At 40.6% G+C, this 255,390-nt stretch overlaps 5 protein-coding genes and 3 non-coding genes across 10 annotated transcripts; 7 read left to right on the forward strand and 1 right to left on the reverse strand.

Moving 5' to 3' along the window:
* Positions 1-837: 837 nt before the first annotated feature.
* Positions 838-14,388, reverse strand: LOC134881729 (glutamate-rich protein 1). The gene is made up of 6 exons (XM_063909260.1): positions 14,074-14,388; positions 12,937-13,077; positions 12,652-12,798; positions 10,244-10,633; positions 3,514-3,708; positions 838-1,044 (listed from the first exon to the last, which is right to left on the reverse strand). Exons 1-6 carry the CDS (start codon positions 14,090-14,092, stop codon positions 935-937), a joined length of 1,002 nt encoding a protein of 333 aa, XP_063765330.1. The 5' UTR covers positions 14,093-14,388; the 3' UTR covers positions 838-934.
* Positions 14,389-15,005: 617 nt separating this feature from the next.
* Positions 15,006-161,378, forward strand: dlgap2a (discs, large (Drosophila) homolog-associated protein 2a). The gene is made up of 14 exons (XM_063909258.1): positions 15,006-15,058; positions 25,055-25,109; positions 27,670-27,717; positions 117,034-118,181; positions 128,033-128,247; positions 135,703-135,862; positions 136,645-136,861; positions 144,545-144,604; positions 149,276-149,664; positions 156,208-156,296; positions 156,422-156,861; positions 156,958-157,049; positions 160,688-160,876; positions 161,172-161,378. Exons 1-14 carry the CDS (start codon positions 15,041-15,043, stop codon positions 161,376-161,378), a joined length of 3,327 nt encoding a protein of 1,108 aa, XP_063765328.1. The 5' UTR covers positions 15,006-15,040.
* A 7,442-nt stretch (positions 161,379-168,820) lies between these two features.
* cln8 (CLN8 transmembrane ER and ERGIC protein) lies at positions 168,821-173,059 on the forward strand. The gene is made up of 3 exons (XM_063908167.1): positions 168,821-168,952; positions 169,356-169,966; positions 170,562-173,059. Exons 2-3 carry the CDS (start codon positions 169,427-169,429, stop codon positions 170,886-170,888), a joined length of 867 nt encoding a protein of 288 aa, XP_063764237.1. The 5' UTR covers positions 168,821-168,952; positions 169,356-169,426; the 3' UTR covers positions 170,889-173,059.
* A 735-nt stretch (positions 173,060-173,794) lies between these two features.
* Positions 173,795-227,386, forward strand: arhgef10 (Rho guanine nucleotide exchange factor (GEF) 10). 3 transcript variants are annotated; one of them, XM_063908165.1, is made up of 30 exons: positions 173,795-173,971; positions 180,724-180,833; positions 188,730-189,134; positions 190,117-190,449; positions 191,690-191,726; positions 192,076-192,164; positions 192,613-192,669; positions 193,105-193,292; positions 194,184-194,300; positions 194,937-195,048; positions 195,174-195,286; positions 195,379-195,456; positions 195,540-195,719; positions 196,036-196,152; positions 196,903-196,995; positions 197,862-198,032; positions 198,781-198,926; positions 199,812-199,996; positions 204,630-204,745; positions 206,357-206,484; positions 207,807-207,907; positions 208,270-208,391; positions 211,028-211,114; positions 211,911-212,137; positions 212,561-212,718; positions 216,218-216,360; positions 218,082-218,256; positions 224,562-224,684; positions 225,325-225,837; positions 226,507-227,386. In XM_063908165.1, exons 2-29 carry the CDS (start codon positions 180,797-180,799, stop codon positions 225,819-225,821), a joined length of 4,335 nt encoding a protein of 1,444 aa, XP_063764235.1. In that variant the 5' UTR covers positions 173,795-173,971; positions 180,724-180,796; the 3' UTR covers positions 225,822-225,837; positions 226,507-227,386. The 3 variants fall into 3 exon arrangements, with proteins under 3 accessions (XP_063764235.1, XP_063764234.1, XP_063764236.1); XM_063908164.1 differs by lacking the exons at positions 173,795-173,971; positions 180,724-180,833 and having other exon boundaries at positions 188,681-189,134; XM_063908166.1 differs by lacking the exons at positions 173,795-173,971; positions 180,724-180,833; positions 194,184-194,300 and having other exon boundaries at positions 188,681-189,134.
* Positions 180,923-180,996, forward strand: trnai-aau (transfer RNA isoleucine (anticodon AAU)). Its single transcript has one exon. It is a non-coding gene; the product is annotated as a tRNA-Ile (tRNA).
* Positions 209,586-209,659, forward strand: trnai-aau (transfer RNA isoleucine (anticodon AAU)). The gene has a single exon. It is a non-coding gene; the product is annotated as a tRNA-Ile (tRNA).
* On the forward strand, positions 210,684-210,757 carry trnai-aau (transfer RNA isoleucine (anticodon AAU)). Its single transcript has one exon. It is a non-coding gene; the product is annotated as a tRNA-Ile (tRNA).
* A 1,754-nt stretch (positions 227,387-229,140) lies between the features above and the next one.
* LOC134881974 (kelch repeat and BTB domain-containing protein 11) lies at positions 229,141-234,092 on the forward strand. The gene is made up of 2 exons (XM_063909593.1): positions 229,141-229,550; positions 230,132-234,092. Exon 2 carries the CDS (start codon positions 230,224-230,226, stop codon positions 232,075-232,077), a length of 1,854 nt encoding a protein of 617 aa, XP_063765663.1. The 5' UTR covers positions 229,141-229,550; positions 230,132-230,223; the 3' UTR covers positions 232,078-234,092.
* Positions 234,093-255,390: the final 21,298 nt, after the last annotated feature.

Below are 255,390 nucleotides of genomic sequence, written 5' to 3' on the forward strand. Positions count from 1 at the left end.
GGCTCCCATGGTTCATCAATAGCAGACCAGACTACCAACCTACCTCTGTGCTCAGGTTAAATGTAACTAAAGTAACAAGCAGGACATTTTAACACAAGCTGTACCTCTTGTTTACACTAGAACTGAGTGTACTTAACAAACTCCAGTAATAATATGACTTCTCTTGTTTAACTTAAACATTTGAAAAGGTTGTACTTATGTACAAACAAACATGGCTTACTTTATTCAGAAAAAATCCAATTGAAAGTCTGTTAACTGTGCAACCGTCAATGCTTGAACTGTCTATTTTATATTCACTCAAATGTCTCTTGAAATAGAGATCTCACTGACTCTGTTTAAATAAAGGATTACATAAAGATTGTGTTGCTATATTGAGCTTAAGGTCAGCAAGTAGGTGTTGGGATCAAGTGATGGGACTAATGATCCTTAAGTATCATCAGTATTGCCTCTCTAGAGATTATTAATTAACACTGGACATGTAAGTGAAACAGCAGGTTTCATGAGAAATAGCATCTTAGTGAGACATCAATTTGCAGGGAGTGTAGTGCAGATAACTGACAAGCTATTAGGATAACCGGCTGGCTTTGAATGTCATAAAATCTGCAAAAAATACGGGAACATCGTCTGACATTTGCTTCCTCTCTGGCGATTAGAAAGTCAGGAGAGAAAGGATGTTGTGTTAATGCAAGTTAAATGTTTGATATTTTTGAATTACATACCAAGTAAACAAACAAGAAGTCAGTAACTTACTCAAGGTTGGCCTTAATTTGACCCATCTCAGGAATAACTGGCTTTGTTTTGTTTGAACAAGGCACAAAACTGGATTAGACAAAGGCATAGAATAAATGGAAAAATATTTTTATAACAACATACATTATTCAGCACCACCACAGTAGAAATAATCCTTCAGTATAGTCTCTCTTTTCAGTGTGATTTACATCCCCCTGGGTGCATCAGGAGAAAGCTCTGTCTTCTTGTCTCCTTGCATGGGAAGAATGTCTGTGATCCAGTATTGGAACAGTGCAGCGACTGCAGCGGTTTCCTCTAAGAAAAAGAGACAAAGAGTAACATTTCAGTTACCGCTGACAACACATTACCAGAGGAACACTTAGTGTTTTCAACAAAGAGACCTGCTGTTGTATCCGCAGCATAATAAATCCAAATCCCCAGCCAGTGTTCAAATGTACTTCCTAAATCTCTACATGCAGACATTCAACTCAACACTTCTGTCTCCCACCCAAGACAGAATTATTTGACTTATTATTGAAAAGCTAGAATTCAATGTATTGAATATATTCAGAAAGTTATATTATACATTTTGAACTACTTTTAGAATATGATTACAGTGGTAACGTTGAATTGCTTCTGGCTTGTGTATTGGTAATAATTTTAGAGCTGTCTCATTCCAAGTAGCAAAATTCCAAATATATTGAGCAAGTGTTATCATTTTTAAAATTCACAAAAACATGTTTTCATCTGATAAAATAATCTGCTTTAGTTCATATTTGTAGGCATTCAGCTTACATAAAATATGTTTTCACTCCTCACAGTACTTTAAATTGTATTTTTATAACAACTTTTTTTAGGGTGATGACATCATAAAGTATGACGCAAGCTTCATTTGAATTGGTTCAGCCATACAAACATCAAACAGTCGTCCCAATGCAGTGATCCAGGAATGGTAAGTCAACAACAGCAAGAATACCAATGACTTTGATTTAAATGCTTACAATGTAAAGTCGAGTTAAGTGAATCAATTAAAACAAACTACATAGAGTCATTCACAAAGAATCATTCTCTGTTCCATTTGAATATGTCAGCATTTAAAAAGAAAGCAATACTCAAAACAAAATTACAAAATAGGATGGGTTGAGTTAGAGGAGCTCTCAGGCAGCTGCATGGAGATGACAGGCACAACCAATACAGGCTATGCAGAACGGCCAACAGTTTTTTACACATTGTTGTCTTGGCAACACTGACAGGAGTTAAGCAGCATTTTGTGGCCACCAATACACCCATGCCCTGAATCTCCTGGCTGGCCTCTCTCTTGCCCTTCTCTTCCACACATACACCTGTGTGCGTGTGTGAGCAGCAAAGCCCCTGCTGATCCTATTAAGCAGCAAGCTAGCCAACCATGCAAACACACAAAGGTACATGCAGAGGTGAAAACGTGTCAGGGGACTCACAAGTTGTTTTGGCTATTGACAAAATAAAAGGCAAGATGGACAAGTTTAGACATGTTGGTTAACTCATGGTGAAGGTCACATGTTTATGTGGACAAGACCTAAACTACAGTATTATGGCAAATAAGGACAGGTGCATACACGTAAAGGCAGGTAAAGGCTGATGAAGGCAAGTAAGGGCAGGTATACTAGGGCAAACAATAATCATCAATGGGAGGGCACATACAATAGGAGGCAAGTGCAGACAGTCAGAGGCATGTAGCAGCCTGCAGGGGCAGAGCAAGGACGTGCCTGGGGCAGATCCCAGCAAGAACAGGCCAGGGGTGAATGCATGTAGCAGGCATGGAGCAGCAGTTAAATTATGCTTTTTGCTTTGTTACACATTGTTTAATGATTTTCATTAGAATACCTTGATAAGTTATAGAACTCAATTGAAACATTTCAATTAAGGCTAGTGCAAAAAACTATTTTGGGCCGTTAAGACAGTTAATATGCCACAAATTAAAATTGAAAAAGAGAGAAAGATGTATTTCTTTGATCCACTTTATCAAAAAGGATCTAAAATGTGAAATGGAAAATGTAACCAATTAAGACATATGTGACCAAAAGGTGACCATTGCTGGCAAAAAAGGGACTCCATAAATGTTGAAGTTTTTACATTTGTTTTTACATCTCTTTACAACCTCTCTTGTCCTCTCCTTTCTGCTCTGTGTAATTTGTATTAGACATGGATTTAAGTTTCATATCACTTTTAAAGCTTAAATTTAGTTCGTTTTTTGTAAGTGTTCAGGGACTGTGGGAAAGGTGAAAATCCAATGATGTATGCTTTTATACTTTCTCTCTGAGACAAATGGTGTAACTTTGTCTTTTTTAAAGGTCCCCTATTATGCAAAACGCACTTTTTGATGTCTTTTATACATAAATATGTCTCCCTGGTGTGTAAGGAGACTCACAAAGTTTCAGAAAATACAACCCTCTCTCTTTTCCTCCTTACCCACATCTCTAATAACGGGGTTCAAACGAGCTGATCCAGATTCGCTGCAGACTTGACGTCATATCAGAAATGTGGGCTGGCTTTACATTGAACTCCTGGCAACGTCCCGCCCACGTGACACGTCCCAATCTATCGTCCGCAATATACAGTCACGAGCTGAATTCCCTGAATGTCACTGTTCTAGTGGTAAACACTGAGAAGTGTTTCAGAAATAATGCTTGATGTGCCCTACAATACATTGTTCAAATATAAGTACAAAGTCCTTAATGACTTTCCAGAGCTTACCCCTGATTCAATTACACAGTTAAAGTATTGACTGATCATTGCATCACTGACCTGCAGACAGAGGAGATGTGTTGTGGAGCTCCTGCAGGGCTATTTCCAGTTTGTCTGCCTCTTGCTGCTGGACTAAGGCCTTGAGAGTGTACAGCTGCTTCAGGACAGACGTGGGCCGCCATCCGCTTGCGATGCTGCCCAGAAGATCATCCACTGTCCCAGACAGGAGGGGCAGCTTGTCTAAACGCGAGGAGGCTGCAGGAGTACGGAAGAGAGGTGGTCAATTATTTAAAATGCACCAACATCGGGGGGCGCTAGTGAGCAGCGCATGGAGTAGACGTACTTTCAGGAGCTCCTCCGTGCCAATACTTAAATTAACTATTTTGACAGTCTCACATTTAATTTCATTAGCCTCGGGAATAATCTCACACACGAGAAGCGTACCCAGTTAAGTTTATGCAACAAAATGCCGAGGAAGAAGTATCAAAACGTCGAGCGATCTCAACTATCCTCTGCTAACGCTAACAGTGCTAGCGGTGATCAGCCAGGTCATGACTCCGACGGCAGCGACACGGAGCAGATGCCGTTAACCTGGGAAAAAATTGCAGACAGGATTCTTGAAAAACTGAATGACAGGTTTGACAAGCTAGAGCAGACACTTCATATAGTGCAGAGTTCTCAAAAGAAACTAATGGAGAAGGTAGAGTCGGTGGAAGAGGGAATCCTGGACCATGAGAGCCGCATCACCTGCTTAGAGAAGACGGTCTCGGGACTGAAAGATGATAACAACGCGCTCAAGTTAAAAGTGGATGACCTCGAGGGCCGGTCGCGTCGCAATAATATCAAAATTATCGGCATTCCTGAGCATGAAGAAGGAGGTAAACCAACAGAATTCGTTGAGGCATTAATCCCGAAGCTTTTCGGCGAGGGCAGCTTTCGGTCACCGGTGGTTATCGACCGGGTCCTCCGGCCGCCTCCAACAGCTGGAGCTAATCCTCGCGCCATCATCGCCAGGATCCACTTCTATCGGGAGAAGGAACTCATTCTTCGCCTCCGGAGGGATCGACAACTGGATTATAAAGGAAACAAGGTGCTGATTTTCCCGGACTACACGCCTGAAGTGAAGCGGCAGCGGCGGGAATACACCGAGCCCCTGCGGATGCTACGGGAGCTGGAGGTGGAGCACGGCTTACTTTTCCCAGCGAGGCTCCGGATAAAGCACAAGGATCGGTTCAAGGTTTTTAATGCACCGAGTGAGGCAACGACTTTTATTAACACTGACTTAAGAAACACATCTTAAAGGGGTCTGTGGCCCATGGTGTGTAGGGCTAAAAGCATTATTGCAATGCTATAGTCTTCACATATTGATAACAGTGTGCAACAATTTCTGAGACTGTCAATTTGATTTTTCTGATTTCAAATAATGTTTGGCAGCGGAGTTGAGCTGAGTTAGCCATTACAGCTTCAACAGTTAGGTAAGTTTGAAAGCGGGTTTCAGGCCGTGCGCGTAGCGGCCCCGAGCATGAAGGGATGTCCGTGCTTCGTTTGGGGAAGTGCTTGGGGGCGGATGGGGGTCATGTTTAGGTTCATGTATTTGTGTGAGTGTGTTACCTCATGCTACAATGTATGTTCTTTATGTGTCTCTCGTTTTACTTTGTTTTGTGCACTCTTGAGAGGTTACCAGATTTCTTCCATTTTAGAGATAATGTCAGTACCTGATAATATAACACATGGCAGTATACATGATACATTTACGTTGGTCTCCTGGAATGTCAAGGGGTTGGGTCATGTGATTAAAAGGGGTCGCGTCTTCCCGCATCTTAAGTCATTAAAGCCGGACGTAATCTTTCTTCAGGAAACGCACATTAGTGTAAATGAGCAACGCAGGTTGAGAGCGAATTGGATCTCCCAAGTTTATCAAGCACCTTTTACCCGCAATTCTAGGGGGGTTGCCATTCTTTTCCGAAAACATATACCATTTCGCCTCGAATATATGACTGCAGACCCTTATGGCAGGTACTTGATGATATCTGGGCACATAAACTCCTTTCCAATAACGATGCTTATCATCTACGGCCCAAATATTGACAATCCAGATTTTTTCCGTAAAGTATTTGATTTGATACCAGCCTCTACCCCAAATGTTATTATTGGGGGTGACTTTAACTATTATCTTGACGCAGTCTTAGACAGACTTTCTACGAAACCGCCTCCCTCAATAACCTCAGTGGGAATTCTGAATGATTTAATTAAAATGAGGAACATGGTTGAAATATGGCGACTGCAACATCCTACAGATAAGAGTTTTCTTTTTATTCTCATGTCCATAAATCCTACACCAGGATTGATTACTTTCTGATAGCTTCTGAATTACTGCCCAGTGTTACTAACTCTACATATCATAATATTTTAATATCGGATCACAGTCCAGTTTCTCTTAACTTCAAGAACATTCTGTCTAGCCCAAAATATAGCTGGCGCTTCAACCCTCTTCTTCTTGAAGGCCAGTCTTTTACTGAGCATATGACGGCACGTATAGACAAATTTCTTGTTACAAATGATAATGGGGAAGTCTCTGATTCTATTTTGTGGGAGACCTTCAAAGTAGTTATGAGGGGCCACATTATTACATTTGAATCAGCTAAGAAAAAAGAACTTAATAGCCGCATGAAGGACATTGAAAAGATGCTCCCGGCGCTGGAGGAGACCTACAGATCCTCTCTCTCATCCACTGATTATAATAAGATTTTGAAGCTAAAATACGAATATAATTCCATTCTCAATAAACGCGTTGGAAGCCTGCTACTCAAACTTAAGCGGAAAAATGTTGAACTTGGTGATAAACCAGAGAAACTGCTAGCCAGCCAACTGAGGGGCGAAAGGGCTAAGCAGGCTATTCACAGGATAAAATCCAAATCAGGCAGTCTCCTAACCAATCCGACAGAGATAAACACTTGCTTCAGGGACTTCTATAAAGAACTGTATTCGAGTAAGGTACAGGCTACTGAAGCAGGTTTCTGTAACTTTTTTGACAATTTAAATGTTCCCAAATTAGATAGTGTAGCGAGGGGGGATCTAGATGCCCCATTTTCTGAAACTGACCTATTGATTGCTATTTGATCCTTCCCCTCTGGAAAAGCATCTGGCCCAGATGGCTTCGGTTGTGAATTTTATAAATCATTTCATAACAAAATAGTTCCGCTCATGCTGCGGATGATGAATGACTCTAGGAGAAATGAAACGCTCCCCAGTTCATTATATGAAGCAAATATCTGCTTGCTTTTGAAGGGAGGAAGGGAAGAGTTAGACCCTGCAAGTTACAGACCTGTTGCTCTTTTAAATTCTGATTTGAAAATAATAACTGAAGTCCTGGCTACAAAATTAGGGAGGCATATTTCCACAATCATACACCCCAATCAGACTGGATTTATTCCAGGTCGGTTTTCTTTTAGTAATGTCCGTCTGCTCTTAAACACAATATACTCGGTGCATGGGAAAAATACACAAGCTGCGGTTCTATCTCTCGACGCCCAGAGGGCATTCGATCAGGTCGAAGGGCCTTACATGCTGAAGACTCTAAAACAATTTGGATTTGGGGAAAATTTCATTGAATGGGTGAAAATAATTTATCTTAAACCAGTTTCCTCTATTCTCACTAACTCAGATAGATCCCGACCCTTTGATCTGCAGCAGGGTGTGAGGCAGGGCGACCCACTCTCTCCTCTTCTCTTTGATATTTCTTTGGAGCCACTTGCAGTGGGTATAAGGGGCCACCCAGGCATTCTCGGGGTGAAGTTTGGTGATGTTGAAAGCCTTGTCAATCTGTATGCTGATGATTTATTGGTCTGCTTATCAGACCCAAGGGTCTCAGTACCCAACCTCGTGAATTACATAGAATCATTTGGTAAACTGTCTGGGTGTACAATTAACTGGGACAAATGTGAATTCATGCCATTGACAAATATCTGTCCTATTTTTTTGAAATCTTTGCCATTTAAACTTGTTACTACCCATATTAATTATCTCGGCCTCAAGATCTCCAAAAATCCCAAACTTTTACTGAAATTGAACTATTTAGATATGATGGATAAACTAAAAGCTAATATTAGGAAATGGAAGTTGCTCCCTCTCTCTATGATTGGCCGCATTAATGCCGTTAAAATGGTGGCACTTCCAAGGTTCTTATACCTTTTTCAAAACCTCCCTATCTTTTTACCATTGTTTTTTGCAATTGGATTCAACTATCTTGTCATTTGTCTGGGCAGATAACCCCCCCCGCACTTCTAAGGCACATCTGCAGAGGAAGGCAAAAAGGGGTGGCTTCGACCTTCCTGTTTTTAGGCATTAGGCTATTACTGGGCTGCGAATGCGAGGGCTCTTATGTTCTGGCAGCGGGGCCCTCCTTATGATGACTGTTCCTCTACACTTTGGCTTAAGATTGAATCCATGTCTTTGTCACAAACCTCGCTTCCAGCACTGCTTTTTTCAAATGTACAACTGTCCCACAATTTATCTGGCCACAATTTTGTTGTTAGTAATTCTTCAAAGATACTGAATCAAATAAGAAAAATTCTTGGATTGTCAAAGATTTCGGTGAATGCCCCAATAACTGGTAATCATTTGTTTAAACCAGGTTTGACGGATGGGGTGTTTTTGGACTGGAGAGAGAGGGGCCTACGCTGTATTTCAGATTTGTACATAGATAACACCTTTATGTCTTCCCCCTGCTCCAGGCTAGATATCACCTCCCTCAGTCACATTTTTATCGATACTTACAGGTCAGACATTTTGTAAGGCAGCAAGTCTCTGACTTCCCGACAAGACCACACAATTGTAATTTTTATGATACACTCCTATTACAACCACACTCCAAACATTTGATCTCCCGCTTCATTACTGCTTTTGAGGCACCAGCAAGTACTAGTCATCTCAGGGATACATGGGCAAAAGAACTAGGAGTCCCACTGTTGGAGGAATTATGGGAGGAGGGCCTGTCAAATATACATAAATGCTCTATAAACTCTAGATATCGGTTAATTCAATTTAAAGTCACGCATAGACTGCATTATTCGAAAACTAAACTTAATAGAATATTTGAATCAGTGTCTCCCATGTGTGATAGATGTGGCACTCTCACATTTATTCTGGCACTGCTCAGTACTGGACAACTTTTGGCGTGATATATTTAATTGGTTCTCTAAGCAATATAAAATAAACATTCAACCAGACTGTACCCTGGCAATTTTCGGCTCTTCTGAGAAGACTTCGACCCTTCCTTCCCACTGTAGGCAGATCCTTAAAACAGGCATGGTAGCAGCTAAAAAAATATTTTACTTGACTGGAAGTCTTCATCACTCCCTTGCTTTAAGAGATGGCTTAACGAAATGGTCTTTGTTTCCAGATTGGAACAAATGCGTCTTAGCAGAGGGAATGCACCAAACTACTATGAACAAATGTGGAAACCGTTCTTGACCTTGCTTGATGAGAGCTAAATAGTCAATGTATGAAGCTGGCTGCTATGTAATATCTGTATTTTATTTGTGTATTTTTTCTGTACTGATCAAAGGTTTGGATTCTCCTCTCAGGGCTTTTTATTTTTATTATTTTTGTTTCTTTTTAATTATTATTTTCTTTTATTTCATGTGTGTTTGTTTGTTTTTGTTGCGGTTTGTGTTGTCTTATTGTTGTTGTTTTTTTTTAATTCACTCCTGACGGTATCGTGAGACAGAACACTGGACTATTTTGGTTATTGTATACATTTCTGTCATGTGTAGTCTCTGTCTTTTCTTTTATTACTTAAATTATGTTATGTAATACTGTCAGATGTTGTATACTTTGTAACAAAAAGCTTAAAAAAGTTAAAATAAAATATATATTTTTTTAAAAGCGCTAACATCAATATATAATGTTTTAAAATTGGAGCAGTTTTATCCAGCTGGAGCAGACAAGAACATCATAATGTCATGCATTGCACTGAACATAAAGCAATTACATCTTTACTTGCAAACCGTTGCCTCAGCTACACTGAACTGTCTAGACTGTGTTATCAAATTAGAAAAACAAATCACTAGGATGTGTTTTCTTTTACAGAGCCAGACTGGGTAAATCTTATGTCAGTGCAGTCTAACCATAATTGTTTTCTATCTTTTACGTGGCTGTAGCAGCTATTAATGGCGGAGGCTTTCATTGCCTAATGTCCAGGTTTTGTATCCTCAGGGTGCCCCAGATAACGCATCTATTAATTTAATTTGTAACCTTTATGATATCTAGAGCATTGTAACATTCGCTTAAGTCTGCTATTTCGGATTGTTTTGATTTCAAATAAATGTTGATTAAATGAAAGCTGTTGACAACGATAACACATTGACATTGAGACATAGATACATTTAGCAACACACACATCTAGTTAATTCTAATGGTACTGCAATTCAAGCTATTACATTTCCATCCATTTACTGATGCTTTGTTTTAGACTACTTTTCTGTGGAATTCATCCTGGCATTGTAAAAAAAAGCACAGATGTGCGGTGGCATAAGTGCAGTGATTACTGTTTTAATTGAATTTAATTATGTTTTTGTAAACTACATCTTAGAAAACCATCAATCTTGGGCATAATAGCACCGAAAATGAATTAAAAGATCTAACATGTTTTGGCAGGGTATTCATTTTCCAAATAATACCATAAAATGAGTACAAGCCGACGCCGTAGCAGTGGCTGTGAGACTTATTACAGAGAATGTGTGAGACTATCTGAACCAAAAGAGAAAGCACCCCTCGACTCAATACTTACAATCAGACATATAGATTTCCATTGTTGTCCTGAGGAAGTCTGACACCTCGGCTGCTCTCCTTTCATTATCCTCCTCCTCCTTCTCCTCCTCCCCATCTCTTTGGTATGTGAACTCCAGAGCAGCGGCTCGGGGCATCAGCCCGATGGAGAGGAGCTTCTCTTTGTGCCGTTTCTTCTTCAGCTTCCTTTTCTTGTTCTTGCTAATTTGCTCTCCTGCCTCATCCAAATGTGTCTGACTCTGACCTGTGCCGGGCTCCCTCGCTGAAGCTGCTCCCCCTTTCCCAGAGTCTTGATGAAGGGTTGGTTTCCTTTTCCTTCTTCTCCTTCTTCTTTTCTGTTCTTCGTCTTTATCTTGGTCTAGTTCTTCGCTGCTATCATGGATGCTCTCCTCTGCGGGAAACAAGATCATAAACTTTAGAAAAGTTTAAAAATATTAATAAACTTATAAAATAGTTGTTTTTCTCCTTATGGACCTCTCAGAACTATACAAGTAAGATTGTTGAGTTCATGTTGGCACAGTGTGAGAGATAGCACTAAAAATACTCCTTGTTTTTGGCTGAAAGCATCGAACAAGCACAATCGTTTTTTTTGCTAGTGACTGATAATAAATATGGCTTCTAATCGAACAGACTTGACACTAAAGGTGATTGATAAAAGTACAGTAGAGTCAATATACCGTATGTGTGATGTTATTTGGTACCTTGACAGAATAGTACACAAGTATTTTTTATCATTAATGCACTGATTATATACAATAGTATCTGCATCTCCAATGCCTTGGGTAACAATTTCCCTTATTTTGAATCCAGCACTCCGATGAAAGTGAAATAAAAACTGGGCCAATGTGCGTGTTAACTTTGCATTGTGCATACACAAAAATACCACGTAATTAGAGCTCCTGCAGTTTTATTTTAGCTTCTTTTGCTTTTGCTTTTTAGGTTGGTTGCAGCTCCAAATACATGCTACCGGAGTAAAAAGTCTCTTCTGTGATGGCTTATTATTTGAACCATTAAATGTAATGTTTAGAGATTAACTGTGAGCCCATGCAGTAACAGCTCTCTTGCTGGCTGAACAGCTCCCGCTCTCCACCTTGCCACACCTCCACTCTCTTTAACAACTCAAAGAGGCATTGAGGGGTCAAAGAAGTCAGCTCCCATCCAATAGTTAGTGACCCGTTAACGGAAGTGAGCAGTGAATAGGCTTACAGCCAGAATATAATGCAGCAGAGACATCGGCTGTGCAACAACGACCAAAACTGAAGAGGAAGAAAAGAGAAGGACACTGTTCTATTAAGTGTATCATGGACTGTTGTACTGATCTGAAAGGACATCCTGGCAGTGCTTCACTATTGGCAGCAGTCATGACAGTATATTGAGTTGCATCTTACCCAGAGCATGTGTACGAGATTAAAATATGTATGGTGAATTGTATTTATTCTGTCCTTCTGCAGTGGCTTAAAAAGAACTTAAGAGTCTCACATAGTAACACATAATTGCTTCAAGCCTTAATGTATTCTGTAATAGAATTTATTAACCCTAACCCTAACCTGCCACACATTATATATCAAAGAATTTAGAGATAAACGTATGATAGACAAAAATAGGCAGTATATCCTGTATTGTCATGATCAATTTAAGACGGAAGTGGACGCTTTTAACGCCAAAATTATAATTTGTATTGGTAGCGCTGTTAAAGTGTAAACACAGTTAGAAGATATATCTAACTTCTTGTGTTGCATCACATTACAATATAATTTCAACTTGCTATCAGTTTACTGTGTCTATAATATTATATTGATATGTGATTTCTTTTTGATGCACAACCCGAGCTGATCTTAAAGATAACTTTGATTTGCAATTTCATTTCATGCTCACAGCCAACAAAAAACAAGCGCTAAGTTCAAATAATCAAAATAAACCTAATATTTTATTCTAGTAATCTAATAATCTCTTCTGCTCCTGTTTTGTTGAGGTAAAACAGAAGCCCGTCAGGTGAATGGAGGTCGGCATTCAGTAAGATGATGAGTACAAAGGCACGTATAATGAGTCTGGATTGTTATTGAAGTCTGATGATTCCAGCAAGTTCATGGCAATTGACAAGAGTTTAGACAAAGCGCAGAAAAAATAAACCATCTTTAAATGATACATTTCAACTGCAGAGTGGATAAAAGTTTACTCTGACAAACAATCCACTCAATCGACAGATCAAAGTGAAAATCACCGAAGCACAACCACCATCTGCGCTGTGTTCAAGCTCGCCTTTGTTCAGAAACACAATTGATGTCTGTTTCCCTAAATTGAGTGACTTTTAAACATGAAAGTCAACCTAGAGCATCCCAAGCAGTAAATCTCTCCAAGCTTTATGGCGCACAGCACAACTCCATTCAAGTATGATTATAGTTGTCTTACCAGCTGGGTCCTCTGCACTGTTTATGCTTTCTAACTGGGAGAGTGTGATGGGTATCTCTATATCAGGTTTATAGTCTACAGGAGGAGGTAGGGCAGTGTACACCCGCCTGCCCGGATTGACTGCACTCTGTGTCGTCCCGGCGTCTGCTGAGAAAGACATGGACAATTAATTAAAGTTATAAACATAAATGGTAAGAGCAGCCAAGTGGCAGCAGTTCTGGCCATATAGTGTGTATAATAAATACTATAAGTGTTAAGCAGTAAGTGTCTGTAATCTCATTTTACCAATGGCAGTGTCCTGTTGAGAGACTTTGCTTGTCACATGGTTTTTTTTGGATAGAGCATCTACAATGCTTGGTGGACTGGGTTCCTTCTCCCGCTTGGGAACTGCAGGGTAAAGCCTCTGGAGCACTTTTGATTGAAATACTAGGTGAAAAAAGTAAAAAAACAAAATACAGATAGTAATGTTAATGTGATACATTGTTATTGGCAAATACTTCTCCTTGTATGTGAAATAAAACTACAATCCAAACAAAGACACCAGAGGCAAGATGCTGGCTAAAAGAACACTAGAGCTGTGTCCAGTTTTACCACATTTAATGTTAACTGCTAATGTGTATTGCTGTATATGTATAGTGTGATTTTTGTATTTATACATTTATAGAGTATCATGGTTTTATTAGATGGAAACTGTTCACTTTAACTAGGCCAAGTTAAAGTCAAACTAGGACAAGAGTAACACATCAGTTAACGCAATGTAAATCAGTAATGTGGGCTGTATATCAACAAGTATGTTTAATGTAAAGCAGGATGAATTTAAAGGAAATCAAAGCTTGATGAGCATCTTTGAAATGTGTCTTAGTTAAAGGACATGTGCATGTTGAATAGATAGTACTACTGCAAATGTGTCGCTGCAACAGCAGTATAATATTATCAATACTCTTCCAACCTCAAACTATTGCAACTACTTCTAATAACACAAATGTTTATATATTTTGTAGGGCACCGATTTTAAAGGACTACATGTTTAATATATATTGTTTAAAAATTGTGAAATAACCCTAAGAACCAAAATAAATAGCAACAAAAACTGTCAGCTATCACTAAACACTTTGTTTTTAATGGAATTTGAATATGCAAGTCAAAAGCTTCAATAAAAGCTCATCATATGCTGCTGTTAACACATAACAATGACTTTAGTATTTGACACCCGTATTGACACTCTCTCTGACATTTACGTGCACTCCGAAACTGTAGTTAAAACCTGACCGTGTAGCACGTGCATTTGTTTACAACACAGCTAGAACGCACTCAACGCGAGATTTAGCCCGCTAGTTAGCTAGCCAGTTGCATGAAATTCAACAGGTTTGAGTGTTTTTTTGTGTGACTAATAACGTAATTGGCGACACCTGTGCTGCTCACCTTCTTTCCTACGTGCCATGTCCGAGTGGAGGCGAAGAGTGCCGACACACTACAATGTAACGTGTGGCTAGCGAATATGCTACACGCTAGCTGAGTTAGCAACCCAGCCTGCTAGCTTTTGATATCTTGATTCATAACACAGGTTTACGTCACGCAACTGTGGAAATGTGCGCTGTAACGTTCCGTGGCAAAAAGATAATGGAATGGCTAAGGTTAACTCACTGTATAGTATACTACGCTAGTGAAAGTGCAATAATGCTCGAACTACTCCTGCTGCACTGCCTCTCTCCCTCTCAAGTCCCCAGCTTTCAGACGGATACGTTAGAGCTCACTTGGTCTAGTGGCGCCGATTCACATTGAAAAAAAGGTAAATTTAATGTAACAATGGTTGTCAGAAAGGACAAGTACACTGTTTGTCATACATCAACATATTGTTTTAATTGGACAAATTCACTCTACAAATCGGCATAGAATGCAGCCCTGTTCAGTTCATTGATATACCATTATAGCATGAGAAATACCTAATACAATAAGTTTAGTTTTTACTGAGGCAAATTGCTTCAGTATATTATATGGAAGACGAAGTAAAATATGCCACTTAATACTTCAAAAACTATCCCAAATGACTTTCGCAAGTGTTTCTAACTACCTTAAAAAAAAAAAAAAAGCCACATTTGGTTTTTGAGAACAGTTCACTGTACACAGCCAACTTTTCTCTCGTTAGGTTTGATGAGTGCCATGCTTCAGACTAGAGCTCCCCATGTGTTTGAATCCTGCAATAACAGCTGTTTGGGGTGTGCGCACACCACGCCAGCTGTAGGATGGGGTGGAAGCGAGATGAGAATACTAAACAGGCACCTCATGGCTCAGCCTCAGCACCGGGCTGAGTTAGGATTTGCGCACCCTCCAAACTTGGCTTGGGACCTCAGCATGTGAACGGGCTTTGCAGGAAGAGGATCCACCTAGGATGTCAGCTCTGAAGAAGGTAAACCCTCTTCTGTATCTCTTATTGATCTTCTAACAAAAATTGAACTCCTAAAATATGACATGTGTAGGGTTCTGACATCATCTTACATTAATGAGAAGATGCATGCAGTGGTGAAAAATGGGTGTGTTTAAGCATTTTTGTTGCAGGATTTTCTTAATTTGGTATGGCGAGCACACTTTTGACAACTGACTTTTTCCATAGTGATAAAACTGCCATCCCTTCCATAATGATTTAAACTGAATTTACACAAACATGCACATTTATTGAAACATGTTCAATCATCACAATCAAAAGCATATGGTGTTTGCATTACCTGAGCATGTACATGCATTTTGTTCACCACTCCTCTGATTTGCCACATGGATGCAATTCCTGCACTTGAATTTAGCCCTGAGGAAGAGGCTTGGATGAGCAACATTTCAGGCATGAAAAAGCTCACTTAGTACAAGGCTAACTTCTCAAATGGATGGTATGTCTCCCCCACACTCCTCCTGTTGTGCACTGTCATGTCATACTGTATGTAACATGCCGACTGTAGTCTCTGTGGGTGTATGATCTTCCCTGACTAAATGTGAATGCCCAATTCATGCGCTGGCAATTCTGAATGAGAAGCTTGAAACAGCTATTTAAAAAAAGCATTGCATGAGCTGTAGGTTTTGTAAGAATCAAGGGACTACCCAGACCTGTGTAATCATGTTATATAATACCTTGCGGTGGATTAGGCATTGAATAGCATATGCACAATTCCCAAAAGGCTTGTGATTGATCAAGTAATGACATCCGTATTCCTTTAAATGAGTGATAATTGGTGTATAAATCAAGCCTTTCCTGCTGTTGGAGATGTTACAAGATAAGATAAAAAGTTTTCAGCCTGATTGTGTAAAAACTTGTCATCACTTTCAGTTGTGCTCTGACACAGCGTGTTGTTTAAGATTCAGTGCAGACGCAAGTATTGATGTCTCAGCTCCAATAGATTCCCATGATTGAGTTACGCAAAAAGAAAGGAAGGTGTATAGTGCCGGTTTCAGCACTGCTGCCGAATCCACAGCAAATCCACAGTATTCAGCACACACATTGAGTGACAAAGTGCTGGCTGCCAGCACTCACAAGTCAGACCTCATAATCAGAGGTGCTAAAAATAGGAGACCATATTCATTGCAAGTCTTTAGAAGCTGAGCGAAGTTATTGCTGTTCGCCCGCGCAGATGGAAGTTTTACCAAGATGCTCCTGAATTTTGTACTCCTTCCTTCTTAATAATGCAAAAATCCTTTATTTTTAGACCGTGTTGGTCAGGCAGCCTTTTTTCAATAACACACAGATGATTGGTTGTGCAATTGATGGACTTTTCCCCTCACATATGTGCACTGAGGAGCATACTCAGAAATGACATTTTCTGCCATAGGAACGAGCATGTTTTATTTCGGGTCCCATGTTCATTTATTATGCAGGTGGAACAAAGTGCTAAAGAGCAGTGGTAATGTCATTCAGCAGCAAACATTATTACTTGCAATCAATACAAGTGAGATTAACAGTATCTTTGTGTGTGCAGGATTCTGTGTGTGTACATGCTTAGGTGTGCATGTGCTATATGCATATGAAACTGAAAGAGAGGGAACCTGTGGGCGGACAGATGCAAGGCGGCGGCAAGTGAGAAATACATTTTAAGTCCTTATGTGACTAAAGAATAAATTACTTGTCACTTACTAGCTTCAGGGGGGGGCCCCACCTTTCACCTCATCCACATCACTAGCTTTAAAACGGCTTTCAATCAAAGCCTGATGAATTAAACGAGATGAAACAATCTTTACTCAATGCTACCAGGCAATTTCCTTGCTTAAAAAGAATCCTATCATAAGCTACCACTTGCGTAAAAAGAATAAAGGACAAAAAAAACTAATTGAAAACTGACACCACATCCCCCTCAGAAGAACATTTAAATAAGTAGCTCCTTTCAGGGTATTTTCAACGCTGCTGTAGAAATTGCTTACATGCCCATACAGACTCTCACAATGTTGTGAATGGGAAGCTTGTGTAGACCTTGCCTTGTAGACAGCAACATGATAAGGCTTTCATAATCTCTTTGAAGATGCATAGAAAACTTGAAGCACTACATTCGTGCGTGTGGTGATGTCCTTTGGTGTTGGGGGAGAGAGGCAGCGGTGAATGTAGACAAGTTTGACTAAAAGAAAATGTTTAAACATTTATCAGGCTCTTTTTCTATGCATCCACTCATCGTGACCAACGGGTTTTGCTTCTATCTTTCCATGTACCATTCTTCTTCTGCACGATAAGAGGAACATTTGTGGTCGACAAAACAATATTACTTCCGATAAAATAAATACACACATTTTACTCAGTTCTCCTGTTCTGCTGCCTCTGGGAAACTTACAACACATCTGTTCAATTTAAAAAAGAAGAGAAAGTTATTTCCAAATTAATTTTTTTGAACACATTGAACTTTGAGGAAAAATCACCAATAAATACAATACATTTATAGTAATACAATGTTTAACTAATATTGTTTTAACCTAAGTACCACAGTCTTTCAGAATGTGTTGTACTTTAATCGACATGACGATTAAAAACAATATATATGCAGCCCCACTTTTTGTTCCTCTTCCCTCTCATTTGAATGCATTATCTTCCCTTTACATGCACCTTATCCACCTTCTTTCTTTCCCTCTGTCTTTCTTTTGATGTCTCCATTCCTTCCCTCATGAATGCCCCCCTCTGCACTTCTGTAATAGTTTGGCTTTAGCAGAGATGCAGAGGGAATGCAGGGGATGGATGGGACCTAGTGTTGTGAATCTAATAATGCATGCGAGCCGTGTGTGTGTGTGTGTGTGTGTGTGTGTGTGTGTGTGTGTGTGTGTGTGTGTGTGTGTGTGTGTGTGTGTGTGTGTGTGTGTGTGTGTGTGTGTGTGTGTGTGTGTGTGTGTGTGTGTGTGTGTGTGTGTGTGTGTGTGTGTGTGTGTGTGTGTGTGTGTGTGTGTGTGTGTGTGTGTGTGTGTGTGTGTGTGTGTGTGTGTGTGTGTGTGTGTGTGTGTGTGTGTGTGTGTGTACCTATGCACCACCACTACTCGGTTAATCGCCTTTGTGCTGCGTTGGGCACATATCTTCCAGGTAGGGGGGTGTCATTGCACATTCTCCCGGTGTTACTGTCACTGCAATAACTGCCACATAGCCCCAAGTCAGATGTGACTCATTACAAGGGCCATTAGCAAGCTGGTATACAATCTGTAACCTTTCCTCTTTATTGTAATTGCACAGTCATTAATACAGACGGTTTGATCCCAGTTGGAAATATCGTCATTTATGATGATTTTACTGGGCTTCCTTTGTCAGCCAGACAAGTACATTCCATCATAACAGCAGCTGTCTTTGGAAGTTGTCACAGCAGAGAGTGGGCTGCCCTTGCCTCTTGACAGCTGTATGCCTTTGAAAGTCTTTGTCCAGAAACAAAAGTACATTATCTCCTGTTCTTAAAGGAATTATAAATGTGTCCCTTACGGGCCGCTGTGGTGACACTGTCAAAATGTTAAATACGACTCCTATCCAAGTGAAAGATTGTACAACTCCAAGTACGTGAGGTGCACCTTGAGTTAAAGTTCTAATACTATTACCATTGGCAGAAGGCCCAGCTCTTTTAAAACAAAGTCTTTACAAAATTAAAAAAGCAAAGAACTTGAATAAAGTAGGCCCATCTAGAGGAGGGCATTGAAGTAGCTCGTCTTTTGAGCAGTACAGTCTAAGAGATTTGATTAAACTCTTCGGAAATGACTCAAGTTTCCCCATCGTGGTCAAGTGGTTTAACAAAGTAAATATTTCTACTAGTAATACCTCTTTGCTGTAAACCAATGACCATAGACTATGCATCATATGTATTTTTTGGTAAAAGTCATAAATCAGTGGTCATAGATGTATGCAATTTCACATTTTAGAGACCAACCATGGATCATTTGCATTATCCCACTCAATCTTCTGGCATATTTGCATATTACTTAATGATATGTCATTCATTTACATTGTTTTAAACGGACCACCCTAGGATTTTATTCAAAAGCTTTGAATTTTGTCCAAATTTGCAAACACACCTTCCAGATGCACCACATGCCTCCATGCATGAGCATATGGAGGCATCTACATGCCTATACCCAAGTCCCTGGTGGCGCATGTTCTAAAGGAGTGAGGTGAAGTTAAGGTCAACAAAAACTATGAGTTAGTCATGTGGATTGTGTTTTAATGCTGTAGTTTACTAAACGATACCAAATGCAATGCTCTCCCTTCCATCCTGTCAAATATGGCATATTGTCAGCTGGCCCCACGCTTAATCCTGACGACATACCTTGTCAGTTTCATCTTATCCATGCTAGTTTCCACTTAGCTGTCTTTTTTAAATGAACTTCACAGGAAAAAAAAAAGTTTCGGTTGACTAAAAGATCTTGGTTTTGATTAAAATAAGTAATACATCACTTGGAATATCTCAATGTTGACTTTTCAATTTGACACATGACACTAACATAGGTGTTCTAAGTGAAAGTCCAGTGTTTTTTGACCCTCCGTCCACCATGAACCTCTCCCTGTGCAACTTCCGCACTCTTTATACACCTTACTTTGTCCTTCATTCATGCCATGGCAACAGTCACGTAGATCTTCCTATTTGGAAGATTAGGGTCACTGATCAACATGCAGTATTTGACAACTTTGGAGTCGTACAGTAAAATGCTGGCGATGCATAGTTTGTTTTCTATTCCACTGAAAGCTACTGGATGTAACCAAGGATACACACTTCATTGAATATTTTGCCCAGTTTTATTTGTCCTTTCTCTTTAGCCATTACTGATGTGAGTGGTTACAGTGCAAATCTTATCTTGTGCTTTATCGGTACACCACTACATTTGCCTTTGCAAGCAGGGAGCAGACAGCGCTTAAGGCAAACAGGAAAAGCTTTGAGATGCATTGGAGTGACTCCACTTCCCATCCGTCCTCTCAGATCATTAGATCACCAAGAGTTGCTCTCTAGCTCTCAGCAGCCGGCGCCCAGATATCCTATCACACACTGCCACTTCTGGTAATTGCCTGTACCCAGCACTTATAGTGTGGGTAGTGAGTCTGAGAGTCTGATTGTGGCCGGTACCTAGACAGGTATTTGCTTCATGAGCATCCTGAAACTCCACTTGGACAAAAGTGGTTCCTGTTGACTGGTCACACTAGGCTGTGTGGCCCCCGAGTCTCAGATCATGGGCAGAGCCATTACAAAATATAGTGCAGTGGAGCCTGACTTGTTCGGAGGCATTAACAAAAAAGTCTAGTACAACTCAGTTGACAGGGTTCACACCCAGGGAGAATAGGAACAATCAACAACAAAAGAGACTAATTCAGCTTCTTAATGTTGTAACTTTACTTTTGAGCTTCAGTTTGGGCACAAGTTAAATCAGAGATTCTATTTCCGATCCTCCCTGATGAGTAGATAAAAACAATCTCCACGACAAAGGGACTTTCTGGGGAGGAGAAATCAGTACTTTTGTGTCTAGAGTCATTTTCAGAGAGCTGATATCAGACAGAAAAGTTGTGCGATTCATTGGAGTCAGCCCATTTGATTGTTCTTCTCAGTTAACGCGCATGCATTCGGTACTTTCTCTAATCGTTCTTTGCAGCAGTCTTTGCCTATAAGTGTCTCTCTTGATTGCTTTAGTACCTCTCTGTAAAAGTAGCCCAAAAACTCTGTTGTCCAAAGCATGAAACAACATTTAAAAACGACAATCAAAGAGTTAAAATAAAAAACGTTTTAGTCTGTTCTCAGAAAAAACAAATAACCTCAATGGATGCAGTTGGGAATTTCCATCTGCTACTCGCAATTCCAGCCGAGAAGCTCTTCTATCTCATTTTTATTTGATGAGTCATTTTAAAAGTGGCTGAATCAGGTGCTGTAATGGATGTGATGCCACACTATACTGCAGAATGATAACGTTCTGTATATATATTTAGAAATTATGTTAAAATATATCTTTGGAAACTAAGAAATATTATGTTTTGAAGTACACCGAAAATCACTGTATATATTCTTTTTACTCTAATGCTGCTTTATTCTATTTCTATTTTGAGATATTTTTTATTTGTAATAATGTGCAATGCCTTGTTTTGTTTTGTGCTGCTGCAATGCAAAAAAAAATCCCAGTTTGGGATTAATAAAGTACCTCTTATCATATCTTATCAAAAAGTTTATAATTCTATTATCAGGATTTCCTTCCATAAGAGTCTTAAGAATCAGAAAACTTTATTCATCCTGGGGGGAATTGGGTTTCTTAATGACCAACATATGATAATAAAGTGTATTATTATTTTGTGAATATCCCACCCTATATGCCATGAGAAATGTAACAAATTGACAAAAGGAGTTTGTGTAAAACATCTACTTCAGGAGCAGTTATGATGTCCCCACTCAATCCCTGGTTCTCACAGCCTCAGGCTTCAACAGAATGGCGACTATGATTGTAAACTGCGACAGCATTGCCAAATGGAGCCTTTTATTAACTTGCTGACTCAATGGTGTTTGAAAACTCCCTCTTAATTTGGCTTCTAGTTTTAAGAGCACTGAATTTCCAGTCTACAAAAACTGAAAAAAATGTCAGATCAAAAGCTGATTTAATGGGTATTGAAAAGAATTGGGTTTAGATATTATAAAGGTTATTTATTTCATGGCTGTTCTTTGTATACAATCTGTCGAGCTTTTAACTGATTCGAATGAAACCAGCTAGTCAAATCTGTGGATAATGTGACACATCTGTGCAAATAGCAGCCACAAAATAAGCCTGTTTTTGTATTTCCAGTTGTCCCAGTTATGTGTCCATGGGATTGTCCTGATGTGTCTTGTAAATCTGTCTTGTTCTAAAGAGATGACACAAATCCTCTTCTTTTGCTCATCCAATGATAAGCTTTAAAGGCAAACAGATGCCCAATGCATTTCTCTCATGTGAAATTAGAAGCCTTGTCTCCAGACTTCCTTGTTAAAGTGTAAATGAGAGGCAGGTGACAGCTCTGTGTGTCTGAGACCCTGATGAGTGTCTCTGAGAGTTTGATTCCACACTCCTCCACTACAAGCCTCTGCCTGCCATCCAGCTAGCCAGCATCAATTATAACTGTACATCATGCAGCTGTTTGAGTCATTGCAAAGCAATCATCTCTCATCTCTGCAGAGATATCTATTTGTGGCCACACAACTGTCCACAACACGTGTTTTCTGAATAGCATTTTGATGCATACCCTGGAATAGAAGCATTAAAATACTTTCAAGTTGTTCTCATTTGAAGTCGCCACAAAAAAAGTCTGTATTTATCTAAAGGTCCACATCTACAGCATCGTTGTTTTGTATGTATTCATTTTATATGAAACACAAATGAGTTGATAAAATAATTTTAGTCAAATCATTTTCACAATTGCTTTGATACTTGTGTTCCCTATTAGCTTCAGTTAAAGCTTGTATCTTTGCTAAGCTCCGTAGGTTAAGCTACTTTTAAGACCAGATCATAGTACAAATCTGTCCTGTGAAAACTATATATATCCACAAATACCATACATTTTTGATGAGCTAAGAAACACAATGTGACAATCCAATATTTTAACAGTCTAGTAGGATTTTGAATGGTTAATTTTGCATAAAGACATAAGATACAACTCAGCCATTCTGTGCCATACGTCTGAATACAGGCTCCATTGTGTGCCCTGTAATCACTGCTGAATCGATGGGTTGGTTGACTTCATAACCAAAGTATCGGGTGTCTGCCAATATGTTCAGTATGTCACAAGCAGATGATGTTCTAATAAATTGTTGTGAAAGTTGAGAAATCCTTTGTATCTAGAAAAGAAAAAGTAACATCTAGGATATGAAAAAACATTATTGCTAGAGGTCAAATGCATTTGCAATGGTAGGACGTATGTTTAAAAACAATTGTTATGGTTTAGTTTATGCTTGTCCCTCTCATGAACTATAGACACAAGGCAGTAGGACTCAAATGCACAACCCCAGGAGACAGAGTTAAAGTATAACAAATACGTTATTTCAAAAAACTTCAAGAAGGGAACTCGGGGCGCTCACAAGGAGAATAACTAATCAAACACTCTCTCAGTAAGAGGATCACATTTTCCTACCAAAAAAAAGGTACAACAAAAAGAGTTCTCCAAAAGTATCAACAGAAAATCCTTCGGAATGAGGAACAAAAACTAACTAGCACAAAAACTCAAGGACAACAAACAGACCTGATACATGAAACAAAACGCTGGTACGCTGGTAACTGACTCACAGACAGGACAAGGAACACAAGGGAAAGCAAGACTAAATACAAAGGGACTAATGACAAGACAAGACACAGCTGGGGAGGGGAGGCAGAAACACAGGGCAAAAGGTGACAACAATGAGACAATCAGACAGGAGGGAAACCAAAGACAGGAATTAAACTAGACCAGACACACAGAGGAAAAACATTTCAAAATAAAACGGGGAACTACAAACACAAAACAAGGATCATGACACTCCCTTCAAACTGAGGTCAGAACTCATTGAAGTGTTGAAAAGGACAATATTTAAGATTTGAAGGACAAAAGCAAACTAGCACAAACGGGCATGGAAGCATTTGTATGAATGCAGGATTACCTCTCTTCTTGGTATGCTGCTGATAAAGTAGAAAGTGAGATAGCACGACAAAAGTGTGCGCTTAAGGCCGTTCTCCTGTATGAATTATATAATAAGTCTTTTGAAAATCCCCCAGAGACAAGCCATTATAGTTCATTTCTATTTCTTTTCTGGTTTTCTCTATCTTTTCAAGAGGTACCTTTTATATTATGCCCCTCTCCTTAATTAAAACTGTCACTTATCTGATTGCTCTTATTCAGTCCTGTAGAGAAGCGAAATCACTGAGAGACAGGGAAGCCGGATATAACCACTGAGTTTAAATGTAAAAGAACGTTAACAATATCACCATGAAAAATAGAGCAGTGAAAAAGGAAGAGGGGAGCTGTCTATATTACTAAAGTGATTTTGTACAATAATGAGCCTGTCAGTCAGAGGCAAGGACAAAGAGGCACTGATAGCACCTGCTGTGCCACTTCCACACCTCCTTCTCCCTTTTTACTTCCCTTGAAATATTTTTTAGTGTAAATTCTGCTTATCTGTGCCTGGTGAACACCGATAATGGTATTCAGTGTCACCGCAAAGCTTAACAAAACTCTCACCATAAAAAAGAAATTTGAAAACGTGATGTTTCGTTCAGAATTTTAACTCGATAGAGATATGATTTTGCAGCTCCCCGGAAAAGCTGACGCGTAGGTGCAATATATCAGCAGCTAATATACACCCAAGATTGATAAGGTTACTATTGTAATGCTCACAGAATAGATTGTAAGCATGTATTATTGATTAGTGACCACCTCAGGCTTGTGAGTTGTGCAATAATTGTCTTTTATATTTGCTGCTACAACTTCCTGGCATGGAAAAAATTGCTGATGGAGCAGAAAAAGCTTCTAAAATTGGCCCTGTTGATGCGACCACACCAGATCGACTGATAACACCGCCAACCTTTCTCTCATCTCAATCCAGCAATTTTTAAAATCTCTATCCTGTTCCATCCCAATGGAGTGTTTTTCTTCACACGCCATTAAACCCACCTTTGACTGTTTGTAGTCTGAATCACAGTAGAAAATAAGCCCATATATCCACACTGGGAACATCATTTAGTGCTCCACTGCTCACATCAGAAGAAAGGTGTTGGATGAATAAATGTGGGAGCAGCACTTTCTGACGCAAATGGTGTGACAAATGTGTGTCTCTTGCCACTCTGTAATTGTTGGTCGCAGCATGGCTCGGTGCTTTTTGTCTGAGCTTCATGTTGTTTATCTGCTTTGAGCTGTTGTGATATTAACATCTTTCCCCCTCGCTGTCTCTCCCTCTCTCTGTCTCTATTTCTCTCCACCTCCCGCTTCCTTGTGTTTTCTTGAAAGGTGTTGCCAGGCATACTGAAGAAGCATTGCTGTATCATACCCGATAGGAACACAGGTAAGGACCACACAGATGTGCCCTCTCAAGGAAACACACCTGTCACACACAGAAACAGAGAGCCAGTCAGTGGGAGTCTCGGAGTGGGTGGGTGGTGCTCAGTAGGTGACTTTTGTCTGGCTATGTGTTATTTTGTTTGCTCTCTGTACATCTGTGGGCTCATACCTCATCTGCTGGCTGTATGTTCTCTTAATGACTGATTGTAAAAACTGTTTTATGTAGTTAAACCCCACTTCCTTTCTTAGAGAAATAAAAACTTTGGATAGGAGAGCATCATGGATACAAATACTTTGTTTGAGGTTCTCTGAAGATAGATGCAGACAAAAAAACTACAAGGCAACCTGTTTTTTAAACCTTTAAATCCCCTTTATCATCATGTCATAGTCTTGTTAGACCTTAAAAAAACCTCCTCGATGAAGGCTCGATGCCAATACACATCAATGTTTATTCTAAGGTCTAATGTGACACATTCTCGACACAAATTGGATTTTTTCTTGGATAATAATGTACAGTGGTATGCAAAAGTTTGGGCACCCCTTAGGAAAACCACTGCATCAGTTTGTCACTTGCTGAGCTTTTGAAGCAGCAACTTCATTTTAACATATGTTATACCTTATGGTAACAGAAACATCTCAGTAGTGAAATAACTTTTATTGGTCAAACAGAAACATGTTTATGTGCATTCAAACAAAAATAGGCATGTGCATAAATTTGGGCACCCCTAAGAAATAATTCCATTAATATTTAGTATTGCCTCCTTTTGCTGCAATAACGGCCTGTAGACGCCTCCTGTAGCCACAGACAAGTCCCTTAAGCCTGGCAGGTGGTATTTTGGCCCATTCTTCCACACAAAACGTCTCCAGTTCAGTCAGGTTTCTTGGCCTCCGTGCATGGACAGCCTTCTTCAAATAAATCCATACATTTTCAATGATGTTAAGGTCTGGGGACTGGGATGGCCATTCCAGAACATTGTACCTGTGCTTCTGCATGAATTCCTTGGTGGATTTTGATCGGTGCTTAGGATCATTGTCCTGCTGAAAAATCCAACCCCGGCGTAGCTTCAACTTTGTGACTGACTCTAGAACATTCTTGTCAAGAATCTCCTGGTACTGTAAGGAATTCATGTGGCCCTCAACTTTAACAAGTTTTCCAGTACCTGTGCTAGCCACACAGCCCCATAACATGATAGATCCTCCACCAAATTTTACAGTGGGCAACAAGTTCTTTTCATTGAATGCAGTGTGTTTTTTTCGCCATGCATACCTGTTCATGTTATGACCAAATAACTCAATCTTGGTCTCATCTGACCACAGTATTTTGTTCCAAAATGCTTCTGGCTTGTCCAGATGTGCTTTTGCATACCTCATGCGACTCTTCTTGTGATTAACACTCAGGAAAGGCTTTTTGCACATCACCCTTCCAATGAGCTCTTCCTGGTGCAAAGTACGCTGGATTGTGGAACGGTGAACAACTACACCATCAGCAGCCAGATGTTGTTGTAGTTCTCTGGAGGTGGTCTGTGGCTTCTCTGTGACCATTTTCACCATCCTTCGCCTGTGCCTTTCCCCTATTTTTGTCGGCCTACCACATCTTTCCTTCACACGGTCTGTTCCTGTGGCCTTCCATTTCACAACTACGTTTCTGACTGTGGAGACAGACAGTTTAAACCTGTCAGATAATTTTTTGTACCCTTCTCCTAATTTATAATGTTGGATTATCTTAGCTTTCAGGTCAGTGGAGAGTTGTTTTGAGGTCCCCATCTTGCCACTCCCTAAGAAAGAACCTAGGCCAGGCACAGCCAGCTATTACCTATGTTAAATAGCCTTTTTCATGATTGGTTCCACCTGTCTTTGTAATTGAAGGTCTAATGAGCTAATCAAAGCAATTTTGTGCAGCAACCTGTCAGCTATAAATCCGTACAGGTGTTGAAATGAATGCTATTTATAAGGGTGCCCAAACTTTTGCACATCCCATTTTTTGCATTTTATTTTATTATAATAAAAGTATGTAATGCTACCCTAAGAATTTTGGTCTGGAAAACACTAAAACGTCTACATCTTTGTAGGAAAACAAATGTTGTTGCTGTGATCTTCTATTATAAAGGAAAAGCAAATTGTCATGAAATCTCAGAGGGGTGCCCAAACTTTTGCATACCACTGTATGTACAAAATGTATTTACATATCTCCTAATCTAAACGCCTTTTGGCTTTCCAACCTTCATTCTTTTTTCCTTTTTCTTTTAGACCTAACCTGACTATGACGTGATGATGAAAGCATTTTAATTTGTTGAAGTAAGAGTGTGTCTTCAACTTGTCTTGGTATTCTTTTACTCCTTATTATTATCCACAAACTGATCCCTTTATCATTGTGATTATTACTATACTGTTGTTTTATTGCTGCTACAGTGTTACCAGTTACAGAATTCATTAGAGAATCTTAGATCACATTGGGTTCTCTGTTTGGCCTCAATTTCTCCCCTTTCATGTCAGAGGGAGGGGTACATTGAGGGGACAGTTGTTGGGAGGTTGTGATGATGACGGGCTTCTTCACATTATTGCAGGTGTCAAGCGGTTGCTGATGAAATTGAAGAGCAGGGAGATATACTCAGGTACATGGCCGCAGTCCTAACAAAAACTACTTGTTCTTCTACTTCTCTATTTGAGTTTACTTTTGGGCGACTCTCTAACTTCTCACCTTCAATGAGACTGCATGTGCTCTTACGCCATCCATCCCACTAACAAAACCTCACTGAAGCTGCTCTGACGTGAATCGGCTCTGCTAGGTTAGCTCATTTATCAGACTCATGGCCCTTTAGTTCTCTCCTGCAGTGAGCCTGGCCCTCTGTTCTGCAAAGACTGATGTCTACCTTTGCATGTTGTGTTTCTCAGACTCATGATTAGAAAGCTCACTGCACACCCTCCTCAGGTGTGAAACACATGCTGAAGAGTAGAGCAAGGGCACAGCAACCTTGGTGATAAAGAGAGACCAGGAAACTTGTTAGGAATTTTAGGTGTTGCAGCGATGAAGTTATAACTGGGAGGCATCTCGCAGCGTGAAATTAATGTTTGATGGGGCATACAGGTGAGATCCTCTGCACTTAAGCCGATAAGAAACTTCACAAATCTGTAAATCAGCAGTTTTACTCTGGTTTTAGCATAAAAGTTCTGGAAACCACACCTGTGCCAAATTCTAATTTACCCCTCTCTCTTTCAAAGATGTCAGATATGTAGGGCTTCTATTACTAAACAATCCAAGAATAAACTAATCCTCAAGTTGAATTAATTACAGAAAAAGTGTGTGAAGAGATTTACAAATGTTAGCTCAAGTTTTCAGGAAATACACTTTCTTAGCAAGACGAGCTTTTGTATGTTTAGTAAACGGGGCTGGCCTTCACTGCATGAATATGGAGGACCCAGGGGGGCACCTCTTGGCTTGTCTGAGAACAAGGTGTTCTGACAGAGTGGACAGTTAACGAACCTCATGAATATTTATATGTGAAGCTCTTTTATAAGGGAAATGTTAGCAGACGCTGGTATTGGATGAAGTTGTAATTGTATTCTTCACGTTGTGTGTCAAAATATGTAACATTCACTGGTTCTTTTTTTCCCAAAGTGATATTATCGTGATATCTATAGATCAAACAAATCCTTAAATTAATAAATAGTGGGGTTTTCTCTCTTTAAGCAAATGAATAACACTTGTCAGTGTTGCTTGGTAGTCTGTTACAATATCTGTCAAGTGTAGTAAAAGATTTGGAAGTGAAAAGGCAACCAGATGAACTGATAAACAAAAAATCCACATGGTCTAAAATCTGTCTATACCTTGAATCGAGACACCCTCAACCGTGTTATGTTGACTTGACAGCAACATCCGCTTGACTGCACAAATTCCTTTTCTCTATAAACAGTTGCTCGTCCCTGAAAATACCTTTACTCTGATAGAACGCACTGTCAAGAAGCCACAGCACATGGCCTTTTTTCTTGAATAGTCAGCAGTAGTGCATCGTCATCTTTAAACTACTTCCACCAAAGATCATAGATCATCGTTCAGCCACAAGTTCCATCTCAAAAACCATTACAGCCTTTGCGTTTTAGCAAGGCACCCTAGCAAACAATGGCAAACAACCTCAGTGCCTCTAGTAGTTTCTGTATTTACAACATGGCATCCTGTTTCCGTGGCAACACAGTCAGTGCGCAAAGACTGTCCATTTCCAGTAAGCATGTATTTCTCTTCTGTTAGGATGATGCAGCACTGTTGTATTTGCATATGCTAAACAGATGGCATACACTGGCATTGGATGAGGATGATCATTAGAGAGGACAGGAGTGTTGAGTCAGGCCTGGGTCTGCCTAAGGAGAGGCACGAGTTGAAAAATTCAGTGAAGGGCTCGAGGAAGGTGAGGGTAAAGAGAAAGGGTGGAATATCTGGAAAAGGACGAAAAGCAATGAAGATTAAAGGAGACTTTAAAAATACTGGCTATGAAAAGATTGCCATCTCCTGCTGGTGAATGCGATTAAGACGCTGCATTGTGTGTGTCGCTGTGCTCCACTCTACTCCATTAAGTGAGGGGCGCCCTCTACTGGGCAGTTCCTCCATATCTCAAAAATCCTCTTCAGAAATACTTCCTTTAGCTGCTCCCCACTTCTGTTTCTCAGATTCAAAATCCTGAGTGTACAAACTGGAGGGCTGAGGCTTATCGTAATCTTACACTCTCTCTGTTATCAGTGCGCCCCTCCGCTCCTACTCCGTAAGCGGAACCCTTTGTGGTGATCAGCGTTTTTGAGCCACAAATTCACAGACTTCTATTTATAGACTTTAATTAACGTGTGAATATCTCACCATGACGCTGATATTTCTCATGTCCATGCTGCACTTCTGGCACGATATCCTCCATCAAATGTTCAACTCGCCTGCTTTTGCATTTCGAAAATATTTATGGTATTTACTTAAATCTTAAATTTGATTTTTGGCTTTCTTTCCTAAGATCAACTGAAGAGCTGCAGGGTTTACATTTTTTGTATTATCTTGAATGCAAAGGTGCTGTGAAGAGATATGCTGACTGTTGTATTCTGGGAAGCTCTTCTATCACCCTTTGCAGTATTTGGACACTTCTGTTTTGCATTCATGGCCCTATGTACTCATCGATTTTGTCTCCCTTGAGTCTTACAACCCACCAACACAGCCGCACTACCAAGTACACACAGTGCACACCCATTGCCTCATGCAATCCCCATGTGTTGTACTCTGCATGTAAGTGCACCTTTTATTGTTTGTATTGCATTTATTAACTGTTAGTTTTAACATTATTAGGAAATGTTTTAATCATGCATGATTTTTAAATGGTGGAGCTTGCGTACGGACATTGTTGTGCATGAAGTTGTCCACTGTTATATGTTTGAAAAAGCGCACAACACATGGTACGTTGGTAAGTGTTAGCATCTGTTATTGATATATGGATATTAAACAGCTTGAATGAATATGTTTGCTTAATGTTTTAAAATATAAAATGATGTCATACATTTCAACAATCCTACTGTGCAATTAAAATACACTTTGTTGTCTTGAATACCTCTTCAGTAGCACTTTCTTTAATAAGAATGCTAACTACCTTGAACATTTTGTGATAACTTAAACTTAAAGGGTTTTTCTGAGGACATGTTGCCATGGAAACAAGTTGGCCAGGATAACTCAGGGGAATGGAGGAGACACAAGTTAAAAGCAAGAAAAGTTTCTATGAGATTTAAAATCCTAACAAAATATTAAGGAACTTTAAAGTCCTCCTAAGAACTTTTCGTGTTGGGGAACTTACTAAAAAGTAGCACAAAAGAGCACCTTTAATAGTGTCAGTGTCTGCTGTCTGAAAACTTTCCGTCGTGTCCTCATCCAAAGACAGCTGAAGTCCCTGAACTACATCAATCTAATGGATTTTCTCAGAATGTTTCCGATCAGCCTCTGTCCGGAGTCACAGCATGTGCATCTTAATGCTTCACATGTCCTGCCCGAGCCTCCCCGTCCTGCTGTGAATCTGACGGAGTGGGAGTGAATCAGCAGCTGCTCTATTAGCTTGAGTAATTAACGGGCGAGCTATCGCTTTCTGTCTGTCTCCAGCCTGCTTTTGTGAATGCATACACACATTCACATTTTACATAGACGCATGTTTTTTATGAACGCACACGAACTCCGGCAGTCAGCGCACACATGCATAATTTGTCCTCCAGCAGACTTGATCAATCTGTTGCAAAGCGAGACAACCAGGGAGAGCCTGTCTCCTCCTGATAGCTCTTAGTGGCCTTGATGCCAACTCTGTATTCTCTTCACACCCGCTCACCAAAAAACAAACACCCAGAGAGAAAGGAAGAGGCTGTATTAGAAAGTATAAACAAGATTTACTTTCTAAACCAGCAGAAAGCTAAAAAAACATGAGTGAATCTGCATTAAAAACAAGAGAGAAAGATGAGAGAGTGAGGGCTGTAGGGGTGAAAGGATATAGTAGCTGTGTGTGTGTGTGTGTGTGTGTGTGTGTGTGTGTGTGTGTGTGTGTGTGTGTGTGTGTGTGTGTGTGTGTGTGTGTGTGTGTGTGTGTGTGTGTGTGTGTGTGTGTGTGTGTGTGTGTGTGTGTGTGTGTGTGTGTGTGTGTGTGTGTGTGTGTGTGTGTGTGTGTGTGTGTGTGTGTGTGTGTGTGTGTGTGTGTGTGTGTGTTTGCTGAAGGCCCTCAGGAGCTCTCCTCGTGTCTGCTAAACTCCCGACAAATCCTGCATTATCTCTCCTCCTCAGCCGTCCCCACTTTCTTCTGTACCCTTGACACCCGCTCTCCTCCTCTGCACTCCCTGCAGCATCGCCGAGGCGCACCCACTGAACTGTTACAAGATTTTGCAGCTCTGAAACATGGCCTTTTCCTCCAGGCCCTTGTGCACTGCCGCACCATCAAATTGATTGTAAACAAATATGACACAGAGGAATAATGGATTAGATGTAAACTAAGCCATGCTTTTTGAACAGCTCCCATGTGGTGTCAGAGATCTCTAAAACAGGACACGCAAGTTAATGTGCAGCTTAGCTCAATATTCATAGTTCAGTGCCTGTAGACATTTAGAGAACAGTGGATTTAAGTTGTGATGAGGAGTGGAACATGTCTCTGTCGGGGTGCAAGGCATTGTTTTGAGGCTGTTTATACTGTATGTGTGTACATTTGCACATATTGGAGCAATATCAACATGTAAATATAATATCCGCTATATACTAAGTGTTGATTCTTTTAACATATTCTTCCATTGCAGATAGATAGATTTCCAAAATCTGTTGGCAAGCAACATTTCTGTATAGTCCAAATACAAAAGACAAATCACATCACGCAGGCTTTGGTTGGTTGCAGCACAAAAAAAGTCTGTGTGGGGAGTAAAATAGGCAGTATAAATCGGTCGCAATGCAAACTAAGAACTCGTTGTCTATCATTTGAGGAAGATTAGGCTTTTTACAAACTTTTTATAAGCTTGTTAAATGGCTACTTAGGAAACCGTCCAATTGTAGATGACATCTTGCAACTCAATGCTTGCATTTCAAGTTGCTAATGGGACTGTAAGCAATGGCAGGTGCAAGGAAAACAAAGTCTTTGGTGGAATATCCTTCACTGAGGCCCCCAGAAATATTGGCCGTTGCCCCCTGAGACTTATTGTCATCGGTTTCTAGATTAGCAGATTTTATAGCTTTTTGTTGGTAGCTAAATGCTTGGTTGCTAGGTATTATTAGAAAGCATTTAGCTAGCTAGCTGATACCCTGACTCACACACAACTTCATATTGAAACTTTTCTTTAAGACAAATGAAGGTACACTGTTCATGAATGGAAAGAGAAGGGTTGCTGATTAGTGGTTATTAGTAAGATGAGTAGGAATTGATAAATAGTGGTGGTGGTTCCTGAGCAGGGCATTGCTTGAGATTAAAGATGCCATTAAGCCTGCTGTGGCAGACACCGGCCTGATCGAGCAGCAAAGTACCTGCTCTTTGCTTGGGTGAGGGAAAGATTAAAGGGCAGTTTGAAGGTACGTTAGGTAAAGGTTACCACTTGTCAGAGTAGATCTATGACGACATGGCATGCTACTCCTGCAGGGCCAAATATAATTCCACATTCCACATCAATGCTCACCCAACGTTTGGCACATTTCCCTTTCTGTATTAATGACCATGAACCTAAAAGAATATTGCTTTTCTATAGAATCATCCAAAAAGGGTTGTACCATATGTGTTTGTGAACCTGCGGCACACTTACCTGCCCACAAACGTATTCGAGAGTATGTGCTTCATCTCTCGGTGGGGACTCCTGTCATTGAACTACACAGTGTCTGACTGGAGGACAGCTGGTCCCTGTGGACCATCTGTCTCAGTTTGTCCCTGACATAATGAGCGAGCTGGGAATGAGCTTTGATTTTAACGCTGAGTCACCGTTTCATGCCGCTCATTAATGGAGGAAAGACTGTGTAGGAAGTGAAAGAAATGGGATGAGGACTGGTTTTTGTTGCTATGTTGGCAAACCTTATTTCCATTTAATATTTTATCTTTCTACCTTCTCTTTATCCTCCTCTCTTTTTTCATCAGCACACACATACACAAACTGTATGGTGGTGCGTCAATCAGCAGAAAATCAGTTCACAGCCCACAAGTTTCTACTAATGGCAGACGTGCAGTACATGGTCCATTTCACTCTGTTGCTTAACATTTGATTATGAATTAGTCTTTTAATAAAAATGAAGATGAGTTGTAGGTTAAGAGGAGAAGCTAAAACATTGAATAATGGAGTGATTTTCTATAACAATTATGGGACCGTGAATACTAATCCTACTCACTCTAGCAGCACGGAAGAAAGCCACCTGAAAGTAATGTTAAAATGAACATTCACTACACTTGATAATGTTACTATAGCCTACTTTTGCCCCCTTTTCTGTTACTCTGTCAATATAGGTCATAACAATGTTAGCTAATGAAAAGAATAACCGTTTCCCTGGATACCTTGATGCTTATATCAGTGGTTTTCAAACTTTTTTTGGCCGAGGCACACCAAAGACCAAAACCAAAATCTCAAGGCATACCTATAATCATATCCAGGAAAAATACCCTCTATAGCACATAGTATCACTGTTATCACTCTGTGAAAACATGCTTTTATTTAGTAATGCCAAAGCATATAAGGCCTATTGTTTCTCTATTGTGAAATAAGTGTGTAGGACAAAGTACCGATAAAGTAAATTAAAAATCATTCATAACCTTTTGTACAGTTAAATGCACTAGGCGTAATTGTTTAATAATCCCACGGCACAACGCGATTTGTCTCACAGCACACCAGTGTGGCGCGGCACACCGTTTGGGAACCGTTGGCTTATATTGTCGCAAATAGGACACGCTTCATATTTCTTTAGATTTCTTTGCTTTTTTTTCGGAAACTTTGCTCTTCCATATGACAGTATTTTTTGCAAAGCATGAGAAACCACTGGATGTTTAGCCTCAATTTTATAGTTGCAGAAACAAAAGTGTGTTTATCTTGTTTTGTACTAGTCCAGCAGACATCATATAAAAAACTGATGGTCTGGCACACAGCGTCATGCGCTTAACAGATCCTTCAAACATTCACTGGGGGCTTCTTCGTACATTCTTTCCATTTCAAATGATATATTTCTGGAACTTTTTGCTGATTCCCAGACTTTAAACCATGAAATCTTAGAATCAGCTTTTCCATCTTCTGTACTTTCAGAGAGATAATCCCCAATCTGCTGGATTGTGCTAAGACAGCTATCACAAACCACAGCAACATTTAGTTTAGATTGGCAGCTGTCACTTTTTTTCACTTTATTGACCAGGAATTGGCAGCCAATTTCTCAAAAGGGGTTCCCATTGGCAACCTATCAACCATTGTTGTCCAGCCCTGATTGTACAGTACATGCTAGCTGAGGGGAAAAAAATGAGAGAGGCTTATGTGTGTGCATTTTTTGCTTGAGGAAATTGAGGTGAAAGCTGCAGCGTACTACCTGCATGTTAACACCAGTTGCCTCTATGGAATAGCTAGATAAAATTGGGGTTGCAAGGTGACAAAGAAGGGTGATTGTAAAAGCTCATCTGAAATCTGTAGAGTGGTTGACCAGCTAGATTGTCCAAACAAAGTTGGGCAGTTTGTGCATCTGTGTGTGTGTGTGAAGGTGAGAAAAGCAAGCAGTTATGCTCTGATGCCCTCAAGTGCCAGGCTTTGTAAAGAAACAAACCACTCTTTTACTGTTTTTCCGTGTAGTGTCATCCCAAACTATTGTCAGAAATGGTTTCCACCCAAACTCTTTGCCCTTCAACAAACCATTAACTTTTGAATCTTGTTTTGAATTCCCACACACTGACAAGTATGTGTGTGTAAGGAATAGCTTATCGTAGCTCGTTATTAAGGTCTATTTAGCCACAGATTATGACAACTGAGAATGTATCACCTCTATCTTTTTGCAAAAACATCCCTCGATCCTGTCATCATGCAGCTACATTGTCTCTTTGTCTCGTAATATTACAGTTTTTGCACAGTCGACCGTTACAATTGTGATTTCTATAGATTTCTTTTTTATATTGACGTTATTTTGAAGCACTGTGTTAATATCGAGACTGAAGTGTTCCCTCTCCCTATCTCTCTGGTTATAGGGAGAATGTTTTCCTGCCATACAAGGGCTCACAGTAAAGGTGTATTTGTCCTATCTGTGGTATATTGACTCTCCCCTGTAGTTCCCTTGTTGCCCATCTAGTTGTTGTACCCAATGTTCTGGCCATGTTTCTCCCTCTGCAGCAATTACACTAAAGTGACACCATTCATTTCAGCCCTCATTATTAGCGCAGCTATGCTGAATAATGGTAACCATTTGGCAGCCTGCAGCTCTACCACACCTGACAAGGAGAGTCTAACTGAGCTCCACCTGTTTGTCTGAACATGCTGCAGGCCAACAGTTATATGTCTTTGTCTCTTTTATACACAGTGCGTTTTATTTTGTGTAGTCGTGTCAAATTTAAAAATGTGTTTCTTCTTTGGTGACGCATAATAACATTAGGATCCGTCCACCGTCATCACTGGGAAATAATAAGTAAATGAAAAACGGCGGAGTCCAATCTCCATACAAACATTTGTTTTCCATTTGTCAGATGTTCTCAGGGGGAGGTGATAACTCACAAAATCACTCAATACTGAAATAAATATTTTCCCCTTCTGGCAGCAGGCATGTTGTCTTTTTAGTATTTACCGGTTCAATTTTCTTTCTTTTTTTTGGTACTGCTTTGAAAGACAACAGTGACCATTTCTGGTAACAAGATCAGTTTGTTTTCACAGGAAGTGACATTATCTGTGGAGGAGCTGTAGCCCGCGGGCCAGCGACTGCCTGTCTGGAGAATCTAGCTGTGATTTGATTAGCAAGGGTCACAGCCACAACAAATACAAAGCAGGAATACAAATACCAACAAAAGCTGTTATGACTGAATCTGTTTTGTCTAAAAAATATTTCAATATTAATGTTGCCATCATTTCTCAACTAATTCATAGGTTATTACGTCTGTAAAATGTTAAAAAGTGTAGAAAAAAGGCCATCCCAATTTCCCAACGCCCAATGACAGTTTCAAATATCTTTATATATCCAGCTAACAGTTCAAATCCAGAGGCTGAGGAGTAAATCACCAAATCCATGTGGGAGGAGCTGAAACAAGAAAATATTAATTTGAAATATAACTTTATCTCATTTCAGCCGATCAAATTAATCAACTTATAGGTTAAGCCCTTAAAAGCAAAATCTAAAGCTTTTATGATTCCTTGTGATTTTATTTTTGCAGTCACAATGTTTTTTAATCATAGGATACATACATATACACTGCCCGGCCAAAAAAAAGGTCATAAGCCTGTGGGCAGTGCTATGACCTGGGGTTGCTGCAGTTGGTCTGGTCTAGGTTCAGCAATGTTATGTGCCCAAAGAATGAGGTCAGCTGACTACCTGAATACTGAATGACCAGGTTATTCCATCAATCTTCTTCCCTGATGGCACGGGCATGTTCCAAGATGACAATGCCAGGATCCATCGGGATCAAATTGTGAAAGAGTGGCTCAGGGAGCATGAGACATCCTTTTCGCATATGGATTGTCCAGACCTGAACCCGATAGAGAATCTTTGGGATGTGCTGGAGAAGACTTTACGCAGTGGTCCCAAACTCCCTTCATCAATACAAGATTTTTAAAAAATGAATGCAAACTCTGGACAGAAATAAATGTTGTGACATTGCAGAAGCTTGTGGAAACCATGCCACAGTGAACACGTGACGTAATCAAAGCTAAAGGCGGTCCAACGAATATTAGAGTGTGAGACCATTTTTTAGGCCGGGCAGTGTACATTGCAAAGTAAAATGTAAAAAATGTATTAATTAGTTTATTTTTTGATCATCAAGTCTTCAGTCCTAATGTAAAAAACGGGTTTATGTTGGTACAAATAAGTACCAAAAGGCAATCCGTTATCTAAACCAGTTTTGATCATTGGCTTCTATAAATCTTTAGCAAATATAACTAATCAATGAGCTGATGTCTATACTGAAAACCTTTTTAAATGTATTAAAGGTTGAGTCCTTAGAAAGATGTAACCAACACGCCATCAATACAAATAGATAAAAATATTTCTTTGGAATCATTTCTGGTTTTGTTTGCAATGGCCCAAAAAAATAACCCCTACCCATCACACAAATCAAACACTTGAAAGGTTTTTTGCGCTCGATGGTGTTTGCTTTGTTTATCTTTCCGTTCACTGCACCCATGTCAGCAAGGAAAAAATCCAGTGCCTCTCCTTTCAGAATATATTCTCTAGAAGACAGCGTTTATTTTCACTTGATGGAGCAATGCGTCGAGCTTCTGTTACCGGTTGTGTGTTGGGATCTTAAGGGAGCAGAGGGCACTGTTTGCGGATGTCCATATTGGATGTGTGTTTGGTGTCACTGCTTTAATTTAGTATAGTAAACAGACTCAACCCTGTGGGGAAAACTTGTTTATTTTCAGATCGGCTGAAAAAAGTACCGTATTCCTGTATTCATAGGGTAAACACAGTGTTTGTTCATCAAAAATGATTGTTATCACACTGGATTTTATTTTTAAACGTTCTATTGTTTGACTTCTATCCGTCATTTGACCTTTCAAACTGATATGCACCATCATTGCTCTTAAAGCTGCCATCTTTCTGCTTCTCTTGCCTTCCATACACTCTGACCATAAGGTTTTTACTGGGTTTGTGCATCAAGGCACTCTCCTGTCCAGGCAAAACACCATTTCCCGAATATAATTTAATGTGTTTATGCCTTGAGGGTCTGAGAGATCAAGGCAATTCCTCCACTGCTCATCCTTCAAAAAAGTAACCCCAAAAAGAGCCTGGCGATCATCATTTAAACAGTTTATTAGCATCCTTTGGCTCACAGTTCTTTGAAAATAAACATGCAGATACCTTGCCACTGTCCTCTTTTCAAGGACGCAGAAATAAAACATCAGCTGTAGCTCTCTTTGAAACTGTCGCTGACTCATGATTTTATTGTACTGTATTTCAAAGACTTTTTCTTGACGTGTCATCAGTTACTTCTCTTTGTCAGGGCATCATGATTTCTGGAGTCACTGTCACTTTCTCCTTTTTTCTCACCTTACCACACATGCATAGGCATTTTAACTTATTTTGTGAAATCCTTTGTGATAGTGTAGAATCTTCAAGGTTGCAGGTTGAGTGGGCGGTCAATGTCTTTGTTTTTTTTAGGAGATTAGAAACAAAACGATGAATTAACATCTTGAGACAAGACAAAAGGTTGGATCCTTGTGATGAATAGAACAGTAGAGGAAAGAGATTTGTCAGTAATTTGTGTCAAATTGGGTCTGATAATCAATGAAATCAATTTTTATTTCAGGTCTATAAAAGAGGTAGAAGAGGGAGGGGGTAAATGGCCATTGTCAGTCTGTGTCGTTTTTTTGGTGACGTCCTGTTAGCCTGATTTCACCTCTAACATTCAGAGTCAGACCTCCAACTGGGCAGAAGACGGGGGATCAGCTGCTCAGAATTAAAGTTGAGTGTGTTACAGAAATGTAAGATTTGACTTAAAAGAAATCGTCAAAGAGAGTGTCATCTTGTCCAACATTTAATTATAAAGCCCTCTCATCAATTCTTTCATATTCTAAGATGGCAGAGAACTTTTCTGTCTTGTTTTGATCTTTTTTTGAGGCACTGTCTTAATAGCTTGGAAAGCCTGTTAAGCCGTAGAAAAGTGTTTCAGACATATCTGGTGTTATGTCAAGCGGCAGCATTATCCTGTGGAGTTTAAAAAGCAGTGCTGACACTCTCCGTTGATGATCTGTAATCCCATCCCAACGCAGGAGATTGAGAAGTGAATACGGCTTGCAATCAAAAAGTTATTGAGACAAATAATCATGGTGAGAGACAAATAATGGTTTAAAGGGTCAAATTGGATTTCAAAGGATTCGTTCAGCCTTTTGGTAAGTACTATTGTTTAGTTAGTTCATTTTTTGTTTACACATGTATTGACTGGACTGCTTGTTAAAAATGTTCTGCTTGTGTACTGATCAAACAAACAAGGTATAGCATCTAAATGTTTGAATTTTAACTAATTGTTTCCTGCTGTTTCCAGTCTTTATGCTTAGCAAAGATAATATTCTCCTTTCTCTTACTTCATTCCCTTTGGACAGATAGACTTATACTGTATAGATTTAGATATCAAACACATTTTTAGTGACAATTAGATTAAATTGGGCAGATTTTTGGATGAGTCCCATCACAGCACAGCTGGAGAGAATGGGTGTCAATATTTATGGAGTGAAATTAAATAAATGTCACTGTTCTGTAATGTTACAGCCGCAAGACAAAGTAGATATTACAAGTAGACAATCTAAATGTCAGGTTGGTGATATATTCATTTTTTTATTGTGCCATTGAGAATAAAGAGATGATGGACACCAGTTGCCCCCGGTAGTTCACAGGCCGTGTTGAACTCAATACAATTGCATCTGATAGTAAATCTATCAGGGTTCTCGCTTCATGGTTTATTGATGCATTGGGTGAGATTATGTGGAGGATATTAAGAAGAAGCAGATTGCATTTCTCTCTGCTTTGATATGACAGATGTTTGACAACGGGTCTTCATTCCCTCAGTTTTGAAACTCACTTTGAGGGAAACCTGCTGGGATAAGTGGATGAACAAACAAGACAACCACTAAGAGTGATAACCTGAGACAGCTATGCAGTGTAAGAAGAATCAGAATCCTTTTTTCTGCATAATAACAAATTATATTTTGGGAGAATGCAGGAAAAAGAAAGAGGTTTCCTATCACTTTTAAAGTTGTATGGGAAGAAGGATTGTTGTAAGTAACTCAGTCAAGTCTGGCATTATCAAGAACCTCTGCAGTTAGCTTAATAAACTATATTAATCTATAGTTCTCTGGCGAGGATGATTACCAAACCTTGAAGATCCTTAGTTATTAGGTTGACATCTGAGTGAAATCTCTTGACGGCGTTTTGATTGATTAGCACAAAGTTTATTACAATAAACAGCTATTAAAGGATCAATTCACACTACTTTTCATGATCTCCTGACTTTTACACTAGCACAATTTTTCCATATTGAACAGTCTCCTCAACATCAATTGGTATTACATTTAATACACTCATATGGTGTGTAGGAAATGTAATCTAAAGCTGTTGGTGATCCCCTGACTTTCCCTTCAGAGCCTCCATAAAGTTTACATATTCATGGTAGCTTGTGAACTCGGCTGGTTTGTGCAGTATGTTCCTTGCAGCTGAAGTGAACACTCTACTGATGATTTATTTTCTGACTCATCATTTATCTGCAATGTCTTAACTTCCCCTTTTTAGAATTGGCTTCAGCCTGCAGATACTGTTTACAATCTTGGCTAATAAAAAACGAGTTTAGTGGTCCTGTGTCCCATCACACAGTGGAAACGTGGCATTATTTTACAAGTTGCCCTATAGTGCTCTCATAAAAGTTTTATAAGGTCATATTCCTTCAAGATGTTATATTCACTGGCCAAAATCTGGTGTTCCATGATGAGCTGAGAGGAACTCATTGTCAGATGTGTTCTTGAATCCTTAAAAGAGATGAGCACATTATGTTTACCTAGCTTAGGACCAGAGACGTAAAAGCCTTCCTGTAGCAAATCATGCAGGCCTGAACACAAACAGATATTATCCTTTCCAAGCAGAAGAAGAGCTTGTGAAAGCAGCACTTCTCCTAAAGTAATAAAAGCCAGACAGTCATGAAGACAGATGGAGGTTATCTCACTCATCTAGCATGTCCAACGGCGCAGGCCCTGCTGGGGACCCCCACAGGGGGAAATGCACTCAGGGCTCTCATTAGGAACCGCAGTAATAATGTTTCACCATTGCACACCTGCCTCAGCAAAATGTGGATTTAAGAGGGAGAGAGTCCATTAGCAGTGATACACAGCTTCTGTTAGCCTGCTGCGCTGCATCATAGCTAATCAGTGTTTTACATTCATACGGTAAACAGCCATATGTTTAGGATTATTGCCAGTTAGAGCTTATACATCAGCGGGCTACTTTGTAACCAAGCGCCACGTTGAAGAAGCATATTCATTGCTGGATGGTAATAACACTTCCCTCAGAAATGGTGGCATGCCTTATACGTCATATTGTATGAACAGTTGGTTGTGTTTAGCGTCGGCAGGTATTCCATCCAAACCTGGGGCGGATTGATTGCTCTGTGTTTGGAAAGCGTAGACAACAAAGAGCCTGGCATATGGTTGTCATCATAATCGGAAGTAAAGGTGCGTGAGATGGAGATGATTGAGAATTGAGGGATGAATGTAGATACAGATTACACGCTGAGCATTACCATTCAAATGCACACACACTGCAAAAAACATCTCCTATAGCTATTGTAGAGCAGCTTTCATGATCCTTTTTAATCCAAATTAATGAAATTAAACAGAAATTATACTGTTACAGGCATGCACAGCAATATTAAATACACTTAAAACTATAGTAGATAACCAAGAATCAACAAATATTTTTTCCATTCCGTATTTTAATTTTACAAGACCCTCCCATATAGAGTTTGTAAAGTCATCCTAGACCTACTTTCATAATTGTTTTTCACCTCGTTTTTTTTTTTTGTGTGACAAATATTCCTTTTTTTGCAGTGCATGCATCACCATCCACTCTTGACGCTGCCTTTACTCAGTTTTTCCTGCAGCGCCAACACATACATCCTTACATTACAATTTTTACTCAAGCTCACTCTCATCAGAGGCCGACATCTTATCACCGCCTTTATTTCAGTCTACTTGATGCACATTACGTAACTCCACAGCCTGCCACATCCTCAGCTCGGAGACGGTTTCAACCTGCTGTTGTTAAAAAACTCTGCAGCCGAGCCTCACCTCAGGCGGCAAAGGGAACGTTTAATAATTCATCTAGTTGTGTAGCTTGTGTATATATCCGGGACTGGAGCTGTCTCACGCCAGCGCCTGGCACAGTCAGCTTTGATAGTGCTTCAAAGTATTTAGGATGGTAGTGGAATATATAACGGTAAGTTAAATATTGATAGGCTCATCTGAAGATGTTCTTCTGTTGGAATCGATACGTGAAATTCTGTTCATCTGTTCTACAGTTCAGATGAAAAAGGAGTGCATGTAGTGCAACTGATGGCACCCCCAGTGACGTCAAATCAAGAAATAACCTGGAGTGTCTCCGGAGTTGCACATATCTTTAGAGGGAGGGTGTGTGTGTGTGTGTGTGTGTGTGTGTGTGTGTGTGTGTGTGTGTGTGTGTGTGTGTGTGTGTGTGTGTGTGTGTGTGTGTGTGTGTGTGTGTGTGTGTGTGTGTGTGTGTGTGTGTGTGTGTGTGTGTGTGTGTGTGTGTGTGTGTGTGTGTGTGTGTGTGTGTGTGTGTGTGTGTGTGTGTGTGTGTGTGTGTGTGTGTGTGTGTGTGTGTGTGTGTGTGCCTGGTGACTTTGAATTGCACAGATACAAACACCAAGAATACACTTAAAAAGTTTGAAACAGTTACAGTTACCTCTTAGTTTTGGTTGAGTATCAGTAGATCAAAGTGGAGTAATGACACTAAAGTAAAGGCCAGTTCTGATTTGAGTATGGTGTGTGTTTTCCACTATGTGTTTCAGAAGGAAGGCTTCTTTGTGAATGCTGTTTGCCCCACTCTGTTTTCTCACTGATTAGACATGCATTTCTGATTGAGACCATGAGATGGTGCTATGTGCCTAAATTGGAGCCTTTGCTGCAGAAAAAAACCAAACAAATCCTGATAATACACATGGTGCAAATAACATAACTGCTCTCCAACTCATGCTGAGTAATACCGACTCTCTGAACTTTTGTTCATCTGATAAAGCCAAAATGTTCCTGCTGCAGGTGAAGGACGCTGCAAGGGCGTGAGGGAACTGCAGCTTTGAAAAAAACCTCTTTCACCCAACACTTTCCTCTTCAGCCCCATGATAAGATACTGCTTAGCATTCACCTATCACGCAGAGTGACTCAGCTTATCTTTAGCCCGCATGACTGAGAGGGGGAATCTCCAACTGCAGCGAACAGGCCTTTGCAATAGATTTACATCACTTTCTCACGGCTGAAGAGCAGTGGGGAGGAAACAGCGGCGGGGTATGGGATGGCAGCACGGACCGCAGACCCGTGAAGCGTTCAATCTGTGTCCCATCACAACGCATCAGCTCTGTTCCTCAGCCCCGCTACCGGTCTGCACACACAAAGACGACTATTTGGAAAGGTTTAAGCAGCCTGCCTAAACACTGCAAGGTCAACACTAGTGGAGTGTGAGGCAGAATTTTAACAGGCTGCAGTCAGTGTGAAGGCTTGAGAGGAATGACTGAAACAAAGCAGGGTGAGGTGACAGGTAGGGAGGATATTTTTTTTAAACTATTTATTACATAACAAGTCAAATTCTCTCGTGATGGAGATCCACAGTACACTCTGCCATCTTTTTCAGTGTTCCTACAAAGTATTAACGGTCACCCCTTTTTAGTATTCATCGTGTTTTTACCACATGTTAGAATTCAAATTAAATGTACCTGGACCACTGACAAAATTGTGGCCATTAATCATCGTGAGGATCCTTTATAACCATCAACTTTGCCAAGAAGTGACCTGAGTCAGCATTTAAAGATGAAAGTCCATTTTAAATACTTAATTACTAAAAAGGGGTCTCACACCTAAGCCCTGTAGCTCAGGAAAAAGATTAGAGGCCAGAGTGTAGCAGCTCCAGGTAATTAGAGGACGCACGCTGATTGACACCTTGTACAATTCTCTGTGTCTGCAGCCTTCACAGATTGTTCCTGCTTCACCTGAGACCGACAAGGGAAAAACACACTTGTTTTCCGATTTAATTCCATAGGCTTACAACACCAATAGGTTGTTGTGTTGTGCTTGCCCATGGTGTAGAAATTTGGGAAATTGCTGAGGTGTGAAGAGTTATTCCAGGAAAAATAGTTTGCACACACATCATCTGCAGCCACTTTTTGTAATGGAACAAGCCTCCATGCAGGGATAACCTGCGGATGCTAGAGACGGCTGTAAAAGGAAAAGGGGGACGGGATGAAATGGACTGGCTTGGCTGCATTGCCTTTTAGGAGGCAAACAGAAGAATAACTGCCTGGCTAGGTACTGTAGATCCATTTCTTCCGGGAGAAACGATGAAAAAACAACACCTTTCACACTGTGATTCACCTCGGTAATGTGCCAGGACCAAAACCCATTTCCAAATCATTGCTTTTTCCCAAGCACCACTTCTGCCCTTCATCTTATCTAGCATTTCCTTTTCCTCTGCCCCTTCTTTTATTTTTCCTCTACCGAATGATTTACACATACTGGCGCTCAACTGTCTCTTGTCCCATAGATAGTTCTGCTGTGTTTTGGTGTACACACTGAGGGGAACTGGGTGCAAACACATCTAAAAGCCTAGATTTTGTCAAACTTTGACAAAAGTTTGTAAAAGTCATCCATAATGAATGGTGATGATTCCAGATGTATGAGCCTCCTTCTTTCTCCCTTTTCTTTCTTATCATTTTATGTCAACCTATTTCCTCTTGGGGGAGCTGTGATCTCTTATTGCAGAGTAAAATACTACAGTAGTGAAGCCTGACACACAGCACACACACTCACATTTGACCCCTGAAGGAAAATCTTAATTGCAGGAGAGTGATCTTTTGACCGACAGTCTTTGTTTTCTCTTTGACAGTGCCAGCAGTGGCCCCTTTATCACACTCAGCTAAAATATAAAATTGAAGGATTATATTGAGTCTTAACAGAGCGCTTGTCCTCTCCTCTGCTATTTTATGGATTTCAGCATCCCTCTGACTTTGGCTAGGCTAAGGAAACGTGTCTCAGCTGCAGAGGTAAAGGGCTTTTTGAGATAGAAATCACTGGTGATGCAGTTTTGTGAGGAAGAACAGCATGTGTACACCAATATTTGTATACTGCCTCTCGCTTTATATTCCTCCGTAAAGATCTCAGCTCAACCCACTTGCCCTCTGTTTTGAAGGATTAATGCTCTCACCTAAAACCATACACGGCCATAACTCTGACAGAAATGATCCGTTGTGTCGTAATAACCTCGGAGCCGTGCTGTCTGGTTCGCCTGTTGCCATTTGGGCGGTGAGATGAACAGGAGGATCGGCATGAGAACACAGGAGGAGGGAGAGACAGACAGAGAGAGAGGGAGAAAGAGGGACTGAGAGAGAGAGTTAGCAGAGAAGAGAAGAAAGAGGGAAGACAGACTGTGTGGAGGAAGGCAGGTCTCTCACGCGCAGTGTGTTGGACAGGAGAGAGGAGAACAGGCTGATATATAGACACACAGAACTGCAGGGACACAGTTCATACTCCACATAGCAACACACATGAGCACACACTTTGGAAACGTAGTAGCTATTTATTAGCATGTAAAATAATATATGTGTACAAATACAAACATGACATGGTATTTTATGGGATGAAATGTTGGCTACATTATACTGCTGATGACATTTAAATAATCCAATTAGAACGTATCATGTTTTGTTCAGCTAACCAATCCGTGCAAACTGGGCTCTGGTTTCAGACTGAGGGTCAAAAGAGGTGCTGGAGCGCAGGCAGTATGAGGGGGAAACATAGCAATTCATGAACATTAAAGCATGTAAACATGTCACAGTAGAGGCACTAAATACAAATAGGAACCTGAAAATGAACACAATATGTTCTCTTTAATGGATGGATTTAATAGATACATATTAAATGTCCTGTTGAGCTAGTTCCAATACAAAATACCACGTGTTTTAATTCATCAAGGAACACTTTCCTCATGATTTATGTTTTTATTTGACGTATCACAAATGCATTTCTGATTCCGTAATAATTTCTTAAACCCAACCACGTAGTTTTTGAGGCTTTTGTTTTTAACGTTAACGGAATTGTGAATGGTGTTTAGTTGTATGGTAACATCCATTTATGGGAGACATTGTTGAGTGTGTATTAGTTAAGTGACCTTGTGTTATGAACACTGAATGATATGTTTTGTCACCATTGAAAAATGTGTGCTGAATATGAGTGTATCCGTCCTGTACTCCTTTATTTTCATCTCTGTGATGATGCAAGCCACAGAGAAGCTTTTATCATTCATTATTGATGTCAACAAAGTAAATTCAATGATGAAAGCATTTTAAAGCCTATCAGTTATATTTTTTTGTTGCATAGTGCCAACATTTATATCAATACTGTGGAAAGCCTCGCTGATGTATCACTCAGGCTCTCGTGGAGACAGTTTCACCTGGATTATTCATCAGTGAAACCATTAAAATGTCATTCTGGACATAAAAGAGTAATAAATGCTTTGTTTAACCATTTAAAGATATAGAATATGTAGGCCATTAAAGCATTGGAGAGCTTCTTGAGTGGTACGTATAGCAAGATGCCTCAGCTCAGATGATTGTGATCTACTGTGTGTCAGAAACTGCAGTGGTGGAGAGAAGCTGTGAAGATGTTTTCCTCCTCATCAAAGTGCAGAACCTGGCAGAGGGAATTAACAGTAGGGGAACTTTGATGACACTCCTCTCTATCCTCACACACCCCTGTGAATCTCTGCATTATTGATAAAAACCCAGGATGAATTCACAGGGCTTCCCCCACTCCCCGAGGCTGTCTTTTCTCACAGTTGAGTAGTGCTACTGCGAGGCTATAGGTGACGCAGATATATCTAGTGAGAGCATGGATGAGGCTCATGCTGTCCAACATCTTAATCACAAAATCGGCACAGAGCATTATGTGTTTTTGAATGGAAACACTGTTGTGAGAATGGCCTTGTATGGCCTACTTTTGCAGTTTCTTTCAGGTAACATATTATAATGACAGCCCAATCAGCCTTTTTTGTTGTTTATTTTCTTTCCTTGAGGTGAAATTGAATATGAAAGGTAATATACACTTTGAAAAACATTTTTTAATTCCAAAGTCAAAAGCTCTGTTTCAGATTGCCGTTGAATAATGTATTAACAGTGGCACAGTAATAGAGATGACAGTTTTTGATCTTTCCTTTTGAGTGCCTGGGCTTTTGAAGAAAAAAGAGGAGTTAGTGTGCATTGTTTGCCAATACAGAGGATAGAGAATAATAGATTGAAAACATCAGAACAAGTTTGGATCTCATTACCGCCCCCAGGAAACTCTCTGCCAGTATTTTGTAGACATGTATGCAGCATGTGAGTGCCAATGTCTGTCTTGTAAACAGCCCAAATCCTTTGGACCTTAATGAACTACACCAACTATTAGACATGACATGTTACAGACTTTCATTTTCCCCCAGAAAGTACATCTCTAACTTTTGCGTTAGAGCTATGCATCTAGCACCATCTATTGACATTTTGAACGTTATGATGTCAATATGAACGTTGGTAATGGTTTAATAAGTACATCATCAGGTGAAATAGTATATGTTTATTACTTTTGTTTGTGACCAAATATATGCTAAAGTAATGGCATTCCCTTCAGCATGGCTGTACTTTGTTTTCAATGCTGATTAGCTATTTTTAGCTTGCTTACATGCTAAGCTAAAATGTTGAACATGGTAAACATAACAACTTCTAAGCATTGGGATTTTAAGGCTGCCGGTTTGAACATTATCATTAGCATGATTATGTTAGCATTTAGTTTAATCATATCATCGCATGGCTCTTAATCTTGTTTATCCAGCAGTATTTGATAGTATACCCATTCAGTAGTACATTTTAAATACACCAGCCTAACCCTAATACCCACTTATGTTTCTTTGCTTCATCTCTCTCTTACCTCTTTCTCAAACCCTCTGAGTCTTCCTGGTTGCCTGGTGAGCCTCTGTTGAGTTCTTTCGGGTTTGTGGAATTATCGAGAAAGAAAAACCTTACAGGCTTTGAAACCCAGCATGAACAGACTCCTGCGATGTTTGCCGTGGGAAATGAGGTGTCATTTCAAACCAGCAGGCATTTTTCTAAGAGTCAAGGTTGCAGGAACATCTCATACCACAGCAACACAAAAGCACCTTTACCATCATGTTAGTTCATCATCATTTTCTCTATTTCATTTCAACATGATGCTACATCCCTAAAATACCTGTTGTATTATGTCATGCTGCTTTCAAAAATGCAGATCAGTAGAGGGAAACCTTTTTATCTCTTTAAATTTTGGCTCTGTGGACATGTACTGCTAATTGAATGTAGAATTCAAGTGCACTGTTCCATCACTGTCATACCCATAATCACAGTTAACAAGGCTCCGTCGGCTATGATGTCACAGTGTATACTCCTAATATCTGGTAGATGCGGGGTTAGCTTGATGAGTTACTTTTTGTCTTTCTTTAAGATGCAAGGCAAGAATCAGCAGAGATCACAATCAAAACTTGTTAGGAACCCCCTTGAGGTTATTTACAAAGAAGAAAGAATATAGTGGCTCCCTCTGAAAAATATTTTGTGCTAAGGATAACAGAGCTGCACGAAAGTCTGTAATATGAGTTTCAAAATCTAATGCTGATTTAAATTCTCCCATCAAATAGTTTCCAATAAAGAACATTCATTTTCCACTGAGATTGACAATTTATATGCTGTCTGCTTTTCTGATTTGATTTTAGCTTTGTTTATTCCCCTAACAAAGCATAATGTCATCACATTATTTCTGCACATATTTTTAGCTTTCTAAAGTGTGCTTCATCTCTTTCTGTGTATTTGTAGAGCCCTCGCAGTGAGTGGGATCAGATAACCCGCTGCCTTATGTTAACCAGTGTGATCCTTGTGTCAGTATGTGCTGTGCTGCTGCTAAAATCCAATAAGTGGGCAAATATACACAAGATTTACCATGATGATAGCAGGAGTTATCTGCATGTTCGAGCACAGGATTATGTAGCTCAGGATAGAAAGAGGTAGGCGGTCTTTACAACACTTCCTGAAATACAGTATGGCGGTCACTTTAGCCTTTAATGGACATCAGTGCTTGGACCAACATGGCATGCCCAGCTGGGTGGAGGGTAATATGTTGCACTCATTGAGATAAATGGATCTTGTGATGGCCAGTGTTATAATGTAATTTCCCACTCTGTAGAATTAATTTCCCTTGTCACAAACTGATAGAAAGCTTCATTTTCTAAACAACACAAACAGTTACACATTATATTCGCGATAATCCAGCTCGTGGGAGAACACGTGTGTCTATTCCTCTGTCGCCATCGTGCCAGCTGGTGTGTTGATTCTTTTTTTTTTGTGTGTTTCTAACCGCATTGGGGGATGTCGACCGCGTAGGAGCCACATGTGTGCTCTCTTCTGCCGCAGTAGGTCAAGCTAATTTCACTGGAGCGCACTTTGTTTTAATTTTCTCCAAAACATCAACAGATGAACCCCTAATCTATCTTTTTGTTGCAGCACCAGATGCAGGGGTCGAACATGTGGAGGCAGCATTTTCTGCAAGACGGCCTCTGAAATTAGTCATAGTCACATGCTTATTACCAGGAGCTAATTGCTGCTCTGATGGGAATCTTCACCTTATCGTATGCAGAAACGTGAGAAAAAATGATTAAATACTAAAAGGGTTTCCATATTTCAGTGTGAACCATGTCGATTAGATTAGATTAGTTGTCCTCTACCCTCATTGTCCTTGTTGTCCTTTTGTAACACAATAACCTCAATATCCAATATGTAATTTACCGTAAACCCCATTTTCATTTTCAGACAGTACTTCTACATATTTTGTTAACGGCAAGATTTACCCTCAAAATGTGTTATGTTTTTTAAAACATTGGGTCTGTGATCTCTGACCAAAATCTCAGACCTCAGACTTCCAATTACTAGCCAGCAACCATCAACTTGTTGCCACACTTTTGCTCTTACTACACTCCTGTTTGCATCGCTTCAACATGTGAAGAAATCCACATTTCTTTATCCATTATAACCAAAGCATAAGTCACTGACCTTATTCATTCAGTTAATTTCATCCGGGGTGTCTGGTATTATAGACTTGAGACCAGTGTTGGAATTATTCTGGCCTGAAATGGCACAACCCTTTTCGCATTATCTTCCTGATTTGCTCTTTATTGAGCTCACTATAGTCTTCTTCCCATCTAGTTCACTCTCATTACCATCTGTGCAGTGCTGCGCAGAAGCCCGGCTTGTGAACATAAAGCAATATTGAATTTCATTGCGAGCGCTATTCTCCTTCATGCAGTGCCCTTTTTTCATTAAGTCTCGCTTTGGTTCCACTAACACCACCACATCTCGGGCAGTGCAATAATCACAATTTTGCATTCTCTCCAATGCATCTCAGCCCTCTTTCCACTTTGTGCTACATGCAATTATTTGTCTCTGTCTTCTATTTCCAGAAACAGAATAACAACTCCTGACAGAACGTTTTTGTCACCATTACCGCCGTCCTTTCCGAAGGTTTGTGTCAGATTAGGGAGCAGCAATTATTGCGAGGCATCATTGACAATGCACATGTTGGTACTTTCGAGACCTCCAGGTGACAAAATGGCCTTCTGTGAGTTTGAAAAAGCTGCAAATGCTTTTGGCATGGCTGCATGTGTTTGACATGCTGTTCCTCAGATACTGTTAAATACATTTTTCCCATCTGGAAATCTTTTCTTTTTTTAACTTCAATTCTTTCATTTGCAATTACACATTAGCCACTATTCGAAGGTTTGAGCCAAGGGACCATGTGGCTGTATAAGAAGGCATGCATGTGGCTCATAGATAAGCCAGTAATTTAAATAGTAGCCCCACTCCCTCTGGGGAAATAGAAACAGTGTGTTGTACATTACGTTGTATAATATGCACATGACCCTGATGCAGAAAACAAGAAGTTTTCATAATTGCAATGGCATTTAAATTTAGATGATAGTATTGTAACCTTTTGTGTTTTTACCATACCCAATTTGTATTTTGCCGAATTTCTATTAAGGGTTCAGTGGGAGAACTGTATTCAAACTGAATGGTATGAATAGAAACTTGTGTTGTTCCAATGAATAATTTGCTGTCTTGAATGGAATGAAGGGACCTTATTTTGGGGGGGATTTTTTATGCTTTGAAGATGGTTCCTACAGTACAGCTTATGACAGGAAATGGGAAGAGAGAGAGTGGGAATGACATTCCAAAAAGGGAACCCATCTGGACTTGAACAGGGGGTTGTGTGGTTCCTTAACTGTGCCTTGAACCTAGTGAACACCATTGCAGCCTTGGCTTCTTGTAATATTCATATGGTTTAGACCCCTTTGAACTGATAAAATTGCACTCCTGGACAACTAGTACCAGAACAGTGTGTGAAGTTTACAAAGTAGTGCAGTATGTCAATATATAGTAGTAACACAAATCCAATTCAATGGCTGATAACAATTTTTAGAAGTATGTTCTCAGATCAAAAGACGTGAGTTTTGATGTTTTTGTCCTAGAACCCAGAATGGTAAAATGTGCTTTTCAAACTATCTCCAGTTGCTGTCTCAAGCTGCACCTAGAGGGCAATAGGGCAACCCAGGGAAGAAAGCGATGAGAGACAATGTTTTCCATAAAAGCATAAAGTTTAGAAAGACTAAACAAAGCATATTCAGCTATACTACTCATCAGCAGTGCAATAAAGAGGCCTTGCTAGGTTGCATTTATTGTTTCATTTCCTGTCATCTTTAATATACAGAAGATTAACTGGTGTAACCTCAGCGGTTAAATGGCTGTCCAATGAAAAACTTTTCCCCACTGTGCTGACCGTTTATCATATTTTCGATGATGCCACAGCAGAGGGGCCGGCACCACCTCTGATTTACACCTTTGATGTCTCCTGGCCGTAAACATTCACCCTCCACCACAATGTTTTAAAGGAAGTAATGATTTAAATGAATCAGAGACAAAGTGCTGAAGGTCTCCTTTCTACTGGGCCACTGCCACAAAGCAGCCTGCTGAGTCAGGATTCTGAGTAGGCAAACGCATCATTTCACGAAGCTCATCACAAACTGCAGGAGAACAGGGAAGGGATGTCCGGCTCTGATCAAGCAATCGGGAGTAAAATGGGCATTTTCTGGCTAATGTTGGGTTGAACCATATCCATAAGGCTTCCCTTAATCTGTTTAATAAAAGTCTCCAATTAGAACAGACAAAGGAAAGGAAATGTATCATTGTAATAATTAGGTTGGAGGTGATTATCATCGTTAGAGTGAAAGACAAAACTCAAGAAGGTGAACAAATTGGAACCAAATGTCTGTGTAAACATGGTCAATCTTTTCTTTGGATATGTAAGTACCCTGTAGATATGCAACGATGAATAGATCAACAGAAAAATAGTTGCCAAATAATTGTATAATCAGTTCGGTTCAGGAGGTAGCGTTCTGCGCCAATCAAAGCGCCTTTGGTTCAATCCCGAGCCCCTTGGGTCAACATGTTGAAATGTGTTTGGGAACGATACTGAAGGCCAAATGGCTCCCAATGGCATGGCCAACGGTGTCTGTGAAAATGTTTCACTTGTGATGAGCAGTTGGCCAGTGTCTCTATTTGAATGTGATTGGGAAGTTCGACTTCATTGTAATTGCAAAGTGCTTTGAATGGTCGCAACAACTAAGAAAGCACAGTGTACTGTAAATGCAGTCGATTTACCACAGGGTTTATTCAGCTTCTGTTCAGTTTGTGTCGAATCAAGTTGCTTTGAAGGACCACTGGTTGAAAAATGTAATTGGAAATGTCAAACATTCCTGGTTTTATAATATAAGACCAAACCCAATCTCTGACCTGTCAGTCGTCAGAAGTGGAAACAAATAGCACCAAGTTGACACACTATGAAAAGACTGAAGCAAACTCTGCAATTGTAAGACTCGCATTAAGTAAACTGCTGTACAGTTGAAGAAACTGAGCGGCATAAACAACATGAAAGAAATATGAAAACAGCTTTATCAAATCGCCCAACCATTCCAACACAACGTTTCCAGCCTGTGCGTCTGTGTGTGCGATTGCATGTGTGAGCACATTATAAAGAGGCAAAACTCTTTATTATGCGTCTGCAGTCTCTCTCTCTCACACATTTGTCTTTGTTGGCTGTGTTATTACTTTTCGGGAAAATCCATCACATTGCTTTATTCAGCCAAGTAATCATCTGCTCACAGTCATTTCTTGCGCTTTGCTAAACTGCAAACAGAACGCCGTGGCTTACTCAGCACATTGTTTTTCTAAGGGCCTAACTAGGCGTCATTCATCATGCCCTGTGTTGACCCAGTCAACACGCAGGCGGCTGGAGACGTGAATGAGAGAATGACATGAAATGTGAATCTGGGTTATACGCTACAGTTTGCAGTACACTCCTCTCATAGCCTGAGGATGTTGAGAATACGGCGGACCCCTCTAGACGGCGTCAGTCTGCAGACAGCCTTCTGTATCTTTTAAAGACTGCTGTAAATGATTCAAACACTCTGCTTTATTCCCCGGTGTGGTGCGACTCGCTGAGGTGTGGATCGATGCACAACAGTGTAATGTAGACATACTGGCGGGTTGTGAGGGTGTAAAAACAGAATCATGTATACTGTGGGTGATACCACCTTGAATAACTACAGCACTAGTTAGTGGTTACATAACACGCACACACCACTTACACGAAGCAAAAACAAAACGTAACAGCAAATGAGATCAGAGAAAGCAGATAAACTAGGGGAGCCATTATCCCAGCTGCAAGCAGAGTCAGATATGCCAGGAATACAGACGCAGTATTACATTAACTCTGGATATGATTTGTCTGATACACTTAGATATTTCCTCTCGGATACATTTAATGTCACAGCAGTTTTGACATAATGCAGGAAACACACACTACCACCACTGATGCTCTGTAGTGTATCACAGTTTGTGGGCTGAGTGTTACAGCTGGACGGTAGATATTGCTGCAAAACAAATCCAATGTCATTTTTTGTGCTGTTTTTTAATGATGGTAATATAAGATTTGTTTTGTTACGGATTGCATTATTGTTTCATCTTACCGACCCAATCCTTTATCAATTCCTTTATGGATTCCTGATAAATTGTTGCTTAAAAATTACAGGTTTATTAGCACAAGGCTACTAAGCATGTTTTGTCTCTGCCATACCTCCATTTCCAACCAAACTCAAACATGACACGGGTGTCATGTCAGGCAGTCACAGTAAGCATTTATATTTAGGATTAAAAGTCACCTAGCCATGAGATTTCCAACAATCATCAAGTTAGGAACCCATTTTCAATGGTTACCAATTCTTAATTCCCAGCCCAACTAAACAAAATGTAATAGCCACCAGGAGTAATACCTGTGTGGAGCTTTGCCAAGTTAGGGACAATTATGGTAATGACATCACAGAGGTATCATAGTGTGTTCTCTGAGATATCAGCTGTATCAAAGTCAAAGCAGATTCTGAAATAATAGTTATTGATTTATTTTTCTTTGACGGTTTTAAGAAATAACCAAGTCAGAAGCTCAACTAATGAAAAAACTGGACATCAAAATTAAAATGTTAAAAAACTGAGTCGACAGGTGATTGACAGCGAAAGGTAAGAATAGAGCTGAGCAAATATTCATCCAACAGCTATCATCCTATCATCCCCTCTGATAGAAGCCTCATTATAAGCGCAGAGAGCCCATCCCCTCCTCCCTCTCATTTCCTGTTCTCTTTCGTTTTTTTGTGTCAACGAGGCAGTGTTTCTGCATGTACCAAATGTAGACCACTACTTTGTCAGAGATGCAACATACGTATCTGTTTGCAGTACGGCGAACAGATCAACTTTGCTGAAGAGCGATCTGATATACTGATATGCGTGGTAGTCCTCAGCAGCAGGGTGACAGTAAAAAAAGTTGGTTACCTTACTGAAAAGGTTAGAGGTGTGCAGCCTGTCTTTTAAAAACTCATCATACACCAGCTCAGCGTGACAACTCCTTCATGTTCTATTACTCCTTGCAATCTAAAAAACTGATCCACTGTCAAATGACAGCAAAAATCGCCATGTCTTCTTTTGCAGGTGCTTTTTTTTTGTCAGCACCATTCCCAAATGGTAAAGACATTATTTTTCCTGTGAATGCTTCAAACATTTTTGAGGCTGATATCACTTGGACTAGTTAACTATGTAATAGTACGTAAGCATTATGGTTACGTACTTATTATGAAGCTCCTGGTGTGTCATTTTAATTCAAAGGGAACAGTGGATTTCACTACTTAAAGGTGCCATAGAATGGAAAACTGTATTTACCTTGGCATAGTTGAATAAGGAGACATTGAACTGACATACCGTGAACCTCAAACACTATTGTTTCCTCCTTCACGTGCAAATCATTGAATATGCATATCACAGCGGCAAAACGGGCGAGTTACAAACATCCCTGTGTGTTACGTAACACACGGCAGTCCAGCCCCAACTTTTGCATACACCAGCTGCTGGAAACACTAACGCTAACACTTACCACTCCGTAACGTTGCTCTTAATCTCCGACCAACTGGCTGTTCTTCAAACTCATCAGTTTCCTCCTCCGATAAAGGCTCAGACATGTAAGGTTGGATGCCAATAGCCTCCATGGTTCATCTCTCACAGTTTAGCGAACTTCACTTACTTCTGTGGGCTCTGAGGCAGCCATGGATTGCTCCTTGTAAACCAGCCTATCAGAGCAGAGCTCGTCATAATTATTTAAAAGAGCCCCAAATAAGGCAATTCAGCTTGTTTCATTCTAGGGCCAAATCATAGGGTTGTAAATGGACCTGTAAAACTGCATCGGGACATTTTATGGATCAACCAAAGTTATAAACCTTCTTTGTAGACATCAGAGAACAATTTAAAATACCAGATAGATGCATTTTATGGCCACTTAAGGGACATTTCAGGCTATATGAATACTATCCTAAACAGGGTTTGATTTCATAATAAAGAAATATGGTATTAAAAAATCAAGAAATTCCCACTATATTACTCGGCGAGGAGTTTAATCGAGATTATGATTATGGAAAACCAGTGAAATGTCTTCAATAAGTTGATGCCTGGTCTACATACTGTGTTACCTGTGATGCTGATGGGTTTTACAGCTCCGTCCCTTCCTCGACAACACCCGTAGCAGTGAGTTGACCCCATGGGCTCTGGTGTATGTGTCTTTGAACGATGACAAACTGTTGAGAGCACATCAGTTCGACACAACAAGACAAGCGAGGCGTGTCTCCTCTGAACGCCGTTAAGCCAAAGTCATCGGAGAGCAATGATAAGGTCAGCTGCTGACTGACTAGAATGAATAGTTAGCCATGGCTGCAACATCATTACAGGGACAGGCCGCGTACAGCAGGAGGCTGATATCTCTGGCACAGCCCCACTTTGCTGTTTCCAATTTGAATAGAGAAGGGAATAATGCTTAATGCCTCTCCCTGCGTGGATATTGTCTTGTATGGGACAGCGACCCGTGAAATGAATATTTTTGTGAGTTGAGATTTATTATACACAAAGAGGAGGGCCTGATTTTCCAGCCAACGAGAAACAGCCGACACAGAAGAATGGAGAATTATAATACCTGAGGAAAAAAGGAGGTGCAAGAGGGGAAAGATCAAGAAGAAGGGCAAAATGAAAGGTGGATGTTTCGGAGAGAAAAGAGATGGCAGGCTTACATGCGATTTCTAAGATAGTGTAGGTGTTTACTTTTTATCTCATTGAGCATTCAATATTTTACTCATTGATTATAAAAGCAAGATATAGTTAAACTTTCCACCATTCTTTTTTCTAAAACTGAATCTGAAATACCAGAAACTGGCAGTACTGACAGTAGTACATGTGAGCAATGAAATCCTTGTTAACTCTTTAGCCCCTGTCTAGCATTTCTTTCACTAAAATACTTCTGTTTACTCTTTGTTTGTGTTTTAACAAATCCGGTGATGTTTCTCATTCTGCTTACGGGTTCCTGATCAAACATTTTTAAGTGGATCAAAACAGCTCACACGATTAATTCACAGAAAATAAAAAAAAGGTATTTTTAAAAAGCTTTACACTGTGAATTAATAGTATACATTTTAATTTGGTTGTGGTTATCAAATAATAGGATTTTGGTTCATGTTGGTACTGATTGCTGCAATTTGGGATATTATGATTATTGCCAGTGTACTGCAAAGTCCAAAAGACTTCGGGACAGTTAGTAGAATCAGCCAGTTGCTCGATGGCGGTGTTGTTGGGAGGCTTTAGTTCCTGGGTCAGTGTCATCCCTCTGAATAAAGTGTTTTACAATAAAGCTGTATGGTCACATGTCCCTGTAAAACAGCACTCGGCTTCAGTAACTGTTTTGCCCTCAACTCTGAGAAACTAGAGGTCATTTGGGAATAGCATTAGGTGCTAATGCTAGAAATACTTGCCTTGTGTTGACTGACTTGCATTGTATATTATTTAGCTGAGGCTTTAAATCCAAAGCAACTTACAAACACTCAATATTAGACATGTTTGCTGGAGCAATTTGGGGTTAAGCATCTCACCCAAGGTCAGTTCGTTATCAGAAGGTGAGATCGATACTGCTGACCCCCTTATTTGCAGATCAGTGTACTACCCCCTGGCATTTCTTTAGGTTTACTTTACGTTTTAGGACCGTAGTGAGTTGATGACACACAGACGATGTTTGTCATCCTTATACATTTCATACAATGTGCTGAGTAAGCCACGCCTTTCTGTCATGCAGGTGATTTTGTAGAAGAATTTACAAGAAATGTAGAACGTTTGTGGCACTTACAAAGTACAAATCAGTTTTTCTTCACCTCTCACAGTTGGAAAATATATAGAACACATGTTTAATCATCCCTTTGTTTCGGGCACATAGCAGAAGCATTAGAGTATTCCCTGCTGGCTGCCTGCACACATGAATGGCATGAAAGCCTGTCAGCGACCTAATGGACCAAATCATCGTTATACAAACAGTCACTTTGAGGTGTTTTCGACTTGATGACTAAATGTTGCCTCAATGGCTTGTCTTGAATTTTTCATGGGCTTCAATTTCAACTGGTTGTAATAAAGTATAATAATTCATTCACATTCCTAGAGAAAAGGGAGGTGAATGAAATATAATTCTAACAGAAACAATAAGTTACTCCTATGAAAAATTCAAAACAAATGAATTACTATGAAATATCACAGCAAAAGATATAAATAATGCTTGAGTTAAATTAAGCCGAGATACTGTACCTCCATATCAGCCCATCGACGCACAGCCCCATTTTAAACCCAGACAGCCCACATCCTCCTCCCTCTCATCCCTCGTTCTCTTGAATATTTTTTCATGAACAAGGCAGGGAACATAATCAGTATTATGCATGTACCCACCTTTCCAGTGAAGGGGGAATGGATTTTTTCAATGGGCTCATAAATCCTGTTCTACCTGGTCGAGCAACGTTGGAATGCGCGGCGGTTCACTGGCCGGGCTCTCTTGGCCGACACTATAGATCTGGATTGACAGCTGCTCCATCCTGTCTGCCACTGTTAATCATTGAAGGATTTGGGCTGCCGGCAAGCAGCTCTGCCAAGCGACCTTGAGCCCTGCTGGGGCCGAAGGACTCCTGCTAAAAGCCTGCTCCCCTGTTGCAGCAAGGCACTTTAGCCAGGTGGCCCAATCACCCCATAAGAGAGATTGATAGCTATCTAAATGTACCACATTATTGGACAGTATTCCCTTCACACTTCAACATGCTTTGATCACTCTGAAGCCTGGTATTAATACTTAAAAGTTATATAACTTTAATGTACCATCAATTACTGTGCACTCCTTTTTCATGAGCACACTTAGCAAATAGATAAATGTTTTCCGCTTATATTGTAGGTAAAAGAAAACGTATGCTTTGTTTGCTTTGTCACACATTATTGTTGACTGCATCAGAAAGACAAAGGCAGGCGTTGAGAGAGAGAATAACAAGACAGTCATTATCAGCGGTAATGATGGCATTCTGGAAGAAAAGAAGACATGTTTTGAAAGGGCTCTTGATGAGATGCCAGTGTAAGAGTTTATCCACGGCAACACTGTAGATAAGGACACAGAAGAAGCTGGAGAATGGTGGTTAACATGCAGTAGTACGGCGAGGAAGGGGATACAAAACAGTAGGTGTCATGCAAGACAGGAATAGCACAGAGATAGTGTCTTCTTGGTGCCATGTAAAAAAAAAAAAAAAGCCTCTAACTATCTCCGTTGCTCTCCTCTGTCTCTCACCCATTCTCCATCTGTTCGCACTGTAGAGGAGAAATCCAGGATCCAGACTCCACTCCCGTATCTTCGCTCCAACCATGCTGTTGGAACCAGCAGCAGCAAATGCTTGTTTTTGCCTCTCCTCTCCTCTCCCTCTCTCTCTGCGCGCTGCTCTGCTCTGCTGCAGTGGAAGGTCCTCACGCTGTGCTCGCAACTCGTCTCAGTGGAGGAGATCTGAGCATCTCGGTGTCATTTTTCCCACCCTTCTTTTCGTTTCCCCATCCCCTCGTTATTTTGCCGTCCTCTCTCCTACTTGAGGGGTCTGGATAAATGTGAGGGGGATAAAAGTCATAGGATAGACGAGCCAGAAGGGAAGAGCTCAGGAAGTGTTTGATCCAACATCTCCTGCACATATGACTCTGTTATGTCCTGCTGTCTCCGGGTGACAGAGAATCTCCTGCTCTTAGATACCTCCTGCTTTTAGACTGTGTCAGGTAAGTTCATTCCCTGGCTTGATGGTTTTACTCTGCGTTTGATGTAGTGGGTGACACAGGAGCATCCTTTGCTTGTTTGTCCCTGAGGGGGAATTTTAAATGAGATGATATTTTTGCAGAAGTTTTGTGTAAACAAGCCCATGCATGGCATAGTGTGTATATACAAATCTGTGCTTTGCAATGAACCCCTTATGTTCTCTGAGCTTGCATCATATTTGCCCAAGAGCTCTGCAATAAATTCTGATGTACTGCAGCAACTTGAAATCATTAGCTCTTTTTAAATATTGAAGCAGGATTAGCCTTCTCTTACTGTGCATCATATGCACAGTAAGAGAGTTCTGCTCTGTCATCCATAATCAAATGTACATGAGGTGTCAGGGAGTGGTGGTAGCTTCTGTTAATGTGTGAGTCTCTGACTGTGTGTCATGAGGGGTGGGCTGGGTAATAAAAAAGTGCAGTAACATTTTTTTTTTCCTTCTTGAGGGAAATCCTGTGTGCGTACTGTGTGCGGAGGGAAGTGCAACACAGATGATAACAAGGAGATTCTATGACAGCATCAAGGGCACACACTACACTAAGTGTGTGTGTGTGTGTGTGTGTGTGTGTATGCGGGTGTGTGGGCGGCTGTAAGCGTAAACTCACATGCAAGGTTGAGCTGGGCGCCTTGTATGTTTTTCTTGTGAATGAAGTGTGTCAACGAGAAAGTGCAGGTGTGTGCATCCACTGTCATGTGTGAGTGTGTGTGATTCCCTTTCCACACTTCTCTCTCGTCCCTCGACCGCGGTTGTGACGTCAACTCTCTTTTGGGAAACACTCGTCCAAGGCACAGTGCAGTCTCTTCATCCAGTATTGGGTGGCGTTGGGCTGTGGGTGGTGACTTGGTGACGATTTACTACCTGGGTTCCCTGGGTCCTCGCGCCCCCCCCCCCCCCCCCCCCCCCCCAAAGGTGTAAATCAGCCTGCTTGCTGAAGCACGGAGACACTGCAGCCAGTTAGAGGGAGAAGCTTTGGACGTCCATGTCCACTGCTGCAGTGCAGACACTCCACTGCTCAGCCACAGACAGCGTAGGCCTGCTTAGAGAGGCTCTTCATCTATCTACCTGTGATATTTGAACAGATGATTGTAATCCAAAGTAACTTCCAGCAGTGTGTGTGGTGGTTTTGCAGGTGCAGATGGACCTATCTCTGTCTCACATTATGCTGTCATGCTTGAACATCTGTATCACTAAAGCCCATAAACTGGAGAATTAGGTGAATTAAACGAGGGATCCCCAGTTTTAAGCAATAGATACAGTATGTTTAAAATTAGATTTTCAATGGTGACTTAAGCTTCATGTGTATCATACAGCTGTTGGATATGTATGTGTGTAAACCAGCCAGGAAAAGGACTCTCAGTGAGAGCAATCACCTGTCTTGCTGAAGTGTCATTGAGAAAGAACTCTATTTCCCAACATCTGGAAGAGTGACTTATCACATAGGAGTGCGTGTTCCCGCTTAATGCAAGTGCTGCTTTCATGTTGACATGCATGGGAAGAAACACGACAATTGCATTAGTGAAACATAATCAAGGAGCTGGAAGTATAGGACCAACAGCTCTGGGTGAGTGCAGTAAATTTCAATCAACGGTCTGTGCTCTCATTGCTCCTTATTAATTCAAATTTCAATTTCAAGTTTGAACCACCATAGCTGTCATTGCTTTTGAGCAAATGACTGAGCACTTTGCAGTAGTATCAGAATCACATTCAGCTACTCTTTAGGGGTTGATGTATGTTCATTGTTAACCCTGCTAAAAGTGTGTGCACATTAAAATAACCCACCATCCTCCTTTAAGAGGCATTACCAAACTTAAGCACTCTAGTTATTGAGTATTTATTAACCTGGTGGATTATGACGGGGAAGAGATTGTCTTGTCACACACCTGCTGTGTTGGGTTTGTCCCTCTCAGCATCCTGATGGGGGATACAGCTGTTGTCCTGATGAAAATGATGCTGTCACATTCACTTTCAAGCAATATGAATGAGTGGCGGTTCAATCCATAATGTGTTTTCCTAGCGTTGATTAACATGGCCCTGTGTGTGTCATGTTTAGATTGCTTTAGGCCATGGTACATGTAAGCTGAGCTGTGACCGTGCAACATGTACTATTTCCGTTTGGCGCACACTGCCAAAAAGCTTCTGAATTAAACAGGTGATTCTCAGAATAAGCCGACTAAGAAATGAACACATTAGAATGAACATACTCCACAGCGCTTTAAAGAATGCCCCGATGGAGGAGAAGCATCTGGAGCGTTCTTGGCGGCTCACAGTGGATATCTGGGACAGTGGACTCACAGCTTTTGACAGTGAAGCTCACAAACCAAGAAAACAGCCGTACGCTGTAAACAAATCAAAGGAAACAAGCCTATCCCCCCCCCCCCCCCCCGCATCTCCACGTAGCTGTGAGACCATACATGGAACATTGCCATCAGCATATTGCAATACTCGTCTACATCATCTCACATGAATAGCACGTAAATTAGAAACATCTATTACAACTGTGACAGGGAGAAATTAATTCAAAGTCTGCAGAATGCCCGGAGATGCATATCTTAAAGTGAGCAGAGGATGGCCTGGGCTCTTCAAAAAGCTTATTGGGTACGTTTATAGCTAGTTAAGTGCTTTTTGAAGACGCTGATGAAGGTGATTCAGCTTGCATCTCCAAGCAAAGGACATCATGTTTGCAGAGCTCCGATTTCATGGTTTGGGGGCCACTCGTGTTAATTTGCATAGCTTAAGGACGCATATTGTGACAGTCCAAGTGTCTCTGAAAAAGGGTTGCATAAATATAAAGGAGCACATCTGTAGCCTCGAGAAGTAAATGTGTTTTGAATGAAATGGAGAATGAGTTGGAAAATGGCTGACAGCTTAATTTGGACAAGTTTGATTTGTCATGGATCATCGTTTTAGCAGCTGACATGGTTGAGAGCTATGGCAGGGTATTTATTTGGTTAGTCTACGAGGGATAATGCTCCACAGCTCTGGGTGGATGCTAAACTTTTTTGTGGAACAAACAGATGGTGGTCTGGCTTGTTACATTAAGTCCCCGCTGGTCAATAAGGTGTTCAAAAGCGGCCAACTCGCTGTAGACGATCAGCCTGGTGTCAGTTTTGTCAGCTAGCGTGTGTGTGTTTGTTTTGCACGTGTATCAGTTAGTGTGAGGCCTGCTGGGATAATGGATTTGACTTCAATCAGTGTCCAACTGCCTCCATCAGACCTTCTCTTTCTGGAATACAACTAACTGAATTACACACACAAACATGTGGGAGGCAGAACTCGCCTCTTCAGATCAGGCTGCTCTCTCATTGGGGAATTTTTAACTGAGCCCAAAAGAAAAAAAACAGAAGAAAGCTCTTCTTTCTTACATCCCTCTCACTCTCTGTGTCCATCACTCACCATCACACTTATGACTCTTGCCCCTTTCACCCTCTTTCTCTCTGCATCATGCCTGCTTTTTTTCCCCCTCCTCTCTTTCTCCCTTGCTGTCAATAGGTTGCACCGCACCCTGAGCCAGTGCCAGAGCTCAGCCTCTGTGACACCGGTGAACATTCAAGCCAAATGACTCATTCACTGAAACAGAATAAGCTCCGCTCGGGCCTGCTTCTTGAAAGTTTCACCCGAGTAAGCTGCTCCAGCTGCGATGCTTTTTCCCTTTACCTCCACCAGCAGTTTGCTGATGCACCTTCACACTTCTGAAACATCAAGTCACACGATGATAAACTGTTGTGTGCTCTGGCATACCGCCTTTCCTACTGTGTGATTGTGTGTGTGTGGGCATGTGTGTGTCGAAGACTTTTTTTCCTGTGGTAAAGGTTCATGTAGTGTGGGGGACTTTTGCTTTTTGAAAGGTCTTCCAATGAATACATAATGTATGCAAGTGTAATGCAATAAGTAATACATTATTGCAATAAACAACATAATGAAGAAGGGGTACCACTTTACATTAAGACTACCCTTGTAAAGGATTCAAAAAGGGTTTATAATTAGGTTATTAATTAAGTTGTGAACACTTTATTAATCATTAAGAACCATTCATAAACCAGTACATAGTTTTCATACATCAACACAGGCTCACTATTTGGCAAGACGACTAAGCCTTATATTGGCTACCTAGCTTACTTCGTCTTCTTCATCAGCCAACATCCTCGGTATCTGTTGTTCTCTTAGTTGATTCTCCCCCCATTTATCTTGATGTTTCTTTGCATCTCTGTTCATCTCTCTTATAAAAGCTTATGAATGATTTATAAATTGTTCACATCCTAATTAATCAATTAATTACCTTCTATTCGTAAACCCTTTATAAGGGTAGTCCTATTGTAAAGTGGTATCGAAGAAGGCAGCAGTAATGTTTGCCAATTCCTATACTGACAAATGTAATGTTAAAACATTGTTTTTCTGATCTCACACTGTATGCATACAGTTAGGTTAAGTCAGTTGTTAGGCATTAAATCCACTTAGTTAAGTTAAGATACAAATTGTGGTCTGGATCAAAGCAACCACTTGGTTAAGGTTTGGGGTTAGGGTTAGGGGTGACCACAAAGACTATTAAAACATATGAAGTAGGTCAGGCTTATTATTTGGGGGACATTTGTATACTCTTTTGTAGTATGTTTGTGATGCATACAAAGAATACATACAGGAAGAGATGATACTACGAATATGATGCTGTCAGAGTGGATTAAGTTGCTTTAACATTAAAGATACTTAAGGGGAAGCTAAAGGAAAAACAGGATGTTAAGGGGTTGTTAAAGAAGGAAAGGTGTTGTAAATGTGAAGCGTTAATTTTATCTATTTTTCAAAGTTTGGTAAATGCAGTAAAAAAGCGAGGCTTTACTTTTAAACTTTTTTAATTGACCCCATCCCAGCACCACACAAAGCGAGTTCACTACGCTTAGAAACCCTGTGTTTGTTTGACACCGCATCGCAGGGCCTTGCTCCCTTAGTTGCCATGGAGACACCATTAGGCAGTGGTGCCGCACCGCTTCTTGTATTCTTTTTTGCATAACCCCAAAAACTGTGCTGCTTTTCGGGGACTTGCCCGTGCCAACCGCAAGTGTGGGTGGAAAGATGGGTGCATATGACCGAGAGCGAGCAGAGAGAGGGAGGAAGAAAGAGATCAAAACAAGGTGGGAGGGATGGAGAGGATGAATGATAAGAGGGTGGGGGGGGGGGGGGGGGGTGAAGGATGACAAAGTGAGGACTGAATGATGGAGAGGAAAGGTGGACAATAAACACGCACAGAAACACGCTGGTCACACACTCGTGTACAGTACACACACACACATCCTCTAGCAGAGATGACTGGGTTACGTATGTGTGAGTGAGCAGGGGGGAGTGTGTGGGTGGAGGGATGCCGCAACAGTGCAGCTTATTTTGCCTTCACATTGATCCCTGCATCCGTCTCTCAGGAGCTCCTTACTGCATTATCTCCAGCCAATTCACACAGCGCCATGGCAGATCCAGACCCACTGTCATTATTATCACACATAAGAGTTTAATAAGGCTTATGATTATGTCTCTTAGATCCCTGCAAAGTGTATTGACTTGTTTTCAGAGAGGAACACACATATATTGATGTAAAATAAACTGCAATCTAATTAAAATGGACTTACTCATCAATAAAAAATGACCTTAGGTTTTTCTAGTAATGCAAACTAATTGGTACATCCACCGGTGGCTATATTTGCACATAGTTTAACAAGCTTACGATGTTACAACGGCTGTAACATTAGCTACAGTTGTACATATTTACAAGAATACTGGAGTTCTACTCATTGGCTGCATTGTTACTCTTGGTCAGCAGGTGTCACAATTGGACACTGTTGATGTTTAATTTCAATGTAAATACTTTAAAGGCATTATTAATGGTGTACTGGATCTTTAGGTTTTTCAGGGTTTTGCATCAAGGTGGGGCACTTTGGTTATTGCTCAAGTAGGAAGTGCTGCAGAATAGCTCTATTAGGAATGAATAACAATGAGAATGCTAACCCTTTGTCCTAACTTTGTCTTATCACGTTCAATTGTACATTTAAGGACACACAGTTATGTCTTTGGTTTGAGATGATGTGTAGTTGTGGCATAAGATGCTAATAGAAAACGTGTATTTTGGCTTATGCTGTATCGTTGTATACCGTGTAGCTAGCTGGCTTTCCAAAAGCCTTTGATTTTGAGGAGAAATTCTAGGCTTCTTCATCTGTTACTCCATCCATACACCACTTTCAAACATAATGATACAAAATGAACCATGAATGGTATAGAGTTGTTTTTTGTGTAGGCTTTGCCTCATCCAAGTTTTCAATCCATCACCCCTTGGACCTTGGTTTTCAAATAACCAGCAACATTTGCAACATATCTTGGGACTCCTGACTCATTATTAGGCCTGCCCAGCTTTGCTCGATGTGAATTGCTTTCACAAAGGGTCATGACGCACAAAAGGGCGATTCAAAGTTCTATGATAGACAGTTATGACCTCCGATGTGCTGCGAACAAATTGTGCTCCCTTCAAGCAAATAGCCGGGGGAGGAAGGTCAAAGGTGAGACTGCACAGTGACTGAGAAAATGGAGTTATCATTGCCTGGTTTGTAGTGTTACACAGATGGAAAAAGAGAATATATTTATTTAGGGCATTTTGATAATGATGGCAGTGGTAAAAGTCTGTTTGGCTTTTTTCATTGATTGATACAACACAATATTATGTAAACTTTTCATCAATCATTAATTTGAAAATGCAATTAAGAATCTCATGATCTCATGACATGATGTGATTTGCCTCAAGCATTTTCTAGATAAATTGCACTTTTCTGACACAAAGCAAAAAGATAAACTATGATCACACAGCTGTTCTATATCCAGCATCTTTTCATAGAAATGACTGGCTTTTTACTGCTCAGCAATCATTGGAAAGGGATCTTGAAAAGATAGATCTCAGTCCGTCTTTTTTGGTTCAAGGAAACAAGTTTCCTTACTCATGAACACACACCCTCTGGATTTGGACTTTATGGCTGAGAGGCCCACAGGAAGACCTTTTTTTATTTGTATTTACTCTATGCTCACTCTCTTATATCCCTCAGTCTCTCTCATATCCACCCACGGCCACAACGGTAAGCACACATTCACTCCTCTCTTTTCCCTTATTTATTCAGTGCAGTATAAGCACCGGCAGTTTGCTTTTGTCTTTACAAAAGTTTGCTTCGCCTTGGTCATCTTCAAAAAATCCAATGTGAATTTGTTTCTGTAAGTTCTTGAACATGTCTTTCTTTCTGTCTGGTTTCAGCACTGAGACGAGTGCATTTGTGACAGCACCAGAAATTGCACCAAACAAACAAACCCTCCAGATCCCGTCAATGGTATTAATGTATTCTCTCACAAGTCTGTCTCCTGTCTTTACCCACAAAACCTACATTAAAAACTCAGCCGGTGCCATCTGAGGATCGTTTTGATGCTACCCTATTACTTGCGAATGAGAACAACGGGCGCTGCGATCACATCACTTAACTGAGCCGGGATTTATTAACACTGACCTGTTCCGAAAATAGAGAGTGTGTTGTGTCGGACATGTTCTACCCGTCTGTGTTGACGTCCCAAGGCCAATTTTTATTGCCCACATTTTGAGTCAAAGATTTCTATATTCTCATGAACATGCTGTTATTTACTTGGTTTAAATCTAAAGCTATACAGGAAAGGCTTCTATGCACACTTGTGTGTTCATGAAAGGCATATGCATTACAGGTGTGTCAGTTTACCACAACAATGAAATAAGGTAGGGCCTTCATTAATACAAGACAAAGAGTTTTGTAGTTTTAACTTTGTTGTTTTTAGTAGGACTTCGGTGAAGGTTTGAAATCAGTTCTGTTTCTAGTTTCAATCAATCCATCAAGCCTCTTTCCAGGAATCACTGGAAAACTTAATTTACAATCAATTTCCTCTTTATGGGCACATCATTTTAAGAGACAAGGCCGGTTTGTTCTTTTTCCTGCAAGTCCCTTTTGTAATGCACAGTTGCTGTGCTGCCTGTATTGCCTCCTTTTTGCTGGTAAATCATGGCTTATGCCTTTGCCACACTCTAAACACACTGAAAAGGAGTCTTTTATGGAGTGCTTCTTTCAGGAACCCCTGCAATTATTTGGTGAAATGAGATGTGATGGTGGAGGTGCAGGCTGAGGGTTTGCAGGTGCAGCAGAGAGTACAGCTGGTGCAGGCAGTTAAAATAGGCTTTGGAAGCAGGAAGTGTCTTAAAATAAACATACTTAATGTTACTGGGCTTATCTTGTGGAGACTTTCTTTGTTTTGTCGATCAGAAGATCCAATTATAACTTCTGATACGGATCCGCTCCTCCCTTTTTAGACCTACAGAAGTGTTTTGAGATCAGATAACGAACAGAATGAGTTGGTGATCGTTGTGTCTATGAAATGACCAAATGCTCTGCCATGAGCTACAGAAGCATGAGTCAGTTCAGTGCCATCTACTTCTATTGCTCACCACATTATGCAGTCAGTCATCACGAGAATGCAATTACACCCACTCCCCCACAGATACTATTAATAGTTACGGATAGATCATCAATGTGACATGTCCATGACACACTTCCAAATTTTAATCAAATGATTGTGGCATGAGTGTGGCCCCAAACATAATGCATCCAACAATTATTATAACTACTGCCACAGATGTGAACAAGATTGAATAAATACATTCATACTGCTTGTAAGAAACGAGTGTAGGATTGAGCCTTCAAAAACTAATTTCATATCTACACAGTCTCTATGTGGGCTAAGAGAATGTGACACCTCTGCGATAATGTGTTCTGTCTCCAGGTCCATGTGTAGTTGGGGCAATGAGTGAAGTAGTGCAACACACAACTGCCACCCCCCCCCCCCTCCTCACAACTGATCTGTAGCAGGTCGAGCCAGAGACCTGCTGACTAGTAAGAGGTAGGGTCATTGGGCCAGGTGGTGCCGCTGTGATACCCACTGAGCAGCACATGTCTGGCATTAACACCTACAGACAGGACTATAGAATCGCACTCTAGGATCATTAATCATTGTTCCAGTAAAAGAACATTAAGAATGTTCCGGCTGCGCATACTACCGCATCATCTCGTTTAATATCCCTACATTTCGATATTGAAAAGGGCTTGTGATAGCTAACAAGTTAGTTTGAATCTTGCTATTTTTTGCTGTGCCTTGAGGAAAAATACTTAAGTTAAGCGAGGTGCACTGTACAGCTCGTTGGGGTGAAGATACTCTGTGAAATTCTATGAAAGTAGTGGGGGAAAACACAAAATAAACCCCAAAGTGCATCTAATTTATTCCAAATACATTAGAGTCACCGACGACAGTAAGTATCCCTTTTCTGAATAATAAATACCCAGTGAGCTTTGAAAAAATTCAAGAAAGTCTTTAAATAGCGCTTACAGCTCTTTAATGTTCATTTCAGAATCTTCAAAGACTAACCATCTGGATACATTTTTTTTTTTTTGCAACAAGTATAGATTTTTTCAAATCTGTTTCCTAAGTTGAGACACCAGTGTAATACCGATAAGAAACACGCACACACTGGGTGGGCTAAATAGCTAATCCTAGGCTTTATTAAATGAATAAAAAAGACACGTTCAGGTTATAAGGTTAGGAGGTATACAGTGATGACAATCAGCACTCCTGATTACCCGGTTGGCCGTTTCTTGACACCATGTTTTTCTCAAGACCTGACCTTAGAGAACTGGATTAATTGGAGAAGAGTGCTAAAACTCTCAGTGTTTCTAAAGAGTTCTCGATTTGCCTGCCAAATGCAAGGGTAAACCAGCTCTGTGCATGGCATTGGGAATTGCTGCGTCAGTTTTCTAAACTGTCTGAGTTATTTCAGGGAGCAGATGCACTGTACAGATGGGCATTGGTCTTCCTTTCATTAGGAGGCATATGAAAGGATCTCTCAAAGTGTCCATCGGGCTTTTATAAAGCTTGCATTTATGATACCATTCAGGCTGGCAACTTGAGCATTGAGGGCCTTCCACATCTTGTTTAATACCCAGATTGTTTAGGAACCTATTGAACAGTTTCCAATGATAATGTCAACCGCTACAGACTAGAGAATTACCATAAAGACTTTGAGAGTTCAAGTACCTACATGGCTCTCTCAATGGACATCCTGCTTGTCTTAATGAATAGAAGGGAGACACGATTGAATTTCATTACGCCGTGCCAGTCTGAATAATTTGGACTTCTTTGAGCTTTTGATTCCATAGCCAGGATGTCCTTCTACATTGTTGATCTGTTCTTCAGGTCAAAGTAGCTGGCTATTACCAGAGGGTTTAAACAAATTCCATTATTTCAGGGCAATCTTGGTCATCATGTATTAAATGTTTTATACTTGCATCTGCCCTGCAGTGTCTTCGCTGTTAACATGAAGGAGCTGTGAATAATTTAAAAGCAACCCAAAGTAAAAACACACCCACCATCATTCCCTAAGCAGGTTCCAGTAACAGAGAGTATATAAAAAATGGAAGAAGTCAGTGGACATTATTCCTTTGTTTGTGGACAACAATTTTAAAAACCTGGGGGTGGGGTGTGTGTGTGGGGGGGGAGGGGGGTTTGGAACCATATTTGAGGCGCTCAGGACAACCAAACGCTGAGTAATTTTCCCTGAACCAAATGCAACAATTAAGAAAACATTTACACTTAAAAAAGGGTTAAAGCTTTTGTCAAACATCGAGACCTTACAAAATCATCCTAGCAACATTTCGCACAAGCTAAAGTAAAACGTGCTTATTCTATTTGAATTCTAATGGGGCTATAATTAACTAAATGAACATCATATTTAATTAAAGAATTCTTTATACTAGATTGAGAACATAAACCCCGTAAAGTTGTTGACTGAGGTAATAAATCAAGTGAGAGGGTGGGATATTTTTTTCATAGACTTCTATCAAACAAGACCTCTTTATGTAACCAGTGGAGTTGCCCCCCCCCCCCCCCCCGAACACCAATAAATATCCATTGAAGAATGCAGGTTTATCACACTTCTGCATTGGGTGGAACCTTTCAGAACATAGGGTTTGCCGCTGCCCAATGTGTTTATTATCAACACTTACAACAATGGCTTTTTATTATTCATGTGTAATCCATCTCGTGCAATGCTTTGGTAAACACTTTTCAATTCTGACAATAGAAACACCCTTGATCACACTACTGGATTTGTTTGGACCTATAAAAGAGAAATGATTCCACATGACTACACGTACACACACAAACTGTTCCATCATTCCTGCCTTTGCTGTTCAGATTCCTGCCAGGCTGATTAGGTCCTGGGCCTCTAAGCCATTACAGCATTGATTGGAATCATATTTTGTTGCAGAGGGGGCGGCAGATGCTGATCGACTAGCAAACTCCCAGGCATCTTCCACATATGTGAGTTGATGTGTTTGCCATTAATAAAACCACCCTGGGCCAGAGACTGTCAGTGTACGATTGCTTTTATTAAAGAAGCGTATATCTCCAGCATTGTGGGGGAAATTTAAATGATACAGGCCTAAGCTAAGTGCACTTGTCCCCTGAGTGTTCTTTGATTGGATGGAGTTATTACGCAGCTCTGTCACAAAGATTTAGGACCTGTGTCTGTGTGTGGCTTCCACAGAAAAATATGCACATGTGTATATGGTATAACTCAGACAAGATCTTCCATTGTCATGCAATTAAACTCCATTACAAAAAAGGCCAGGTATTTGCCATTTCCCTAGTCACTTATTAGAAATCAACATTCTGTCCCATGGTCACTTTGTAAATTAGACAATAGAATAATGTATCATTGAATGCTTTTGGCCTTAACCAGCCAAGGCTGATCCTGACGCAGACAGACCGCTCCCATAAGTTCCAGCTGTTTATTCCCGCAAGGGCATCAATCTCTCTCTGCTGTCTCCAAAGAGTCGACTGACTAATGGAGATGAGACTCCACATTTTTTATCTCTTTCTTTCAGTAAAATTGATGTCTAAGCCAATAAACTTGAACCTAAAAAGGGAACCATCTGTGAAACAATGATGCATTTTCCTAAATCTTTTAGTTTAGAGAAACTAAGTTTACCGGGGCTCTGGTTTACCTTCATGGGTCACTTTAGTTTCAAGCACAGTGGGAAACATTTTTATCCTCTTATCCTCTTTTTTGATATTAACAGATTACTAGTTTATGCCAGTAAATGAAATTGAAAGATTGCCCATCACACTGGTTCATTCATTCATTCATTGTTGCCGGTGATTTCTGCCAGTCATGGCAAACATACACTATCGTTCAAACGTTTGGAATAGCTCCCAAGTAATGTTTGGAATAGGTCCGGTGGATGGCTGAGAGGGGTACTTCTGTAAAGGTCGTACATGCTTTTGGGTTGTCCTCTTTACAAATAGATATTTTCTGTTTAATAGATTTGTTTTGTACATTTGAGAACAAGACTGAAACCCAGACTGAAAATGGAAAGGGCAGAACTATACAAAGATACCTTTGAGCAACCGTTCAATAGGAAAAGAAAACCAGTCGTCGGTTATAAAAATAAGAAGAGAAACTTGTTTACCAAGGGCTTAACTGTGAAGTGAGAATATCATAAAGGACCAGATTTGTTGCTCAGGCCTTTATTTCACAGTTATCACTTTTGGAACAAGATCAGGGAATATCAGCCAACATTTTGAAAGGTCAAGTAAGCTAACCAATGCGCCATGGTTGGTCAGTCACCTGCTGATCAAACACATCAGCCCTCTCTTTGCAGGACTGACTTACTTGCTCATGCACTGTCCAAAAAGTCAAATTTATGCTGGAATGTATGAAGTGCTTTAAAATGTAAGTCTCAATCTTTCTGAACAGCTTCCCTCCAAATCCCCCTGCGGCAGCTCCCTGTTGACTTGAAAGTAAAAACATGGCAGTGGCATTTCAAAATAAAGCAGAATAGTGTGAACACACCCTCAGGTGGTCGCAGTTGCCAGCCTGTCCACCTATAAAGGCTGGAACAGCCCAGTTGGTAAGTACACTGACAAACTGGCTCTTTTTAAATAACAAACATGACAGATGAAAACAATCGCAGCTTGATAGCTTAATGTTTGATGCATGGCAGGAGAACTTTTTGAAGTTATCTTGCATCAATGATACAGCTCGAGCAATGGTTTGTGTTATGATACCAGTCGTCGGACAAAGACGCTAATAAACTCTTTTCAATTACCTCTATGGACTTGTGTTATTGGATAAATGCATAGGGTTTTTTTTAATTCCCAATTTCAATCAGCCACTCTTTCTGATTGTAATTCACATATAGTCCGACAAAGACTGTATTGCCTTGGTTTTATTTAAAGGATATACCCACCACAGGTTGTCAGCAGTTCTCTGTAGAGTAGAAAAAAAACCTGAGCCACATCCGGAGCCAGCAACCACTTAGTCATGGCTACTTAAAGACACCTCTGATGGACATGTGTGCTGTTGGCCTTCTAGTTAGAGCTTGCTAAGCCGGGCACACTGAATTCAAGGTCAGGACTAATATACTCCTGACTTTATTCGAGAGTGCTCTCCGTATATATTAAGGAGCACGGCTGATACAATGGACATTATTCAAATGTATGCATTGAACACATTTATGCAGAGGGCGTGCCAGCCACATGTACCCACATAGCGTATACTTCTACTTTAATATGTGGGCGGACACATTCTAATAGTATATGTGTGTATCAACAGTGTGTTAATGCTGATGCTATTGTGTGGGTGGTGCTCATCTGGGAATCTCCGCCTGGTTGCACACCACCTACCCATCCATCCACAGGGCCTACTGATCAATGCTTAGAGGGAACAGTGGGAATTCTTATGGAGCAGACCCCTGCATCAGACTGCTATTCCCACATATTATCACTCACCTAGCAATCCTCTGAGTGAACCCACACTTTGACCGAGTCAAGGGGATTGAATGGCTGTATGAATAAGGGCTAGGAACAGCTAAAGAAGACATAAAAGAGACCACAGATGTAATATTTATCGCATTTAGAAATACAGTTCAGCTACATCTCCATTATCATTTCTATTGAGAATGACCTCACAGGTTGGATCAAAGACGGTTAGCATCCGCTCTCCATGGGCGTCCTTTTATCTGGAGTGGAAGTGGGCCATATTATTAAGTCTTGGTGGAGAGGGCGGATTAGTTTTCTGCTTATGCCTCTGCTCTAAGTAAAAGAGTGCGAGGGGAAACACTTTGCACACAGGAAGGAGACTCCGCAAACACCTCGCTTGCCTCCCTTTTCTTCCCCCTCTTAACCCATTGTCATAGCAACGGAATGTCTGCAAATATGGAAGAGCTACGATGTGTGGGGACTGCATTCTTTTTTTTAAACTATGTGTGTTGTAAAGCCCCGCGTGTGAGGGACTCTCCAAAGATTTGTGTTTTTAGGCTTGGGACTGCCTGCTGTGTTTTTATAACAGTCCCTTTTTTCCCTCTCTCTTTCAGTCTCTCACTTCTTCTGCGTCACTTTCCATGACACATATGCGCTCTCTCTTGTTTGTTGTTTCTCTTTTCTCACACGTCAGTCCTTATTTCTCCAGCATGCTGCAGTTCTCTTCCCCGTCTCCTCCTTCCACGGCCGTGTTAGCGTTGCCTTCCCTTGTAACGTAGGACACTGCAGAGCAACAAAAAAAGAGCTGTATTGTGGTTGCTAGGCTACAGAGGGACAAGGAGGATCTCTGAAGAATTCATCCTTTTATAAATGTTCACATTGTTTGGCCTTTAGCATTAAAGACTCTATGACAGAAGTTCCCTGCTGCATGCTGTACTGCAGTATTCCCAACCTGCATCGAAATTCGGATGCACAAGAACGGGGAACAAGCCAGTCTCAGCTTTTGCGCTGTAAGCAGTTACCCCTGTAAGCCACATTGGCAGCATCTATTAGGTAGATCCTTTGGGGAATGATAGCTTTATTGTCTTTCCATCAAGCTTCAGTGGCACAGATTCAAACAGCATTGATAGCAAGGGGCAGAAGGAGAAAGGTGGTTCCAGGCAGTGTGACGATAGCGGGTCAGTGGAGCTTACGATATGCTGCAGGCAGGGAAAGCCCACAGAACAGCGTGATGGTGTTTACATTGATTCACCAGGCATCAGTGCGTGGAAACACATTTTTACCCATTCAATATGCTTAAAGCAAACACCTCTTTCTGGACCATCAAGCATGATTTATATGTGTGGGCGTGAGGCATCCTGATTCCAGCCTATCTGAGGGGCTTTCTTATTTCCAGGGCCAAGATGGTGTTGATCTTGTAACATGTATTTATATATACAGTATATACTATTTGTTGTCTTTATTTGATGTTGTATTTACTAAAGGTGTCATGCTCTAGTTTTTGTGTGCTTTCTTTCCCCATTTTTAGCTTCATGATAGTCATACCTTTTCCTTTTTCATATCAGCAATTTGAATCATATCAGTGTTTTTTCCACCTTTTGTAATAATTCATGATGCCAGATAATGGCATTGTACTTACCCGTCATGTCACATCAGTCTCAATTGATATAAGGTGGAGACAAAGACAGCAAGAGACACAATCCTTTAAGAAGAATTGAATGTTTACTTGTAGTCATAAAAATAAATAAAAAACTCAACAAGGACCAACGTGATATTGGAAACGATATTATGTTCAGTATGAGTGTTTCCATCAGTGCATTAGTTAAGGTTTGGTAAAGATTGTGGTAATAACAACCAAACAACAATATGTTTAGATGTGTCAAACCAAAAAATACTTGAAATATGACTGACTTTCTAAACCCTACCGTACTTTTTTACATAAAGGCCACACTGTTTCCTTTATTTGTAAGAAATGTTGCCATTGGACATTGAATGTGAGTTACTAAGCTTCGAACATGAATGTAATTACCTCCGACATGGAGAATATGTTTTCAGTTTGTTTTCCTGTTTGTCAGAAGGGTTAAGGAAAACTACTGACCTGTTTCTAATGAAAGACATAGACGAAATACATTTTGGAGCGGATCCGAATCACGAAGCAGATACACAAATTATTGTTCACTGACGTTAAAATTACGAGTTGGGACATTTGGCCTTGGCGGGTGTCTACGCTCTTCAAGCGCCCTTCTACTTTAAGAAACCGATTACAATCACAAAGATTTTCCAAATACACTTTGTCGTCTTGCATAACAGCGTTCTTGTCTTCAGGCACTTTTAAGACTTTGCTGCAAAGCCACCCTGGTTATTCCCCATTCACTCGTTAACAAAGATACAAACAGACCCAGCACAGATCCACAATGGCCGCCAAGTGACATGGCTGACCAGGTGTTAGACACATCGTACGCTGCCTCTGGGCCTGCTTCGTCTGCTTTCTTCTTACAGCCCATTAAGTTCTTTCCTGGAGATGGAGCATAATACAATACCCTGGACAGTACTCATAAAGTACACAGCACATAAACACAGAAACATGCACGACTACATCTGTACCGTGTACCATTCCCGGGTGGGCGTTTTTTGCGCCAAAAGCAGCAGGTGTGTAGCTTCTGAAAGCTGCTGTGTGGAGACGCCAATCTTTCATCGTTACACAGACATCCAATCACGTGGAACAATTTCGTAGCATTATGGTGACATGAAGAGAGAGACAGAGGGAGTGTGGTTAGGAGGGGGGGGGGGTGGGGGGGTGTTTCCTAGCAATGCCAAATGATCTGTTACATCTGCATCCAACACATGGAGAGTTGGCTGTGTGAGAGTTCTTTTGATATGATGGATTTGGTGGGGTGGTTGGTGTGTAAGAGACTGACTGAATGAGTGTGTGAGTAGTGTGTGTGTTTGTTCACCCCGGGGAATGACTCTCAACTCCACTGCGCCAATATCAACCTTTGTAAGTTGTGTGCAAGGTAGAAACACAGACATATAATGGCATGTCTTTGCCACTTATGTCTGAGTTTTACAAAATTAATTGAAGTTCCATCTGTAGTGACAGCATAATGTTTCTTAGGAGGAATAACAACACACACACACACACACACACACACACACACACACACACACACACACACACACACACACACACACACACACACACACACACACACACACACACACACACACACACACAGTTTGATATCGGATGCGCCTGAGAGTGCTGATAACCAGAAGAGTTCTCTTTAAAGAGTGAATAGTCAGGCGGGTTGATTTATCAGTGAATACTCTCAGAGGCTCCTACTCTCCGCCCCCACACCCCCACCCCCTGAGTCCCCTTCATGTCCCTCAGTGAAAAATATGAGCGAGGCAGAACTATAAATCCGGACGGGAGATAATGAGAGTCAGTCCCCTCAGTCCAATGGGCCACCAGCCAGGCTCGGTGCCAATGACATCATCCTTAGGGAGAGCCGGTAGATTGATGAGCGTGGTGACACACACACACTCTCACACATACATACACACACACACTTCAGCCACCTTTTTCTCAACTCCTGGCACTTGTGCCTCTGGGGCAGGTGCTTTGGAAGGGCATTGGGTTTGGCTGTACAAAAATTATATTTATGTTGCGATCAGAGAAGTTAAGGTCCTCGACTTTTCAGGTAATGAAGTAAACAGTGAATAATGACTTTCTTTGTCCAAATGTCTCTGCCTTACAACATCATCACATTAAAGAGAAACACAGACTCTTTACAGAATAACAACATTATTACATCTGTACACATGAGAAATGTAGTTTATAAGCAGAAAAAACCACTTTAAAAGACTATGGTTTGATGTTGTTTCCGCTACAGCCCTTCTTCTTCTTCTGGTATGACCATTAGCTTATGGTGGCTAATCATAGCTAAACCAAAAAATGTAATCTGTAATGCTACTGTAATATTACAATTTAACATTTACTATTGCTTCTTAATTATTTGTACATCATTTTAAATGTATGTTTTTAAACATTTTTAAATATATTGTAATTAAGACTGGGTAGCACTTGTTTAAGCTAGCGTTTACATGACCCATGAGTTTGTGTTTCAATGCCAGAGAGATGTATATTTAATACCTAACATGAAGAAATATGAACATGTTTATCTAAAATATATTATTTTAATGTTTATGTAGCAGATACTGTAAAGCCAAAGAATAGGTCAAAATAATTACAGAACTTACCGGACATGTAGTGCCAGCTTTTGGTTATTTACAGTGCTTGACTCTAATGGCATGGTGATGAAGTTTCTAATCTACTGCTGAGTGGATTGCCATTAAATTCTGTTCAAGCGTTCATAGTGCTGTGATAATGTATTGACTTTGACTTTGGTGATCCTCTGACAGTTCCTGTTGCCCCAATATCAGGGCATCATTTAAATTCCTCCAATGCTTTATAGATTTATGACTTGCTCATGCCCATCAGCCTCAGCTGTTCCTGGTTTAATGCTGATTAACACATGTTATCAACACACTAATGGTGCACTTGGTAAAAATGATATCTGCTTAAACACAGTATTTTTACATTGTACTCATTTAGCATTGGGATGACTCATTACCACTCTCCCATGAATGAATTAGTTTTTTCAAGTGCAGATTTCAGATTTTTCCATCCAACTGTTGACAAATTCTGTCTGTGCTGTGTGACGACTTTCAATTCCAACCAAATTACTTACTTCAATCAAGTCTCATTTTCCTGATGCAAATGGAGATTTTATTTGAATCACTTTGCCCCGTTCCTTAATTGAAAATTACTGAAACAGAACAAATCCATTTGGGCAAATCGAGTCCAATTTTTCATTTGTTTTAAGAGGCAAAAAAGACATGCCTGCAGAGAACATCATGCGCACTTACACACATTGCACTTCCTGTCTCTGTGTTCCCCCCTCTCTTCCCACTACATACTTTCTGTGTGTCTTGTTTGCTTTGTATCTAGAAAACTAAAATGTCCGAATGAATAAGAATTCAGTAGTCTGAGTACCACTGTCACTGACCTTGCTGATTATTTTCATGCTCGAAACACCGTTTCCTGCTCATTGGGCCGCTGTTATTGAGCACAATGACGTGCACATGTGGGCGGCAATGAGCTCCAAAAGAGCTTGACAATGATTACATGCATGATTCACCGCATAACCGTCATGACACGTAACCTCCTGATATTTCTTGTATGATTCACTACATTTGTAGTTGCGTTTGTAGATCAGAATACCTTTCATGAATGGAGGGATTTAAAAATGACGAGTCACAGTAAACAAACAGTGATGCTGTGTAGGCTTGGCATCAATTCAGCTTTACTTCAGTCTATTCAGGAAGTGGACCTTCTCAGGTATTTATATTCTGGTGCTCTTTTGCTTAACTGAAGAAAACAGTTGTTTTATTAATTAAGGAAAGTTCAACACATGCTGATTCACTGCATCAAAGTTACAGGTGTGTTGCAACTATAATATTTCACTGCCAAAATCATTGTAGTGCTTTTACCATTATATAACTTTTAAATGTGTTGGCTTGAATGGAGAAAATACAAATGTTTTTCCCCTTCAACCATCTGGTATTGTCAAACTCAGCTTCTCCATATGGTGTCATAAAGTGACAAAAAATTATACCTAGTGGCAAAGTTATACAAAGAGAAAGCTGTGTGTAGATGCCTGCCACTCTCTGTAATATTTTTGGTAAAATGCTACACACACTGCAGTGTTTAGTGGGTTGGTTGAACGTGAACTGACTACAGCTCACAGACAACAAAAGACCTTAGGAACATGACTTTTAGTATGATTCACACGTTTAGAAACTTAGGAACTTAGGACCTTAGGAACATGACTTTTAGTATGATTCACACGTTTAGAAACTTAGGAACTTAGGACCTTAGGAACATGACTTTTAGTATGATTCACACGTTTAGAAACTATCTGATTATAATTGAAAGGCTTTGAACCTTTTTAAGATAGAATCAGAGGATGAAACCCTCTTTATTTGTCACATACATGCACACAGCAGAGCATTTAACCCATCCTAGTACTAGGAGCAGTGGGCAGCTATTGCCCAGCGCCCGGGAGCAATGGGGAGGGGGGATTGGAGGTGTCCGGTGCCTTGCTGTGTGCTCAAGGGCACCACAGCAGGGCCTAGGAGGTGAACTGGGACCGCTCCAAGTAGCTGTCCACTTTCCGTATTTCAAGTCTGTTTGGGGACTTGAACCGGCGATCCTACGATTCTCAGTCCAAGCCCGTACTGACTAAGCCACTGCTGGACTATGCAAGTATCTTCAATTACCTGACCTCAAGCCCACTTGTCACATATCCGTCACAATCTGACATCAGCAGCCCTTGGATGCACTCTGGTAGTTATAAATAGCCGCCTCGCGTCATATTGCTGTTTGTTGCACATCCAGTGCTAACTGAACACATGGAGGCAGGCACAGTTGTCACTTCCGATCTGGAAAAGACTTTAGATGAAATGATGATGAGTGATAGTAAAAAGGTCATGAAGATGTAGGGGAAGGAGATGTGAGGGACGTGTCAATGGTGTGTACACCCGTCCTCCGTCAGCAGGTGCCAATAAGGCCATCTAAGGGGCTGAGCGCTCCTGATAAATGCTTCAGCAAGACAGACGGGCTGCTGGGGTGTGAAGGTGGCCATTAATATCTTCTGTGCACAAGTCCCTCTGTTAACTTCTGTCCATCAGATCTCTGTTTCTCTTCGGTCTTCCACTTGTTCACTCGTCCTTCCATTTTCCACACACCCAAGTCTCCTTTCATCATCCACCCTTCAGTTTAGGAGCCGTAAATCATTTAAAAACGGTCTTCAATCCTCTCCTCCCTAAAATATGTATCTCCCTCTTCCTCTCGATTCTTTCCGCCTCCGAGGAGGTAAGAGAAACCTCCTATCCATCTGACCCAGTGCCCTCGGGGTTGATAGAAAAACGATGGGATGTTTTACGTCCTCCTCTTTTGTTAACGACCTTTGCTAACCTCTTACCACACAAATCCCTCCCTCCCATCCCCACTCTCTGGTTTCAACCTCTTGTCGTCACAGTCAGGATGTTATGTAGGAGGCTTAGGGACAACATGGGAATCAAACTGCCAAGCAAATTGATGCTTATCATGTTCAAACAACCACAGCGCCACATTGGGAACAAAGTGTGTCCACCCACACACTGTACTACAGTAGACAGCCACATACCTGCAGAGACAAAGGGGCACACATGCATATGCATATTAAATGCCTCCATATGTATGCGCTGTATACATATGCCCTTAACATACTTATAGATAAAAGGCATGGTGAAAAAAAGCACATACATTATAAATGATTAAAGTGCTTAGCTGTTCGAATTTCGAGGGATTCTATATTAACTCAAAGAAATATTCATATAGAACTGAGATATGCACAAACAAATTTAAACTTTAAAGATTAACTTTACATCATTTGAAAATATGTCTTGCCGACTTCCAGTGGTTGTACATCTCAGCCCACTGTAGTGATGTTGGATTAAACTGTCACCAGCGATCCCATTGGAACCCCATGATGCTTTGTATAGGTTTTCACTCTCCTGGACGTATGGGATGTATGCTAGTCAAATGTTACGTGTATTTACTGAGCTTGAAAGTAATTGTTATGATTCAATCTCATATCAAATCTTTATGTATCCTTTCATTTTTATCAGCTAACAGAAACTTTAAAAATCATTCACACAGCAAGCTACTCATACCTAGCCAGTGCTGATGATAGCCTGCACCGATTGAAATGACTAATGCTGTCGGTGGTGGATTTTATCAGCTGTAGATAATTACTATTTAACTTACCCAAAGGCCAAAGTGCTACTCAACCAACCATTGTTTGTCACACAGAGAAGAAACTGTTTATTGAAGCTGTCAAAAAAAGCAGCACGGCTATGAGTTCCTTATGTAGGGGAGGCTTACGCGAGTTCCATAGCCGTCCCCGTTTCCCATTCCCTGACGATCTGGAGACACATATCGTAGTCAAGCCCACCACAAGGGATCGTCACATGTGATGGCTTTTGACACATAACACCCACTGCTTCGTCAATGCAGAACTACAGGAGCCGACTAAAAAGCCATTTTTCTTTTAAAGCATTTATTCTGATGGAGCCACACCAGAGCAGCTGTTTGAAGAGCTCTTTCCCAGTGTCTTCCTGATCCACAAACACTGATGGCTGGCTAGATTTCAGGTCCTGCTGTTGAATGTCAGAGGCCTGCTGTTTCCCTTCTAAAATGGGAATATGCTCAATATTTCTGACAATGAGCTCCTTGTAAAATGTTGAGTTGGATATTCCCTTTCTGTTATAATTCATTTTGTAGTTTAGAGAGGCTCAAAAAGAAAATGTTCTATTGCTTTTAAAGCACTGTTTCTGGGTTTTGATTTAGTATGAACTCTGAAGTGAATAAAGATAAATACAGTACAAGACCTACATTTAAAGAATGTTATACCTCAACTTGTCACTGAGGAAGTTCATTTGATTCCTACTTGTAAAAACCTCACTTACGGTAATTCAAGTGCTCATGAAATGTTGAATCAAAGAAGTAGTTTGACATTTGGGAATGTGCTCAGGCAGAATGCTTTTTTTGTGGAGAGTTTGATGGCAAAATCAGTTCACTCATGTCTTTAGTAAATATTAAGCGATTGAGTCTGGAGACAAATAGCTTAGCATAAAGACAGGATAGCATAGCAACTCTGCAGAGTAAAACAATAATAAAATGTTAACCAATGTATATCTTGGTTAAGTGGTTCCATTTTTATGCTCAGCTCATCTGGCTATAACTTTATATTTTATAGACAGACATGAATATCAATCTTCTCATCTGTCTCCTCGAGAAAGGAATAAAAGAGCATTCCCCCAAATGTCAAATGATCCCTTGAGGTTTCAGACCCTAATGACTCTTAAATATTGATCCCGCCAATTATGGTGTTGTGTAATTAATATTTACAACCAGACTTGTTCGATTAAAAATGTGTGTGCATGCAGCATGCCCAGTAAATATGTGTAACAGCGCAGTGGAATTAGACGCAGGCAGGGCTTATACTGCCGGGCTGATGAGTTTTCCTCCAGCCCTGCGCTCAGCACAGCGTCTTCTCTGAGAAGTGCTAGATCAGCTCCGTGGGGAGGCTGCATATACACATGGGGCCCCGCTGAAGATGGATTGTGCCAGTCAAGGGGAAGGTAAACCGAAATCGGTGATCGTCCACATAGATGAGGCTCAAAGCTGGGGGCGTGGGAGTGTGTTTTCTTGTGATTTGTTAGAGTATTATAGTGTGAGTCAGTTTATCTGTGAGTGTGGTCATGCCTGCCTGTACACAAGGGTGTTAGTTAATCTGTCCAAGCTGTACATTACTGTGTACTTCCCTTTATTGACCGACCTATTGACCCAGTCCCAATAAACAGGTCTTTATTTGACTTGTGTTTCACAATCTGTGTGCTGCCAATGTCAGAACAAACACACAGAGCTGTGTGGGACCTGTCTCTCAGGGAAGGAAATGCATGAAACTCTTTGAATAAAGTTGTGTTGCCGTCGCACCTGTGGTATCAGATTTATATAACCTTGTCGGCTGCATTCTTGTGAAAAAGCCAAGATCAGTCTTAGCACAGGCTAATTAGCACCTGTTTCTCTCACACATCACATGACCCGGGGAAGGATGGAGAGAGTGAGAGATAGAGCGCGGATAAAAGAATGAAATCAGCCAACGGGGAAGGTGTGAGCAGGCTTTAATTATGGATGAATACATTATCAGATCAAGGCTAAGGATTTGCTCTCCGTGTATGTTGTGTTTGCAGATGGGATGATACCAAGGGACTGCACAGGCCCCATGGAAATCTCTGTTACTCACAACCAGTAAGAGCTCAGCATCCTGATTTAATCTATTTTTGAGGCAATGAGCAACTGTTTTTGTCACAAGCACACTAACATGTTTGCTTAGACTTTATTGATCTGAATGTGTTCTTTACTCTCATGAAGTTTGATAAATGCAGGATTGAGAAACCGTTCAGTAGTTTGGTGTAAATGCTATCACTATCCTTCTTTTCAAAGACAGCTGTTTTGCTGCTTTCTTCTCTTGCATCCTGTTTCTCTTTATATGACATGATCTTGCAGTTCGGGCAGGTGCTTGAAAAGCTTTTGAGTAAATAAAGGTAGCATGAATAGGAAAACCTCTCCATTTGGCTGTAGTTTTACCTGTATGCAAGGCCATACAATGAATCCATAGTTGTTATTGTTTGCTCTTAGGATGTACAGTTCATTCACAGCATAAACAACCTATTTCTCTTCATTTAAAAGAAATAATAATAATGAATGATTTTCACAAACTTTGGTACAGCTGTCCTGATGCCCTTAGGATCAATTGTAATATTCCCAAAAGGCTCAGCTGTAGTTTGTGCCAAGTAGTCATTTGCAAATTTTAGCCTACTAATGCACTAAATGAACTGGAGAACATGGAATTTCAGCATTGTCATTGTGAGCATGTTCTCCTGTTAGCCTTTAGCTCAGAGCACGGCTTTGCCTACTGGAAGTAGAGCGTCACAGCGTTGCATGCCACTCAGTCTTTTGAGAATACAGATACAGGAGAAAAGTAACACAAATGTGCAACTCTTTGACTTCAATGTCCACAGTGACTCAAATTAGCATCAAATTCTTCCCTCTTATCCTTAAAAACGGTTAGCATAATACGTTTAGTTGACAGAAAAAAGGCTGGCGGCCAAATTACACCTCCTATTGGAAAGCAAATGAGAATGACCCAGGAGTACTCCTATACAGTAAAGGCAGCCTGAAGATCAATATAGGCTCCACACAGGGAAATTCAAGAGCACTTTAAATTTAAACAGTCAGGACAAACTAATAGAGCCAATTGCCTTGACTCAGTGGAATTATACTGTAGGGAGTGGGAAGTAAAAAGGACTAATTAAACTAGTAAATTCTCTCCAGGCTTCAGCTGTCCAACACTGCAACGCACCCAAAGCGCTTGAGAACAGAGGTCCAGATAAAGTTACAGCTCAGTGCACTTGCTCCTGCAAAGTGACAATTGCAGCTGGATTTTCTCTGTGGAGTTGTCTTTGCAGGATTCAGTTTGTTGTTAGTGTGAGTGTAAAGCATTGTGTGATGTGCTGGTTTACAATAGGAACTTAAAATGAGGACTTTTTGATCTACACTTACAGCTCAACTTGAGAAAAGCATTCTGGGATAAGATGTTTTCTGAAGGTGTTTTGAATCCACATGCAGACTCAGTGTCCAGGCAGAAGGAAGCTGGCAGGTAGTTTGGTGCAGAGTTGACTTTACAATCTGCCCACACTGACAGCGACTACAAACCTTTAAAAGTGCTCTTTCATTCATCTGCTGCTTTGCCAAGCTCTCCCTGCTGCACTCTGCTTATGAGCAAGGTCATTTGGGGAAGAGAGACAGAAATGGCAGCACTTTAGTGTTTTGAACATTTATGGACACGTTTTGTTGCATTTGAATCCCCGGCAATGTAGACAAGGGGACACAAACCATGCATCAAAAGAGCTGTTTCACTGTTTTCCTCTTAAATAAGTCAAGCTATGAGTCCAAGGTTGCTGCAGATTTAGTTAAGCCTCTAATTAGCTGTGATTAGATGAAGTACAGCCTTGCATTAAAAAAAAAAAATGGCCTGTTTTTGCCACATCAGGGAAGAGAGACAAACACTGACACACACAGCTGTTTTTAGACCATCTGTGGAATTTAGAGCCTGAGGACATAACACTCATTTTCGTCATCACTCTGTTTATTATCCCCAGTTTCTGTTTTTGAAAAATAAACCTATTTAATAATCATGTTTGTTTAAAATAATCTTGGAGGCTGTGTGCTCTGCTCCTGGGAATGCTTCATTAACAGTAATGCAGATATATTGATTTATATATTCAGGCTTTGCTGTTATGTTTGCATGGGGAATAAAAAGCGCCGATTAAACGTGGAAAATAATCATTCATGTTCACGAGTTGCCTGACGCATGTGAGGCCTGGTATATCCTTGAATTAAAGGATCATTGTAATGTGAGGAACAAAAGTGATGGATAGCGTGCGGTCAAGAATCAATGCATTTTTTTCCTATAATTTAGCTTTTGAGTCTCTGGCAGGTTCGCATGTTCATATTTTTGCTCACCGCGTCTACTGCATATGGCAGTGATGAATTGAAGCAATATTATTTCTCATTTTGTTTTCTGTGTTTTTTTTCTTTTAACGCCTGTCTCTGCATCATTTCGTCTTTTTATGCAGCCGCCGTTGGCTGATAGTCATATTATGCATGGTGGCTGGGTTTCTATTATATTTTACACCGGTACCACAAGGACATTAGGAGAAAAAGAGAATCTGTTGTTCTCCATGTTATTGGTTCAGTTGTAATGTTTCTATTTGTTTTGACACAGAGACAGAGTGGGAGATGCTCTATCCTGAATAGCAGTTAACATTTTCGCACAAAAGGCTGTGATGCTTACATGTGTTCCCATACACGCATGCACAAACACAGTCTTTCACATATGTGCTGCCTCTATTAATCTCCTGTTGTCTCTCTTTGGTTCTTGTTTAGAATCACAGTGCACACTGTGTGGTGAACCAGAAGGTGAGTGGGCCTCGCCATACCCCAATAGCACTTGTCATCATCATCCTCCCGGCTTGTTGTTTTGCTGTTTGAGGAGGGGTGGGAGGTGGAGCGGGGGCGACACCGTGCTGCAGACGCACTGTTCTTCATTCTTCATTCCCAGCAAAGCAACCGCGCAGGCCAGGTTTCAGGATACACGCAGAACAAAACACGCTGTGCATAAAGATGGCATCATTCTGGTTTGGATTTCATTTGATAGTATCAACTGCCCTGCACACTGACTGTCACAGGTTGCACTGCAGTGTGGAGTTGCACAACAAATGTAACTCCATGAGGAGGCTATCTTTATCTACTAAGGATTGATTTTACTGACCTGAGTGATAGCCAGCATGAAGGCTGAAGGACACAGCATCAAAGTGCTGAGTAACCACACATGCTTCTGCTGCACATCTGACTGAATGTTACCATGTCTGTCTCATTCTGTCAGTCCCTGCACTGCTGACACTAGCCTCATTCTCCATTGACAAGTTCACATCATCCCCTCAAGTCCCCATCCATTTCATTCTTTCTCTTTGCATGGATTAAATTTCGAGGTATTATCATTCCTTTTCAGTCCCTCCACCCGTTATAGCTGCTCATGATTTCTCAAGTGTTTCATCTATTGTCTGTTGTTGGGTTTCATATGTGAAGCTGCTGTTACTGACAATCTAACAAAAGCTGTTGTGACTAGAAATAATCTGTAAATTCATCAGCAGGTGACAGCATTGGTTGTATTTTTCAGAGAGAGTGCTGAACCTACAAACAACTCATACACATGTTCACTGACAGATATGATATTTCCCTCTGGACTTAACCTTGTCCAGGAATCAGCCATGTACCTTTAAGCCCAATAAGCATTATTCTATGTCTCGAAAATCAATAGGGCTCTCTGCTTTGCTTGATTGGATTAAGACGTAATCAAATCGAGCGCGATAACTGTGTGCCTGTGACCTTCCCGCTGAGACAGGCAGGGAGGCCTGAGGGAAGGAAATGGAGTGAGTGCGTGTGTATACAGTGTGTGAAACGGGTGTGTACTGGGCACCAGGGAGCTCCTGAGGCGACTCGATGGTGTTGCTCCATGTTGCACAGGACATCAGAGCAACAGAGCCACAGGTGTGGTGACCCAAGACATCCAGAGAGCGATCAGCGATGTTTGGATGGAGAGAGACTGTGTGTATTGCCCGCTACCAAACCTGATTCAAAGGCTGTGAGCTTTACTCATGTATATTTGTTCTTTGGTTGCTTGATTTCTTGGTTATAACCACAAGATTGGCAAGTTAAGACAAAAAAAGGTGAAATCAGCAATAATTGGTAGCTTAGGGCCACCAGGATAAGCCACCATAACAGTGATGTTTTATCATCTCATGCAGTAGATATGGTGCAATATTAGCATTCATCTGGAGTCTAATTCCTGCCCAAATGGTTGAATGCCAATGAATACCAATATCTGCTCTCCTTTTGGCTAGGTTTTGGTCAAAAATCTGCCTTTTTAGCATCTAAAGGCCCATTCAATACAAAATAACGAGTTGCTATCTTCGTCTGTCTGCAAATTTGTGGCTGGGTATAGCGTACATTGTTAAACAGCCACTTTTGTGCCTGGAAACAATGCTTATGAGAGCTAAGAATAAACTGAAACAGTAAAGGAGAAATTAGCTGGAAGATGCTCACATGCTGGGTAAAGCTGCGGTGACCTGCAGAGTCAGGGTTACACGTTGATGGTTTATCATTCATCAACATTTATAACATGAAAGTCATTTGAGTAATTGTTCAAACTGAATAGTACAGCATTAAACTTTTCAATGTTTCAAAGGGGTACCATTTAGTTACCTTTGGCTCAGATGTCCAAGATTAAATGAAACACCCAGCCCATATCTCTATGTTTGTGTGTTTTCTCTGAGAATTGTCAGAGAAAAATCGAGCGCATTTCCAAGGCAAACCAAGGTTGCCTGCAGGTAATTGCTGTCCAGCGAGAGAGAACAGAAGTGTCATGGTGTGAGGAAGAAAGATAGAGAGAGTTTGAAGTGCAAACATGCACATTTGCACATCTTGTCCCTTTGTCTTTGTGCAGAATGCTGAGCCAGGGGTAACATGTCCTGCTTGGGACACTCACCCCCATATCTCATAATGCATACATAAAGAACACAAACACCAACACATAAAAGGTTACTGGACTGTAGCTTAGGTGGCAGCAAAAATGTAATAGATATTTATGTTTAGGGGAGTCAAGGGATTTCTTTCAGTAATGGTTTCTAACAAAGTCTTAATGTCGTTTTTTCTACAAGGTTTTTAAAGTGATTCTTTTTGTTCTTTCAAGGTTTCTAGGTTTTATTGGTCATATGCACAGCATATACAACATATATGTTGGCAATGAAAATCTTATATCCCATGCTCCTCCAACAACTCAACATACATGGTGCAAATAAGATAAATAAAGTAGTGCAAAAAGAGAGAAGAATATTTACAATATCAACAATAAAGATTTGAGGATGTGAAATATGTACATATGTGGAATACATTGAAAGTATTTAAACACTTTACACTGTTGAATGAGGAGGTATGTGCAGATGCATATATTATGTTTAACAGATGTATATGGCAGATATGTATAATATATAGATATGTGTACTATAAACAGATATGTATGGCAGATGTGTATAATATATATATATATGTATGTGTGTACTATAAACAGATGTGAGTAGACATTCACACAGCTCAGGAGTTCAGCAGTCTTATAGCCTGTGGTATAAAACTGTCTCTGAGTCTGGTGGTCTTGGTCCGGATGCTGCGGTACCGTCTGCCAGACGGCAGCGGACAGAACAGATTGTTGCTGGGGTGATGGGGGTCCTTTAATATCCTACCGGCCTTCTTCCTACACCGCTGGGTGTAGAGGTCCTAGAGATGGTGGTTTTCAAGATGATGTTTTGGATGGTTTAGTCGAAAAAATAGGGGAAAGGGCAAGAGGGAGGGAGCAAAGAAATGCCACGGGTTGGATTTCAACCTGATCATGTGGTAGTATTCCTTATTGCTCTTTACAAAGCATTTGTATGTCATATACAGTGGGGCAAAAAAGTATTTAGTCAGCCACCAATTGTGCAAGTTCTCCCATTTAAAAAGATGAGAGAGGCCTGTCATTTTTATCATAGGTATACCTCAACTATGAGAGACAAAATGAGAAAAGAAAATCCAGGAAATCACATTGTAGGATTTTAAATGAATTTATTTTCAAATGATTGTGGAAAATAAGTATTTGGTCAATAACAAAAGTTCATCCCAATACTTTGTTATATACCCTTTGTTGGCAATGACAGAGGTCAAACGTTTTCTGTAAGTCTTCACAAGGTTTCCACACACTGTTGCTGGTATTTTGGCCCATTCCTCCATGCAGATCTCCTCTAAAGCAGTGATGTTTTGGGGCTGTCGCTGGGCAACACGGACTTTCAACTCCCTCCAAAGATTTTCTATGGGGTTGAGATCTGGAGACTGGCTAGGCCACTCCAGGACCTTGAAATGCTTCTTACGAAGCCACTCCTTCGTTGCCCTGGCGGTGTGTTTGGGATCATTGTCATGCTGAAAGACCCAGCCACGCTTCATCTTCAGTGCCCTTGCTGATGGAAGGAGGTTTTCACTCAAAATCTCATGATACATGGCCCCATTCATTCTTTCCTTTACACGGTTCAGTCGTCCTGGTCCCTTGGCAGAAAAACAGCCCCAAAGCATGATGTTTCCACCCCCATGCTTCACAGTAGGTATGGTGTTCTTTGGATGCAACTCTGCATTCTTTCTCCTCCAAACACGACGAGTTGAGTTTTTACCAAAAAGTTCTATTTTGGTTTCATCTGACCATATGACATTCTCCCAATCCTCTTCTGGATCATCCAAATGCCCTCTAGCAAACTTCAGACGGGCCTGGACATGTACTGGCTTAAGCAGGGGGACAGGTCTGGAACTGCAGGATTTAAGTCCCTGGCGGCGTAGTGTGTTACTGATGGTAGCCTCTGTTACTTTGGTCCCAGCTCTCTGCAGGTCATTCACTAGGTCCCCCCGTGTGGTTCTGGGATTTTTGCTCACCGTTCTTGTGATCATTTTGACCCCACGGGGTGAGATCTTGCGTGGAGCCCCAGATCGAGGGAGATTAGCAGTGGTCTTGTATGTCTTCCATTTTATAATAATTGCTCCCACAGTTGATTTCTTCACACCAAGCTGCTTACCTATTGCAGATTCAGTTTTCCCAGCCTGGTACAGGTCTACAATTTAGTCTCTGGTCTCCTTTGACAGTTGTTTGGTCTTGGCCATAGTGGAGTTTGGAGTATGACTGTTTGAGGTTGTGGACAGATGTCTTTTATACTGATAACGAGTTCAAAAAGGTGCCATTAATACAGGTAACGAGTGGACAGAAGAGCCTCTTAAAGAAGAAGTTACAGGTCTGTGAGAGCCAGAAATCTTGCTTGTTTGTAGGTGACCAAATACTTATTTTACCGAGGAATTTACCAATTAATTCATTAAAAATCCTACAATGTGATTTCCTGGATTTTTTTTCTCATTTTGTCTCTCATAGTTGAGGTATACCTATGATAAAAATTACAGGCCTCTCTCATCTTTTTAAATGGGATAACTTGCACAATTGGTGGCTGACTAAATACTTTTTTGCCCCACTGTAATACAGAATTCACATAAGAGCTTCACATGCTTATGGCACAGCTGCTCAGTCAGTATACGGAATAGCTCGAGTGCATTTTTGTGTTGCTGGATTAAATGGACCATGCCCTAAATGTGCAATTATATACAATAAGAAATGCTCCAAAGTTTGGGGAGAAAAAGACCACCAAACATCGAAGCACTGTGATATAAAATAACGCACTTGACACCAGGCTTTTAGCTAGGATTTTTTTTTCAGGGTGTCCAATCTTTTTTCAATGGCCTAGCAACACGCGAGTGCCGCAGGCGTGAAATATTGTAGGGGGGCCCGGGAGCATCCCCCCCAAAATTTTTGAAATTCATAACTCTCTGAAACACTATTTCCTGCATTTTGAGGTGCAAATTTTGTGGAATACAGCCACGTTTTTGTCTTTGTTACAACATTATTTTTGTGCTGAGGCTGGGAGGAGGTATGTGTGTGTTGGGGGGTGGGGAAGACCAAATAATGTTTGGGTAATATTATAATTACACTGATTGATATACAATATAATATGTTTCATAAGTCAATACAAAGAATAGTGAGTGTAACTGAAACTAAAAGGTACAAGTTAATTGTCACATTCATCTTGTATGTCTACCTTTTCAATTTTGTTAATCTATATCATATATTTATGCAAGACACTTAGCATACAGTTGTATTAGCTTTGTGTTTGTGATGGTTTTCTGACCTTTCACACCTTTGAACATTCACACAAGAAAACAATTCTTACATGACTACTCTGCTGGAAGAAGCTGAATTTCGTTGTCTGTGTTCTTCCTCTTTTCCTCATCTTTCACATTAACTTGAAGAAATAATTTTCATTTAGCCTTCATATCATATCAATTCAATCAAATATTATAAAGGACATTATCAACTGTAAATATGTCAATAGTGGGAATTAAGTACACTGTTCTCCACAACCAACATCCATTTATCGATCTTTTAAAAGTAAAGTTTTGATCTCCTCATGCGCCCCCCTCCCCACTACAGTTCTCGCCAGTCGCATCGTCCTGACGTCTTTGTTGTTGTTTTTCCCACCAAAGAAGCCAGAAAAACTCCGAAATACTCATATAGTTATCAGGCTTTCTGTCATGTTTGTAAAGATTGTTAAAAGTTTCAAGCTTACCTGCACTTTCTTACCGCGAAAAAAGTTAAAGAGATGTCAGATATTTCACCAATACAGCGCCTGTCCACGCCGCATCACGGAAAGTCGACCAATGCAATGCGAGTCTCGCAATTCGCCGCGAGTCACTCGCGAGATGTGAGCTTAGCGCGATTTCACGAGATTTCGGCTTGAAGGACGCGTCCAGAGGACGCCCAGACGTCCACCTATCTAAAAGCCTGCTTGACACAACAATAGATGAGAAGACATTACTGAGCGAAAAACATTATCGAAAAAGGACAAGGAGGATACTTTCATAGACATATTGGCCTTGGACATGCACTTTATTGAAAAGTCTATAAAACTGGACTCACCTTGAGACAAACTCGATAACCCCATCCGCTAAAAACTGAGTGTATAAATAAGAGCTGAGAATTAGGGTGCAGCATCAAGCCGGACGCCGGACAGGGCATTGAAAAGCCGGACTGTCTGGCCTAAAGCCGGACGTCTGGCCACCCTACCTGGTCACCCTACTGAGAATACATAGACTTTATTGTTCATTCAGAATAGTTTCCACAGTAGTTAAGGTCTGACATGTGAAGCGAGTCTTATTTTGCATTACTCATGGGGGATAAGGAAATCACAGCTGGTTTTGAGTCTAAATAAGAGCCCCGTCCTTCAGCTGATGCATGGATGGGTTTACTCTCCGACAGAAGTGCGAGACAGAGCGTTTCATCATTAACCGAACCTTCACCGAAACCCTGAACTTCGCTGTGATGGCGTGAACGGGGGAAAAATGAGTTTAAACAGAAGAAAGGAGGTAAAGTGTATGGGATACATCAAGGAGGACAGGGAAGGAGATTGAAGAAAATTAACTCTGAGTGGCCAACCCTGTTTCGTAGAAATTACATTTATATGCTACTAATCAGCTTATTGATGGGAAACCACTGCCTGAATTATGTTCACCTGCTTATTCCAGTGAATACAGATTCCACAGATTTTATCTCTGCAAATGTGGAAGAGGTGGATGCTGGGTTTTTGTTTCAGTCCATACTTTTTCAGTATTCAATCAAGACCAAGCACTTTCATAACATAGTTTAATATCCTTTACTTGTAATGAGTTGTAACTGTGAACAATTCGTCGATATATTTAATATCACTATTTTTGCCGTATCTAATGAGGTGTTTCCTTATTATGTTGATAAAAATCATTATCTGGGATGCATTACATTACTACCAAAACCCAAATAAATCCTACTGAGTTGAGAATTTGTCGTAGTATGGCGAGACAGGATGGAGTGGGAGGATGTTTTTGGGAACTATATTCTCTAGTGTGAAGGCTGATGGACATATGAGAATAAAAGGGTGTCAGCGTGTTGGTAATAAATCGCCGTTATAATGTTTCCCGTAAATATTTTGTATCCCTTCCCCAATCTTATTGAATGAATGAGTTGGCAACCAAGCCCCCACACGTTGCATGCCAATGTACTGAACTGTGATGCATTAAGCAGCAAGCTCTTTAGTTTTATTATATTCCTCCATACAAACTACTCAATCAACATTGTAAAGAGACTGTCTCTCAGTAATATTTCTCCATATGCAACCACACAACCATATCCCAGCATGGTATGTGTCGCAGGCCCATCTGGTCATTTCCTCAAGAGAGTGGAGGACGTCTTGGGAGTTATGCTGTACTGTACGTAATATCATTAGGCCCTAATGCATCTCCCCTGTGCTAAGAAATACTGTCCTGTATTGAATTGGGTAGCATGGATTTTTAATTTTCAGAAACCCATTTACATTGTATGTTGGCTAGACAAATAGGATGCATGCCAGACTGCGCGCCAAGGTCACTGTCCAATATAGAGAAGGCTTGTTGGAAGGTGTGAGGGGACTACTGATGCTGAACATTATACAACACAGAGGCTCAACAGCCATCATAATACACTCTGTGCTCCTGCAGCTTCCGAATGCACTCTGGTAATCTAATAGAAAAAAGGAACAGTGCTTTTAAGAGTCAACCTAAAGTAAAAAATATGTCTTTCTGCATAAGATGTGGGACTGAGCTGCAATGCTAATGACTTAGAAGGTCAGAATGTTCCTAATTGTTCATAATATATATATATATATATAACTAAGGACAAGTGTTGAAAATGTGCAATCGCTGTAAACTCTCTGTGCAGCACATGAGTTTTCATGCTTTGTATTTGAACTATGTTAAATTGCGTCGTCCCTATTAAATAAAAATGAAATATGAACAAGTAGGAACATCTAGTAGGAATCACATTCAAGTTAGCAAACCCTTATGATACATTTTTTTCATCAAGGTTGTAGCTCATGCCCCAGTTTTTAGGGCACAACAGTTGAGTACATCTTGTATTCTTGTCGTCGTTAGACTGGCCCACCTAGACGCCTATAGCATACATTTTGTTTCTCAATAGTGGCAGTATATACATTTTACTTTACACAAAGCTTAGAAAATATTCATATTTCTCTTGGACCCCCATCCACCTACATTTTGGGTTTTTTTGTTCCACTACAGCCTGGACTCCTAACAAATATGTTTCCATAGAACAAAACTGTATTGTTGATTTTGTTTGGAAGGAAAGGTATTTTCAGTGGAATTTGTTTTCGGTCATACAAAAAAAAAACGTATTAAACAAAGTCTTTGGAAATTGATATTGGGGGAGCACAGGGTGAATGTGTCAAACAACCACTGGACTTTCACAAAGGAGCCTGTGTGAGTGTTTCATGTGACAACAAAAGTCAACATTGACTTAAATTTATGTCAGAAACTTAATTAATGAAACAAATATACTTCAGCCAAACAAAAGTGTTTTACTGATGCTAAAGTTGTTTATTTGCCTAAAACACAACACTATTAGCACAATAGTGTTGTTGCAGGTTTGTTTATTCTACTTAAATGTATTCTCTATCTGTTTAAAACTTTGACAGAAATCTGTGAGAAAATGTTTCTGCTTTCAATGCTCGAGTTGGCATGTTTAGAGAACTTTGGCCTTCACTTTGACGAGCCATGTCTCTCAGCTTGGATCTTGGGCTGTAGCTTTACTGGCCTTTGCCAATCGACCTGGCTGAGCTCCATACTGTACACAGTCAAGCAGTCTGAAGGCCAAAAGTGCAACATTGGACTGCAGCGTCGTTCTCAGCACGAACACCAGTTCCAGAGGCTTAGTGTTTGAGAGGATGGCAAAGCAGCTGTCTTTATGTCACTGACAGCCATCAGACAGAGAGAGAGAAGGAACAGGGAGAGTGAAGAAAATATAACATCTGGAGATTGCCTGCAGCTGCCGACTGAAGGAGGATTAAGAAACCATGTTATTTAAACTTTTCCTTCACCAGACGGCAAGGAAAAGTGCAGCAGGCAGTCAATCTTTTGAGCTTATCATCGAGTCACTAAAGTTGCTTTCTCAGCTTTCCTGACGCATTTTACTCTTTCAAGACACACACCGTCCAGAAAGCCACCACTTATTTTCACACACTATTCTGATGCTTCAGTACACCACTTTGGTATTTGTATATTTATAATGACCCGTCGTACATCTGAAAACATTTTTTTATGACGCAGGGAGACCCTTCGAGTTGGGTTTGCTGCATAAATTCTTGTCAGCCCACGATGGGAAAGTTTCGCAGATAGCTGGCACTAACGGATAATACAAACCATCTGATCTAGCCTCGATTTGAGTGCAGGCATGACAAATGTGTGGGGATGTATCTGTTCTGGAGATTGAAATGGAACTCATCAATCTGTCCACCTCTGAATCACCAGGAGAAAAAAAAATCAGTGACTCGAGCGATGAGAAGGCAACCAGAGAGAGCTAGTGAGGGACCCCCATCAGCCTTAGCAGAAGCTGGAATCAGAGGTGCTTTCTGTCCACCGCTATCGGCATTTTGTTCCTGCAATGTGACATGAGAAACCCTAGCATTCCCAATCACGTTGCCAGTGAGAGTAGGAGCTGTGTGTGTGTGTGTGTGTGTGTGTGTGTGTGTGTGTGTGTGTGTGTGTGTGTGTGTGTGTGTGTGTGTGTGTGTGTGTGTGTGTGTGTGTGTGTGTGTGTGTGTGTGTGTGTGTGTGTGTGTGTGTGTGTGTGTGTGTGAGGTTTAGCTGTAATGGCTGTAGGGTAGCGCATACGGAGCAGCTTTTCTCAGAGAATCATGGGATAGCGAGGAGAAAGCTTCACGTCGCTCCAGGCCAAAGATTGATGAGCTGCAAAATACAACGGGGAAAAGTTTGAACCGACTCAAGAGGGGAATGTCTTGGATGAGCTTTTTGCGAGCGCTCCCATTCATGACTCATTAAAAAAAACACACACACAACGAGGGCCTGTTGGCAAAATGCAAAAGTTGTTTTCTTTCAGTGTGATTATTCACTGATGAATACATCACCAAATATTTGTGTTGTTATCCCCCATGAGCATTATGTTCTGAGGGCGGAATGAGATAATATCAGAGTGATACTTTTGAATTCATTGCCGCCTCTAACTTCCCCGTAGCTCATGCTGTTTTATTGGACTCTTGGGCTGATAACAAGATCAACTGACCGTCAGCACGCAAACAGACTCATTACTAAGAACGATCCCAGGGGCTTTAAATTGACTGGCAGAGGTGTTATCACTTCACTTCTACTCACTAATTCACTTCTACTCCTATTTCACAATGACACTCATATGCCACACTTTGGATATGGTATTAGCAATGGTAGGAACCAATATGGCCTGATTTCACTTTGGATAAGTTGGCAACGGGAATAGACCTCCTAAGTTGCAGGCTGTTCTGCCATTATTTAGTTAAAATAAATCAAAACATCCAAAAACTAGTCAAACTAGTAACTCATTTTGAACGATATGTACAAGATGGACAGACTCCTAAGCGAGCTGAAGTTTCATAGTTGCATTATTTTGTCAATGTTGAGAACCAGCATCAAGACATTGCTCAAGTAGTACAAGGAGAAAATTATGATGGGTTTTCCTAGAAAAATATAGTTATGCAGGTGCTAATGTCACTTCCGGACAAAATCATGGTCCCGCCAACTTTCCGGCAAAAATAATGCAAGAGCGAAGAGGAAACTAATAGATTCTTCATGTCTAAAAGCGGCTGAGTCATATATTACACCTCAAACAAATAAATCCCGGTTTATTTATTTCCTCCACAAAAAAAAAAGATCTAATTCAGGAATTCTACTGTCTGCCACTCGTCCACCGGCAGAACATCCGGACATCGATCCCCTATTTGTTCAGAGCTCTGTGAAAACAAAGCTGTCTTTGCCGTCTGTCGGTCTGTTTGACACAATTTTCATATTTTTGGATTAATTATTCAGTTTTTGACAAACACAAATATTGTTTCCTGGCAATACTTTAAAATATTACGTGAAAAATCTGCCTTTTGGTATGAGGGCGCATGCGAAAGTAAGAGCTTGCAGCGCCCTTGCTTCCCGGTTTAGGCAGAACCCGACTGGTTGTACAGACATTTTACAAGACCCTGTATACATTGTTTGAGAACCCTTTTCAAAATGTAATGTGCTATTCTTTTGTGGTGCAGTCCATTATATTGATACAGGATGATAAGCTATTCACACAGAAAATAATTGAGTCAAGTATTATGAACAGTCTGAAAACCTTTATTTCAAACAGCGTAAAATTGGAGCAAAAGGTCAAAATTCTGTGTCAACTCTGATTGGCCGTTAACATTTAGTCTGGGTAGGAACCTGCTACGATGAGTCACAAGTACTCCGTTTGACTGACTCTTTCTGTCTCCTTTTCCTGTCACTTTCTTAACGCTCAAAGTTTATTCATTTTAATGCAAGTAAATCTTTAACCTCTGTCTATTTAAAGTGGAAACGGATAACATTTCAACTTTCCCCTCTGAGTCTTTTCCAAGTAGTGTAAGTGTAGGCTCCGATGAAACGACAGACAACTGGATCTCTTTGGTTTTCTTAGAGCTACCAACAACAAAACCACACTGCATTTGGTTTTCAAACAAACTGCACTGAAAACATGTTTCAGAGAAGATCAATCTGCTAGCAGCCAGGCTAACATCCAAAGCAAGAAACAACTCAAACTTAAAAAATAGTATTAATAAGTGGGAATATTATGTTTCTTACTGATCTAGTTTAGTTAAATTAGCACTTTTACGTTCCCTATTCAACTGCTTGGCTTCCTCTAACAGGGCTTTTTTTGCCAGGTTAAGTAGCCACAGTTAACATTCCTCGGGTTGTTCTGCTGCCTGGAGATTGTTACTGTAGGTTTTTATGTTGAGTTTCCTCTCAGCAAAACTCTATGGTATGAAGTGATGCTGTGTTGACTTGAATTGCATTGTGAAGCTCCACCAGCTGAAAATCTGCTCAAAGGTTGTTGGTCAGCCCTGTCAGAGTATTTATGCTTCAGCTAATAACCTAGTGAAGCTGTCCAACAACATGATCTCTGACCCAAACCATGTTCCGAACAGCGAATGTGAATTGTTGCCATCTAATCAGAGATACAGGGTTCCTCGTTTTAATAAAGTCAGACTGAAGCCCTCCTTTGTGCACCAGTCAGTCCCAACAGTAAACACAGAGCTAAATCCCAAATGTAATGCACGCTAGGAGTCTTGAGCATGTGTCTCTCAGTGATGGGGATGTAATTTTTAAATGTTTGTTTTTCTTGTATTGTGTCTTAATACCTGTCCTCAATGTCGCAAATGGAGCTGCTTTGACACAAGACACATTTCAGACTTGATCTGACCATTAAAGTAATATCGTATTGTAAGGCTTAAAGGAAATCTAAACTCAGGTTGTCATTTTTCTAAAGCCATTATATTATACAATCAACATTTCAAGATGATAAGTAAACATGTAATATATAGCCACTTTAGTCAACACCTACAAAACAGCACGACATCCACCGACATTTTTCATACTAAGACAGGGTTTATATGAGGTATCTGTGGCTCTGTCTAACTCTTTTTTACTTTCATGCGCTCTGCCTTTGTTCTCTTCTTAATGCAAGTGTGTCCACTGCCTCACACTGCTATGGTCCCCTGTGCTGAGGTCTTCTCCCTCCGGGTGCGGCTCCTTTCAGAGCTGCTTATTTAAACCCCAAACCTGGCCCCTGAGAACCTCTTGCTATCTTTCTCCTTCACCACCTCTTTCTCTTCCTCTTTGTTTCTCTCTTGCTTTTTAAACACTCAGGGTGCAAAGCTAGGAAATTCTCCCCAGTTTGTTACACTCAGTCAGGCATGAACCCTTCAGATTTTTTAGCAACAAGAACCAATTACTGTAATAAGATTCCAAAAGATTCCCTTGCTCATGTTTCTACTGGCCCTCTCTCTTTAGTCAACCCTGGCCTGTATGATCAAGGGTCTCAAGTGTATAAAGCCCCTAAGAAATTAATCATCGCTCTCCAACATGATGGCACCTTAGAGATGCTAGTGATTACATAGCTTCAAAAACTGTCCGTATTCAAGCACTGCCTGGTTTTTGATTATCATCAAAGTTTATTGCCGCACTTTTATTCATGAAGTCCCCATAGATGCTTTGCTTGGCTAACCAAGCGTTAGACAGGGCCAGAGATATCGGATGATGCACTGGCTTGCAACTGAATCGCGAGCCCACTGTTGCTATCTATAGTCTCGGAGCACTCAGAAGCATGCATCGGGAGAGTATAAGACTGATGGATACCGTCAGGCTGCAGCTTGGGGGAATCAAGCTATTTGATTTTTTCACATATTGTTCCACCTGTCGAGCATTTCCTGCGGTCTCCTTTTTAGCAGTGATTTTATTTCCGTACAATTTGTAATAGGGAGAATTCTGTCCTTTTTTAACTGAATTGACGACATTGACATTTGACATTGCGCCGCCACAGTGGCTCATAAAACGAGGAGTAGCCGGGTGACATAGCTGCTCGTCAGTTTATTGTGGTGCATTGTTTACAACTTGATAAGTTCAAACAGCTTGAGGTCAAACAGAAGCACAATCTCTTTACGTAACAGGGGAGACTCAGTCCTCTGTGCCCTATGACAGACACTAAGTCGTTCAGTGACACTGAATCACCATGACATGGGAGATAATGAACACAATACACATCCTACAGTAGAACACTGGGGTTATTTTTTACTCAATTCAAGGATGTGCCGGCTTCATTGCCAAACAATACCTCTCACTTTGTGTTTTTCCTCTCTAGTTCACTGGATTGCTCCAAAATCACATTATCATGCTCTGCAGCTTCCTCATTTAGCCAGATATTTGGCTCAGTAGCACTGGGAAAAGACATTGGATTCTCCGAAGCATGTCAGCAGGCTGAAAATAAGTCTTATTTTTCTCTATTCTACCCCGCTTTTCCTAATGACAGCAGACAAGTGCCACAGCTCATTTTGAAAACCCATAATATCTACAGTAATTTACCAAATGCGGTGGTTTTTTTTAATAATGATTTGTTTTGTAACATCCACGATGTGGGAACTTGGGATATAGTACATCAGTGGCTCTATCTGCAACACTATTAGCTATTAACCTTGTGCAACTCAGGTGCACACAAAATGAGTGGAGCAAGTCAGGCAGATTTCCCCCCGGCCCAGAATTCATTGCCTCCAGTTCGTGTAGGACTTGGTGACAACATAACATTCATTTGCACAGAGGAGCAAAAGTCAAGCTATGAAAAATGAATGATTCAAAAGAAACAACATCGCTATTATCTAAAAAAATAAAAAATGATGCAACAGTCATGCACCTTACATAATAATTCTTACTGCAGTCTCTAATCTTCTTGTCATTATGGCGGTTTGTGTCTGACGAGCTGTCTTGAAAGATTTTCTGAGATACAGTATTTTCCTTTTAACATCATTAAAAACAAAGGCCATTTTAAACACATGGAGAGCTTGAGAACAAAAAATCTTGAGCACTAATACTCATTCCCATTCATGACAGACATGCCTGCGTGCCTCAGAGGTGTAGCCCAGGAGCCAGAGACACACTTTTTGTTGCTAAAAATAAACATATCTGATTTCCCCCCCATCCTTGTTTTAAAGAGGAAATGCACACCCAAAGAGCATGTATAAGAGAGAGAAGAACAATGCTCAGCGTGAACTGCTTGAGGAGCTTGCTTCCAGTAACGATTATGACAAAACTGCACTTCACTGAAGGTACTCTGACTTTCTCTCCCAATCTGAAACCATTTGAATCATCTTTGAGTGAGGCTGATGCGCGCTCCCACAGAAATATATCAGTATAGAAATGATTTATTGGTGATGCTGCGCAGAGATTCCACCAGTAATTACCAGGTAATTGTCGGATAGGATGACACTGATAATGATGATGATGATGTGAACCACGGAAAAAGTGTCGCAGTGGCATTGATTGCTTCAAATGTGGCTTCTTTGTCTGGGAAAATTCCCTCTGCGCGTCTGAAAAGTGGAACGAGTGCAGCCTTTTGTTGTCTCTGACGTGTTCAATCAGAGCACCTCCTGTGGCAAGCTAACCTCGGGACATAATAGGCGGCCCTTTCGTGCAAGTCTGTGTGTGATAACCGCCGTCAGTCTGACGTGGCAATAATCCAAGATCAGAGGGGTTAATAGTGTGTACTGTGTCCTCACCCTAAAGCGCCCTCGTAGCGTAACGACTCAATGCCAGGGTGCGATGTGGCCCTCAGGAAACATTAATTCCTCACCCGGCATCAGTGGAGGTCACTTCGGGTTAATCTCCGTGGCAGGAAGCAGGGCTGTGGAGCTGAGGATGATGGATGCATGCCATGGCTCATGGCCCTCCATCAGATGTGTTTTACTGGAAGGTGGTACACCCTTTTGCTTACTTGGACATCAGTCACATTACTAGTGGCACCTTGGATCAAGAATAAAGAATCCCATGGAGGTGGAATCAAGGTTTTTTTTCAATTTTGTGAAGAGTTTCTGGTAGTAGTGGTATTCTCATAATGTGCACATTTCTAAGCAGCAGGGTCCTTACCTTTGGTCTCACATGAAGGTTCTTAATTTGGGTTCAATCTGAAGCACTGACAGCCTGCACCACTTAACGTTCATTCTAAAAACCGAACAATCCATCACTGTCGCCCATGAAGGCACCTCTGAACGTTAATGTCTCCTGTGGCATTTCATTCTGGCTCACAGAAGCCTCCTAAACTGGTCAAAATCTTCCTCGCACCTCCACTTATCTGGCCAACTTCTGAGGAGACAAACATGTTGTTGGCTAGAACGAGACCTTCTGTTTGGACGGAGCGCTCTTTCACTCTGTTTTTTTGTTTCTCTGATTCAGATCTGGTTGATTCATGTTTTTTTGAGGTGTGGGATGACACAAGCTGCAATGCTTCAGTGATAACAGCTTGATGGAAACTGGTTTATTTTATAATTGTTGGTATTTCTAATCAACAGTGGGAGGTAGGAGGTGGGTAGATCACTGAGTGTTTCTGCCAGATATTGATAGTTCAGTTGTGCAGGAACTTTGATTTGTGCTTATATTTACAGTAAAGGTGCAATACCAATTTTTTCTATCCATCTATCATCTATTTGTGATTATTTTTTATACAAAACTGCAGAGCCCTAGCTCATGTCTTCACATGTATTTTTTCAGCACAGACCCTTAATGACAGAAGTCCCAGGTTCTCGTTGTTTCTCCAGTCTTCATTGGCATCTTCACTGAAATGACCCTTCCTCTTCACCCATGGATGTTTGTTTTCTTCTGGTTTCGCTCCAGTGGCATGGAACCATCATCAACACACCCACTCACTCGCTATAAATTCTCATATATGTGTTATATCGGGCTTTACACAGACCTTGAGATACGGCCATGGCAAAGTAAAGTTTAATGACCAATCCGAATGATTTAGACATTTGTGTTTGCACATACATCTCCTTTCTAATGTCTGGATTAGAGTGGCAGTGTTGTGTGAAATGGGGTGTGAGTTAGTCAGTTAGAGATTTAATAAACAATGACAAAAAAAGAAAATAATAGAACATTTTCACATTGGAGAAGAGTGTTCATGCTTTTACTGTAAATATAATAGAACATTTTCACATTGGAGAAAAGTGTTCATGCTTGATATCTGACTTTATCAAGGATCAACTTCAGTCTCACTTCAAATATCCATTTAATAGCATAGTTTGCATTTATTATGCTTGCAAACGAAGTGTCTGAAGCGCATGGACTATTTCTGATCGTTAAATCAAAGAGCATGTTTATGTTTAATGTTTTCTATGGATTTCTGTAAGTAAGTGGAGGATATTTTACACCGCAACATTGATTTTATGAGTTCCACCTCCCAATGAGTAGCCTCTGAGTAGTGAGGAGATGAGGAACAACAAAAAAGCAAGTGTGCCGACTGGTCATATACCACTTTACTGATGATCCATTACTTATAGCGAAATTGCGGTCAAATTTTAGGAGAGTTCGGAGCTCTCTAACCAAAACATTTACTGTTAAACTGCCATTGTTAAATGAGAGTCAAGAGACACAGGAGCAGATGAGGTCAGGACGACGTGACCTTTGCTACTGACTCAGTCCACACTTATCTGGTGAGCCGAAAGTATCTTTTCAAGAAGATGAGAAAGCCCATAAACCCTTTCATTATTCCCAGTACCATTCATATACTGCAGCTCTGAGGCAGCTCTGAGGACCTGGCCTGCCCCTTCCCTACTGTAAATGTAATGAAGCTGCAGCCAGTGTTTACAAATGCATCTCTCCTAATCTGTTAATGATCACGTTTTTTTTTTATACTAAGGAGCCAAATAGGATTTAGTAAGCGATGCTCCGAAAACAACATTAAAAACTTAAGTTAAAGAGTTACTATCTAGTGGCTTTATCCAATAGCATCATACCAGCATCAATTAAATCAGCCACCTCTCTTTGTGCACGTTCATGCGGCATGAAAGTGTGACAAGCGGAACGTAATTAGGTATTAAATCGAATTAAATTGACCATTAAGGAAAACAGATTCACAGCACGGTTTGTGTTTTCCAAGGTAACTCTTGCAAAACAGCATTAATCCATCGTAAGCATGCCATGCTGCGTGCTTCGCCTTGTCTCACCTTGTCATATGTTAATGCTCTTAACCTATCTGCCATGTTTTCCTTTCGTGACGGCAAAATGATGTGAGACTTCACAGCGTTTTTTTCTCATTCCCAGTGGGATCACATTCTCTCACCGAACGCAACAGTTTGTTGATTTTGAATCACACCTGCAAATATTGAACACTTCTTAAAAAGTGTTTCCCCAGTCTTGTGTAATCACCGGGATGAGGAACAGGAAGCTTGAAAAAAAAAAAAGAATAGCTGAAGAGCTTCATTACCAGAACTGTTGTGTTCTTCATTCCATCGTGATCCGCAGAGCTCACGCTAAAGTTATTGTTGCGAGCTCATTCATTTGTACACATCACATGCAGGAGTTTTTCAGAGCTCATGCCTCAAGTACAAGCATTGGGAGTCCAATCAGGAAGCAGTGTGATGCAACAGCGCGGTCGTTACCCTCCGAGGCTCGCCTTGTTGGATATGGAGATGGGGTGGGGGGGTATCATAGGATTTTAATTGTTTCAGCCAACGAACAGACCTCCCATATGTTGTGCAATTTCAGCCTTCCATACCAACAAACACTGAACCATCCATGTGTACAATACATTTTGCTACATTTCACTGCATAGTTAAAAATGACGTTAACAATAAGGCTGTCACAAACATTCTACAGTAATATGATTGCCAGAGAGGAGACTATGGCGATACTATATCAGCCTTCTTTGCATGCACTCCCAGGTATTGTCCTGCCTCCTCTTCAATAGTCTTCAAGGTGCCATTTCTGAACTGCTTCTGTTTTAATCATAGGCACTTATCAACACAAATACTGGATAGTAAAACACATATTTGAACATTTATATTGTCATATATCATCTGCGTGACAGCCTCAGAATTCTTTGAACGATAAAGTGGACCTGTTGGCCACAATGAACTGGTGTTTCCTCCCAAAATGTGACGAGTTCTGTAACTAACAACTGTTTTCTTTATCAATTAATCTGATGGATACTTGCTCTGATGAGTTTTTACAGAATAATGATCAGATATGATGAATAAAATCTGCTTTTTTTATTTGGCCAGCAGCCCAAAAGGCAAAGATATTCATTTTGATATCATGGAAGAACGAGGAAAACCGGACACGGTATATCATTCATGTTAGCTGAAAGTTCACCGAGCTATTCCCACAGCTTTTAACCAACACACACAACCTTAGAACCAGAGATCTGTCACAAGATAACATGACATGAGGAGGCAATTGTAAACCCTTTACCAAGATTATTTTCTGGAATCGGCTGCTAACGGCCAACCTGATCTTCCTCCACCTGTCCAATGACTCCTAGGGAATGACGTGTTGTCACTGGTGTTGCTATAGGAGGTTGTTCCAATCTGGTCCATACTTGTTGTTGATGTGGTTGTGTGTATTTACCAACCTGAGCTGAAATACCTTTAATACTTTCCGACCACAAATGAGACAGACATTGTTGCCCTGTTACAATGTGCTGAGTATAGAAAATACAGAAGTTGTACGACTGTCGCATCTCCCCCATGCAACGTATGTGGCCCCCAGGTGAAGGCAAACACTTTGGTCCTGGCTGTGATGTGCTTGAGACTTGTTTCTAAGCAACCTCCATCTCAAAGCTTGGAGGAAATTAACAAGGAGAGTTGTTGGAGAGCCTTATTGGGAAGGGTGTATGGAGGGATGGATGTCTGTTGTGGAAGCGGTTCCGCTTGTTCTAGAAATAATTATCTCAGAGATTGCTCTTAGAGCAGTGTTAAACTTCAGCTGAATCTAAGGTTGTTTAAATTCCCTGCCATGATGTTGGTCCAATTATAGTTAAACATCTTGATCAGGAGCGCTCCTTTTTTGCTTTAACTTGACGATGGATTTTATACCTAAAGGTGTGTCTTTACACCATAACCTACACAGAGTTTTCATTGTTGCTACTGTTATTTGTTATATTGATGCCAAGTTGCTATGACACATATTTCAACAAGAGCGTTCCCCATGAGTCGAGTCATATTGAACCTCCATGTCAAATTGACCTGTCTTTCACAATCTTTTTCCCCTATGCCTGCCACTCTTTTTCACACACTCGATCTGACAGCACACAGATTCACACACACAACTACACATGTATGCCAGCCCGTATCACGGAGATTCAAAAAAGGTTCGTCGATGAGATTCAGTGGAAGAGGCTGCAGCCAGACCCCGGGGGGAATGAGAAAAAACAAGTGTGTGATATCAACTGAAAATGAATCTGTCACCAATCAATCTCAACAGCTACTGTCGATATGTTTCCTCTCTTTCTCTTATGTGTGATCGTTCCTCACACACTTAAGTATCAAACACCAGGTGACAGCTGCCGTCAATCCCATCCAGTCCGGCTGTTCTCAAAGTGTATATCCAGGTTTTCCATATCTCCTTTCATCCCATTACAGCTACTTGTGTTAGATCAGGGGGGGAAACTAAATCAGCCCTCTCACTGCATTGAATTATTACTACAATCATGCGGTTTGAGTGACTGCCTGGGGAAGCAAATAAAAGCCAGCATTCCCCCCTTAAGAGTGCTTTCGCACAGATGTTTACGATGAATGAGTGTACATATCTGATCTAAATTACTCTTTAATCTCAGATGTGTAGCACAGCATCACGTGTACTATGAAGGAAGACAGTGCCCATTCAACAAGTGTGGTATAGGTTGCTTCAAACATCGTCTGCCCCATTTCCCTTCCATACCGAACACTTTGAAGTATAGCCTTCTTAAATGTTTTGGAAGTGAGATGTATGGCATCTTAGGAAAATATTCTTAGAAGTAAAATGTAAATTAGGGTGCGTAAAGCTTAGTGTTCTGTGAAATGTCTCAAAAAGGTCATTTTTGGACCACCCTTGGGCAGTTTATTGACTGGCGTTTCTTCTCATTACTCTGGATCATTTTGGGCGTCAGCTTATTATGTTAGGAAGTGTTTGAGGGTCTCAATATTATGTCAAATTACTTTGTTTTTATGTTTTTAGATTTTAGAATTTGTGTTTCATATCCCTGTGTGAACCAGTACTGTTTTTACTGTTCTCTGTTGCTGCATAAACACTCGAATCTCCCCACAGGGATTAATAAAGGTACATCTTGTCTTATCTTAAAAATATGAATTGATGCAAATGCAAAGAAACACAATTTAATTGATTAATTCTTATAATTCTTATTATTAACTTTTAATATAACTCGTCATTTTTTGTCATTAATGTCTTTCTTTACGCTAATCAAGTCTTATTATACACATTATTTAAAACGCGCCATACGTGCTGACAGAAGTTCCAAAGCTAAAACAACAAATAATCGATAGGTAATTTTAAGAAACATATAACAAAAAAGCAAAACAACGTTTTGTTAACACCATGATAAATGTGATTATGTTTTTAGATTCTTACTTTTCTATGATAATAAACTTAATACCTTTGGATTCAAGATTCAAAGGCTTTGTTGTCATATGCACACAATCTACAGTGTACAATAGTGAAAGAAGAAGTATGCACGTAGATATAATATCATAGATGCAAGAACAGAATGTAAAATTGCATTTCATACAGTAAAATTCAATTAAATACTGTTTATTGCAGTTTATTGGGTGAGAGAACAAACTTGATTGATTAGGAAAATATTCTGCAGATGAATTGATAGTAAGAACTTTTATATGTACAGCCATAAAAGTATGCTACACAATTTTCAACATTATCAGTATAATGTAATTTATCCATACTAACATTTACTGTGCATAATGTACTAAGTAACTTCCACACTGATAACTTTGGCAGGAAGTTTATCAAAAGAACTCCATGGAGAGGTTGGGTGTCTCTTTTGTCTGATGTGTTTAGAGTGCACTCAGAGCTTTGTCAATAGAACTCATTTATTTCACTGCTAAGAAATAAGGCCAGTTAAACACTAGGCCAGGCTCTTACACTCATTACTTTTTAATGTCACATGTGTCCAGGTTCACCTTCATTCAGCCAACAGAGCAACACGTGGTGTTTATCTTTGTCTGGGTGCACACAAACGTGGGTGGTGTTGCAGCATGTGAAAGTTCTGTGTCGCAGCATGGATCGTATTTGATGGTGGTCTTCCAGTCACATACTGTTAATAGTTTGCATTACACCCCATCACTGCTAATTGTTTTCCACCCTTAAATATTGTCAGTTCACTTAATTTTTCCGATGTGATTTTGTCCAGATTAGCATCACAGCAAATCATTTAACGCCCTGATTGACTTTGTGCCTCTAATGTTCCGGCTGACTTTGGAGAACGAGGCGAATGAGAGACAAGGATCTGAACCGGACTGTCGGTATCGTTTCCATCTCCAAAAAGTCATTACGGCCGGCCCCCACCCTCTGCTCTTGGACCGCTGTGGTCTGCAGAGAGGAAAATCACATTAGAGGGGAAAGGATTTCAATTGTCTTCTTCAGGCTGAAGAGTGTGGATGCCTACAGGGCCCGGGGGACCTGGAGTGTTTTTAAAATCAGTTCTGTGATGGGATTGTCTCTGGGGACTGAGGGCTAGGCCTTCACTGTTTGTATTTATATAAAAAGAGAGAGTGTTTACTCTGCTGCTGCTTTAAGCATCGAAATCATTTTCTTACTGATTCTTAGCAGGCTTCCTTTGACACGTCCGTTTATTCCTTTTCACGACATCCCTGCAAATAATAACAGTGTGACAACATCAAATTATCTCTCATTTTGTCCTGAGCTCCTCAGCGACGGCAAAGGATGGGAACTTCAGTGCGCGTTGCCATGGCAACCAGGAACACTTCTGAGGCTTCCTCACACAAGTTGCCTGGGAATGCATTCCTTGCTGTTACATAAGACGTGTCTTACTCTCTTTCTCTCTCACACGCAGGGCTTTTCCTGTGGCAGAATTTCACATTCAGCATGATTTATTCATAGCTGGATAGCAGCGCTGGATTTATGATTCCACCATGTAAATGCAAGCCCATGCAGTCTACCACACTTGGCAAGAGTTTGCACGGGGGGCCATTGTTGGACTCCGAGTCAATTTCAGTGGCTGTTGTACATGAAATGGGGGCTTTTAGAAAGATTTCGATTGAAAAGTTTGTTGCTCGAATACGAAACGATACAAAGAGAGCAAGACAATTTGGCACTGTCAATACTGTTGTGAGGTTGGGTGGGGTGGAATTACCGCAGCTGGATAAGAGATATATTTTCAGTACGAGCATTAATAATGCAGCCAGTCAATTGCAAAATAGAAAAAGAGGAACTAGAAAGCAAGAAAAGTTGGGAAGCACAAAAGTAGCGTCATTCATGAACGGAAGCAGGAACGCTGATCCTGACACTTTATTAAATTTCTGCCACCTATAGTTCTGTCCCCACTTTGACTGGCAAAGAGAAAGGGGGGATTGTGGGGGGCAGCTGAGGAGGAGCGCTGAGTGAGCACAGATAACACTCTTCATCATTAGCGCGCGGACGATAAGTATTCAGACATTCAGCGGCTTCTCCTTATCTGGCCACCGTAATCTCTCTGCAGCTAAATACTATGACCGGCCACTGTGTAGGTGAAATTGGGTGCCGGAGGAAAGAAATTGCGGCTTTACGTTTTGTTGGGACAGCCTGCCAATAGCTTAATCATTTTTGAAGGGATTAGTGCCGAGTCTAGTTTACAGGAATATGCATATGAGCTGCTATAGTTCCTTTTCACTTCGTAGCAATGTCATTTTACTGTCTTCTCTACCTGTAATCTCCCCAAAACATACCAGCATACTCAAACTGTCTTCCTTTTAATCATTATAGTTAAACAAAAGCTTGGTAGACAATGCCCACTCACCTCCGCATCATTGTTCTTGCTCTAATCGAAACTTCTGTGATCGTAGGCAAATTTCCCCCCTGCTGGCAGAAACAGTGGGGTGTAGGCTTTGATTGCTGGGGAGGGTGGGGCAGCAGCGGTGTTGGAAGGGGGGGGGAGGGGGGAGGGGGGGGTCTCTCTGTGCCATCTGTCGCATCCAGACAGCCTCTCAGGTGTGTAAGCACAGCCACATGCAGCTTGGAGCAAAAGGAAGTGCAAAGGGTTTCTATGATCGTCGTTCAACATCAGCATGCGTAATTGCACCTTCGGGTTTATAGTTTTATTTGAAGTTTTCTCAGGAGTATATCATATGAAAATAAGATTCCAGCATGAATGAAGTTAACTTTTAATCACAAAACTGGTGGTTTTATTGTGTGACCATCTTCAGAGTGCTGTAATATGACTTAGTGTGGCACGGGAGGTACCTCTATTTATGCATCTATGTTTTTCCTTGTTGTTTGGGTGGTTTCAATCCAAGAAACAACTCTGGTAGGGGGGATGAGGTCTACCACTTGTTTAACATGCTGCATTTTTTAAAAATATGTTCAACTATGTGTTGGTTTGACAGCTTTGGGGCCTCAGTTTTTTATGTTTGGAGAAGGCGTCTTATTTAGGTTTATATCGTCTTCCTTATTATAGAAATGTAGTTCACAGGTGCAAACAAGGTAAGGTACATCCCAGAGGAAGTGATAGCACATTTTGGCTAGAGTAACCAAGAAATACAAAGGTTGTAACGAATGATTATTATAAAGATTGATTTCAACTTATTTATATAGTTTAAAAATGTATCAAATAAAAAGTGGTTATAGAAATTCAAGATTCAAAGCCTTTATTGTCATATGCACATTGTGGATATGGCAATGAATAACGTATGTCCCAGGCTCCTCCAACAAGGCAACATAAATATATATAGGACACAAAACAAATAAAACCAATACAAATAGTGAAAGAAATAACAGAATAGAAAAAAAATAGTGCAAGAAGAAGGCTATATACTGTACTTGTATGATGTATAGAAGAAGAAAATGTCAAATTAAATATTGTACAGTAAGATGACATTAAATACTGTTTATTACAGCGATCACTATTTAGATAAATAAAATGGCAAACAGATGAATGCTTATGGAGCACAGGTGTTACATTTTCTTGTGGCCTGTGGAATAAATGATTGTAAAAGATCCTTCATGTCTAAAATCAAAAAAACATATTGAGACGAAGAAAGTTTACATTTTATGAAAGGTTTTTATAATAGAGCAAAATGAAATCTAGTCACTGTGACAGAGCAGATCCAGCTGCCTACTGAAGGTACACAGTGACTATTCGCAGCGTTAACACAGGTGACAAAAGTTCATCACATACTCACAAGCAATGTGTCACTTGGTATTTCCCAGAAGCGAGTGGGTGGACTGTCGCTCTTTTGTAATGGTGTGTATTGCTGTTAGTGTATGGATTCAGTCCTGCTGGCTCGCCTCTACATCACCCCAGCATGAATTCCAAGTTTGATTTATTACCGGTTGTAGGAGCAGGTCCTCCCCCATTGTGTAACTGCATGAGTAACCCCACTAACATGTACACTACATGTCCACATGTGACACATGCAGTGCTGACTCAACACACAGCAGTCTCTGTTTGTCAGCTCATGTCAGCATTAGGTGTCCGTAGCAGCAAACATGAAAGTAACACTTTTTCTATTTCTGCCAGTGTAGGTGTCACGCTGGGCCAGAGACAGATGGTCTATGGAGGAAAATATTAGTGACAAATGATTGGCTCCCGATTGATGTGGCAGTTGGAAACAGCTCAGATGGTATATTATATAAGAAATTAAATGCTGCGAGTTCAGTTTATACTCACTCTTGAAATGTGTGCACGAATTGTCCTTTGCTGTCAGCTGGATGGACAAGTGAGCGGGATATCTGCCAAAGTCGTAAGCTGCGGCCCTATTTTGATCGGCGCTGCTGTGGTGGATATCATGAGGCTCGCAAAGCTGACAGATTTGCTGCCTTGCCGCCTTCTCTCCTCTAATAGCTCAGACCATTGCTGATTTGCCCCGAAGTGTTGAGGACACAATTTCCCTGCCTTTGATTTTCTAAAGAAAGGCCAGAATTCTTGGAAGACTGCATTTAACCTTTGGGAGATGGATAAGAAAGCTGCTCTATTGATTTGTTTTGCTCGGAAAATAAAGGGTGTGACAATCCTCTTGCCAGTTGGAAGGGTTGCTGCTGGAATAGCTAGCAAAGGCTCTTTCTGGAAACATGTTTGAAACTCTTTTGGTTACAGCTACTAAAGATTTGGTCCCGTCTTTGACGTTTGCTGCACAGTGAATTCAACAGCATGTACAATTGAAATGAACTTGGCAGATGTTATCAAGTCCTTTGGGTCCGTTTGCATTCTGTGTAGAAACTCTCTACTGGCGGCAAAAATAAAAATTGGACTACTGAAGCTGTTTGGGGTGTTTGATGCCAGATAACACAGAAATGACAGATCCGATTGCTGATTCAAAGCATTAAAGGCTGCCATCACAAGTCTGTTTAAACATTGGGACTCTCTCTCGCAGTCCCCTTTATCTTAATCCTCTCTTAAATAGTGCGGCGGCTAGCCACCATGCTAACCACTGCCAAGTTTGAAGGTCGCATGCCTTTGATCTCTCAGTCTAGTCCAGTGGCTTCATTATCTTTTAACTTTGTTTTCAACTCCTGTTAAGGTTTGAGCAAGTGGAAGAGTGGGAGCTGTCACTGATACTCAGTGCAGATATAATGCTATTTAAATGCTAATGTGTTAAGAGGAGCAAAACGACCTTTACTCACAATCTGCATGCGGGTGGCGCAGCAGCAGAGAACAGAAGCCCTTAATAAATGAGCCTCTTCCTCTGACTCTGTTTGCCTTTCCATCCACACCTTGTGTCACTCAGATGTACGGTGTGTTTATCACCGTCGAGCCCAGAGGATTTGGACAACATTATAGAGCTGGATTTTGGTTCAGGTGTTAAGGCAGACATGATTGGATGGTTGCAGAATGTGCTAAGTTGTAATTGGTTTTATTTTGAGGAAATGTTTGCTTATCACAGGAGAATGTGTGCAGTGGAAAACTGTGTCTGGCAAATTCTTAAGCCTTTCTAAGACTACATTAAGGATCCCTGCCGTTTCCTATCTTAATATATCACATATTCTAATTTGCCTTCATTTGCATAGTCATTGTTAGCAACATTTATAAGTACCATAGCCAAAATTCCAAAGATAATTTTGCAGCTCTATGTTGTGCTGAATTGTAATTGCTCTCAGTTTCCGAATTCACCCTCCAATCTAGCAGTCCTTCGGAGCAGTTGGCACCCTTGCCAAAAAGCCGATAATTTGATGGCAGGTGCTGGTATCTGTGTAAAAAAACTACAAGCCCTCTCCCTGTCCACAGATGTCACAGATACTTGTCTCCCTGTTTGCAGAGCACTTGCCAGAAGGATGAGACTGCTGCTATCCCCTTAAGCCACCTCGCGTAAATAATAAATAACCTTCACAATTTTTGGTACGACTTACTCCTTGAATGGTGCGTCAAGTTTTTTTTTAGCAAAACTCAAATTCTGTATTAGCAGAGAAGAAGGTTGGAAAAAGGAGGAAGAGATATGGAGGGAGGATGAGTCTGTCATCTGTCGTATAATCCCAGGAAATGCCAAAACTCTGCCGGTAGGTAATTTATTCAGTGCAGCTCCACGAGATACCTCAAGGAATAGTCAGCCTTCAGAAAGACCTTGAGGTAAGACAGTGACATAACTTCAGAGAGGAGTGTGGCATTACATCAATCAATAATGTACCATCATCCTTCTGCTGCAATTAGTAGCAAACTGGAAATTAAATCACTCGGGTTACTGAAGGTCAGATGGAATAATGCTCCTTAGGAATGTTTAAGATGATCATTTCCAGCTCCGTTATGTGCAGCATTCCAAAAACAGTCCCTTCTGAGAGAAAAATGGCTCTATTTTTTCTCCTCATGCATGCATAGAGTAGCCTGGATTAATTTTAAAACAGGAAGCCAAGCTAGACATCCTCATAAGAGGAACTGGTAAACAAGGAGAATGTGTTTTTCCTCTCGACAGATGGAGGACGACAGCAACAGAAGAGCAAGGCTGCACCTCAGGGGTTGAGATCTTAGACCTCATTAAAAATAAGTTGGAATGGAATACATTTAATGCAAGATGAAAAGGAGCTTGCACCATTAGTCACAATTCACTAAACAGCACAACAGTACTAAGTCATACGTGTGATCTTTGTCTTTTGGGGGGGAGGGATTTGTCACTATGAGACTTTCTTAGAGCAATTGACAAATTAATCAGGAGGAAAATCCTGGATGGAGTCAGTGACAAACACCTTGCCCCGACATGGCCCAGTGGAGATTTCATAGAGATGAACTGTCTGTCTGGTTTGTAACTCGTATGAGAGAAGAGTACACAGTTGTATTTTATTGTGAAGCATCAAATAAATATAATGAATTCCTAATAATTGTTGGGTATTAACAAGAAGTGTCACAAGAGATACCATTCAAATAGATATTTTGCTCTTCGTAGTAATGCAAGGTTTTATTATTTTTGCAATGTCATGAACTACAATTCGTCTGATAGTTAAAACATTTGACAAAGTACTGCGTTCCCTTTTCACTGTTGAGGATTTTTTAATCAATTTCTCCAACTCCTGTTTGCACATTAGTCCCTGAGAGCCGCTTTCCTTTCATTTTTATTTTTGCTCGAGGCGGAAATCTTTAACCTTCCGCTCATTGTTCATTGTCTGTCAGCAGAAGGAAATTGAAATTAAGAGCCCTGAGAGTGACCCGAGAGGTTGTTCGGGTTAATTAAGATGGCGACTTTCTTTCTCATTTTCTTTCTTTTAACTGCACGATTAAAGGGGAATTTAAAAACATTTTTACACATCATAATCTTTTAAGAGGATATTGGGAGAACAACTTCATTTTGTGGAAAGGTTGTATAAAGCTGTTTGTTGCTCCAGAGGGGGGCCAAAGACAAAACGTGTGAAAATAAAAATAATCTAAAGGTTTGAAGTGAGAAAAAAGACCAGACCTCTTCCGAGCACTCCTCGTTCCTAGCTTTAAGCTAGCGACTCAATGTGACGTTAGCCACTACTACCATGACGTACCTACATTTCTGATTAAACAGCAGTTGAGTGTCATTGTGGGTTAATGTAGGCTTTAACAGGAAAGACAATGGCATTGAATAAAACAAATAAAAAGGTTATCTCTGGTTTTGCTGCTTTGATTTTGATCTTGTTTTTAAACGGCCTATGGTAACAGTGTGCCATGATGAAAGTAAAAAAAAAAAAAATGTTTCCCTCATTGAGAATATCATTCAAACAGACAGGAATCTTCAGAGTTGTGTTAAGGTGCAATATGGAAGGATACCATCAGTACATGATATAATTAGAAAAAAAAGTCTGTTTGCCCCCTAAACCCCATCCTTGCTTTCCTACTACTGTAGCCTATAAAAACTCTCCTTCAATGTATTATCTTACTGTGAAGGTGCATGGGTTTATGAGGCGTATCATTGGCAGGCAAGCGAGCTTAGATATGGTTATTCTGTTTGTTTGTTTGTTTGTTTGTTTGTTTCCTATTTCACAAGAGACTGTGCAGTTAAGTTTGAAATAATACCTGAGCTTTTTTCTCCTACAACGTACGAAAATATTATTATAACAAAATAAAGCTATTGAAGAGATACTTTTTGTATTAATAACATTCTTCACTGTTACACTTTATATGGCATTACTCATTCACATTCCTAGCTATTTTAAACCTCATTAACAATGTTTTTGGAATCTACTCTACACTTTAAATCTTAATTGTAATTAACAGGGTCATGCATGACATACAGCATGCTTCCTGTTCCATCTGGAATTTTTATCGCCCCTGACGTGATTGAAAGGGAGGACATTGTAATTACAGCAACAGCACACCGTCAAGAGGCATAATGATAAAGTAAATGTATCCTCTGATTAAGTTTAATACATTGGTATACTGTGGTGGGACGTCTGCCCTTGGTGCCCGATCACTCAGAATAGGGTTTTAATCTAAGACTACATTACCAACAGACAGAAAATGAGGGAGGGCGTATTTGCTGATCCCCTCCCAAGGACGCCTCTCCCGCCGTATGCCTCGCAGCGCTCTCCTCAGGGCTTTGACGGATGACACAAGCACCATGGAGTGATAGGCTATTATTTCACTTTGCATTGGATAAATGGCAATGCGGGCTCCACCTGTCGCCTGCCTTTCTTTTTCTCTCATTCTCTCTTTCTCCTCCTGCGTCTCGACTTATTTTGTCACATACCTGAATAGAAGGGGAAAAAATCTTTTTTAATTTTTACAATCTGTTGATTTCACATTTCGGATGTGCTACTTTCCTGCTTTTTGTGTCCTTTGTAGTGGAAGTGATGTGTAAAGTGTGAGTAGGGTGCATATTGACCAACCTGTCCGAGGACTTGTCATGTGGTACTATCACATCATTAAATGTGAATTGTGATTGCTTTTCCTGGGAAATGCTTTTTTTACCCGAGGGGTGGATCTAATATTGGCTCTCTGTCTTTCAGACCAGCAGTATTCATGGTCGCCCTCGCAGTACTTCGATGAGGACAGCTACTCCCCTCCACCCAGGAACATGAAGGGTCTCTCTGGCGGGCGCCCTGCCCAGCTCCAGCTCACCTCTCCCATCTCAGCCCACACCTGCGGCCTGGCTGAATGCGACCATTCCCTGGACCATCACTTCCACTATGGCAACTCACGTCCCCCCTCCTACCTCCTTAGCCCCACGGAGAGCTGCCCTCTTGACAGTCACCACCGCTGCTCCCCACGGAGCTCCATCCACTCTGAATGCATGGTGATACCGGTGTCCATGTCGGCCACGGACCACTCCATGTCTAGTAGCACTTTCCCCCGCATGCACTACGGCAGCGCATCGCGGGACAGCGGGGGCAACACTTCTGGCGGCAGGGACTCCCGAGACGACGGTGGATCATCCTCACATGGTGGCAGTGGCAAAATGAACAGAATCCCAGCAAACCTCCTGGACCAATTTGAGAAGCAGATGCCGCTGCACCGGGACGGCTTCCACACCCTGCAATACCAACGCACCTCCACTACAACCACGACCACAGAGCAACGCAATGAAAGCCCAGGGAGAATACGCCACTTAGTCCACTCTGTACAGAAGCTCTTCACAAAATCACACTCCCTGGAAGGTTCCTCAAAGATGAACGGTACCAAAGGCGACTCGCACCGGGACAACTCGCACCACCACCATCACCACCACCAAGCCCACCATAAACACAGCAAACGCAGCAAGAGCAAAGAACGTAAATCTGACGGCAGCGGCAAGCAACGCTCAGGAGGTTGGTGGAGTTCAGATGACAACCTGGATAGTGACAGTACGTACAGAACACCCAGCGTCATGTCACGGCATCCTGTGGAGCACATCAGCCACTGCTACCCTGACTCAATACATAGCCACCTGGCAGGAGACCTGTCCCTTAAGACATCCAAGAGTAACAACGATGTCAAGTGCTCAGCCTGTGAGAGCATCAGCATGGCGCCAGAGGGAAAGTTCATGAAGAGGAGCTCCTGGTCAACGCTAACGGTCAGCCAAGCCAAGGAGGCCTACAGGAAGTCCTCACTCAACCTGGAGAAGCCCATGACACCCAGTGACCTCAAGCCCAACATCAGGCCCTGCCACTATCTACAGGTGAGTTTGGCTTTTTTTGTGTCTTTTAAAGAGGAAAACAATAGACTGTATAAATAGCCCCATTTGTTCTCGGTCACTACTCTTCGAAGCCTTGAGTTTGGCAATTTGGCAGGGGCCATCTTGTTTTTTGGAGCCATAAGTGACCATATGTTTATCATCTATTTTACTTTAAATGGGACAATCACCTGAAAAATGTAAAAAATGGTGTCTCATTGATTGACCATAAACAAATCTGATACATTGTTATGGAGATAATGATTCAAGTGAGAAGTAGGGTCATTTTCTCAAAGGCTTCTGTACAATGGGAGTCCCTGCTAGCCATTAAAAATAATGCAGGTTTAAGGCAAATTGATGATTGTTGTAACTTTTCGACCTACAACATCCACTTGTTTTATACAGTCTTGGGTGATGCACAAGTTACATACAACAGTTGCTTATTGTATTGTATGCAGACTACTTCCTTGCTGAAAGTCCGGTCAAGTAGGGACACGATTGGTACTTTTGGTTAAAGCAGAGGATAGTGATCAACAATTAAAGTGAGGATAGACACATTCACCATTTCCATTGAACATGATGTAACATGCAGCAGTCCCATATCTTAAGATGGTATTGTCCAACAGAAAGCAATATTTTTTCACAAGCCTTGAACAAGTAGCTTATCTCAGCTGGATTCTCGATTGATCTGAAAGACAGTGTTTTGTTCGTGGCTGCCCTGGATATTACCATGTGAAACTGTCTTATGGCTCAGCATGTCACTGGCAGCAAAACAGACTAGCACAGCAGGAAAAAATCAATTAACTCCGTAAATGATCTTTGCTGGAGGGGAAGAGTCAGCGATCCAAAAAAGAAAACCAGAAATCAATGTTGATTTTTATTGTGTTGTTGCTACGATTTTGCATACGTTTCAGGCCTGAGAAAAGGGCATCATTTAGCTCCTACCCTTGATCAGCTCTGCAGGAGACCCCATAGCACCCTGGAGATCAATTTAGAGTGAGTCAGCACTTTACAAAGAAGCATCTCCCAGGTTTGATATGCATGCTGGAGGGTATATGAAAAGGAAGAAAAATGCAAAATTCCAAAAGCAAGGAAAAATAGATTCTGTAACAACGCTGCTCAATTTACAACAATGTGATATCTGATAGCATCGCATAAGCACTGCCTGAAGCCAAAATAAAATGAGCACTTCAGCTGGAGAGGAGACTAAAATACTCAGCACTCTAAACACAGAATGTGTTGTATGGATTAGAGACTGTTGTAAACAGAAAGCCAATACATTACTCAAATCAGCCAAAAGAGGCAAAGAAACCACTCAATCTAAGCATCTGTCAACTGAAAATGTTTTAGAGTACTAATTTTGACTAGATTATTTTTGAACAGAACAGATGATCATTTGGAGCTAGACAGGAATCCACCACATTTTGTACAATCCTACTAAGTGCAGTAATCTCTCAATGAGAGAGTCGCAGTATTTAGTACCCACCCACACCTTTCTGACTTCCATTTGGTCATTCAGCTGAAGTGTCCAAGGCGAGGCACTATAAACATTTCTAAAAATATCCTCCTTCCTGCCGCAGGGCTATATATAGCCCAGCGTTATCAATCCAATTCGTGCAGGGTGACACATCTTCCCTCCCCGGAGGAGAATAAATGCCCTCTCAGGGAGATGTTCCAAAGGAGAGAAAGTTGAAGATGCATGCCGCCCAAGTCTGTGCCTCTGTGGATGCATTAAAATACTCCAGGAAGCGGAGGGGAATAAACGAGATGGCTGTTTATGCTCCCTGTGGCTACTGTTGATGCTCATCACCAGGGGCAGTCAGGCAGAGAGAGAGAGACAATAGTCTGGAATGATACCTCGCACACACGAGGGGTCACATTGAGAAGTTTTCACTTCCTGCTGCTGCTGAATTTGGATTACCCAAAACTGTCTGCACTGTAACAACATCCACTGCCTCCTAGGAGTCTAGTGTCAGTACTGACTCTCTGTCTGTGGTGTGAGCGTGGGTTTTTTTCTTCTATTTATCGCACGCCAGATGGTTTGATGATGTGCTATCACCTTCTTTGCGTCCTTGGTTGATGACAGAGGGATGAAAAACGTCTGTAGTGTTAGAAGAAGTATGAGACAGGAAACTGAAAGAGATGCATGAGTTGACTCGCTGATGGATTCACATGTTAATCTGTGTGCATGCATCAGGTGTGTGTGTTGGTGGGTTTGAGCGAAATAGCACATGTGTTTGTATGAGAGATCGATTAGCTGGACATTTGGGCAGACAGAGATGGATTGAAAATAGCTGCTCTTTCTCTAAAATGAGAAATGTTGCGGGATCAGGCTTGGCACAAGCTATCGCTCTCTTTCTCTGGTTAGGTCATTTCACAAATTAGCCCCAATTAGCCAGCCCCCCCCCAAAAGAAAACACACCTGCAAACACACAGAGTTTTCAGAAGCTTGATATTCACAAGTGGAGGTGATAATGGCCCAAGATTAAGTTGTGGGCAAAAAGGCTCACCTGGTTGAATTACAAATTCAGCAATTTGTGAAAATAGAAGTAGGGTTTGCGCTCTCTCACACCCACGCATTTCAAATGAGGTATTAAAATTCACCTGGACTGCAGCAAAGGCTGTAATCCATGCCTCCCCCACCTTCCTTGCACCCAGCCCATAACTTTACAGCACAATAACTTTGTCTTACTGACAACTTTTAGCCCTGATTAAGTCCACTGCTCTGTTCTCTGGCTGCGTACAGTACTGTAGTACAAAGGGAGGATTAGTCTTTGATAGTTTTGCTGATAGGGCATTGCGAAGGGATTTAATAAGCCAATTAATTGCCATGTTGGCTTGCCAAAGGTGGAGCTTGAGAGGCAGAAAGGCTGCTGATTAAATTACAAAAGGGAAGTGCAAAGCAGCAGAAACAAAACTGGCACTGTGACTGAAAGCTACAGTAACACCATCAACACACACAGGGGTTCCCTAACTTTCTATTAAGGGCTTCCCAGATAGCTATCAGGCCATGACCCAGTGCTTATGAAGATGCTTGTCCCAGGAACCCCGGGATCAGGTGGCAGTTTGTAGATAAATGTGACTGATCTCTTTTGCCTGAGGTGAAGTGTGGCTTTGAGATTACTACCCTGTGGGGGAGCATCTGCTGATATTTGTGTTCTAAAACTAAGTTTTGTTTGATTATACAAGGTTGTCAGGATGCAACTATTTAATTGTGTCTTTGTCATGGCTTTAACTTTATCGCTCAGGCCAAATCAATATATTTTGATCTAGGTTTAATACTATGTTCTGCTTTAGTAACCTTTTCTTGTCGAGAAGTATTTTAACATAACAGTTAAAGCCATGTTGTGTTCTTTTCTGGACATATATTAACATCTGAGTAGTACATTTTGGAGAATGTCAAGGTGTTACAGTAAATAGGCATCCCTGATTATTATTGTTTTGGTCTTTGAAGTACAATTCTTCTATTGGTTGTTTCACCTCTAGGGCTGCATGATTTTGGCCAACACATATATTTTTAATTAAAATTGAGATTACAATCATTAATCACGATGTTCATTGATTTTAGGGACAAAATGAAAATGATGCACCATCTCATTAAATAAAATGAACATTTAATGATAATACTTTTGAACCAATTGACACATTTTCAACCTTTTCACAGACATTAGTTGCTTTGATTCCTATAGTGAAACACCTCACTCTGTTATGCAAGAACAAAAGTTATGGTAAGTACCCAAAGTTATATTATCTCCCCTCTGTCTTTATGCACAACATTACATTTCCCAGCAATATCCAGTCGATGCACCCACTGGAAAGAGCATTACAGGATTGGTTATGATTATCACTCTGACTTTCACTCGTGGGTTAGCAGTACTGGAAGCAAACAGTCGGAGAAATGTTGGCCCCGTTATTTGAGAATTAAATGTACAAGGATTTTTATCAAATAGTTCCTTAACACAAGGTTCCTTTTTTCTATTCATCCATGAGTGGGTGTATTTCCACCTCCATGCTCACATATAATAACAGAAAATGTGTTTAAATAAACAAACACAAAATGATGCATGTGTGGGTGTATATGTGTGAAAGCGTGGGACGACAGAAGAAGAGTTGCTAGTAAGTGTTCCGTAGAGTCAGGTAGGGTAACATTGGTCTAGGAAGAAAAAAGGAAAACAGCACCAGCTCCACACACACACACACACACACACACACACACACACACACACACACACACACACACACACACACACACACACACACACACACACACACACACACACATTGCGTACCCATGCAATCTTGTGGGAGGAAATGAGGGGCTGCTAGGTGGGATTACCAATGATTGAACCATTAAGAGCTCTCTAAATCTCTCTATTCCTTCCTCTCTCTCTCAGTCATTTCTCCTCATTTCTCCACAATTCTACCCCCCCCTCTCCCTATCTCCATTGCTCTTTCTCTCTCTGTCTCCCTCGCTCCGCTCTATTTTGAAACTCAATGGCAGTGACTTATGTTTCTTAGTGGGAGAGGAGCTGTGTATAGATAGAGCTGCAGAGTTAATCAATGAAATGCACTGCTGCACTGCAGGAGCATTGGCTGAGGCTTGCCTAGGCAGTACACACACACACACACACACACACACACACACACACACACACACACACACACACACACACACACACACACACACACACACACACACAGACACACACACACACAAACACAAACACCGTACTACCTGTGACCTCCTACAGAGGCAACGATCAAAGCACTGAAAGTGAAGGTAGACGGCTAAAATGCCAAGGTCTGCATAATCCTGCTACGAGGTGCATGTGAGACATTTCACCAATGTTAATAACTGGGTTGAATTGCTAAAACCATCTTGGAGGGACAGTATGTGTAAGCAGATGTTCTTTTGAAGGACCCTATTTTGCTCATTTTCAGGTTCATAGGTTGGGTTTTTTGCCTCTACTGTGACATGTTTGAATGCGTTAATGTTCAAAAAGGTCTTTATTTTTCTCATACCACCTCTTTTAACCCTCTGTCTGAAACCAGAGCCCAGTGTGCTCTGATTGGTTGGTGGGTCGGCTCTGTTGTGTTCGGTCAACCGCACATACAATGCGCTGTAGCGCTAGTCATTAACATAGCATGAATGTCACACAGTGATGTCACTATGTCATGGAAGACACAAAGGAGTCCAATAGAAGGCTTTCAGGAAGTGTGTGGGTGAGAAACTCCCTCTGGATGGACTTTGGGATTTTAGCCTTTGCAGACCATTTACATGCACACAAACATATACACCACACTACAGTAACTTTTCAAAAAAGCCAAATTTAGCATGTGAAAAAATAATTTCCTTGTCTGTACTTCAATGAGCATTATTAATTAAAGGAATTAAAAGTTCTTTGATTGCCATAATACACCTTTAAATATGGATCTTCACACTTGAGCTGTGAAACTTCACACGGCTCCCACTAACTTCAGCTCATCTTCGCGAAGGCCTTGAATAGAACAGGATCTGGCACATTTATCATGAACACAGAATGACTGCACATGGCAGCAGGTTTGTGGATGCACATTCACCTCTGAATCTTCTTCTGAATGTCTTTGCAGTGTAGGTACTCTGGGTCAAGGTGAGCGTCCATGATGACAAGCGTCCATATTTCAACTCCATTAAGGATGCTGGGACGCTGTGTGTTTTCACATCAATCAATACGAGCGTGCTGCTGCCCGGCCTGTTTCTTTATCAGTGCGGGGAGACACCCTGCAATCTATCCAGTTTATCAGTGAATCCAAATTAAACAAATCTCACCACAGCTTGCGCCTGTCCTCTAGCGTTCTGTTCATTAATTAGATGTCTAAAAATATCAAACCCCTCCAAGACTTAATTAACCCATTGACTTCATTCGGTAGCTGGTGCATCCTTGTCTTTGGAGGGGAGATGAATCACTTTTATCAGAGTGCGTTGGAGTGTGTCTGTTTGGGAGTGTGTGCTCTTTCATGTCTGTGCATTTTTGGTTAGAGGGTATCGCAGTTAGCTAATGTTTTTCTAAAGTCCTGCGTTTCTATTTTTGCATGGCTGTGCTTCTGTGATGTGCATTTTTTATCTTTCATACCTTTTTTCATGATGTTCAACCACAGCTTTGTCGTGAAATGTACTACCCGGCTTCACAAGCCTAGAGGACACACCATAATCCCCATCAATCATGCCCCCCCCCCCCCCCCCACACACACACACACACACACACACACACACACACACACACTAACGTCACAACATAGATGAAACAGAAGAGTCAAAGGCTGCTTTGACCCATTATTCCCTATGATTAACAGAGACGGTTGTAATAAAGCCATAATTGATCAATTACTCAAAGTGTTTTGATTTGATGTGACATGTGTTAGTGCAGTTAACGTAGGTGGGGGTTCTTTGATGCAAGAGGTTAGTAAAATTAGTGTCAGGGGGAATACATTTTGCCTCGACAAGTCTGAATGGTTTAATTTTATGGACATTTTCTTTTAAGAATCCCAGCTGCTTTTCGTGCTTTAATCACATAATAAGGGTTGTTTTTATTCCCCAAAGCGCAGTGTTGGAATGGATAATGTCTGGTTTAGTTTGTCTTTGAATAATAATCGCGTTTCTGTCGAAGACATTTGCATCAGAAAAGGATGAGGGTCTGATGCTTTACTGACATTTTGAGGCAGGCTATCACCTCCTGACATTTCCAACGGCTGCCACCCACTTCATTGTAAAAGTCTGAGCAGTGAGTTAGTCACTGGCCACGGAATGTTTTCAGAAAACATAGAATCAGTAAGGTACGTTTTAATTATATGGCTCATTTCAGACAAAACAAATAATAATGATAAGTACAGTAGATTTAAAGAGTCAAGAGGTGCAGATGTAATGATATTAAGACATCTTTAAATACATTTGAGAAAGGCAGAGGTAAACAGACAATTAAAAAGGGTTTGAGCAGACCTCATGTATTCCTAAAGCTTTTTGCAGATATGCGCGGCTAAAAGACTGAAAGCTGCTTCCGCATGTTTGGTTCTGACCCTGGGGAGAATAAACGACCCTTTCCCAGATGATCTAAGAGCTCTGGGTGGCTGTTAACAGAGCAGGATAACAAACATGTATTGTGTCCCCAAAGCAGGAAGCCAGTGTCAGCCTCTGAGGACTGATATGATGTGTTCTACCCTCTTGGTTTTGGTAAGGACCCGGGCAGCAGCTTCTAGGAAAATCCCAAGTGAACTGATTGGATTATGAAGGACACTGTTGCCATTTATCAAGTTAACTAAAGACAAATGCATGATTGTTAAAGGTTGATTTTTTTTTTAGGTCTAGCTATTATATGAGAAGGTAGTAGGCTTATTTTACAATCATATTTATGTGCTTGTTAAAATTTAGCCCAGACTTAAGAACAACACGATTTGTGACACTGTTAAAGGTTTCAAACATTGAGGTGAGCACTGACTTTGGATCATTCTTTTCTGGCATCTTATTTAATTGCAGAAAACATTGGTACATCCAATTGATGATTTGTCCTGTATAGGTGTAATGGTCCACTATCCTCTGGGTTTATAGTAAGGGATATTTGAGTGTTGTGTGCATAATTATGACAAGATATTTTAGATAAAATAGTATCTTTCCTGCAGGTTGGATTTAAACCTGGTTAATGTTGAATCAAAGAGTCAAACCCATTTTTCCACTGTCGAGTATTGGTCAACTATTTCAAATTCAATACAGTTTTGAGACAAAGACTTGCGTTATACACACCATAGTATAATATGAGAATCATTTATAGTGGTGAGGAGGTATTTATATGTATTCTGGGGTGCAACTCTGGAAAAGTGTTACTTTAAAGTTAAATAGGGACCTTAGTCTGATTTAATGTATGGAGGATGCATACAGTGTCAGAGAATTATTTTACTCCCGCATAGAATTGAATGATTACTGACAAATTTCTGAGTCCAAATCAGTGACTATGTAAATGTGGCTAAAGCTTCTGACCACGCATAGTCAGCTGATTGCCGCAAGGTACATTTAAAGGAAAATATAAAAACAGAGGAAGAGAGGCGAGAGCTTTGTGCTTTTGTATATCTTCAGAAGGTCTCTGAGCATTGTTTCTCTGAGCGTTGTTTCGCATTATCTACAGTATGTGTTCGTAGAAGAGGCTGAGACTCCAAATATCAAACCATGTTGTACTGTTTAACTTCAGCAAAATGAGAGAGCGTGTAAGAGAGAGAGAAAAGGAGAGTTGTAAAATGAGTTCCCGAACAATCATCATCAGTTCATTACAGTGACTTTGTGAAGGTAGCCCCGCAGATTTTCATAAGCCAGACCACCATCTCTAATACAGAAGGAATGTAATAACATTGAAGCAGGCTGTGTAATGGCATGTACCATAATGAAGTCTCATTTTTCTTTCACGCCAAGAACATGATTCAGAGCATAATTTGGCTCCGCATGATGTGTGTTCAGAAATGTTCTGCATTATTATACCAGTAACATGTGCTCTGCTTTAAATGGATTCTTTAAAAAAAATTGCTTGTCTGAGCAAGGCTTGCAGGACTAATCTCAAAGTGCATTGACTATCACTTACCACTGCAGAGAGCCTGTGTGCAGGATGATGTTTGTCGCCATGTTCGCTCCAGATCCAACATTCAGGACAGCTGCGCGTGCGGTGTGAAATATTCCCTGTATTAATGTGCAAGTGAGACACTGTGTTCTCACTTTGAATGGGATAATGGTGATGCTGACGTCTGGATACTCAATTACCTTGTTTAACGAGTGGATGAAAATTGCAGCATGCAAACTGCCTGGCTTGTTTTGATGACAGGTTTCCATGTGCATTAGCTAGGTTAAGTTGAGCAAAGATAGTTTCTTCTCTTCCATTTCCAAGGCGTATTTTACTAGTAATTATTAAAAAAACAGCCCAGCCCGGCTCAACACCGTTTTAAGTCGAGGTTTTTCCGCATTTTGTAACCTGGCCAACTAAAAAGAAGCATTACTTGATTATGCAGCACAGGGTTCATGTTTTAATAACATTTTTAGAAAATAATCCCAGGCGAGCCGAACATATAAAAAAGGGCTTGGTCCTCAGAGGCTGAAATGAAAGTGGTGTGAAAGTTTTAATGTGTTGGGACTCATCATGAAAATTGTCCTGTGTAATTTAATTTAATATTGGTTTATTTAGATTAATATGGTCCTCTCAGAGTTAAGAGAATCTCAGTTATTTTATAATACGATTATAGATTGCAAGGCCGTTGTGCCCTTGCAATGCAGAGGTGGGAATATAATGTACTTAAAGACGTAATACCCTCAATGACCATTTATCAGATATTATTTTAGGAAGAAAAAAACGAAGCGAACATTTTTGCGTCATTTTTTTCCCCGTGATTGATTGCATGATATTCTATGATTAATCACAATCGGTAGCTCATCCTAACGTCCCACCCCTCCTGTGACCCATGGTTTGTCTCGATGTCTATTCAGAGCCAGTGACCTATGGACTTTTGAAATATCCCCCCAAAAAATGTGTTAATGTGCAATAAAATAATCGTTGGCATTAATTAATTAATGCATACCCAGCCCTACACAAATATTACAAAACTGTAAACTCTACCTGCTCAGCTCCAAACATGTAGAAGCTACATAATCAGAGAGTTCCATTTAGGGATAGTGGAAAGTGTTGTTTTTACATCATCAAGCACTCTCATGTTTGCTACCATGTCAACAATAACAATTCTATACAGTGATAATATGCAATGTTGTGTTTAGAGCTTCTTCTACTGCCCCCAAGTGGCCAAAAAATGTTGATATTCATACATTGATTATTTACTATCCCAATGCCACTCAGGTGCCCCAGGATGACTGGGGAGGTTACCCTGGCGGCGGGAAGGATGACGAGATCCCTTGTCGTCGGATGCGGAGCAGCAGCTATGTTAAAGCCATGGGGGACGAGGAGAGCGGAGAGTCGGACTCCAGCCCCAAGACGTCGCCTCAGAAGGTGGTACGGCCCGACGCCCTGGTAAAAGCCATCATCAGACCCAGGGAACTGCTGGACTCACAAAGGTAAAACACGTGTATATTCAAAACGCCAATAGTTCACAGTGTTTTCAAGTCGCATTTCTTCTCTTTAAAATGTGTTGATGCTGGATATTTATGTGATTACACCTTTTGTCAGTTTGAACTTAAAAACGAGCCCTGTTGGGATTCCTCTAGGATCCAACATGGGAACCTGAGATTTGAGATAATAGCTAAAAAACACATTTGCACACATAATTGCTTTAAACTATTCCAATACTTGCTTCTTTTTGTGTTCCTATTTTGCATTTTTAAGAAAACAGCTTTTCTCAGCTTTGAGTAATTTCATACTTGTAATTTATTTTATTTACTGCATTCCCTCAAGCAGTGTTGTCAGTTTTCTTGTGCTAGTGCCCCACCACTACAACAGTGTCAAGCACTTGATAGCTGAATCCTGTTCTCATTAGAATCCCTGTGTTTTCATATCGGTATCTTTTAAGTGTGAGAAAGTGTTCAGTGTGTTCTTCAGGGGATGTGCCCTATTAAACAGTGAGAAAACAGAGGGCTTTTGCTTACTGTAACTCAGCAGCGGAGTAAACACTCATAAGAGGATTACATGATGAGACAAGCAGAAGAAAATATCGCAGAGAATTGAACACAAGAAGAGAAACTATAATTGCAGCATCAATAAATCCCTTAGATTAGGATGAAATTAGATAATAGAGTACTTGTTCCAAAAAAGACCTGTAGAAAAGACCGTTCCACGTTCAGTTAGTATTTTTCAATGATTGTGTTATCATTACCGTCAAACATAGGATGATGTACCTTTTTTATTATTTATGTTATGCAAAGCCAATTATAGTAGATACAGGGAGGATACAGTGCAGGTCACTCTCAAGCTGTTATAGGTCAGATAATGATTTCCTGTTCTATTCAGCTGCTTTTACTCTGTGTTGTATGTCCTGAGAATTGTCTGCTTCTACTTCTACTCTATATTTGCCTCATCTTCTGTTGCACCGCATATCCTATCTCCATCTTTATCCGGCTCATTTTCAGATCCAGTTCATGTTTACTCGGTCCTCGGTATACCCCTTCATACATACAGTCTATAGGTATACCCCAGCCACAAGCACAAAAGGAGTTACCGTCCCAAACTTTTTTAATTGTACTCAATGTCTTATTTCTCCCAGTAGTGTGGTTTTGAATTGTATTGTTATAGTTCTTTAGATACCAAATTATGACATCCTGCTTGCCGTTTGATCTTCAACAAAGTACATTTTTTAAAACATGGCAATACGTGAAAGCAAATTCCCCTTTGTTTGCTCTTCAAAGGTACCAATCCATTTTTGTTCATGGCATAATGTGGAAACTGTAATTACAGCAGAGATTTACAAGTCTATCTTAATAATGTGACAGTATTCAAATATTCTGGACCTGCTCTTTTGTATCTGCCTTTGTTCTGCTTCGCAAAGCGCTGTTTATTAAGTCCATTTACCAGTCAAGGTTTGATCTCAGTGTGGAGGTCCCCTTTACACGCCCCAAAGAAGAGCTGGTTGTACCTTCTCTAAATGCAGTCCTTTTTTTGCAATTATTGTTGAGAATATTCTGTGAACAGAGCCAACCGAGGCATCTGTTTGAAAAAAGAAAAATACTTGTGGCCCTCTCTTTACTCCTGTCCAATTAGTTTCCTCTCCAATCAATTAAAATCAGTTCGACGTAATATGGAGTGGAAGAAATGTGTCAATTATTCCAAAGCTATTATCAACAATCTGCTTAACTAGTTGGAAAAATTATATAGGTAGACAAAATGAGTGTCCTTTATTTAAAGAAATCACAGAATCTCTCCTCTATAGCTAAATATGGCTATAGTTAAATCATTATTTCATCAACATCTCTTAGTGGATGATGTCCTAATTAAATAACACAGAATTATAATTAAACATGTGGGCTACAGATACAGAAAGAGGAGAAATGAATGCACTTTAAATGTAAACTGCAGTTATTCAATCACTCCCAACAAAAGAATAATCTGATACAAATCTTTTCAAACAGGAAATAGGGGTAGTGTAGGGACACGACTGCCAGAATATTTCAAAGTCTTTTCTGCCTCTGGTCTAGCACCAAAGGCACATAATGTGACATAAACTGTAGACATTATGCAAATACAACCTTGTGTTTGACCTCAGTGTAGAGTATGTCCTGTGACAGACACATAAATGCAATCTGTGATGTCAGACATTCACAGCAAGAGACACAGTGAGTAACACTGATGATTCCACCGCTCTTATTGTCATGTCCTCGTCTCTCGCTCTTCACGCCTCCGACCCCATGCTCATTGCTATTCAGCAGAGGTTTATAATGCTACTCTCTCGTACAGATCAGTATATATCCTGGATACGGCAGTAAGCAACACCCACAGACTCTGCTAACACTCTTAACCCTTGTGAAACATGTATGTGCAAACACAGAATAAACAGAATTACAGATGGGCATCTCTGGCAGAGTGTTTGTGACATCTCTCTGCAGGATGACAGGCGATGGAAGCAGTGCAGCAGCGATATTCAGCTTTTAGAGTCAAGGGCCACAAGCAGTGCCCCTGCATGCACACATAATAAGCCAGTTATTCAAATCAAATCAAGTCTTATTGATTGTGATTTAGGCAGGGTCATAATAATATCTGTCACAGAGGATGCAGACGTTGGGCCTTTTTAACAGCTCTTTCGTTAAGTGTGAAGTAATGTATGAGGCAGCTACAGTGAGGTATGCTCTTTTTTCCACATTTTGCAAAGCTTCCCCCGGCTATCCATTTTGAATAGCTGTAAACAGTGAATGATTTATGAGGATGCAACAGCAGGAAGGGCTATCAGTTGCAGTTATTGTACTCCAAGGCCCCTCTAAATAATGGCCCTCTCAGTGGTTAGGCCAAGAGTCTGCTGGGCTCTGCTGAAAGGAAGATATTGACCAGCATGGATCAGGCTGTGTGGCCTGCTGCTTGACAGAAAAGCCCTGAATTATAGCCTGAAACCTCTCTAAGAATGCCATCATGTGCTATCTTTCCTCCTGTCTTTGAATGGAGATGCATGACTTATTGTTCTATATTTTGAGCATCCTCAGAAATATTGGTGTCTTTTGATGGCAACAATGAGAAGGATGGTTCCCTGCTGTGGTCGATATATTGACCAATGTTAGCCAATGGCAGATGACAAAAATTGCAGTACAGAAATAGAAGGATAAAAGATGTACAAAGTAAATTAAACCATTAAAGAGAGCACTGACAACTTGTTGTTTTTTCAGCTGTAAATTGTCCCATTCAGTTAGTAACAACTCTTTACAAAGCTCATTTAGTGGACCCGATAAGATCACATTGTATCGATCCCAAGAGAAACATTTTGCGTTACAGCAAAAGAAGAATACAAAGGAGGACGATAGGAACAGGATTCATAAGTGGAGAGAAAACATTTATATGCAGCTAACACCCTAAGGTTGGACATGAATGTTAATGCAAAGCTAGTGCAGTTGTCTGATAATAGTAGATACTGGAATATTGTCTCTCTCGTGTTTTTCATAAGGAAAAATCTAACAGTGTATCTCTAGATTACTGTAAGAATACACTATGTTGCGGTGGACAGATATTTAATGTAGAATACTGTTATAGCTGAAAACATGGGCAGATTCAAAGTATTTTAATATTTTAACTTTGATTTCCATAAATCAGCTTACACAAAAGGGTACACGGCACACTCATGTTTGCAAAACTATCTGCTTTAAACACCTCTAACACTGCTGAGACCGACTTAAGATGAAAAAGCGGGAAAGAGTTGTTATATGACAACATTCTTTGTAAATAAACAAATAAACTAAACCGAGAAGGCACCAATTATTCAAAACATTTATTATATTGAAAAGTGTACTTATATACTCCTATTCTCTTTTCACTAACTCAAAGAGTCCTTGAGCGCAATTTTGCTACCTTTTGCAACATGTTTATTGCATGTCGTTGAAGATTAAAAGAAACAATATATTGATCCGCTTGGGATTTAATCTGGACACAGCCAACAAAAAGTCCTGTCCTGTTGAATGTGTATATTAGAATTTCTGCAGAGCAACCTTCAGAAATGTGACTATTGTCGTCTTTTTTTCTTGGCACTGTCGTTTTGTGGTCAATACCTGTTACTGTTTTTAAATCCACACGTAAAAAGGCACCACAAATGCCACCTGACAGAGCTCTCATGGTATTATGGTTCATTGGGTTTGTTGGGATGGAATTAGATTGGATACCAGACAGACATGGTCTAGGTTCAACTTCCTTTGCTCTTGTAGCAATTTAATGTCCCGCCGGGGCAGTCAGATGGACCAAACACAAATTTGACAGCATCTGCTCCCTGAAGCAAATCATGTTAAAGTGAGAATAGGCTGTCAGGTTGTGTCACCTTCCTCCATCTTTACCTCTTCGGAGCTCTCTGTCACTCTGGTTGTTGACAGGATTGCCTCTTTGTTCATCTCACCAATAAAGAATACATCAGAGCCACAGGGGCCACTGATCTGGAACAGCCTGTACACTGGAAGGAAAGTTAGATGTCAATGATTATTTAAATTAATAATCAGTTACAGCCCCACCCCCCACCCCGCTTCCATTACAACCTCACACTGCAGAGCTGACAGCTGTGATGAATATCAATCAGCCATTGTTTTTCTATAGTAGAACTGAGCGATGCTTACTTTTTAACGATGATAGCAATTGATTGACACTCACACTGCATTGACACACATGAAGAGAAATACATGTATTCATCTCTGGCAACTGCACTCCTCCTTAAATGACTTCTCCAACACAAGCCAATCAATCCCATCCATTTTCTGAATTTTGGTAAATAACACCCATTTGTTTGCCCATCCATGATTAGCTTCTCTAGGCACCATAATTAATCATAGTCAACACTGGCAAATCCTTCGATAATTCTCAAGTCCTCATAATGTAATTACTCATTCAGATAAAAGTGGGTGTACCGTAGAAGCATTTTCCCCCTCAGATCTCAAGGTCAAAGCAGAATTCCAATCCATTGATTTGTGGCTGTGCGATACATGTGATGCATAGTTGGCTTTCTCTTCTGTGGGGCGGATTTTTCTTAACACCTTTTTGCCTCTGCTATCAATGGAACACTTTATACTATATGTCAAAGATCCTGCTACCTAATGTCCCATTTATAAAGGTATCAACTGCTGTATTGATCTTTTGACTCATGGCTTGAATAGGGTCGGCAATATAGTTGAATATAAATAGTGTTGTGTGTTTTATAGACCAGTAAAACACACCCAGTGAGTGAGTATGGTATTTGTGTGTATTATTGAACACATCGACTTCTCATGTATCCCCTGGTGTGAAAATGTAATTGTTCTCCATAGGGTTTGCAGTGCATTTTGTGTGTCAAGATGGAAACTTATCTACTTATTTCTGGTCTAGCAGTCACATTCCCCCCAGGTTTATCTCCCTTTTCTAACATATGTAATACGTGAGTATCTGTTAACACTTTATGCCAAGTCTCCTCTCCTGCAGTGTTCTTTTTCAGATTGTCCTTGTTCTTTCTGTCTTGTCAATCAAATTCCTTGCTTTCAGCTGCGAGAGAGGCAGGAAGTGTGAGATTTCCATCTACCCTTGCCTTAATATTGGCCAACAATGGAAGTGCATTACAATCAGAGACATTAGAGGAAATTTGCTCCGGCATGATTTGATAAAGGGCCAATGTTTTTTTGAAAAAAACCTCCCTTCACTCAACTGCCGATAATAGACATCTCTACAGGCAGGGATGGATGTAGTAAGCCTCTGTTATGCGTCAGGCGGTGCACTTATATCTGATCTTGTCAGCTTTAAAGCTTGACTAGGTTTCATTGCTCAGGGAAGGATGTTAGGTTGGTCTTTTTAATTCTCATTTGGCTCACTTAAGCAAATCTAATTAGTCACTCGGGAAATAATGAAGTTTTATGATGTAGTGTAGTGGTATTTTGTGTGCAGCATTTCTTTATCAAGTGAGACAAAACTCATAATACACACCTCATATCGCCTCTTGTGTCTGTACATGTTTCATTTACAGCATACTGCCTTGAGCAGGCAATTATTTCTGCCAGCGTAATATAACAGAATCATCCTCTCACTTTTAACATTTCTTGAGCTTGGTGATTTTCTATCACCCTAATGTTTGCAGGACTTTGGTGAAAACTGCCAAGCAAACATTTAATCCACCCCAAATCCCATACAGCGCCAGTTCCATTGGTCCTTTGCTGAGTGACGTCATATCCATTAAACTCCATCTTGTGGGACCCAGTAACTCTGTTTTCTTCTCTACCCACAGCTCTTACCGCCTGGATAAAATCAACAGTGACATGCGTAACTACATCACCAATTTTGCGGCAGACTTAAGGTGAATACAGGCCCAGCACTTCCCCTCCACTTGCTTCTCTGTTGCTGCCGTGTTGCAGTGGTCAGACATCAGAGCCAGCTGGCTCGCTGCCCTGCTGACATATCCAATATGGCCGCCTCACAGAGCAAACACTCAAGACCAGTCAATGAGAGGTCACCTGGGGAAATCTGCTCATACAGGCAAAGCATAAGGCGCCGTTAAACACATGACAGATATGATCTGAGTCATTGCTATACATTATAGCAGAACTTCCTATTTATAGCTTCTTTGTTTTTACCACTTCGTTCAGACTTTTTCTCTGGATGTTTCTCCTCTAGGATGCCTTTGGACGTGTAGAAGGTTGATATTACTTTGCAAACACACACAGCATTGCTTCAGCAGGACAAGATGGATTGGGGGACTTTTAATCACACTGGCATTTTCCTCGCTGCCAAACCCCAGTGTTTATCTCTATAAAAAGCACAGAAACTGCTTACTCATCCCTGCCTGCCATTACAAATGGATCTGGCGGAGAGGACCTCAATTTGGTATTACTAATGCAATGAACTAGAGTATTCTTTAGTTTACTCAAAGCGCATTTCTTCTTCCATGTTTTTCTATTTCCTTCCAGCAGATTTCTAACAAGACTTGGGTTTTCTGAACATCCCTTGCACTGCTGGTGTAGCACATTTAATTGACCTGGCTGACACCAGGGTGCTCTCTGAAGTGCTTGCTCACTAACTAGCTCCTGATTTGCATTTCCCTCATTTGTAAGCATTGATTGAATGTTTCAGCACAACAGAAATCGAACTGCCTTTGTAAGGATGCTGGTGAACACATCAATATAGTGGGGAATAAACTGACAGAGAGAGAGGCTCTCGAGAGACACAAGGTCATAACCAGTCTCCCTCGTAAGTTCAGGTTGCCCGGAAGAGGCCCCCTTCCCTTAATAACACATTATTGTTTTTGCCATGATGTTACACCTTTAGTCTCTTGGCGATCTGCTTTGGTTATAAGTTTAATTAAGTTTAAGTGACTTGCTTAGGAAGTCATCATCATGGCTGTAGTCCCACTCCTTTCTTGCTTTTTCTTCTCTCTCTCTGTTCAGTCAGAGCTACCACTTGCAAGCCACCAGGGACATGCACCCAAGCATTGCCCTGGATCCCTCTGCCAACTACAACTCTCCCAAGTTTCGCTCCAGGAACCAGAGCTACATGCGGGCAGTCAGCACCCTCAGCCAGGCTAGCTGTGTTAGCCAAGTGAGCCAGGTGAGTCTGCACCCTTTCAATTAGTGAACTGTGAAAGTATTACTTACTCGGGGAGATGCAGAGGGACCCTGAAGAGATCCCATGGAGCCTACAGTGAAATTATTTAAGTTGCTGATCTAAAAGCTTAGTTAAAGCTTCAAAACCTAGTTAATATTCTCAGTGCAACCTCTTTCATTTTAAACCAGTGGCTCCTTTTTTTCAAGCTTCATTTTACTTATTACACTTATTTGATTTGACAGTTCATTCTACACTGTTTATCTGGATGGATTAAACGACTCCTGCAAGGGTTGTTGAGATATTCATCTCCCTCTTAAAAGAGAGGCTTATTGATCTGTTCAGAGTCTTAAAAGCCTCAACTAAACTCTTATAAATTCAGGATCCCAATAGAACAAGATGTTTATCTGTGATACTTGACTTTCTGAAAACCCTTACTCAATACATCATAGAATCTGAAACAGGAAACAGAAATACTTCTGCTCGACATTAACAACAGGTCTTTTGCAGCAAACTCTCTGCCACAGCATGATTATGATTAATGTTCTTATCTATTACAGAATAAGCAATCTGCCCCCGGGTTATCTTCCAGTGTGCAAATATGAAAGATCCATTTCCAAGAAACTCTCAGAAATGCAAAAATAATTTCAGAGACATATATTACGACATGAAGTGTTTGCTCTAGAGCAACAAGACGTTTTGTACTATTCTAAGGTCATACATTTATTAACATATACTCACTGGATTAACAATTAGGACACCATGCTGATGGATTTTGTTTCTCACAGGTGAGTGAAACAGAAATAAACGGCCAGTTTGAATCAGTGTGCGAGTCGGTGTTCAGTGAGGTTGAATCCCAGGCCATGGAGGCGTTGGATCTGCCCGGCTGCTTCAGAACTCGGAGTCACAGCTACCTGCGAGCCATCCAGGCTGGCTACTCCCAAGATGATGACTGCATCCCCCCCATGGCCTCCACCGTCACCTCCACCATCAGGGCTACCACAGGTAAGAAAAACAGGACATAGACTTAGTTTGCAGAATACATTGTGTGAAATCCTGAATGTTGGTATTTTTGTTTGTAAAAATTGACACCAAAAGCTTACATCTGTCATTAAAATGTGTTATGAATACAGAGCAGTTAGTGCAAACTGGTTGTGCTGTCAAACAGCTTCACATCTTTGCATGAATCACTCTTCTATGTTTCCATTGTTTTTGATGGACGTAAGTTTACTGTAGCTACCACTTGTGAGCTGTGCTAGTTCATCCTACTGTATTTTGGATACAGTGCTTCATCTGCTCATCCATTGGATGCATCAGAGAGTAAAGCTATGAACCCTATTGAAAATCACAAATGGAAATTGTCTGACGTTAAAATCATGTCAGGATAAAGACATGACTGCTTTTTCCGGAACATTTTGGATATCTCACTTCCTTTATGGTGCCACAAGGTGCCTTTTCTGAACGTACTCAAAGCTTTTTTGCAAAAGAGCAAATAAATCTGAAATTGCTGTCTGCAAAGTTTTCATTGTTGTACTTGTAAACCCAGATTAACACTTATTACAGCATAAACTGTGAATATTCTGCATCCCTGGATTGTTCACTTCACACAAATTGTGTCTTATTGCAAAGCTCATGTTTACTCACAATGCAATCACTTTAAAGAATTGCACATCCATTAAGTCCAGACCCAAATAATCGTTCAATTAATACAGACAATGATTAAACTGATAACTCAACTGTCACACTGGTTAGTCACATAGATCACCTTTGCAAACTTGCTACAATCAGTCTTAACCTAATGAGCTGACACATGCATTCATTTCTGACACTGATCCTTGATTATAAATTGTAAACTGCTGGTGGTTTCAACAATTATCGTGATTGCTGGATTCACAGAGGAAATGATACGTCTTTGTGATGAAGAATGTGGGAAGAAAAGAAGAAAATGTATCCGGATGAGAAGTCTGAGGAGGTTCCACCTCTTTCCACAGTAGATTCATGAACTAACAACATTAGCTGGGCTACAATAGGGAGGGTTAGAGGTGTGGCCATCTGGAGCTGTGCTTATGATCAATTCTTCATACCTATAAATGTTTGCTTACACTGCTTTCTCAGTAAACTCAAATATCTTTGCTTTTTTTTTTTAGGATACAGTGTTTGAAATGTGGTAAATTTTGCCACAATTTTGGACATCAATCTGTCAAACTGGACCTCACTTTTTCAATAGGGTTCATACTATACCTATGACTGATGGGATATGGTTAGAAAGCTTTGCTCATCTTTGCCTCTTTTCATTGCACAAAGTACACATTTCTTTATCTCGACTGAAACAGACGAGCATGCAAGGATTGTTCCTACCTCATTTATAAAAAAATAATGTGTATTCTCTGTGATGTGTTCTGGGAGATTGGAGTTTTAGATTTGTGCATTGAAAAGATGTGAAGAATGCATGCTACAAATAGAGGTTGAGAAGGCAGTGTAACCTTTAACGAAAATGAGTCAAAATGGGAATACTTTCCCAGTGTTACACTGGGTTTGTAATTTTAAATGATATTACAGATTATTTAAAAATGATGTGTATATAAGTTCCTCAATACACGTCTACAGCATACAGAGGGGTGAATTGGGGCATAATCGTAAGATTAGCAATTTCTGCTATTATCTTGTTTTGACTCATGGCATTCAGTGCATGATTTGATGTTACTGCTTTGTGGCAATAAAAAGCACATTGTCTCCAGCTGCTCACACCTGTGGCCATATTACAGATACGTATTTATATTTGTCTTCCAGACAGAAATTATGTTCAGGAAGACTCTTGTTTGCCTGACCAGGCCAGTGTTCATGAGGATTTGGCAGACGCGGCCCCTTTGGCTCATGATGATCTAGGCTGCCCCATCAGAAGAGACAGACTTGACAAAGAAGATAACATGGGGGCAAGAGCCAAACCTGTGTCCGGACCACCGGTTTCTCCAAGCCTCTTCAGATCCCACAGATCTAGTGCCCCCGAACGGCCATCACCAAAAGCAATCCAGGCCAGTATCAAAGAGTCTGCTTCTTTGGCTGCAGCTATCAGTATGCAGTGGAAAGAAGAGGTCTCGGCCATGCGCAGAGAGCTAGCTGATCTAAGGAGGGACCTCTGTGTAGAGCTTCGTGCTTTCAACAGTAACTTCAACACTTTCACACAGCATTACAACACATGGTCTCCCCAAGGTGGTAACATGGCTGCTGGGGCAAGTTTAGGAGGACAGGTTGGAACAGGGACAGGACCCAGGGCTGGGGCAGGAGCAGGAGCAGGAGCAGGAGCAGGAGCAGGAGCAGGAACAGGGGTGGGTGTGGGGGTAGGGGTAGGGGTAGGGGCAGATATAGGCCCTGGGACAGGAGCAGGTGTAGGTGCTGGGGAAGGGGCAGGGAAAGGCGCAGGGGCAGGAGGACTTGGAACCTCTGCAGCACATGGAGGCACTGGGGGAGCTAAAGAGAAGAAACCACAGATATCTAAAGTGTCTGTGGGGACACAGGCCAGAAGCAAGGTCCTTGTCCGGCAAAGCACTGCGGATGCAGCTGTCAATTGTCCAGAGGAGAAGGAAGAGAAGAAAGGTGCCCGTCGTCTGCCGAAACAGCTCTCTATGGACCCAAGCATTCTCGCCTCTCCACAGTCAATGTATGTAGAGAGTGCCATACCACTTTCTTTGGATCCAATACTTCCAGGCTCTGTTAGAGCAGCCGAACCAGATGTATTTGAGTTGACTGCTCTGCCCTCTCTAGCAAATCATGAAACAGAGTTACCAGACCATACAGTTGTGAGTTCATCTGATGTGGTCATTTTTCAGCCAGTCACCACTCAGGTACAGTGCCAATTTCACTAGAAGCAGACCTTGAGATCCCTCAGGATTCAGTGATAGCAGATCACAAAATACTAGTCACTCCGCAGCTAATAAACTTAGGCCAAGCCAAGGAGTCCCGTTCAGATTCTTCTCAACCTAATGACACCAAATGCCCAGACTCAGGACTTATTGAAAGAGATCAAATCCAGTTGCCATATCCAGTTCCTGTAGTTACTGTGTCTCCACCTGACGAACGTGATTATGAAAGCATGTCAGATTCAGAGTCTTTCTCTGGTGAAAAGCCAGATCCAGTGTGTCAAGACTCTACTGCTGTGTCTTTGCCATATTCAGAATCAGAGGATCCAGATCCTGCAAATCCAACTCAATTAGAATCACAACCTTCAGATATACCCATGTTTTCCCATCTGATCCCATTAGTCAAGACCCATTATTGGCCTGTGATACACCCACACTTGATCCAGAGACTGTTACACAATTTAATTTAGCAACTGACATATGTCCATCCATTGTGGTGTCAGAGTACCTCGACACTGATTCTCCTGCAAGTCCAACTGACAGTGACACAAATCCAGATCCCATTATCACCTTTCCAGATAATGTTTCTGACCCTCCCCCAGAGCCAATGACATCAGTCTCAACCTTTGCTTCCTCTTCAGTAGAAACTCTACCAGACACTGACCCAGAGTCTCAAGACTCAGATTGGCCACCACTTCCAGAACCCCTTGATACCACCCCTATATATCATGCTGATCTGGTCCACTTTGACTTAGTAATGCTGACTTCCCTAGATCAAGATGATCTTGACTCAGTTTTCATGGATCCTGAACCAGAGCCTTTTAACCTGAGTGGTGACTTTCTATATGACACAGAGGATTTAGATCCACCCATTTACCAATCACATTGTCCAGGTTCACCACTACCCACTGTTGACCCTGCAGTGGATCCTACATCATCAACAGAATCTGTCTGTTTGGATCCAGCAATAGAGTATCGCCTAGCTCACATGCCTCAGGATGATGCCTCAGAAGTGCATAGAATCCTACTACAACAGGTCACTGTCACAATATCCCCTCCTAGTTCAGTGTCTCCTCATTCCTCGCTGGAAATGGACTTTGGACCCATAAGTCCATCCCCAGATTCTCTTCCAGCAGATACAGATCCTTCACTGCCAGACCTGGAAGAGCTACCCTCGATGGACCTGACACCCATTGAGCCAGATGATATGATTGCTGAAACATTGGATTGTATGGCTATATCCCAGGAGTGTGGGGAACTTGTGGAGGAAGAGACCCCAGATACTTCAGAGAGGTCCTCAAGGGAGGAGGCCTTTCTATGGTGCAGGTGGCAAAGGAGGGGACAAAGAAGAGAATCAATGCACAGGAGTGCCAGCGTAGAACTCTGGAGCAGGAGATATGACTACAACAGTGCTGAAATTACATACGTGTCCCTCACTCTGTGAGCTCATACCTCATTCTTAGCAGACAAAATGTAGCCCAATGTATATTTATAGCTCACAGTCGGTTTGCTGCTAGTTCAATATAGAGCAACGTTCAGATTCAAATGTCATGTGAGCATTGGCATTCAAAGCAAGGACTATCTCAAACCTGCAGTAATATTTCAGCAACAACAGACTGCATTGGTAGATTATATAAAAAAATGTGTAATGGATTGCACAATACTGCAAGAAAATGATGAACCCTTTGTGGTGTTTACTGAACAACATTGCTTCAAAACATTTATCAAAGCAGAATGAACTGTACTGAAGCTGTTGTCACCACTGATGTGAATTATCTTCCAGAACAGTACTGCCTTTTTAACCATTGGATACACTAATACATGTTCAATCATTTTATTACATCAAAGACATTTGAGACATCTATTTTAAGAGTCTCTATCGGAGCTCTGTTATAGACTACGGACAAGATGGCTGAATGAATACGAGGCCCTGACAATCCTTACTGTGATGATGGAATATTTTCTTTAGTTGACTTATTTCCAGCTCTCTGTTTATTGTCACTCTAGATTGGAGTGAGTGAATCTTCGCAGTTATCATATAACTATAAGGACAAACTGTTTACTATGTGAGCTGTTGGGTGGACTCTGCAGGTATAGAAATAAAAACAAGCGATGCTGTGAAATGATGTTTGCACAACCCTAGAGTGAGCGTGAATTCTACGGAGCCCCCCAATGGGCAATGGAGGAAAACATTGGAGGAGTGAATTAACTTGCAGTATTTTTCACCCCAGCAATGTTTTGTGTTCTCTTGCAAAAACTGTTATTCCACCATACTTCTTGGCCTTATCTGCTACTCCCTATGCGCTATGACCAACAAGGTTGATGCTTTTAAAAGGAGAGTTAGCTCAAATTACATTACCGTATCCAGTAACAATAATAAATTCCTCCTATTAGAACTGTGATTTAAACTTTATTTTAGTCCACTCAATGCCCAGTTCAGCCCAGTTCTGAGTAACACTCAATCAGCTGATCATAGGAGCTTTTACTGGGAGCAGCTTAGGGAAAAAAGACATATGGCTCAGAAAGAATGTAAGAACATATTTATTGTGAGGTTACGCAAAAGTAGTCCTCGAAACAACATTTCGCCATGACCATAAGGGGGCTCAAAGAACACTGTACTGTTAATAAAAAATAGAAAGATACTTAAGTTATCTTTATTTCATGCTCAAAAATGATTACAAACCAGTAAAGTTATTGTAGCCTTTCTGTACACATAACCTCATGTAACATGCACATACACTTGGTACCAGACATACGCCATATATACACACATCTTTCATGGCCCGATAAGTAAAAGGACACATTTGTTTTCAAAATACACAACAAATTAAATGTGTCTGATAAGCTGACAAACAGGCCTTGTTAAGAGATGATACTGTATTTTGTACTGTAAGACGTCATCTCAATTCTCAGGAATCAAAGACTGAAAATGTGATGGTGGGACATAAGTGTAATGACATGTTAAACTGTATTGCTTCCTGAAAGAGGTGTACAACATGTGGCCATCTTTTTACACATGTTAAACTGAATGATGAATATAATGGTGCATGACAGATGGCCTCAGTATTTTGTGCATTTCATATACAGTGCCTCATTGTAATTATTTCGTTCATTGTTTCGTTTGGATATTCAGTGCAAGGAAAGGAGCTTGCGTACAAGAGAATACGGACAATTCTGTTACCAGCAACGAACAGCTGAAAAATGTCAGAAAAATTGCAAGATCCATCTGTATTATCTGTAATTTAATGGGCTTTATATGGAATCGCCCTCTGAAGTCTGTGCTCTAATAAAGTGCGCTGGAACAGAAAGAGTCTCTCAGCTGACCATCAGTGAGCTGCAAGACAAAAGGATTTTCCTGTGTGCTGTTTTGACTTGAATATGGGCAGAGCAAAGTTTGTTAAATTGACTGAATCTGAAAGGTTTTCAAAGGGATGGAAAGTTAATTAGGTTGAATTGTTGAATTCATTTTGTCAATTGCAGCAACATCAAACACACACCACTTTTTCCTCCATGGATCCCATCCATATTTAACTTTTAAATGGAAAATGTGGCAGTAAAGAAATATGTATTCATAAAATATAATCCAAATATAAACTGCTTCAGGAATCAGTGATGCAGTAAAATATATTGGCATATAATTATAATTACCAACTTTTTTTCTTTATCAATGTTAGATTTTCCAGAGAGACTAACTAGACGTGCTAGCTGGACTTGTGTTTATTAGAATAAAATATATACTGTTGTTTTATTAAAATGGCTTTTAAAGTAAACCTACAGTATAACCTAATGGCATGCAGGACAAATGAACTGTTTTAGTGCAGTTTCCATAAATGTTTGGATTGTTTTAGGTATACATGTACTCTAATTTAATGTCAACATCATATAGCTTGGGGGGGAGTGTAATAGGGGTGTGACTCTTTGCAGCATCATTCACTGACAACCATGTTAACACAGAATTATTGTCAGGATCATATTCTCACCTTCTTAAGCGCTGTGAAAAAAAGATGAAAAAAGATGAGCAGTTGTTTCAATAGCAAGCTTTTTTAACAGATCTCCTGATAAAATGAATACAAATCTGAAAAACACAGGGATTAAGTTGTGAGATTGGGTGGAGTATTCACAATTATACATTTAATGGCTGTCATTTTGAATACTAAATCAATAAAAAACTAAATAAAACATTCTTCCTCGATATAAATCACAACCGTCTTAATGTTACATATTGTTATAGGGACTTATCAGTCATATTCAACTTGAAGTTGAACAGTTTCTTTCATTTCAAGAGAAAATCTCCACCCAGACAGGTAACACTGTAACAAAGGAAGTACACAAGACCTCAAAGGGAGTCGGCTTTCATTTAATTAAAAGGGGTTGTTGCAATGATTTGTTTGCAATCTCATTTCTTTATTTGATAATCTTGTAAATCATGCTAAAACAATGTTAGGGGGCAGGATCCGGAAGCCTAAATCACAGGTCTCTGCGTCTGACTGACAGTAGTACACATCAAACGTCAGAGATGGGTAATCTCAGTTAACAATCGAAGATGAAAAAGTTACCAATTGAATGATTATCGATAACTTCCTTGCACCCTTTCCAAAATGGCCAAGTCCTTAAATAATTATCTGCCGAGTCAGCGTGCCTTTATGGTGAAGTAAATGTATAGCAGAGTGTCTTAGTTTCTTTGTTGTCGTGATTTTGCTTTACATCCTACTGTGCAGTTACTCTCTGAATCTCTTTTGTGTAGTCCTTGTGTAACGTAGATACATTGTACTTCATGTTTGGGCAGAAATGCCCACATTTCTGAATGTCCACACCACTCCCTTGTTTTCAGGGATCCAGTTCTGCCTCCCCTCCACCTGCAGCATTGATCGGACGCCCCAACAAACCCCAGGTAATCCTGCAACCTGGGCCTTCAGTGCTCAATGTCAATTTGTTAGGAATTGAAACAAAACAGTGGCAAGTTGCTGTTAAGCCCATCTGCAATTAATCCGACATTTCATGAAGTAAAAGCTTTAAAAAAAAAGTTAGGATCTTAGGAGTTTTACATTACAAAATCAGTCATTTACACTACAATATATTATGTCCTAAGGAATTGGAGGATGCAGTTGCTCCTTTACACCTGCACTATGCCTCAATACTGTAAACCCTCTCCCACGGTTAGACAGTCCTTATGACAGAGCTCAATTGTTAGTGCTTTTTTGCCACATAGTTAAGACAGGGTCCCTTTCTGATATATCCCTCCATCCCAAAGTATGCATTATTGCATGAGCACACAAACACCCCTTGTTTTCCATTATTATCTTATCTGTTGCATTTTAGTGCCCCTTCTCGTCAAGAGCGATCTGATTTGTTTTCATGCAGGGTTAGGTTGAGTCCACAGTGACATGCATCTAAGTGGTGACAAGCAGATGGGTCAGCAGGAGGTGACTTCCATTAACAGCAGGAAAATAAACATCTGGCGTTACAGGCGAACAAAAGAACGTCCTTGATCTACGTATCAAAAGAAACTTGCCATGAAATGAGTATTTGTTTCCACAGTAGTGTGTTGTGGTTTTCTCTATGATTCATCATTTTCTTTTACCTTTATCGAAATACACAACGGTCGGTTAAGTGAGTTGGATTAATCACTCAGATTTTTCTTATAGTTCGCTTTTTTTATATTAATTTCTTTATCTGTCTGCAACACTCAGGGCCAATAATGGAGTTGACAATCCATCTTCCTCTCCCTCCCTCGATCCAGATCATTTACATATCCTTAAAAGCCTGCTGCAAAACAAACTGCTGCATTTCCTTTACAGTGATAAATCCAATCGGGAAAAAAGACTCTTAACGACGTGTCACTCAGCACCCCCCCGCTCCACCCCCAAGTCTCCCATGTTAGCATACAAGCCAGGCCTGATAGATAGAGAGCTCCTAACAGAGATGGAGTGGCTGAATCACTGCCTTTGTGTTAATCAGACTCACTGGCACAGTGGTGGTTGTTTGTACTTGTACGTGCGTGTGTGTGTGTGTGCGTGTGTGCGTGCTTTTGAGAGAGAGAGCGATTAAATGGAGTACTCGCGCGGAATACATTTACCTGCCTCTAAAGATGCTGCTATATTTTAACACTTGTTTTAACTGCACTCACTGTACATACTTTCCCCTGAAACCTAAAGGAAACATAGTGTTGTCATACAGATGCTTTAAAGGCCTATTGACCATTCAAACTGTTTTATACTGTAACAACTGCTAATATTTTCTTTAACTTGTCTTTACAAAGAATAGTTAGTGTACCAATGACTCCAAACAACAGCATTTAAGACAATTAATGGTACAAGCAACAGGTGTATGTTGTGAGACACTCACATTAAGGTGGTTATTGTGTTTCAGGTGGTGAAATTAAAAACTGTCTGTCCACAAAAATAAGAAACCAAATCTTAAATGTTTCAATTACTAATTTGCCCCAAGTTTCTGTGCACATACACTTTAGGCAATTTTATTAAACACGTTTCTTTAAGAGTGTGCACCATATTAACCACTGTGTCCCTAATCTGACCATCTTTTAACAAGGTATTGTTTTTGCTGTCTGAGTAAATCTACATACATTTTTCCTCCAGTCATGTGCAGTCATCTTGCAGTGGCATGCACTGTTCAGAGAGCCACAGATAAAAGCTGAATTAAAATCTGAAAACAAGATTAGGAAATAAAGAATGACAGTATGTGTGCAAATACCTTGCAAAAATATGAAATTAATGAAATTACTGTAAGTGATACCACAGACAATTTTGGGCTTTTGTAGTGCCTCACGGCGCTGTGGAAGTTCCCTTGTCTAATGTTAATCGTGGTTGACCATGGTGTACGCCACAATGTTAAATTTGACCGTCTATTACAATTGATGATCTTCATTTGTTAATACCCCTCTTGGTTGTACACTGGCAAACACTGTCTGTGTTCACTTCAGATGGAATCTAAATGCTATGAGTAATACTGCTGCTGCCTCGATGAAAGCAAGAATTATGACTCCCCTTTGCACAACCGACTGGCTAATAATGGCTCTATTTTGGTCCTCCTGCTGAATCATGCCCCCTGAATGGGTCATCTCTTTCCTCCTTTGAACCCTCCTCGCTCCCTGATTTATCGTCGCTCTCTGTTACACACACACAAACCCTCTCTCCCTCCCACAGATTTCTCTGTGCCCCATCCTCGTCGTTCTACCCTAATGCATCTCTTCATCAGCAAGAAGTACATTTTGTGAATGGACAGCAGCATGAGTCATTAAGCCCCCGGAGTGGAACACTCTTCATAGACCAGACGTCTCTAGCTATTTATAAAAACAAAAACAAAACATGGTTAAAAAGAGCCCAAAAGGTGTTGCAAGTGTGAATTGAAGCCTAGGTTTTTATTATTATTATTAGTAGTAGTAGTAGTATTATACAAGATGCTATTTCTAAAAAGCATTGCAAACAAGCTACTATGTAATTAGGCCGAAATGAAATCAATTTTACACCACAACATTTGGGAGCCCTGCGTGTGCGGCACAGTTCATTACACCTCGAAATAGATCACATTTGGGTATTATAAGGACATCCTTAATTGCTTTGTGTGATGTAAGCATTTGTTAGACAGAAACAGAAACACAGAGTTCAACACGGTTTACCTCCTTTTCAAGGAAAACGTTAACCCATAACTTAACCTGCAGCGTGACTCACTGTTCTTCCTCTACTTCCTTTCTTTCTGCTGTTCCTGGCTTCAAGGTACCTGGCAGACATAGCTTTGATCCGACCACACTAAACGCAGCTTGTGCTTCAGATTTTTCAGCTTGTAACCACACTGAGTAAGCTGTTCTCTAAAAAGCCTTAACAAGAAGACATGTCAAGGCTTAGAAGACGTTCATGACCCATTCCTCAAGTCCATCTCTCCATGGATTAAGTCCACATTCTCATTTACACTTGAAAGAATGTAATCCCCTTTCTTTCTGATATGAAATGGACAGAATAGGAAGATGGGAGTTGTCAAGCTTCCTTAAAGAGTTTCGCCTCAACCATGATCCTCCACACATGACTACTTCTCTGGTACTTCTCTGATGTTCCTGTCTGATGAGTGTCTCCTGTCACAGAGGCTTTAATGTTCTCTGATATTCCACAAGTGCAAATTCGGAGCTTTTGAAACTGTGCCCACATTTTCAACCTTTCCCTCCCTTATCTGAGCACCAAAAGTTGTTTTACCCTCAAGCAGAGAATACTGACTCAGCTTGCATCGATCAGATTATCAGCAGTTTTCCATAAGTTTCCATATTTAGCAACAAGCTACTTTTATACAGCTGTGAAACAAATGACATTTTAGCCTAATGTGCCATCCTAATCACCATAATATATTAGCCTACACAAATGCTAATGATGTCATTAAATCATAAAAGTAAGTTAATTAAGCATTAATATTAATTGCCAATACATTGGAAAGTACTTTTTCAGCTTATTGTCATATGACAAATGGGTAAAATATCAGGTGCCTGCATGATGTTTCTGCCATAAGCTGATATTAAGATGCTGTGTTGAAAGGAATCTCTACATTCAGACACACACACACACACACACACACACACACACACACACACACACACACACACACACACACACACACACACACACACACACACACACACAACCTCTGATCAATTGTTGTATAAGGGTGGCGTAGGCAAACTATACTATGATCAATCAGGAGGTTATATGGCAGATGTTTGGAAGAAAAGTCTGGTCATTTCCTTCAATTTTATTTTACCAAGAAATCCCATGAAAACAAAGCAGACAGAAGTCTTTGTATCCAAAGCCTTATAAAGCACACATTTCTCTGCCATTAAGCTGTATTGTTGTCCAAAAACTGAAAAATATGATACAACATTGAAAAAAGCACATCAATGGGCCAAATTGGGTTGCTTTTGGAGCCACATACACCATCCTTGCACCATGCTTTCAAAAGGTTGAACTAACGATTTAAATGTGTATTACTCAACTGAAAATATTCCCAATTAGATTCACTACATATTTCTGTTTGAGTAAAGTGACCTAAAAAAAAAATGGGACCAGCTGTTTAATGAAATTATTCAGCCTGTGTAATAATTTTTACCCACCACAAAAACGTTTTAAGAGACAGAAATATGCATTGGAGGTTTCGATCTTTATTAGTTATAGTTTAAAATAATTAAGTTATATGTGAGCCATATTTGTAACGGGAGGCGTTGGGGTGTGGGGTTGTTTCAATCTGATTTTAACCTTTAGAACTCAGTATTTATAAAGGATGATATCAAACAGCCATGGTTACATTTATAATTAATACTAAACTCTTTGAATGGCTTGAAATGTTCTTCACTTTTCCTTTTTACAGAATGTACTCTAGTTTTCAGGAGATTAATAGGTCTTTAATGTTTTAACAAGCTGGGTTTTAAATTGATATGTATATATTACGTTCTTAAAATTTGATGACAGAAATAATACTTAATGCACTTAGACAAAATTAAATAAAGCGTTCAATAAATTGTTTAAAATTGACTTTTTAATAAATTGTGTCTTCCCACCTTTTCCAGCCATCACCTACACACCCAACTACAAGAAGACCCCTCCTCCACCAGTCCCACCCCGCACCACCTCCAAGCCCCTCATCTCCATCACAGCCCAGAGCAGCACCGAGTCCACGCAGGATGCTTACCACGATGGGAGGCACCCTCACGTCGGCATGTGGGCGACTGACGGCCTCAGCCTGGGGCTAAACACAGGCAGGGCCCTCTATAACTCCAACGACAGCCTGGACAGCGCCAAGGCTGTCACAATAGCCATGGAGGCAGCTGGAGTCATGTCTGGAAAAAGACACCCGTCCACAGACAGCCACAGCTCGGTGCTCACCTGCGACAAGGCCATCCTGGTGTCCAAGGCTGAGGAGTACTTGAAGACACCCAGATCTTCTATAGGAATACAGGTTAGTAAGTCTCTTCAAGTGTGCTTCATGAGGACATCTAATATAGGATCCAATAAAATCCAAACAACTCAATCCTGTGCATTATTCAATAATGATACAGACCACACACACACACATCCGACTATGAAACACTGTTCTCTTTTCAGCAGCTAAAAATAGCAAGGGTGAGTCATTCTACTGCAATCCGTCAATTAAGATTCTACTCATGCTAGAGCAGGTTTTAGTGAATGGAAGTTCACTCCACGGTTCATTCACTCACTCCCCATGTACTGTACCTGTTTCTCTCTTGCCAGTCTCAAGCTTCTTCTGTCTCTCTCTTTTTTTACCTTTCCATTTTTCCTCTTTGTCTCCGTCCACCTCTCACTCTGTGATCTTATCTTGGCTTCGTCTGCCGCATTCTCTGATACTACTTGGGGTTCCAGTGTTGTTGATCTCCGGGTGCTTTCTAAAGGTTACAAAACAAAGATTGAGGAATCTGTGGAACTCACACCATCACCTCCTGGACATTTAGAGGGTTTTATCAAAGCACAATCTTAAAGTTGATGTGAATTTGAGAATTTGAAAGCCATAGGTTGGTATCTAGGATTGCTCCGTCTGTAGGGAGTAGTCATTTTGCTTCTCGTTATTTCTTCTTGATCCATATATTTTAATTCTCATCCCGTTAACAGTCTTCATTCTTAAATTCATTTCTCCCCCGACTACTCAATGTTGAACTTTAATCCTTTCAAATATTTGAAGAAAAAAGAGCAGACCAATTCAATACTATCATTCTGAAGGAAGCTGAATATCGTTGGACCGTTTCCAAAAATAAATCAAGCACACTTTCAAAGGTAATTATTAAGGATTCTTTTTTCAGGTAATATTAAAAAAGTCCTTTGACTGGCAACAGACCTAATATCCAAATTAGGTAGAATCGCATTGACTGTCAGATGTTGCCTTCACAGAGTCAGCCAGCGGATAAATAACCCATTTAAATTCAATTAATCCTGCTACACTCGCTGCGTTGTATCACATCCAAACTTAGACAATACCTACCAGCAGGTTTTGCCCAGGAACACATTAAACTGTGTAAATGGGACATTACTAAGACTAAGACATTAGTCCTAGCCGCTTATTAATATGATGTAAAATCATTTCCCTAATTATAAACATCCACAGCAGATTTGTAGTACTTTAAACTTGCTTATAGTGTCCAGAAAGTTAATAAAGTTTTACCTCAGATATCTGCATTTTTGTGATTTTAATGGACCCCCTGCGGTGCCCAGTGTATCAATAGATTCAAACTTTACTTTACTGTTGTTTCTAAGGATAAATTAAATATGTGACAAAAATCTATTCAACCCATAAGAACCCGGACCCATTTTTACTTAAAGGAACATTAAGAACCATAGAAAATACTTAATAAACTACATAGAATACAGTGTTTTCAAAATATCCACTCTTTTAAATTGCATTTTCACAAAATTTGAACTTTTTAGGTTTTACAAAATAAAGATGTTTTTTTTGATTTTGCACTGAACTGAATAAAAATAAGACTGCCTCATATTGGAGGTCTTTTTAATAACTTAATGTGCCTTCAGAAACGTTTGCAAGCATTTGTAACCCCAATTGTTTAGATGGATAGGTACTTTATTGATCCCACTTTGGGACATTTTTGCATTGCAGCAGCTCAATTAAAACAAAAAATAGCAATACAAATGTATGAAATATACATACAAAATGCAAATATACATGCAAAATGAACACAAAATGAAATAAAATATAGATCTAAAGTAGGATATTGTACATACATTAGGTGTTAGAGGAATGGAATATTAAATAGGGTCTAAATGTGAAATGAACAGCGTTCAAGTCCAGTAGTGCAATAGAAGCTGTGGATAAGAGTTATCTGCTAGCCAGAGGTGAATTGTTATAGAGAGTTATTGCAGTGGGCAGGAATGTTCTCTTGAATCTGTCCCTGTGACAGCGGAGCTGGAGCAGTCTGTTGGAGAAGGAGCTCTGCTGTCTGCTGCAGGTGGGGAGGGTGGGTGGGGTTATCCATGATAGATAACAGTTTGTTCAGAGTCCTCCTCTCCACCACAGCTTCAAAACGGTCCGTTTGATGCCGATGACCGAGTTAGCTTTCCTGATCAGTTTGTTAAGTCTGCTGGTGCTCACCGGCTCTGATGCTGCCCCCCCAGCAGACGGCAGCAAAGAAGAGTGCACTAGCAACAACAGACTGGTAGAAGATATCCAACATCTTGCTGCACACGTTGAAGGATCTCAGCTTCCTCAGGAAATAGAATTGGCTCATCCCCCTCTTGTACACAGCGTCAGTGTTGGCCCTCCAGTTCAGTCCGTTGTCGGGTGCACTCCAAGGTACTTGTAGTCCTCCACAACAGCCACATCCTCTCCCAGGATGCACAGGGGCTGTGGAGACGTCCTTTTCCTCCTGAAGTCAATGACCATCTCTCTGGTCTTGGCCACATTAAGAGGCAGATGGTATCTTCCAGTCCACTCCACAAAATCCTCCACCAGCGCTCTGTACTCCTCCTCCCGTCGATCCCTTAAACACTCTACCACTGCAGAGCCATCTGAAAATGGTGGCAGGTGGCAGGACTCTGAGTTGTAATAACCCCTTATTGTCTATAAACAGTAGACAAAAATGCTGATATCTCACAATAGAGCATGTATCATGAAGCATGAGTCATTATCAATTATCACTAACACATGATGAATGCCTTGTTTACATTTTAATGTGGAATATGAATGCAGGTTTCACAGTTACCAGGTTACATAAATGCCTCATTTATGCGTGCAATTCATTCACTCAAATGCAAAACACAAATTTATTGCAAGTTCATTCATTTGCTCATTTGCCCCCTGAGTCACTAACTGACTCATTCATTGATCATATGAATTTCTCACTCACTCGTTCTCTCACTATCAGATACAATTCATACTGATAGTAAGCGTCAAAGAGCAGTAGATGAGGGAGACAGGAAGCAGCAGGAAGACCGCACAGGCAAAAGAAAACACGTGCAACAAGTGTTAATTTTACAAGTAACAAAAGGAGGTGAAATGGTTTGTGTGGTGATGAATGAATAAATTAATGAATGAATGAAATGGTGTTTGGTAGGTGGGCAGGGAAGGCTAGCTAATAAGGGATCTGCAATCCTACAGTCTCTGGTAAGCAGGTGAGATGGGTCAAGTGGTCTGGGAAATGGAAATGGGCAGAGCAGGGGACCTCAGATGGAACGGCCTGGGGGCAGAGCCTCCCTGAGTTCTGGAAATGCAGCCAAAAACGATTGACCTGGATGTGGGTCGGACCATTAGAGAGCTGAGCAGGAGGCCGGCAGCAGATCAGGGAGGTCTGGGTGGGTTTGGCGGGTACAGCAGACAGGGGTCCTGTGGCAGCCAACATGTTGACACACAGGGAGGACTCTGAGGTCATGACTTGTCAACCTGTTGGAGAAATAGTTAAAACAAAAATGGTGTATTTTTGGGTAGGAAGAATTCAAAAATGTGTACTCGGTATAATAGTTTTGAATATTGTAGACCCTCATATTGGAAAATAAAACCATTCTGCATCATTCCTTAATGTTTTGGTTTGAATTCAGGTTTAGTTAGTTTAATAAGAATTTGATTGGTTGAGTTTGTAAGCACTTCTTTGACATCACTGCTCCATTTAGAATATAACAAAAAATGTAATAATTGTTAACTTAATAAATAACAAAACGTATCCAAGTAAGGAAACATGTTTGAGTGTTTCTTTGTGTCCAGGTGGGTGTGGGTTGCTTTATAAAACTAATATATTGTTGCCTCCGATTTTATTTTAAAAAAAGGTATCAGTTGCTGGTGTGGATGGGATGACAATAATGTGTAGCATCAGACAAATGTTAGGTCAAATATAGATTTTTCAGCCTTGCAGAAAGCTTCAACCTCATGGACATTATATCAAATGAGCCATCAGCTTGCTTAAGCTACTACAGGAAGTGTAATTAACCTGAATTAGTGTGCCTCTTATTGATTTGTCATTTCCTTTTGACACCCCTATCTTAGAGGCCACCATCTCTGTGATCTTTGACCTTGTGGCCATGATGCTGTCAGACTTCCACTTCTTTATAGCTTGCCTTAGTGCACTTTTGCTTCAGCTGAGACACATGTTTGTGTTCTGGAGAAGTAATTGATGTATTTACAAAAACAGTTTAAATGGGAGCCATAATGAGGTTGCATAATGAGGGAAATCAAAGCTTTTAACCTTAAACAGAGTCGCTGGCTGGGAAATGTCACCAGGTGGTGTTTGTGTGTTGCGGATAAAGGCGCTGTGGCTCTGTTCAACTTTTTGCTGACGCTGACAGTTTCCACACCTGTGCTGATGCTGTGACTGTGGTTACTAATGCAGTGTGTATGTGAAAACCAGCGTATCTTTATGTAGGTAGACCAAAACATCTTCAGGGTAGGTAGTCCTATGGGACATAAATCTCTCCGCCTCCTGGATGTTTTGTCCTCCTTTAGTCCTCATCCATCACGAACACGTTCTCTTTTCATCAGGTGGACTTTGCTCTGTTTCTTACACAGAGTAATGGAGGTCACCTCAGCAAGCAGCTCCACACTAATTTCCTCCCCACTAAAAGATTCTCCAAAACAGCCTGACATAAAATACCTCTTCAAATATGTTACTCCTCTGCTTCATAAATGACCGTTCTACACTAAAGGTAGAGTTGACACTTCCTCACAACAGATGGACGCCATATTTTGAACGAGCACCTTTGAATCACTTTCATACTCATTACATTACATTAAAATGTATGAATGCCAGATGTTCTTAAATCATATGGACATTTATTGATGGCAGAAGCAATCATTCTGGAATGGAAAGGACGTCACTTATATTTTTGGCATTTTAGGAATATACAAATATGTATCTTTAAGCACAAGCATCTCCGTACTTAAGCTCAAAGTTGGAAAATGTGCAAATAGCTCAAAACACAAAGTATATCCTAAACGGATGGGATTTGTTGAAAAGTATTTGTTCATAAACCAAAGTATTTAGCAACAATCGCCAATCATACATCTATCTGAATATCTAGCTACTCTGTCCCATCCTGTTTTTGATTTGCAGGCCTTTCTGATACAGTCACATTGAGGGTGAAAAAAAAGGCTCAGCGGGCATCAAAAAAGAAATACTGAAAACGACAACAAAAAAAAAGACAAAGAAAGACTTAAGACGGTAAAAGAAAGGACAGATTGTGACAGTAAGCCTGCAGGGAATTGTGAACACAAAACAATGTGAGGACTGAAGCCCAAGAAATTAAAGCGAAAAGAGATGAGCGATTGGCGAAACAAAGGAAAAGATGGAAAAGCGTAGCAAAAAAATGCTGAGGAGTGACAGGGTTTCTTATAGACAGTAAGACATGAGGCTCCAGGGAGTGGTGCAGGCGGCGAAAAAGAGGCTACTGGATCAGGATCGCAGCCATGCAGGATCAGGAAGGATCACCATCAGTTATTCTTCCTGTCCATCCCATAACATCCACTTATGTTGCCCTATCTGTCTCTGTGTTGTCAAGTAGCTTGGGTAGGCCTACTTGTTCATTCAAGCTATCTACCTTAAGTATTGAGCATTTTGGAGGGGTATCTGTTTTACATTTGAAGTAGCAAGCTAACAGTTAGCAATTTACACATCCAACAGACATGGATCAACATTAGCATTTATTTCAAGTCATGTTTCAGGCCACCAGAGTAAGTCCATATTCCCTCTCCTTTTAGCATTTCTTTTGTATATAACCAAAAATAAATAGCTCTTCAGCGGCTTGCACTCTGTTCACTAGCTAGTTGCTAACATAGTCCTCTGTTTAGTGCTTGGCAGCTAGCGTGCAAGCTTTATCAACAGAAAGGATGCTGATTTAATTGCTTTTCGTAAACCGAAGCAGTAAAGGTAATTGGCTATGAAACCCAAATAGTATGCAGAAGGGCGTTAAATATCATCATAAGCTGAGGGCAACTCATGAGTCCACTGATAATTATTGTGGGTTCATTATTGCAGCGGTGTCACTTGACCCATTGTTCATGTTATTAAATACTGATGAGTGTAGCTTTTAACCTATCAGTCTGTCTCCTGAGGGAAAAGAGTTTCATTAATACAATGTATTAAACTCAATATGTTCCTTTTTGTTGCATGTACTTACATCATGTGGCCTTCAAGTTGTCACTTTCAACACAGCACTGTAGCACTATAATATCATATTTCTACACATGTGAGTCAACTGTGAACATTTAGAACCAAAAATATATTTTTATATAGTGTGCAATATAACACCTAGCAGTTCCCCTTTCATCTCATTTTCTAGATTAACTTCTGTAGAAACCTAAAATCCTCTGCAGGAAACCTCTTAGTCACGTTGCCTTTGCTGCCTCCATAAATCATACAGTGTTTACTTTCTGACAGGCCGTGTACAGTTCAGGTGCTCCATCCAGTCCCAAACCAATAAACCCAGGAGCACTGGGGAATGGAAGCTCACGTAATGAGAAGCTCTGTTGGTTTGTATCATTTCTTCACATTAGGTGGAAGCAGCCACGGACTCTGAATCTGAAAGCAAAGGTTTGCGGGAGTACCACTCCGTTGGGATCCAGGTGGAGGACAATAAGAAAGGGTGAGATAATGGTTTTGGTATTTGAAGCTCATTAGAGGAACTCCATGTTTGCTCTCAGCCATTATTTGCCAATTTGGCCTGTGTCTAAATGTGTGTGCGCATACATCTTCATCTTTGTACCTCAGACAGGGCAGGTTCAAGCGCTCCAACAGTGTAACTGCAGCTGTGCAGGCCGACATGGAGCTGGAGGGCTTCCCCACCATGGAGGACAAGGGCCTGCAGTTCGGTGGGGGCTTCCAGCGTCACTCGGAACCCAGTACGCCCACCCAATACGGGGCGGTGCGGACTGTACGTACCCAGGGGCTCTTCAGCTATCGTGAGGATTACCGTACCCCTGCTGAACCCCCCAGCCCCAGGGAGACCACCAGTGAGGCCCCCTGGCAGCTGGAGCCACCCTCCCCGAGAGAGAACGCAGCCTCACCGGGCGAGTCTGGCAGGGCATCCCCCTCGCTGAGGAGGGACGGGAGCTGGTTCATGCAACTGCTGCACACAGAGACCAAGAGGATTGAGGGCTGGTGTAAGGAGATGGAGGCCGAAGCTGAGGAGAATGACTTGACGGAAGAGAGTGAGTGTTTTCCGGAAAGCTTCACATATGTCTGATTTAGGGCTGCTCTTGTGAAGGAAGATGGAAAGATGGATTTTTGTTGTTTGTGTGTTCAAGTCCTAGGCAAAATACGAAGTGCGGTGGGAAGCGCTCAGCTGCTCATGTCTCAGAAATTCCAGCAGTTCTACTGGCTGTGTCAGCAAAACCTGGTAAGAAACCCATCAGAAAGATATATGTGTATGTTTTCTAAGATGTATTTAAATGAATTGTTCTTCCTACATCTGTGTTGTTCTTCATGCAAGTAGCTTAAGACTCTTAAGTTATTGCAGATGAATTTGTACTTCATCATTGTTACAAAAAACCCACAAAAAAACAGTAGTGACTTTACAGATGCAACAAACATGGATGAAATATTAGTCATAATATTTTGAATATTACATCAACAAATCACACTTTTTGATATGGCGATCACAGCAAAAAAGACCTATACTTTTACACCATCACAAAATGCAGCTTTCTGTGTGAACAGTAAGTCATTATGCAGCTCTTCATAATGTGTCTTTCATGGCCCATCAATGGTAAAGCATATAATAAAAGGTTGGAAATGGCTTCAAGGGAGTAAATGTTGGAGAAAGGAACCAGCTGTGATCCATTTTCTCATTTGCACACATTAGAAAACATCAAATCTGAATTTTAGTGAGCAATAAAATGTGCCTGACACCGCTGAAGGATAACAGTCCACAAACAGTGTGAAATTAACTTTCATAATTAGAAACTGTATACTCCTTCGGTGTATTTATTCTCAGATCTTCAGTGTGCTTTAACACTCCCTGAATATCATTGATCGTGGAAAGCTACAACACTGAGAATCAATAGCCATTTAACACATTTATATGTGACCTGAATGTTTGGAAATGAAAACTACATGTGGACAGATGTATTTTTGAAGGCAGCTTTGTCCTCAGGGAGAAAAACAGACATTTGACTCTATTGTTCATGCAGGGCAGGAACACACACAGGGTCAGAGATTTCTGTCTCATGTTTTACTTGCACTGTTCACAACTCGTGGTATTGATCTGAGCAGGAAAACAATATTTCATACAAAGTTGGTGTGGAGTTGTGAAAGATTGTTTTGCAATGTGCAGCAGAAACAGCTCATTCAGGGGGCAGGGGGTGCAGCCCAGGGATTTGATCCAGTGAACCAGACTTTTAGACTAAGTTAGGTGCTTTGTCCCACTCAACATGAGATACTAAAGGCATCGTGTTTCCCTCCACTGATCGATTTATAGGGTCTAAGCTTTTTTGTCTTTGACATTTAGGAGTTTATTTGACTAACTTTCTCTATTTGCTGTATGTGTATAGATATGTCATGATATCTATTTTTTTTGCATTTTTACACATAACCTTTCTGAGAAATGGGTGATTAAAAGAATAGTAGTAATGTTATTGAACAACTAGGGTAGTTTTAGGGTGATATCTATCAGTTTTTCAACCTTATTCCCCTGTAGTATCATGCGAAAATGTATTTAATGATACAATACATATCTTGAAAAGTCGTTTTTTTCTAAGCCAACATACTGTGCACTTCAGTAGCACCTAAATGCACAGAAGTTGCACAGTATATTATTAAAAGAGTCATTAATAAAATGTTTTCCTTTGACTCTTTTGCATAAATCACATAAGTAGAAGTTTGAACCTGACTTTTTCCAATTTCCAGATTTCTGTTTTCTGAAATGTATGTATTAGTTAAACAACACTTTTCAGAAAGCTTGTATTACAAAAATTGTTGTGTCAATGTAAATAATCAGTTGCGGAAATTACATGATTGTATTAGTACAAATCATTACCCCATTCCCCAGCAGTGAAAGATGCAGCTGTTCTCCACACGACAAAAGCACATACAGTAATAACTTCATACTTTGGCTTTGTTTGTTAAATAAGTGCCCACTAAGCTTAAAGAGAGGTCTTCTTTCTCTAAACCTGGATATACTTTTATTAAGCTTGATTGAAAAATGCTATAAACACGAGATAAACAGTTTGCGTCTCCAGGATTAAACACACACACCGACGCAGCCAGGGCTTAAAACTCACCGACTCCTCCTAAACCTGCCGCTGTGGATATCTGAAATCTGAACACTTCTGAGACAGTTTGCAGACCATCGTAGGTTCAGGGGTCAGAATAAAGCTGATGAATTGCTGAGGCTCTCCCTCGGTAATTACAGATAACAGAAATGCATTCTGCTCCCAGCTTACCTTACATGATGGACACTCTGATATTTCAAATCTGGAGTCATTTTGATAAAGTATTTGCTGTAGAAAGGAGAATTATACTAATCTCGATTGAGAATTTTAAACTAAATGTAGTAAAATGAGGTTACTGTATACTTTAATATGGGTATCACTGAATGCCTATGCACCCTATTGCTGAGATGATCTGATGAAACGGTTTCACCTAAGGGAATAGCTGAATTAAAGGTCTGTCATTCATCTTGTTTTATTTAATGCCATAACATTTAGTTTTTGAAGGATCGTGAATGTTTAACTCCTACATTTATCAACATTTTGGGATGACCTTGCTTGCATTTCGCTCTTCTATTTGTCCTTACCTTAAAAATGGTGGTGCAGAAGGAGCTGATGACACATTTTAATGCAGAATGAACCAGTTGATAAAAAGGATAAAAGACGTATGGAATATGTCAACCATAAATGTAGCATAGAAAATACCATCGCTGCCATCCTACTGTAAATCTATTGGAACAAGACAGCAGCACCCTTCACCAGCCACCTAATCTAAATGTCAGGAGATTTGTGAGCGTGGGAAATGTCTCTGAGGTGATCGACAGCACACGTCACATCACGGCTTGAGTTGCAGATTCTGCGAGCTCGAAACAGACTGGAAGAAACCATAAACTATAACGCACAAATTACTAACGCCATTTTACAACTTGACTCCCATAGTAAGCATGGATTCATAAATATACTATTTAGCTATTATTACTATTAATGAAAAAAACGTTTTGAATTACATTACAATTATGATTATGTCTGAATTAAAGCTTTGTGTGCATGAACAACTAACAGTAGGTGCATACGAAGAGAGGAGGGTAAATTAACAAACACTCGGCGGACTGAAGTCGGCCCAGTGGTCTTAATTAAGGTTTTATTAGCATTTATTTGAAATACCTGCACTTATTCAAATATTCAGTGTTGCCTCTTAAATGTCCATAAATCAAACGGGAAGCATCAAATTAGTCCCAGCTATGAGGAGAGAACCTGATTCCCACTGACATTTTTTGATAACTGCAACATTTTAAGATTGAATGTTAAGTTATACATTTGGTGTAAACCCTACCATGAATCACATACAAAGTTTTCTGCATAAGTTAAAGATCTTTGGGGAAAATACTTGGATATTTCTGCGAGAAAAGCCCTTAGCTCAAATCAAGCCGTATTACTGTTTTCTAGTGTTTGTCTTTTTACCTTGAGAGTGCATAAAGCACCTGGTAACATAGGTGGGTTTAGTTTCTCTGGTAACAAGTTCATTCAACATCAACTGATTGCGTTATGTTTATTATAGACACAATTAGGCAACACTCACGCAAATAAAAAAGGACTGGACCTCATTTTTTACCATAATCCCTAAACCTGGCATTCATGCCTGTTTGATGAATGATAAGGACATCTAGTGGATCTAAGCTGAAGTGCAATGACTGGAGAGGTCATGTTGAAGCACGCCATTGCTTTTAAACTGGACTACTGGTACTGGAACAACAATCTGAATTTGTAGTACTTTAATCAACAATATTGTTACCTTTGTTGGATCTTTCCCCACTTCCTTCCCTTGTAGGACCCTAGTGCAATGCCACGGCCCACCTCTCAGGACCTTGCCGGGTTCTGGGACCTCCTGCAGCTCTCCATCGACGACGTCACCATGAAGTTTGACCAGCTGCAGCAGATAAAAAACAACAACTGGAGGGTCATAGAGAGCCCAGAGAAGAAGGTGAGGGATCCCCTCGACACTGAACCCAAACAAGCCGTATGTACCAAGTATTTTCTCAATGATTCAATCACTTCCTTTGAATTAAAAAAAAAATAGCCAAAACTTGATCCTTCTTTAATTCAAATGTACCATGTGGATCAGGATATATTAAAACAATAATTTTGCCTTCTTTTCCAGGCTTTTTGAGACTGTTGGCAACCTTAAATGTCACATTTGTTTGTGATCAGCTCGAAACATGCCAACAGGGTTGCTTAAAAATCTTGAACACTGGGTTTGTTGGTGTTTTTTGATCACTGCTGTCCCCCTTAATCATCCTCTTTTCTTCCTAAAGCCACCGGCTCCTGTACCAAAGAAGACAATTCGACAGAGGAGTTTGATGACACGGGAGAAATCCCTGGACCTCCCAGACCGGGGGCGGCAGGAGGCCCGGCGGCGGCTCATGGCAGCCAAGCGTGCGGCCTCCTTCCGGCAGAACTCAGCCTCAGAGCGAGCAGACAGCATCGAGATCTATATTCCTGAGGCTCAGACTAGACTTTAAAGAGACGGGGTCCAGGGTCGACACGTCTCCCTGCACCCACGTTCAAACAACTTTAAAACTAGCCTTTTTTCTATACTGCTACTCTCTCTACTCTTCCTTTCTCCATCTGTTGTCTGATCTCAATAGCCATCTTCAAAGCCCATCACCAACACCATTGGTCTGTAGGATGTGCCAAGCCTCTTCTCCCATTACCAGGATAAGTGTTAGCAAGAAATGTACGTCTGACATGGGTTGGTTGGGTTTCTCCTTGGTTTGCTGGGGATTGTGATCCCCAGCCTACACACTCTCTCATCCAATGTCCTGGATGGGTAAGGCTGTAGTTTTTCAGCATTTTGCAAAGTGCCATTTAAAAAGTGCAGCTTTGAAAACCTACCAGCAACCAGGCCTTTGAGCTAAAACGAGTAAATGAGAGAAACTATAAGTTATTTCAAGTTATTCAAAAATGGTAAAAGTGAGTTAACCCTTCAGTATTTTTCAATAATTTAAGGTTATGACTCTTTTTTGTGTTTCTCTGGTCTTTTATGGGGGGTAAATGTTAATTATAAGCTAAATATCACACAATTGTTGTAAGTTCAAACACTTTGAAAAGTGCCAATGCTTGAAATACCTCAACTATGTGCATGTGGCACTGATCACCCACTCAAGGTTATTCAGGCAGCCCTTATAAGCTCTGGACTGGTCAGTGTTGAAAAATGCAGCTTTCTACTCAATCTGGTTGTGGTCAAAGGTTTTTTCTTGGTCTGGATTGGTGGATGAATTACATCTTTCAGCTCATTCACATGCACATTTCAACAAACGTTCCTATATATCTCTTTGCCAACTTTCTAATACCGACATTTACTTGAAGCTGAAAACATGCAAGTCTTGTGCCAACATTTTCATTCTGTCGATGCAGTAGAAAAAAAAACTGAAGGTTTGTGTAACTCCTTAGATCAAAATGTGTAGACAAATGCACTTATGCACTTATTACAATTCTCTCTATTTCCAAGGGAAATGTACATACCCACATTCACAATAGTACTGTTGTATTTTTGAATTGTGAGCGGGAAGAATATTTATCTTGTATTTTGTTTTTGTCATGTTCCCTTCTTGTATGCTCTCTCTATTGCTTTTGACAATTTCTAGATGTGTTGCAAATATACAGCGGCTCAATCACACTAACACACAAAACCACACTGCTGTGTTTTCATCTAACAAACCTCTCAGGCCCTTTCAAGTAACCCCCTCAGCCACAGTTAATGAGGAATGATAGGAAAACTGCCAAAACTTAGACAAAATATCTGCATATGAGTTTCACTCATCCACAAAGTGATTTGTAACCTTTATATTTCTTGAAAGGCTCTGTGAAGATAAAAGCCCCCTGAGCAGCAGTATCATAACTGCATTAACGAGGCAAGGTTGGGAATTAATGAAGCTAAAATGGGGCAAAGGCATTCCAGAGGGATGCGAGCAGCAAGTCCCAAAAAACTTAAACATCAAACGTTTGTTGAAACACATAAGGAATGAGACATTGTCTGTGGCTGTGCAGACCAGTGTGTGATGATTTGTCACAATATGATGGATTGGACTTTGAATCCCATCACAATTTTGATATGTACCAATTAGTCCAGCTCTTCGTATGTTCAACCTTAGCTTAGAGATAGGGCTAAGTGAAGATTTCCACATCATATTAAAACAAGTTGCCCACACAAACAAATATTGTAGAATAGATACACACAAACTTGCTTGTGTAACTAGCCTAACCTAGCTAACTGAACCAATTGGCAAGCTGATGTTAGCTTGGTAACATACAGTATGACACATTTAGCGTAAGTAATAAAATAATTAATATCAAATAAGTTGACATGTCTCCAATGTCTTTTATCAATAATGTTAAATGTCATAGAAAAAACACACCTCACTCACATTAAATAATCGTATGCTAATAACCTACTGGCTAATTGACTGTTAGCATAACGTGCAAGCTAAGTTACCCTTAGCATAATCAGATATTGCCAGCCAGCAATTACTGCTAACTCTGAAACACATTTCTAGTTTAAATACTAAATGCTTACTAGCTTGGACTTTTTTGAATTTTTTAGTAAATAACCAGTTTCAATTTAGCCAGTAGTTATTAAGAACTCAAGGAGGGTTTACATACACACATTTAGCAATGGATTAACGAATAACTGGTGCAACCTTTTACACATGATGTAAAAGTGGAAACCTAAAGTTCTTACATTAGAGTCTTCATTGGTGATATTGGTAGAATTGACCTCTAAGCAGTTTTAAGTAGATTTCTCATAAAGGTAAACTCATCTTAAGCCAAAAGCTAAAATTCTGCACTTTATTATTCATTTTTGATGACATCAGTCTTAATCACGTTGCCAATTTCACTTTGCTTATACAGTGAATGTACGGTATCCAAATCACTGGCCTAAAAACTGTCATCTCTTGGTAAAATTGATTTAACATTGTACTGCTCTTAATCAATTAATACAGTACCAGAAAAATAATGAATTCAACACAATGCACTGTCAGCTGATCAATATATTACATTTTGGTCGAGCAATTGTGCCATTGTTTATTACGGGATGGAAGTAGGGAAATTTATCAGTGACACAAATTACATTTCTCTGAATATATATATTTTTTAATGCATACATATTTTGTTGATTTGATTGTGTGTATATCTTGTTTTTGTAGCACAATGCTGACATAATCAGAGAAGAGAGGTGAAATCAGGGGTCAGTTTGGCTTGATTTCCATTTCTATCAAACTGTGGCCTGACCTGCACATTTCATTCTCACACACAGCCCTCAAAATCATATGCTTTCTCCTGTTCTCCTGAAACATATTTTTGTTACTGAACCATAGCGTATAATACCTTTTTTTTTTGCGCTACAAATTGTATTTATTGTCAAATGCATCCAGATTTTTTTATCATATGCAGGACTCTGTGTGAGAATTCAGGCTCTCAACCCATCATGACACCATGTTTAGTCCTAAGTGTGTTTTACTTACCATATCATAATGCGTGAGACAAAGTTTAAATATAAATTGTTGTAGCAGAGCTCAAACAATACAGTTCAGAGAGCCAACAAGTATACTCAGTCTAACAAATCACCAAGTAACCAAAGTCAGCGATAGTATTTCAGATATGCATTGCACTACTTCAATTAAAGATCTGGCTTTTAGAAGCGCAAGGCTGGATTACACATTTCTTTAAAAGCACACCCATCTTTAAGTCTGTGGTTTTTTTCATTGCAGAGGCAGGGACCTTTAATAGTATGACAGTGGGTTTCTGGAAAGCGTTGGGGTGTGTGATGCCAGGCAGTTGGCAGAGCAGAGACGTTCCCCTGCTGTTGCCACAGTGGCAGGCAGACGGCCGAGAGACAGACACGGCCTGACATATGCTGGCTTAGAGGAGACGAGAGCACAGCGCTGAGCCCCAAACTGCTGCTGTTGTGTAGCTGGAAGGCTGTTCTGTGACGATCGCATAGGCGCTGCGCTGGGTATTTTTTAGCCTGCCTTTGACTAAGCAAAGCAGCTTATGTAAGATTTTCGGGTCCTTGGCGAGATCAAGCAAGCAGCCTCTGAGGCCCTTTAAAGCTTGTGTTGATAAATGTATTGCTGAATAATGGCCTGTACTGTAGAACTTAAGCATCAGCACTACAAGCATAACAGAGAAGTTTCTCCTTTATGCAACTTGATCAGGGCTGTGAGGAAAACCTTGGTTCAGTTGAAGAGTCATCCACATAATTAACATAACTCAGTTCCAGATGTCAAAAGGGAACGGAGAATGTTGAACAGGATTTGTGCAGTACAGACACATATTTTAGAAAATGCACAGCTACACTTAGAGGTAAGAGCTGGGGTTGTGAAAAGCATACAATTAGTTGGAGGACCTTCAAGAAAATATTACCTTGGTACCCCTGGGACTCTCCAAGGCAGTTTCTAACAAACTCTCTCAGCTGTAATGTCTGGGTCAAGTTTGTGTCCCAGTGAATTCTTTCATCTCTGAAAAGTTTTGAACTTCTTCACACTACATGCATAGTTTAAAAGGCCTCCTATAACAAAGTGATCTTGGATTTCCTTGAAACATACTAAAGTTGGTGTTTTATGTTGGATCCCCTGTAAGCTTGTGTGGTGCGCATGTGATACTGTGAGCATTGGAGGATTCTATGGTGACTGTGGTGAGATGATGGTAATTTATCAGCTCCACCAAAATCTTGTGAAACCCCCCCAAGGGCAGAAAATGGCAACAGTGTCACATTTAATCATGAGGGCAACAAATAACTACAAGTGCCATCTTTTTTTACTTATCCAGCATACTGTAAAATTGTTACTCTACACAGCCACATTATCATTCAACCATTATAAGTAGGCAAAACATGTTCTGCCATCCCCCACATTTTCCTATTCCCCACCGCATATTTCCATCATTTCATCTGTGGCTTCACTTATGGTACGACTGTCTACTGTCTGCGTTTAAATTTCAAACCCGTGATGTGAAATATTTCAAGGGAACTTTTTTCGTAACATGCTGGTGAAAGAAGTGTCGGACTCACGGACTACAGCACTTCCTTGAACTTGGAATGTGAAACTCTATAATTACTAGATACAAATTTAAAAGGTAGTCGTTTAGCTAAAACTATTTTCATCTCTTGTATATCATATCTATAGTTAAGATGAATATAATGCCAAATATTCATTATTTGTAAAGAAATATATATAGATATATAAATATATAATATATGCTTCATTGAAACATTACTATTTTCTGCATTTGCTCATGTTTTGTTGTTGTTTTTACTTTGTTTGTTTTTTTATAAGCTGATATGATGGCATGCGAAATACTGATTCTGAATGTAGGCTTTTGTTTGTTTTTTTTAAATTACAACACTGTCCCACTGATATGTTATGTATTTATTTAAGTCAAACACATTTGTATTTTTCAATGTGTGTTATTTCAGTGCAAGTCAATGTATCGTTGGGTTATTTTTGTATTATTTAAGTAGTTTGCAACAACATATGCATCTTTTTCCTCCGTTCTTACCTAGCTGAGCTATTGAAAGGTTTTTTGCCTCTTTGAGTAGTTTGGTCATTGCTGAGATCATCCAGTGTAAATAATTCTGCAATTAAATTTTTGAAGAAAAAGTTTGAACAAATGTTTGTCTTTGCGGTGCCTGTTTACTGCTCTACCAATTAGATATAACAATTAGTGAAACACGTGAATGAAAAACAAAGCTTTTGAAATATGAAAAATGAAATATCCCATATTGTCAGGGATGGAAAGTAACTAAGTACATTTACTCAAGTACTGTACTTAAGTACAATTTTGAGATACTTGTACATTACTTGAGTATTGCCATTATATGCTACTCTGTACTTTAACTCCACTACATTTATTTTGTTCCTTCAGCAACTTTTCAGATTTGGATTAATGATGTGAAATATAATCAAAACTTAAATAAGACTTTGGTTACACCTGGAGTAAATTCACAATCTACCCTGCAGTATACAAAATCATTAAAACTAGCTGCTCCTTTACCAGCTTTGAGAACACTTTAATGATCGATAATTATAATCAAAACATACAAATATATTATTCTTAAATGGATCAATTTGCACAATAAGTACTTTGAATTGTGTTACTTTATATTTTGATGCTAATACTTTTCTACTTTTACTTGAGTAACATTTTTAATGCAGCACTTTTACTGTAACAGAGTATTTCTAAACTCTGGTACTTCTACTTTTACTTAAGTACAAGAACTGAGTACTTGTTCTACCTCTGCTTATTGTCAAGGCACTGTAAAGTGTTATTCAGCAACGCAATGTTTGTTCTCAACAAAGATAGTATTCTGTCTCACAGGAGAGAAGAGGTTTTTGACATTTCATGCATATAATATCTATATTTAGGCAGCTTGCTGAAATATCAAGGAAATAAAGATGAAGGGCAGCTCTGAATCCTCCGTCATAAGAAATGGTGTTATTATCTTTTACTGTTCTTTCTGAAGTTATTCAGGAAAGTCACCACCTGAAGCACAGCATGTGGTTGGCTTTTCAATTTTATCCTATTCTCAGTAAGTGCATGTATTAAGAATGGGATTCATCTGTTGATACATAACACTTACAGTTCTGTAGATCAAAGGGCTATTTTCAAAAGTATGATGTCCATTTGAGTGTATCAGGATGTTACTGCAAACTCCAAATCATCAACACAAATCATTAGTCTAAAAATACCATGCACCCAGTTTTTTCTTTTGTTATTTAAGCTAATTATAACTCTTCATTCAACCTAAAGGATTGCATTTGTTCAACTACAAAGTATTTGTCGAGCTGTAATTTCTCCTTTTCCACAAATCTAGCAGGAAGATGCAAATAATTTACAACAATGTTAAGGGAAAACAACTCATCTTCCAGTTTTGTTCTTATTGGACATGTCAAAAAAGCACATTAGCTGTTAGTTATTCATTCATTTTCTAGGGTTAGGTCATTTCCATAAAGAGATAGATAGAACTCAACCCTCACTCAGTCTCAAATACAAGGCAAGGATACCCCCTGCTGGGCAAAAAGAGAAAGGCAGGTTTCTTCCTTTTATTACTTTGTACTGATACAAGACGTTTAATTAGTTCTGCCTTGTAGGAAGGTCAGCCCCTGAACCAGGGAATGTTGTCGTTGATACTTTAATGTACGGTTAATACATTTTCAAGGAATTGGGGCTCTGGTTTGGGAAGCTTATCGACATTTCATTGCAGTTTGTGGGAGTTGACATGCTGAAGCTTTTACCTCAAACCTTTTTCAGTGGAATGAAGATCACATAAACATTACAGATACTGTGGTGTCTCTGATAACTGACTGAGAGCATACCAGTAGCCTAATGGCACCAGCAGCTCCTGCAGGCCAGATGCATTTATCTGATGGTGGTTGAGCTCGAACCCGTCACAACAGTGTCCTGGTTTCCTCCCGCTCCTTTATGAATAATATGCATGTTGTATCTCTGTGGCAACAGTTCTGTGGTTATCTGAATTGTATGTTTCAATGTGTGTTATCACTATGGAAAAATGCCAAGTGTGTGCCCCTTGATTCCTGCTCAGTGAGGAAAAAGCTGCACCATATCGTGCAAACCTGTGCATGGAGATTAGAAATATCAAATGATAGTAATTTTAAATAAGTACCCATATGTCTTAGAACATGTTTCATATTTATTTGTATAATGTATTTGAATGACTAAATATAATCCGATTTGTTTATCTATGCTAATAACTTTGTGTATTGTGCATTGGTTATATTTACAACGGCAATGTTTGGTTTTATAAGAGCAAACCACACAATATGGACAAAATGCACGAGCCAGGAGATAACCAATAGGATGGGGTTCTTCCGTAACGGAAGAGATGTATTAACCAATGGAATGTCCGGATGTTTAAAGTAGGCGTCACTTCCTGTTTGCAAGTCATATGACCAAATTGAAGTCGTGTGATGTGAATTGTGGAAACTGCAGAAACACAAAACGCACTGGGACACTGTGTTCAGCGGGAACTCCTCTGGTGGATATGTTCGTAATGATGTCAGCTAACTAGTTTGTGGTGAGTAAGAATGAATACAAGAATTATCAATATTATTATTAGTAACCAGCGAAGTCACACACTTTTTGGTTGTTGTGTTGTTGTGCTAACTTCACAACACAGTCACTGTATGTTGACGTTAAAATGTGACTGACTCATCAAGTTCTAAAAGGGCTTAAAGCTTGGCTTGGCGATAAACTATAGGGGGATTCTTTTTTACATGTGTGGAAGTGGTTATGTTGTTATTACCGAGTGACTGCAAACATTTTTTCTCTTATAACATTTAAAGGTTCATACAAGCGGAAAAAAGTCGTTTTATATAAACCATTTACAGAGTCGTGTTACTCAATGGAGCCTGTGTACACCTGTTGTTTGTTTCTACTTATGGTAATGTATTTAATGTGTGTTCTCTGTTGTTATGTAGTTGACCCACACGTCATGCATCTACGAGCCCCTTACAGCCTCACCTCTAGCTGAGCCTCTCCCTCAAACATCATGGATCCTGATCAACAGACCAGCCCTCTCCCCCATCCCAGTGCAGAGTACTTGTCTTGGGACTACCGCCTTCAGCTTATTGGCCTTGGCTTTGGCTTCTATGCAGGAATATTTCTCCTCTGCCACCCCCTGTCTGGGGCCTTCTCCAGCACCTACAACTCCCTGATAGCTAAGGAGAAGGTTTTCTGGAACCTCGCTGCAACTCGGGCAGTTTTTGGCATCCAGAGCACCGTGGTGGGCCTCCGATGCCTGGTTGAGGACTCAGCATTAACCAGAGACAAAGTGAGAGGGCAAGAAGACTGGTCCTGGTTCAATGTCCTCACAGCCACTGGTTTCTTTGTGTTTGAGAATGTAGCTCTTCATGTTTCCAGTGTGGTGTTTCGATCATTTGATCTGCCACTGGCGATGCACCACTTCTTTGCCCTGTCAGGATACGCAGGAGCAGTGATGTGGGATTCAATGGGCCACTTTTTGCCGATGGTTACACTGCTGCTGGAGATGAGCACGCCTTTCACATGTATATCCTGGATGTTACTGAAGGTAGGGACCCATTGGTGTATTTGGTTCTGCGATACTAACTGTACCGTCTTTGCTCCATACATGTCTTGCACATGGCATCCCTCAATATAATACAAATAATTGTCTGTTGCATGTGATGCTTTATTAAACCCTTTTCTCACTGGACTAAACACCTACTAACATCTAGCTAACTGCATCAGTGGGAAAGGTTACAAGTGGCTTTCATTTTCTGGTCAAATGATGAGTCACAGGTATTTATCGTCTGCCAGTGATGGAAAACCTGTTTGACTAATTTGCAACATGAGGCACATTGAAGTTAATATAATGAGCAGGGGTATGGACAATAATTAACACAGACATGCTCTCACAGATTCTTCTCAACTACCACAGATATTTCAGGAAGTGTCATAAGGTTTCAGATAAACAGATACAGGTTAACATTCTTAGAAGGAGGAAGTTCAACTAAAAACAGATTGAACCAGTACCAGTAACTGTTTCTGTTCCTCCTACTCACAGATCTGATATCAGTACATAAGTTACAATGTTGTGACTATAGTCAAATAAAGAGCAGTCCTTAATATTATGTTCTCTCTTCTTCTTCCTTCCTCTCTGGCAGGCTGGATGGACACGCACCCTGCTTTGGAGAGCCAACCAGTGGGTGATGGTCCACACTTTCCACTGTCGCATGGTGCTCACATACCATATGTGGTGGGTGAGTTTGACCCACTTGAACGAGCTCATTACCCATGTGGCCATGCCCATGCTCCTCCAATTCTTCACTGGCCTCGCTCTGCTCACGTTCATCCTCAACCCTATCTGGACGCACAAGAAGACCATGCAGCTGCTCAATCCTGTGGACTGGAACTTTGGAAACAAACCTGCACCTGTAAACTGCGCCGCTGAGGGTCACTCTGAAGGTTCTGTCAAACCCCACGCCAGCTGATGGGCACCAATGAAGATATTTTCCTACCTTTTTAGGAGGCCATATTTTTTCGTTTTAAGTGATGTGTGAGGTTACTTTGAGAGTGGCGAGAGCTAGAAGGATTGATTGTTTTATACAACTTCTGTGGGAGCAATTTCGGTATTGCAAAGCACAAAGTCAACAAAGTAATGTGAGGATGGACAGCATTCTCAGTCAAGCATGTGAGCCCAGTACAGAAGACACTGTACATTTTGATAGTACATGCAGAAAGACTGATATTTACAAGGTCAGGACAAGATAGTTTATTTTTCATTATCTCTAAGCAAGCACTAGACAAAATATTAACTAAAGAGCTGAGTAATTCAGGACATCATTATCATCATGACATTTGGTGAAACACTAGCAGTTCCTCACAGTATTTGCAAATGATTTAAAAAAAGTCCTTTGTGAACCTTGCGATTTTCTTCACGCTTCACTTTGTTGTTGGTTTATTTTAATTTTTTCCCCATCTGTTAAGCTTAAATGTCATGAGGTTTGGTTATTTTTGGCAATGGAAAAGAACCGTGCTAGTTTCTATCATCTTCAGAACACTGGTTTGGGAAATATCCCGTTTACAAAGGATGTTATTGATTATTTAATTACAATAAAATAATCACAAGCTTTTGACAAGAGCCATTCAGGAGCACAAATGTACAAATGGAAAGCCTGTTAATCAGAATAAGTATAGACAGGAGTCTTAACACTTTTTGCAGCCACTTAACATATGCATTCATTCAATAATTATACCTGATATGGCACAACATAAATCTTTGTCTACTGACAGCTGTTTTGTGTGTTGCTAATAATAATGGCAACAGGCAATTCATAAAAAGTTCTGCGGGACATGATATAAGACAGGGGAAATTATGTTAGGATTCATCAAACCACGCAGTAATCATATGGCCTTTTTAATACTTTGCCCTTTGGTGCTTAAGTTTAAATATTAGGGTTCAATAGGCTATTCATTGCAGCTATTACATATGAAGTGGACAATTTGATCAGTACATTTACTGGAGTTCTGCAATGGGAGCCCTCCCTCAGAATAGAGGGATGTATTTAACACCTTTAAAGTACTTTCCTTTGTTTGTGGAAGAGAGTGCAGGACTGGTCCATTCCATTTTTGGTTTAAAATGGAGATGTGATGTTTCAAACCTTTAGTAGTGTTATTAAAGATGAACTAATGTTGATCCTGATCTATTTTTGTTGCCATTTTGAGTCAAGTAAGGTGTTATTTCTACTTATGCAATATCTGAATCTGGGAAAATGTGAGGTTTTTCACACAATATCCTCATTGTACTGGAATCCTTGGCATCGTGTCTTAGGATTGTCCATTGTCGTATCTCGTCGTAGCTTTTGTTTAGTTCACTCTGAAGCAAACTGGTCCTTTACATTGTGTTTTGTCTTTAACAGCAGCACTGCTCTAGCTCATATGTACGTATGTTTAACATCTGAAAAAGTATAGACATATAATGTTTACCCTTAGTATGAATCTATTTTCAAAAGTGACAGCTTTAGAGTATTAAGCAACACCTTGATTTGGGCCTGAGAAGTACGAAGCTGGGTTTCGCTCATCAAAATTATCCAAATAACTGTAATCTGCCTCAGGATGATGGAGACACATTGTATCCTTTTGAATGGATTGTTTTCTACATCTGATCTTACTATAGTATTACTAAAACATGACTAATATCGAAGAGAGTTTGATTTTCACTTTACATTTAATTTGTTGTGAAAGCATATCATTAACATTATGAGATGGGTGGAGGATTTCCTGTGAGCTCTAAGGTTTAACATCCTGTCTGTGTTGGGAAATGCAATAACATGAGTTAATTTGAGTGACAAAATAAATGGTTGGCTCTCAAACTGCATTGTGTCTCGTGGTTTTGTTCGTTATTAAGGCTGTGCAGAAGAGCAGTGGTACCCAGACTTAGGGTTGTCAAAGCTTTTACAAGCAACTCTTAACAGGAGATAATCTGCTTTTTTTGTATACCCCTTTTTACCCCACCTATTTTTTTCTAGGCTCTTGTCTTTTTATGTTATATGTTCTTGTTTATGTTCGCACTGTGGGACTGCCAGAAATGGTATTTCAATTTTTGTGTATGTATAACACATGTGGAAACTTTGACAATAAAGTGGACTTTGACTTTGAAAAAGTATTAAAATTCCTCATTAACACAAACTTCAAAAACAGTATATCAGTTGTTCTGCATTATGCATTGTCATACATTGAATATAATGTGAAATATCCATTAAATATGTCCCTAAATGTGGTCAGGTGATGTCTGTTTACTCCATGAAAGAAAAAGGGCCACGCTTAATGAAAAGGCTTTTGAACCACTGCTATAGAGCATCCGCCTGTAGGTGGCAGAATAGGAGTAATTAACGTTGTATGTTCTGTGTCCGTTTTTCCCATTTGACCAGACATCCTTTTCATCAGCCACTTTCTTCCAGTTCAAATGTGATTATATTACAACCTTTTTAACAGGGTTTTGTTACAAAGCGGACAAGTTCGATCCTTCCAACACTATTGGCAATAATGAAAAGTAATAACAAACTTGTATCTTTCCATCACAATATAGAAGGGACAGTGACAAAGTAAACGCACATGTGTTTCAAGCAAAGCTCCTGAAAAGGCCTTGATAGTTTAAAAAAATGTAAAAGTTAATTTATTTGACGTAAGAACATTTTTCCAACATCATCTCCGGACAGCTGTTTCAAAGGAGCCACCTCACACGTCACGTGTCCGTTGGGAACTCCTCAGTGATCCCGAGCCGATCCTACAGGAGAAGACGTTGGAATCTTGATTGACGTTGTGTCCAGCCAATCCCAGCATGCCTATCTTGACTTGTTGGCCAATCAGCTGCTTAGAAGAGGTAAAGGGTGTTCATGGATGGAGTCAGTTTGCATCGAAGAGAGTGAAGTTAAAAGAAGTACACTGAGCGAGCACTGGATGTGTTTTGATGTGTTTTAAGTTGAGAAGAAGTCAGAAATGCACCACGCTTAACACTTGCTCTGTTTTTCTGCGAAAGGATAAGGGTATTTTTCTGGAAACAAGTCATAATATGGTGAGTTGATGACATTCTTCTAAGTTTCTGAAAAAGTTTTAGATATCCCTAACATATCTGTTCGCTAACTGTTAGTTCAGGTGAGCAGTTATGTGGGGGTAAACGATTGAGAAAATGTCATGTCAAGTGTTTGCTTTTGCGTTATCAGTGAAATAAGTGTATTTTTGTTTAAACATGCTGCATTGGGAGATGGCTATAACGTGGCGCCTCAGCTAACTTTGCAAAGTTGCCAACAATGTCATCTAACTTCTGTAACTATTTTATGTTAGCTTAACTACTGCGTCATAAGACGACTTTAACAGGTAGAAGTGCTCATTTTTTCCAACTGAATAGGATACTATATTTCCCTGCCTGTGTCGTGTAACATTTTGACAGATGTTGAACATAACTTATACTTTCTGAACCCTTCCTCAAGGATACAATTGCAGGTGCTTTTGGCATTTATAAGAAAGATGAGACTGAAAAACAATGTCAAGTTTGCCATCTTGAAAAAAAAAAACACAACTTCATTCATACGTTTACATGTTTATAATTTACATGTATATACATGTAAATTATAAAAAGATCCATGTGGAATTTATCATTTTAAAGCTTTGAATACGTAAGAATGTGTTCCTGAACTGCAGCAGTGGGCCCATCTACAAATTCAAGTAGTCATGCATAGCATTCCTCAGTGAGAGCCATGCAAGGCTTCAGTCAACTGGAAGATCCGTCTAAACAGGTAGTAAAACCAAGATTTAATAAACTGTTTCTCTGAGTAGTTTACTTTCTGTACAGCAAAAGGCAAGTGCATTCAGGAATGTATGAAGCCCAACCTCCAGAAATAGTTTGATTACAATGAGTGCTTTGATCTTCATTTGTTTTGTCTAGTTTCATGCATGTCTAGTTCACTCAGCCAGGATACGGGAGAGATTTAGTGGGAATCACACACACGTACATGTACACAACAATCTCTTCCAGTCATTTGTTAGGCAAATACCCACAGTGGCCCGCCTGCAAATACAGATGCTTAATATCTTCCCACATTGCTATAACACCTCCTAACAAAGGCTGACCAAATTGACCTGCTCAAATTCACTGCAATTTCCTAATGTGAGCACTCATGCAAGAGTCCTTTATGTGGGACATTTTCTCATCATCAAAAACCACGGACACCCTTACCGTGGATGTTTTCAGGCATCTCTGGGACAAAAATGTCAGTGTTTCGTAGAAAGGAATGCTCCCAGTCAATGCTAATGCTATGTGCCTGTTATGCAGATGATTGCATTTTAGCATCTTATCAAAGTCATCGTAATGATCATTTACAGAGTACCGAACAGCTATATCCTCTCCTGTCATTAGTAGTCTGCAAACACAGATGCAGTTCAGTGGTGGAGAAGTGCCAGGAATTGCAAATTGCTAAAGTAATTGTGACGAGGCAGTGACTTTACTTTGCCAATAGCCTTGCGTTATGGACTCACAGTGGTTGAGCAGAGGAGCATACCATTCATTTTTAAAAAGGCCATAATGGATTCTTTGTCCACCCACCACCACCACAGTAAGGACCCCCTGAGATAAGACATGGATTAGCAACATAGTCCAGAACAGCTGAGAAAGAGAAACCACTGCTCTCCTGCAGGTGGATGTGTGAAATTGTTTGCATACCACACACTAGTTTAGCAGATGGGAACATATGTCAGATATATTTAGTGCTAAAGACATCGTTTTATAGTATTCAACTTACCAGACATTGTATACTGTTTGTTTCTGAGGCATTGTTCCCCCTTTTTGACAGTAAAGGAATGAAGGACAGGAAATGAAGGGGGAGGGGTAAGGAGGGTTATGCCATGTCACACAAAGTCAGCAATAATTGAGCCGGACACATTGCAGTTTTATGGGAGCCATAATAGACCTCCCTGTGACCAAGATTTCAACCACTATGCTCTATGCATCGAGCTGAGGAGGACGAGTCTGCTTTGCGATGAGTAGTGTCAGGGGTCAATGGCAACCTTGGCTTCAGAAGGAGTCTCCACCCTTTGAAGGCAGTGCAGGGACTGCAGTGACGGTCCAGGGCAAAGCTGTTATCCTCTGGTAATTTATTGCAATCGGACTCAGTTGCTCTATTCATATTAAAATGCATTCAGAGCTGAAATCCAGCCCGTCAACAAAAGCCCTAAAGAAGTAGCCTAGCTGCGTATCCACTGCTCACCACACACTAAATAGTGCTCTCCTGGTGACATGTTGGACTCTCAAGCTTTTAGTGTTGTTCACTGGATGGGTGGAGACCAGTGAAGAGCGGTGACATCCAACACTAAGGCAGTTTTCAAATGGACACCATGTTTTAAATATTATACAGCCACAGGCTTTCATTTTGTCCAGGCTGGGAAGGTTCTGTCAGTATTCTGTCTTTTACCGTAAACAAAAACTGCTTCATAATACTTACTTCCCACAATTAAACGCAAATCAATTTCTATCTTTTTGTTTTAATGTACATTTCTGGATTTTCTTTTTGATATTCTGTCTCTGACTGTTAAAATAAACGTATCATTACAAGTATAGATTTTTAATTTATTTGTAAGAGGGCAAACCAAAAATCGGCAGGGGATCAAATCCTTATTTCCTTCACTGTACATAATGTTTATACTACATACCGTTATGTGATGTGGGACGCCATGCAGTAATGAGTGGTAGCATCGCGCTGACCACATTCTGCTTGAAACAGGGCTCCAGAGCTGGTAGCTGAATCTACTCGCATGTCCAATATTTTCACACCTCTGACAGCAAGTGAAAACGCTGCAGCCGCAGGCCTCATTATTGACGTGCAATCCCCACAATCCACTTCCATCAGACCTATCATTTCTACTGGGAGCTGATGGTGAATACCAGACTCATCTTCTGCTTGTGTTGATTGTTTAGTTAGTTTGTTGACAGCAGGTTTATTTACACTGAGTGGGACTGTAGAAACTAAATTAAAGTATAGCTATGCTTGCTCAGCTACAATTAATTATGATATTTATGTGAAGATGCTTTTCATTTATCCCATGCTAATCTAATCAACAGTTTGCACGGAGTCATGATTCTCACTTTTTAAGTCAGTGATCTGGTGACTGTTTGTGAGCTTCCCCACCCTTTTTGAGGTCATCGTGGGTGGTGAAATGTGGTGTGTTGGAACAAGTACGGTTAGGTAGCTTGTTGCAATGTAGTTACAGCACACAAGCAATATGTAATACAATTAAACTCTTATATGACACATAAGCTACTAAAACCTTTCCTACAAGTTCTTTCAACTCTTAAATACTGTCTCAAGAGGTACATGTTCCCTCTTTATAATGCTGCAGTGTCCTATCCTCCCCTGAACCCCCCTCCAATACGTCAACTTTACTTTGTTCAGCCTGCCCGTTCGCTCGTTGCATGGCATGGATGTGCTGTTGTCAGTCGAAGCCTGAATATTGAAATCCTGCCAGAAGCAGAGGATTGGGACACAGCGCTCAATAAAACATACAGCCAGAGAGCTGCAGAGCTAAAGACAGACACTCACAGCAGCCTCTCCTCCAGGCTTTTGTTTATGACTTTCAGCCCGTGCTTGGAATGCCACTTGTCATGAGTGTGCCCCACAAGAACCCAAACCCCTTACAACACCAGGGAGTCTGAGGCACACACATCACATTTCTGAAGGATCTCTGGTTGCCATAAGTGATGTTTTTTTTCATCTGTTAAAAACATGAAATAGGTGTTTTTCTAATTAGTTACCACATGCTGTTGCGTCAGTCTGACAGTTCTACCATCCCCTTTTTTTTTAACTTTTTAGATTATGTGACATTTGTGCTTTATTATGAACTTATCAACATTTATGGAGCATTAGCAGCCCGTCCATGAATTTAAAATAAAACATTTAAAATGTAATAAACTACTTTAGTGATTGCAGTCTGAGATGAGACGTATGAAATCTAGCTTTAGTAGTGAAATCTAGTAGTTTAGGGTTAATGTAAAGTAGTATCTTTTAGAATAGGAGAACTTTGCAAGAACACTGCAATTGAGAGTTAGACAGCGGCAGAAGGCTCCTTATAAGAAAACATAGGCGGCAATCTATCCTTACCACTCAGGATTATGTTGACGATATGTATGTTAAATATCCTCAACATGTTCTTGATCCATGTCATTGTCAGTAGCAAATTGCCTGCATCACCGCAGCAGGCGAAAGGACTGTTTTCCTGTCTGCACAATTGAACCATCCCAGCGTGTAATGACATGCTCAGCTGAGTCTGTCATCAACCATACGGCTGACTTTACCTCTCTGCTGTCTTCCGCTTTATCCTCAATCATTGCTCTGAAATTAAACTGTGATACAGTACCTTTTTAATTTAACACTAGGCACATAAGCAGATCAATTAATGAAGAAATGATGGTGAATATCTTACAGCCCTCTCTTAAAGATTCTTGACAGCTCATCACCTGCTGGTTTTGTGTGTTCCTGATGCAGAGCTGGCAGTATGGACAGGGCGCTGACAGAGGCCACAGATGTAGGGCGGCTTTAGTTCAGTTGGTCATCTCCGTGGGGTGAGCAAGGTGCTTCACATTTGAAGTCACACCATGCAGGATGTAATTTGTGGAAAGGTGCATTTTTCTTCAAGTGGCTGGTAAAAAAGAAATAGGTATAGTAATTATAGGAGAGAGGAGGATTCTGCAGACTTGTCAGACACGTGAGAAAAAAGGCTTTGTAATGTTAGACAAGGCAATAAAACACGGAGCCAGCTCTTCTGAGAGATGATAAGATCATCTGGTCTTAATGCAAATTACAAACAAGAAGGAGCGTGAACTGAAAGATATGTCTTTTTGTTCACCTGAACGTTAACTTCTTCTCCCTCCCTTCCTTCTTTTTCCTGTTGTCCTAAAACTACGCATGTTTCCAGAAAGATGAGTCACTCCTCAAAGCTCCTGTCAGGCCTGGGCTGTACGTTGTCACTCCTAAATGTGTCGGTCAATTTAAAACCACACGTGTCATGTAACTACTTGTTTCACACTCATCATTCTCCCAGAGTAACCTAGAGAGGGCCTCATCGTCAGTCCTACTATTTGACACTGTAGCTGCGCCTCCTGTCCTTTTCTTTGGATGCCTTTCTCTCGCGTAGGATATTTCTCCTCGGGCCATGCATTTTCTACCTGCCTCTGTTAGCGCTAGCACTCTGTCAGCCGCGCTGTGTTCAGCAGACACTGGCCCTGTGTGCTCACATCCACTGCTCTGGCACTGTGCCCTGCCGATTGCGTGGAGGACAAAGAAGCAGAGGATTTCACATAATTTGTAGACAAAACAAGCTTTGACACTCAGAATTAGTTATCCTTTGGATCATGTTTGCTGCAATACTGTGGTGTAGGTTTGTCTTGTGTTGTGGTCTTCAATTCAACTATAGAGTGGAGAGAATATGAGGCCTATACATACCGCAACAATGGCTGCTTTATATGTCCAAATGATGTCATGACACTGTCATCTGCTCTTGTAGATTCTAGCAAGCTGAAGTAGTCTAGAAATAGTACTTTTAATTTTCCAGAGGAGGCATTCGACAGAAACTGTCACCTCCGGATACAAGTTGTACATCTGCAAACAAAGGCAGTGCTGCTGAGGAATGCGTTGTCTCTCATGCCCATGCAAGTCCAAAGGTCTCTCCTGCCTCAGCATGCTAATGACATCTCCCTGGGACAATGTGTGTGGTTAGCACCAAGTCAAAACACAAATGACCACTGCACCTTAAATCAGAATCAGACATGTTCGTCAGACAGTGGCGAAATGTACACTGTAACAGCAAAGGGACGGTTCAGATAAAGGCAATAACGTGTACACTCGCATATAATAAAAAGATTCAACTATAAAGTACGCATCCATGGTAAAAAAACATGAAGTAGCAGTAATGGTAAAATATTAACATTCCTGCCCTAAACAAGTTTCCTTTTAAAGTAATTTCAAGTCTCCAGGAGAACAGTTTAGGGAAACCTACAGACATGAATCACGTTCCTGGGTTTTGAGTTGCATTTTGAATGCATTGTACAGCCTTTGGCATAATGTAACCTTTGGTAAATCAAGCATGGGCACATTTTTTCCTGCTTTACAGACAAAATGCCTCTAATTTTGAGAAGTACTTGTTGTCTTTACAGTCTCATCTACATTTGATTTTACTGGATCCTATTTTAAATATAGTCTGCAAATGTACTTCTTGTGTGAAACCATTTGATTTAAGGGTTAGTAAGTGTGCTTGTTTTGTAGGACACAGCTGAGTAAACAATGAAAGGATGCATGTTTACTATTGACTCTCTTTAATTCAATTTGTGGCTGCTACAAAGTTTAATTAAAATCTGAACATGATCCTGCTTTGAATAATTCCCCCCTTCTTTTCACAATGGTTTCTCCACATTTTCTTAAAGCCGGTTCATACCCGTGACACATGACACACGCCCAATATTAGCATATGTGAATGTTGTGTCCACTTCAACGCGAGGCATTGACAACAGTCCCTTAGGAGCCTTAAGAGCTTCTTTTGTTTTCATTCACACTGTCATTTGTCTGAATTAGCTTTGGTTCAGATTCTGATGTTGACACAAAAGGTACCAGACCGTGACCGCATCACAGCCTCTGCTGACAAAGTGCTGCTGTGATTGAATAACATTGAATAACAAGTACGGTGGACCTTTTACAGACTGACTGGCTTATGCATAGCTGACTAAATTAATTAGAGCTACTTCTTCCATTTTGTCATCTAATGTGGTTTGTCTCTCTTCTTTAGGAACTTGTGTTGGCCTAGTTGACCCCCTTCATGCTGCTGTCTGAAGAGCTTGTGCCGGAGAAGAGCAGCAAGCATGGACGTGGAAGACTTTCCTCCCCCACCTCCTGAAAGTAAAGTCAACAAAGCTTTGTCACTCACACATGCCCTTAACTTTGCGAAGCCACTTGTCAAAGATTATTGGAACATGCTTTTAAATTTAGGCCGGTTAGCTCAGCTGGTTAGAGCGTGGTGCTAATAACGCCAAGGTCGCGGGTTCGATCCCCGTACTGGCCACAGATTTTGATTGTTGTATAAGACTGTCAAATGTAAGTCACATTTCCCCAACAAAAGTGGACACATCTAGATTCAGCCTCTGACATTGTGGGGAAAATATGCGATTAAAAGATAAATAGGGACAGACAATTGTTGTGGTTTTCAGAAATGTTATTGAACAAATGATTAATTTAAACAATAATTAAATGGGAGATCTTATTCGGATCGACATTGAAATAAATTGTTAGTTGAAGCCTTTTGTAAAACTTCAAGCAGGTCACAGTTGAGTCTAAAAATATCCACAAAGAGCTGATGGAAGATTGTGAGACTGCACCTCTACTCTTGACACATATGTTTGTGGTTTCAAGATTACAGTGTTGAACCTGTAGTGTGAGCTGCTAGCTTCTGTAGGTCATCTTGTGGTCACATGACTTCCTGAAGGGCTACTGAAGCTGGACAGTATAGAGAGTAAACAACTCAGATTCCTCTCCTCCTCTTCTTCGCGGCTGGGGAGTGTGTGGGCAGAGCAACGAGGGAGTAAGAAGGGTGAAATGTGCTGCGCTGCTGTGAGTGCCAGACAATGTGCCTCAGTATTAAACTGAATATGCACACTAACACACACACACACACACAGCCTCGGGGGATAGACACAGGACCGAGAAAGGCTTCGTCTCCAGCTGGCCAGTCACTTGCTTTGTTGCCAGGGCGATGCTGGAGCAGATCGTAACCCGGTGACTCATTTGAGCAGACCATTATGTGGCAGAGCGGGGATAGGACCGCAGAACAGAATCCATATTGTAATTATGAATTGACAATGGGCGCCTCAGCAAGGGGACGCATGTGTATCGCTCCATGATCTTGCATTTAACTTTCTCACTAGGGGTTGAAGGATGAGAGAAATCCTCCAAAGTAAAGATACCTTTTATTATTTCCAGGTTTTTATGAATGAAATCAGAATATATATACAGTATGTGGCTTTGCACTGTAGAGTAAGTTCGACATCAAGCAAAGTCTCCATTATTAATCTTTCTGTTGTCCTCGAGTCCAATTTGACCTGCTCTCAAATGTTTTTATGTTGGGATAAAGGTCTGATTTATGTCATTAGCATAGAAACTAACATGGTTGCTTGTTTACTACGTTTTTCGTTGGTCTTTTGGGATCAATTTGTAAAATCCCTAAACAAAAAAAGTCACTTTAAACTTAGAAATTTGCTTTTATTTTGTGCAAATTAGGACTTTTGACCATCAGTTCAAAAGAAAGAGTCAAACATGTGGTCAGAATAAAGTAGTTTAAAATTGTAACATAGATATAGACGATTATTTAAACTATACACTTTATAACTAGTCAAACAGGGAGGACAACAGTTGATAGAAAGACAACACAAGGGTTAAGCTGCAGGCATGAACCACGACAGCCAGCTATCAATGGACTCATATGCATAGTTGCAGATGCACTATCGAATGGCTCGTCGTGACTGGTCATCTGGCCAAATCTTCTGGCAGAGTCAAGTGTTTCACATCGACACCACACAGAGAGGATCTGAATGCAAATTGGAGCAATTATAGGCGGGATATGAATATACACGACGCAGTCCTGGAGTACCGCTGACTGTAAGCCAGCTAGCCTTATCTCCGTCTCCCACACCATTCATGGAAAACGACAGATAGCATCTCTGTTTCCAGGTTTCCCCTTGGCTCCTTTTCTTTTTTGTTAGTCACGGTTGCAGATGGACATGGGGGTTGCAATGTTGACCCGGACCATTAGTCATTCACAGACCGCTCCTTCACACACTGACTACAGGGTAGAACAAGTACCTGTCAAAGCCTGAGGGGAATGCTACTGGTGATTTAGAGCAGTTTACATTGCTGTGAGGGACTTCAAAGCTACTAGGTTAGCTGCAGGGAGTGTAAGAAGATTTACCTGGTTACTTTCATTGGACCGCTCAGGCCTGCGGGCTTAACTCAGCGTGTTGTAACGGTTAACGTGGTTCTTTTGATGGTAAGTGTGTGTAATGAATAATCTTATCAGTACATCTTTATTGTCACATAAATGCTTCAGTTGACCAGGTCTGACGGGAAGGACATTGCAAATCAAGGGAAAGCAAAACATACCAAGAGGAAAAGGTGTATCCCAGGTGTTACAGGACAGCTTTATGAAGGGTACACTAACCAACCGCAGTCTGCATCTAAAAATGGCCAGATGGTAGAGGCAGTGGTGGGTAGAGTACTGAAAATCTGTACTCAAGTAAAAGTACAATTACTTCCTTCAAAATCTACTTGATTAAAAGTAAATATTCCAATTGGAAAATCTACTCGAGTAAGAGTAAAAAAGTACTTCGTTATAAAGTTACTCAAATTACAAGTTAATTTTTTTTGTATTGGAGTGCTTGGATCAGTGAAAAAGACATAACATGTGTGAGTGAGTAAGTGAGACAGAGAGAGATGCATTCTTCTGTTTTTCCTTTTTTTTAAAGATTTTTCTGGGCAAACAGTGCCTTTAATAGAGTGATAGATATGAAAGGGGGAGACAGAGGGGATGACACGCAGCACATGGTCCCAAGCTGGATTCGAACCCGGGTCCTCTGCTTGGGGACCAAACCCCAGTACATGGTCCATCAGCTCTATCAACTGACCTAAACAACGGCCCAAAGAGATGCATTCTTAAAACATTTCTTCACAAGTTGCTTCATTGTGTGTATTGTTCATTAAACATCTACAAATATATGCTTATTAAAATCAACAAACACAAGACCGACAATAACACCATATAGGCCATCAAACAAATGCTTAAACATATATGCTAAAAATGTAATGTGATTTCAACTACCAATGAAACACAGGCTGGCCGAGAGAGAGAGAGCGAGAGAGCGAGAGCAAGAGAGAGAGATAGAGACTTCATCCTCTTCTGGGTCTTCCTCAATTTCTGCCTCGGATTCAGTGTGTCGCCTGATGTAGTCCAGCCCTGTAGAAATGGACAAGGACATACAGCATGAGTATATATATTATATATTATATACTCATATATTTTCCCTGGCCTTCTCTAAAATGTATCAATCCTTGTATTTAGTGTTTAACAAACCTTACCGAGCCTGGGGATGTTTTTCTGATTTGTCCACTTGTTTTTGAATTTTGGAAGCAGTAATGCCGCAGCGATAAGTTCCGGGTCCTTTTTTATTTCCTGCGCTTTTTCAGACCGTGGTGCAGACAATGGAGGAGTGGGAGGCAGACCTTCACTGATGACTCCATATTCACCAACTTCTCTTCCAGAAAGTAGATGGTGGGTAGTAGCCAGCCCATGTAGGCATTTGTCTCTGACTGGAGAGCTTCACAACAGCGACATACTCCTCCAGGAAGGACATCTCTGGAGGGCTGAACCTTACATTGAAGGAGAAGAGGAAATGTAGTATTAATTAACAAGAATGAACAAAGAACTAAGTGAGTGAAAGAGTGTGTTAGTGAGTGAGGGAGGATGAGTTAGACAGGTGGATGACAGTGTTTGTGTGAGTGAGAGAGAGTGTGTGTATCTGAATGAGAGTGCATGAGTGAGAGAGAGAGAGAAAGAGAGGGTGTATGAGTGTGTGTATGTGTGTAAGAGAGAAAACATTCAGTGAATTAATCTTACATCTTGACTTTGAATTCTGAGCAGACATTCCTCAAGGCGTCTTCACCTTTTTCTTTGTAAACACGCTCTAACCTCTGAACAGCCAGGAACGTAGAATTCCAACGTGTGGGGATGGGCCTGATGAGTTGGAGATCACACTCTTGGTCTACAAATTCTGCTGCCTGGCTAGAACGGCCAACTTTGTTCCAGAGAGGAGAACATTTGGCGAATGTTGAACGGTACACAAGTTTGAAAGTTTCCTTTTCCGCTCCTTCACACATGTCTGCAGTTGCTATCAGATTAAGCAAATGGCAAGCACATTTTTGGTGTGGTGGTAGCAGAACGTCTTAATGGGTATCTGCGTCTAGTATACTACTCATGTTGTGAAAGTCAACATCTTCAGAATCATCCTCATCATCTGTCTCATCGTTATCCTCCAGCTCAGGGAAGTGCTCACCAAACACCCTGGAGGCCTTCAAAAAGTTAGATCCACTGTCTGTAGTTGTTTTAACTACTTCGTTCTGGATGTGGTACTCCCTATGAACATCATTGAGTGCAGACGCGAGGACGTCAAACGTGTGTGAACCTTGCAGGGGTCGACATGCAAGGGCAGCGGAACACCTCTGGAGGCTGACCTCGTCTATCCAATGGCAGATGGGAAGCTGCGGTGATGAGCTGTCCAGCAATCTGTTGTGGTGGCCACATAATCATTGCAGCTCAGTGCCTGCTTTAACTTGCTTTTCATGCCTCTGTAATGGAAGCACAAGCAAAACAACTACCATTAGGACACAGAAAGGGTCATGCTGGTTGTATGCACACATATTTGGCCTCCAGGATATCCACTTTTATTTTCATTAAACCCTGTTACAAGAACACTTAAAGCTGAGACAACCTGACAAGACTAGACTATACATAGATCTGATATCAGATCAACTGCAGAGAATTGCTTGATGTGATACAGGACAGGACATCTGCTTTAGTTATATCATAGCACTACTCTGCACAAGTTTACAACATTAAAAGATAATCTCCAAAAGTATTTCATTGCACAATTTTCGTTTTACTTGTATGTACCCCTGGTATGTGCAATATCATTCGTCCTGCTAAATATTAAGTTACATTATAGCATATTGATAATTTGGCGCCTAATTTTAAAATGACCTTGAAACAATCGCGCTAGCATGGACTGGTTTAACTTGATAGCCTACAAGCCTAGAGAATAGTGTTATTTGATCGAGTAGAACTAGCTGCTAGGTCTCCAACTAACAAGTTTGTTACACGACCAGAACATGATAGCTAGAACAAGTTACCAACCATTACATTTGGTTCAGCAATCTACAAAATTGCCTACAACATAATTGCTGCATTTATTCAGTTGTATTCTGTTGTCAACACTTCCTGAAGCATATATTCAACTAAGGTTATACTGTCAAGCAATAGCCTACTACTGCTAGCTAGGCTTGTTCTGGGTCGAATGCAGCTAGGACTAGCTCGCGCTAGCCAGCCACTGATAGAAAACAATGCAATTTACCTCAACGTGTTTGCGGAGGTTAGATGACGAATTTTTGAAGGCTGATATCGTGGTCAGCTTAGGGTGACATAGTAAGCACTTCATTATGAAGTTTTCTCCCTTCCTTCGCATCGGAAGGAGGAGTGTGGCCAGATGTGGCCAGGGGTTGACCACGGGAGTGGGAGCTGCTCCAGTTCTACTACCGTCCATCTCCGCATCCATGGCGTTTCTAGTCCACACTCCCAACTTAACGGTCGACTCGTCTCCTCGGCTTTGGAATCGCAACAATGTTGCAACCGGGGGAGGGCGCATCGCTAACCTGTAGGCTTGTATTCCAGTTAACGAAGATATGTGTACTTTTATCAAAATACTCATTTTAATGAAGGCACAATGGAAAATGTAATTGAGTAAAGAGTAACATTTTAGTTGAGTATTTACTCGAGTAAGAGTAAAAGTGCAGACTTAAAAAAGGAACGTGGAAAGTACTCGTTACCCGAAAAAGGTACTTTTTTACTCATTTGCGTTACTACCCACCACTGGGTAGAGAAAACCAGGGATCGATCCAGGGACCTTTTGATCTTCAGTCCAACGCTCTCCCAACTGAGCTATTTCGGCATATTATGTTATGGTATTCTCATCAAGCACTAAATTGGAATTTTCTGTTTTCTTTGGGAACACAGTCAGGATATTAGAGTCAGGCTTTGGACTGTGAGTTTAATACAGTCAAGCTGTGACTACTGATGAAATGCTCACAAAGAATGTGTGGTATGCTAGCCATCAACTCTGTGACAAAGACATTATCGTTGGAAGTTAAGGAGAACTCTAAAATGTGATCTCTATAGGAAAATCAGCAGCACTGGGGAAGAGCTGAAGGGTTAAGCGGTGATAATGGGAGTTCCTTCCTTTCAGGCTCTGTGGTTGTGACTCAGTTTATCCTTCTGTGAACCCTGTTTAAAGGATTTCCTAATATTTTTTTTTTTTTTTATGTTTTCTCTCCTTTTTCTTTCATTCTCTGCTCCACTGAATTAAACCTGAAACACCTTCTTTACACATACAGCTCTAAGGGCCAAAACATGAAGCCAGGTTTTGCATTCCACATCTTTCTCTTTATTGAGCTTCACTTACTCAGGCCCACACTATACATCAGATCAGAAATAATGCAGAACTCAGGCTGTGCTTCTCGCTGGAGGGAGTAACAGCTCCCTTTTCCTGCTGGCCTAATTGCAGTGTGGAAACTGGAAAGACATTTGCTGTTCCCTTCCTGTCTGCTGCCAAGTGAAGGCTCTGGTGCGAGTGTGATGCCTTTGAACCCTGACTGTATCTTAGAGCTCTGCCCAGGTTGGTTTTGCTTAAGTAAAACAGCCCATGTGCTACGTTGGAGCAGATCCCAACTGTAAAAATGTCTGTAAGAAAACATACTGTTATAGTAGACCCCACCCTTAATTATAAGTCTGTTTATGGCTCAGTCTTTTAACTTTTAACAGCCCAAGGACTAAAGCTGCCACCCACAGTGTGTCTTTAAACGGTCTGTCTTTGAGTAGAATGAGTTAAATCCTACTCATGTTCAGCCAAATCCTCAAAAGCACACAGTCTGGTATGATGACCCTGCCTGTCATCACAGGATGAATCACAGTTATGAATGTTATTCTGACGTGGACTGTGGGTCAATTGGACGAATGACAACGAAGTTACTGAAATGTTTTTAACAGAAAACTACTTCATTTGAACAACTATTGATTTCAAACAGAAAAGTGTGTATGAGTTTCCTACTTTTTCCATTGTAGTAATACCATCCTGCATTGATTTGGAGTCATATGGTCACATGATATTCAAGCTATTCAAAAAATCCTAAAGTTTTCAATTAAAAAACTACAGATTTTTCCATAAAGGTATTGATTTAAAATAGAAAATGTACATAAATCAAATACACATTTTTTTTTGTTAATAGAATGCTACATTTATTTAGACTCACTTTTTTTTTGTTTTTTCAAGTCAATTTATTGAACATGTTAACAAAGTAGTTTTTATTTTTAAAGTATGAACAATAAAGATCATGTTCAAAAGGGGCAAGAAGAAGCATACAAACTTGTCTAGTCCTACCCCCTCTAGGTAGAAGGAAGTCATACAGAGTTCAGTTCATGGTCGTGATATTTGCATCATTTTAAAAAATAAATAAAATTCATCTCTTTGTACAAATAGAAAAATAATCTTTTACAGGTAAACCAAATCATCAAAGACAAACAATACTCCTGAGATCACCGGTCCTGCTCATAACCATTAGTTGGTTAGTTTTTTGAATAGTTTTTTTAGTTTCAATAAAGTTTCACAGTATTTCAGCTCGTCATTACAGTTGTTCCACAGATTAACGCCTCTTGTTGTGATGCAGTGAAGTTGAAGTTGGTCGCAGCACATGGAAGCTATGTAAAAAATCAACACTTGGAACTGAATATCAGCAGAATTGTGAGCTGGAGTCATAAGGTCACATGTTATTAAACCTATTTTCCAAATCCTTAAACATTGGTGCACCCCAATAAATATTATCTGTGTATTCTTTGAAAGTAGATCCTACATACTGTTAATAATATACAAAGTTTGTGTAATATGGAACAGAACTTGACATTTATGCATCGTATCTCTGTTTCAGTGTTGGCAGCCAATGTCCCTGACTTTGCTGATGAAGACGAGGGGGAAGCTTTCGATTTTGAGGACAGCGGTGATGATGTCCCTGAGGCTGCCCGCCCACCCCCTCCACCTCCAGCTCCTCTAACCTCCAGCAGTAATGATCCGAGTCAGGACATGACGGCGGCTGGTCACCCTGAGGGGCATTTACCCAGCCCGGACCCCCCAGCACCTTCCATCACAGCCCACACAGCTCCATCATCAGCAGACAAACCAGTTGCTACAAACGCATCTTCCACAGCAGGTGGAGCAACAGCAGGAGGAGAACAGACATCTGCTGCAGAGGGGGCTGAAGACACAGAGACAGATTTACCACCACCTCCCCCCCCTCCTCTTGATTTTGATGCAGAGACAGATCCTGGGGGAACAGGTCTGCATCCCAAAAGTGTTGACATGTTATTGTTGGCTCCAGGGGACGGAGAGTATCCAATACAGTGTATGGAAATGAGTCGACTGCAAAAGGAAACTCTATTTTCTTAGTCAGTCAAAAATCCTCCACATTCCCCTTCATGTTTGTGTACATTATCTGGCTGTAACCCAGCTCTCTCAGCTCAGGTTAAAGCGGTGCAATCTGTCTCTCTCTTGACACCTTGTATCTCTAGCTGCCTGCTGCTGGAGGTTGTCTGGCTTTTATCACTGCATCCATGACAGCAGCAGCAGGCAGGGCCAGGCTCTACTTTTCTCTCATGGGATGTCAACACTGCAATTATTTTTCAGCTTTTATCCTTGTTTATCTGTATTTTTATCAACACAAAATCATCATTAGATATAATTAACATATCCCTGGATCATCTGGCCTCTCAAGCTGACCGCTCATCGTCATATCTTATTCCAACCTACCTGTGTATAACCTAACAAGAGCAGCTTAAAAAATGCCCATTTTAGAAATGTGTGAATGCCAGTGACTGTAAGCTTTGAAAACAGTTCGCTTCAGTTGTTCGGTTGAGTCGTATAGGTATTGAAATGACCAAAATTTGCTAGAAAATCAGCAGAAGTTTTGTAGGCAAGTAAGTAGATGAAATGAAGGCAATGGATGTATGGAAATAAAAAATACACAACATAATACAATGCTAAATACACTATAAGAAACCGTTTTTCTTTTTCCTTTTTTTGAAGACGATAATGTTGAACTCTATAGCTGTTTACAAAAATAATCACAGTGAAAATAATAAATAATGAAAATAATTAGTTGTAGGTTTTCTAGAAAATTAGTCTTTTTACGTCCAAACTCTTACGGTTATCAAATTAATTCTAGTGTCATTACAACAAAGCTGAATGTGTGTTCCTGTTTTGCAATTTGGCATTTTCCATAAATCTAATGTATCTTTTGATGTATCTTCTTTCCTCACCAGGCAGCGAAGGCCTGGACGCGTCCCTCGATGACACTACCCCTCCAGACGGCGTCCCCGGGTCCTCCTCCAAGGGCAAAGTCAACCCCTACTCTGTGATAGACATCAACCCTCTCCAACTGCAGCAACTAGAGCCGCAGCGTGGACCCTCCTCTCCAGTGGAGCCCAAGGAGTGGGAAGGGGAAGTCCAGGATATCCTCACCAGCCCGGCTGGCATCACTTCAGGATACGCGGTCCCAGTGCCCTGCGGCTATGCAACGCCCTCAGGAGTCCCGCTCATCACCCCAGCTTACACTACACCCGTCATCATCAGACACCTCTCCATGGACGAGGATGGTAAAGTAGAGCCTGCAGCAGGGAGACACTTAAAGGCACAGTGCACCCCAAACATCTCAAATACTTCTTTTACCTTTTGGCTGTGCAGAATTTGCTTCTTTCAAATATAATGGAACTAAATGGCTTGAGGTGCTCAAGGCGAAGTAATTTAACACGTACACTACAATAATGAGTTCCATCAAGTTCCATTACATTGGTGAGAAGGCAGACCTCTCCATCTCCAACACTCTGTGACTCACAACACCACAATCCAGACTGATTACTAGTATTACATGAAAAAGGAAACAAATGTAATATAGTGTTTTTGTGGGGAAATGTCCCTTTAAGAATTATAATAATAGCTAATTATAAAAAGAGGATCAGGATCACATCCACATCCACAACAACAGACAGTTCTGTGGCTCTGTTTAATTCTTTTTAGTTTGAGTGAACTTCTTCCTCTCACTGCACTATGACCTAGATATACAGAGTTATGACACCTAAACGCTGCGTCAGCTACTTCTATCCTCTGCTTTTGTTTTTCCTAAAGCCTTGCCACGAGGAAGTAAGGACTAAATTTAGCCCTCCCCAAAAGATCTGGGTTGGCTGCGTGGATTTTTCCGGTCTCCGTAAAATCTAGCAGTAGCTTCTCCAAGCCTGAGGCCTGGTATGCTGAAGAGTCTGATTACACTGTAATCATCTCAATAAGGTCACTACAGAATGAAATACTCAGCTTACTTTATTTTTGTAAAAGAGTTTGTAATATCATAGATGTATAAAACTCTGTGATCAAACATAATCTGCGAGTCCTGAAAATTATATACAAAGCAAGGCCATTCTGCAAAAGTTATAACCTTTGCCTGACATGTTCTGAGAAAGCACACTGGATTTATTCTAGACTTTAAACTTGGGTACATGTCAGATTAAATCTATGGAGGCACATGTATAGAAAAATATAATCTAAACTACTACTAATAAAGGACATTTGGAATCATCAGTGACCCCTAGTGGCATATGAACAAAGTTACAACTGATTTTCTGCATCTTGGAATTGGGAGAGCATTTGGGATTCCATGACATACAGAAGGAAATGCAGAAACACTTTAATAAATATTAAATATTTGCGTCACACTGTAATTTCCATTTCAGCTTTTGTTCTTGTATTAGACAACCAAAGGACCTATTCACAGGGTTACATGCGAGAAAATGGAATGTGTTGTATACTTTATTTGTGTAACGTTTTCTGTCTTTCCTTCCTCAGTCACTGTGGTTGGGACTGGAAACACCCCTGTTGACAGGTATGTATACAGCCGTTCTGTAGCAGGGACTTATTATATTTAAGCCTAATTTCCTTCTCATTACAGATGTATGCAAAGTATGTTCCCTATTTCTTAGCTATACTTTATAACCATCAATAAATATGCGTTATATACAATTATACGCCAAAGATAGTAGTGAGTACAACTTGTAGGGTTATAAGAAATGCAGGCTCTCAACATTTTTAAATGACAGCAGTAAACCTTTTTATTTAATAAGTCTTACAATTAATGCTTTTTTTTGTGGCTTATTCTTTAATATGTATTCATCCTATTGAACCCCTGTCTAGTTGCCCTTGTGTTGCATTTTTATTTTATTTGTTTTCTCAAGTGTTTTCAGTGAGGAGTATCCCCCTATCACAGAAGAGGATGCTTTGGCTAAATGGGCTTCTGATCCTGCCAACACTGCATGGATGGAAAGTAAGGAACGATATCCACCACCATTGTACATCGAGTGCAGATGCATCATTTCCATGAACAGAACACCGCTTTCAGTGCTCTGTGGTTGCTTCTCCACTCAGTGCATGCCTTCAGGGTGCTATTATCTTTTGTTTTCTTCTTTTGACACCATTGGATTCCCAGACACTTCCTTCCCTGTTCTTTTGAGGAAGCAGACCCTTGTGTGTGTGTGTGTGTGTGTGTGTGTGTGTGTGTGTGTGTGTGTGTGTGTGTGTGTGTGTGTGTGTGTGTGTGTGTGTGTGTGTGTGTGTGTGTGTGTGTGTGTGTGTGTGTGTGTGTGTGTGTGTGTGTGAGTGTGCTTTTGTTTTAAATCCCTTGTACATTGCATCCTGCTTGTTGTGTGGACGTGCTTGCGATGTGGGAAATCATGCATTAGGGAGTGAATGAACATTTTCTTGGTATGCTTCAGATCCAGATGAGGTCATTTACGATGACGTGCCCAGGGAGAACTCTGACTCCAACACAGGTTTGTGAAACTCTTTAAAAAATTGCTGTCTGTAGGTTTAAGCCTGTCAGCGTTGTTTATTTTCACTTCCAAATGTATTTTGTCAGAAACTTGAATATTTCAAATATCAATTTAAATTGCAATTCAATCAAATCACAGTCAATTAATTGATTCAATTAGCTTATTACTGCTACAGGAACCCATTATGCTATAACACAATGTTGCACACTTGAAAAAACCTAGACTATGTACATGTATCACACCTTTACCCTGCTATCAGCATTATAAGCTTTACAGGAACAGTAATCATTGTAAGGCTATTGTATTTGAGTGCAGATTTGAATGTAATTGCGTTTATCTTCATAAGTCATAAAACGTGTGCCACTAAGCTAAGATAGTAATTGTTTTGTAGGCTCTGTAATTTAGTTTTTTGGTTAAATGTTCTTTTTCTTACAGATCTAGATGAGATGATCTATGACGACGTGGAGCTCGGGGAGGAGGGAGGCTGCAGCAGCTCCCTGGATAATGGCTGGAGCTCGAGTGAGTTTGAAAGCTATGACGAGGCCAGCGACGGGGAAGGTCGCGCTGAGAACGGCCTGCCCCACGCCTTCATGAGAGGAAAGCCCCCCCAGAAGAAAACCCACGTTAGTATAACAATCACCCTCCCTTGTCTCTGATAACACTGCAACCAATAAACTCAGTCTCAGTATCACTCAGGTGGGCAAGAGACCATGAAGCAGGGTCAGTTTTATTTGTAATTTATTTGTAAATAGTGTCTTCTTAAACACCCTTTACATTATCCACTAGGATATAAATCTGATGTATCTGTTTATGTGAAGTGGTGATTATTAAACAGTTAATTTGTGCATTCGTTGTGGAATCAATAGTTAATTTGACCCTGAAAGAGATCAATCTGGGTAAGACTCAGCTGACTGTACTCTAATGTTTTGTAGATTAAATAATTCAGCTGTGTATTCAGTGTAACATGGTCATAAGTGAATGTGATTTGATTTGATTTGATGTTTTGCGTGGATAAGTATCTACTTTCACATGAATACAACAATTGCTGAGTTTGTCAAAATGAAGGGGGAAAAACAATTTGCCGTAATTTGGTCGTGACAATTCGCAGAAAACTGACACATTATTATTTTCAATAATTAATATTTCAATATTATATTTCCTGACCTGTGATTTTGTCGGCTGGAATTATAACTGTCATTGTCTGATTTTCATCAACTATAGCTTCCTATCTAGTAAAGCTAGCTATTAGTTTAGAGGTTTGAAACACTGTTTCCAGCTGATATTTTATTTATATATTTTCCAGTATCAGTATGTTGTGTATTTTGCTATTTTTCAGTGGACCCGATATATGATTTTAAAAAATCCCATGAACATGCCCTCTGGAAAATACCTTTTTTTTGGAGGAGTATGGTCAGCAGAAAAACGACATAAATGAAAATGAAAGTGAATTTGCTGTGGAGGGTGCAAGGTTCTTCCGTAACCATAACCATAATGCCTGCTTTGCTTTTGTTTAGCTCTCTGAAGATCTGACTCGTTTGAAAGATCACTATGAGAAAAAGATGAAAGATCTAATGGCAAATACAGTGGGAACGGTAGAGCTGCAGCAGTTAAAACAGAAACACGAGCAGAAGGTAAAACTGAGGCACACCTCGCCCGCCTCCGCTAGACAAAGTAGTCCCAACCCTTAACTCTCAGTCTAGTTAACCACTCTGGGAGTCTCTCACTGACTCGGTACCTTCAGCCTGCTCTCACCTGAATGACTTGTGGTGGTGGTAATGGTGAAGGGTTTGCATACAGATCATTTGCCTCCCTGGCAGAGGCACTTATCTTGTTATATGTTTATGTATTGGTGGTTGTAAAGCTCAGCATATATTTTAATGTTACACTTGGTGAAAGTACACTTAGAAAACAGATATTGAGATGTGTTATTGTTATTTAAAGTAGCAGTATCATTAACAGTGTCTCCTACAATGTAGAACATGCATTATGTATTTATGCACTTTTAGATGATGTCCCACATACTGTGTCATCCTCTGATCAACCTTACTCTCCTGTATCCCGTATTAAACCATCTGCCTGCCATCTTCATCCCTACTCTAACACTGCTCCCTTCATGTGTACCTCATTTCAGTTCAATAGCTTTGTTTTAGCCTAGGTTTAGACACAGTAAACTAAACTTAACCTTGGATTGAAATTCTTCATTGTGGAATAAATTACTTGGTGCTACTTTAGCGATATAGATAATGGTGTATTTTGTCTCATCGAAGATGCAAAAGCTGGTGAAGGCAGCTAAGGAAGGCACCAAAGATGGACTTGAGAAAACCAAAGCTGCAGTGAAGAAAGGACGCTCCTTCATCAAAACCAAGTCATTCTGTAATGGTATGTCTTTGGCTTCTTAAACATGAAACACTTTCACTGTCTAACACCCCCTCAAGCTTTTCTTTCTTTCCAGTCTAAGTAAAGCATTTTTAGGTCACTTACTGGCTCTCTTTCTAATATCTCAGAGAGAAAATCAACCTGTTTTGAGGATGAAGAATCTGAACTCTTCATCGAGGTGGACTGCTTCAATGTTGAGCCAGTGCTGAGTCCAGCACCCGAGGGTCTGTCACAGCAACAGGTAAGGCCTTTCAACTTTTATCTCAGTTTATCTAACTCTTTTCTGTGTGAATTTGGTTTTAAATAAAACAATTCTATGGTTTCTCTATACAGCTGGTGAGAAGATGTATACTGGGATCTATATTGGAGAGTGAGAAGAACTATCTCGATGCACTGAAAAAGATACTAGAGGTATGCACGTATGGCTGCAGTGATGTCAAATCTACTTTGATATGTTTCGGTTTTTTTACATTTCATTTTGTCTGTTTTATCAGCAATATGAGAAGCCCCTGTCGGAGATTGAGCCGAGGCTGCTGAGCGACAGGAAACTGAAAATGACCTTTTATCGTGTGCGTGAGATCCTGCAGTCCCACTTCCTGTTCCAAATTGCCCTGGCGAGCCGAGTGGCTGAGTGGGACAGCCTGGAAATGATTGGGGATGTCTTTGTTGCATCGGTAAGCTGGGGCTGTCATTCTTAACCTTTTTGTCAATTTTATTTGAAACATAATAACTTTACTTCCTTGTTTTTGTATCGGGAATTGAGCCCTGGCATGACATCAGAGGGTCAGTTTGACCTACATGACGTCTGCTCTGTGCCCTCATCACCTCACAACTGTCATCCCAAATTAAAACAACAGATGTTGTACAAAAGAAACCTATTTTTTTGGAAAATGTGCTGCTCTGATCAGATGCCACTGTCGGCAGGATGATATGTGTCAGTATGTTCCTGCAAGTGGGTAATGTGTCGAAACTTGTTTGGTTTCTCAACAGTTCTCAAAGTCCATGGTGCTGGATGCCTACTGTGAGTATGTGAACAACTTCAGCACTGCAATGGCAGTGGTTAGGAAGACGTGTGCCTCCAAACCTGGCTTCCTGGAATTCCTCAAGGTTTGAGAAATGCATTCATGTGTCGAATGGAAAAATGTCATAAATTGTTCTTGCATAGACAACTTTTTTTCTTCTTTTTTTTACATTTCATTTAGCTATATCTACATAGCCAACATAATAAAAAAGAGATCAATACAAACAATAATAATAAAATTGGCATATGAAAAGATAAGTACATACAAATGATAATAATAAAATAAAACAAGCAAAGGGGGAGCAGAGTGTAGTTGTGTGTGTGCTAAGGTGCAGATCAGAGCCACCCAATACATACACTCTGATCAGGAGGTTAAGGACCCTGAGGTGGTTCGAAAGATGTGGGGAAATCAGAATGAACTTACTGGATCAGCACAGTTGTGGCGTGACTTCACCTTTTGCGAAATATGTCTGTCTGGATCCTTAGAGAATATGTTTTTTGCTCCATCTGTTAGATTTCCCAAACCTTCTCAGTCCATAAATTCTGCATAGACAGCTTTTAAAATAAATGTATTGTGTATTTCACCAGAAAAGCTTTACAGTCACCGTTTAAACTATTCATAAAGTGCAAATCTTGCAGCTGATAACCTTAAATGCTGGACACATTGAATAGTTTTCTCATTTAAATACATCTGAAATAAATCTACTCGTATGTACATGAATTTCCTGGTAAATACATATCTTTACCTTGCTAGCATGCATATTGGCCTTATTTATCCTTTAAATCTGCACACTGGTTCCTCACTACACAGCTCTAACCCATCTTCTCTCCAACAGCATCGTCAGGAGACCAGCAGTGACCGGATGACTTTGTATGGCCTGATGATGAAACCTATCCAGAGATTCCCACAGTTCATTCTGCTCCTCCAGGTATGATGAATTCTTACTTTAAACGGAAACCCGCTGTCTAAATCAATGAATGTTCTCTCATGGTCTAATAGTGTCCAAAGATTTTATAAAACATGAACAGCTGTGTTCTAAACTCCACAAACTAGAGGGTTAAAACTTGGTTAAATCCAAGGATAAATTATGGAACTGCTTCATAGACAACAAATGTTTCCCAACTTGAAATCACTACAATATAAAAACATACAAACATCCTGTGGGTCCTCAAAATCAGTTTCCTGTTCATTGTCTATGAAGCAGCTCCAGACTTGATGACATCACAACTTTGAGACTTACTTCTGTGGTTTGTGGCTTTGAGAGAGAAGCACATGTTCACAAATATTGACTGAACTTCCCCGAGGCCATGGAAATAACATATCGGCATGCGTAATTAGGCGGTGTCCTAGTTTCAGACTCCAAACTGCAGTAGGCAGAACACAGTGTAGAATTTTCTTTTGACAGCAGGGGGAGCTCTATACACATAAATCAAAGCCCTTGAGGAGAGGTGAGGGAAATGCCCTCAGTGGAAATCCTGAAATCATTTTTTATCTGGCTTATTAAATAGCTTTTTTTAGAAAACATAAAAAAATATAGACACTGGGTCGCTTTCTTTGAGGAAGGACATGTTTTACAGCAGTTTTTGGACCACACAGGTTCTTGTGTACCTCGATATCTAGATATTGTATGTATGTGTGGAAGAGGGCATGCTTCTTAATGCTTTCAGACAACATTTAAATTAAGGATTTGTAAAGGTGACAGTTTTCAAAGGTCATAAAGCACTTTGAGATTTGTCCTTGGTGTATATAATCAATGACTGACTGAAGCATGACTTCTCTGTGCATCCTCATCAGGACATGTTGAAGAACACGCCAGTGGGTCACGCTGACCGGTTGCCCCTGCAGATGGCCCTGACTGAACTGGAGACGCTGGCAGAGAAGCTCAACGAAAAGAAGAGGGAGGCCGACCAGCGCTGCGAGATCCGCAACATTGCAAAGGCCATGAACGAGCGTTACCTCAACAAGGTCCGCTTACTATGTGCTCCGACGTGTGCAGTATGATGCTGTAGCGGGGTTCTTGATTCATGAGTGGTTAGAGTCTATGATTCACTTATTGCTCAGTGGTCAGTCGGATTTTGAATTCTTTTAGCATATGCTGTGGCATTTCTCTCCGTCCCAGTGTGGGCGGCCATCAGGCTCTTGAGCTTCACTTTTTCTCAAGTGTTCTTTTGCCTGAAAAGCATATTTTTAGGACATGGCTTCACACACAATTCACGCTTCCCCAAAGGTGTAATAATTTGTCTATCTGCCAGCCCACTCTGTAATTTGTGTAGGAGCACAGACACCTGAGGAGTTTTGTTCCAAATGGCCTTTAATTGCTGAGACTGTTGATAGCTGCCATATACTATATGCTGTTGCCCAAAGTGGATGGTTTCACAGTAGAGAATGAGAGGAACAGGGGGGAAGGCAGGGTGTGAAAACATGAGACGAAAGTTCCTGACCAGACTAAATTGTGAGTGTAACAGACACCCAGAGATAAACATAAAAAAACAAGACAAAAGTCTAGCGAGACGTGAGTACTCAGATCCTCTTTATCGTTTACATTACCTCACTGAACTTGGTTGTTATCTAGGTACTTAGACAAAACAAAGATCAAAACTGATATTGTAAAGTCGCCAAGTTTGCAAAATTAATAAATAATCAAGGTAAAAATGAAATATGTTGGTAATAAAGAGAATGTTTGCTAAAAACGATATTGATCATTATCCTTTAGCTTCTGAGTAATGGCAGCCGCTACCTGATCCGCTCAGACGACATGGTGGAGACAGTCTACAATGAGCGTGGTGAAATCATCAAGACGAAGGAGCGACGCCTCTTCCTGCTCAACGATGTCCTCATGTGTGCCACGCCCAATATCCGGTAAGAGTGACGGCTAAGCCAGACCTGTTCTTACTGTCTCCCTTAATGTGCACCTTCTGCTGCTCTCCGGTTGCGTTGTCCTGTAATCTTTTAACCATTTTACAGAATTAGAGGCTGATTATTTTCACCTTCTGTCAGGGAATATTAAATGTAGCGGGATTTATTCCATTAAATCTGACTTAAAATCAACTGAAATTAAGTGTCGAGAAATATGGTATATAGATGTAAATAAGGTTGTTTTTGCCCAAATAGGTCAGACCCAGAAGTCCTTGTTATTTATCCAAGATAGAAGAATGAAACCCTTTTTATTTGTCACATACATGCACACAGCAGAGCACACACAGTGAAATTAGTCCTCTGCATTTAACCCATCCTAGTACTAGGAGCAGTGGGCAGCTATCGTGCAGCGCCCGGGGAGCAATGGGGAGGGGGGATTGGAGGTGTCCGGTGCCTTGCTCAAGGACACCACAGCAGGGCCAATGAGGTGAACTGGGACCTCTCCAAGTAGCAGTCCACTTTCCTTATTTCAAGTCTGTTCGGGGACTTGAACCGGCGACCCTACGATTCCCAGTCCAAGCCCCTACTTACTGAGCCACTGCTGGACAAGAGTTATGGAGAGTCCAATTTCTGGGCTGTCCAGTTTCTGTCCTGTCATATTGGTCACCACAAACTGCCCCTGATGATGAGTGAAATGTGTTTCCTCTTATCTATTGTCGGCCTTCTCTACCTCACTGATGTTATTCTTCTTCTCTTCACCATCTTTTCTTGCTCAAATTTTTTCCCCTCACACATTTTCAGAAGAGGCATTTCTTGTCAAGGTGTTTAGAACAATATGACCCAGAGCCACTTTGTCTCATGACCTCCATGTCTTTGGGCTCTGTCTAGATTTCAGGATGGCAGCGGGAGCAGCAGTGGCAATGCCCCCCTCGACCAGAAGTTCCTCCTGAAGTGGAGCGTGCCTTTGAGCTTCGTGGAAGTGCTAGAGTTTGGATCCAGCGAAGACATGGCCGAACACACCCGCTACCCAACAGCTCATTCTGGGGAGAAGGTTGTCATCAACGCCAAGCCAAGTATGGAGCATCATTCTGTTACTTCCAATCAGCTATTCTCTCTGTCTGTGGTGCTATTTCTCTCTCTGTCATGTGGGGACAAAATATCTGTGAGGACAAGTGATAGATTTTAATTAGCTGAGGTAAATATGCAAAAGTAAGCCATGGGGATTTGACTCTGGGATATGAGCCTGCTGGTTAGTTAATTGTTTGTGCTTGATAACTGGTTGATAAAGTTCTCTATGGTCATTTAAGGTAAAAAAAAAAAAGAATGTATGCTTGAGGTGGACTCCATTAGAGTTGCAACAGTTAATCGATTGAGTTGATAGACATGAAAAATAATACTTACTATTTTGATTAATATTTTTATTTTCATTTTGAATGCAGAAAATGCTGTCTTATAGCTCTCAAATATGGAGATGTGCTGCTTTTCTCTGTTTCATATCAAGTTAAGCTGAAAATATTTGCGTTTTGGACTGATAAAACAAGATATTTGACATTGGACTTTGAGAAACTGGAAGAAACATTTTATCGACCAAACAGTTTATCCAGGAATCTAAAACTAAGATAATAGAGGTAAGTGTTTGTTGCAGCCCAAGACTCTTTATAACCTATTTTCTCTGGGTTTTTAAGTAAAGCTCTCGGACTGTTATCAATATTACTTGCAAAAGTAAGTAAATGATTGCATTAAATAGTCAGCTGTTTCTAAGCAGACATTCACAGCTATTTTTGAATGTGTCAGTACCGCACTCCATCCAGCCAGCCTGCTTTTTAATTTTTTCCTTCTGGGATCCTCTGGTCTGCTGGCTGCTGACTCCAATGATTTCAGTCTTTCCACTGTTTCCCCGTCACCGACAGCTGCTCAGCCACTTCAACAGGCCAAGATCAACTTCAATGAGTCCTCTCCAAAGTATATATTTGAGTGGTCACAGCACTGCAGTTTTACTTCTAGAATGGGGACTTATTTTGGTTTGTAGGTGTTTTTGCCAAGGTAATGTTAGAAGTGCACACTGCTGGGCTGGATGAGTGCTTTCATGCTGTATTACCCCTGCTCTGTCAAAGGTGGTATAAGTTCATGCTGAGGTCAAAGGATCACTCTGTCTGATGCTGGGGGCTGGACTTACTACCACTGAAGAACTCACTGCACTCTCTCTCACCATCACCCCTCTGCCTCTGCAATACAGTTACATAATGTTCCATTTCTTGCAGCCAGGTGTCAAAGAGTCACATTTATCTTCTTTTTAACTGTGATATTGTTTAGGTGTTTTGGCATACAGTACTGTCCCCCTGCTATGCTGAATTTCCACACTTTCTCACTCTTCCGCAGCCCTAAAAAGGTTTCACCCCTCTTTTATCCGACTTTTATTCCCTTAACTTCCTCCTAAGCTACATTTGATGCACTCTCTATTGCACCCTTCTCCTGCCAGGCCACCTGTCTCTCCCTGAGCTCTATGCAGATGGCACAGACAGACCTGAATATCATCTGCTCTCACTGTAGGGGCTTAGGGATGCAGAGGACATCCTAACCCAGTGTGTTGATACAAGTGCATGCACACTCTCCTTATAGGCCTGAGGAAGGCCATATGAGACATTAGATAAGGTGTTGTGGAGGTTGATATTAACTGATTTGACCATGGTGCTATAAAAAGTGTCTTTCTGTAGAGCGGTTAAATATACTTGGCAAGCCTGTACTACCATATTCTTCATAGCTTGCTGACCTTTATTAAGTCCCCTTGCTTTGATTTTGTGTGTCTCTGGGAATATTACTGTGCATACTAATGTGTGCAATGTCCAGGAGCTTTTGACCAGTGGAAAAATAATTGTTTCTGAGTCAACCATGGGAAGCCAAAAGCAGCTTGTTGACCAGCCTGCTGGAAGACAATGAGAAGCCTCTCCAGCGGATGATGTCATCGCTTTTCTTGTCTCTCTGCTTATTTAACTCTTCTCTACACTGCATAGCAATCAGACCACTATGCTGTCAGATCATATCATTTTCCTGCTGCTTTCATTAATTGTTTGTTTTTAGGAAGTGTGTAATCGCTGTGATGACTGCTGTGTTTCCTATGATGATGCTGGGTCAGTTTTGAAAGAAAAAACAAGGGGGCATTTGGCACCCTCACAAAGAGCCATTCAGGAAGTTGGACCCGAGTTGAAACGAGATGCGCAGTGCCTGTTTGTCTGTGGGAATGGTCAGTTTGGTAGCGTCCTATTATTTGAACTACATAATAAAAGCAAAACGTGGTAGAGAAGGGGGAGAAAATGTGTACTGCAAGGCTAGTGCACACCCGCATCATACACAGATCACAGGGTATTGGATTAAACGGTGGAATGCAGATCTTAGACTCTGTTTGATTGTTAGAACTGTTTGAACTCAAATCATGTAGTTAAATCACTTTTTCTTTAATTCAACAAAGCCTATATTAACTAGTCCTAAGATAGCACTCTGTCATATGATACTGGCTATGATTCGACGGATGTAGTTGCACTTGCTCCAAGCATGACCACACCATAGAGCGAACATGACAGGTTTATTCAGCGTTTCTGCCCTGACCTGAATTCAACCCCCTGACTGAGACAGATGAGCCATGAAAATTGCATACAGCTCCACTGGACAAGGCAGAAAATTCAAATGGAACACAACAAACAAACATGATTAGAAAAGTGCACTCCAACAATAAACGTGTCATCTGATCTTATGTGAGTAATCATGACCTAAAGATGAAGGGTGTCTATGACATGATAAGCGATTCAAGAAGGTCATTGACAATGAACACATCAAGGAAATGCAAAACCCATTCATACTACTGCAGGGCTGCTGGGTTAGGATTTAGCTCAGGCATGTATGCAGTCAAAAAATCATTTCTGTGTGTTAGCTCAGAGGGAGACATTGTTTTAGCACTTCTCCCGGGGACCACCTACAAACACGGATTCTGGAGATGCATCAACAGGCGTAGTGTGCCCTGAATGCCCAGTCAGCAAGATATTCGGTAGAGCACTGGACTAGGTTGCCATGGAGTCGGAGCACCAGGCAGACTGTGACTATTGTAGAGGAAGAGGAGGAGGAAGGGAGGGGGGAAAGTAGGATGGTAGAAGCAAACTTTTTGGTGCCAAAGACTCTGATGGCGTTTAACTGTTTGTTCGCCGATACACACTCTACGGGTTTCAGTCTTAATTGGAAAGAGCCCTGTGCATGTTTATTGAGCCATTTCATCGAATGACCGCGATATCGTTGACAATTTATTTCCAACTGACAGGCTTTCCGCCTGTGCTCTGAACAAGCAAGTCTTCATGACCATCTTTATGAGAGACTTGATAGAGAGGAACATTCTTGTAAACACAAAGGAAACCGGTGTTTTCGTTTTGATACAAAATGAAGGATTATTGGGATCAATATTTCTCAAGTGCTGAGAGGCAAATACCTAAGGTTGCAAAGGGGCGGAAAATATTTAAGGGAAGTTAAGGGTGGAGATACACGTTAATAAACAATATGAGGATTAATGGCATGTTTTGGTTGAAAGATTGCCCGTTTATTTGAATTGTAACCTTGCACTGCTTTCAGCAGAGCACTCCTCTATCACTTAATGGCGTCCCATTACAAAGGAATTTAGAAAAAGTACAACTCTCTGCTTGGAAAGTGCATCCTCCTTCCACGACCTGTAAGGCTCACACCACTGCCAGCACTGCGGCAATCTCTGGGCCCCTGAGGGAAATTTAATATATAACTGAAAATATAATACATTTTATATTGCTTTTGCTTCTTAAGTTAACAGCAGGTAGCAGACTAAAGCACAAAAGCAAAGACTTGTAAACCTTCTGCTAGTTTGTGTTAGCTAGCAGTTACCATGTGGGATGTAGCTTTATTGAGCATGCAAATCAAGCAGTTTTAATTCATCTATTTCCATTTAGTATTAAACATTTATTTTCTAAATGAGTTCCTCACTTCAAGTTTTCCCAAAATAACATCGTAGGCTCAAATGTGCAAAGCACCTTTCCAGATTGCTAGCTAGCTAACTCGTCACATGGCGAACATTAATGGATTTATTTAGTAAATCATTGAATTGTCTGCTCATGATATGGTAAAAGGTTTTTTTCTTTTTGCATGTGACATGGTTTATACAGCTTTATCAAATAATCCCTATATTTTCTTTTGATAGCACTTAATATCCATATATTCCCAATAATTGTCCCATTGATTTCCATGCTAAGTTTCCACTTTGAATATTTCGGTACTTTTAGATGTTGAAATTTCCAAAACAAAATGGAATATTTGTGCGGCCTGTGAAAGCTAACACTCGCTCTGGTGAGAATCACTGCCATGTTTGCAGAGCTGTCAGCGCTCCCTGTGAGTGATTGTCCTTTAATGATTTTCTCTTTTTGTCCAATTTGAAAAGCTTCTCTGACAAGACTGGCCTCACTCTTTGCTGCCTGTGTATCTAACTTTCTATAAGGGAGACATCAGCTTTTTAGGTCTCAGATGAATTTCCCTGCTCCTTTGCAGTTTGGTGGCTTTTATTCTTTCCAGCTCAGATGAAAACACCCCCCTTAGTAGGATTGTTGTCACCGCTATGTATAAGTTAAAAAAAAAGGGCTGTTGCTCATGTTTGTTTTATATGAATCAATCAGTTTTGTATGTTTTTGTGTATTTTCTACATAGACAAGCTGTACATGGGCCCCGGTCAGTTGTACCAAGATCTCCAGAACCTGATCCATGACCTCAGTCTGGTCAACCAGATCTCCAGCATGATCAGCAGCCTCAAAGGAAACTACCAGGTACTGAATGACTGTGCTGATCACACGCTATCAGTTAAAGTCACATCAGTTCAACTCAACACCGCTCTATAATAATATCAACTTTATTTATACAGCAATTTTCAAAACAAAATGAGTGCTTTACTTATTAGCAAAAACATTTCAGTACTGATGACATTTTATCAGACAAAACAAAAGTTGAAATGGAAAAAAACCGTAGACCCTATTTCGGACATTCAGGTATAACAAAAAATGAAATAGATGCAATAAAATTCCATATAATTTATGAGGTTAAATAATATTTCCCCCAAAAAGGTTATTCTTTGTTGTCCCTTGGAGAAAGTGTGTTTCAAGTGCAAAGTCAAAATTAAATGTCATCACATTTCATCATCAGTTTATTATATCTGAATAAATATGTAAAGGTCATCACAAATAAGACACATTATCACACATAAATCTAGCTTTGTTGTGATTAATTGACATCTTGTTTTTGGTCCTATTTCAACTGAATATGAGTTGAATAGTTATATTTTGTCTATTAATAATCTTGGAAGTTTGCCCAAAGTCGACATAGACAAATGTTCCCCCAGTGAACTCCAGGACTTTTAAACTCACATTCATCATGTTTCCTCAGATGTGCTTTAGGGCTGGGCTCTTATGAAGGCGTGTAATGTTTAAACTGAGGAATGTGCCGGCGTGGGCAATTCGTCTCGGGAACACTGCGAGTCTCTTATGACTTGATTTGCAACATAAAGCCTGTCATATCATGTCACACACACACACACACACACACACACACACACACACACACACACACACACACACGTTTCTCTGTGCTGTTGGGATGGAGTTTTAGTTTGCACAGCGCAGCATGAGTGTGTGTGAGATGTGTTTATGTAGTGGTCGGCCTGTCAGAAGCAGAGTGGGAGGCAGAGAGGCTCTCAGAGAGACGTGTGTCCCAGTGATGGAGGGCGGGGTGGAGAGAGAAAAAGTAGCAGGACTGAGCAGGACAGAGTCAAGTATTTTTCTCAACACTACATGTCCTAACGTAAAGGATGCTGACAGAGTAATACTAAAATACTTACTAAAATATCCTTCATACAGTTTGGAACCATGCTTTGAAAGATTGAGTCAAATTTGTGATGGCACTGTCAAAGAAAACGTCACCCACACAACATTCATTTTTTTCTTTTAAACATCCATTGTTAAATAAATGTGCACCCTCTTTTCTCAATCCCTCAAGCCTTTTTCTCCTGTATGAGTAATCAGAGTATTCTTTTAGGCAACATTACTGATAGCTTCCAGCATAACTAATCCACCAACAGTTTATAAAGTAGCTTGCACTGATTGGCAAGAGAAGTATACAAGCACCATATCATTTACATACAGAAGGCCACAAATGTCATCTTCAGAAGTGTGTGTGTGTATTGTATTTCATTGCAGTGACAGATTTTTCCATCTGAGTTTCCCCAATGTAAATCACTGTAATGTTATCCTAATCCTATTCCCATTGTTGTGCCAACAGTAAACCTTCCTTTCTCTCCCACTCACATCCCATCCATTTCATGACCCTCTTTCTCCTTTTCTCTCCCTCGTCTCTTTTTTTTCTCTCTTCCGATCTCCTGTGTACAGAATGTTAACCCCACGGTGGCCCAGGATTGGGTGTCAGGTCTTCAGAGGCTGATCCTGAAGAAGGAGGAGGAGATCAGAGCAGCTGACCGCTGTAGGATCCAACTCCAGCTGCCCGGAAAACATGACAAGTTTGTTTTCTACACACACACAGTCTCCAAATTCAGTCCTTGCACACCACTCTCATCTTGTTTTCCTTGATTTGACCACAATCCCCTTTCATCCTTCCGAATGCCTTCCAGCTGCCCTGTGTGCTCTAAGCGCTATGAGTATTAGAGCACATTTGAATATGTGGATAAACAAGTTCCTCCACCAGCTCTAATCTGAGGCATGAATCTCAGGGGAGGAAATGCACATCACTGTTTGCAAGCAAAAGGCTGCAGCTGTTTCTGGCCATGTCACACATTTACACACACTATTATAGTCTGCAAGTGGTCCCTTATGAGTACATCCTTCATTGGCATTTTCACACACTCTTTCTGTTTTTAACTTCCACTCTCCACCCCTCATCCCTGCTGCCTTTAGCTGGTGAGATTATCCACGGGTATGTTTGGAAACACAGCTGTGCCTCACTCATTCCTCCCCCCATCTTTCAAATCTCAAAACACACACACCACTTCTCAGCACCAGTCAGTGGCAGTAGATATGCATATCTCACACGCACACACATGATGTCCACGTGAGCTGCTGATAGGAGCGATAATTGACATTGATTTATATCACATTTGTGTCACAGTTAGTCGAGTCAGTCAGTATTGAATGGACAGAATCGTTTCCCCCTTGGCTGGTATTCAACCCAGATAGAGTGTGTTTCTTCTGTTCATTATTGGTATTTAACTGTAGCAGACGCTAAGCACTGTACCGGTGCAAATGTTTGGATATTCAGAAATGAACATGACCACCCAGAGAAATATTTAAGCGAAGAAGGCCGTTTGGTTGCTCAAGTTCAGACCCATTGCAGTATAATCATCATTTAGTATCATTTTCTTAAAGCATTCCTCATGTTTGGTTTAAAAGCACTCTCTGGTTAATGAAAGTACTTTTTCAAAGCTATGTGTGAGGACTTTAATGGAGTGAAAAACTAACGTTTCTCTTTTCTTAACTTCAAAATGTTTATTTTTCTATGTAGTACACCTACAAGACATTAAAGCCGCATACAGACATCGAGAATATTTTTGTATTTATTTAACTAAACATCATAAAAATATCCTTGTTAACCCTTTTGAATTCTGACCAACTATCCAGTGTATAACTGTTCTGCATTATCACATAGAGGTCTAAAAAACAAAATATGTAGAGTAAATCCAGATGGATATTGAAAAAGAGTCACAAAATAGGTCCTCAAATGCATCGATCATATATTTGTTATAATATATACAACAGTTTTAAAGTTTGAAATGTTCTTTCAGCTTTCTAATCACTGGTGTTTCTGTTGTGTCTTCTCTTTTGGCAGGTCGGGTAAACCCACTTACTTCAGTGCTGTGTTCAACACCCTCAGCCCAGCCATCAAACAGTCATGGAGCAGCAACCTGCAGATGGCTAAGCTGGCTCTAGGTACAGACCAACAACAATGTCTCAGTTCTACTATTGTTTTTTATTTCATTTGAATAAAATGTATCTTTTTACTTTCTTGACTTATTGGTATATGTATCTCTTTAATTCATCGCCTATGATTTTTCAAGTGATTAGAGTTAAAAAATATTGGCTCATGGTTGTTAGGACATCTACATACTATGACCAAATCCAATGAAAAAGCACCAAATAATGTAAAAAAAAAGTAGTTCTAAGTTGATAGTTTGATAATGTGACTTCTAGAGTCTTTATTCTGAAGGCTGACACATTGTGGTTTAAATACTCTTACTGCATACTGTTAATCAAATCAAATGCTAATTGTGTGTGTTTGTGTTTTGCCTCAGAGGAGGACAACCTGCAGGGCTGGTTCTTTGCCGAGGAAGATGGTAATCAGATCAAAAAGCAGAAACACCCTCTCTTGCTTCGGCAAATGCCTGTGGTCATGTCAAAGCTGCAGGAGTTCAAGGTGAGACATTTTTTTATTTTCATGTAACCTTCTTAAGTGAAAGCAGCAAACAGTCAACCAGCCGGTCAGCTCAGTTGTTTAGATCGTGGTGCTAAAAGAAACAGGGTTATGGGTTTGATACACTAAGGAGCCACAAGATCTTTAGGGATGGATTCCCTTTTGAAGGCCATTGCGAATATCAAGTCCAATGTAGTAACCTCCAATATAACAAAGGACCTATTCCATGTTATATGTCAACTGTTTAAGTCACATCCTTAAAACAAAGGAATAAGCTATTATACTAATGATTTCTTAAATGTGTATAATTTAGTGGTTTTATTTTTCCTTTATTCAACCGATTTGTGGAATGGAGTTAGACTACACTCTGTTTGAGTTACCATAGTGTGAATTGAGCAGCCATCAACATTAAACAGGCCTCTGCTGTAGGAAGAAGGTCATCAGTGTAAAATCAACAGTCTGAATGTCCTTATCTCAGTCATGTGTGTGTGACTGTATCCCAAATTCAAAACTCCATGTCTTTACAGTATTTAATGGATTATGTCTACCAGCAGTGTCTGATCAGTTATCATACATTTTTTAGATGGCCAGACAGTTCAGTTGGTTACAGCCTGATGCCATGGAGGATTGATCCACAGACAAAACAGGAAATAAGCTAATAGCATGTCACCATTAAATGAAATTGATTTATTTTTTATGACACTGATTTGTGGAATGGATAACGCTATGCTAACATCATGATTCATTTACAATAATGTATGTCCTTAAACCTCTTGTTGACCCATGTATAATATCATTTGACTCTCTTTCACTCCTTTCAGTGCAGCAAGGAATAGGTTCAAGATTAATGGCTTGCTTATTTTTGCTTACTTGTGATTGTTGGACTGCAACTCTGGACTTCTTTGAATGTGTTTATTTGAGTCTTGTGTATTGGAGGGGTGCCCTAGTTTGAATCCAGCAGTCCTATTTTTTTCATCCAACAGGCCTCTCATGTGGTCCACAGATGGTCATCAGTATAAGTGTTGTTGTAGATCAGCTGTCTGAGTGTCTCTGTCTCAGTTGTTGTTGTGTGTAAGTGCGTGGTTGCGTTTGTGAGTCTCTGTGTACTTAACTCCAAACTCTTCCCTATTATTAAACTCTGTATTAAATATATACCTACCATCTTTGTGAAAGAATGCCATATGTTTCTTAATAGTTGGCCGGTTAGCTCAGCTGGTTAGAGCGTGGTGCTAATAACGCCAAGGTCGCGGGTTCGATCCCCGTACTGGCCAATAGTTATGACAATTTAGCTCAGTTTGAAATAGAACTGTGACAATGTTAAGTTGATCAGATAAAGCATGTGACAATACAATGATGCAAAAAAGATAAATCTGTGTCCAATATTGTCATTAAATGGGATAACTCTCCCCTGCGTGCTACAGTACATCCTTCCACAAGTTCATGAACACTAACAAACAAGGCAACATGGTAATTCTAACAAACAGTGTCTAATGTTTCTTTGTAAAGAAGTTTTTTTTTACTTGTCACCACGAAATTATGCTTATCGGTGGATGCCGGTGTTTGCTTTAAAAAAAAAATTGTGAGCATTTGAATGCAAACAGGGTTAACTGTACAACAGCAAACGTTCATGGACAATGTTTGTATTAAGATGCTTATTTGTTCATTGATTCATAAACAAATACATGACACTGTTTTGTCGTGGGACTAGGATTCTTTATTTTCCAAAACTGGTTAGAGCGCGGTGCTAATAACGCCAAGGTCGCGGGTTCAATCCCCGTACTGGCCAGTGGTTATGACAATTTAGCTCAGTTTGAAACAGAACTTCAAACTGTGACAATGATAAGTTGATCAGATAACAATATATCAACAACGTGACAATATAATGATTCAAAAAGGATAAATGTGTGTCCGATATTGTCGTATCCTCCATTAAATGGGGTAGCTCTTCCCTTGCATGCTACAGTACATCCTTTCACAAGTTTCATGAACACTAACAAACAAGACAACATGGTAATGCTAACAAACAGTGTCTAATGTTTCTTTGTAGAGAAGTTTTTTTACTAATTGATGCTTATCGGAGGATGCCGGTATTCGCTTTACTTTTTTTTTGTGTATATTTGACTGCAGGGGTTAACAGGGTTAACTGTAACAACAGCAAAAGTTCATAGAAAATATTTGTATAATTCATTGCTAAAAAATGTGATGTGACACTGCTTTGTGGTGGGACTAGGAGCCCATTATGTCACCAGCAGTGACTTACCAGATTTTAAAATAATAACTGGCCCTTAGTTTTCAGGCTGGTTAGCTCAGCTGGTTAGAGCGTGGTGCTAATAACGCCAAGGTCGCGGGTTCGATCCCAGTACTGGCCATTCAATTTTAGATTAGTATCAGGTAACACTTACTGTTTGGGTCATGAGAAACATTGACATGTAGTTGATGTGAGCCATGTTGGTGGACTCTGACTGGCAATGTTGCAATAATGTGAGTTATCTCTGTCTCTTATAAGATGTGTTACAAAATAAAGTTACTACATTTATATAGAATTAATGGAGAACAGCTGGACACCTGTGTTTTCTATCCTGTGAATTCCTACAGTATGACTTACCCGTCTGACCTCATGTACTTATGTTGTGTGTCAGGTGGAATGTGCCGTTCATAATCCAGAGCCTCACATCAACACAGAGAGCACAGCAGATACTCCCGTTGTGGGCCATGGCTGTGTCTGGGTGAGACATTTTTCCCTTCTTTGTTCAGTATTTGTCATAGCCAATATTTCAACAATTACACAAATTAAACACTTAATTTCAATTTGTATAGTGGTTACCAAAAACAGGGGCTTCTTCCATCCAGAGGGGAAATGAAATGTGTAGTTATGCTAATATACGTTCATGGGCCTCTTCTCCGAAATTGGAGTTTTGGACTTAAGAGTTTAGTTAAGTGGATTTAACAACTGTTCATTGGCAGGTCTCGCAGTCTTTTTATTTTCAGCACCTTAAATTATTTAGGTTTAACCACTTGAGTGTGACTCAGTTTTGGCTGAGAGCAGTTTTTCACTGATGTGTTAGCTTAGTTAGGTTTAGTTTTAATACGTTGTGCTGTCGAGAATGTCTAATGTCCCCATGGGAAAATAACCTCAGTTCCACTATAATTGCTTCATTACCAAAGTTTATAAGCAAAATAAACGGACTGTCATAACAATGGTTATCAGCGCTAATGCAGTGTTTTCGACCATCAGGGAAAACCTTGGGTCTGTTAATGATATAAACATTTCTCTAGCTGGTTATTTTTATGGTGAGCTCCAGTATAAACTCCTGCTGAAAGATGTTAAACTGAGATATTTTAAGTCATTAAAAGTTGTTTTAAACATAATCGAATGTTGTAGGAGATAATTATATACAGTATAGTGTAAATTATACATTTGGTACATACTTTAAGGAGCACTTCAGTCGTAAGTAATACTGTGCCCTCAATGCTTGGTCTCTCTAAGACCGACAAAACAAAAGGCTTTTCATTTTTGTTCAGGTTGCAAGTTGCACCAACCAGATGGGCCAGATATCAATCGTGGCCATGCAGAGCTCCAACCCTAAGGTGACTGAGTGTTTCAATGTGGAGTCCCGTATCCTCTGCATGGCCTTCGTCCCTGCTGAGCAACCCCAGGAGAATGGAGAGAAGGTTCCAGAAAATAACTGCGTCCCAGCAGCGAAGGCCAGTGACTCTCCCAGTGTCTGTCTGGGCATGGAGGAGGGCAGGTAGCGAACATACACAGTGTGCCTTTAATGTATTTTAATGTGTTAAAAGAACAACAGGTGGTTTATTTCTGCATCCAGTGTCAGGTTTTATTCTTGCATTTATAAATGGGGAAGGAAAGGATGAATGCATTTTCAAGACTTTTTTTTATTTTGTTCCAAACTTTACTGTGGGCAATAATTTGACAAACCAACCTCAGGAAAAGTCTGAGAAAATAAATCTGAAAAAGCTTCCTAAAAGCATCTCTAAAATGTTTAACAGCAACAGAATAGATTTAATTAAAAGTGATCATTATGTCTAACACTGTCTCTTAAATCTCTTTAACTGCCTCTACTACCACAATGTTATAGGTGACATAGATGTGTATTTTTAAGAAGCACACTGTTGTAAATTTGACTCTTAATTGTATTTCCTGTCCTGTTCAGCATCATTGTGTATAAGAGCAGCCAGCGATCCAAGAAAGTGCGTCTGCAGCATTTCTTCACCCCCGACAAGTCCACTGTGACCAGCCTGGTGTATAAGAAGCACTGTCTGTACGTCGGCCTGGTCAGCGGCTCTGTGGCGGTCTACTCCAGATCACAAGGTGTGTGTTTAAGCCGAGGAGGGGCTCAAATTGTGTATCTCTTCTGTTATAGCCTCAGACTTCTGCCTTTGTAATGTTTGTTGATACTCTTAAATCGCTGTAATTAGAGCAATTACGGGGATACATCACTGCTAGTATGGGGAACAGAAATGCATTCACTGAGTTAATTAGATTTGGTCTGAAAACTGTGTAGGCTGACAGTGTTTACCACAATATTTAGTCTGCACCAGCCCGGAGTTGTGTAACCTGAACCATAATTGGCCAGGAACATGCATAGAAGCCCTGTTGCTGACTTTGTTGTTACAAATACAAACCCACTTCTCCTGACCTAATTTACCAAAAGTAGTCAGCTATATGTCTGATGACTCCTTCCAATAGCAGGCAGAACTTGAATGCTGGAACTTTTTACAAGACTAAATGAAAAGGTTTATTCTGGGAAGGACATATGAATAGGTGGTTTTTTCTTTTTTGTGGTGCATCGCTCTTACTTCTATTTTCCTTTCTCTGAGGTCGCCTTTGAGTGTGTTAGTCAGAGGCTCACTGTGTAGCTGGAGGTCAGGGGTCTGCTCTGCTCTGCGTTGAGGTTCTGTTTCCCTTTGCTCGGTTGTCTGGGAGAAGCCAATCTGTTTCGCTGTGACCTACATTATGTTTTTTTTCCTCCCAGACGAGCACAGGAGCATTAGAGGAGAGGATCTGGAGCTGCACTATTCCCACAGTCTTTCTCATTCTGTGTTTTGTTCCATCTCTTATTGGCATTGGTAGCCGTGCAAACAGTCTGAGCTTCTTCCTCTCACTCTCTCAGTCTTTCTCTGCTTTAACGTCACATTTATTTCTTGTTCAACCACCTGATTTAAAGTGTAATAGTCCTTATAAGTTATTTTGATATGCCTTTTTACCTGGGTGCTTGTATTTTGCTTTTCTTTATATATCTTTTTTGATGCTATCTGTGTAAAGCACACTGTGAAAAAGTCCTATACAAATAAAATGATAAAAAACAAGTAAATATTTCAGATCACAAGGGAACAGTCTCCGTAAATAAGTATTGTTATCACTATCCTGTGATGCCTCCAACGCTAGAGGCAGATTTCACTAACCTCAGTCACACACATTCATGCACTCGTATGACCCAAGATAAATTTACAACATCTCCAAGAAAGAACATGCTCGATTCCTCCCTCCGTGGTTCTATTTAGTTGGCCTGTTCCGTGTTTGCTAGAGAGCGATAGGAAAATAAAGAATATGGAAGAAGGCCTGAGGACAGAAAAAGAAGAGGGAAAATATTCTCTTCTATTCCACAGTTGAGTGACGGTTCGCCTGGCAGAAACATATATGCAACCGTTCAGGAATGTTCAAAGTGTCTCATTACTCCGTGTTTTGATGCACGTGTTACCTCATTTACCCCCTTTATTCTCCACACACCAGCCATCACACTGGCACAGAGTACGCCAGCGTCAGCCCCTGGTGTAACTGAATGTTCCAACAGTTTCATTCATTCGTCACGACTGGTGTGTCAAGTAATATCCCAGAAGAAAAATCCTAGCCCTATCTTGTGATTTCTGATTTGTGTGGCATCTGTCACTGGAACATGACGATTAATTGATGAGTCATCGCCGGATAGAATAGGATAACTGTTCCCTGCCTCCCCATTGTTATGATGTATAAATACTCTGCCTGTGCCTCATTAGCATTTAAATTAGATTCATTGCTGGGAAGAGAGTTGGAAAAAAATGATCAGCTTATATGCTTTGATGTTCCACTCAGCTGATTAACCCTCACATTGAATTGTGTCAATGCATTGACTACAAGACGGGGATGTTGCTTTGTTGTTGAAGCTATGAGTGCTGAGTTATCTACATATGTCTAGATGCTGTGTGTCTGGTGCTGGCCGGGCAGCCTCATTCTGCCACGCTTGCTGTTATATTTTGTGAGTTACTGTTTGAGAGATGGAGAAAGAAGGAGGAAATGATTCGGCAAACCAGAGCAGACAGTCAGAACATAGACTCTTCCATCCTGAATCTTCACTGAAAAAACTGAAAAGTTGACTTTAATTAAATGTATTATGTCAACAAATTTCACATAACTCTGTTAGATTAGTTGAAATCAGTAATATTACGTTTAAATAGATTTAACTTAACATTATTGCTTTCAACCAACCTAATACAGTTGTGTGAAATTAGTTGACATAATACATTTAATTAAAGTCAACGTTTCAGTTTTTTCAGGGTTCCTACTTTTCCTCATCGAGAGATTTTGCCTTATTTTCTTCCTGCAGCTTTGATAGGATAAGAAAAATGTGCCGCTTGGTTTGTGTCGCGCTGTAAAAGGTAATCTGTTGCGTCTGACATGAAGGAATGCTACAGTTTGAAAGGTGCGAGGTGTGGGCAGACTTGCACAAGACTGAAAATTGGCACTCTTTCTTTTTCCACTGCTCCTTTTCCTTTCACATTTCTATTCTTCCTCATGTACCCGCAGAGTATGATTGTTACACAAATATACACAGAGCATTGCTGGAATGCTAATCCCACCTAGCCCCTGTAGTGAGAGATTACCCTCACTTCCTCAGTCATTACTGTACCCCTGAAAGAAAGAACATCTCTCCCTGCGTGGCACCTCCGCCTTCAATAGCCGCCTTTGTGCCTTCTCTTCACAAACACCATTGGTGAGGCCTCGCTCACTTCCTGGCCTAGATTAGCTGAGGGAATGTGGTATCTGAAGGAAATGAAGGCTGTATTCAATACAAGGCCCTTCTAGTTAAAAGTACATGCCAGTAAAAAAGTGTTATTACTGGTGTGAATTCTACGGAATCCCTGAGAAAGATTCTGAAAATTATTTTTCAAAGTCTCATCAACATTGTTCTCACTCCAGTGTTAATGAATCAACATGTGAAGAGGGATTTGTCAGGATAATCTTTCTGAATTGCTAAAACAAAACAAAAAAGTACGTCATCTATGAAAAGTGGTGGATATTTTTTTAAGAAAGGGAGCTCATGGCTTGCGTACTTTCAATATTGACCTTCTTTTTGTCCAACCTACATTTTCTCACAAACTCTAAACCAGAGGATAGAATGGAGATGTAATGTGTTGATATTTATTAAGGCACTGCATGTGGTGTTTTATTGCAGTTGAGCTGGCAATGTAGGTGAAGAACCGAGTGTGTAGGAGGTGTGTGTGGGATAAAGCTCGGCTCTGACTAATGCCTCGCAGCCCATCTGTATTCACAGTGAAGGCTGTGAAACCCATCAATGGCCACTCCACCAGCATTAGCAGAGTCATAAATGCAAATTACCTTTTCAGGCGACACTTACAAAGACAGAGTGTCTATTATTGTGTCTTCCTTTAATCCATTAATCTTTTACGTAAACATCGCTGGAGGTTAACATAGCAAAAGAGAATGTAATAATACTATAAAGTTTACATATAAACTGCATTTTTCAGTAAGATGTTTTGTAAAATACTAATTGTCTGTAAGTATTTCAAATGCAGTTTTGTGTTTGTTGCAGATGGATTGTGGAGCAGTGAGAAGCCTAAGGTGCTGAAACTGGGAGTCCTGCCAGTAAAGGCCATGCTGGCTGTGGAGGATCACCTCTGGGCTTCTTCAGGTGGACAGGTCTTCATTATCAGCACCCACACACACTCCATAGAGGTAAGAAACCAAGCTCTGACACTGTTACCATGTCTACATTATAAACGGATCTACGGAAGTCCTTAGAGGCCAGTGATCCATTTCTCCGCATAATGGATTTTTGTCCTATTTTTTTACTTTAAATCAGGTCAAATTAAAATTGTTTTCCAGGATAATCTTTCTAAGTTACTCGTATCAACTATAAAAACAGGTGAAAATAATTTCAGATTAGTTTATACATTATTATTCAAACACAAGGTACCTGCATTATTTTTAGCAAGTTATATGACATAACAAATGTACCTTTGCCTCTCAGGGCTTCCATACAGAGCACAGCATTGTGTGTGTTATAAATTAACCTTTGTATGACTGTAGGAAAGTTGAGACGTGTACAATTTTGAGTGCGGATATACAGTATTTGTTGTCAGGGAGATTTCCCAAGGAGCAGCCTGTATAAACTGCCTCCAGCTGATGAACGTCCCTCATTTCCCTTCCCGGGAATTCTTCATTCCATATCCTTAAATATAAGTGGTGTGCGTTCTGGCCTGCTTCATGGAATGGAATCACCTGCCATGAGTACAGGAATAGAAGCGTTCCTGTGACATGCACTCACTAATAATCTGTTGAGCCTCATTAAGCTCATTATGTTGGACCACCTGCCTGTCTTGCTCTCTTTTCTTCACCGAGGAGTTAGTCCAGAGAGGTTACAGGAAGATAAACAGTGCAGAGAGACAGAGACGGATGGTGGGATGGATACAAGGAAATGACACATTTAAGTCATGAATAGGTCATCAAATAATTAATCAAAGGTAGATGCAATTCAAATAACAATGTGTGCGAAACAAAATCCAGGAAGTTCCATTTTCATCTCATGCTTCTTCATCCCCACTTTTATCACGTTTATAAACCTGTTCTGACACTTGCTAATGGACTCTCCTTAGCCAAATATAACTCCACCTACATCTCAAGCAATGTGTTGGGACATTATGTAACCAGTGGAGATGGAAAAAGCTCAGTTTATTGGTCTCCATGCACAGAAAACGTTTACATTTCTCCCAGCACGTATTTATAACTAATCTTGTTCACACTTATAACATAGTGATAAATAAAGAGTTCAGAAGAAATGATTTATAGTCTGATTATTTTCTGAATTATTAACATCATCCCCAAATTAAGATATTAGGTGCATATGGAGGAAAAACACTTTAGGTGGTTTAGTATAATCACAAGCAATGCACCAGCTGCTTTAGACTAAACAAACTCTCTGTGGGTTGATTGCTTTTGAAATAGTTAGTCTTAGGGTTAAAAATGCCAATAAGGACAGCATACCGTGGTGTTTAGCAGGAATCTGGAGTTTTTTTTAACCTTAGCGTTCTCTCATAGGCTGACAGTCAAAATTTAAAACAGCCCGATAACAACCTGCGAGAAAAAAAAAAGAAGAACCTTAGCTTGAATATATCTCATGATACAGTCTCCGTGTACTTTAGCGACCAAGCAAACATTTTTGTGGTAAAATGCAATGCTTAGCTCAGTTTAACGGCGATATAGCTAAATATTATAGGTAAAAAACAGTGCATACGCCAACGCACATTAAACAGTATTAAAAGTCTCTAAATAATTGGAAAACATGTTTTCTGTTTTACTCTGACTACATCTGTGAAAAATCCTTACAAGTCTTAGATTTCACTTTATGGTATTTTGGATTAAGTAAGTAATGCCTGAATCCTTTTTCCCACATCCAGAGGCAGCTGGAGGCCCACCAGGAAGAGGGTATGGTGGTGTCCCACATGGTGGTGGCTGGGGTCGGCATTTGGATCGCCTTCAGCTCCGGCTCCACTCTGCGCCTTTTCCACACAGAGACCCTGGAGCACCTGCAGGACATTAACATCGCCACTCCTGTTCACAATACCCTGCCCGGTAAGACACGCGCAACTTCCATCTCCAGACTGACACATGACCCTTCTAAATATCAGCAGAACTGGGACCAGACTCTGATTCATTACACAACAAGCCTAACTATGTTTTATTTGAGTAAAATGGATCTGTCCAAAGTCAAGAAACAGATTTGTAAAATAACTCCCACGTTTGTAGTTCAAGTATTACTCATCAGAGTCAGAATTTATTCTGCCCACATTGCTTTTATTACTGTTGTTCTCTTTGGTTCACATCCCACACCAACATTTTGTTTTGTTGGACAAATAAAAGCTGGCAGGGACTTTCATCTCCAAGGTAACCAGAGTTGCAAGAGGAAGTTTCTCTCCCACACACTCCCCCCTCCCCAGCCTGAAACGCCTCCATTGGACTCCTTTTTTTACTTCCATAACATAATGACATCACTATGTAACACTCACGCTTTTATTGGATAGCGCTCCAACACATTGTACGTGATAGGCTAAAAGGCGGGACATCTCTAAGTGGTTGACAATCACAACAGCTACTCAATCAGAGCTGACTGGGTGCTGCAGCACAGGCAGTATGAGAAAAATAAAGAGCTTTTTGATCATTAAAGCATGGAAACATGTCACAGTAGAGGCACAAAATACAAATATGAACCTGAAAATGAGCATAATAGCGCCCTTTTAAATAAAAAACTCATATCAGACGCCTGCCTAAACTGCTGATATAATTACTTTTCTTTCTTGAATGTTGTTCAAAAAAGAAAATCTTTTGAAGTCTTTGATTGTTTATCCTAGACTGTCACGAATAGAAAAACACACCGTAGTGTTAGTATTCAGAGCCGTGAGGTTCCAAACATTCAGTTATGGTGTTCCTGTGGTCTTACCACCTTCACCACTTCAAAAACCACCGCCCCTCTCTCTGCCTGCCCTTGAGTGTCAGTCAGTAATGCGATCAGCACGCCTGACTGAGACTGAAGGCTTTTAAAGAGTGTCAAACTCTCTGACGAAGAACAGCAGAGAGTAGTTCTTCACTCTTCCGATATCTGATATTGTGATCATATAGTCAAATACACTCATGCAGAGACAGCCCAGCTTCTTTGCCTGTGATGCAAGTCCTGCAGTGACCTCATGTTTTTCAAAGTGCTGTCAGTAATTATGTGACATCAGCGCAGCGCTCCAACAGACTGCTCTTGTTATGGCAGGTTGGACATGCTCTCGTCCTCCTTAAGTCTAAACAGTGAATCAGGAACCTCTCATTCTGTCTCTATTCTGAGCGTTGCATAAGGAAAACTCTTCACCTCGTCAAGTCATATTAAAGGAAACTTAGTGTGATCTGAAAGACTGAACTCCTGTGAAAACAAATAATGGGATGTCCTTTTGAGAAGTGGCCAAACAACAGAGATTATGATCACATTTGAGTTGCTAACGGCTGAGCTAGTGGATTCAGCAGAAGATAGCGTCCCCCAGCTGTCTGAAATGTTAATGGTACCAAGATCAAAACATTTTTTTGGGACTACAAATAACCCTTTCTACACTAATATAAACTTTTATGACTGATAAAACTAAACCTGGATTAAAGATAAACAACAACCTGCAGGGCGAACCGTGAGTGCAGTGATTCTGAAGACAACAGTGGTTTGTTCCTGTCTGAAGAGCGATGTACTGTATTTGGATCATTCCACCATCATGGCTCACCTTTAATCTGTGACTCTGAAAGGCACTGCAGATGTGAACCTGTCATTACCAGCGAGTTATACCTGCAAAACAGTATCAAAGACAAGATAAATGAGAAGTATTACACAGACAATTGGACACTAAGAGGGTGGCAAACATTATTTGTTTAGAAATGAGCTTTGTTACTGTGGATACTGTCGTCATCACAATAGATGACGTTGTATTTAGTGTGTGGCAGTTGGTTGTGAAACAGTTTCCTGCCGTGTGTGTTAAAAGTTGTCGCTGTCCAACCGAATGAGTGTTAGTGTGTCCCGCTGATGTCATGGCAGTGGCATGCTGCTGCTTCAGATCTTATAATCTGCTGCGTTACATCATCTTGACCCAAAAACACACAGCCTAAAAGAATGATTGTAGTTTTTTTTGGGTGGGGTTCTCTTGGTGATCGCTTCCGTTTGTATACATTTAGAGTTTTGATGTCCATCGCCGTTGCTGTGTTCAATCCCTTTTCCTTCAGTGCTGAGTAATGCAGCTGTGGTTTGGCGTGCAGTTCCCTCATTATTCTTTGTTGTGTTGTCCGGGAGATTGTATTTTTTGACATGGCTTTCCTCTTGATTGCATTGAGGTTCTTAAATTAGATCTGGATCTGGGTTTAGTTTGTTTGTTGACAGATGTTATTTGTCTGTATGTGTATTGGTCTGTTGATGACTAGCCTGCAGTTCTGTGCGATCTCATCTTCAGCATCATTAGCAGGGCTTAGCTCAGCTCGGCCTAAACTGAGTGCACATTTTAGTCTGCAGAGCAAATCCTCTATTATAGCCACAAGGTAGCAGTAACATTTGGAAAAGCATCAGAAGTATTCAGCTAAATGACAAGAGAATCTGTGGAGGTTGTGTAACATCTGCTGAAGCAGGGCACTTCCAGCTGGATTTATGAATCAGCAGAATGTCAGATCTGATGTAACAAGCTGTTGGGAGATGCTTTTAAATACCACTTAGCTGTAGGAGCAGCTATGAATCCAATGCTGTGAACACAAACTTCAACAAATCCACTTGCAGCTTTAGTATCCATGGTTAAATGTAGCACAACGGTTAGCAGGGGAAACTTATTTATAGACAGTACTGGCAACAGAAGTAACGCTGAATTAAGGAAATCCGTTATTAAAACTGCTTGGAGTGTCGACACTGATATTGTGGGAGAATCTCCCTCTGATGTGCATTGTTTAGAGAGGCCTCTGTCAGACAGATGTGAATGATAAAAGCTGCCTGCCTTTGCCCATATTAGCTAATAGGATCCATGCAACCGCAAAGGAAGCTGGTCCTGGGATAGACCGCAACACATGAAAGCTTTCATCCTCTGGGCCCCTCCATTACGTGCTCACTTCCTCTGATAACAGTATTGGGTCCCTGGACTGTCAGTAAGCATGGAAGTCAAAATGCTTTTAATGAAGCAGTCGCATGAAGTCCATCTATCTGCCACTGTCTCTGTGGTCTGTTGTGATCTGGGATTTTCCACAAGGCTCCACGGCAGTGTTTATCACCGCTGGCTGCTGCTGTGGAACAGACCAGAAAATATGCTGTTTCTGCACAAACTCGGGATGTAATTGGAACTGCCAACCAAACTGTTTGGTCAGGAGGGACGGCCTGCAATCGATGCGTAGGAGTCAGTGTGATGGGTCTTTCGTCTGCAATCCTGGGCTCCATTAAAGAAGCTAAAAATAGTACTAGAAAATTACAACAAGTGACTAATTTGATTTCTCCGTCCTTATATTGTATTACAGACCCCAATGCACTGTTGAACTGTCCCCAGCACACACAATCAGGCTAACAATCGGAGACATGGGGCGTTGTCTTCACTGTGAATGCTTCTGAATGCAGGAGATTCTCCAGAGGTGGGGTTAGTCTTCTCATGTTCATGCATGTTGGAGCAATTCTGCTGACTCCCTTCATCGCAGACAGGAGGTCCTTATCCAGGGGCTAAACCTGCAGCTAGCCGATACGTCGTAATAGCCGTCATTTGCACTGTAACTCAAGGCTTCGCAAAGAATCGTATGTCCCTCATGTCTTAGAGTAATTTAGTGGTATTAGGAGATAATTGGGTAATTATTTCGGCAATGTGCAGTCAAAACATACACCTTTTTCCCCACATCCCCATGTCTAAATATCACACGTTTGTCTCCACATTCCCATGTCTAAATATCACACGTTTGTCTCCACATTCCCGTGTCTTAATATGATTATATAAACATGTTCTTCTGAGTTAGACAGTAATTTACCTATTGATATATTTATTTTATTACACTTATTTGGGACCAGATGCATCTCTTATCAAAGTAAAATGTTACGGGGCGAGGACAGAAGTTATAATAAGTGAGTAAAATCATAGCGGGAATTAAATTAATTTGAATAAAAAAGCAAATCAAGAAGTACTTCCAGAAGCCTCCCATAAGTCTGCACAGCGTGTACCGTTGTGATGTCTCAGAGGATGGCTGCTGTGCCGAGGGTCCGTCTGCTGCTCTGTGACCTAAATAGGCAGCCATGCGGGGCCTGATGGGAGACAAACATCAGGGGGGGGGGGGGTAAATAACACCTCCAGCCATGCTATTGTTTGTACGCCACCATTGTTGCACATATCCCAACACGAGTAAGACGCTTATTTCTGAGTGATCATCCACTGCCACACAGATGCAAGGATTAAGTAGACATGATCGGACCGGATGATTTACTGCAGCTGCAGAGTGCGGAGGCTCCAGTTATAACGTGTATTCATGTGATACTCAACTCGAAAACATTCAGGTTGACAGGGAAAGATTCCTCATGATCAGTGAAGTATGCAGTCATTATTTCAAGATATGTGTGAAATGAAGTCTCTGTCTCGCCTTCTAAAAGCTAATCATATTTAGCTTTGTTTGCTGGGTAGTTCTCAATATCAACTTTAAGAAGGATTCCTTTGAAATACTTAACAACTATTGGGATGTTATGCAGCTATCATAATCTCCAGATAATGACTCATGACCTCTTGACACCTTGACCTTTCTTGTGTTCATCCTTGAGTTTTAAACTTCCTGTGAAATTTGGTCTAGATAAGTTATCCCCTCCAAATGATTTATAATTGATGACCCTCTGATGCTGTGTTTATGACACTTTAGCATGCTGAAAGCTAAACTATCATTAATCAGGGGAACATTATACTGTCCCTACTAGATATCAACATGTTAACACTGTCATTGTTAGCATGTTGTCCTGCTAGCATTAAAACACTGCTGTAGTTAACTACATCCTCACAGAGCCTTTAACGTGGCTTTTTGAGCATTTTAGAGAAATACAGCACCCTTAACCTCTCTCTGTCAAATATGCAGTTGATAAGCAAATGGAGTAATGTAAAACCAGGGTATAGCTTGCTCAGATAGAGACTGGAATTGTGCTGATCGGAGCTATTTCTAGACTGAAGGAGTGTATTTTTGTAATGTTTGGGATTTGCTCCTCCTCCCTCCTGCTGTTGGTTGTCAGGACTAAGTGCAGATCAAAGTAGGTCTCTGGTGTAGGATCAGGGCCAGAGCCGGGCACTGTTGATGTTCACTCTGGGTTTATTTTAGTTCACCCTCTGGGTGGGGAACTCCAAATATTATGAAAGGAGGAAGTTGAGCAAGGCCCCCACCAGCAGTCTGTGTGATTCTGCTGAGGCTGGGCCCTCATTAGAAGCACATGTGGGCAGGACTCAGGGCCCCGGACCTTTACTGTACGTGGCTGCCTATCTGGCGTGATTCCTGGAAGTATTGCAGGATGGCGTGCATGTGCCCCATGTAGAGGGTCAGCTCTAGTGAGAGGGGTCAGGCGGAGAGACTGGCAGTCATTTTTCCTAAAGCCCAAGAGGATTACTTTGAAGGAGGAAATTCAAGTCAAGCTGTTACAGCCGTAATGACTCATGACAGTCTCGCCTCCCACATAGCAGGACCAAAAAGACTGTTATTGCAAAACCCCAGATTCCTATTACAATCATAAAAATGTCTTACTACATGCCATTTGTTTGCTCTGCTTATTCCTGACAAAGCTCCCGTGTGGGGACGGTCTGATACCAGTGCCAAGTTCCACATAATAAGTCACCTAACACAGAGCGCTGTCAGCAGGCCGGCTGTATCACTGTGCAGGCTGAAGGCCACTGCTACACTAACAATCCCCACTTTGACAATCCGAAGAGACATCTCAGAGATTTCTCTGACCAAGAGGGAAGAGAAAAGGTCAGGTCAGATCGTCCTGTGGGTAGCCGCCTCAGAGGCAGAGCTCCTTGCTTAATTACAGCGTTACGCTTCACTCCGTCTGGAACAAAGCACTTTTGTGTTTGTTTGTTTGTTTCACCTAAAGTGCTGCATTTTGCTGTGTACAGACGCTTGAAAAGAGCAGCTTTTATCCAGGATCCTCTTCATGTTGCCCTGGAGACAAAAAAATGTTGAGCATGCTTTCTTTGCAGAAATGCCCCCCCGCCCACTGAGAAGATACACCTCCCTCCCCTTCGCCCACACGCCACACTGTATTCAAGCATAGTAACTAAGCAGTTCTCTCATTTTCTAGGATACATATGAACACTCTGCATCTGTGTTCACCATGTTTCTCTAAATATCACAAACTAAAACATTTGTTTTATATATATTCTTAGGGAACCAGAGAGTGTCCGTGAGCAGTCTGCTGGTCTGTCATGGTCTGTTGCTGGTAGGGACCAACCTGGGGGTCACTGTGGCCCTGTCTGTCCCCAGACTGCAGGGTATCCCCAAAGTCACAGGTAACACCCAAACAGCACTGTCTCACATATTTTTACGTTCTTACATATAGGCTTATTACAAAGGATTTGATTTAGATTTATGATGAATTATTTAGACAAGGCAATAAGTGAAAGAAAAAAGTAAAGAAATCATTTATTTCGATAATATATATATTTTTTATCAGGTTACCACTCATGCTAGTGACACAGCCATGCAACCTAACGTCAGTGCGCACTAAAGTAAGATAAGATAAGAATTACTTTATTAATACCAAACTATATATAATAAACAATGCTAAAGTGTAGACATCTCAAAGAAGAAATACAAATACAAATAAAATGAAATAAAAATAAACTGGCATTATAAAATATATATATATATATATATATATATACAGTTGACTATGACTAAGTAGACTTAGCGTTTGGCTGCTAAGCTAATTAGCGCAATCATTAGTTTTGATGGTTTTACAGAAATGATTAACGTTGGTTGTTTAAGCAAAGGGAATTCAGATGAATGAAACTAAATGGAAACAAGATGGTTATTGAAACACCAACAACTTTAGCAAAGCTTTATTTAATCATATCTTTACAAACTATACAGGTTTTGGGGAATATCTCTCTGTACTTTATAAAATAAAGTGTGTGTTCCTGCGGTCAGGTCGGGGCATGGTGTCCTTACACGCTCACAACGGTCCGGTGAAGTTCCTGAGCGTGGCTGCTGCGGTGTGTAACCGGCCCTCTGGCGCTCCATCCTCCACCCCTCCCACCTCAGTGCAGCCAGCAGAGACAGAGAATGGGGAGGGCTCGCAGCCCGCCTCAGACTCAGCCACGTCTCCCCCTCAGGGACGGGGCGTGTGGTTGGGAGAGGCGGGCTGCACATCCATGGCTCTCCAGGACTCCTCTTCCTGCAGCTCCTTAGCACCGTCCCAGGGCTCCTTGGAGCACGGGCTGGAGGACGGGGCCCTTTATGACACGCTCCATGACCCGGCCCACCACCTGAGGGGCCGCCGGGCCAGCAAAGTGGACGTCAGCTCTCTGCTGGTGGTCTCCGGAGGGTTGGGCCACCGCAGGGTTAACAAGAAGACCAAACAGTCTCGCCATGACGACACCACCTCCACCATCATGGTCTGGCAGATCCCCTTACTCAACATGTGACACTGAAGGCACCTCGGTAGGCTGGAAACAACATTTAAACAATAACCAATTCAATATATAATGCTTATTTTATTATATGCACAATAATTAGGGCTGATAGATATATAAACAAACATAACTAGTTGTACAATAAATGCTTAATATAATGAATAAATACACCATTAGATAATTATATGCCTATTAATCACCCTAAATAAATAAATACAAAAGTAAAAAAGAGATTAAATATATGAATGTTATTGATGAAGTTAAATATTTAGATGCAGCAACCTAAACTATGTTTAAATTAAAGTACAAACAAATATAATATCAATTATAGTGAATAAATGAAATCATATGTATTTATATATTTATTTATTCAATAAAATACGACAATAAATAATATACAAATGTGTTAATATCTACATGTATGTAAAAATAATAATAAATACACAAATTAATGTAACTTTTAAATATTAAATGTTACATTAATTTGTGAGTCATTTATGGTGACAATAATCCATAAAATACAATGTTATTTATTATGTATTATTAATTTAGGGATTTAAGCACTCATTTTGTAATTAGTTATGTATTTCTATTTATCATTTTGGCACTTAAAACCTCCCTTACTATAAATATATAATTTTACTAATATTCTTTTACAGATATTACTTTAACTTTCTGTCTCTTTTCTCTGTTCCAGGTCAAAGCAGCGCTGCACACTCACAAGGAGATCTGTTGTTACATTTCACATGATGGATCGATCAAAACTGAAGCCAGGAGTCCATCAAACACTCCACAATACTCCGAGGATGTTTCTAATGATGTCTCCCACCATAAAAAAACAATAAGAATCAATATAACCACTCAATCATGATGCTTCAATAGCAAACAACTCCCCACAGGCCAGTCAGAAGTTATACTGTATTCATTATGCTTGTTTAAAAACACTGAAAGGTCTTTGTTTCCACCCTCTGATAAAGTTGTTGATCTGTAACACGGCTAATACATTATCCACAGTGTTTGTGACACCAGTGGACTGTGTAGGACTGCAGTATTCACATCAGTGTTGAAAAGAAAGGACACTTCCTCCTGCTTAAAAGGCGTGTACGGCAATGATGGCGCTTTGAATCTGTTACATAAAGGTTTTATTAAGATTGGGATTAGGTTTAGGTAAAAGGAAGAGTTGTAAATATGAAGTATGACAACTCAGGATCACACGAGTTTCGGAGTCAGAGGAAGGTTCTGTGTTTATATGGAATCAAATCCTGTTACTGTTGGACCAGCTTGGTGCTCGTACCATGCTGCTACCAGAGGAAAGGGATTTAAAAAAGGTGAAATATTGATGACTGAATTAGTTTGGGAAGGCTTGATGAGAATCACTGGCTGGCCAGGTTTCTGTTAATAAAGGCACCGAAGAGTTGTTATTAAAAGGAGAGATGTTTCCCCCCCCCCAATGTATCCCGCCTTTTTGTCTCACATAAGAATATTTAAAAAAGAAAAAAAGCTTTATACTTTTGTCACAGTTTGTATGTACTTCTGTAATGTTTATTAACATATTCATAAACTCTTTTATTGAACAACCTTGCGTGTTTAATCATTCAAAGGATCCAGGTGAGTTTTAATCAGTGATTTCAATTAAATATCCACTTATTTTAACTTCTCTTCCATCATTAGTTGTATTTAATTGATAACTCGAATCCTGGGAAATAAAAATTAACATTTTCTTTATTATTCAAATAATAATAATAATAACGCGGAGGAGCATTGTGGTAAAGCAGTGCACTAAAGCTAACAGATTTTAAGCTGGAGTAGAACAGAGTGTTATTGTTCCTGTCCCTCTTTCTTGTCTCAAGCTAACCTTGTACTCGGCCTCCTCTCTGCCTGTGTGCAGCCATCAGTACATGCTGCGACTAGCAATGCGCCTGAGGGGCCGCAGGAACTGAGCCTGATACGGCTCTTCCGGGATTTCACTGCTCATTTCTCCTCCAGGGTCAAGACTTTTTCTCTCTCTCAACGCCCACGCCCACAGTTGCACAACCATGTTTCACTACATTGTCAGTTCTAACAAAAATAGATAAGATGATCTCAGATTGGAGTTGTTCCCATGCTAGAATTTACAGCACCTTGGGCTTCTCCCAAATATTATCTTAGCTAATATTTTGGGTGGTAAGAATGCTGGTTTAAACCTGGGATAATATTTAACTTCTGTCACTGAGTACTGGCTTGCATGTATTAACTACTAAGTAAAACAACTCCTCAGTCTCGCTGTACTATTCAAGCTAATACCCGGTTATCAGTTTGTCTGCAACTGGAAGTCGTTTGTTTTCAATTCGACCCTGGTGTTTCCATGGAGACGGCTCATTTTGTGTATCAGTCCTTAGCAAGTCTTTGTTCTCAGAAATCTGGCATTATACCTTCCCAGCTGAATACCCTGTAATCTCTGATAGTGTGTGATGGCCTGGCAGTGGCTCCCCTCTATTTTTATATGTGAAGGACAGTTGTTATGACTCTCAGTCTCCACGGTGGAGAGCTTATGCACCCTGGATATAAAAAAAGGACTGCTGTGAGGTTGTGCTATTTCTAATCAGGCCTTTTTATGTGTTGAGTGCATTAGCCTTGTGTTCCTCTGTTATCACTGAAACACAAACATACCCAATTCCAAGGTTACTTTCACATTAGTTCTGCTTTTGTTACACACAAATGATGTATGCTCCATCTGTACTTTGACTGTATCTCTTGTAGGAGCTAATCAGAATAAGGTTGGATCATTTCCAAAAGGAAGGTGTGACTCATTTCCGGAGTATTGCTAGTCTTTGGCTTTAACATGCACTGCATTTACAATTACAATGAACTTTAGGGAATGATCATCTCCGTGCTTTAGATAAATGCACAAACAGGTGGAGTGTACTTTTATTGATTTTGTTTAGTGCTTGTGTAATATAAAATCAATGTAGGCGCTCAGAGTCTGGTGTGTAATTGTATTTGCATGTGCTGTATCACTGTGATTTTATTTATAGGATTATTCTAAACAAAGGATCCCACTTTTTGCAATTCACTTCGTTTTAGACACAACTTAAATCTTATTTCATTATATATTTGTGAAAGCAGGGCATGGGGGATTTCCTTAAAATTAAATCCCTTGACCCACCCACCCATCATGGTACCCAGCACATGGATGATGCGTAAAGGAATGGTGCATCTCTGGGATGGGTCTATGAACAGATGGAGCCTCGTGCTCCTGCTGTGGAGTGTAGGGTTAATACCGACTGGAGGGGGCGTGGTTTAGATCAACGATGACCGCCTCACTGTAGTCAACTGTACAAAATAAAAAAAGACAACAAAAATCCCAGTTTTAACATCTCTAGGAGACAGAGCATCTGCTGCCCACGCTGGACAGCTCCAGCTTCCTGCAGGAAAAAAGACGTTTCCACTTCCACGGGAGGAAATGAGTTGGCGATGCGCGGATCTGAAGGAGGTGCGACCTGAAAGCACTGTGTGATCGTCCCTCTGCCTGCCTCGCCCCCACCTCTGACTGAACCGATCCCGTGGAACAACCAGTTGAGAGGGTCGATGCATAAAATGTGAGCGGATGGGAAACACCAGCTGGATTTGTGGGTGAAGTAGAAACTCGTGCAGGAGGGGAACACAGCCTGGCTGCTTCATCAGGATTGCCTTACGTAACCGGTCTTTGTGCAGGGACTGGCAGGGAGACTGCTGGTGTTTTATCACGGCGAGGAAACGCAGGTAGGTCGCATAACACTCTTATAATCCTTATTTCTGGATATTAATTTGATTAGAACTACTGTACGTGTATGTTCCTTCTTGGTTTGACTAAATGAGCTGCTCTCAGCGTTCATCCTACAGTATGGGGCACGCGTTAGAGTTTGATGTGATTACAAACGCCCTTTTCCAGTCATATTAGAGATTAATTCCTCCATCAACTCAACACCGTTTGCGCATGCGCTCTAAATAACTCCAGATTACCACAAATAATGAACATGCAGGGTGATTATTGCAGTGGGTCAGGCAGTCTACAAGAAGCTGCATGTTGGGATTTCTTTGGTTTCTTTGTTAAACTCCACATTAAAGCAGCTGCAGTGTGTTGACTCAATTGATGACACATTATTACAGGACGGATTACACAGCATAGTTGGCAATGGCAGCACTACATCATTTTTTCCTTTAAATGTCAAGGTTTCCAAGGTTTTGTTATCAGAGAAAGGGCGCCCCTTAGGGAATAAATAAGTCTTTGCAGCTTTAAGACTCTTTTTTCCCGTCCTTTGTTGCATCTGGTTAAACTCCCTTCTTGTCTCCCCCCCATGTAGGTGAACAAAGAGGATTATAATCACAAATTTGTCTCCAACACATCCACACATCATGATCACGGAAAGCATCATCTCCTAGTGAGTACGTCAAGATGAACGAGGGTCTCAGGCAGGGAGGAGGGGCTATAACTGTGGAGGCGGATGTTATCCTCCACGCCATGAACCCTGACCTCGTCACACCTCCTGATAAAGATGTGGATTTATGTCAAAGTTACGTCGAAGGATTACTGCAGAATGACCAGGGTTTCAGCCCTTCTCCAGTGTCTGAGAAGGAATACCTGCTGGATGGAAGACCAATGGAGAATAACCGAAGCCAGAAAGGCAACGGCTCATACTTTTCCAGCGATGATCAGTTTCCCCTCTCCAATGATAAGGGAATAGTGCCACAAAATTGTACAAGCAATGAAACGCACAATGGCGCCAGAGCTAAAGTGTCTTACAGTACAGATTCTGCTATCCAAGCCAAACAGGAAACTGATTGGTCAGACCTTAAATCGAACTTTGAGGTCAGGGACAGCAGTCAGGAAGCTGAAAAAACTCAGCATCAGGAAGAAACTGATTTAGTCATCGAAGTTGGTGGGCAGAAGATCAACGCTCACAAATCTGTCCTGGCAGAGAAGAGTGACTACTTCAAAGCACGGCTGTCAAGGGACATCCTGAAAGTCAAGGGATTGAGTTACAAGACTTTGACGACATTAGTAGACTATGTGTACACTTCTCAGATGAATGTCTCCAAGGCCAATATTGTCGATGTCATCACAGGGGCTAAAATCCTCCAGATGCCCTGTGCCGTACAGGCCGCCATGGACTCCATGTCCGAACAAATCACTGCAGAGAACTGCTACGAGATCCTGAACATCGCCAAAAAGCAGAGGCTCAGCGAACTGAAGGAGACCGCCTACGGATTCATGAGCGACAACTTCCTCCAGGTCCTCAAAGACCCCTCTGTGTACGGTCGCCTGAATGGGTCTGAGCGAGATCTGATCCTGAAGAAGAGGTTGAATGGAAGGCAGACTCTGATGGTTGCAGAGATAAACGATGTGTTTGATCGCGTTGGGAGCCGCCCAGCGAGCCGGTGCAGCAGTCGACCGCAGAGCCCGTTGTCGGGTGGGTCTTTGGAGGACAACCATATGATTTACAACTTCAACGAAACAGCAAATGACTGGAGACCTTTAACTTCAATGCCTGAGGACATTAACACTAAAGGGTGCGGTATCTGCACCATGTACAACTACCTGTTTGTGGCCGGGGGGATAAAGGGCTACGGGGAGAAGGGCAAAGTTTCAGACAAGGTTTTCTGTTACAACCCCATAACCAACAACTGGGCTGAGATCAAACCTCTGACCCAAGCTCGCTCCCAACTAAAGCTTGTGTCAATGGATGGCTACTTGTACGCCATTGGAGGGGAATGTTTGTTTACAGTGGAAAAATATGACCCTCGCATGGACCGATGGACCTCTGTGGCCCCACTACCCAAAGGAGCCTTTGCAGTGGCCCACGAAGCCACAACCTGCGGCGGAGAACTTTACGTTTCAGGAGGCTCTCTGTTCTACCGCCTCCTGAAGTACGACACTAAGAGGGACGAGTGGCAGGAGTGCCCCTACAACAACAGCAGGAAGAAGTCCAGCGACATGGTGGCCTTCAAAAGCTTCATTTACCGATTTGATGTCAACCGCGAGCAGGGCATCACCGTGGTTAAGTACAACAGCATTGTGAAGATGTGGCACGATTGCGCATCACAGAAGCTCGGAAGTCATTTACCCTTCAGGTGTGCCGTGATCGGGAACTGCATCTACTGTGTGAACAAGAGCCAGACTCTACAGTTTGTAGTGGAGGAGGACAACGCCTTCTTTGTTGAGGAGATGCTCAGGGCGCCTCTGGAGGCAAAAGGCGTTCTTTTCCCTTTTGTTCTCACTTTGCCAGAAAAGCCCGAAAAAGTTACATAGTGTGTGTGATCAGAATAACTCAATACATGTGTCATAGCGAAACTGGAAAAAGCAGAAGACCTTATATAAACTCTTCAATGTCAGCTCTCTATCTTGGTGTCTCTTTGCCTGCTACCAATGGAATGTGTGTATTTGCATGGCAATTTAACGTGTCAGCAGGCCTTAAAAAGATTTTTTAAGTCAAGTGAATGAATGCAAAAGTATTTGTATCTGACTGTAGATTATGACATGATGACAGTGACTGTAGGCTCTTTTGTGTATTTCCCGTGTTCAGTGTGGTTTGGTGCACTTTTATAGTTAGGATAGATTTTATTTAGAACATATTAACTAGTTGGCTGGTGACTTTGGTGAGAAGTTGTATAAACAAAGAATGGAAAGTTGTAGTGCGCCTTATGAATGATGAAACACAGGTTCTATGCAAGTGAGAGAATATACATGTCTGCTGTAAGGCTATTTAATACTTACTGTTTAATGGGAATCTGACTTGGAAGGAAGTATTTATTCTTTCAACCAGGGCTGCAACGAATGATTGTTTTCATTATGTTGATTCATTGTTTGGTCAACATTATGTCAGATAGTAATACAAAATACAGTTAATTTTGAACACCCCAAGAAGATGCTGTCTTGTTTGATTCAACCAATAATCCACAGCCTAAAGAAGTTTGGTTGGTTGGTTTTATTTAAAAAAAAAAAATAGAATGATGAATGATCAGTATTTTGTGTTGATGGAGTAATCCACAAATTGTTGCAGCTCTACCTCTACCCGGTCTTCTCTGGCTTTAAATTATAACATGTGAATCAAGGTTAAATTATGATAAGTGAAGGGCATCATAATCATTATTATACCGCACAAATATTCAGTTTCTCTCCCCAAAAAGCTCAAAGCAACATTGTCAGAAATATTAAACAAGATGCTTTAGATTCTTTTTTTAAATAAATGATTGGAAATATAACCATTTCAATTTGAAAAGTACAAAAATAATGACTTTTAGATTTCGAAAATGCCATTTTGTATATAGTGCATACTCACGGGTATCACAGGTCCTACTTTTAGCACATTTGCCAAAGATAATGATTATGCCAGGCTAAATCTATCAAAACTGACTTCGGTGTGGATTCAATTCTTTATAAAAATGGTTCCACTGGTGTGGCCACAGTCGAGTTAAAAAACAAAAACAATAGTCAGTCGTGTAAGACGAGACGTGCTGCTAACAGGCACCTTCTGGGAAGGCGAGGGAAAGCAAGCCTTTCAGATTACACAAAGAGTCATCCCTTATCTTTTATTTTCTTTTATTTGCATAAGGAAACAGCAATCGAGCCAAGTTCATGTTCAGGCAGGTTTCTTCCCAAACTAAAGCAGGCCCACCATTTAGGTCAAAGGTTAAATCGGATACTGTTTCGCATTGCTACTACAGTGAACACTTCCATCCACAAACTAGTTATTCTTAACTAACTCTTTGCTGTTTGCATCAACTTAAGTTAACAGAAATGTTGCTCTAAATATCCTTTTTTAAAACATTTTACAAGTTTTTTTTCTTCTGCTGCAACAACACAGTGGGAGTTTTGTATGGAAGCTAATGCTGGTTTATCTTGGAACAAATTGCTTTTGATAACATTTGTAGGAATGTCTCCAGGCAGTCACTGTGATGAGGACGGAGTGGATGTGGTTTTTGATATTTTGCTGGCTGGCTATTGTGATTTTTTTACATGGATTTGCTGCTGTGATGGACTGTAAAGTAATGCAGTGCTAGGCTTCCTGTTCAAGGCATACGGAGTGGGCTAACAAAAGCTGTTGGATAATGTGTATCAGTCAGAACTAAGTGCTTCAAATAAAATATTTTGTGTCTGAAAATGATCTGGTTTTCTGAATGTGTCTTCAGCATGGTGCTGCTTTATTTGTGTCAGTCTGTCTTTCCTGAAACACAGCTGCCATCTAGTGGAGGCTGCCTGTAACAGCAGACAGTGATGCCGTGTGCCAATATGAGCTCATGTCCAATAAAACATTTAAGACCTCAGATGGCTGTATTTTCCTTGCTCATGAATGTATGTAATATTCATAGTGTTACTTCAAGGGAAATTGTATGATAGTAAGCTCTTTGAGTTTAAGTCAATGTATACAGAATTATGACAAATTCAGATTTTGAAAATAACGTTATTCCATCCCAGCCAGAGTGAATTTACACGATAAAGTCGCTCTTAACAGCAAGTCAATCACATGCTTCATCAATAGATTAAGAGTCAGTTACGAAAATGAATATAAATATAGTTCAATATGGATGCCTAATTCCAGCATATTCATTTTGTATGTGTTTTTTCCATATTATTATGATTCATCATCATCATCATCATTATATTTTTCTGCCTGTTCTGGGATTCATAATTATTAGATAGTATGAATACTGTCTCATACCCTTAAAAATACTGTGACCATTAAAAAAATAAAAAAACAGCAATAACAATAACAATAAGAACATAAAATAATAATATATGTGAAGTCAAAATTAAACACAATGTTATAAAATCAATAAGGATTGCAAAATAGAGGTTTGTTGTCTACGTTGTTTGATAGCTGTGTTAATGGCCGCAGTTTGCATTTTTTTACTCACAAAGACATAAACAGGCAGATGTTGCTATCTAAAACATTTTAGATGGTTTTAATTGAATTACAACGAGACTTAAAATGTGAACTTCTTGTACCCCTTCATCATTGAAAGGCTCAAGAGAGGACTGTATCTAATGAGAGAAATTGCAACTGTTGTAAACAGCGGCCTCTGTTGGATATTACAGGATAAATGCACATTAGATATTCCTTCATTTCATGATTCTCTTGGTGTCAGTTGCTTTAAATAAATATTTATTACGCAACCTGAAAGGGACCCCAAGCAGGAAACAACCAACTAGTATCCATAGTTAGATTTGTATTGGTTTAGTTTTGTGTGAAAAATAATGTGACATGATGAACAAATAGAGCTACTGCAGCACAGCACTGGCTCAATAATGTCATACAGGAGTGTCTGTAAACAAAAACAACTTTTATTGAACAGAGTAAGGGTGCCTTTTGATCATCATTAATTACACTTTCATTTGTAAAAAATAGTTATGTTTTAAGCAGCATTTTGAGATTCAATGAGATTTCCAAAGAAGAAATGCAATAGAAAAGTAAAAACCACAACAACCATTTATTCTGATTTGTCAAAAAAAAGTATTGAAATGTATACAAAAATAATTTGGGCAAGTTGTGTTTATAAAATGTGCAGTGACACTGCTCTGTTTTCAATGTATAGTACACTCAATACAAAAAAAATACATATTCGTCAAAACATAATTTTACACAAGCTTACATTTATTGGTGATTAACATAAAAAAAACCATAATTGAATAAGATACAGATATTTTTGGGCTAAAAGCTTTAACAATCTGACTTTGCCACGCCTCTGCAGTAAACATAATCTCAATGACATGAACGTGAAAAAAAATGCATCTTACACCTCACTGTTAGCCTTTATTGGAGTAGATTTTCTCTGTATGCTTATTTTGTGGTATATCTTCCCTAGAAAGATGGTGAAATAATTAATTGATGTATTAATTCATTTTAATATAATGCCACATCAACACATACTACAGCCTAAATAATATCATAAAGTAAATATTGGCTTACAGTAAGAAGATATTCTTATCCAGAAGTGTATTATTGAATTGGTAGGTGTAAACATTAAACAGTGGTTACTTTTCCCAATATGTTCACCCTTACAACACTGGAGGGCAGTATGTGCATGATGTAAAATATGGATTCGTCACAGCTGCATCCTTCTCCATCCATGCTCATACTGGACTATATTCATTATGGAATGTGTTTGCTTTATAGGTATACATACAGGTCATATCTGGCTCACATCCAGGTTGAATTGTGGCCAGATTTGGTGGTTATGTGTTGAATGGTTTCTTTAGTCCCTGTCTTTTCTTTGAAAATATGGGCCACAACATTTAAAATGACCTAATAAAACTGAAGTTTTTAGTTTTCAAATGCAGGTTACCAATTTGCCAAACAGTAGGCTATAGCTACAATTCGGTGTTCCATTGTGGGCTATTATATCAAAATATCATTGGTGGTTCACATTTTTTAAGTGGAAAATCCAATGTTTATTGTGATAATATATAAACCAATTCATTCGTTTTTTAGGCATTTATATTATATTAAATATTTAAAATATCATTTAATTAAAAGTATAAATGTAGATTTATTCCAAGGCCTTTTGTATTAGATTGTCAGAGATCTGCAGAGTATGTGTATTAAAATCAACATGCGTTTTTCTCAGAACATAATGAGGTTTAAAATAAAATGTAATAAAGTTAATAATGTAAATCAAGTAGTATTTTAATATATTCTTTATATAACAGAAAATGCAGCGTGTTTATATTAAAAAGGAAAGAAAAGATCCGACATTTCTATTATGGGCTGTCACAACGATGCGCCAGTCAAATACCGTTGCCATGGTAATGGGGTGATTGACAGCCCCTGGCCTTTGAACCTGTGCAGCTGATTCTGCTGTTCAGGTTTGCCTGCGGGAATTAGCCAACTATTAAGCTAACTAGTAAACAAAGTATTCACCAATTTCCAACCTAAATAGCGTGCATATCTAACTGTGTCTCTAAACTGCGAAAGAAAACATCAGAAACTGCAATCCATAATGCCAGGTAAAACCATTTTGTGACTGTTTATGCTAGAGACATTTCACAGCTGCCCTGCTTAATTGGAAAGTGCATAGCTAATGTATTTAGCATTAGCTTGTATGTTAATGAGTAGACAGTATGGTTAGTAGCCTACAGATGCTAACGTAAAGTATAACGTTATCTGACACCTATGCCAACTCAATCCACTTTTTTTTTTGTTACACATTGATGATATTTTGTTAAATTAAGACATGCAGTTTTGTATGGCCACCTTCATTATGACTGTATTGCAATAAATAATAATAATATTTCCAACGAGATCTTCATGTAAACAACGTCCTTAACAGCTCTTTTGTTATTGTCTGTTTGAGCTTATGCCGGTTTTTAGTCAACCCCACAATCACATCGGCTTCATATGTTAATAAAGTAGTGTCGGATTGATTTGAAAGCCTGATTCAAGGTGGAAGTTAGCTCAGTGTTAACAGTATAACTGGGTATAAGTAAACCTTAATGTGACCTACTTTGTAGAGGATACCAAGCGAAGTAGGAGTAACTATGTAGCTACTCATCATAATTCAACTGAACAAAATACTGCTTTTACAGTATATGTTACAGCTATGTTAAACAAGGGAAATGTGCTTGTATTTTGGCTGTATCTGTCTTCTCATGTTGAATGTGGTGGGAGCATTTTTACACTTCACTCACTGACACTTTTAGCTGAATTTGTTGTCATTTCTTAAATAATTCAACCTACTGCATAGATGTTTTACAGTGGCGTTTCTGTTTTTGAGAAAATGTATAATTTCATCATTACGTCCTTACATTTTAAGTGTTTCACATCTCATTTTTTCACTGTCTCCTGTTTGTTTTGCTTTCAAATGCCTACAGGAGGTGTGAAGCTGGAGCCATGAGGAACTGATCTCTGACTTGAAACATGATACGTGACTCATTCTTTAAAAAACCTTCTGGAGCTGACGAAAGGGGCGATGGGATTATACGGCATGGCCAGCGAAGCAAGGGCAAGCATTTCCTCATCCATGACACCGACAGATGCATCCACCACGTTCTGGACTGATGGGGCCTTCTTTGGAGGTAAGCAGCGAGCCCCATCCTGCTCTCGTCTTTAGTTCTCCTACGGAATACTAATTATATTTGCATAATTGGTTTTAGTCGTTTAAAGGGGGAGCTTGTTAAATCTTTTCCCCCCAATTTTCACCTAAAGCTAATTTTAGCTAACAAGGTCTGTCTGAATCTGAACTGCTTTGTTAAAAAAACGATGCATTAGTGGTGTAGACTTCAGCGAGCACTGACAATTGATCTTACATATTGAAAGAATGAAGATAAAAATTGAAATTACTTAAAACTGCTCCCATGATAAGCTGTTGTGAATGTTTTTGTGCATCACTGCTAAATAGCTTGGAGCAGCCTTTTTTGTGTAATGGCAAAGAGATGCAAAAAAAAACCCCAGTGACATTTTGTTTTAATTTCCAGTTGATTATCTGTGATTATGCTCCAAAACAGCAGACTTGCACCCCTCCAAAGAGAAAGACTGATAACGTTAAAGGCTGGAAATTAGAATCACCAGAAGAGAGAATGGCCTGGGGAGAAGCATCATGTAATGTGCTTTTCCGTATCCACCCCACGCTCTCTCATTTTTGCCATTTGAATATACACAGAATTATTTACACCTTCAAGGCAACTCGACTGAACTGCACATCAGTCAATTAGTAAATCAGAAATGTTCTGTGATTCCAGTTTAGCAATGAGTCCTTGGCTCCCTCTGGTCCCCCCCTTTTAGTCTCCCATCCTGACAGTGACAAATTACTCCACTGCTTGGCGAGATTGAAAATTAAAAGCATTTAAAGTTGCTCATGCATTTATGCTAATGAGAAATTCAGATATGATTTGCATGCGAAAGAGGCTAGTCTGAGAACTCATCATTGCCCCCCCCCCACCACCTCCAGCCTGGCATTTCTTTAGGCTCTGTCTTTTTTCCTTTTATATGTGAGCGAAGAAGAAAATGTAGTGTGTAAACACTCTCTAAATGTGACATTTTATATGGCTGCGTTTCATTACATACAAAAGTGTATTATTGCCTCTAAGAGGGTCTTTGTACAGTATTTATGATGGCACCCCCCTATAGCCACTCAGGCAAATTGGGTCATTGTGTCTGGCGTTGTCACATCACACCACAGGAGGAAACACCACGAACATAATGACACTGTGCGGTTACTGCTCATTGTTTCTCCTGTCGACATTTGGATTGGGACAGTTAAATCCAGGATGTACTCACTTGTGCAACACTGGAAATGCAAAGTTTGAAATTATGAACATTATTTGGCGGACATAAGCTTTGAAAGTCTTAATATTAAAATATTTGTTCAGATAAAAAAAGGCTTTGTTTTGTGATAAACATGTGCAGAACACTTTGGAGCCGGAGGATTAAAACTCAGGGCTGATTTGTTTCTCCCTCTAAGCTCCATGCACGTCTTCTTCTTGAAAATATCAAAGCGCACGCTTCCTTGAATTTGTTTGTTCCACAGTAACTTAATGATAGTAACCTTGGAAACGGGATGCATTAATGAAGGTGGTAAATGAAATGGGACTTTAATTTGTTGCGGTGTTCTTAGCTGAGGTGAAATGGATTAGCTTTGATTGAGGTGTGAGATGAAGAAGGAAAGCGCTGACATGACACTCGTATTTGTCATCATGTCATTTCAAGGAGGATGCTGCAGCAATTATAAATATGGGTACACAGCAATTAAAAGCGGTACTATTCATTAATAATTTTCATATTAATTTTTCAGTGGTCGCTGGAATGATTGCCACTGCATACAGGCTTTCCAATTATGCTGCTTAATTAGAAATGTCAATATTAAGAAATAATTAAACTGGGGAATACATTAAGGTTGTCAGAAACACTTAAAAAGTTATGACCATCACTCAAATGATGTTTTCTCTAACATGTTCTGCCATGATTTATACGTTAAAGATGAGACTTTGATCAATGTGTGATGCAAACTGAACTGGATGGTTGGTGAGTTACATGATGTTTATGTTTAGAGGCACTGTTCTCAGACTGCATGTGGAGAATGCAGTCTTATTAAAAAAGTGTATAACTTGTTTGTCTCTTTGTTGCAAAATCCATATCTCAAATTAAAACGTGTATGTCTGATTTGAGATGTGTTGTGATTGTTTAAACTGCTTGCTGGATTGTTCAGTAGTCGGTTAAATCATAAACAAGTAATAATCTTTGTTTCTTCGATGACCCAGTTAAGTTAATTTGTAGTACATTTATGTATGACAATTAGGTGTTAAATAACCCACAGATAATTATGTGATCAATGAGATATTTAAGTATTTGTATTTTTCTATTGGGCTTGTGGTGCCCTTACTAGTTGCATTGAAAAAATGATCTACATTACTTTTTGTATAAGTCTGTATGGGTATGATGGACCTACCTATCCCTTTAATAACAGTCTTCATTTATAAACATGATACATTTTCTTAAAATAGCTAACACCCAGCTCTGTTTTGAAAGCTTTATGAAAGTTAAAAGTTAGATTTTCAACAACCAAATTATAATATTTTGTCATAAACTGAGAATTTCCTCGTTTACTGTAGCTCTAACTCATGTTTGATTGTCCCGGTGCCCCATTCAATACATCTGGAGTTTGTCTGGATATTAAAAGCATCCTTGACTTATCTTAAGAGACATTTTGCCTGGCCTTTTAATCATAGGAACACATTTTGATTCCAATATAAATGTCACAGGGAGCTGCATATTGATACTAGTAGATTTAAAGCAGACTAATAATCAAGTGGAGCAGCACCTGTTGACTGTTGTGGAGGCGGACTGAAAGAATGACTTGAAAGCATTTTTACCTCAAAGTGATGGCAGCCTCTAATGATAGCATTGGTTTTGGCACAGCACTATGGCCACGTTTCCCCTCAAAGCCTCGTGTGACAGCTCTTTAATTGGACTGCTCCGTTCCCTCAGTGCTATAAAATGTTACTAGCCCAGCAGTGCTTGACTCGACTGTTGGTATAATTATCCGCAATATACTGTAATAAAATCAAGCAGGACAAAGTTGATCTCAAGTAATTCTCTATGTCTATTTATGAAAGCAACTTTATGTTCATTTGGACCTTGATATCCCTCTCACTGAATTATTTGTCGCCCTAATAAAGTGCCTACTGAGCGCTCATGCATGCAGGAGAACCAGGAACTGAGGCTCCTCTGTGCTACAGTTGAAACAATGCCTGAGTCGGAGGATAATTACTAAAACCAATTACTTTTGTGTGTTGTCTCTTCAAGTAAATAGCAGGAAAGGAGTGCAGTGTGTGAATATAAACTGATCATCACCCAGTGTAAACCAAATGTGTACATCACATCTGGACTTCCGTGAGAAGTTGTAGCTCTGACCTTGATCCTGTTTACATCTCTCTTTTTCCTTGTTTTTTTTTTCATCCCCCCCCCGCTGGACGCTAAGAGTAAAAAGACCGTTGTGAACCAAAAGCCTATATCAGTCGAATGAAAGAAAAAAGGTGGTGTGTGTGCGCATATGTGTGTGTCTCCTTTAGCCTGCGGCTGCAGATTAGCCATGAGAGCCAGAGGATCGCCCCCGCTCTCTGACAAATGAGAAAAGCCACAGTGGCCCTGGCCAAAGTGACAGGCCAAATGGAAGCAATTCCTCCCGAGGCGGGGGAGAGCAGCTGTGACCGGGGCCCGCTATGCCACTCTACACAGGACCCTATGTGTGCGTGTGTGTTTGCTGTGTATTGGCTATATATAAGACAATTTCTCTCCTGGCAGTTCCCCATGAAGCAATGTGTGTGTTGCTGACCTATGGGAAACCCCATCAGCCACAGACCACCATGCACCTTTACCTGGGGGGGGGGGTTTGACATGTGTGTTTGTCTGACCCTGTTCTATTCTGAATGGATGCCCTTGGATGCATCCATGAGCATTCGTGGTAATGGGCTACGTTAAGGGCTTTTTACATTTTGATTTGTGCCAATGTAACGGGCCCTCTACACATGGTTGTAGGGTAATTTCCTCTTAAAGGCAGTGCCAGAGCCTCCCTTCAGAGCCCTGTGGATGTGTGAGTGATTAACACTGAGTCCTGATGGATTAAATACTACCCTGCTGAGATTTACTCTTTCTATGTCCGTTGGCATAGTGACCTGCTCGCAAAAAGACACTTTCAGGGGCCAGGGTAGCAAAGAGTGATATGAATAACAGGGATAGAAATAAATGTGCAGAGTATTTCCAAATCATCTTTTTTGACATTTTGCCTTTTAAGATCTGATTTATTAGGTAGACATGATGAAAAAAGCAGCAACAGTGTGAGTAATTAACATGAAAGCACATAGATTATAGTAACATGATCAGATAGAGAGACTTCCTGGACTCAATAGAGTTACCCATAGCTTTAAACTCGATAGGTTACTATATTTTGAATTTCCAGATCCGCCTGTAGATTATACCAGGCAGTAGGTGCAGAAAATCTAAAATCTTCAACACTCATTTCTGTTCAGACTTTGTAATCAACAAATAGCAAACAGTCGTGCCAACAGAGGTTGGGATTTTCATAACTAAACTCAAAAAGATAAGAGAAGATACTAAGTGGGTCTAAGGGTCTAAGGACAGAGGGTGTCGTATTGATATTCTGTACAAACTATAAAGTCCACTGAGACAAATGTAAAATGTGTGATATTGGGCTATATAAATAAACTTTGATAAGTAAAGACAAAATAACTACTGTAGGTTGAAAATATAGCATCAATTGTTTTGTAGGAAAAAAAATGAAATATTGCGTCAGGCCAGGTATACATTATCAGAAAGAGATTTTCACAGTTTGGAAAGAAAAATCCAAGCAAGAGCTTCAGCTTTTATGCAAAACACTTGATATGCACCTTAGAATAAAGGCGTCCAAAACCCAACATATGTTCTATATATATATATATATACACAGCTCCGAAAAACATTAAGAGACCACTCCAAATGTTTCTTAAATCTTTATCTCTACATGTACGGCAGCCATTCCAGTGTCTGTTGAATTCCAACACAGATATATATTGCCAGTGGTTTATAGAATACAATAAAAACTAAATAAACCTCAAAGACATACCTGTACATAATAAAGCAAGAGAAAATAATGCTGCGGTTGTCTCTTAATTTTCTCCGGGGCTTTTCTCAGGTCGCTGCAGGTTTCCTTTACACATACACAGCATCTTACTGTTCTAAAAAGTAGTAAAAACACAAGTTGTGTCATTTATGCATTTAAAACGTGTTGCCACTGACAAAGCCCTTTAGTACTCCATTAACCGCATACTGAAGATACTCAAAGGCCGTGTCTAAATAAACAGGATCGTTTAATTTCCAGAGTTTGAATAAGCCTATGACTAGCACAAGACGTGTAGCTCGGGTTGGAGGCTGTTCCCACCAGTGTGTTGTATTCTGCCTCTAGTTCAGTAAGGCTCTCTGTCAAGACATATATCCTACCTGCTTCTACACAATGTCTTTCCTTCTTGTCTGTAAATCTCTCCCCTCATTCTCTCCCCCACATCACCCAGGGCCAAGTGGATCAGGCTTCACTTCAACACAGCCATCATAATTACTCCACGGCGGGAAAATCAATTACAGCCGAGCACCATTATTTCCAGAATGGAGCTAAATATTAAAGTTTAAAAAACCCCAAATTATTAAAAAGCCATGCTCACAGGGACACATACAGAATATTTACTGTTAACAAATAACTTAATAACTTCACTGTGAATTATTCATTCATGGCTCCCATTGGCTCAGCAGGACTTGTTTCATAGTTAATTTCCCTGACTTTATACATTGTTAAATATGTATTGCTTACAGTATCTTGACTACGCTATTGGAGAACTTTTCAAATCAGTCAGAGCTTTGTGACCTTATTAGAAATTCTGAGCTGCAGTTTTGGATCATTTGAATATGCTTGTCTGATTAAATGATGCTGTTTACAGACAGAGGAGTTAGTGCTGTTTCTTTTGCTCATAACAGCTTGATACAGTAGGTGACTTTTATTTGAGGAATGGTGGTCATGTAAGCAAATATGTCCTCAAGTCGGCCTCGTTTGACTCACGTTCGAGCTAATCAGGTGGCTCTGATTGGAGCACCTAACAATCCAGCAATCATGGGTCATGTTTTTGATGTGTTTATCAGCACCAAACTGTTTGTAGTTGAAATGTGATTAATCAGTCATGCTGCTTGAACTTGAAGTAGAAAGTCATTGACATAAAACATAGGCGGGTAAGATCACAAGAGGGCCTTTTGGACGAACATTGGCTCATGAAGTTGCAGGTAATAAAACATAAAATGGATTCTAGCCCTTTTGTTTGGTCTATTTAACTCATAACATCAATGCAGCCTATCCAAATTCTTGTGTAATTTCTGGTGCAGATTTGCAGGTTATATTCTGTCCTTAAGCCAAATGCTGCTGATGGCACTCCTCATTCCTTACCTCGGGGTGTGTACACAGAATATCACCAATGGGATTTACTTCTTAATTGGCATTTATGCTCACTTCATGTTGTTGGGCTCTCACAAGATGAATGTTACTGCCGACTTGTTCTAATAGCCATTGCAGGAGCGGCATTTATATGTATATCCATTACAGGTTACACATACAGTAGTCCATGAAATGCAAATACCGCTCTGTACGCTCTCTGCTCTGTTAAAGGAGGAGGGTGATGGAATTTAATGGGCCGGGGGAAGATTGAGAATAAGGAAAGTAAAGGTGCTTGCTCTTTTAGCCCCTTCCAGCTGAGTGAATCAAAAACAATGTGGCAGAACCTGAAATAGTTCGCAGCTTTAGAAAAAGTCCCCCGGGGCTGTAAATTGGCTCTCAGAAGAGGGAAAAAGAAACAATTGCCCTTTACCTCCGAGGTTGCATGTCATCTCTCTGAAACTCACTACTGGGCAGATTAAGGTCAAGTAGACCATTCCCCCCCTTATTCTCTCCCTCTCCTTCTGAACGGAGCAGAGAGGGCGAGTAAAATGATGACAGGGAGGGATTGAGAGAGAGAGAGCGAGGGTTGTATCTGGGATTTTGAAGGTCTTTGAAAGAGGTTTTACACCTATCCCTAGTGGTTTTCCTCTCAGTCCAAGAACTGTGTTGATAATGGCTACTTGTCAAAGAGGATAACCCACCTGCTCTTTGTAACTCAGTCCTACTGCTGCAGCATAGCCTTGACATAAATATGAAAGACACGCAATTAGGGTTAGTCGTAGTCCTGCATATTGGATGTTCGTGGCCCCTTAATGTAGTGCTAAAGGTTACAATAGTACAATATTGAAAGGGACATTACTGTGTGGTTCCTGCCCTTATACTGCAAGTTAACCCAACTGTAGAGATGCTGAAGTACAGCTGGCCGGCCTCCTATACAATTGGTTCCCAACCTTTATATATTTTTGTATATTTATCTATATACAGCAACGGAAAAAATGAAGAGACCACTCCAAATTGTTCTTAAATCTTTATCTCTACATGTATGGCAGCCATTCCAGTGTCTGTTGAATTCCAACACAGGGAAAATTGTTAGTTGTTTATAGAATTCAAAAGTATAAAAAATAATAATTTAACTGAAAGACATGTCTATAAATAGTAAAACAAGTGAGACAATGATAATGCTGAAGCAGTCTCTTAATTTTTGCTGGGGCTGTTATAATGTATTTACAACTTTGTCAGATGAGCCCAGAGATTCTTTCATCGTCACCATGCATTAGGTTCAAAAGAGCCCATTTGAACTGATTGATTTAGATCAGGGGTGTCCAACCTTTTTCCACTGAGGGCCATATACTGAAAACATATGAAGGGCTGGGCCCCTCACTAGAGTTACTGTTCATTGCCTCACATGTTCAGTTATGAGTTAGCACAATCAATCAACATATTGCTTTAAGAATAAAGACAGCGTCACAACTCTCCATAGGGTTTCTTTGTTTTGTCACAAGAAGTGTTGGAAGCTCATCCCTAAAACAGAATCCTCAGACTGCACTTTTTTACCAACTATGATTTGTAAGGAAATGTTTTCAACTTTAATTGACTGAATGTATTTGAAAAGTGGGACACATGAGTACTACTGTGCAATATATTTGTACATATATATTTAAGAAGTACAATATGGGTATGTATGTATGGATGTGTGAGCCATATTTCATTATACTTTAAAATTCCTTGTGGGTCAATTAAAAACCAACCACAGGCTGCAGTGGGCCCCCGGGCCGTAGTTTGGACACCCCTGAGTTAGATGTTATTTAACATCATTAATCCTGTAGAAGCTATTATTGTTATATCTAGTTTTTGTATTTGATTGAACAAACTTTAGATCAGTTTAGTTTGCATTCATACTACAACCTTGAAATGGCAGAAGCTAGACTCTTCAACATTCTTTCAATATTTGTACCTTAGCGTATCGAAAACATACAGTATGTTAGTTTAAGCTAATTAAACTGATATAACAAGTTATCGTTTTTGCTGTTTGTTTTATTTTAGAACAATACATTTGGCTCGCTTGCTACCTTGCTCACAAGCGCTCTCAGTCTTACAACACAGGTTGTGCTCATGTTTCAAAGCTCAATAAGAGTATGATTTTGTTTTAAATCAAATCAGTTAAGCTACCCAGCACTCATCCATGTACCAAACATTTAGCAGTACCCCCTATTTCACGGTCCCAAACCAAGCTGACCCTACATTTTGGAGAACATAAACCAATACGACGCTTACACCGTATTATGTCATTAGGTACTCACTGGTCACAGATAATAAATCAATGAAACTGAACTGGCAAGCCTGCCAATTGTAATTACCGAATCAATTGACACACAATTAAGTCTTTTGTTTCAGTGGATTGTCCTGTCAGTCAGGAAGGAGCCCCTGCACATTCGGTAATGTGCGAGTGAATGGCATAACATTTTGCCTTCTCATGTCAAGGGCACAGTTAGGAAGTCTGCCGGCAATTAAGAACTATAATGTGCTGAGTAGAGCACGGCAACAAAATAGGCAGCAATTTCTCCTGCTCGTGTTGAAATTATGCTTATCAGGTAGCTCGCCTCATCAAAGGTGAAGGGTCAGCCCGAGCAGGCAGGCAGCATTTCTCCACATAATTGAGAGAAGTTTGGATTTAATTGTATAATTAATCTTGTCGAATTAAGTTACACAGAAGTCCGACCCCTAAATTAAGCAGTCTGGAATATTTTAAATTGCCTTAATGTGAAATCTAGCTCCAGAATGCACTTTGTTCCCTCCTGATGGTATGAGGCAAGTTTTTAGCCACGATGAACACGGGAAGCCGTAATAACCTGTTAGCAGTTCTTATCACGTTGTTCCTTTTTATATGATTAATTTCCTCTGAAACATAATTGCAATTTCAAAGAGAGCCTCGTTTTATTGTATAGCTTATTGTGGGCCAGTGAAGAGGAAATATAAAGTAGAATTCATGGTTATGCTCATCAAAATGAATTTGAGTTTTCTACTATGAATCATTTTGAGTTCTATAATTATTGTTTAGCTGCACTGCTGTCTTGTCCTTTTGTTGATCGATTAACATATTCAGTTTGCAGTTAATATGACTTCCTCTGTGTGCCATATGGATTCACTTGCCTTCAAGATGATCCTGCTAGTTGATGGCGATGGTGGATCAGTGATTGTTGCTTGGGGCAACAAGCCTAAGGTTGATTTATGTGAACCAGCGCCACGCCAATGTTGTTGAGATAGAATGAAGAGAGCCATTCAGTCATTTTCTGTGCAACTGGACTTAACTGAGCAGCCTTTAATTTTCTTTTTCTAATGTACATTTTCTTATCTCATGACTCTAGATCAGGGGGTGTCCAAACTACGGCCCGGGGGCCAACTGTGGCCCATTGCCCATTTTGAAATGGCCCAAAAAGTATAATGGAATATGGCCCACAGATGAAACTTGTCTTATATTGTAATTCTTAAATATATATGTACATTCTTTTCATGTGTTAATAAGCGTAGTTTTTCAAATAAATTCAGTCAATCTTAGTTGATAAAAAAAGCCCAATAACTTATTTACATAGTAAGCTTGAAATAGACCCTTCATATTTCCCCTTTATTATAAGCAATGTGAGGCTTCTGTTTTAAGGAATTAGCTGCCAACACTTTATATAACAAAACAAATGAAACCCTACTGTACGTTGAAATGCGATGTAAGCCGTTTTTTCTTAAAGCATAGGCCTATTCAAGTATCGAGCATAATTTATTTGATTGATTTTGTTAACTTATAACTTAACTTATGAGAAAATATACTTCACCTCTAGTGAGGGGCCCAGCCCTTCGTATATTTGTCTGTATATGGCCCCTCAGTAAAAAAAAAAACACCCCAGCTCTAGATCTAAAGTAATCGCATGCTGTAAATAGTCAACAAAGTGACAGCAGTTTAAAAAATCTTGTTAAGTAATTTATCTATTGATGAAATGACTCGCACTTAGGGCTTTTGAAATAAACAATATCATCTTTCATATGTTTTGTTCTGTTCCATTTGTTTTAATTGTCTTGTTGTTAGCTTTAATATACAGTATAAACCCATATCTATGTATAGAAATATAGATACTGAATGGAGTATCAAAGTCAAAGTAAGACTAGTGAACTCAAGCAATAATGCTGAAACTGTGTACCTTATTGCTGATGATCAGGCTGTTTTGGTAACTTCAGTAGCAAAGTAAAGCAAAGTTCTGACATTTCATAGATTCAATGACTCATCAATACATCCTATTAATCATTAATGATAATAACCGCTAGCTCCAGCCATTAAAGAGACCAAGGCCTCCTTTCAGTTGTGTCAATGAGCAGGGTGTGTCTCAGCTGGGATTCAGACTTTAGTTTTTTCTGCTTCCACTGGGCAGAGATTAATTTGTAGCCAACAGTGGACAAAGCGAACAAACAGGCGGACTTTATACAGCAGATGCATCGATGATATTCTTGAATATTTGATGATGAATCACTAAGGGGCAGCGGCACAAAAAATATTTGATAAACATGAAGTGGTTTTAATGACATTTACAGTCATACGTGTAATTATGACCAGTTAGTGATTAGCGCTATGTGAGTGGAGCTCATAGCCGGTGCTCTTTATTAAAACATGCTGTGCTCCGTCCTATAGAAAGTCAGTAATTATCTCTTCTATCTATTCTCAGTATGGTTTGATATTATATTATAACTTTGTAATAAATCCAAAAAGCTCAAACTCCATCTCTAAACAAATGAATGCACCTCACAGTATCTCAGACAGATAATCTTGTTTCAAGTCATAGTTAGGAGTGCATCTCACAGCAGTCGCTCTCAACAGACTTTGCAGAGATTAGAAACACTTGAGTGGAGATTGATTTGGGAGGAGGAAAGCCAGTTGAGGGCGTCACTGGGGGAATGGATATGAAGTCTGGAGCAACAATGAACTAACAATGATCTGAGATGTTGATAACGTCACTGTGAACATCACTAGTTTGTCTTAATATACATTTAGATCAGTGGCCAACCGTGTCTATCACAACTGGACCTTCTGTGGATCCCCCCAGTCGGATTTGAAAATGTGGTAGTTCTAGTCGGACGGATGTCACGGAGGCAGTCACTTCCTTGAATTACCTACATCGTAAAACACCATTAGGGCTTACTCCACTCAGCAACTCGATTCACCTCAAGATGTTCGGGTGTTGGACGGCCTTTTTTTATAATGTCTATCTTTTCACTGAATGGTCGTCTTGACAAGGGTAGTAACAGCAACTCCGCAACAACAACATCTTCACCTGTTGCCATTTCGACGTAAAAATAAAAACTATGTAAACTCACTATGTGAATTGCTGCATAGCACTTAGCCAGATCCTCTGTCTCGAGCCAGTGAACTAACGGGTCTTCTAGAATAACCTGGAACCGTGGGAACATCTGAAAGAATACGCCCATAGGCGATTCGATTTTGAAATTTTTTTTATCTGAGGGTTCCAGGGTATTCTCTGAATACCTTGAAGGCCCTGACGGTTCACCACTGATCAACACATATTTCCTATGGCCAAATAATATGATGGGATTCTCCAGTACGGTGTGTGTGTGTTTACTCTGCATATGGGTGTATATTTTCTCTATATATTATTTTTGCATTGCTGTTGTGGACTCAACTCCAATGACATTTGTTTTTCCCGCAGTATGGAAATGAGAGTGCACGTCCGATCGCAACAGCCTAGAAAGTGGGAGGCCCCTGGGGTATTTGCCAGCATAATTCTCTTCTTAACACAACGACCTTACTCTGCTGTTGTTGTCAGATTTAGTAACGGCAGACGCATGAGAAGAGCTGGTAGGAAAAAAAAGTCTCCTTCGGCTTGTTCGAATGCCAACTGTGTGCACGGGGCTTTCAAAGGGCCCTCTTTCATGTCCGTGACGCGTTACTGTTTCTGTGTAGACGGCAACTCGGGAAGAGAAACGCTACCCCAGCACAATGCCGCTGTCACCCAGAATACAGATGGAGGATCTGCCCTTCTGCACTTTCCCTGAAGTACGTACTTGCATAGATGGCTCTATTCTGCACAGTTGTGTGTTTGTGTGTTTGTGTGATTGTGTGTGTGTGTGTGTGTGTGTGTGTGTGTGTGTGTGTATTTTGAATGCATGTTTCTCTGCTACCAAACTGTGGCAGGTATCTGTACCATTTTTGGTCCCTGGCAGATTGTAAAACTTTCTGAAATAACACAGATGTGGTTTTGATCTGGTAGAAATTATTGGTATTTCTTTGTTCAGAGGGGCTATCCATACAGAAAACATCAGGATGGCATTTATGGTGTATGGGAAAATGTTCTTAGTCTAACATTTAACCTTGATACTATATTTTGAATCCAGGCGCTTTTCCCTCTGCAACAGTCCATTGCAGCATACTGTTGTGAAATTGAATCCAGTTGCTTTTTTTGGGACTTCCACGCTTTATTTGGTTTCTGCCTCTTTTCCCAATGCGTCTTTGATTGTTAAGGGAAATCTTGTGAAATGCAAATGGGGCCAAACAGAATGTAATTGCTGCTGTGTGATGATTACGAGGGAGAACTAATGATGTCCCAACACCGGGGTCAGGTAGGGTTTAATTAGAGGAGGCACAATCAGTGTCACTCCACTCTCTCTCTCCTGTTCCCGGTGCCTGCCTGGTCCTGTGCCAGCTCGCTCTTCAAGAGAGTTTAAAGGAAATGGGCTGCTGATGTGAAAAGAAAAAAGGGGGGAGGCAAAAATTAATGTAGCTAAGGTCTTTTGTTCAGAAGCGAGCTGTTTTGGAAATGGAGCCCCCTAAGAAACATTGGCCTGTCTGCCGATAAAGGTGGAGGTTAATGAACGGAGCAGAATGAAAAAGGTCGCCATTCGTGCTCATGAAAACATTGGTCCGCTGTGAGAAAAGCCCTGTGATGCGTTTAACTACAGCCATACACAGCTGCACGTACTCTTTAAGCAGAATTAAACATCCCCCATGCCTTTCACTGTGATCATGAGTTATTGTTTGGCAGGAATATGTTTTGTAACCGAGCAGATTACTCAAACAAGGAGACCAGATTGGACAGATGAGTGAGACCAGCCAAGGAGAATAGATGTGGCCAACATTCCTGATTATCCAATCAGCGCTCCAAAAACATCAATTCCATCTCGTCAATAGATAATTAAGAGGGATAATTGGCTGGCTGCGCTCTGAGCAGACGAGGACTGCTGGTAAAGCTCCATCCCTTACCTCAGCATCGTGCACACACACGGGGGACATCTGTCCACATAAGGTCAACATCTGACGGGGTAGGAGTTTAACACAGAACAGTGGAGGAACCATCATTTTTTGTGATCCAAATTGATTCTGAAATTGAGCATGTTTTGGAAATGTATGCACTGTAAACGTTTGCAAGCATTTAAAATGGCTTTTCAACTCCCTCTCCTCTCCCCCCTAGCGTTTCCAAGGAGTATTATCGTTGGACCCGCTCTCTCCAAGATAAGGGGATAGCTTTCCGTCTTCCTCAGAGCCAATAACACAAGACACACTGCATCTGTTTCCAACAAACTGCACATTTAAGACGCTGATTACCTATTTTCTGTGTATATGTTTTTATAAAAACAAGAAAATCAATCTACTTGTTCAAATATCGCAAGTGGTCACACTGTCAAAAGAAACACCTGTCACAATCCCAGAGAACTAGTATCCCTGGTCTCCGAGTAGCACATCTGGTATTATTCATTTAAGCACGCAGTTTTGTTTCTAATTAATCTAGCTTCGTACAAAGAGCATTTTATCACTCTTGGCCGTCTCAGTCAACAGGGCTCTTTTGCCGGTTGGATGTTCCAAAGTAATAATTTCTCCAGTGATAGCTACAGTAAGCTAAGTTGCTGTTGCCTTATAGCAAATGCTCTCTGGTATGCATTCATGTAGTGTGAATGTCCAGAGCTTTTATTGTGAAAGGAAAATCAAGACCAGCTGGCAAGCAGGATTGCATTGTCGCAGTCATTAACATTTACTTCATTATGGTAAGTTAAAGCTTGTATGTTGCCACTTCAAAGTATTCTCCATTGAAGAGTGCAGTAAAATTAAGCAAGATTATCTTTAGAGATCTTTTATGTTCCTTTCAGTAATGTCTCTTGTTTTTAAACCACTTCTTGGATCATCTTGCTTGGCAACTAAAGGCCCATTTTTACTAGGGCACCACCTCACCCTTTAGGAAGCCAGAGGCTTTTTTTAAAAAAACTCAACCATCTTGCTCAGAGCTATTCATCCCTCTTAGATCCACGAGTGTGTGTGAAGTACAGGCCAGCAGATTTAAACGGACAGGGCTAGAGATTTAAAACATTGACCTGCCCGATCTCAACAGCTGTGTGCTAATCCATTCCATTGCTCCGACTGTCCTCCTGCTTTTTCTTGCTCTGGTGAATAGCAGAGTCCTTAATGTGTGAGATCAAGAGGAAAATAAGGCTCTCCAAATGGAATCAAATCACACGGAGGGGCTGCCCGACTCGCAGCGAAAGGCCTCGGCAGCATTAGGGCCAGAATAAGACAGAGCAATTGGACTGTAATTCCCTTTCCAGCTATTAGCCCGTCACAGCTTGCTGTTTGCTCGGTTCGCTTCGCACCTCCCCCCCCTCCCCAACCAACCGGTCTTTGATTAATTCATTAATTCACAAACAGAAGCTGAGTCGCATCTCAGCACTCGGTCGACTCAAATTAGATGCAGGGTTACAATCAGTCCCTCCAACCCAAGACTGATCCGACAAATAAAAAAATCCAACATTACTGAGTAAATAGATCTCTGTCCATTCGGCCCGATAATTTGTTGCATTTTCATGTTTTATTTATGCTCAGAGAAGCTGCCTGCTCTCGTATATCACAAACCCAACGAGGCAAGGCGGGTAGGGGTGTATTGATTTGGGTTGACTGTGCGCCCCTCCACACAGCCCTGCCCCTAAAGCCACTGCTACGCCCCATTCGCAGTTTGTATTCGTCTCAAGCTTTTTGCCCTCTAGCCCTTGTGCATTGGCTCTCGTTCAATGGTCCCTCTTCTTGGCTCACACGAGGCCCAATCCCATTCCCATGCATTCAATATTCCCATTATAAGCTCATTAGACTAGTCATTGTTTTGGGCTCATTAATAGGATATCCATCGCCTTAGACACCCCTGAATTACCATGTCACATTGTGGCCCCTTTCAGAGCGTCAACAGCGGGGGGATTTGCAGCGTTGTGTGAGCGTGTGCGCCTTGCTCTGGCGCGCATGCCACGTCGACCTTGAGTTTGCTGTCATGCCAGCCCCCTCTAGAAACCTGCTGACACACTTCATGTAAAATACACATGCAGCCCGACATACACACTCTGAAGTCCTTCCTGCTCAGCCTCAGTTTCCCCGCCCACTCGCTCCCAGAGGCTTGTCCGTCAGCGATGCAGGAGACAGCGGAGCAAGCGGGCAGGCGGGGGGTGGGGAGCTGGGCCTGGATCAGGGTTTTTAACATGCGAAGCAGGTCCTCCTGTGCGTACATATTGATCCTCGGAGGGCTCCCAGGCCCCTTTTTTTCCCTTTCTTTCCCTGGCAGTGGAGGCCATTCATCACCGAGGCCATGACTGGAGAGCTCAAACAGCCGTCTCTGTCAGAAAGTGGGCTGTGCCGGGCTGTGCTGTGCCACACCGCGCTGGCCTCTCTCATCAGGAGGGATGAAGCCTTGACACAGGGACTCATGGCGTGATCTGTTCCTCTCACTCTAAGGAGCATCCATGCCGTGCTGGCCAATGCACAATCACGCCTCCATAAAGCTTCCTGTAACGGCTGTATGGGTGTGCAGTGTTCTACTCTCACCAACATGTTTTATCGATTTGTGAAAAAGAAGAAAAATGAGTATAATAGGATACCAAGCAAGCTGTTTTGCTCATTGATAAAAGTAACGTGTCTCTGACAGGAAAACAATCCATTTTAAATGTTGCATACTCTTGTAGGTCCATTTTTTAATCTGCACTCAAAGAAGATGTATGAACTCTAAAATATCCAGGTCATGTTTATCTCTGACATCTTTCCCCTCCGGCTAGTGATTTATGCAAGGCTCCTGCAGACTCCCCTTCATTCTCTGCCTCCTGCCACACCTAGGTCCTCCCCCACACCCTCATGCTTGATTGATAGTGACTTTTGACGCCATAGGGAGACGTGCATCCCAGCTGAGCTGCCGAAGCTCCAGCCTCAGCCTAAGTTTGGGCCACGACAAGGACAAACAGGGAGAAGGACAGATGGTGGGAGGGAGCAGAACGGAGCGTGGCCTCGGCGTCAGATGTGTTTTAAATAACTTTGACAGAGGAGTTTGAGCCGTCTCTCAGGGCTGGAGCTAATCTGATGTGAGAGGATGCCACAGTGAGGCTGATAGGACACAGAGATAGAGCAGGGGAGGGAATGGCAGAGGGAGGCATGGAGGGAGAGAGAAAGGGTAATAGAGGTGCTCACTCAGCTGGTGGGAAATCTGCCCTCTTCATCTTTTCATCTCTCCAGCCTCTCTCTTTCTCACTTTTCCCCTGCCTCCCTCTTTCAGTTATTTCCATTTACCACCAAGCCCAGGCTCTTCTCTCTTTCACACTTTGCGTCACGCTCCCCCTCGCCTCGCTCCATCTCTCTCCCTGTCGTCCCCTTCTTCCACCATCTCCCCCGCCTAACCGCTCCCTCCCTCTGTCTTTCACAGACGATTTAGGAAGTCACAGCCTCTCCCTTCCATTTATGAAATTGCTCATGTTATTTCGTGCCCAGCCTCCCCCCTCTCCTCTCAACCCCCCATCTCTCTCATAAGTCTTAGTGGATGCATCCCCTCTCAGCAGATAGTCCCAATCCTCCATCTAGAAAGCACACAGGCAAGTAGCCAAAGCTCTAAAGAAAAACAAAAATTCATCCTGGGGGGAATATTCTCAGACAGCACGACGAGCCCCTGACACCACGACCCGGCCATAACACTGAACATCCATTCTTAATCCCTGACCATGGCCTCTTGTTTACCTCATCCCGCTCTGGCCACTGTGGAAAGACACATGCTGCCCCATTTTTCCTGTGGCTGTGTCTTTTTTTATAGGTTACTGCTCCAAGGCCATTGCTGTTATGAGCTTTGTCCGAGTACTGGTATAGTCAGAGAGATTT

The sequence above is a fragment of the Eleginops maclovinus genome, chromosome 19 (genome assembly GCF_036324505.1).
Source record: "Eleginops maclovinus isolate JMC-PN-2008 ecotype Puerto Natales chromosome 19, JC_Emac_rtc_rv5, whole genome shotgun sequence".
In the NCBI taxonomy this organism is placed as follows: Eukaryota; Metazoa; Chordata; class Actinopteri; order Perciformes; family Eleginopidae; genus Eleginops; species Eleginops maclovinus.

Bases quoted from the DNA above. Each gene is read 5' to 3' on its own strand.
- dlgap2a (XM_063909258.1), top strand. The intron at 128,248-135,702 runs GTAAAACACGTG...CTCTCTGTTCAG, and splicing joins GAACTGCTGGACTCACAAAG to TCAGAGCTACCACTTGCAAG. The intron at 136,862-144,544 runs GTAAGAAAAACA...CCTTGTTTTCAG, and splicing joins CACCATCAGGGCTACCACAG to GGATCCAGTTCTGCCTCCCC.
- LOC134881974 (XM_063909593.1), top strand. From the start codon at position 230,224: ATGAACGAGGGTCTCAGGCAGGGAGGAGGGGCTATAACTGTGGAGGCG.
- arhgef10 (XM_063908164.1), top strand. From the start codon at position 188,687: ATGGAACAGAACTTGACATTTATGCATCGTATCTCTGTTTCAGTGTTG. The intron at 190,450-191,689 runs GTAAAGTAGAGC...TTCCTTCCTCAG, and splicing joins CCTCTCCATGGACGAGGATG to TCACTGTGGTTGGGACTGGA. The intron at 195,287-195,378 runs GTAAGGCCTTTC...TTCTCTATACAG, and splicing joins AGGGTCTGTCACAGCAACAG to CTGGTGAGAAGATGTATACT.
- LOC134881729 (XM_063909260.1), bottom strand. The intron at 12,799-12,936 runs GTAAAATGAGAT...TGTCTTTCTCAG, and splicing joins TCAACAGGACACTGCCATTG to CAGACGCCGGGACGACACAG. The intron at 1,045-3,513 runs GTCAGTGATGCA...TCTTTTTCTTAG, and splicing joins CACATCTCCTCTGTCTGCAG to AGGAAACCGCTGCAGTCGCT.
- cln8 (XM_063908167.1), top strand. From the start codon at position 169,427: ATGGATCCTGATCAACAGACCAGCCCTCTCCCCCATCCCAGTGCAGAG. The intron at 169,967-170,561 runs GTAGGGACCCAT...CCTCTCTGGCAG, and splicing joins TATCCTGGATGTTACTGAAG to GCTGGATGGACACGCACCCT.